Below are 288,358 nucleotides of genomic sequence, written 5' to 3'. Positions count from 1 at the left end.
GAGGGACCTAAAACCCTCATATTTTTCATGGATTCAAAACCAACAAAGGGATGTTGTAGATAGGTACAAAAAAGCTAAACAAAAGCAAAGCCATAGTCATACCAAAAGGATTAAACATTAAAAATATAGTGACACAAGATGCTGCAAGACATGAAGTAGCCAAAATGTAACAAATCGCCAACCACACACAAAAGATAGACAATACAAACTAGGCTGGCAACAATAGCAGATCTAATCCACCTATAGATCTGAGAAACATAAAATGAGGGTTTATCTGGTAGCCCCAACCGAACATCAGGGTTTTTCTAGGATCCCTTAACTTGTAACAGAGTCTCCAGCTCACCAATAGCAAAACCTAATCACTTGCCCAACTAGGCCCTTGAAAACTACTAGCATCTAATCTGTCCATTATAGAAGCAAAATATGAAGGGTTTATCTAGGCCCCCTTAACCATGAGAGTGGGTTTTAAGAGGCTATAACTTGAAATAGGTTTAATATGGCTTCCACAACCAGTAACAGTGGGTTTAATAAGTTTCCCACAACATGACAAGTGTTTAACAAGGCACCCTTCTAATTGTTAGGAAACCAAATACAATCTAGGACTAAAGGGTTTTAAAAGGCTCCCCAAACCCTCAAAAGTGGGTTTTAAAAAGCTCCCACAACTAGATTGGTAGATGACAACAACCATGCCACCAAAAACACCTTTATATCCTGAAAATTGATCAACATCTGCCTCGCCACAACACTTACAGGAAAAATAAGTAGCATCCACCTCCCCCTCAATAGGAGACATGTAACCTCTAGCCACATCCATCTTCCCCTCCATAGAAGATGAGACCACCTTAAAAGGAAAAACCAGAGAGACCCAAGATGCAGACAATAAAGATCAACACACAAAGCCAAGAAATCAAAGCAGTGGGGGAAAAAAATCCCAACGAAAAAAGGCTTGAGGATTAAAAGAATTGAATATGAAGGATCATTCTCTCTCTTACAAAAAAACAAGGGTTTTAAAAAGGCTCCCTTAATCTTCCTCTATAAAAAGACAACTGGCATAAACAAAAATATTTCGACAACAATAAAAACCACCCCATGGGATTTTGAAAGGAACCCCAAAATAGAAGCACTAGGTTTTAGCATGTCTCCCAGAACCGAAACAAAAACAAAGAAAGGAATCTTCCAACCAAGAACAATAGGGTGGAGGGCAAGTGAAGAACACAAAAATGCTTCCATAGATTGTGCAAGAGAACTCCATTTCCCAAGAGAAACAACCCCCTTAGACAACACCCTGCAACAAAACACAAGAAAATAGGCCCAACCCATCTCCACCTCAATAGGAAATGGGGTCACCTCAAAAGACAGAGCAACGAACAAAGGAATCCACCAATGCAGAGAAAAAAAAGCCACAACCCTCCAATAAACCTGACAATCTACCCATCGGAGAGATAGGGGGACTAAAACATCGAGCTAAAGGAGATGATAGGCACAGACAACCGCCTCCCAAAATAGGGAAACACACCCACAACCCCACATCTGCAAATTCCAATTGTAGGAGCCTCCACAAAAGCAGCCACCAACACTTGAGTAGGACTCCTCTAATACCCAAGTTTGAATCCAAGCAAAGGACAAGAACACTACAACTAGGAGACCCGCAACCCAACAAACCCATCTACAACTAGACCAACCTTTCCATCCACTTCCTCCACACTCTTTGCATCATCTGCCTACTCATAATCACCCTCATCCTCTGAAACCCTAGCCCTCGTTCCACAACCACCATCATTCCCGCTCATTCTCGCCATCTAGACTTGAATATTCTAGGGTTCACAAGTATATTATTTTGATATGGTCAAGTAAATTAAATCTATTAATTTTTACTAGAGGAGGGATTGTTTCCACAATAATTGAGGATCCTTTCTAAGACAAAATTGATGGAGATGTGGACTTTCAAAGGAAAAGTGTCTCATGTGCAACACTAAAGGAGGCATTAGGTAAACACAAAAGAGATGTGGAATTTCATAGGAAAGGTGTCTCATAGTGCATGGAGGTTGGGAACACTAATATATTTTCCTATGTTGTTCAAATGGTTGTAGGTTCTACAATTAGGAAATCCATTCATGTCGTGTTTTTGTTGTTTTTTGGGTGAGCGAGGAGGATTGGTGAAGGTTCTTCTTAAAAGTATCTAGAAGGTTTGTGTTCAACCCATGCAATGTTCTACTCTTCTTTGAATTAATGTAATAAGGGGGCAAATGTTGGAGTTTTACATTAATTAGTATGGTTTTATGTTTATGGTTAAATAAAAAAAATTAGTTAGTAGGTTAGCTTGTGGGAAGTTATTCCCTTAGGTAGTTTTAATAAGGGAAAATAACACTTTAAAAATCTGGACATTGCATTGTAATGTAAGATCATCTAGTTGAATCCTGTTGAATCCTAATCAAGTTTTTTTTTCTCATTTATATTCACAATTGGTAGTAAGACTTGATATTTTTTTTGAATAAAGGGGTAAAAACTTTATTAATAATCGGAATCCAGCATTACAAAAGAAAACCAGAGCCCCAAATCTCTAGAAGAGACCAAAAATCTCGACCAAAGATCAACCAACTTCATAACTATCCATATCCTCAACAAATATATTATGCAAGTCCTGATAGTAATCCAGGGGGAGATGCTCCCAACTCTCAACTTTCTATTCATCACCATTTCCTAAGGCCCACTTAGCCAAGCAATCAACTGCCCTGTTTCATTCTTAAGGAATGTGGATGAAGGACACCTTCTCTATCATAGTACTAATTTTCAAAATATGGTGAACAATCCCTATTGTGTGTGTGAAAAGTGAACCTGTATCTGTATTTGCAATACACAACACTTCAATCAAGTCATTAAATGCATGGTTAATCAGATATAAATATGAATATGAAAACCATAGCAAATTGACCCATTGCCTTCTAAAAGATGCGAGTATATGATTGCTCTCAGATTATAAGCAATACCAATGACTAGACAACATCAAGACGAAGGATTTAATCTATATGAGCATGATGAATGCTAGATGGATGCAATATTGATCTAACAAGATTTAAACAATATTAAGCTAAATGATTTAATCAATATGAAATAATAAATATGCAATATATCAATGAGTCTAGAGCAAAAACAATATAATAACAATATATTCTCCAGCCTCTTTTTGAATGAGAGATGAACCTGAATTTATAGAAAATTCAGAAAGAAACCAACGGCTAAGATCAAATGATGATGAGCGGTCAAGATTTTCCAAGAGGAAGCACAATCTAGGTGAATTGATGTGATTGGATGCTTTTCTCAGTTTTAAAGGAAATTGAACTAAAATTAAGATTAAATCAAGAAAAAACTGATTTAAAGGAAATTGAACTAAAATTAAGATAAAATCAAGAAAAAAACTGATTTATTATCTATTTCATTCAATTTTAATATTTAATTATTTTAATTGCTTTCTTTGAGATTATCTATCAATTTTTAATTTGTTTTTTTCAAGATTGTTTCCAATTGATTTGTTTTCTCAATTAATTCCTTTCTTGGTCAATTAATTCCTTTTTTGATTTATTTCCATTTTTGAAGATTTGTGCTCATAATTGATTTATTTAATTGAATTAATTCCTCTTTCTTGATTTGTTTCCTTTTTTGAAGATTTATGGCAATTTGATTTATTTAATTAAATATGCTAGGATATTTAATTAAAATAAATAAGATAATTGTTTAAAATGATTTACTTGGAATGATTTAATTAATTAAATAAATATTTAATTAATATTGAGTGATTGATTTTTCCATGTGACATTTGATGATTAAAGAATTAATTGTGTGCTCAAGATTGATTTAATTGCCGTTGGTTAGGACTTTGGTGACGTTGTCGAGATTAGTGGCTCATGGTTTAGATGACCATTTTTAGGGTATTACACCTATCAGCTACCAATTAATCCCACTCACCTTCTGCTCATTCAACAAGTTAACAATAATTATATTGCTGTCCTTTATGAACATAAAAGAAGAAAACCACAACCCCCGAACCATCCCTACCAACCCCCCAATCCCAGTAGGTTTTGGATTACCCCGAGAGGAGCCATCAATGTTAATCCTGATGAAATCATCCTAAGGGCAAAACCAACTTGCCTCCCTTTCAACCTTCTTCTTAGCACATCTACCTCTCTTAGAACCAGCTGATATAGGAGACATCTCTTGCAAACCTAGCCTACTCACAATATTAACCTCTCCTCTATCCAGAGGAAAATTCACCTCACATTTAGCTTCCATTGTCTCCTAGATCATGCCAATGATTCTATTCCATACTTGCTAAACTAATAGTTTGACATCCCTAAAGATCATCCTATTCTTCTCTAACCAAATCTGCCACAATATAAAAATATGCCCAATTTTCCAGATAATCTGGAGAAAAGAGGACAAAATAGGAGGCCTACCCAAACTTCTCCAAAACTCCACCAAATAATCCATGTGAACACAAGGGTGCTTCCACTCCCCCCACCAGTAACGCCAGAGAAGCAACAAAAAAGGGCATCTGAAGAACAAGTGAGAGGAATCCTCCTCTCCATTACTATACAAAACATAGATGGAAGGCCCATGGAACCCACACTTGTGAATATTGTCCCAGGTGAGACACTTATTCCAAGTCAAAGTCCAAGAAAAATAGTTACACTTCGGCCAAGAGAAATTGTTCCAAACATATTTCCACCACTGCACCTCCCTCCTCTCCAAGCAATGAAACAACAACTCCTCATACCCACTGAAAATAGTAAACACCCTTAGGATTCGGGGATTGAGCAAGTCTATCCCTAACCTTAAGGGAACTACAATGTCTACTAGCCAAAATGTCATTAAACTCAGCACAATCTTCCTCCATATCAACAACCAAACATTCAGTAGGAACCTTCCACCACACCATCTCCAGTTGCCCATACCTATAACCAATCTTAAAGTCACTCGCTCTAGACCACCCTGCCTCCAAGAACCTCTAGCAAAGATTCATTAAATTAGGAAACTGATCAATAATGGGGGGATAGCCATCCCAAGAATCAAACCAAAAAAGAACCTCTTCTCCCTTCTTACAGATCCAAAAGAGACCTTCTTTTATCAATGTAGCCCCTTTCTTGAGAGTACTCCAAATCGTAGAGCCTTTTCCCACAAGCGGATATCTTGAAATTTCTATTTTCAGGATCCTCTACATATATTTGCATGACAAAATCCTAGCCCAACATTGATCCTACTCAATACACCACCTCTAGTAAAATTTAGCCACTAAAGCCTCCCCAAATAAAGAAGACTTCCTTAGGCCATGTCCCCCCAACTGCTTCAGGTTACACACCAAGTCCCAATTGACCAGACTCCATTTATGGGAGGACAAGTTGCCTGCCCACAATAATTGCCTTGCCAAAGAATCCAATTCCTTCACAAACCACTTTTGGGCCACTTGGAGCATACACTTATAAATTAGAAGAGCATGTACCACCAACTGGATCAATTGAACCTGCCTAGGAAAGGATAACCATCTATGAGTCCAATGTTCAACCTTCCCATGAAATTTATCTAGAATATCCTGCCAACAGTCACTGGGAGGATTACCAGCAAAGATAGGAATACCCAAGTAATTCAAGGGAAGAGGCCCAACCTAGAATCTCATGATATTTGCAATCCTCAACTGAATAGTTCTCAGTGTATTGAATAAGATAATGGAAGATTTACCCTCATTGATCAACTGGCCTGAAGCCCCAAGATAGACATCCATGATTTTACATAGATTTATAGCTTCACTGATCCTAGCCAATCCCATCGGGGTCATATCATCCACAAAGTGCAAATGGGACTGAGGAGGTATGCCATTACCCCAACTCCAACCATAAATAGTACCAAGCCCCACATTATACTTAATCAATCTCCCCAGATCCTTAGTTGGGAGAATGAATAAGTATAGGGAAAGAGGATCCCCCTGATGAAGGCCCCTGGACACACCAAACAACTCCGTATGATCTCCATTAATAAGCACTGAGAATGAGGTAGACGAAATACAACTCATAACCCATTGGATCCATTCATCAGCAAAACCAAGATCCTTAAGAATCTTTTGGAGAAAGGACCATCAAACTCTATCATAAGCCTTTGCCATGTCCTACTTGATAAACATAGCTTTTTCCTTGGAAGCTACCATAGAATGAATGGTCTTAGTAGCGATGATCACTCCATCCAAAATTTGATGGTCCTACACAAACCCACTCTGCTCTTTTGAAATGACCCCCCGAAGCCAATTCTTCAACCTTTCTGCTATCAGCTTAGAAATAATCTTATAAATCACATTACAAAGGGAAATAGGATGAAACTGGCCTAACTGGTCAGCCCCATCATACTTGGGGATGAGTGCAATAAAAGTCGCATTCAAAGCCCGAAGCATCTTCTTAATCCTCTAGGACTCTTGGACCACCTCCAATAAGTCCAATTTGATAATATCCAAGAATTCTTGATAGAACTCAATCAGAAACCCATCCGGTCCCAACACCTTCCCCTTCTTCATGTGAAAAATAATCCTCTCAAGTTCGTCCAACAAAATGGGGCCCATTAGCTGCTCATTCATCTCCCTAGTAACTAGAGAAGGGATAGAAGCAAGAACCTAAATTTACTCTTCCGATTCCCCCTAGGAATCCTCGCTAAAAAGGGATTGGAAATACTGCATAGATTCCCTAGAAATCTCTTGTAAGGATAAACATTGCTCACCTCTATCATTAACCAAGATAGGGATGGAATTGTCATGCCTTCTTGCTTTCATCAAATTGAAGAAGAACACAATATTCTTATCTCCTGCTTGCAGCTAATCAATCTGAGCTCTCTATTTCCAGTAGATTTCCTCCCTAAGCTCCTACTCCTCTAAAACCTTGACTGCCCTGACTTCCTCCCTCAACAAGGCTTCTGACAATCCATGTTCTCTAATCTCTCTAGTAATGCCATTAAACTCTAATTGAGTAGTTGTCTTAGCATGAGAGAAATTACCAAAACATTGACGATTCCATTGCTTAAGCTAAAACTTAACAAATTGTAGTTGCTAAGCAAAAGTGTACATGGCAGTGCCATAGGTTGGCCTCCCTTTCTTCCACCACTCTGCTACCAGAACCTACAAAGAATAATCTCACAACCACATAAGATGGAATTTGAAAGAAGGAGAGCGAGTGACTAGGGTAGAAGAGGATGCCAATTTTATGGGCCATTGGTCCAAACCTTTCCAATCTAAAATCTCAGAGCAAGTGGACCAACCCCCCAATCCAAAAATCAGAAACCAAAAACCGATCCAATCATTCCACAATCCAATACTCCCCTGATCTCTTGTTGTTCCAAGTCAACAGACCATTACCAGGATTGATGGCAATAAGATTCAGGGCTGATAAACTATCCAGGAGAAAGGGGGAAGAAGGATCGAACCACATGACACCACCTTTCTTCTCACTCAATTCTAAGATGGCATTGAAATCACCCGCCATAATCCACAAATGAAAAGGTAAAAGCCCACGCATAAAAGTAATATGCGACCATAAATTCTGCTTACCCTGAATATCAATGGGAGCATAAATGTTAGTAAGCAAGATATATTCCCCAGTCTCAAGACTAGAGGTCACCTTGAATAAAGATGATCTGGAAGAAACCCATCAAATAGGGTGAATCCTCAAGGGGTTCCAAAGATAGGCCACGCCTCTAGAGGAACCAACTGCCCCAATACATTGACATTTGCCTCTCCCCCATAGCTTAGGAACTAGACCCAACATACTTTCTACTGATAATTTAGTTTCCTGCAAGAAAAGGACATTAAGAGAATGACTCCTAATCAAATCCCAAACACCTTTTTGTCTAGGGCCATTGTTCAAGCCCCTCACATTCCATGAAAGCATAATCATTTCGGGGGATTAGAGAAATGAGAATCCAAAGTCTTTACTGACCCTAACTCAACTAAGTTATCCCCCATCAATTTAATTGTATCCAAATCCTTTTTTCTGCACACCTTCAAGTTCTTCTTCATTGCACCTTTCTTGATATCTTTCTGAAGAAGACCCAGGTGTAAAGAGATCTTATTAATTTTAACCCTAGTAGAGTCCAATTTTTGTGTTGCAGGAGAAACAACCACACCAACTATCTTCATTCCAGCACTAGAGATGGGTCCCATCTAAGCCAATACCTGCTGATCCATCTCCATCTATTGACTTCCAACCTCCCGTAGACCCTTAGTAGGATCCAAGTCCACATTATCAGGCATCAACCCTACTGCACTATGATCCAAGGGAATGAACCCCAGATTGACCTCCTACTGATTAAGGTTATCCAAGGCTTCAAATCTGTTAAAAGTATCCTCCTCCTGACATTCTTGCAAATACCTCTTTTGTCCACGGTTCCTATTCTTTGACTTAACTAGGACAAAGCCATCAACACCCACAGTCACACTAGACATGGGGGATTTTCCTTTATCAACCCCATCAAGGTTATGAGATGGATGTTGAGGTTGATGCACAACCGGTTTAGACCTAGGGCACTTGCACTACAAATGACCATACTCATGACATAGGCAACACCGAAATGGTAAGGTCTCATAATCTAGTTGTTGGACCCAAGAATAAGAGCCCGCATACATATCTATAGCATCTAGCAAAGGCTTACTAAGATCAATTTCAACATAGATGCGAGTGAAATTCATTACCTTTCTCCCCAAGGTTTACGATGAAGATCCAACAGGCTTCCCAAGCAATCAAGCAATCATCCACAACACATCCTCTTGGCAACATTCCACTAGAAAATGAGGTAATCTAAACCAAACTAGGACCTGATTCAAGAGTTCCTCTGAAGGGTTAAATCCTGCATGCCAAGGTTTGATGAACACCCCCACTTGGTTATAAAAATACAGGCCTCCTTCAAAGACCTTATTGTGATCCTCCATGAAATTGAATTTAACCATGCAGTAATTGTTTTCAAGCAACATAATATCTATTCCTCCTTCGGGCACCCAAGTCCTCTGAGCCCAATTTTCCATAAATTGCAAAGAAACCCTCATCCCTAAAAATTTGTAGTAAAGAAAATGCTTTGAAAAATATTCAACATCCTTCACAATCATCTCAGGTGAAATTACCAATTTCGGCCTCTCTTTGCATCTCTCCAAACAACCGTTAAGCTTCAAAATCCAGGATCCATTGGATAAGCCAACGCCAGCAACCCCCGAGTCAGGAGCAAAAAGATTATTATCAAAATTCTTAATGCCATGATTCAAGGATTTTGAACCCAAAGCTGCTCGAAAATCTAGGCTAGGAGAAGCCTTTGAAGCCACTTCTCATGAACCAACCATCATATACGATAGAAAAACCCCCACCCCAAATGGAAATGGTAAAAGAAAAATCTCCCCCTGAAAAAATCCACCCCTCACCTCCCAATCTTCACCAAAGGAGGCTCCCAAACCTGAGCCCTCCCAATCCCGCCTGCACCACCAACCAACCACAATAGCCAAATGAGAACTAGAGACCTAGCACCCTTGACACCCCTGAGCTACCACCTGCAGCAACTAGAAAACAAAAATTGCCCCCTCCCTACAACGTCATTCAAAACCCCCTATGTGAAATCAAACATGGTCTAGGGCACATATGCCCTAGCTTGACCTCTACACTCACTACCTTCGCACGTCCTCACATGCCATCGTCTCCTTAGAGAGTTTCTTAATCATAAGGGAGAGGAAAAATTCTAGTAAGACTTGATATTATAAGCACAATAATTTGACCTTTTATAACTGATGATATGATGAAAGAATAAGTATCTGATAGAATACTGAGAGGGGGGGGTGAACCAGTATACTCAAAAACTGATACAAACTCCCAAACTCAAAATAAACTTATCAACAAAATAGTTCTATCAAAATAATATCTCAAATATTACCAACATCAACCAATACCAACCAGCTTGACTATTATACCAACTTAACAATAAACAACTTCAATTTTGTAAACATCAACAATTCTTAATCAAATATCAACATTTTCAACTCTCATGATTCCAATTATCATGCCTTAATCAAATCAATAAATAAGATCATAACCACAAAATCATTACCACTTGACACAAATATTTATATGTGGAAAAATCAAATAGGTAAAAACCATGGTGAGATGAGACTCACAAGGATAGTTATCTGAACTCTTCTGAAGTTCGTCTTGTTAGGAGCCAAATCTGTTAAAGATTTTACAATAAGTCTCATTAAGAACTGATTTTGTTAGGAATCAGCCGGTTAGAGGATTTTACAAATATGCCTTGATGAAAAGCACAATACCCTATTAGGAGTAACCTTGGTAGAGGATTTGAGAATCCAAACTAATGGACCACCTTGTGAGAGGATTTAGAAAGAAACCAAGCTTGTTAGAGCTTACCTTGTTAGGGGGTTTCAATTTCTGTTATGATTGTTAGAAAACAACAGGTTTTTCTTGATTTGTCTTAATAGCACTACATCTGCTTGATCAGATCCTTCTTAAGCTTCGAATATGCCTCCACTCAAACTGAAAATCCATCCTCCAGTTAGGCAACTTCACACTCAACTAATTTCTGCCAAGTTTGCCAACACTCAAATAAAATAACATCATCAACCTTAAATACAAATCAAATAGGTCGGTATTCCAAAGATTGTGGAGACTTGGAAACTTACTTTCCCGAATTTTATCTGGAATATATGGAAAGAGCACAACAATAGGATTTTTAGGGATAAAAGTGCTACTCCTGAAATGGTCGTGGATAAAATTTATAGGAGCATATTTGAATGTATTTATGGCACTAATAATGGACCAGTTGCTAAAGAAGATTTCAATGATATGTGGAACCTCTCTACTACTAGTAGTAGTAAGGAGAAGCGCAAAGAAGGTCTTGTTTGGTGTTTTCCTCCTCGGGGGTGGATTAAGGATAACTTTGATAGGGCCTCTAAGGGTAATCCAGGTAAAGCTGGATATGGGGGCATTGTCAGGAATTTTGCTGGAAGTTGCTTAGTGGTAGTGGCTGGTCCTTTGGGGAGTCAATCTAGTCATTTTGCTGAAGCTTCAGTTGCCCTGAATACCCTAATTATAGCTAAGAATATTAATCATGATAAATTATGGCTCAAGGGAGATTCACTTAATATTATTAAGTGTTTGAAGGGGGAGTTGGAGCCATCTTGGTCAATTGAAAACATTATCCTGAAAGCTAGGGAAATCATTGCTAATTTAAAGAAATAATTATTCAACATGCTTTTAGAGAGAAAAATATGGTGGTGGACTCTCTGGTGAACCTATGAGTTAACTCTAATTCTAAAATGATTTGGCATGGGGAAGATATTAATATGAACATTAAAGAGCTCCTTAGAAAGGACAGATTTACGGGGAGGGAAGGACCGCATAATCATGATAGGATATATGAATAATTTACGATTTGATGGAAAGGTGATGATTACCTGGCAAAGTGGCAGAACCCCAACCATTTTTAATATTACATTGCACACTTTCTGGGTCACTCTTTTCAAAATCCTGAGTAACTACGGGAAAGAAGTGTTGAGTTTGTAGAGGAACAGAGCTGAGAATCTGAATTTGAATATGGGAGGAGATTTAAGGAGGGAGGAACCAGATAATACGTCAAGATGGAAGGTGATGCCAAAAGTGTGGGCGAAGCTAGAAAAAGGGTCCCTCACAAGCTTTATGGAGAAGGTGGTGGACTATGACAAAGGTAAGGTGAATCTAGCCATGTCCAAAATTTCTGAAAATTGGTGTAATGGGTCCTTTAAAATCTATGGGGTTAAGTTCAAATTAGATGCAGGACTCATTGCTACTGTGACTGGCATGCCCCATTCTAGGCTTAATTTTTTTAGAGACCTCAAAGTCTCCAATAACGCGGTTAATTTTTTCCCCCGTAAGGAAAAAGAGAGGGCCAGAATTGGCAAAGCCACAGGAGGTTACTATGAAGCGTCTAATATCAAGAAAATCTGGGGATGGGTTTTGAATGCCATAATGGAATATATCACTATTGAGGGCTGATTTTCCAGGGCCCACACTTACCACTTTGTTCTTTTAAACCATTTCATACATGACAAAAGGGTCTCCCTGCCCTACTACCTATTTAGGTCCCTTTCAAGGTCCCTCAATAAACATAGTAAGAACCCCTCTAATCCGGTTCTCCATTGCGAGCTTTTGCTGCTCATTTATGAGCACTGTAAAACACTCTCCATTCTAGAAAAAAGAGGTTATCCACCTCTCTGGGGAAGAGAAAGCTAGAGGGAGGTGATTCTAGCAAGGAGAAGGCATCTTCTAGCAAAAAAAGTAAGAGTGCCTCTGGGACGAAAACCCATGAAGAAAAGACTGAAATAGATGAAATGGGAAAATAAGGCAGCAAAATGGATATGAATGATTCTGATGGTGAAGAGAGCTAGAAAGATGAGGAGGTGGGTATTGAGGAAGAAGGTGGTGATAATGAGTCCGACAATGAAATCCCTATCCATAGTGATTTCCCTAGCAAGGACAATATCCACCCTATGGAAGATGTGGACTACAAGGATAATGAGGATAAAGATGTGAATTCTGAGAGGGAGGAGAAAAAGGATCCTGAGAAGGATATGACTAAGGATAGTTTGAGCGAGGATAAGGAAAGTGTGGGTAAGGGTTATTCCTGGATAACCTTAGAAAACTCAGTGAGGTGAGACTGGATTATGACAGATGGACCTATGAACTCTTGAAGAACTTGGAAAATAATGGTATATAGGTAGATGAGAAGAGGAAGGATAATGACAAGGATCAGATAAAATGGAAGCAGGATATGGAGGAGAAGGTTAAATTGCTGGAAGAAGGGAGTGTGGTGATGAAAAATTTGTTGGGCATTGTCCTGAATATCCTGTCAGCAGTCACTAAAAACTTGGAAGATATTACTAAGGTCTTTGATAATTCTAGTTCTCCTAAATTTGTGGTGGACCTTGTCATGGATGAAGATACTATCCAGATTGGCAGTGGTGAAGCTACTCCAGCTGGTGCTGCTACGATGACCAAGGCAAGTGTTAAGAAAGTTGTGGGTGCTTCTGCTAAGGATATCCCTAATCTTAGGGAAAACATCAAAGAACTGCATGGGATTAGCAACACTTTGGCTAATGCCTTGAAAAAAATCAATTAGTTTGTTCTCTTGGGTCTTTCTAGTTTTGCTGGCTTTGTGGGGCTATAGCCGATTCTCTATTGTTTTTCGCTTGCTTTTTGTTGGTTTGTCCCTTTTTGTCTCTTTTTGCTTTTTCTACTAAGTTCTGCTTGTAAAGGGTTTCGGGGCCCATTCAAAACCTTTTTTTACCATAATAAAAAACACAACAAAACCTAATTCTCATCATCGAGTACAAACAAGTCGGTTCAATCTTGACCATTAGAAATCATAACAATCTCTTCACATTTAACAAGAAAATTCCAACCACTCCATAATCACTGCTTCATTAGACTTGTAACTCATCACAGACTATGCATTTTATTCAATCTACTTTGCTCCTTTCCAAGACAATCAAACACACCAAAATAACTTGAACTTATCTTCATACAATGACCACATGTGTCACCATCATTACCGCTCAACATCAGATCTTAAACCAACAAACTTTGATCGGTTAGGGTTTAACAAAAACAACTGGTAGGGTTTACTGGTTACTAAACATAGAAAGGTTTAACCTTATACACCAGTTTAACTTACAAACTACCATATACCGGTTTACAACATCTTCCACAAAGTTTATCATACCAGGTACAATACAAAAGCAATAACAACAATAACATCAGCAAAATCATGAATACCATTCAACGGTTCAATTGACATCAATGACAACATATAATTAATGCAAAAATGCCAATAATAACTACCCAACCCTCTCTTCTATTGTTCTCCCAAATTATACAAGAAACTCCTGCAAACTCCTCCAAACCCATACAAAATAATCGACCTTTAAAGAAAATTCCAAATCCTTGACATGGAAATAAACAATAGTAAGAGGTGGGATGGTGCACCAACATGCTAAGATTAATATACCTAGATAAATATATGAAAAAAAATCCTCACAAACAAACAAATTATTGATGGCACGAAAGTAGGAACCATCTTAGAATGTAAAATCTAAATCACATGTACAAAATATATAGTATCCTAATAATTGAAACTAGTTATATATAAATCTAAGTCAACTAACCAACATCAATTCCTAAACTAGAAATTTTTCCACCATCAATTTCCTATTTCTGATCATTCCAATTTCTTTAAAATGGTCCCCTTAGTTTTCTATTCTAAAAAAGAAAGAATTTGCCAAGTAATTTCTGGTATCAAGAAAACATTATAGCTATGATAGATGAAAAATTAAGGCTAAATATATTGGCATATGATGAAGTGGTGATAATGTATATTGTCATTGATGTCAATAAGTGTTGATGTCAATAAGTGCTCAAGCCGGTGAACTTGTATGCACCGGATTGGAAGTGGTTATAGTCAACTAGGATGGAGTGGACCGGTGTCGGGTTTCACTAAGAATGACTACCGATTGGTAGTCTTAGTTCATCTCTAGGGTTTCCAGTTTGGCTTGTGTGGTGCAACCGATGATGTTAGTTAAGAACAAGGATAAGGATCAAGATGCCATGTCAACTATGTGCACGTGAAGGATTTCTTGAGGATCTTACATGTGAAGATCGAATGCATTGAATTTCTACCTTGGGAATGTGCATTTTTCTTAGAGGTATGAGAAAAGTGCATGATGGGTTACTGTTTTCAAGATGTGGTGAAGATTGGATGATGCATAATGACTTGAGATCTATTTTAGATCACTTCACTCTATGTAATATGTTTGGATGGTTAGGATTGGATCGCTTATAATTTTAAACCTAAAATGTTTAGGGTTTAGGGTTTATGCTACCAACCTAATTGTTGTCTATAAGGTCAATGAGTTTTGTTATTGTAGTGGTTGGCAAAAGTTGTGTGTGTCCACATGTTTTGATACTTACCAAACCAGAGTGAGGAATATGTATAGTGTGATTGCAAAAGAGAGGAACTGAAAAGGATCTACCTTAGCAAGAAGTGTTGTTATCAGATCTGAGTATTTTACATGTTGTCTTCTAACCCTTTCAATAGAAGGTAAATCCCTTGATCGGTTAGCTTTAACAAGCTTTGTTTTAAATCCTCTAACTAGATGGCTCAAGTTCATTGTGTTATTTAAATACTCCAGCGAGGTAACGTTTAACAGGGTTTCAACTTTTAATAGGGTATATAGCCATCCCTTAACCTGGAGATCCCTAACAGGATTGGTTCCTAAGAGAACCTTATTGTAAAAGTCTTTAACCAGACTAGGCTCCTAATAGAGAAGACTTCAAAAGAGTTCACAAACAAGCTTGTGGGTATTCATCCCCACCATGTTTTTTCACATTTGGGTTTCCACGTGAAAAATAATATGTGTTATGAACTGTGAGTTTTCATGTGATGATCGTGTGATTCTGATTAATTTAGATATGCATGGAGTGTTAAATGGTTGTGGTATTATTAATATAACTCATGCATGATTATATCAGTGAAGTTGCCATCAAGATTTGAGATTTGTTGAATGCTATTTGAAGTATTTTTGTTTAACCTATTTAGTTGTCTGAAGTATTTGTGTTTAACCGGTATGACTATGGTTAAGTTCAGTGGTGAAGGAAACTAGTTATCTGTGATTTGATATATGACAAAGTCTTGAAGCAAGTTTTTGTGCGTACTGATTCACACCCCCCTCTCAGTACCAATTAGTATCTTAGTAGTTCATAATTATTCATCAATTGGTATCAGAGCATATCCAGGTCCTTGGTGATATAAGCTTAACCACTTGAGGCAAAAGATCCTACTTTAATGATGAAGAGGAAAGGTCCTAAGTTCAACAGGGACAACTTTACAATATGGAAGGATAGGATGAAGATATATATCAGGAGTTTGGGTGCACAAGATTGGAGCTATGTTGAGAATGCCTATGTGATCCCCACTGGCACTCTAACCGATGATCAAAAAAGAGAGATACAAGAAAATGGGCAAGTCATGGAAGCCCTCATTAGCAGCTTCTCCGATATAGAGTTCATTGATGTAAATGATAAGGAAAATCCTAAAGAAGTATGGGACAAACATGAATCCATTTATGGCGGTGATGAACATGTAAAGCAGGATAAGGAAGAAAGACTTAGAGAAAAGTTTGAAGATATGAGGATAGTTGAAGGAGAGACCATTCAGCAGTATGACATAAGAATCAAGATAGTGGTTGGAGAGATCAAGAGCACTGGTGGAACAATTGATGATGCCACTGTTGTCAGTAAAGTTCTGAGATCACTTTTACCGGTCTATGCCATCAGGGTTGCTGCTATTCAGGAGCTAAGGTCTATCGACAAAACCAAGGTATCTTTAGATTCTATTATTGTAAAGTTGACTGCATATGAATTGAATAGCTATGATGGTAGTGTTTAGAAGACAAAGTCAACCTTTAGAACATTTGTTTCCTCCACACCGACCAGGAAAGGAAAAGAGGTTAGTACAAGTTATGAATCTAGGCACAATAGAGATATGGATGATGAGGATATTCTGATGGAGTTTGAAGCTCTTCTTTCGAAGAGACTTCCAAAAGGGACCAGAAAATACAGAGGTAAGCTTCCTCTGAATTGTTTTTCCTGCAATAAGATAGGACATATAGTTGTTAACTGTCCTAAAAATGACAATAAAGATAGATCAAAGAGGTTTAGGAAATGCAAAGGAGTAGGTAGGATAAATTGTCTTGTTGCAGTGGATGAAGGTGTTACTGATGAGGAATGTGAGGATGAAGAGAATGAGGACATAGTGTTTGTGGCTATCGATAAAGAGTTGTCAGACCAAAAAGCCCTTGTCTCACATATTGACAACTGTAATGAGTGGATCATTGATAGTGGGTGTTGTCCAGTTTGGCAATGATGCACCTTGCATGGTGAAAGGAAAGGGATCCATTTCACTGAATGGAAAGAGCAGTGCTGATAATGTTTATTGGGTGGAAGGCCTTAAGAATAATCTGTTGAGTGTTGCTCAATTGAATGACAAAGGACTTATTCTAGAATTCAAAGGTGGAGTCTGTAGAATAATTGGAAAGAGTGGTGAACTTATTGCCACCGATAAGCAGACTAGAAGAAACCCGTTTTAGCTAACTGCCAAGATTAGTCAGGAAAAATTTGATGATAGTTGAATATAGCATAGGAGACTTTGTCATATTAATTTTGACAATATTGTAAAGGCTAGTAAGATCAAGGAAATAAGAGGATTGCCTTTGTTGAACAAACTGGAGAATGCCTTGTGTAGAGAATGCCAACTTGGGAAGATGTCTTCCTCAACATTCAAAGGTAAGTCCTTTTCAGCAGAGAACTTACTTGATCTAGTGCACACCGATTTGTGTGTTCCGATGAAAACTAGAAGTATTCAGGGAGATCAGTACTTCATGATTCTTATCAATGATTGCTCAAGAATGATGTGGGTCACATTATTGAAAGACAAGTCTAAGGTATTTGGAAATTTCAAAGCCTTTAGAGCCTTAGTGGAGAAGGAGAGCGATAGAAGGATAATATGCCTAAGGATAGATCAGGGAGGTGAATTCACTTCTGATGAATTCAATAAGTACTGCGAGGAGAACAAGATTAAGAGGCAATTGTCTACCCCAAGGACACCACAATAGAATGACATAGCAGAAAGAAACAACAAGACTGTAGTTGAAGCAGCTCGACTTATGTTGATCCAAGGAAATGTTACTCACACATTTTGGAGGGAAGTGGTGAGCACTACAGTCTATACCATGAACCGGTTACTTATTAAGAAAGGTAAACACAAAACCCCTTATGAGTACTAGAATGGGATAACTCCCAATGTGATTTATTTCAAAGTGTTTGGGAGTAAATGATATATTAGGAGGGGTGAGCACCTGAGTAAATTTGATGCTAAGTGTGATGAAGGAATATTTTTGGAATATTCCACTAAAAGCAAAGCTCTCAAGTGCTACAATAGGAGAAGTCATAAGATTATTGAGAGTATCAATGTCAAGGTTGATGAATCCCCTAAGAAGCTTGATGAAACCAACAACAAGGATACGAAAGATGAACCGAGCTTAGCCTTCTGTGAAGCGGTTAAGAAAGAAACAAGTGACAAACACTACAAAGACCTCAATGTTTCTATATCGATAGAAGCTTTAGCGGGTGAAGAAGAAGATGAAGCCAAAAAAGAAGAGGAAAAGCAAGCAAAACTAGCTATGGTGATTCCTAGGTATGTAAGACTGCATCATGATCCAAAGGGGATCATAGGAGACAAAGATGTAGGAATACTTATAAGAAGAAAGGTGAAAGAAAATTCTTGCATGATTTCAGAATTAGAGCCTAAGACCACTAGAGAGGCACTTACTGATGAAGACTAGATAAAGGCAATGGAAGAGGAGTTGGACCAGATAGAGAAGAATGCAACATGGTCCTTGGTACCTAGACTAGAACACAAGAATGTCATAGGTACCAAATGGGTCTTCAGAAATAAGCTAAATGAAGAAGGCACAATGGTAAGGAACAAGGCAAGACTTGTGTGCAAGGGATATGCTTAGGAAGAAGGAGAAGACTATGGAGAAACCTTTACCCTAGTGGCTAGACTGGAAGGTGTCTGAATGCTACTTGTATTTGCAACATTCAAGGGATTTAAGGTATACCAGATGGATGTGAAGTTTGCCTTCTTGAATGGAATCTTGGAGGAACAAGTGTATATTGAGCAACTAGATGGGTTTGCTCTTTCAGAAGATAGTGACATGGTGTGTAGATTACACAAGGGCATGGTATGAATGGATACACTCTCATCTTGTGAATATAGGGTTTCAGAGAACAAGTGAGGATAGAAACATCTACCTAAAATCTGAACGTGGTCAGATTCTGATATGTGAAGTATTTGTAGATGACATAATCTTTGGTGGAGACGATGATATGAGTCATGCATTTGTAGATGAGATGAAAAAGGAGTTTGAGATGTCTCTGATTAGAGAGATAAAGATTTTCATTAGTCTACATATTGAGCAGATGAAAGAACGTATCTTCATTACCGAGTCCAAGTATATCAAAGAGATATTGAAGAACTTTGGTATGGAGGAGAGAAAACTAGTTGGAACACCGATGGTGACCAGTTGCAAACTAACAAAGGAGGATGATACAACATTTGTGGATGAGAAGGAGTACTGGTCGATAATCAGTAAGCTGCACTATGTGGTGCACAATATACCAGATATTGCTCATGTAGTGGGCATAGTGGCTCATTTTCAAAAGAGTCCAAGAGAATCCCACTTGGTAGTGATAAAGAGGATTCTCAGATATCTAAAAGGGATAGTTGATTATGGATTGTGGTATCCATACAATGGTGACTTTGATCTCAAAGTGTTTACCAATGTAGATTGGGCAGGTAATGTGGATGACCAGAAGAGCACAATCGGTGGAGCGTTCTTCCTTGGTGGAAGACTAGTCTCGTGGATGAGCAAGAAGTAGAGTTGTATTTCCAAGTCTACAGCTAAAGCAGAGTATATGGTAGCATTCATTAATTGCACTCAGGTAATCTGGATGAAGCATGTACTCAATGGCTTCAAAGTGACTATATCTGAATCGGTGAGTATTTTTTGTGATAATATTAATGCGATAAATATTTCTAAAAATCCGGTATTGCATGCTAGGACCAAGCATATTGAGCTCAAGTATAATTTCTTGAGAGAAAAGGTTCAGATTAAAGAGGTTCTATTAGAACATGTTTCCAATAAGGAGCAACTACCAGACATATTCAATATGCTCTTACCAAAGACTACATTTAGCTATTTGAGAGATGAATTAGGGGTTCTGCCCCTTCATGAAATCAATTAAAGTTGTGTGCTCCACATCAGTTAGGTACTACCATGTCAAATCTTACAGGATTGATGTGTTGAAGGATGCTACTCCATAGGGGGAGTAGGATAGTGGAGCTTGGAAGCTTGTGCCTCCACTTTGGCATTGCTGTCAAAGGGGGAGAAGATATCTGATGATGAAGATATATGGGGAAGAAGATATATGGTAGAGTGCTCACTGACCAGTCCAGGTGGTGGTGATCTTTCAAGTTGAACTGGTATATGTTATTGAGCATGGTGCAGATATTGAGCAATGATATACTGAGTATTGCCATCAATTCCAAAGGCAGAGATTGTTGGAATATGATGAAGTGGTGATGATGTATGTTGTCATTGATGTCAATAAGTGTTGATGTCAATAAGTGCTCAAGCAGGTGAACCGGTATGCATCAGATTGGAAGTGGTTACGGTCAATTGGGATGGAGTGGACCGATGTCAGGGTTCACGAAGAATGACTACCGGTTGGTAGTCTCAGTTCAGCTCTAGGATTTCTGGTTTGGCTTGTGCAGTGCAATTGATGATGTTTTGTGACATGTTAGTTAAGAACAACAATAAGGATCAAGATGCCAAGTCAGCTATGTGCACGTGAAGGATTTCTTGAGGATCTTGCACATGAAGATCGAATGCATTGAATGTCTACCTCGAGAATGTGTGTTTTTATTAGAGGTATGAGAAAAGCGTGTGATTGGTTACTGTTTTCTAGATGCGGTGAAGATTGGATGATGCAAAATGACTTGAGATATGTTTTAGATCACTTCACTCTATGTAATATATTTGGACGGTCAGGATTGGACCTCTTGTAATTGTAAACCTAAAATTTTTAGGGTTTAGGGTTTATGCTACCTACCTAAATGTTGTCTATAAGGTCGATGAGTTATGTTATTTTAGTGGTTGGAAAAAGTTGTGTGTGTCTACATGTTTTGATACTTGCCAAACCAGAGTGAGGAATATGCAGAGTGTGATTGCAGAAGAGAGGAACGGGAAAGGATCTGCCTTAGCAAGGAGTGTTGTTATCAAATCTAAGTGTTTTACTTGTTGTCTTCTAACCATTTCAATAGAAGGTAAATCCCTTGACCAGGTAGCTTTAATAGGCTTTGTTGTAAATCCTCTAACCAGGTGGCTCAAGTTCATCGAGTTATTTAAATCCTCTAGCGAGGTAACCTTTAACATGGTTTCAACCTTTAATAGGGTTTATAGCCATCCCTTAACTGAGTGATCCCTAACAGGATTAGTTCCTAATAGAACCTTATTGTAAAAGTCTTTAACCAAACTAGGCTCCTAACAAAACGGACTTCAAAAGAGTTCACAACCAAGCTTGTGGGTATTCATCCCCACCGTGGTTTTTCCTTTTGGGTTTCCACGTGAAAAATTTGTGTGTTATGGGTTGTACATTTTTCATGTGATGATTGTGTGATTCTAATTAAGTTAGATATGGATGGAGTGTTAAATGGTTGTGGTATTATTAATACAAATCATGCATGATTATATCGGTGAATTTGCCATCAAGATTTGAGATCTGTTGAATGTTATTTGAATTATTTTTGTTTAACTGGTTTAGCTGTCTGAAGTATTTATGTTTAACCAATATGACTATGGTTAAGTTTAGTGGTGAAGGAAACCAATTATTTGTGATTTGATATATGACAAAGTGTTGAAGCATGTTTTTGTGTGTACTGATTCACCCCCCCCCTCTTAGTACCAGTTAGGATCTTAGTAGTTCATTATTATTCATTAAAATAAATGACTCAAATTTTAAATGTGAGAAGAAAAAAGATATCATGTCTAATAAAAAAATCTTAAGGTAAAAAGAAATGTCACAAAATAAAGTCCAAACACTAAGAAAACATTTTTTATGAATCATTAGTAAGGAGGAATGTAATAGCTAATAAGATTTAAAAGTAATGTTTAGCAATTAGAAAATACAAGTCTAAAAAATCCTAATTCAATGAATGATAAAAACTAATTCAAAACCATAAATTGGTGTAAGAAAGGATAGTTTCACCAAAAACTTAAAGAAAACAAATATATTTTAAATAAATAATCTAGACTAATTAAATTTATGCAAATAATTATGCACAATTAAACTAAATGAATTCAAGGGTAGATAGAAATTAGATGTGAAAGAATGATGTACATCCATTTGGGAACAACATTAAAGAAATATTATTGATTTCATTTTACAATCATTGACCACAAAATAGAAATCAATGTTCCCTATATAGAAGATGCCTCAACGTAAATAGATTCATCATTTTGTGCAATTTTTATTTGAGTCACGTGGGATTGAACTCATGCAATATGAAAATGACCTATTGCACATTTGTGGACCTTAATGAGTAAGAAATAATTGACAAGTTTATGTGCGTAGATTTGATTGATTTCACCTTCTTCGTGTATAAATTTATCAAGGGAAATGCTTGCAAATACCTTTGGGAATATTATCATACTTCTTAAATAAATCAAAAGTTTTATCAAATGATTGTGAACAACAAGCATAGATGTGTAGATGGTCCATATTAGGGATAATCGTAAGAAACCACCCCCCTAGCAAAAGTGTAAAATCCTAGTAAATCAGACATTATTTTTAGGGGGAAATTTTCATATTGATGACAAAAAAAATTTTCATAGGAAAAAAAATTATTTTGTATTGGAGATTTTTTTCTAGGGTACGCAAATTTCATAAAATTCTGGCGAATAATACCTTGTTCTGTGGGGAAAATAGATATTGTAGGAGGGGAATATTTTTTCATTTAAAGGAACAAATACATAATTGTATGAGCGAAAAAAATTTCTCTGAAGGAAAAATTATTTAAGTGTATTGGGGATTTTTTATCCACCACTTGAAAATTATTTCATTTATTTGGCTAATATTTTGTTATTTATGGAAAAATATATATTTTATTGGTGATTTCATGAATTCATTGCCATTAATAGACAAGACACACCACATCACATCGGTATATCATATTGAGTCCAGACTCTGCACGATGTATCAATAAGCACGACCTCTTTGACACATGAAGGGTGACACATACCTAAAATCCATCAATGATTTTAAACCCTTAGATGATCATAGATCAATAGATGAAGTTTTATTTTGGCCCAAATTTCTAAAGAGAACGTAGTTCACCAGAAAGTGCCCAGAATGGAATTGGATTCAATAAACATGTATCAAATGTCACGGTCGATAATTTTAGTCATTTAATATATGTCTAGTCACTAACCGCAATCCACTCTATCCCCACGACTTCCAATGTGGTATTTGGTACTGGTTTATAGTTGTTTCCAATTTCGCTCACTAGTGCATTTATGGGAAAGATTTGCAGAGATATACAAAATATTTTAAAAAATTTAAAGGAATTAATATGGTTAGAGAAAGAATTATTACAATCAAGAGCTTCAACTATTTATAGACAATCACTGCTTCTTTCATCTTCAATTATCCTTTGGTAGATAAATCGTTGGAGCTCACAGTATTTAATTTCTGCCTCTAGTTTAGGTCTATGTTTTTGAAGTTTGTAAGCCTGATCATTGATCCCATTATTAATAATGTCTTCATTCAAATTCTTGATGGCTTCTTCAACTTGTAATTTCTGCACAAAAATGTTTTTGAAAACAGTTTTGTTCCAATGCTTAATCTTTAGTTTAATCCAAGATTTGCATTTAAAAGAATTTAATTATGCTCGAGAGTAATATGACCAATAGGATAGATTGAAGAAAATGATGCCAAAATCTTATGATGGGCATAATGTTTCTCATATGAGAGTATTTGGATGTGTAGCATATATACATGAGTCAGATGAATTAAGAAGGAAGTTAGACAATAAAGGATAAAAATGCATATCTATGGAATATAATGATGAATCCAAGACATTCAAGTTATGCAATCAAATCGACAAAAAAATTATAATCATTAGAGATGTGCAATTCATAGAAGATGAAGCATGGGATGGAACTTCAGATAAAACAACCAATATTGCAGCCAACATAACACGAGGAAAAAGAAGATTTCATACCAGCAAGTAATCCTGCAATTGTGACCCCTTCTACACCCATTCAAGGCCAAAAAAGTGGACAACAAATGACACCATAAAGAATAACAAGAACCCAACGCACTCAAGCAAATACTCCAGCTAATATGCAGCAAACACCATCTTCAATTGGGACTCTTGGCACTAGACCATCAAGTCCACGTTCAACAAATTCAATTTACATGTCAAACCTCACATTATCAAGCTTAAGAAGACAAAAATCAGAAGTTTAAGAGACATTTATGGGCAAAATGAAGGAGGCAACAATGTAGGTTTGAATGAACTATTTTTTTTTATATACACATGTAGATGATCCAATTCATTTTGAAGAAGCGATTAAAAAAAGAAAATGGGTGCATGCAATGGATGAAGAAATAGATGCTATATAAAAGAATCAAACATGGGAGTTAGTGATCTCTCCACAAGGAAAAGAGGTGATAGGAGTGAAGTGGGTTTACAAAATAAAATTGAATGAAAATAGTGATGTACAAAAACACAAGGCAAGACTTGTAGCATAAGGTTATTCACAATAGTATGTAGTAGACTACAATGAGACATTTGCATTGGTAGCTTGTTTAGACAATATAAGGACAATATTAGCCATATCGGCTCAAAAAAAGGGAAGTATATCAAATGGATTTGAAATCAACAAGTTCTTGAATGGATTTTTAGTTGAAGAGGTCTATGTGGAATAGCCATTTGAGTATGAATTTTTGGGTTGTGAAAACAAGGTTTACAAGCTCAAGAAGGCGCTCTATGGACCTAAAAAATCCTCAAGAGTATGGTATAATAGAACTAACTCTTATCATTTGCAAATTTATTTTAGTATCTATAACAATGAGCCTAAATTGTATACCAACATGAATGAGCAAGGTGAGATCATAATTGTTTGTTTATATGTTGATGACTTGATATTCATTGGTAATTTGTCAATTGACATGTTTAAATTTGTTGGCATTATGGATGAATTGATTATGTATTGCATTGATGTTTTGTCATTGATGTCAACACTGGTTGTTATGGTTGGTTATCGAGACTAGATGTTATGGATGGTTACTAACATACATGTTTTGGTTATCGGTAGAAAATCTAGTGTTACCGACAGAAGAGATTATCTATTGGACACTTCCAACATGTTTGGATCAGTGAAGTATATTTTATTCATGTGTTATGTGCTCCATGAGCATGTTTTGGTTAGTTTCTATTGGCTTGGTAATCAGATGCTATCATACACTCTGGTAAACCCTTACTGACATTGGTTTAAGGCTTTATCGACAGAGCTTTCATTGAGGAATTGTGATAGGATGCATAATTGGTGTTGGTATAACTTCTTCATGGATTTCAAGATGCTGAAGATGTTCTTTGATCGTGCTTCATCTGCTTGAAGACATTTCTTTGGCGTGGTGGACCCAAAATAGGTCTTGTACCTATCTAGGTTATGGACCGATAACATGCTAACGTGTACTCTACACGTTACCGAGATGTCTCGAGTTGATTTGTGGATTTGTTATTATTGTTTTGGTCTTAAGCCGACATGGCATATCATTGTAATATCTTTAGGTGGCCAAGATAATTGGTTTAGGCCTTAGGTTTTGTATAAATAAAAGGTAGAAACTCTTTGTAGTGTATCATGGTTATTGGAAAGGTCACGGTCAAGGAATGTAATGTGTGAATATTGTAATATCATTTAGGCAGAGGAGTTGGTCGATCATTTGTGATCGAATTGGATTCAAAAGAGGATTTAGTCCTCTGACATTGAGCTTAACTGAGACTATAATTAGATATGGTAGATGCTATTTCTGGAAGTTCACTCTATTGGATTATTGTCCATTTATCTTGAGATGGTTGTATCCTCTCTATAGTCAGTGATACTCTTTTGTAATGAGTAGTACGCTCTAGGTAGTGTGTCTTCCTGCAAGTGTAGGCCCCTCATTGTAACACATACTTTCTACAAAAGTATCATCTGACTGTGGGTAGGCTTCCCACCGTGGTTTTTCCATTTCCAGATTTTCCATGTACAAATCATGGTGTTATGTGGTATGGCTTCTTTACATTGATTGTATGATTAATTGTTAAGTTGTATTGTTTATCGGTATCTATTCCTACCGGCATCTGTATGTGCTTTACCGGTACTTGATTTGTTTAAGGTTGTATTGTGGATTAAAAGTTATAATCTGTTAACAATTGATTCACTCCCCTGCCCCCACCCTTAGTTGTTCACCAGGTATCCTAACAATTGGTATCAAAGATTTGGTCCTCTTTTGCAAAAGATTAACTGCTTGAGGTTGTTCATATGGGAACTAACACTTCTAATCCACTGGCAACTATTTTTAGAAGAGAAATCCCTAAGCTTGATGGAATAAATTATGGGATATGGAAAATTTGAATAGAGATTCATCTTAGATGTCTTGTCAAGGATATTTGGGAGATCACTGAGAAAGGATACACACCTTATGATCCAACATCTGGCAACCCTACTCTTGCAGACTTGGATAAGAATATTGAAAATGATTGCAAAGCTAGAGAATCCCTCTTGTGTGCACTTATTGATCAACAGATCATGGGATTGACTGACAAATCATCAACTAAAGTTATGTGGGAAAAATTGCAAACTCTGAATGAAGGTTACCCTACTGTCAAAATTGCTAAACTTGATGGTTACCAGGTAAGATATAAAAACTTTAAAATGGAAGATAATGAAATAATTGTTGTTTTTATGGAAAGAGTAACTGAGATTGTTATGGGAATTTAATATTGTGGAGGATTTCTAAGTGAAAATGAAATAGTTTCCAAAGTCTTGAGATCCCTTCCACCGGATTACAAGATGAAGGAAACTGCAATTAATGAGTTAAGAACAATGGCAAACACATTAGTTAACAAAGACATTTTGATTGGGAAATTATCTTCTTTTGAGCTTGAAGAATTTGGATCTTCTAGAGCTGTAAAGGCTGAACCTGCTTTTCATGCATCATCATCAACATCTACTGACAAAAGTGATTGGAAAGCCCTCTATGCAAAAGAATTGGAAGACATGAGGAAAGAAGATGAAGAACTTGAGCAACTTGAAGCCTTATTTGCTAGAAGAATACCTAAAGGACCAACTGGAAGTAAGTATGAAGGAAAAACACTTTTAAATGTTTTGCATGTAATAAGATTGGTCATTTTGATGTCTTGAAAGGAATGCAAGGTTTGAGGAAAGAGTTAAGAAAACATTTAAGCCTAACTAGAACATTTATAGATTCAAGAAAAGAAAACAATGCTACATAGAAGATGAGGAAGGAGTAACTGATGACTCTGGAGATGAACCAATAGAAGACTCTGCTAGTGGATCCAGCAATAGAAAGGAATGGGTGTTCTATGCTTTGAAGGAAGATGAACTGGAACTGGCTATCAAGAATGAAGAGAAGGCCCTAACAGAAAAAGTTGAAGATAATGATGAATGGGTAATTGATAGTGGATGATGACATCATATGATTGGAGATAAAAGCAAATTTATGTCCCTGCAAGAATACAATGGCGGTCAAGTTAGATTTGGAGATGACAGGGCATGTATGATCAAAGGTAGAGGTATTATTTCTTTGGATGGAAAACATAATGCTAATAATGTCTATTATGTAGAAGGTTTGAAGCATAATCTTTTAAGTGTTGGTCAATTGGTTGATAAGGGTTTTCAACTTCAGTTTACAGATAGAAAATGCAAAATCATTAACAGGACTAGTTTGGAGATTGCAACCGATATTCAAACAAGAAGTAATATCTTTCACTTGAACACTGGTAATAAGATATGTTTGATTGCTCATATTCATGAGAGTTGGATATGGCATACAATGTCGTGTCATGTTAATTTTGATTGTATTGTTAAGATCAGTTCAACAAAGGTAGTTAGAGATATACCTAAGATTATGAAGCCTCATAATCCGGTATGTAAGGATTGCCAATTGGGTAACCAAGTTAGAAGTTCTTTCAAAAGAATACATGATAAATCTAATGATGTACTTGCTTTGAGTCACACTGACTTATGCGGTCCAGCAAGGACTAGAAGCTTTCAAGGTGATAGGTATTTCATGTTGATTATTGATGACTATTCTAGAATGATATGGGTGAGTTTTCTAAGGGAGAAGTCTAAAGCTTTTGAGAAATTCAAGGTCTTTAAAGCGAAGGTTGAAACTAAGACTTGATAAAAATCAAATGTCAAAGATCAGATCATGGTGGTGAGTTCACTTGTCATGAATTTAATAGTTATTGTGAGACAAATGGAATCAGGAGAGAACTATCTGCACCTAAGAGTCCTTAGCAAAATGGAGTAGTTGAAAGAAATAACAAAACCATTTTGGATGTAGCTAGATCTATGATGATGGAAGCCAAATTTCCTCATATCTACTAGAGAGAAGCAGTGAGTACAATAGTCTACACATTAAACAGACCCCTTATGAACTATGGTTTGGACATACACCTATTGTTAAGTATTTCTAAATTTTTGGAAGTAAATACTATATCAAAAGATATGTTTCAATTGCAAAGTTTGACCCTAGTTGTGATGAATAGATATTTCTTGGTTATTCAATTCAAAGAAAAGCATATAGATGTTCTAACAAAAGATTGCAGAAAATTGTGGAGAGTACTAATGTGAAAGTGGATGAACAGTACAGAAATCATTCTATATCATATGATAGGAAACTGACAGTGGAAATGATCATAAATGAACTGACAATGCCTCAACCGGTACAAGAAGCTGAGACAGTTACACTGACAAAATCAAAGCATTCAACTGTGACTGATGATTAGAGCAATGAACCAGAAGTTCAAAAGACACCAAGGTATGTAAGATTTATTCATTCACATGAACAAATTATTGGAGATAGGAACAAGGAAGTTACGACAAGAAGAAAATTGGCAAATGAAGAGGTATGTCTTATTTCTCAAATTCAACTGGCAACTGTTATTGAAGCTTGTAAGGATAAACATTGGTTAAAGGCTATGGAAGATGAATTAGATCAGATAGAGAAGAATGAAACTTGGTCTTTAGTTCCCCGACCTAAAAATAAGAATGTTATTGGAACTAAATAGGTTTTTAGGAATAAACTAAATGAGGATGGTCAAGTTGTAAGAAACAAGGCTAGATTGGTTTGTAAAATATATTCTCAAATGGAAGGAACTGATTATGGTGAGACATTTGCACTTGTAGCTAGAATTGAAGCTGTTAGACTATTTCTTGCCTATGCAACTTATAAGAACTATAAGGTTTATCAAATGGATGTTAAATGTGCATTTTGTAATGGTGAGCTTGAGGAAGAAGTTTACATTGAGAAACCTGATGGATTTTCATTGACAGATGATAAAGATATAGTTTGAAGATTGAAGAAAGCTTTATATGGTTTGAAACAGGCTCCTAGAGTTTGGTATGCAAGGTTGGATAAATATCTTTTGAAGCTTGGTTTTACTAAAGGCAGTGCTAATAGTAATCTATATTATAAGATCACTAATAATGATATTCTGATTATTGAAGTTTTTGTTGATGATATCATTTTTGGAGGAGAAGATAAGTTGTGCATGGAATTTGCTAATGACATGAAAAATGAATTTGAAATGTCCATGATTGGTGAGATGAAATTTTTCTTAGGTTTGTAGATTACTCAAACTGACAAAGGGATTTTTATCTATCAAACTAAGTATCTAAGGGAATTGTTGAAGAACTTTGGTATGGAGAATTCCAAACCAGTAAGTACTCCTATGGCTACAAGTGAGAAATTATCTATTAAGGATACCTCTACACTAGTAAATCCAACAAGGTATAAGTCTATGACTTGTGGTTTGTTATATCTTACTTAGATTAGACCTGATATTATGAATGCAATAAGTATTGTTTCAAGATATCAAAGTAAGCCTAAAGAAAATCATGAATCTGTAGTAAAGAGGATATTCCGGTATTTGCAAGGAACAACAAAATATGGTTTATGGTATTCTAGAAATGATGATTTCACCTTATGTGCATATACTGACTCAGATTGGGCAGGTGATACTGATGACAGGAAGAGCAGTTCTAGTGGAGCTTTCTTTCTTGGAAAGAAACTAGTTTCATGGATCAGTAAAAAATAGTCATGCATTTCTTTATCTACTACAGAAGCTGAGTATGTTGCAGCAACAACCAATTGCACTCAAGTCTTGTGGATGAGGCAAATGTTGAAGGATATTAGGGTAAATTGTGATGAACCGATAACTATCTACTATGATAACTCTGCAGCTATTGACATGTCTAAGAATCTGATATTTCACTCTAAGACTAAGCATATTTCAATAACGTATAACTTTCTGAAGGACAAGGTAGAAGCAAAGGAAGTCAAATTGGTTTATGTGAACACTAAAGAATAAATTGTAGACATATTCAGTAAACCGTTGTCTAAGGAATCATTTGAGTATTTGAGAGACAGGTTAGGGGTTTCTGCCCCTTCGGTAGAGACTTGATTGATGAAGTTTGTCATCAGTCTGACATGCATTATCAAAGACATTAATCATTCAGACACTAATGAGTGGTGCTACTACTCAGGAGGAGTAGTTAGCTTTGAGATTCAAAGGTTTATATCATTTCTTTGATATTTTTGTCAGATTTATGGCATTGATGTCAAAGGGTGAGTGATAGTAATGTGAAAAATCATTCAGATACTTACAAAAATATCATTCACAGGGGGAGAGCTATTGATATTTAGGAGATTGTTGGTTGTCTTCCTTAGGGGAGACTTGTTTGGCACTTATTGGTACTTAAATGTTTTCAACATCTATTGTGCCATCAATGCCAAAGGAGGAGATTGTTGGCATTATGGATGAATTGATTATGTGTTATATTGATGAATTGATTATGTGTTGCATTGATTGTTATAATTTGTTAATAACTGATTCAACCCCCCCCCCCCCCCCCCCCGTCTCAGTTGTTCACTGGTTATCCTAACACAAATCAACTATGAAAAAAGAATTTGAGGTGACTGATTTGGGTTTAATGAAGTACTTTCTTGGCATTCAAGTAAGTTGAAATGATAAAGGTATATTCATCTCACAATCTAAGTACGCAAATGATATTTTGAAAAGGTTCAATATGATGAATTGAAAGTCAGCTCCAACACCTATTGTAACAATTTTGAAATTGAGTAAAGATGATAAAATAGTAAATGTAAATCCAACTTTGTATTAAAATTTTTGTTTATAGATGATAGGAAAAATACTTCTGGTTATTTTTTAAATTTTGGATTAGGTGCAATATCTCAGGCTTAAAAAAAGCAACCAATTGTTACTCTTTCATCAGCAAAAGTGGACTATGTAGAGGCTATAGGGGCATCGTGTTAAGCAATTTGGATGAGAAGAATGTTAAAAGAGTTATGACATGAACATGAAAAAAAAAAGTTACAATTCAGCCATAGCACTATCAAAAAACCTAGTATTTCACAAAAGAAGAAATCATATTGACACAAGATATCATTTCATTAGGGAGTTGATCATTAATAAATAAATCTTAATGGAACATTGTAGGTCTAAAGATCAATGTGTTGATGTTTTTACCAAGGCATTAGGATTTTTTTTGTCTATCATAGAGACTAATGGGTATTGTAGACAACAATTATGATTAAGGGGGAGTGTTAGATTTAATCACAACTATCAACTTTTGTTTAATCTGTATCTTTTCTCCTTCTCTCGCTGTCTTTTGTCCTTCTCATGGCTTTATTCTATGTAAGCATATAATTCTGCACCTTCCTACATCCCATCCTCCTTCCATTTTCAAATCAAATAGGATAGTAGTTAATAAAAATTTACTGATTGTAAACTTTTTAGGATCTGTATACGATGGACAAGGTAATTGGAATGAAATGAAATTAATGTTTAATCCTCATCTTTCGTTGGAAACATGTAGAAGTATCTAGAAGTATCATAATAGAAAGTTAATAAAGAACAAAATAGAGCAGTCTTGGTGATCAATGTTTGAGAAAAATAAGGTAGAAAATAGGTTTTTTTGTAGCAATAAAAGGAGTAGAAATAACTGGGACTCTTTGTCTTGTATGTGAAAAGAAAGAGTAGAAGCTCTACTGAATGGAATTAGCCTTGTATTATTTTCAAAAAAATATAAGAATACATATACATATCATTTCCATTAAAGCTCTTTGCTATCTACTCTTTTCTATTTATTTTTTTCCTTTGCCTCTCTCCTTCAATGCAACAATTCCAAATTCTCATGCCTAGAGTATGGACCCTCAATACTCCACACTACTCATCTATGCTTCCTATTTATTCCTCCTAATCCCTTTTAATTACGGTCTCCCTATGAGGAAAACATTAATAAGGGAAAGAACAAGCAGTTAATGAGTAAGGAGGATGAGATGCTTCATATCAAACGAACCCCTTCTATATTTGGGTCAATTAAGAGAAGCATTGAACAAAAAAAATGAAAAAATAATAAATAGGATGGAGCATTACCAAACCCCTTTTGGGTTGATTTTTGTGAATGTACAACATTAATAGACACCCAGATGAATAGAAATGCAATGCTTGCATATGGGCACTTATGACCTAGTAATGAATTCTCAAGTCACTAAATAAATGCAGCTTCGGATTGGATTTCAAATTTCATTATCCTAGGACTGCATTTAGTTATTATATAGTTAATAGAAATGGTTTGGTATATTATAATAGTGTAGCTAGAATAGTATGGATTCCTTTGAGGATAGAACAAAGGTTTTTTTGTGTATAGAATGTGTCTGACATTTTTCTATTAGAGATCACCAAAATGTTGTTTTATGTATTAGAAGGGTTTAATTTATGGTATGAACTGCTTAATTAAAGCTTTGCAGATTGGAGGAAAGATGCTATATTTCTCTTGTAGTAACACAAACTAGTTGTATATAAATTTATATTTTCTCTATAATTAAATGAGTACTGGCTCTTACCAATAGTTTAATTATTAAAAACACAAACATTGAAGAGAAACGGAAAAAATAAACTTCATTAATAAATCTAGAACCTTCTTTCATGAACATGCATAGGGTATGAAGAGGGAAATGAGAGAACACAAAAGAAAACTCAAAAAATAAAATATAAAATTCAACATTAGTCCATACTCTTCATTTATTTGCAACAACATAAATTTATTATAAAATTCTATAAGTATCTTTTTGAAAATATAAATATGGATTTTTCTCTAGAGAAAATTGATAATTAAATAATTTTTTTCTTAGCTATCCTAGATTCATTGGACCATTTATTTGCCATAGGACATGTTATGCCCTACACACCTAACCCCATCAGTTTCCTTGTTTTGAAAATATGGATCCCCTCCCTTTTTCTTTTTTGTAGTTTTCCTTTTTTAGTGTTTCCCTTTTGCACCTCAGAACCTCAGAACCCCAGAGTCTTGAGGTGATCTATGTTGTTTTGAAGTCCTACCCTGGAACCCTAGAGTTCCAAGGTAGGATTTTGTTTCCCATTTTGGTCCAAGACCCTGGAACCTTGAAACCCTGGGATCCCAAGGTATTGCCTTTTTCTCTTGCCTTGTTCCTTTTTGTTGAAGTCTCAGAATCCCAGAATTCTACAATTTTGAGTTCTTATTTTTTCGTTTACTTTGGAAATATGGAACCCTAGAATCCTGAAGCTGTTTGGTTTTCTACCTCGCAACCTCGGAGTCCAGAGGTGCCCTACTTCTTTGTCACCTCGAAACTCCAAAACCCTAGAGTTTTGAGGTATGTTTGTGGTTTTCTTTTTTTTCATCTTGGAAGTTTAGAACCCTAGACTCCTGAGGTCATGTTTAAAGCAACCGTATAGACAAAGTATCGAGGGGTATAAATAGGGGAAATGAAATTTTCTAATCTCATTTTTGTATTCAAGATTTTCTAGCCTCCCAGCTTTGATCTCTTGAATTCGTACCTCCGTGTTGCCAAGATTTTTGTGGGTTTTCTTCTCCTAGGTTGGTGGATTTTCTTCCCCCTTGTGTTTTCTTGTTTACATTTTCTAGTTTTTTAAAGCATAGATTTTCCTTTCTTAATTTTTTTGTTTTGCGTGTTTTTGTTTTCCCATGTTCCTTAGGTTTTTGCCATCTCGAAACCCTAGAGCTTCGGGCTTCATAGTCCTATGTCACCTTGGAACCTCAGAGTTTTGAGGTTGTTCCTTTTTGGTCACACCTTCACCCCAAAATTTTGCACCCCCAGAGTTCCGGACCACTCTTTTTGACCTATCTAAAGAACTACCCCCAACCTCAGAACCCCAAAGTTTCAAAATTCTTTTCCTCTTAAGCCAGGGTTTCAATTCACAACCCTAGGATCTTAGAGTTCTAGATCATCTTGTTAGGCCTTCAGCTAAGTTCACCCCAGAACCTCAAAACCTTAGAGTTCTAAACCATGTTGTTTTCACCTATCTTAACCCTAGAACCCTGGAGTTCCGAAGTTAATTATTTTTAAAGGAGTTATCCAGCTTGGTACTCTAGATCCGTATCCTTGGAGTCTCGAAGTGGGTGATAAAATTGATATTTTTTACTATATAATAGGCTAATTTATGGTTCTTTCTTGTAGATTAGAGCAGTTAAATGGACCCAACCTCCAACAAGAAAGCCAAGGAATTGGACAAACTACCTGCAACCATGAAGTACCACTATCAAGGACAAACTTATGCTTCCAAGCTAGATGACCAGATCAAATGGGTAACAGACACTAAAGCTGGACACATTGAAATTGAGGACATCATAACACAACTAGACAAGCCAAGGTTGGAGGCTCCTTATAGGAGGATTAAGAGATCCGAGATGGTGAAGGCAACCATATTTCCATAATATGTTCAAGCCCCTAAATTTATCATGACTATCGCACAATAATACAATGCACACACCAAAAAAGTACGTAGATGATCAAGGGAGGACAATAATTGATTTATTAACAGATATGTTAGGGTTTATTTTTTATATTCCTTCAAGGGATGAAGTACTGCTGACAACGGAGGAAGAAGCTGCAGAGGTATGGGATAAGGATACTGTCTCTTGCAAAAGATATAGAAATGAAAATTGGTTTGACAAAGAAAGGAAGATAGGCTTAAAGGCCAGTGACATTCTAAGTGCTGATTTCAAGAAGCCACATCAGGACTTGATCATTATGTTGAGCAAGGCCTTTTGCAAGTCAAATTGCTAACATTTTTACCCATGAATGTCTCAATACATGACTACTATTATGATTGGGGAGCAGTATTTTGATTGGGCCCAAATCCTCTCAGATAATATACACAAATAATTGATTGATGTACACACGACAAATAAATAAGTCAAAGGTACACAAGGTGACTAGAAAAATCATACCACATGAAGGCAAGAAGGATGAGGACATGCCACAATGGTTAAGCTTCACCTTCGAGAAGAAAAATAAACTTGTACTGCCAAAGGTGACCCTACAACAAGCAATCACTGAAGAATCAAGGAAAATGAAGAAGGACAAGACCATACACCATTTTTCTAGAACTTGTTCTGGTGAGGTGATTGTTGATGTTGCAACTCTCATATAGGTTGAAGGAGAAGGCTCCCCGAAATACCAAGTGTCACAAGTAAAATTGGGTGAACAAACGAAATGGGGAGAGTTGGATACATTAGAGCTTGCTGCCAGTGTGGTGAGGAGCCGAATAGAAAAGGAACACATCTCCTACTCAAAGGTTAAAGCATAGATAGAACAATGTAAGAAGCTACTGGTGGAAATGAGAAAGCCCCTAGATGTATGGTGGATGATAGCCTACCTTCAACCTCATCACTTCCAGAGAGATTTGAAAGTTCTTGTTGAACTAAGGAAGGTTGTAGCAACTGCAAAAGCATGGGCCCAAACTAATGCTTCTAAAATTAGATTATATTTGCAAAACACTATGGAGGCATACACGAAGGCCATACAGATTGGAGGAACTTTAGCTTCATTTTCTTAGTAATGGTTGTGAAAGCTCAACATTTTTTACATACAATATAAAATTTTGAATAAGATTTTGAATATCGGAGAAGATGTCATAATGGGTCAAGATCTCTTGGGAGGGGATAGTGTTGAAAATTTGTAGTCATATATATACATTTTGCAGTTGAAGATTGAGATGCTTCAATAGTATGGAAAAGACATAATAGATGGATGTTCTCCTCTCCTTAGTGCAATAAAGAAGTATGAAAAGTTTGTAGGGCAGTTGTTGGGTATTTTTGGGCTCGGTATTAGTAGTACTAGACACATGGAGGAAGAAAATGTACTTTGTCAATGGGATGCATATGTGGCACAATATCTTATAACTCTTGTTGAGTTTAATGTCGAGTTAATGAATAGATATACATACTTAATAAATCAATGTTGACAAGATTAAAAAATAATAGAGAAATTAGAAGATAGAAATAAGAATGGAGAAGAGATTTTGAAGAAGTACAATTTTAGAATCAAACACATTGTAGATCCTCTTGCTGAAGTAGTTGCATGTATCATTAGCAATCATAAGAGCTATAAAAAGAAGTGAAAGATAAACATGCAGTTGCTAATGATAGCATGATACCAATACTGAGACTTCAATTGCTGCTCCAACATGTACCTTGATTATTGAACAATTTTTACATGATTACGAAGCATTGGGTCATGCAACACCATTTTTGTAATGCTCACCCAGTTGTAATTTTGTAATAGTTAACCAGAGTTCAAGGCAGAGACTTTCATGTGAACTACAACTCCTTTCTTTTTAGTGCTTAATTTAGATAGGTTTATTTCCTAGAAAGTAAGACAACAAACTCTATAAATTGGAGATTTTGATTCATTGTTAAAGGTCCACAAATTGATGATTTGAGGCCTAATTAGATATTCCTTTAGAGATTTTTATGCAAATTTTATGAGTTTGAGTAAATATTATAATAAATTCTTTGGACTTAATACAAGAAGCAACTTATAGATTGCTTGATCTATGTGTATGTGCTATGAATTTGTTCTTTGCAATTTGGTAATGTCTATTGTTTGAAATCAACAACTTATTTTGGTCTTATATTTTATTTCTTTATGAATCATATTGCACACGTACGTGGTGTATGAGAATTAATGTGATAGGACAATATTGTGGTGATATTATTTCCATGAATTTATGAGGTTGCATGACTTTGCATGTTTATTGGAGATCCATTATTGAATGGCTGGATTGAATAATATTGATGATTTTTAGATTGCAGGGTGCTAATCGAGTTGTTCATTAAGTTGTTATTGTATTGGTTTCATTATTATTTTCTTGTTTCCTCTATCTATCTTTTGCAATTTATTTTGAAAGAGAATCTAAACCATCAAAAAAAAAAGTTAAAGTTATTGGAAGTTATTGGGATTTGTTTCAACTAGCAGGCCCCTTAACAGGTACAACCACATCAACCATTGATCTTCTTATCACCGTCAAGACCTGACTATAGAGATCCTGGAGTAGTTAGTTTCCCGAAACTTATTGCTTTTTAGGAGAGGTGGTGAGTGTTTGCATAAGCTACTTGATTGTTGGTGAGTGTGTCAAAACACCCATCAACAGGACATAAGACTATTGGAAAATTATGAAAATAATCTTTTGGAAATGCAAAATTTCCCATTCTCCTCTAAGAAAAATAAAAAAATAAAAAATATTTTTATCAACCAAACATAACATTCTAATCACTTTCTTGACTTGGGGCACACGTTTAGTGGACAATTAAGAAACCATGTCCTTGAAAATATTATCTCCCTTATGTAAACCATTGGAACCTAAGGTATGTAACTCTTTGAAAATGGAAACTATTGATTTACCTTAAAAATTGAACAATAACCTACCTTTCTTAACTATTGGACCACTTATTTCTTAGAAGACATAAATTTTGTGGAAAATGATAGAAACAACTTGAAAATTTTAACTATTAGGGTATATGCATGAAGTTGTGGTACCAAAAAGGTGCCACACTTCAAAAAAATGAAAAATGTGCATAAGGATCATGCCTTATAAGGCACGTGCACTATAGGGAGCGCGCCCTATAGTGCACACGCCTTATAAGGCATGCACCTTATGCGCATTTTAAACTTAAGAAAAAACCTTCTCCACATTTTGGATGGATTTTGCATTCGCAAACCCATGTTTTGCCGATTTTGACTGCCATTTTATTGCACTCGCCCTTTGTAAAAGCTTGATATTGGGCACTAAGTTGTCCATCTCTAATCAAAATACCACCATGTCATCGAAGAGATTGAAGAGGTATGTATTTTTATTTTCTTATTGTGATTTTTTTATTAATTTGAAGATTAAACTAGGTTTATTGATTTAAATTTATTTTCATTATCAGGAAATGAGATTAGACAAGAAAATGTTGAAAACACTAAATCACCTCCTCATGAAGACCATATTGAAGAAGAAGCACATCAATCACCTCCTCATGAAGACCATATTGAAGAAGAAGCACATCAAGAACCTCCTACAATCCCTAGACATCCCATAGGTATAGAAGAAAACCTATTAGGTCAAATAGAAAATAGCCAAAAAGAGCTTGAAGGTTTAATCACAAGGCTAAAAGATCCCACTGGAACAAACTCCCATAGGACAAACCTTGCCAGTTCTTTGCAATCTATTGTATATTACATACAATCTATGAGTGGGAAAATAAATTTTTTATCCAGTAAGAAGGAAGAACAAAAGAAATTTTATGCTGACAAATTATCATATCTGGCAATGAAGAAAAAGATAATTATTAAATTTGACTTGTGTGCTCTTTTTATGGACCCCTGAACGAATCAACCTATACACCCTAGATGTAGGAGATTCCCTATTCATTGGTGTCATCATGAAGGGATTAAGAACAATTTTTGGGATAGGTGGTGGATGGTATTTGATCAGCCTCCATGCAATAATCATGAGGTACCCCAATACTTTTTGAGAAAACTATACTATGATTTTGTCCTTAATGAGATCCCAAACTATTTTGATTTTCTAGATTAACAAGGTAGAGGTGGGGGTTCCTCACATGATAGAGAGGCTACACAACATGATCCAAATCTCCCACCAAGACCCTTGGCTAGACCTATGGTGGAGCATGTTATTATTCCTTCCATTTTGAAGGAGAGTATTGATGTCGAAACTCTATACTCGATTAGCTCACTTGTTGGCATTTCAATAGAAGGAGATTGCTGATATTCATTAAGGATATTGAGAAGGTTGTTCAAAATTATTGATATAACTGAAAAAGGATGATAACTATCTTTATAACATTATTTTGTCATTGATGTCAAGAAATTGATTTTCTAATTCAGTATGATGTTGCCATATCTTGAGAAGATTGATTTGAAGAGAATTAAGATGTCGGTAAGTGACACAGAAAGAATGTGATAAGAAAGGGGAGAAATAAGTTATTCAATGGGCAACTATTACTGAGTTAGACAATGATGAGATCATGATGTTTATATTGTTTTGATATCCTACATATGTTGTTGATTGTAAGGTTAATACTATACTATGTCATCGAGCAACGAACCTAGTCGGTAAACCCTAAGGTTGTCGATATCGGTTAATGAAGGCAGAATGTCTGTCGAGTAAAGTTTAGTATTTACCAAGTTGCAACCAAGTTATGACAGATCGTATTCGATGGATAAAAGCATTATTTAATGAAGGACAATGATTAGCTGGAGATGTATAAATGATTGGTATGCCGTGCATGAAGTTTGTTAAGGATCTATAGCAATGGGAGATCGGTAGGAAAATCTACAGCGCAGATTGAACTGCAATAAGCTTGTGCAAGTTCCAAGAAAGGAATGCAAGTCCCTAGGTAAGGTAAAATGTTTTTCATATCAAAAGATGCATTGAACCTAGTCAAGATTGAAGATTTGATAGCTAAGATTGATCATGGGAAATGTGATCAAGGAGATTAAGCGGTTAGCAAATTGTTTATAAATAAGAAATTGTTGATAAACAATGTATGCGAGCAAGTGTAAGCACAAGGATGCTACATAGTGATTACCAAACACATAAGCTTGAAGACCTGTTTGAATAATAGAGTAGGGAGCCCAACAGAGGGACAAGATAAGTCCTTTGACAAGATTGTTTTGAGCAAATAAGAATTTGCTTTAGCATTTCAGATGTGAAGTTGCAGATATATTTATTACTATTATTTATTTTGTAAGTGATAGAAAATCTCTTAACCGAGTGGAATTAAGAGTCTTATTTGTAAACCCTCTAGCAAGGTAACATTCTAAATGAGTGTTTGAAATCCTTTGACAAGGTCACTTCTAACAAAGTGAAGATCCTAACAGATCTAAGGGAATCCCTTAACCGGGTCACATCTAGCAATGTGTTTGTAATCTTTAATAGGATTTTCTTTTAACCAAGCATACTCTAGAAGAGTATATTTCTTAGTGGGTCCGAAATCCCATAGTGGTTTTTCCCTATTTGGGTTTCCACGTTAAATCTGGTGTTATCTGTGTTATGATGATTATGTGTTTATGAGTTTGCATGTTTAGCAGTTTTTGGTTATGTTGCTGAAGTATAAGTTACCGAGGTTGAATTTGTTGATTTTATGGAAGATTAAACTTGTATGATTCACCCCCCCTCTCATCTTGTTAGTTATTGGCATCAGAATTTTACAATTGGTACTAGAGATTTGGACTCTAGAAGAAAAATTTTAAAGGTAATTGAGGCAAAGATCTGAAGATGTATAAAAGAGATGCACCAAAGTTGAACAAGTCAAGTTTCTCCACATGGCAGAAAAGGATGAAGCTGCATTTATCAGGAATTGGAGAATATGCAACATATTATTTGGAGAATGATTACATACCACCAAGCACCAACCCGATGACCTTGGAAGAGATAAAGGCAAAACAAGAACACATTCAACCTATGATTGAAATAACATCAACATTGACCGACTCAGAGTTTAATGATCTAGAAGGTTGCAATGATGCAAAAGCAATGTGGACCAAGCTCATATCTATGTATGGCAGTGATGAACATGTTCAAAGAGAAAAAGTAGATAGTCTAAGAGGACAACTTGAATCCATGAGAATGAATGAAGGTGAGAACATAACCCAATACAGTACAAGGTTAAAAGAGACTGTCAATCAAATTAAAGGAGCAGGAGGAACTATTGAAGAAAAGGATGTAACAAGTAAGTTGCTTAGAACACTTCTACCTACTTATGCCATTCAAGTCTCTGCAATCAATGAACTAAGGTCTGTACCAAACATGCCAGTGTCTTTAGATGCTACTATTGGTAAGCTACATGCATTTGAGTTAATTAATTTTGATAACAATGGGTCTTCGGTAAATAAAGTAGAATCTACATTCAGTTCTTTTCATATTGGTGAATCTGATGATTACAATGATAGAATGAGTAAGTACTCTAAAGGGAATCACAGTGGAGCAAGTGAAAGATTTTGGAAGGACATGGATGAAGTGCACAAACTGTATGAGGAAATCAAGAAGCAAGAAGAGTTTGAAGCATTATCAGCTAGAAGGTTACTGAGAGGAAAAGGTAAGTATAAAGGAAAGCTACCTTTTAAATGTTTCAATTGTGATAAAATAGGACATATGGATTCTAATTGCCTTGACAAAGAATATAGTGAAAAGAGAGAATACCGAGATAACAGGAAGAAAGACAACCAATACAGAGGACACCGAGACTTCAGAAGGAGAGACAGAAAGACATGCCTAGTAGCTGATGAGGAATCCAACGATGACAAATCTGATGAAACTGATATAGAGAAAATTGTTTATGTGCCTATTAAAGATGGATCTGATGAAGAAAGGTATGAAGAAAAATCCCTAATATCTCACATAAATAATAATGATTCTTGGATCATAGATAGTGGATGCTCACATCACATGATAGGTGATAAACACAAGTTTGTTAAATTAGAAGACTATGATGGAGGCTATATAAGATTTGGTAATGATGCACCATGTTCAATGAAAGGTAAAGGATATATAACACTTATTGACAATGCTAAATGTGATGATGTATAATGGGTTGAAGGACTGAAATACAATTTGTTGAGTGTAGCACAACTAAACAATACAGGATACCAAATAGAATTTCAGAAAGGAATTGTCAAAGTTCATGACAAGCATGGAAAGTTAGTTGCTACTAGGACACAAACAAAAGGTAATACATTTCATCTTGACTCAACTCGGAACAAGTGTCTTTATGCTAAGATAGATGATACCTGGTTATGGCATAAAAGGTTTTGTCATGTAAATTTTGATAATCTGATCAAAATAAGTAAGAAGCACCGAGTAAGAGGTCTACCGAGTTTGGAAAAACCTGAGAATGCTATATGCTGAGGATGCCAAATGGGTAAGATGACAAGATCAAGCTTTACAACTAAGTCCTACACTTCTAAAGGAATTTTAGATCTAGTACACACTAATCTTTGTGGTCCCATGAAAGTTCAAAGTTATTATGGTGATAAATATTTCATATTATTTGTGGATGATTACTCAAGGATGATGTCAGTTATGTTTTTAAAAGAAAAATCAGAAGATTTTCAAATGTTTAAATGGTACAAGGCAAGAGTTGAAAATAAAATAGGAAGACAACTAAAATGTCTTAGATCTGATAGAGGAGGAGAATTCACTTCTGATGAATTTAACTTATTCTGCAATGATCATGGTATAAAAAGGCAAGTATCTGCACCGAGAACACCTTAGTAAAATGGGATAGGCGAGAGAAGAAACAAATCAATTGTGGATTGTGCCAGGACACTGATGATAGAAAAGAGGGTACCTCAAACATTTTGGAGAGAAGCAATCAACACTGCAGTTTACACCCTGAACTGAGTTCAACTGAAGAAAGGAACTATGAAGACACCATATGAGATCTGGTATGACAAGAAACCTAATGTAAGTTATTTTAAAATATTTGGAAGTAGATGCTATGTTCACAAAGATGACAAAAATGGAAAGTTTGATCAAAAAAGTGAAGAAGGAACATTTCTTGGTTATTCTTCTAGAAGTAAAGCATTTAAATGTCTAATCAAATCATCTAAGAAAATACTAGAAAGTGCAAATGTGAAAATTGATGAATTTGCAGAAAGAAATGATGAAGGAAATTCCAAAGAACCAGAAGATTGTGAAGAATTTGTTTATGTTCAATCGAGAAGTCCTACTCAGAAAGCTATTGAATAAAATGAAGATAATGTCCAGTTACCGAGTGATGAAGAAGATCATACAGAACCTACTGAGCCTATATTAACCAAATATGTCAGAAGACATCATGCATCAAGTCAAATTATAGGAGATAAGGATGATCCTGTGATGACAAGGAACAAACTGAGACAGAACACATGTCTAATATCTGAATTTGAACTAAGAATAGTAAAAGAGGCATTTAATAGTGAAGATTGGGTAAATGCTATGATAGAAGAGATTGATCAAATCAAGAAGAATGACACATGGACACTGATCCCAAGACTGAAGGACAAAAATGTAATCAGTACAAAGTGGATTTTCAGAAACAAGCTAAATGAAAAAGGTGAGGTCATTCACAACAAAGCAAGACTAGTTTACAAAGGTTATGCTCAAGAAGAAGGAATAGATTATGGTGAGACCTTTGCACCTATGGCTAGACTTGAGGGAGTAAGAACATTGTTGGCATATGCTGCTTTCAAAAATTTCAAGGTATATCAAATGGATGTTAAATCTGCATTTTTGAATGGTATACTAGAAGAAGAATTTTATATAGAACAACCTGAAGGATTTGTTGAAGACAAGAGTAAAGATCAGGTATGTAAATTAAACAAAGCTTTATGTGGTCTAAAACAAGCACCTAGAGCATGGTATGAGAGACTGCACTCTTACTTAATCAGGATTAGTTTTATAAGGACAAGTGAAAACAACAACATGTACATGAAGAGTGATGAGGACAATGAAATACTGATCTCAACCATATTTGTTGATGATATTATTTTTTGTGGTAATGACTCCTTATGCAAGAACTTTGGAAATGAAATGAGCAAATAATTTGAGATGTCATTAATCGGTGAGATAAAGTATTTTATAGGTTTATAGATAATGCAAATGAAAGATGAGATTTTCATTACTCAATCCAAGTACATAAAGGAAATTTTGAAGAAATTTGGAATGGAGGATTCTAAACCAGTAAGTACTCCTATGACTACTAACTGTAAAATATCAAAGAATGATAAATCTGCATCTATTGATGAGACACTTTATCGATCTATGATTGGGAAGTTACAATATGTTGTGCATAGCAGACCAGATATAGCACATGCAGTAGGTATTGTTGCAAGATTTTCTGTAGATCCCAATGAAAACCATATGACAACAATCAAGAGAATTTTGAAATACCTGAGAGGCACTAAAGATTATGGCTTAGTATATGAAAAGAGGAATGATTTTAATTTAAAAGTTTACACTGATGCTGATTAGACAGGCAACATAGATGACAGGAAAAGCACAAGTGGTGGAGCTTTCTTTTTGGGAGAAAGACGAGTAAGTTGGCTTAGCAAGAAACAAGGATGTATTTCACAGTCAATAACAGAAGCTAAATATGCTACTGTAGCATTGAATTATACCAATATAGTGTAGGTCCCAGAGACAATTGAGAGGGGGGGGTGAATCAGTTGTCCAATAAATTCAAACCAAAATCTTATTAACCAACTTAATGCTTAATACCGGTAAGACAGTTAGGTATGCCGGTAAACAATGTTAACAGAAAATTGCTATATCGGTAAGAATTAATGCATGAAACATAAACATAAAGTCATCCACAACACATGACACCAATATTTGTATGTGGAAACCCTGTAAGGGGAAAAACCATGGTGGGAAACCTTACCCACAATCAGATGATACTACTGTAGATAGTAAGTATAAAAAGAGGGGTCTGCACATGCAGAAAGGCCAACAGCCTAGAGCTCACTGCTCAATCACAAATGGAAGTCACACTGACTACAGTTGGATGGTTAAATCCAATGAGAATGTATTGCACAAAATAGCATCTTCATATGCTGGATTCAGTACCAGTGTAATGCTGATATGCTTCTACAAAAACCTAACTTCACATTCAAATGATGTCTTCATGTATATCTCTGCTTGATCTCACTTATACCCTTCCTTAAATCTTTTTTGCATTCCACACTTGATCTTACAAATAAGATCTTACATTTATACCATACCCTAAGACCAATTTTAGTAGGTCAGCTCTATAAGATATTACAATAAAAACATTTTATAAATAATACAATATCCAATGCAATAACCAATTGAACATGTCAGGTTAATGCATTTACAACAATAATAAATCATCTCCATAGCGTGCCATGCTGATCTGGAAAAGATAAACCTGTCGGTGTAACCCTAGATAACTTGGACCTATTTGCCGGTAAAAGCAAATATGCAAATAAGAATATACCAATGATTATTACTTCAAAGTAAAGTGTCCACATGATGTCTTTGACATTACCAAGTGTCTTCCATGTCAATGCAGGTACCGGTGAACATTATATCCTATCGGTTAACCATATACCGATGACTGTTTGCATAGTTCACTGTTTGCTGGTGAATGTTGCTGGATCTCCAAAGTAGGTGTATTTAGTAGGTGTTGACATCAATGACAAAACCATACCAAAATACCAACAATCTCCCCCTTTGGCATTGATGGCGACACAAGATGGAAAAACCATCAAAGTGCCAAAACAGAAATGCCAAGTACAAAAAAAACAACAATCTCCATTTCTCCCCTTGGGAGTAATATGTGTTTATTCCAAACTCTCATACCAATCTCTCTTCAAAAGATAATGCATTTTCATACATCTCTCCCTAATGTTTTTCCATATATCTCTCCCCCTTTGACATCAAATGCCAAAGTAAAAAAAATCAAGTTCATACAAAATACCAACCAATTCGATATACCAACTACTCCCCCTACGAGGTAGCTTCCTCATCAAATACCGGAATAAAAGATTTGTCCATTTGATTCTGCTGGTTGATGACAATCATCAACTGTCTAAGTCTCTATCGATGGAGGTAAGACTCCGAGCTGATCTCTGAGATACTCAAAAGTTTCTTTAGGCAAAGGTTTTGTGAAAATATCTGCAAGCTGTTCTTTAGTATTCACATAAACCAGTTTTATCTCCTTTTCTTCAACTTTTTCTCTTAGAAAATTTAGTTTGATAGAAACATGTTTTGTTTTAGAATGTAATACTGGATTCTTAGATATATCAATTGATGCAGTGTTATCACAATATATAGTAATAGGTTCCTTGCATTTTACCTTTATGTCTTTCAACATTTGCTTAAGCCAAAGTACCTGTGTACGGTTTGTTGCTACTGCAACATATTCTGATTCTGCTGTTGATAAAGATGTACAACTTTGTTTCTTACTTAACGAAGAAACTAATCTCTTTCCAAGAAAGAATGCTCCTCCAGTGGTGCTTTTTCTATCATCCACATCTCCTGCCTAATTTGCATCTATGTATGCATATAGATCAAAATTTTCATCTTTAGGATACCATAATCTAAGATTTACTGTGCCTTGTAAGTACCAGAAAATCCTTTTTACTACTGATTCATGATTTTCCCTAGGATTACTCTAAAATGTAGAAACTATACATACTGCATTCATAATATCAGGTCTGGTTTGTGTCAAATACAGTAAACCTCCTATCATAAATTTGTATCTAGTTGGATTGACAGGTGTACATTCATCCCTTTGAGATAATTTATCATTTGTAGTCATAGGTGTGCTTACCGTTTTAGAGTTTTCCATCCCAAATTTCTTAAGTAGTTCTTTCAAGTACTTAGATTGACTCAAAAATATGCCTTTATCAGTCTGTAAAATCTACAATCCTAAAAAGAATTTTATTTCTCCAATCATAGATATTTCAAATTCATGGTGCATTTTAAGAGAAAATTCTTTGCATAATCCATCTTCTCCTCCAAAGATTATATCATCAACAAATACTTCCATAATCAAGATGTTATCATTAGTTACTTTGTAACATAAATTACTATCTGCATTTCGTTTAGTAAAACCAATTTTTAAAAGATACTTATCCAATCTTGCATACCAGGCTCTTGGAGCTTGTTTTAGTCCATACAGAGCTTTTCTTAATCTGCAAACCATATCATTGTCATTTGCCAAAGAAAATCCATCAGGTTGTTCAATATAGACTTCCTCTTCAAGATCTCCATTCAAAAAAGCACATTTAATATCCATTTGATAAACTTTGTAATCCTTGTGAGCTGCAAAGGCCAAGAATAATCTAACTACCTCAATTCTAGCTACCGGTGCAAAGGTTTCATTGTAATCAACTCCTTCTTTTTGAGAATATCCCTTACACACTAGTCTTGCTTTATTCCTAACAACCTTACCATCTTCATTGAGTTTGTTTCTAAATACCCATTTGGTTCCAATTACATTTTTATTTTCAGGCCGGGGAACTAACGTCCAAGTATTATTTTTCTCAATTTGTACTAATTCTTCTTCCATAGCCTTAATCCAAAATTTATCTTCACATGCCTCATTGATAGATAATGGTTCAATTTGAGAAATAAGACATACCTCTTCATTTGTCAATCTTCCTCTTGTAATGACTCCTTTAAATTTGCTTCTAATTATCTGATCTTCAGAATGATTCAGTCTTACATACCGGGGTGTCTTAGTCTATTGTTGTTCTTCAATTACTGTGGAATCCTCTGATGATACCGGAGTAACTAGATCATCATTCTATACTGGTGGATTTACTATTGGTTCATTTGTCATAATTTATGTTACCGGTTCAGAGTCTATATACCTTGAAGTTCCTCTGAATTGTTCATCAATCTTTACATTTGTACTTTCAACAATTTTCTATAATCTTTTATTAAAACATTTATAAGCTTTACTCTTAGATGAATATCCAAGAAATATTCCTTCATCACTTCTAGGATCAAACTTGCCAATATACTCATCTCTTCTAATATAACATTTACTTCCAAAAATTCTGAAATACTTAAGAGTAGGAGTATTACCAAACCATAGTTCATGAGGGGTCTTACCGGTTTCACCTTTGATGTGAACTTTGTTGAATGTATAGAAAATAGTGCTTATTGCCTCTCTCCAGTACGCATTTGGTAGATTTGCTTCTGATAACATACTTCTTGCTGCATCCAAAATAGTTCTATTTTTTATTTCAACAACTCCATTCTGTTGTGGTGTCTGAGGTGCTGATAACTGTCTTTTGATTCCATTTACTTCATAGAATAAATTAAAATCTCTAGATGTGAATTCTCCTCCTTGATCTGATCTTAAACATTTAATTTTCTTACCGATTTCATTTTCAACCATTTCTTTGAATAGCTTGAACTTCCCAAGTGCTTCTGATTTTTCTTTGAGAAAAGTAACCCAACATATTCTAGAATAATCATCAATAATTAGCATGAAATATCTATCACCTTGTAAGCTTTTAGTTCTAGCCAGACCACATAAATCAGTGTGAATTAAATCAAGAGCATTATTGGATTTTTCTGGAATACTTTTGAAACTAGCTCTAACTTGTTTTCCAAATTGACATTCCTTGCAAATTGTATTCTGAGTTTTCATAATTTTAGGTAGATCTCTAACTGCCTTAGAAGTACTGATTTTTATCATGCAATCAAAATTTACATGATATAGTCTTTTATGCCATAGCCAACTTTCATCTATATGAGCAATTAAGCATGCATTTTCATTGTTATTCAAATGAAAGATATTACCTCTAGTCTGATTACCAGTTGCAATTTCCAAACTAGTTCTATTCATGATTTTGCATTTTCCATTTTTAAATTGTAACTAAAAAACTTTCTCAACTAATTGACCAACACTTAAAAGATTATGTTTTAATCCTTCAACATAGTAGACATTGTGAGTTTTATGTTTACCATCAAGAGATATTGAACCCTTACCTTTGATTGAACAGGCTTTGTCATCTCCGAATCTCAGTAAACCTCCATTGTATTCTTGAAAGTTCAAGAACTTACCTTTGTCTCCAGTCATGTGATGTGAGCATCTTGAGTCAATAATCCATTCATCCTTTGATTCCACTTTTTCTGCTAGGGCTTGTTCTACTAGTTGAGCAATAGGTACTGGTTGATCTTCTATTATAGCAACAAAGACCCATCCATTGTCTGTTGGATCCTCATCAGAATCACCAGTCACACCTTCATCAACAATGTAACAAGATTTATCTTTGTTTTTCTTAAATCTGTATCTCTGATATTAAGGATTAGGTTTGTATGTCCTTCTAGCTTCTTCTCTTAGTCTAGCATGTCTATCAGGGCATCTTGAAGCCATATGACCAATCTTATTGTAGTTGAAACATTTAAAGGGTGCTTTACCTTCATACTTACTTCCAATGGGACCTTTTGGCATTTTTCTTGCAAATAGTGCTTCAAGTTCTTCAAGCTCTTCATTCTCCTTCCTGGTTTCTTCAAGTTCTCTTGCATAAAAGGCTCTCCAGTTAGATTTATCAAAAGATGGAGTAGATGATGTTGATGCTTTCAAGGCCAAATCAGTTTTTATAGTAGTAACAGGACCAAATTCCTCAATTTCAAAAGCTGAAAGTTTTCCAATCAATGTATCCCTAGTTACTGATGTATTAGGCATTGTTCTCAACTCATTAATAGCAGTAACCTTCATTTTATATGCCAGTGGAAAACCTCTTAAGATTTTTGAAACAATCTCATCTTCACTCAAGGTTCCTCCACAACATTTGATACCTAAAACAATTTCATTTACTCTTTCCATAAAAGCAGAAATTCTTTCATCTTCTTCCATTTTCAGATGTTCATACCTGACTTGAAAGCTTTCAAGTTTTGCAATTTTGACTATGGAATCCCCTTCATTTAGTGTTTCCAAATGATCCCAAATAGCTTTTGCAGTAGATCTATCTGATAGTCCCACGATTTGTTGATCTGATAATACGCTCAAAAGTGCTTCTCTTGCTTTGCAATCATTTTCTTCATCTTTAGCTAAAGTAATATAACCATTCTTAGTAACTTCCCAGATGTCTTTACCAATGCAATTCAGATGTGTCTCCATTTCGATTTTCCATATCCCATAGTTGTTTCCATCAAGTTTAGGACTATCCTTTCTGAAATAATTAGTAGACATTGGATCTCCTCAAGTTGTTAAACTTATTGCGAAAAGAGGATTATTCTCTGATACCAATTGTAGGTCCCGGAGACAACTGAGAGGGGGGGGGGGGGGGTGAATTAGTTGTCTAATAAATTCAAAGTAAAATCTTATTAACCAACTTAATGCTTAATACCGGTAAGACAGTTAGGTGTGTCGATAAACAGTGTTAACAAAAAATTGCTATACCGGTAAGAATTAATGCATGAAACATAAACATAAAGTCATCCACAACACATGACACCAATATTTGTACGTGGAAACCCTGTAAGGGGAAAAACCATGGTGGGAAACCTTACCCATAATCAAATGATACTACTGTAGATAGTAAGTGTACAAAGAGGGGTCTGCACATGCAAAAAGGCCAATAGCCTAGAGATCACTACTCAATCACAAATGGGAGTCACACTGACTATAGTTGGATGGTTAAATCCAATGAGAATGTACTGCACAAAATAGCATCTTCATATGCTGGATTCAGTACCGGTGTAATGCTGATATGCTTCTACAAAAACCTAACTTCACCTTCAAATGATGTCTTCATGTATATCTCTGCTTGATCTCGCATATACCCTTCCTTAAATATTTTTCACATTCCACACTTGATATTACAAATAAGATCTTACATTTATACCATACCCTAAGACCAATTTTAGTAGGTCATCTCTACAAGATATTACAATAAAAACATTTTACAAATAATACAATATCTGATGCAATAACCAATTGAACATGTCAGGTTAATGCATTTACAACAATAATAAATCATCTCCATAGCATGCCATGCTGATCTGGAAAAGATAAACCTACCAGTGTAACCCTAGATAACCTAGACCTATTTGCCTGTAAAAGCAAATATGCAAATAAGAATATACCAATGATTATTACTTCAAAGTAAAGTGTCCACATGATGTCTTCAACATTACCAAGTGTCTTCCATGTCAATACAGGTACTGGTGAACATTATATCCTGCCGGTTAACCATATACCGGTGACTGTTTGCATAGTTTACTGTTTGCCAGTGAATGTTGTTGGATCTCCAAAGTAGGTGTATTTAGTAGGTGTTGAAATCAATGACAAAACCATACCAAAATACCAACATATAGCATGGATCAAACAACTATTGGAAGGTATAAATGAGAAAGTTACCAAGCTAGTAACTATATTCGGTGATAATATTAGTGCCATTAACATTTCAAACAATTTGGTAATGCACTCTAAGACAAAGCATATCTCTATAAAGTATCATTATCTCAGAGAAGAAGTTCAAGAGAAGAAAGTTGTGTTGGAATATATCAGTTCAAAGGAGCAATTAGTAGACATCTTCACAAAGCCACTGCCAAGGGACACTTTTGAGTATCTCAGAAGCAAGTTAGGGGTCCTACCCCTATCTTCTACTCACTGACAGAGTTCGGTGAAAGCATCAATTCGATGACTTTATAGAATATTATTTATGGATTGATGTTGATTTATGCACTTTAGGAGGTTTTCTAAAGGTGTGCAGAAAATAGTGAATAGAGACAAGTTGCACTGTCTAAGACTGAGATGATACATAGAAAGGCAAATCACTTCACAGAGGAAGAAATCATGATTTAGTTCTTTTACTTTTTGGCATTGTTGTCAAAGGGGGAGAAGACTAAATGGTTGACTGAATGGTAAAGTCCTAAATGAAGAAGAACGTAAGACTAATGATAGGGGGAGTAGTAGAATACAAAAGGGAGAAGACTAAATGCAAGACAACAACTCAGAAGCCTAATGAAAAAAAGGAGAAGACTTCAGGAGATTTTAACAGCTCAAGGATAACAAGAGAAGTCTAACAGTAATCTGAATCAGAATCAATTTGAATATCTTGTTGGTATTGCCATTTAATTGTTGGTTTTGCCATCAATGCCAAAGGGGGAGATTGTTGGCATTTCAATAGAAGGAGATTGTTGATATTCATTAAGGATATTGAGAAAGTTGTTGAAGATTATTGATATAACTGAAAAAGGATGATAACTATCTTTATAACATTATTTTGTCATTGTTTTCAAGAAATTGATTTTCTGATTCAGTATGATGTTGCCATATCTTGAGAAGATTGATTTGAAGAGAATTAAGATGTCGGTAAGTGACATAGAAAGAATGTGATAAGAAAGGGGAGAAATAAGTTATTCAATGGGAAACTATTACCGAGTTAGACAATGATGATATCATGATGTTTAGATTATTTTGATATCCTACATATGTTGTTGATTGTAACGTTAATACTATACTATGTCACTGAGCAAAGAACCTAGTCGGTAAACCCTAAGGTTATCGATATCAGTTAATGAAGGCGGAATGTCTACCGAGTAAAGTTTAGTATCTACCGAGTTGCAACCAAGTTATGATAGATCATATTGGATGGATAAAAGCATTATTTAATGAAGGGCAATGATTAGCTAGAGATGTATAAATGATTGGTATGTCATGCATGAAGTTTGTTAAGGATCTATGGCAATGGGAGATCGGCAGGAAAATCTACAGTGCAGATTGAACCACAATAACCTTGTGCAAGTTCCAAGAAAGGAATGCAAGTCCCTAGGCAAGGTAAAACATTTTTCAGATTGAAGGATGCATTGAACCTAGTCAAGATTGAAGATCTGATGGCTAAGATTGATCATGGGAAATGTGATCAAGGAGATTAAACGGTTAGCAAATTGTTTATAAATAAGAAATTGTTGATAAATAATGTATGCGAGCAAGTGTAAGCATAGGGATGCTACATAGTGATTACCGAGCACAGAAGCTTGAAGACCTGTTTGAATAATAGCATAGGGAGCCCAGCAGAGGGACAAGATAAGTCCTTTGACAAGATTGTTTTGAGAAAATAAGAATCTTCTTTAGCATTTCAAATGTGAAGTTGCAGATATATTTATTACTGTTATTTAAGTGACAGAAAATCTCTTAATTGAGTGGACTTAACAGTCTTATTTGTAAACCCTCTAGCAAGGTAACATTCTAAATGAGTGTTTGAAATCCTTTGACAAGGTCACTTCTAACAAAGTGAAGATCCTAACAGATCTGAGAGAAATCCCTTAACCGGGTCACATCTAGCAATGTGTTTGTAATCTTTAATAGGATTTTCTTTTAACCGAGCATACTCTGGAAGAGTATATTTCTTAGTGGGTGCGAAATCCAACAATGGTTTTTCCCTATTTGGGTTTCCACGTTAAATTTGGTGTTATATGTGTTATGATGATTATATGTTTATGAGTTTGCATGTTTAGCAGTTTTTGGTTATGTTGCTGAAGTATAAGTTACTGAGGTTGAATCTATTGATTTTATGTAAGATTAAGTTTGTATGATTCACCCCCCCCCCCTCTTATCTTGTTAGCTATTGGCATTAGAACTTTACAACACTCACTTAGACCCTTATACAGTATGTTAGGCCTCTAGTAGAGGGTGATGCAAGTGATGATGTTTATTCTTCTAGGAATCGAGTTCCAGCTCATTTTTGTCGATCTTGTGGTTCTCTTTGCACATATGATCCTAATAGTTCTGAGAATGCACATGCACAAGTGGAGTTTGCTACAGAGAACATTGTCATGATAGAATCCTTGCTGAATGAAACATTTGGCATTTATACCCAGGTGAATTTCATTACAAGTTCATTTCATTATTTTTATTAAATATTATATGTAAATTTGAGAATATATCTAAATTAGTAAATTATTACGATAAAAAAATTAGGGTCAAAGTGTTCACAATACTAGCAAAATTCCCGCAGCACCCTTTTTCACTACTTTGTCAACTCCACATGTATACAACGAGTGAAGAAATATAATTATTATATGTAGATAGTTGAACCTTATGTGAATGACTTTCTAATTACTCATTTTGGATGTCAAATAGTTTGATGCTAGAGCTTCAACATCAACACCTCATAGTGTATTTCATCAACACTCTTTCACCAAGGTAAACAATTTATATTTAATGTTGTTATTAAATAATATAGATAGTTTTGGCAATTAATCAATATACTTTATTTAATTTTCAGATGTTGACATCAAAGACTCCTCCTGCTATCCATGTGTCAATGGAGCGTGGTGTTGTTGCAGCAGTAGCAAGTTCAACTACTTTAACAAAAGTATGAGATATATTTGTAAATTTAGTAAATTTAGCATTACATTTGTTATCTTAATAATATGTTATTGAAAATTTTAACAAAACTTGTATTTATTTTAATTTATATTGTGATGCTGATAGGAGGGGCTTGTCACTCCAGATCATGAATGTGCACCTATTGTGGATGAAGATCATGATTATTTGTATGTGGTAAGTGACTATTCTATTATATGTCATTCTAAAATTCAATTTTTGTATATTCTAACATCATTCTTTTCATTGTATCAGGTGGAGTTACAAAAAAGACTGGAGAGGAGGTCAAGTGGATGTACTCGAAACTTGAAAGACACCTGCATCATATACATCTCCATCCTCTTGACAGGCAAAGATGTCTCGTGATCTGTTTCCTTCCCCTAGAGGGAAATGAATAGAATAGGTTCCTATGTTGTATGCCTATATGGAAATTTTGAACATATGTTTTGTATTACAAATATGTGACATTCTATCTCCATATGGCTTTTGGCAAGCTCCTATTTGACTTTATTGGATACCATGTTGTATGCCTATATGGAAAATTTGAACATATGTTTTATATTATGAATATGTGAAATTCTATATCCATATGGCTTTTGGCAAGCCCCTATTTGACTTTATTGGATATCATATTGTATGCCTTTATAGCAATTTTGAACATATGTTTTGTTTGATGAATATGTGAAATTCTAAGTCCATATGGCTTTTGGCAAGCCTATTTGTCTGTATTGGATATATTTGATAGTTTTAATGGTATACACTGTTGCATGGATTTGTAGCTTTTTGGTTAATGCAAATCATTTACCATGGTTATCCGTAATTGTAGTACAAATGATTAAATGAATAATTGCACAAAGTTTATTGTTACTTAAGATTTGAACCTAAATATGTGTTTGTAATCCAAGACACAAGCTTATGGAGATCAACACAAATTCAATAGTTATAGTCAAAATAAGTCTATATAAAGGAAACATGGAAAGAACCAAAATTAGACAATGTAAGACACCATTGTACCAATACCCATTCTAAAAAAATTGCATAGCCCATAAACTTATATTCATCTAATGCATGCACTTAGGCGATTTTGCTGCTAGGGTGTGGCTTGCAACGATCTGGTGAGTTGGAGAGCAAAAAGAAGGCATTCCTAGTGTAAACCTAACCACCTCAATGCATATGAGCTGACGGTTCAGTGTCGCGACGAGCAGACTGAAAGATGGGGCATTGTGCAACTTTTCATTGAACTTGTCTGACGCTTTTTGTCGCAACCAAAAAAGTGTCACCAGGAGCAACTGGATGCGAGTCTATCAAAACTGAGAGAGGATTTTTTAGAGTGCCATAACATGACCCCGCAGGATCAAATGGATCATTCTTATGATTAACGGGCGCTGAGAAATGCAATGCCGAATATTGACAACTTTGACCAACTTGAGCACTATGGCGATTTCGCTACTAGGGTGTGGCCTGCAATGATCGGTCGAGTTGGAGAGAAAAAAGAAGGCATTCCTAGCATAAAATTGGCCACCCCGATGCATATGAGCTGACGGTTCAGTGTCAGGACGAGTGGATTGAAAGATGGGGCATTGTGCAACTTTTCATTAAACTCATCTGACGCTTTTTGTCGCAATCGAGAAAGTGTCACCACAAGCAACTGGATCTGAGTCTACTAAAATCAAGAGAGTCTTTTTTAGAGTGCCATCACATGACCTCGCAGGATCAGATGGCTCATTCTTATGATTAACGGGTGCCGAGAAACAAGATGCCGAATATTGACAACTTTGAGCAACTTGAGCACTTAAGCGATTTCGCTACTAGGTTGTGGCCCGCAACGATCGAGGGAGTTGGAGAGAAAAAAGAAGGCATTCCTAGTGTAAACCTATCCACCCCAATGCGTAAGAGCTGATGGTTCGGTGCCACGACGAGCGGATTGAAAGATGGGGCATTGTGCAACATTTCATTGAACTCATTTGATGCTTTTTGTCACAACCGAGAAATTGTCGCCATGAGAAACTGGATCCAAGTCTACCGAAACCAAGAGAGGCTTTTTTAGAGTGCCATAACATGACCCCACAGGATCAAAGGGATCATTCTTATGATTAATGGGTGCCAAGAAACATGATGCTAAATATTGACAACTTTGAGCAACTTGAGCACTTAGGCGATTTCGCTGCTAGGTTGTGGCCCACAATGATCGGGTGAGTTGGATAGAAAAAAGAAGGCATTCCTAGTGTAAAACCATCCACCCTGACATGTACGAGCTGACGGTTTGGTGTTGTGACAAGTGGATTGAAAGATGGGGAATTGTGCAACTTTTCATTGAACTTATCTAACGCTTTTTGTCACAACCGAGAAAGTTTTGCCACAAGCAACTGGATCCGAGTCTACCAAAATCGAGAGAGGATTTTTAGAGTGCCATAACATGAACCCATAGTATCAAACCACTTGTTCTTATAATTAATGGGCGCCAAGAAACGGGATGCCGAATATTGACAACATTGAGCAACTTGAGCAATTAAGCGATTTCGCTACTAGGGCATGGCCCGCAATGATCAGGTGAGTTGGAGAGAAAAAAGAAGGCATTCCTAGCATAAACCCAGCCACCCTGATGCATACAAGCTGACGGTTTGGTGCCACGATGAGTGGATTGAAAGATGGGGCATTGTGCAACTTTTCATTGAACTCATCTGATTCTTTTTGTCGCAACCGATAAAGTGTCACCACGAGCAGTTGAATCCAAGTCTACCGAAACTAAGAGAGAATTTTTTAGAGTGCCATAACATGACCCCACATGATTAGATGATTCATTTTTATGATTAACGGGCACCAAGAAATGTGATACTAAATATTAACAACTTTGAGCAACTTGAGCACTTAGGCAATTTCGCTGCTAGGGTGTGGCCCGCAATGATCAGATGATCTAGAGAAAAAAAAGAATGCATTCCTAGTGTAAACCCTACCACCCCAATGTGTACGAGTTGATGGTTTGGTGCCATGATGAGAGGATTGAAAGATGGGGCATTGTGCAACTTTTCATTGAACTCATCTGACACTTTTTGTCGCAACCGACAAAGTGTTGCCATGAGCAACTGGATCCAAGTCTACCAAAACTGAGAGAGGATTTTTTTGGGTTCCATAACACAACCCTGCAGGATCAGATGACTCATTTTTATGATTAATGGGCACCGAGAAATATCATGTCGAATATTGACAACTTTGAGCAACTTGAGCACTAAGGCAATTTCACTGCTAGGGTGTGGCCCGCAATGATCAGAAGAGTTGGAGAGCAAAAATAAGGCATTCCTAGCATAAACCTAGCCACTCCAATGTGTACAAGCTGACGGTTCGGTACCGTGACGAGCAGATTGAAAGATGGGGCATTGTGCAACTTTTCATTGAACTCATCTGATGCTTTTTGTCGCAACCGAGAAAGTGTCACCACAAGCAACTAGATCCGAGTCTACTGAAACTAAGAGAGGACTTTTTAGAGTGCCATAACACAACTCCGTAGGATCAGATAGCTTGTTCTTATGATTAACGGGGGCAGAGAAAGGCGATGCCAAATATTGACAACTTTGAGCAACTTGAGCACTCAAGTGATTTCACTGCTAAGGTGTGGCCCACAAAGATTGGGTGACTTGGAGAGAAAAAAGAAGGCATTCCTAGCATAAACCTAGCCACCCCAATGCGTACAAGCTGATGGTTCGGTGCCGTGATGAGTGGATTGAAAGATGGGGCATTGTGCAACTTTTCATTGAACTCATCTGACGCTTTTTGTCACAACTAAGAAAGTGTCACCACAAGCAACTGGATATGAGTCTACCAAAACTGAGAGAGGATTTTTTAGATTGCCATAACATGACCCCGCAGGATCTAAAAAATCATTCTTATGATTAACAGGCACCGAGAAACGCAATGCCAAATATTGACAACTTTGAGCAACTTGAGCACTTAGGTGATTTTTCTACTAGGGTGTGGCCTGCAATGATCGGGCAAGTTGGAGAGAAAAGAAAAAGAATTCCTAGCATAAACCTAGCCACCCTGATGTGTACGAGTTGACGGTTTAGTGCCGTGACAAGCGGATTGAAAGATGGGGCATTGTGCAACTTTTCATTAAACTCATCTGACGCTTTTTGTTGCAACCAAGAAAGAGTTGCCATGAGCAACTGGATATGAGTCTATCAAAACCAAGAGAGGCTTTTTTATAGTGACATAACATGACCCCGTAGGATCAGATGGATCATTCTTATGATTAACGGGCACTGAGAAACATGATGCCGAATATTGACAACTTTGAGCAACTTGAGCACTTAGGCGATTTCACTACTAGGGTGTGGCCTGCAATGATCGGGTGAGTTCGAGAGAAAAAAGAAGGCATTCCTAGTGTAAACCTAACCACCATGATGTGTATGAGTTGACTATTCGGTACCGTGATGAGCGGATTGAAAGATGGGGCATTGTGCAACTTTTCATTGAACTCATCTGACACTTTTTGTCGCGACCAAGAAAGAGTCGTCACGAGCAACTGGATTTGAGTCTACCAAAACTAAGAGAGAAATTTTTAGAGCTCCATAATATGACCCCGTAGGATAGATAGATCGTTCTTATGATTAACGAGCACTGAGAAACATGGTGCCGAATATTGACAACTTTGAGCAACTTGAGCACTTAGGCAATTTCGCTGCTAGGGTGTGGCCCGCAATGATCAAGCAAGTTGGAGAAAAAAAATAAGGAATTCCTACTATAAACTCAGCCACCCCAATGCATACGAGTTGACGTTTTGGTGCCGCGATAAGCAGATTGAAAGATGGGGCATTGTGCATCTTTTCATTAAACTCATCTGACACTTTTTATCGCAACCGAGAAAGAGTCACCACGAGCAACTGGATACGAGTCTACTGAAACCGAGAGAGAATTTTTTAGAGTGCCATAACACAACCCCACAAGTTCAGACACACCATTCTTACATGTCACTATCATCAAGAAAAACCATGCCGAATTTTGACAATTTTTCACACTTTGAGTGATTGACAACAAATGAGCAATTTTTACATCTTTTACCATATTAGCAGGGTATACTTCACCAAATGATCCCATGTGATCTCTAATGGTCCAAAATGATATTATTTATGTAAAATCACACAAATCAAGACAAAAACACAATTTTTTATATTACAATGCCTCGTGTAGTAAAAAATACAAGTCATGTATATATATCCAAATAAGATTGATATTACAATTTTTTACATTTGTATTTAATCCAATGAACCATCTGGATCTACTTTACTCTTTATCGTGTCTAGTATGGCCTCATGGTCAGACTCACGAACCTTCCATAGGTTCTTGTTTAGTGGTCTACCCCCATATCTGATCAAATGAACATTTGAAGCTATGACAAGGTTAGAATAATGAAGAATCTTCCTATGTGTCTCAAAGTCCTTGAACAACCACAAGTTAGACTTCTTCACTGGGTACCTTCTAAGCCATGTACCAGTAACAACTACTGATCCTGTGGGGTACTCAATATTTTCTCCATCTACCACAAGGCAATCCAATTTCTTTTTTTGCATCCACACAACAACATAGGTAATAATCTGTTCCTTCTTCATTGTCTTTAGCTGCAATTACTGCATAAACATGCCCTACAATGATAAAGTGAGAAGAATTTAGCAAACAACTAAAGTAAAATATTACAGTACAAAAAATTTCATGTGGATAATTTACCTGGTTGGACTAAATCTGACACATGGTGAAAGTCAATTGATGCTTCCATTTGTGAGTTGTAGTGCACTCGGAGGTCGGTATCTCTCAAGTGGGATTAGAGGCCTCATACACCATTCATCCACCCACTCCTTTGACTCACACTCATTATAGGCACAATCTCTACATGAAGAACAATAACATACCATCCACTACTTATGGATAGTCCATGAACCTACATTAGAGCTTTTGAAAGAGTGTAACTCACTCGATTCTGTCAATGTACAACAATCTTCTAATTTTGCAATGTTAGTATCATCTACCAACCAAAAAAATCTACGAACTGAAGACTTACCTTGATTACCTAGACCAATTGTACCATTGCACCACTGAACAATTGATTTTGCATCTTTCAAGTTTGCATTCCCTTTGTACTTTAACTCTTCTCATGCTAAAGCTATTTTAATACATTCTCCTGCACCATCATGCTCCCCTTTTCCATGCCCAGCCTCAGAGAAATTCCACATATGTTGAATAGTAGTCAATGATAACTTAATGATGAATGAATAGTACCAAACTGGTACTGAGAGGGGGGGGTGAATCAGTATAGGCAAAAACTCAACCTTAAACCAGTTTGTTAACTAACACTTATGCACTAATAGACAAATAGCAGCACCGGTCCTTTAACAGAGTTCAACCAGCAAAACCCAGTGTAACTAAGATGAGCAAAGACTGGTTGACACTTATCTTCTCATATAATCTAACTCTTCATTCCCATTTCACTCTAATGCATGAACAAGCAATCTACCATCAAAGATGTACATATTACAGCAAGATCAACATGCATCACCACTTAGTCAGAAAATAATCATAACATCACACATGACACACATATTTTTCATGTGGAAACCCAACTGGGAAAAAACACGGTGCGGATGAATACCCACAAGCTTGTTTTTGAACTCTTTGGAAGTCCGCTCTGTTAGGATCCTTGTCCGGTTAAAGATAGATACAATAGGTTCTATTAGGAACCAATCCTATTAGGGATCACCCAGTTAAGGGATGGCTACAATACCCGATTAAGGGTTAAACCCTATTAAGGGTACCTTGTTAGAGGATTTCAAGAACTCAATAGGTAAAGGATATCAATGACTCAGTAGCTTCGAGTTACCTTGTTAGAGGATTTTCAACAAGTCAATTAAGGCTACTCTGTTAGGGGATTTTACAACTATTAAAGTAGTTAAAGATCAATAGGTATATCAATGACCTGATAATAGCACTCAATGCAAATGCAGATCCGTTTAAGCTCCTCTTCACCTTCTGCACTTACACTCTGCAGATATGACTTCTCTCCTTTGGTCTGGCAAGAATCATGTATCTCTTCTCTTAGATACACACACACAACTTTTGCCAACAAAACTTTGAAAGAATCACAACATCTACCTTATAGAAAATAGTTAGGTCAGAAGCATAAACCCTAAACCCTAAACCTAATAGGTTAAGGAATTCAAATGGTTCAGTCCTGACCGTTGATCATACTGTATTGAATGCAATAGTCTTGATCCAATCTCAAGACATTCTCCATCATTCATTTTCCACTGATTTCATAGCGACTGATAACCCATCACATGTTATCACCATTTACAGACTTCGCACATTCCCGAGCTAAATAGGAACACTCTTCTTTATGCAAAATCCTTCACATGCACAAGGCTTACATGGCAACACTATCTGTTCTTTGTTATCATGCTAACTTCATTACATAAAGATCACCGATTGAGTCACATAGGCTTAAGATACTCCAACCGAAAATCCTGAAGTGGAAACTACCTACCAACCAGTAGTCATCCAATGCTTCCATGTGCCGGTTCCCATGACTACATGCCGGTTCACCTTGACATGCTGGTTCACCTTGAACAAATATACCAGTTCTCACATATGTTGGTTCTCTCTTCATATCACATATTGACATCAATGACAACATACAATGTCATTATGTCCTCATACTGGTTCACATAATGCCAACAATCTCCCCCTTTGGCATTGATGGCAATATACAAAGATGTCTTTCTGCAAACTCATCTTCTCCCCAATTTCTGTAGATATCTTCTCCACCGTCTTTTTACAAACTCATCTTCTCCCCAATTTCTGTAGATATCTTCTCCATATTCTCTGCACACTTCTTCTCCCCCTTTGACAATAATGCCAAAGTGGAGGCACAAACATCCCTGTTCCATTGTGCTGCTCCCCCTGAGGAGTAGCATCCTTCAACACATCAATAAAACAAAAATGACTGTGCAGTACCTGACTGATGTGGAGCATATTCTTTTAGTTCACCTCTTAAGTATGTAAATGTAGTCTTTGGGAGAGACTTGGTGAATATTTCTACTAACTACTCCTTATTGGAAACATGCTCCAGTGCAATCTCTTTGTTCTGAACCTTTTCCCTCAAGAAATGATACTTAAGCTCAAAGTGCTTGGTTCTAGAATGTAAAACTAGATTCTTGGAGATATTAATTGCACTAGTATTGTCACAAAATATGCTTACCAGTTCATATACAGGAATTTTGAAGCCATTCAATACACGCTTCATCCAAATTGTCTGAGTGTAGTTCATGAAAGCTGCAACATACTCTACTTCCACTGTAGATTGAGAGATACAACTTTGCTTCTTAATCATCCAGGAAACTAGTCTACCACCAAGGAAGAATGCACCACCAGTTTTGCTCTTCTGGTCATCTACATTATCAGCCCAATCAGCATCTATGAACACTTTCAAGTTGAAATCCTTGCTATATGGATACCACAATCCATAGTCAACAATTTCGTTCAGATACCTAAGAATCTACTTGACTACAACCAAGTTGGATTCCCTTAGACTTTTTTGGAACCTTGCAGTAATGCCAACTACATGTGCAATATCTAGTTTGCTATGCACTACATAATGCAATTTACCAATCATTGATCGGTATTCCTTCTCATCAACCAATGCTAAGTCATCCTCTTTGGATAGTTTACAACTGGTCAACATCAGTGTACCAACTGGTTTTCTATCTTCCATGCCAAAGGTCTTCAACACCTCTTTGACATACTTGGACTGAGTGATAAAGATTCCATCTCTCATCTGTTGGATCTGCAGTCCAATGAAGAACTTAATCTCCCCTATGAGTGACATTTCAAACTCTTTCTTAATCTCATCTGCAAACTCATGACTCATCTTGTCATCTCCACCAAAGATAATGTCATCAACAAATACCTCGCAGATCATGATCTAATCTCCTTCAGACTTCAAGTAGATATTGCTATCTTCACTTGTTCTCTCAAATCCAATCTTCACAAGATGAGAATGCAGGCATTCATACCATGTTCTAGGTGCCTACTTTAGACCATATAAGGCTTTATGTAGCCTACACACCATGTCATTGTCCTCAGATAGGGAAAACCCATTTGGTTGCTCTATATACACCTCCTCTTCAAGTACACCATTTAGAAATGCAGAATTTACATACATTTGATATACTTTGAAGCCTTTAAAGGCTGCATATGCTAGAAGCATACGAACTCCTTCCAATTTGGCTACAGGAGAAAAGGTTTCACCATAGTCTTCTCCTTCTTCTTGGGCATATCCTTTGCACACCAGTCTGGCTTTGTTTCCAATCATTGTGCCATCCTCATTCAACTTGTTTCTGAACACCCATTTGGTGCCAATGACATTTTTATGTTCCGATCTAGGTACCAAGGACCATGTGCCATTTTTCTCTATCTAGTCAAGTTCCTCTTCCATTGCCTTGATCTAGTCTTCATCTTTATGAGCCTCTTGGAATGACTTAGGCTCAAATTTAGAGATCAAACATGAGTTTTCTCTGATCTTTCTTTTTGTAAGGATTCCTGCATCCTTATCTCCTATGATCTACTTAGGATCATGATTCAGCTTGACATACCGAGGAATAATCTTGACTAGTTCTTCTTGCTTTTCCTCTTCATCCTCATCTTCATCAGTATCAACATTAATTGGTTTAGGAACACTATTACTGGTACTTTGTTGACTGACAACCAATTCCTAGAAGGTTGCAACCGGTTCATTTATAGCTTGCTCACTACCTATTTCTTCCAGTTTCTTAGAGGTTTCATCAATTCTCACATTGATACTTTCCATAATTCTCTGAGTCCTATTGTTGAAACACTTGAGAGCTTTACTCTTGGTGGAATATCCTAGGAATATTCCCTCATCACATTTAGCTTCAAACTTGCCCTAATGTTCACTCCTCTTGATGTAACATTTGCTACCAAATACCCTAAAGTAGCTAACCACAGGTGTCTTACCAATCCAATACTCATAAGGAGTTTTAGCCTTACCTTTCATGATGAGTACCTGATTCATTGTGTAGACTGCAGTGCTCACTGCTTCTCTCCAAAAGGTGTGAGCTACCTTTCCTTGAATCAACATGGTTCTAGTTGCTTCAACCACAATTCAGTTATTCCTCTCTGCTAGGCCATTCTGCTATGGAGTCTGGGGGGTAGATAATTGCCTCTTGATGCCATGTTCTTCACAATACTTGTTGAATTCATCGGAAGTGAATTCCCCTCCTTGATTAGTTCTCAGGCACTTGATCCTTTTACCTCTTTCCTTCTCCACTAATGCTCTGAAAGCTTTAAACTTTACAAAGGCTTTAGACTTGTCTTTTAAGAATGTGACCCACATTATTCTTGAGCAGTCATCAGTGAGAATCATGAAGTACCTATCACCCTATACACTCCTAGTTTTCATAGGACCACACAAATCAGTATGCACAAGATCAAGCAAGTTGTCAGCAGTGAAAGATTTACCTTTAAAGGTTGAGGAAGACATCTTCCCCAATTGACACTCTCTGTACAAGGTATTATCCGGTTTGCTTAGCACCAACAACCCTCTAACTGCCTTGATCTTACTAGCCTTTACAATGTTATCAAAGTTTACATGGCAGAGTCTCCTATGCCATATCCAGCTATCATCAAACTTAGCCATAAGACATGTACTTATATTTGCATTCAGATGAAATAGGTTACCTTTGGTTTGCATGTCGGTGGCCACCAATTCACCATCTTTTCCTTTGATTCTACAAACTCCATTCTTGAATTCTAGAGTGAGGGCACTGTCATTCAGCTGGGCAACACTCAGAAGGTTGTGTCTGAGACCATCAACCTAGTACACATTGTCAGCACTACTCTTTCCATTTAGAGAGATGGACCCTCTTCCTTTGACGATGCATGGTGCATCATTGCCAAAATGAACCACACCACCATCATACTCCTCCAAGGATAGGAACTTGCTCTGGTCACCAGTCATATGGTGAGAACAACCACTATCAATGATCCACTCATTGGAATTATCAAACCGGGAGACAAGAGCCTTCTTGTCTGACACTTCTTCCTTGATATCCACAAACACAATATCTTCATTTTCTTCATCCTCTGATTCTTGATCTACGACACCTTCATCAACTACCACAAAACAATTTCTCTAGTTTCCTCCTTTGAATTTCCTAAACCTTTCCGATTTGTCCTTGTTATCGCCATTAGGATAGTTTATAGCAATATGTCCTATCTAGTTACAAGAAAAGCATTTCAAAGGTAGCTTACCTTTATATTTATCGGTTCCTTTAGGAAACTTCCTAGCAAGGAGAGATTCAAATGCCATCAAAATCTCCTCATCATCCATTTCTCTGCTCTGTCTTGGTTTGCCATTGGTGCTAGCTTCTTTTCCTTTTTTGGATGGAATAACAGAAGCTTTAAAAGCCAATTCAGTCTTTTGAATACTACCATCAAAACTATTTAGCTCATAGGCTGTCAACTTTGCTATGATGGAGTCCAAGGATACCTTAGTCTTGTCTATTGATCTTAGCTCCTGAATAGCGGCAACCCTTATTGCATAGACTGGAAATAGGGACCTCAGGACTTTTCTTACCATAGTGGAGTCTTCTATTTTACCACCTGCACTCTTGACATCTCCAACAACGGTTTTGATTCTTATTCCATACTGTTGAATGGTCTCACCTTCAACCATCTGCATATCTTCAAACTTCCCTCTCAGGCTTTCTTCCTTAGCCTGTTTTACATGTTCATCACCGCCATAGATATTTTCAAGAGCATCCCATACCTCTTTGGGATTTACCTTGTCCTGAACATCAATAAACTCAATGTCAGATAGACTACTAATAAGGGCTTCCATGACTTGCCCATTTTCTTGTATCTCTCTCTTTTGGTCATCGATGAGAGTACCGATAGGGGCAACATAGACATTCTCAACATAGCTCCAGTGTTGAGCACTCATGCTTATGATGAATATCTTCATCCTATCTTTCCATTTACTAAAATTTTCCTTGTTAAACTTTGGACCTTCTCTCTTCATCATTACAACAGGATCTTTCCCTCAAGCAGTTAAGCTTATAACACAGAGGACTTGGAGGATGCTCTGATACCAATTGATAACTTAATGATGAACGAATAGTACCAAACCGGTACTGAGAGGGGGGCGTAAATCAGTACGGACAAAAACTCAACCTTAAACTGGTTTGTCAACTAACACTTATGCACTGATAGACAAACAATAGCATTGGTCCTTCAACAGAGTTCAACCGGCAGAACCCAGTGTAACTAAGATGAGCAAAGACTGGTTGACACTTATCTTCTCATATAATCTAACTCTTCCTTCCCATTTCACTCTAATGCATGAACAGGCAATCTACAAATCAAAGATGTACATATTATAGCAAGATCAACATGCCTCACCACTTAATTAGAAAACAATCATAACATCACACATGACACACATATTTTTCATGTGGAAACCCAACTGGGAAAAACCATGGTGGGGATGAATACCCACAAGCTTGTTTTTGAACTCTTTGGAAGTCCGCTCTATTAGGAGCCTTGTCCGGTTAAAGACAGATACAATAGGTTCTGTTAGGAACCGATCCTATTAGGGATCACCTGGTTAAGGGATGGCTACAATACCCGGTTAAGGGTTAAACCCTATTAAGGGTGCCTTGTTAGAGGATTTCAAGAACTCAATAGATAAAGGATATCAATGACTCAGTAGCTTTGAGTTACCTTTTTAGAGGATTTTCAACAAGCCGGTTAAGGCTACCCTGTTAGGGGATTTCACAATTGTTGAAGTAGTTAAAGATCAACAGGTATATCAATGACCTGATAATAGCACTCAATGCTAATGCAAATTTGCTTAAGCTCCTCTTCACCTTCTGCACTTACACTCTATAGATATGACTTATCTCCTTTGGTTTGGCAAGAATCACGTATCTCTTCTCTTAGATACACACACACAACTTTTTCCAACAAAACTCTAAAAGAATCACAACATTGACCTTATAGAAAACTATTAGGTCAGAAGCATAAACCCTAAACCCTAAACCGAATAGGTTAAGGAATTCAAATGGTTCAATCCTGACCATTGATCATACTATATTGAATGCAATAGTCTTGATCCAATCTCAAGACATTCTCCATCGTTCATTTTCCACCGATTTCATGGCGGCTGATAACCCATCACATGTTATCACCATTTACAGACTTCACACATTCTCGAGCTAGATAGGAACACTCTTCCTTATGCAAAATCCTTCACGCATACAAGGCTTACATGGAAACACTATCTATTCTTTATTATCATGCTAACTTCATTACATAAAGATCACCGATTGAGTCACACAGGCTTAAGATACTCAAACTGGAAATCCTGAAGTGGAAACTACCTACCAATCGGTAGTCATCCAATGCTTCCATGTGCCAGTTCCCATGACTACATGTCAGTTCACCTTGACATGTTGTTTCACCTTGAACAAATATACTATTTTACTTTGGCATATATACCAGTTCTCACATATGCTAGTTCTCTCTTCATATCACATATTGACATCAATGACAACATACAATATCATTATGTCCTCATACCAGTTCATATAATGCCAACAGTCAACTTATGCATCCTACTAAACCAATAAAGCATCTGAGAGTTCTTAAATTGTGATGCATAATTATCTGATCGTATGATATATTGATGGAATGATATGCCTCAACTAGCCAAATCATCGTAGGATATCTGAAAATAACCTTGCACAAACTCTGTAGAGTGTGAGCGATCATCACTGATGTAAAAATGATACTCCCTCAATATCTTCCTATCTTCTTCCATACTATCATGTGCATGAATGAATTCTATATTCACAAATATGGCAACTTGTGTGGAGTTGTAATATTGTGATTGCACCTCATTCTACGGTTCTAATGTGTAGTTCCCTGCAAAGTCAACAATTAAAATGATTGTATGAAGTGGAAATGTGTCCTTGCATAACTTAAATTGTGAATCCAACCAATGAGCTCAATGGTTATGCCTTGCATACTCATACACTATATTCTCATGAAAGATGCCCATAAACTGATACACTAGAATCTTCTCACTAACCAATTCACACCTTTTTTCTTCTTTTACATCTTTTAGCATTTAGGCCACTGTCTTATATTTTCCAAATTCTACTAATTCATTACCAATTTCTTGTCCAATATCCATATGTTGACAAATTTGTAAATGTTGTAATCCACCACAATCAACACATGTGCCATCCAAGCAACACTTATTGTAATATAATTGACCATCTACTCTTTCACATAAGATGCTAGATATGAATTCCCTTGAAGATGTCAGTGGACCATTTATGTTGCATTCCTGCAAAACATTGTTAGCATGCAAATATATACATATGCGTTGATAAAAATCATTATGGTTATAAAATTCAATACGTACTCTACAACAACAAGTTGTGCATGTGTGATTTATTTTGACATAAAAATGATTTTCCATTTCAAAGAATCTTTGACTAATTTTTATTTGAGGATACATACGTTGAAACTTGGCAAAAAATTGTGTTTGAGTCATATCCAAAAAATGTTTCGGATGTGGATAATGGATTTTACTACCAATCCTCCTTCTTACAACATCTCTTTGATTTGGAGAGACCCTTGTGTTATTCTTCCAAAAATATTCAATTAGGGATCTCAAGGCTTCAACAATTGCTTTATCTTTCCATTGTAATCTATCGGAAAATGCCCATAACTCATTGTTATATGGATCCTCCACTCTTTGTCGCCTTCCCATAGCTCTCATTAGAGTTTGTCTACTTATCTTCAATTGTTTACTTGTCTTTCTAAGGAGGCGATATTTCTTAGTTTGAATGCTTACAATTGTTGATGTAATGACATGTCATGTGGCATTACTATATTTTGTGCATGAGTTAGAACCAACAGTATCATATGCATTCATCAGATTCTTCACAATAGATTTGTTGCTTTATTCAATCAATGTTCTTAGCCCAAGAATCTTCATTATAGGCCTAAATTTCAGATTTCTCATCATTTCAACAAATAGTTGACATCTTCATGTCTGATTTAAAGGCTCAAAAAATATTTTCCATATCCGGTTAGCATGTCTTTGACAAGTACACTTCAGAATCTTGTTAACCATTGGTTTCAAAACATTAGCATCAATATCAATCAAATACTTAGGCTTTCTATGCAAAACTCTAGGAGGTATTCTCAAACTTTGAGTTACCTCAAGATTAGGAATGTCAACAACATTAGGGATAGGTGGCATACCTTCAACCAGAGATGAAAATGATGACATACCTTGAAATTGAGGTGTACAAGATGGTGTAGCTCCAATACTTGATGTTAGTTGTGAAGTACTTGAAACGTTAAATATCATAGAGGGAGTGCATTAAATATGAGATATTGTAGACACCAACTGTGTGCCAATAAGAGATGGTGTGCCTTCAACTTGAGATGTAAGAGATGGGGTGCCTTTAAATTGAATTGTGGTAGACATGCTCTCAACCTCGGGATTCAATTGTCTCATTGCATGAAGGTTTTGCATCTGTTGCCTTTGTGTGGCCAATTTTGTCTCTCTCTTAGATTGGATGGATATTTCATGTTCCTCTTCAATTGGCACCTCTTCTTCTATGGTATTCAATTTCCTTTGTTCATGAAGTTGCTTCATTCCTTCTCTTTTTTTTGCATTCTTAGCTTCACGTTCTTCCGGTGTTACATTTTTTGGTCATTTTCTTGGCATGATGATGATTTCTACATGCACATGCACATAAAAGAGAATAAAGTAAAATTATGCATCTATGACTGTCCTAATTATGCATATGTTAAAATGGATATATGAAATTGTAATTATTTCATGTATTCCTTTTCTAAATTATTTCATAAGATCTTAAAAAGGATGTATGAAATTGCAAATTTTGTTTTAAACCACTAAACAAATAATTTTCTTATGCAACTTCCTTAAATTGCATTGTTAAATCTAATGTAAATCTAATAGGATTATAATCAATTTTGACTCACACTTTTATTCTAACATTTAAACAAAATAACACTTAATAAGTATTTGAATTCTAAAACAAGAAAATATTACCTCAATTATTCAAATTTGATTAAAAAAACTATGTTCTTCCTCTTTGACATTGCCAAATGAAAAAAAAGGTGGTGGAGAGCTAATGGAATGTATAAAATAACCTTGCATAAAATGTCAACACCATGCAAAAAGCATTTTTTTGTCTAATCATGCATAGAAAGAAGACAAAATGAGAGAATGTGGGCTTGGATCATGGGTCAAGGGTTCCATATAGTCATTTTTTAGTGCAGCTCATTTGGCTAGCGCCAAATGACTTCCATTGAATTTTTTTAAGCTTTGATAAATTTATACTCTATACCCTATAACCTTTTTTTTGTGCAGCTCATTGGCTAGCGCCATATTTGGGGCTAGCAAAATGACTTCCACTAAAATTTTTTAACCTTTGATAAATTTCTACTCTATAACCTATAATCTATACTCTATACCCTATAGTTTGATAGCCAACCATAAAAATTAAACCCTATGACTCTTTAGGACACAATATGGTGTCTTAGGACATAATATGGTGTTGTTATGGGTCATATGGTGTTGTAAGGGGTCATATGGTGTCATATGACCCCTTAGGACACCATATGACCCCTTAGGACACAATATGGTGTCGTTGTGGGTTGTATGGTGTCGTAAGGGGTCATACGGTGTCCTATGACCCCTTAGGACACAATATGGTGTCGTTATAGGTTGTATGGTGTCATAAGGGGTCATATGATGTCCTATGAACCCTTAGGACATAATACGGTGTCGTTATGGGTCGTATGGTGTCCTAAGGGGTTATATGGCATCTTATGACCCCTTAGGACATCGTATGACCCCTTAGAACACAATATGGTGTCGTTATGGGTCGTATGGTGTCCTATGACCTCTTAGGACACCATATGATCCCTTAGGAAACAATATGGTGTCGTTATGGGTCGTATGGACACCTAAGGGGTCATATGGTGTCTTATGGGGCCATAGGACACCATATGACCCCTTAGGTGTTGTTACGGATCATATTGTATCATAACAAGTCATATGGTGTCTTATGACCCCTTAAGACACCATATGACCCCTTAGGACACAATATGGTGTCGTTAGGTGTCATATGGTGTCGTAAGGGGTCATATGGTATCCTATGACCCCTTCGCACCATATGACCCCTTAGGACACAATATGGTGTCCTTATGGGTCATATGGTGTCGTAAAGGGTCATATGGTGTCTTATGACCCCTTAGGACACAATATAGTGTCGTTATGGGTCGTATGGTGTCCTAAGGGGTCATATGGTGCCTTATGACCCCTTAGGACACCATATGACCTCTTAAGACACAATATGGTGTCAACCCCTTAGGACACAATATATGAGAAATTGTAGGTAATTGAAGGTTTTGTCATTGATGGCAACCTTGCAATCATATAATACCAGCAAAACATATATATCAACACCAGCAACAACAAACTGTACACTAACACACAGAACATCGACAGTGAAAGGATGGATACCGACACTCTAGTCGACAAGAATTTTGTTGATAATATATTTTGTAATTAATTGTAAAATCATTTTAAGCCGACATGGGGAGTTGTAACATGACTCATATATGTATGAGATCATTGTAGAACATTTAAAAATAAGGAGATAGGCAAAATTATGTAGACCTAATATGCAAATTATAGGTTAAGGGTTTATGTATGAAGTAGAGCTAAAACTGGTACTGGATCAGGCATAGAAGATGCTAATTTCAAGCAGTACAAGACATTGGATTTGTATAATCCATTTTTGTAAGTCAATGTGACTTCCTTTGTAATTGAGTAGTGAGCTCTAGGCACTTGGCCTTCCTGCATGTGTCGGCCCCTCTTGTAAAAAAGTAATATTCCCTTATTGGCCTGTAAGTGAATATTGTGGGTCACAAATCCCACCGAGGTTTTTCCCACACCGAGTTTCCTTGTTAAACTACTATGTTATGGTGTGCTTTTCATGTGGTTGTTGCTATTCTTGTTTACTACATTATTTTTGGTTTACCAGTATACAGTATTGATATGCTTTACATATTTTAATTCAAGTAAATTCTATAACTGGTTAGATACTGATTCACCCCCCCCTCTTAGTATCTTTGGGAATTCTAACAATTGGTAGCAGAGCCTGGTCCTCTATTTTCAGAAGCTTAATAGCTTGAGGAAGATCTTGTCACCAGTAGAGATGGAAAACTTGAGAGAACAATTGAAAACAGCTCTTTCAGACTATGATATAGAAAAGGTGAAGAATATCAAACTTGAAGATGATCTAATGGTTGCTCAGGATATCATTCAAGAACTTCAAGAAAATCTTACCATTGCAAGAAATAAGAGAAGAGAACTTTGTGAAAAGATGCAGAATGAAAATGATGAAAAGGAACCCCTTAATGATCTGGTAAACAAGCTAAGACAAGAGATCAGTACAACACGGAATGAGATGCAGGATATGACTATTAGATTTTGTAAAGAAATTGAAGATAGGAAGAAGAATGAAGAAGACTTGGCCAAAAGACTAAATGATGCTGGAAATGAGAACACAAGACTTAGTCATGAAAATGATATGTTGAAAACAGATTTAATGCACACACAAAATGATAGAACTAAACTCCTAAGACAGAAAGGAATCTTGGAAAGTGAACTATCTGTTGCAAATAATCACAAAGAAAAATTCAAGAAAAGTTCAGAAGAACTTGGTGACATGCTAAAGAATCATAAACCTAATGGTGATACAAATGGGGTTGGATTTGAAGTTGGTGAAAGCTCTGGTACTGCAAACAATCATGATCATAGCAAACCGGTAAGACAACCTACTGCTTACAAATTGAATGGAAAATGCTTTAAATGTAACAAGTTTGGTCATAGAGCAAATCAATGTAGATCTAAAAATTATCAGAATATGAATACACCCATTGGTCAATGTTTTGAATGCAACAAAGTTGGTCATAATTTAGAAAATTGCAGAATGATTGTGAGATGTTATGTTTGTGGAAGATTTGGGCACTTATCTAATCAATGTAGAACACATATTGGCATAGGATATGAGAAAGCTATTCAAAAGAAGAATGTGACTTGTTATGCCTGTAACAAGATCTGACATATTGCTAAATTTTGTAGAAGTAAGGCTTCACCAACAAATAACAAAGGTCCTAGTTTGAAAGGTAAAGAAAAAGTTGAAGAGGTAAAGCAAGAATTTTCAAAACAATGGATCGGAAAGTTAGATCAAAATGATGATATGATTACACCTCCACCGATAGGAGAGTCATCATATAATTGAAGAAAATTCTTTTGGGGGCTTAGCAACAAATAAAAAACATGCTATTATTCCCTCGGTTAATGGTGAGAAGTTGAAATTACTTCTATACTGGCAGATGACTTAAGTTGTGACTTAACCGACAAGCATTAAATGTGGTAGTTGGGGAAAATAACATTATAAAGTAAGTGATTTGGCTCTTTTTTCATTCATCGAGCATTCAAATCTTCGAGAGCACGAAAATTCCCAAGCGAAGGTACTCCAAGAAAAGAAGTGAAACAATCAATCAAAGCATTCATCCTTAAGTCAGATTGAGGTATTTATAGCTATGACATCTTCATCCACTCCTGAATTTATTGTAAACCCTACTGTTGTTGAAGTTGTTAAGCTACCTAGACCCATTTTTCAGCTAGTTCCCGAAATTGCTAAGAAAGATGACATCATAGGTGCATTCTCCCAAATCCCTAAAGGAGTAGTATATGTTGAAGACCCTAGAATGTATATACATTGTCATATTGATAAACTAGGTGATGATGAAATTAGGAATATGTATGAGACTATAATCTATGATGAATCCAGAAATGTCAAACCTGAACACAAGATAGTAGAAACCCTAGGTTTCACAAGATTGTGTTAAGCATAGTACATGGTGAATTTTTCTAGTTAGACTCTATTCACAAGATCACAAAAGAAGTGGTAAGGGCAGTAACAAGGTTACCCTCCACTAGGAACAGACCTAACAAAACTAAGAAGGTCTCAAATGAATTAGTGACAAGCCTAACTGGTGCAACATTTGATAAAAGATGACTAAGGGTAAACGATGTAAAAGATACAAATATCAGATTTATTAGTATGATCTTAGGTTACAAGGATACACATGAAAATAGGTTAAAATCAGTTTCTAGCCTATATATTAAGAGTGCTTATGATATGGTAAATGATAATGCAAGGATAGACATATGTGAATGAATTAAAGATGAGCTAATAGACAATCTAGGAAAGATCAAAAGGGAAAAGAAAGGAACATTTAGATTTGGAAACCTACTTGTTTGTTTGATGCTATACATAACCAAACAAGTACCCAGTATTAGTGCTAATGATTTTGGAATTGGTATACTAGTAGGAAAACAACTACTAGAATTGCTAAACAATATGGGAGAGAATAGGGAGAAAACCATAAATGAGCTCTTTCAAGCACTAAAGGCTCGAATGAAAACAAGAGTAAGGCTATCACAAGCTATTGTGGATAATTACCAAAAGGAAATCTATTTTGTAATAAAGAAAGATGAAATTTGGATGGAGGCAGTTATTCCTAGAACCATTTGGGTAACTGAGATGGGGTATGAGACTAATGACAACATAATAGAAACTTATGCAAAAGTCCTACTTGAAGCTCCTAAGGAACTGGATGAAAAAGTATTTGGTAATGCTGAAACTATAGAAAGCCAAATTGAATCAAGGAAAAGAGTTATGAAGGTTGAGGCAATTGTTAGAAAAGGAACCTGACAGGAAAAAGCTATTAAAGAAGATGTACCAAAACAAACCAGTATAACTAAAAGTGAGCTAGAAGCACTTCAACCGGAAACTCACCTTTCACCGGTTGTAACTTCTTTAGAAAGTGACATACCTATTGTATTTAGGAGAGTTGAAAGGAAAATAAAACCTTCACCGACACCTTCTCCTACACCAAAGAGGACAAGACAAAAGAAACAAGTAGTGAGGCCACTAGCAAAGAAATTAACTCCAAAGAAAAAGAAGATGACTCCTAAGAAGAAGACATAACAAACTATTGCACCCATTGATAAACTTTTGAGTGAAATTATAGAGGATGGAAAGTTGAAGAACATCAACAAATTATATGACACACTATCCGTTGATGACAAAGAGAAAGTAGAGAACAGTATAATCTTACACTTAGATATTTTCAAGAAATTTTTGATGCAAGTTGTTGATGAAATACCAGTAGATCTATATAATAGACTAGAAGCTAGAAGAGTAGCTATTGTTGAGCTAGATAAGAAAATAAATATTGAAAAACTACATGCAGTGCACCCTGTTAACTCACCTAATGAGATAGAGCAATTAATCCCTGAGGCTAACCAATCTGTACTCTCAATTGCTCATCAACATGTAGCATTGATGGCAGGAAGAGTGAATCAAGTAACAGAGGAAACAATAGATGCATGGGACATTTTCCTTGTAGAAAAGGAGAAACAAGAAGAGTATCAAAAACCTAAAACCTTCAAGGTATATCAAAAGGATAGGGACAAAGGATAAGGCAAGGTAGGTGGACCTCCCAATATAAAGATAATAGACAACTTACCCCCACCGCCTCTAGATACTCTATCGATAGACACTATTGACAATCAACCGGCAACTGAGAGTATGGACACACCACATGAGGATACAAATCTTGATTCTGAGGTGTTATATATAGTGAAAATTGATACTCAGGAAGTCAATATTCTAGTGGATAAGGAATCTACTAAGAAATCAGATGTGGTAACAGAGCCACCGATAGGGAATAATTTAGTAGAAAACATTGAAATTGGGGAACTAAAACAAACTGAAGGATCAAGTGAACCCCCGAACACTGGAAAGGCAAAAACCACATATGTGCATACTGATGCATCCACTAAGCCACTAGAACCTACTGAAACTGAAAAACCAACTGAGTCACCGGCAATAGGTAGCACAGAGGAAAAAATGACAGTGGACAACATAGATAAATAGGTAGAGCAATAGGCTCCTTCGTAGGTACCAATAGAGACAGTGCCACCAACCCAAAATGAAAAGCCTAAAATTTTGTTTGTAGAAATGCAAACCCAAATAGATCCTCCAGAGAAAGAGGAAAGAAAAGCTACAACTACAATTGACGGATTACAAATTGTAAAAACTGTTGGACAAACATCCGGTAGAGCCATGAAAGAATTCAGACCTACTAATGTAGCTAAGGTCTTATTAGATTCAATAAAGAAAATAATAGAGTGCAATGCAAAAACCTATAAGGCTATAGATGACACTTTACCAATTTTGAAGATAATAGAACCAAAGTGTAGTGCTGAAAATAAAGATTCTTTGAGCCAATTAGACACATTGTCTAAGTATATAACTGACAACCTAATAACATTGGACAAAATAAATGAGGATACATTTAAGGAAAGAATGATAAAAGAGAAAGAAAAATTCTTTATGGAAATTGTGAATAAGAACAAAGAGGAAATGGATACTCTTTTATCGAAACTCGGTGAAATCATTCTTGACTTCAAGAAATTGTACAAGGACACTTGCAAAATGGATGTATTAACATAGGATCTTGACAAGGAAATCAGAAAAGCACAGGATAAAATTCAAAATATTGCCGATAATTTGATTGGAACATCAGACTCATTTTTGGAATTAGAGAAGAAAATTGAAGAGCAGGAAGAGAAAATCAAGAAACTGGAAAATGAAAAACAAAGAATAAAGGACAAAGCAAAGGACTTAAAATGCAGACTTGGTCCAAGACTAGAGTATCTTATTTCTTTGAGAAAAGAAATATCTGAGGCTCTGGTTCCTGGACTAAAGACACCAAAAGAGAAAATGCACATACTCACTAGTACAATGTAGAGGACTCAAGAAGCCATAAAAGACTGCAAAACATTCAACAATGGAATAAATCTAGTTTTGACAGACATTTTTCATATTGTAACCCACCGGTTACAAGAATTCAGGTAGGACTCCACTGACACCCAATGACAACCTTTGTCATTGATGTCAAAGGGGGAGTAGAGGAATGAGAAAAATGGTTCATCTAGTAAGGGGGAGCACATAGTTTTGGTAAGACATTTTTGGCAGACTATTTTTGGATATCATTTTTGAACACTTTTTGATTTTTCTCATGAGTGTTTCCATCAATGCCAAAGGAGGAGATTGTTGGAAAATGCACACTCCAATGAGAAATTGTAGGTGATTGAAGGTTTTGTCATTGATGGCAACCTTTCAATCATATGATACTAGCAAAACATATATATTGGCACTGGCAACGACAAACTCTATACCGACACACAGAACACTGGCAGTGAAAGAATGGATACCGATACTCTAGCCGACAAGAATTTTTTTAATAATATATTTTGTAATTAATTGTAAAATCATTGTAAGCCGACATGGCGAGTTGTAATATGACTCATATATGTATGAGATCATTGTAGAACATTTAAAAATAAGGAGATAGGCAAAATTATGTAGACCTAATATGCAAATTATAGTTTAAGGGTTTATGTATGAAGCAGAGCTAAAACCGATACTCGATCTGGCATAGCAGATGCCAATTTCAAGTAGTACAAGACACTGGATTTGTATAATCCATTTTTGTAAGTTAGTGTGACTTCCTTTGTAATTGAGTAGTGAGCTCTAGGCACTTGGCCTTCCTGCATGTGCAGGCCCCTCTTGGAAAACAATAATATTCCCTTATTGGCCAGTAAGTGAATATTGTGGGTCACAAATCCCACCGAGGTTTTTCCCACACCGGGTTTCCTTGTTAAACTACAGTGTTATGCTATGTTTTTTATGTAGTTGTTTTTATTCTTTTTTACTACATTATTTTTTATTTACTGACACACAGTATTGATATGCTTTACATGTTTTAATTCAAGTAAATTCTATAACCGGTTAGATACTGATTCACCCCCCTCTTAGTATCTTTGGGAATCCTAACAATATGGTGTCCTATGACCTTGTAGGACACCATATGACCCCTTAGGACACAATATGGTGTCGTTATGGGTCGTATGGACACCTAAGGGGTCATATGGTGTCCTATGGGGTCATAGGACACCATATGACCCCTTAGGTGTCCATACGACCCATAACGACACCATATTGTGTCCTAAGGGGTCATATGGTGTCCTACAAGATCATAGGACACCTAAGGGGTCATATGGTGTTCTATGGGGTCATAGGACACCATATGACCCCTTAGGTGTCGTTAGGGATCATATTGTGTCTTAACGGGTCATATGGTGTGGTATGACCCCTTAAGACACCATATTGTTGGATTTTTGATGATTATGTTGTGATTGTCATTGATGGACACACACTTGCATTGAGATCATTTTTGTATCTATAAGTTAAAGCTCAATCGGTACTTGTACCAACTGGTATGATGCATTATAGTCCTTAGACTATTGGTGTTTTGTATAAAGTGATTACCGATCTGAAGCGGTATGTTGACCCCAAGCGGTTCGAGGATCTCAAGTGGTATGAAGGATCAAACCAATGAAACACATATTTCCCAGTCTTCATGTTGTCAAACTGGCAACCGGTATTTTGCTTAAACCGGTATCTTGTATGAACCAGTAATACTCTGTGATGAGTTACGATCCACCGATTGTTTGACGGTGCCGACACTTTAATGGTGCTTTTTATTTCGTGTTACAGAATATGTCTAGATGCATTGAACCTAGGAAACTGTATTGTAATCCTATTGGACTGACATGAAATCAGATTCCTTTATAAGGACATCATGTTTAGGGTTTTAGGTTGTTGATGTTGTTGCTAGGGTTTAAGGTGGCTGATGAGTTAGAGAGAGTATGAATGTGTAGAAGACTGAAGTAATTTTTGAATGCATTAGGAATGAGCTATCAAGGATCTAATCAAGCAATCTGTGCTATTAGCTAGATCACTCACTTGTTGATTACTCACATCTTTGACAAGCATGTAGCCCTTAACTGGGTAGGCCCAAAAGCCTTTTGTAAATCCTCTAACAAGTTGGTTCACATGTGTGGATCTAAAATCCTCTAGCAAGGTAGTCTTTAATCGGACTTATCTCCTAACAGAGATTGAGATTCCTAATAGGATCTATTCTGGTAAAGAACATTGTATGACCTTAACCAGTCTGCTTTCTATTCTGTAGATAGTTACTTGTGAGTTCCATATCATCATGGTTTTTCCCATTTGGGTTTCCACATCAAAATCTCTTATGTTATGGTGTTTGTGCTTCTATGGGTGAATGCATTATTTGCTATTTGGTTTGCTTGTGTGTTAACCGGTTTGTCTGCTAAACTCTTTTACTGGTTTACTGTTAGTCTAGCAAAGTGTTTAAGTACAGATATTATCGGCATACTAATTCACCCCCCCCTTAGTATTCATCAATTGGTATCAGAGCCTACCTTTCTATAAGTTTGTAGCATCCTAAAATTGTGACACTTGCAATTTTGACTGCATTTGGGTCTTCACGATGGCGACGCAACACTGAACCTGAATGGAGACCCCGAAACTTGTTCATGACATCAACAACTGCATTTTTCAGCACCCTGGCCTGATCCTCCTTGCACCCTGCTATCCTGGGAGGTGGGAACATGGTGCCCAGTGCCCTGGTCCTTCAGGACTAGGGCGCCCAGTGCCCTAGTCCCCCAGGACCATGGCGCCCAGCGCCCTGGTCCCTGGCCCTATTTTGGGCCCGGTCTCTTTTGGGACTCGGGTCTTTAAGTTTGCAAATTGGAAAATAATCTTTCCTGGTCAGCCTAAGGTCAGAAAAATCAGTCTTTTAACCCTAATTGGCAAGTATATAAACTACATTTCCTCTCCCATTTTGGTAAGATGGAAAAAAAGGCGGAAGCGATATTCAAACATTCAAGCATTCAAGCATTCAAGCATTCCTTCAAGCAATTGATCATTCTAAGTCTCCATTCAAGGCTAAGTGTTTCATTCAAGACAAGGATTCAACCATTAAAGAGGAGATCACATACAACATACAACATACAATAACATTTACACCTTCGCATGTAAGAATACAAACATTCTTACAACAAGGTATCAGTACTTGTTTACATTACAATCATTTACATTTACAACATTCTCATTTCTTGGTTAATTCCAAAATCGGGGTTTGACCTAAGGGCAAACCCCTAATCCCTAACCCCCCAATCGTCTTCACTTTTCTATGTGTAGGTTGCAGGTACACGGCTGTAATTGAAGATCTGGAATCCTTGTGCAGAGACGAACAGATCCCCCTTCGTTTCGCGGATTTTTTGGAGGACCATGTGCACGCCGGGCGCCATCGTCCTGTCAACTTTCGCTCAAATTTGCAGGACAACATCGTCTTGACATTTTACTGCTAATTCCAGGTCCGCAGCTTCATCCTATATTCCTATCTCTGTTTATAAGTGAATCTTTCTCACTTTTAATGCATTCCTAGCTTAATCCTTCTATTTACATTCTTTACAAAAGAGGGTAGCCTTGTTGTCTTAACCCTTGAAACTCATTTAGAATCCAATCTTGCATTGTGTGGGATTGGATCTTGTGGGTTTCAACCCCTCTTTTGAATGTAAAGTCTCCCCTAAGTGAAAACCGTCAACCCTAGTGACCTCCTTCCCCTCTCCTCGGAGTGGTGGGGGGAACACTTAGGGTTCGCTTGCGATTTTCCGCTTTACATTTTGGTGAACCCGACGTGAACATCCTTTCTGATTATTCATGGTTAGATCTGAAAATTGGATGCCTTGATTACATTTCCATGTTTGATCTTTTGCAAATTTTAGAGGTTAATTGCATAAAAACCCTAAATTTTCTTTTTAGTAATTGAGCTTGCGAAATGTTTAATGGTTAATGCTTGTTTCAGATCTACCCTTCTATTACAAATTGTCAATTCATATTTGTGCTTTAATTTTGAAAATTAAGTGGTTAGTGTCAAAACCCTAATTTTTAAAACCCTCCTGATTCAACCTTTGACCGACCATTTCACTGATTAAAACATCTCCAAATCAGCTGTAACTTTGGATTCCACAACAAAATCATAATATCTTTCATCCCTGAAAATTTGGAAAAAAGTTGCGAGGACCATGTGCACCCCGAGCACCATCGTCCCCGACATTTTTCCGAAATTTCGGGAGTTAGATCTTATTGTATTTTTCTGCTAAAATCTAGAATTTTGGCTGATTTTATCAATTCTAACACTTTCAAAATTAAGGTCAAAGTTGGTCTAGGGATTGCTTGGACTAAGGCTTCTAATCATTCAAAAATTATTGAAATTGAAATTTTGAGTCAAAATTGTGTTCTTACTGTCCTAAATATGAAAAGTGTGTCGACATTCATTCAAAATTTCAGTGCTTTATTCAAATTCTTGCAATTTGTGACTTTTGAAATTAAGTGTTTAATTACACCAACTTTGATTTCTGCTTTCAAAATTGAATTTTGCGTGAAATTGAGTCAACTTTTAAAATTCAAAGCTTGCATTGCTCTTAGTATTCCCTCTAAAATCATAAAATTCAAAATTTCAGTTTCCCTCTCTTTTTCAAAATTCAAATTTTGCATTTTTCAACAATCTTCGTAGGGTTCTATTTTGAGATTGCAACTTTAATTTGGCCTATCTACAGATCGTAAAATCACTCAATTTTTTCAGATTAGCTTTAAAATCATCATAACTTTCATCCTTGAAAATTTCAAAAAAAGTTGCAAGGACCGTGTGCACCCCGAGCGCCACGGTCCCTGACATTTTTTCTGAAATTTCGGGAGATTATCGTGATTGCATTTAATAGCTTTAATCTAGGAGATTGGCAGATTTTATTGAAATTTGCTACCTCTAAATTCAAAATCTTCTCTCCCTCTCTAGTGCATGAGTTTTACAACAATAAGCCCTACTTACACTATTCCCGTTAGACGAAGCCTTAGAATTAAGTCTTTCCGAGGTTTAATTACTGAGGAGATGGAACCTAATTTGAATAGCCTTTTTAACAAGGACACGGGTAATTCCTCTAATCCTCCTAATGATGAAGAAGCTCTCCATGAGGTTTCTGTAGAACAACTTTCGAAATTGGATAACCAATTTGATGATTTTCAGCAATGGATGTCTCAAGAGTATCCCGATAGTCAAGCTCTTTCATTAATTGAGGGTCTAAAACGTATGGTTCAAAGTGATAAGAATGGAATTGATATTTTGCGTGGTATTGCACACATTGTGGATTTGAATGTGATTCCTATGAAGAGTTGTGCTGAAACTTTAGGTTATACACAACCTCCCACTCAAGTCAATCATTCTATTCCTTTGACAACTTCTATTGCTAGCATACCTACTTTTACATCAAACATAATGACTACTTCTATACAAGAAATTCTCCCTATGATCACTAATCATGGGGGCAATCCTTCCTCTTCAATCAACCCTCTTCCTTCATTCAATCCGACTTCTTCATTCATTCCTTCAACGAGTGTTCCTATTACATCTCCACAAATGAACATGACGCAAGGGAGCAATTCATTTAACTATTCCATTCCTCCTTGTAGTGCTCTTCTTTTCCAATCATCTCCTATGACTAACTATCATAGTGTCCCGCCACCTTACTCTCAATCAATACCTTCTTTCAATAACATAATACCTCCATCACAATCTAACATGTCTAATATGAACTCTTCGACTGAAGCGACCATTAACAATCTTGCACAAACTTTCTCTTCTTTAAAGCAACAAATTGCCTCTATGAATCAATCTAAGTTTAGTGTGCCCACATTTGATGTTGCGAGCCCACTTTCTCTTGACATTGTTCGAGCTATCCCTCCTAAGCATGTTGAAATCCCGCATTTGGAGCTTTATAATGGTAAAGGTGATCCTCTAACACATGTTAAGACTTTTCAAACAATATGTACCGATTTTGCTTATGACCAAAGGTTTCTTGCAAAACTGTTTACTAGGACATTAAGAGATAAGGCCCTACAATGGTATTGCTCATTGCCTTCTTATTCTATTACTTCTTTCGAACAACTTGCAAATGCTTTTATTCAACAATTTCAAAACAATATAAGTCCTAAAGTTACTTTGATTGATTTAATGCATTGTAAACAAGGTGTTAAAGAAAAAGTGACTGATTTCATTGGTAGATATAAGCATTTGTATGCTCAAATCTCTTTTCCAGTGCCTGACAATGATATTCAAAGAATCTTTATTTCTAATTTACAAAAAGCTATTAGAGAAAAACTTCTGTTTTCTGAGTTTACTTCTTTCCAACAGTTGTGTGCAACTCTTCACAATTATCAATTGACTATGAGTCAAATGGAACAAGCAAATCCAATGGCTCCGAGTGATAAGGGTGATAGTAGTCAACAACCATTTGGGAAGTTTAAACCGAATAGAGAGTCCATTAAGTTCAATGAAAACATCATCAACAACAATGTGAATGCAGCATCAGGTGTGCCTCCTATTTCTAAATTTTTCAAGAAAGAAAGAAAGTTTACTCCTTTGAATGAATCATTGCATAGTATTATGAATAAATTATTGGAACAAAATGTTCTTACTCTCCCTCCTATAAATCAAATCGATCCTACAAAGATTAATTCACCCTATTTTGATAACAAATCTTTTTGTCAATTTCATCGTCAACCTGGGCATGATACTGAAAAATGTTTTGCTTTAAAGGGTAAAATTCAAGATTTGATTGATAATAATACTATCTCTATTTCAGGAGTGAATGATAAAGGCAATACATCTATAGCTCCTCCTAACCAAAATCTTAAGATTTTTACTGATCCATTACCTTGTCATACCTCTAATGCGATTGAGACTAATGATTCCTCTTTCTCATCTGATGGTCTTGTGTCTATGACTCCGAATGTGATTAACTTTGTAGAGCAGCAAGAAAACATTAAATAACTTTCCATCACATTTGATTCCAATGAAACTATCAGGGCACCTGATGGTCCTTTATACATAGTTGCAAAAGTCAAGAATACACCTTGCCGTGGAGTGCTTATTGATCCTTCGTGCATGGTTAATGTTATTACTGAAGAATTCCTTTTTACTTTGCAATTGAATCAAGTAATCTATGACAAAACAGATGTGATTGTGAAATTATTTGATGCATTTTCTTCTCCTGCAATTGGTTCTATTACATTACCTATTGAGGTCCATAACAAATCCCTTGATGTGAACTTTGCTATTATTCCTTCATCTGAACAATTTCGTGTGAAGCTTGGCTATCCTTGGCTATCTTCCATGAAAGCTATTGCTTCTCCTATTCACAAGTGTTTGAAATTTCCCCATAATGGTGAAGTTGTTACTGTCAATCATAGTCTCTTTAAACCAGCTGAAAGAACTTCTAGCGTTCCTATTGATTATTTTTGGCCTAAACAATTCCAATCTCTTCCACCATGAAGTGATCATCTTTTCAAATCTTATCAAAAGTGGAAAATAGATATGATCCTATCTCTAAGTGAACCTAGAACACCCAAACTTGATATTCCTATCATCCTTGAGAAGGAAGTTCTTCCTTTGAAAGATAAAACTAATGTCTTTCCTCAAGAAGATTCCCAACCCATCCCTATGGATGTGACTATGTCTATGTCTAATAAACTTTCTAAAAGCAGACCTATACCTCCTCGTCATGATGGACTTGGTCTCCTTCCTAAACCAAATATTCCTCCTTTATACGGAGCAGTTCCTCTTCCTTCCTCTTATGGAGAGAAGAGACCTTCCTCTTCTCCTATTACCCAGCCTAAGAGACCACAACCTAAACACCCAAGTGATAAGGATGAGAACATTCCTCCTCCTCAATCTTCTCCACTTCCTACTAAGACTAGACAAAATCGTTCTGCACGTGAACGCCGACGAAAGCGTCATCTTAGAGCTCAGGCAGCTGCTTCTCAAACTTTGCAATCCCCAAAAACACCTTCAACAAGCATTATTCCATTTTCTCCAAAATCTCCTAAACATAAGATGCATGATGGTTTTGATCATGTGCGAGTTAAAGATCCTATTTTTATAAATCTTGATGACGATATAGATGAAAATGTTATTCATGATGAAAATATTACTTCTCTTGCCTCTGATAGTGAATATGAATATGTTGATGTTGATAACCATTTATCTAATGAATTTTCTAAAGCACTTATCCTAGCTCCTAGACAAGAACAATGTGGCTTGCAACATGAACATAGCCCTTGTTTGGATCTTGTGATAGCTCCATCTGCTGTGTTGAATGTTCCTCCTCTAGCGTGTTTCCTGCCTTCACAAAATATTGATCAACAAGATTGGGGGTTGGATGACATGCTAGACTAGTTTCATTAGCATAGCAGACTCTCTCCTCCTCTCTTGTGTTACTTCTTCTATGTGTTATTCTCATTATTCTATTTGTTGTCCTTAGTGTTGTCTACTTGAGGATGATGCAAAGCATTGAGATCTCTTTTGGTCTCTCTCATGTTGACTCAAAAGACACATGTGCTCCCTTCTTCTAGATGACCTTCCTTGATTGGGGAATGAAGAACAATTATGCATACATACATATGATATACATGAATTATCATACAGCATACTGACCCCGAGGAAAGCAAAGTCACCTCGTGCTTTGTGTTTATGTCTATTATCCTTGGGTTTATCTCACACTTGGGGGCTAAATCTTTGTGATAACGTGCTCCTTTCCCTTCTCATTTCTTATGTGTATCACTACCTTAAAGAAATCACCCCCGTTGAGGCGTGTGCGATCTCTTTAACGTAGGGGGGCATACACCCCATCTATCCCTTCAGGATACTTGAAAATCTCTTGGTGAACTTAGCTTTGCCTTGAAAATTTTTGGTATTTTTCTTGCATGACTCATAGTGAGGGAACCTTACTACTGATAGTCATGGTTCTCCCTTGTGATCTTCCCTTTTACTTTGTCAATCGAAGTCGTAAGATCCTTAGTCCACTGGGGGCTTGGTGTGTCTTACCTCCTTGACGTGGTGAAAGTCTTTCAATGTTGTTTCCTTGTACTTTACTGGAAGTATGAGCGTACGCTTATACTCTTGCTAAAGGTGGGGCTAAATGTAGCATCCTAAAATTGTGACACTTGCAATTTCGAACGCATTTGGGCCTTCACGATGGTGACGCAACACTGAACCTGAATGGAGACCCCGAAACTTGTTCATGACATCAAAAACTGCTTTTTTCAGCACCCTGGCTTGATCCTCCTTGCACCCTACTGTCCTGGGAGGTGGGACCATGGCGCCCAGTGCCCTAGTCCTTTAGGAATAGGGTGCCCAGCGCCCTGGTCCCCCAGGACCATGGCGCCCAGCGCCCTGGTCCCTGGCCCTATTTTTGGGCCCGGTCTCTTTTGGGTCTCAGGTCTTTAAGTTTGCAAATTGGAAAATAATCTTTCCTGGTTGGCCTAAGGTCGGAAAAATCAGTCTTTTAACCCTAATTGGCAAGTATATAAACTACATTTCCTCTCCCATTTTGGTAAGATGGAAAAAAAGGTGGAAGCGATATTCAAACATTCAAGCATTCAAGCATTCAAGCATTCCTTCAAGTAATTGATCATTCTAAGTCTCCATTCAAGGCTAAGTGTTGCATTCAAGACAGGGATTGAACCATTGAAGAGGAGATCACATACAACATACAACATACAACAACATTTACACCTTCACATGTAAGAATACAAACATTCTTACAACAAGGTATCAGTACTTGTTTACATTACAATCATTTACATTTACAGCATTCTCATTTCTTGGTTAATTCCAAAACCGGGGTTTGACCTAAGGGAAAACCCCTAATCCCTAACCCCCCAATTGTCTTCGCTTTTCTATGTGTAGGTTGCAGGTACACGGCTGTAATTGAAGATCTGGAATCCTTGTGCAAAGATGAACAGATCCCCCTTCGTTTTGTAGATTTTTCGGAGGACCGTGTGCATGCCGAGTGCCATCGTCCCGTCAACTTTCCCTCAAATTTGCAGGACAGTGTCGTCTCAACATTTTACTGCTAATTCCAAGTCTGCAGCTTCATCCTATATTCCTATCTCTGTTTATAAGTGAATCTTTCTCACTTTTCATGCATTCCTAGCTTAATCCTTCTATCTACATTTTTTACAAAAGAGGGTAGCCTTGCTACCTTAATCCTTGAAACTCATTTAGAATCCAATCTTGCATTGTGTGGGATTGGATCTTGTGGGTTTCAACCCCTCTTTTGAATGTAAAGTCTCCCCTAAGTGAAAACCGTCAACCCTAGTGACCTCCTTCCCCTCTCCTCGGAGTGGTGGGGGGAACACTTAGGGTTCACTCACGATTTTCCACTTTACAAAGTTTAACCACTTGGAAAGAGATATGGGGGAATACACATTGAGGGAACTTACTCATCGGCTCACTCGGTCTGAGAAAGCCTATGATGATCTTATGGTCAAATATAAGGCATCTCCAACAAAGAGGAGAGAACTTGTTGAAAAGATGATGGAGCTATCTAAAAATAGTTCTTCTGATGAAGTGGACATCGAAGCCCTGATTCAAGAAGTAGAAAAGTTGAATGAATCCAATTCCAACCTAAGAAAAGAATTAGAAGGACTAACTATTCAAATGTGTCAAGAGCTTGAGAACTGGAGGAAAGCTAAAGATCCGGTCAAAGACAAAGATCATGAAAACTCCAAGCTGAAGCAAGAGATTAGTGCCCTAACTGCTCAACTCCATGCAAGCAAAGTGGAAAAGGAAGACATGCAAGGAGAACTGAACATTGCCATCTCTGAGAATGAAAACCTAATGGAAACAAATGCTACTATTTCCAAAGAACTCTCTGAGTTAAAGGAAATACTTGCCAAGTTCAACAAGAGTACTGTTAAGCTAGAGCAAAAGCTTGAATCTACCAAACCTGTCAAGAATACTAATGGACTTGGTTATTCTGGTCATGAGGAAGGTGAGACCTCTGGTACAAGTGCTGGAGCATCAAAGAAACAACCGACATCAAAGGATAAAGGTAAGCAAAAGTTGAAACCTATTTTCTTTAACTATCTTAAAGAAGGACATACTGCCAATGTGTGTAGGAGTAAGGCTTACAATAATTTTCCTTATTTTCTAAATGATAAGCCTAGATCCTATAAATTCAATGGTAACTATTATGCATGCAACAAGTTTGGGCATAGAGCATCTTAATGCAGGTCTGTTATGAATATCACTGGAAGATATCCTCAGATGACTCAAGGAGTTGGTCTTGAACCTTTTGTGAACCAGAATCACAATCGGTTTAATGCCTTCAATCATCGGTCAAGAAATGGTGGCTATCAAGCGGCAACCGGATGGAGAGAAAACTGTTTGATCTGTCATAATCATGGTCACACTGCTGCAACATGTAGGAGGAAGAATGGCAACATGAATAATGGACCTTGGAGAGCACGTGGAATGGTCTGCTATCACTGCAACAAACCGGGTCACATTGCCAAATTCTGTAGATCAAAAAAGAACATATCGGATGACATACCGGTCACTCCAAAAGGAAAGATTGATATTGACACTATTCAAGTAGATATGAATAAAACCTTGAAGAAGAAACCAGTGGTGTTACAAGAAGAACCGGTTTTTGCACCTAGTGTGGAAATAACGAAACCAACAAACTAAGCATTAGAAAAGCTTAGGGGGAGAAAATGGCAAAATGTTTCGAACCCCCGGTTTACATTTGTAAAAGACCTTAACCAGTATGCGATACCTGTCATTTGGCAGAAGACCGGAAATGGTAAAAGGAAAATTAGGGTTTATGCCCTAATGGTGGAGCATTAATTATGGTTGGTGATGAATATGCTTAAAAGGAATTTTTCAAATCATTTCTCACTATCATTTTTCGAAGCGAAGAAGGTTTTCAAGTGCAGAGCAATGATAAACTAATTTGTGCTACGATTTAGAGAAAGTTGGAAACCTTGAAGGAGATTCAAAAGCAAATTGCAAACGGTCAAGAGAAGAAAGCAAAGTGATGATTCTACAACTGATGGAGTGTGAGGTGAAGTAGAATCTGAAAGCCCTAAATTCATGATTTCTGAAAGGTAGTTCTCAAGTTTTTAGTCTTAATCATAGCTTCCGCATCTCATACTAGCTCTAGTGCATCTGTCGATTTAGTAAGCTTCATTCAACACAAGTCTAAATACAATGCCCTATCACAAGTTCCTGCTGGAGTAATAGTGGAAGAGGGAATCTTTGATTATATAGATTGTAAGATTGAAGACCTAGGGTCTGTAGCAATCCACTCATAGCTAGGTTTATTTTGTGGAAAAGATAAGAAGATCAAACTAGAGTACAACATCTTGGAGAAGAAGAAACTTCATAATGCGGTTTACTTCCTAGAGGATTTCACAACTGACCATATTAGGATCATCTTGAGTAGAGTTCATGGTGACAAGATGTACCTAGAGAGAACGCATGATATAACACCACAAACTATTCATGCAGTCATTGGTTTCTGCAATGTTGGTGAAGTGCCAGCCCTGAGGAAGATCATCAAAACTGAAATGACCAAGCTCAGCGGTTTAGTGAGCAACTCATGAGGAATGATTGTTAATTCTATCAAGGATGACCTCATGAAATATGTGTGCATGGTGATTGGATACTAGACGTTCTCTGCCAGCAGAATTAACTCTGTATCTGCTACAGTAGTAAATGCCGCTTACTAGATGATCATGGAAGATGCATCATTTGACCTTTGCATCGGTATGCAAAGGCAACTCCTGTTGAATCTTAAATCAATCAAATAGGATAATGCATTAAAATTCAAGTTTGGACAACTTCTAGTAGGAATATTTTTCTACTTCCAAGGTTACTTCCTTGGAGTGGGAGATATTCAGTGGTTTGCAGACCAATAGGTTACCAAGCAGATCAAAGAAAGCCTACAAGCAGTTGGAACTGGCTACCTTGAAGTTTTGAACAGGTACTTTGATGAGTTCAAAGGCAAGATGAGCCCGAGGATGAGGATATCCGGTGACATAGTCAAGAAATATGAAGAGGACATTTGTTTAATCATCAAAGTGGATCAATGCATAATGGAGGTTGTTTTGCCTAGAGAGGAAGAAGTGGAGCCTATGGGCTATGAGGTGATGAATGATATGCTGGATGGGTATGCCTCTACCCTTATTGTGTCACCTCTTAATTCGAAGAAGAAGAGAACTGACACCTATCTTGAAAGGGTTACACTGGTCATAGAACCAGCGGCAAAGAAAGGAAAGGTAGTACCTTCAACATCGGTACCGATTACTACAGCTAGTCCTAAAGTGACCAAGTGATCACCAGCTAAGAAGAAACCAGAAGTGACACCTGCTAAAGTCTTTGAGAGGAAGAGGAAGACTAAAACCAACTCACCGGACTCAGAAGAAACAGTGTCTGAGGAACATCCCAAGAAGGTGAGACAGTCAAGAAAAAAGAAAAGAATGAACCATCATCGTCTACACCGGTAAATATTGATATTTCCTCCTACAAACCTTTGACACATTGTCAAAGAACAATTAAAAATATTAGGAGAAAATTGTTAAATGATTTGGTAGACCATTTTGATGACTTTAATGATGATGAGAAGGAAGAAGTAGAGCTAGAAATAATAAAGTATTTATGTGCTAATTACCGGTCGCCCTCAAAAATTAGATTTGAGACACTGGATTCTTTGTATAAGTCCCTAGATAATAAATGGCACATTGCCATAGAGAAAGAATAGGAAATCAGGGAGAAATTTTTTGCTCAATACTTTCCCGACCTGTCCAATTTAGAGTTATTTGATGTCATCAACCAAAATAAAGGACTCTTCTTCACCAGAAGAAGAAGACTCTGGTTGTTGGAAGGAAGAATTGATAACATCAAAAAAGACACTCATCTGCATATGACAACAACGGTTCATATGCATAAAGTGCTTCAAGCTAGCAAGAAGGCTGAGCAAGAACTGATAGTGACAGAATTGGATGAAGTGTTTGATGATGAAGGAAATCCAGTTGTTGAACCTATCAACACCATTGATGTCGATGCTATGGAGGTAGAAGATTTTTCTTAGGGCACTCCATCTGAAGCAATAGGAAAGGAGAAGCAGGCTGAATAGGCTAAAAAGCAAGCAGAGGACAAACAGGAGGTAGCAAAGGAACAGGCAGAGAAGAAGAAAAAGGACGAGGATGAGGAAAAATGGAAAGAGGAGGAGAAGAGAAAAGAGGATGAGAAGAAAAGAAGAGAAGAGGATGAAGAGAAAAAGAAACAAGAAGATGCAAAGAAGAAGAAAGAAGAAGAGGATAAGGAAGAGGAGAAGCGAAAGGAAGCAGAGAAAAAGAAGAAGGAAGAGGAAGAAAAGGAAGAGGAGAAGAGAAAGGAAGTAGAGAAAAAGAAGAAGGAAGAGGAAGAAAAGGAAGAGGAGAAGCAGAAGGAAAGAGAGAAAAGGAAGAAGGAAGAGGAAGAGAAGGAAGGGGAGAAGAGGAAGGAAGTAGAAAAGAAGAAGGAAAAAGAGGATAAGGAAGAGGAAAAGAGAAGAGAAGTAACAAAGAAGAAAATAGAGGAAGACAAGGAAGGAGAAGTAGCAAAGAGCATGCAGATGGAGACACCTAAGGCTACCGGTAGTCAAGCCAAACCGGCTGACCTCACCAGTCCCATTGACCTCTAGTCTGCAAGTGAAATGGAGCTACTGAAGAGCATCAAGGTTGCTTAAGAATGCCTTGAAGTGATACAGAAGAAAAAGGAGCAAGATGTGATCCAAGTGGCGGTGGACACTCTTACTAGTTTGATACCTGGTACAAACCTTTTGAATACTGATTCATCACTGGCTCAAATAAAACTCCTATGCATAGTAGTGGATGATCAGGTGCAGAGCCTAGAAGAGGTAGCAGAGGAAAATGCAAAGAAAGAACATAAAAAATCTCTAAACATTTCTCTGGTGAAAAAGTTAAACGAGCTCTGGTCCGATCTACAAAAAGATCAAAAGGATATAAGGAATTCTCTAGATGAGGGGAATCTTCTACTCAACAAGATTTGCCAACTCCATCTGTTCTATGATGATGTGCTTGCACAGAAGCAAAAGCTTCAATCTTATTTATAGTCATACATGAGCACCTTCAAGCCACCATATGACTCCTTTATAGCTTATGGGAAAATCGTTCACCGGTTTCATATCCAGTCTACTAAAATAGAGCATGAGATCAGCACCCAGTCACGAGATTTGCAGGAGCTACAACTGGTTCTACTCCCACATCTACAAATAGTTCAGAAGTGCTATCTTAATCTGGATGCCTTAATAGCAACATAGTAGATGAGCACAATAGACGCCATGGAAGAATAGGTCTCCCAGATGTAGACAGAGAAAGAAGTAGCCACCTCCCTACTTGAGTCCTGGTCTTTATCTATGAAACAACTTTTGCAGGACTTTAAATCTATTTTTGACAATTTTTATTCCTTATTGTCATAAACTCTTATTCTTTTAATACTAATGACATAGGTGTTATTCTGTAATATTTTGTTGTCATTGTTGGAAAAGTGGGAGAAGTATAAATTTTGAAAGTTTTGATGTATACTTTCATGTTATTTCTATTAAGAAGTAGCATACATTGTATTTTCTGCAAAAGGGATAGTGTATATGCTTAGGGGGAGTAATTTTGATTCTGGCATATTTCTATTGTAAACCACTTAGATGTCAAAATTTCCTAAGTGTTGCCATCAATGCTAAAGGAGGAGATTGTTGGACTCTTTGATGATTATGTTTCGATTGTCATTGATGGACACACACTTGCATTGAGATCATTTTTGTATCTATAAGTTAAAGCTCAACCGGTACTTGTTCCAACCGGTATGATGCATTATAGTCCTTAGACTATTGGTGTTTTGCATAAAGTGATGATTGATCTGAAGTAGTATGTTGACCCCAAGCGGTTCGAGGATCTCAAGCAGTACGAAGGATCAAAGTGGTGAAACACATATTTCCCAATCTTCATGTTATCAAACCGACAATTGGTATTTTTTCTTAAACCAGTATCTTGTATGAACTGGTAATACTCTATAATGAGTTACCAACTGACATTTTTGTGATGAGTTACCATCCACTAATTGTTTGATGGTGCCGACACTTTAACAGTGCTTTTTGTGTCGTGTTATATAATATGTCTAGATGCATTGAACCTAGGAAATTGTATTGTAATCCTATTGGATCGACATGAAATCAAATTCCTTTATAAGGACATCATGTCTAGGGTTTTAGGTTGTTGATGTTGTTGCTCAGGTTTAAGGGGGTTGATGAGTTAGAGAGAGTATGAATGTGTAGAAGACTGAAGTAATGTTGGAATGCATTAGGAACAAGCTATCAAGGATCTAATCAAGCAATCTGTGCTATTAGCCAGATCACTCACTTGTTGATTACTCACATCTTCAACAAGTCTATAGCCCTTAACCGGGTAGGCCCAAAAGCCTTTTGTAAATCCTCTAACAAGCTGGTTCACATCTGTGGATCTAAAATCCTCTAGCAAGGTAGTCTTTAATCAGACTTATCTCCTAACAGAGATTGAGATTCCTAACAAGATCTGTTATGGTAAAGAACATTGTATGACCTTAACCGGTCTGGTTTCTATTCTGTAGATAGTTACTTGTGAGTTCCATCTCACCGTGGTTTTTCCCATTTGGGTTTCCATGTCAAAATGTCTTGTGTTATGGTGTTTGTTCTTCTATGGGTGAATGCATTATTTTCTATTTGGTTTGCATGTGTGTTAACCAATTTTTCTGCTAAACTCTTTTATCAGTTTACTATTAGTCTAGAAAAGTGTTTAAGTACAGATATTGTTGGCATACTAATTCACCCCCCCTCTTAGTATTCATCACATATGACCCCTTAGGACACAATATTGTCTCTATAGGTGTCGTATGGTGTTGTAAGGGGTCATATGGTATCGTATGACCCCTTAGGACACTATATGGCCCCTTATGACACAATACGAAGTTGTTATGGGTTGTGTGGTGTCCTAAGGGGTCATATGGTGTCCTATGACCCCTTAGGACACAATACAATGTCATTATGGGTCATATGGTGTCCTAAGGGGTCATATGGTGTCTTATGACCCCTTAGGACACAATATGGTGTTGTTATGGGTTGTATGGTGTCCTAAGGGGTCATATGGTGTCCTATGACCCCTTAGGACACAATACAGTGTCGTTATGGGTTGTATGGTGTCCTAAGAGGTCATATGGTGTCTTATGACCCTTTAGGACACTATATGAACCCTTAGGAAACAATATGGTGTCGTTATGGGTCGTATGGTGTCCTAAGGGGTCATATGGTGTCCTATGACCCCTTAGGACATCATATGACCCCTTAGGACACAATATGGTGTCGTTATGGGTCATATGGACACCTAAGGGGTCATATGGTATCCAATGGGGCCATAGGACACCATATGACCCCTTAGGTGTCATTACGGATCATATTGTGTCTTAACAGGTCATATGGTGTGTTATGACCCCTTGAGACACCATATGACCCCTTAGGACACAATATGGTGTCGTTATGTGTCATATGGTGTCGTAAGGGGTCATATGGTATCCTATGACCCCTTAGGATATAATATGGTGTCATTATCGGTCATATGGACACCTAAGGGGTCATATGGTATCCAATGGGGCCATAGGACACCATATGAGCCCTTACATGTCATTACGGATCATATTGTGTCTTAACGGGTCATATGGTGTGTTATCACCCCTTAAGACACCATATGACCCCTTAGGACACAATATGGTGTTGTTATGTGTCTTATGGTGTCGTAAGGGGTCATATGGTATCCTATGACCCCTTAGGACACAATATGGTGTCGTTATGGGTCGTATGGTGTCGTAAGGGGCCATATGGTGGGTCGTATGGTGTCCTAAGGGGTCATATGGTGTCCTATGACCCCTTAGGACACCATATGACCCATTAGGAAATAATATGGTGTCGTTGTGGGTCATATGGACACCTAAGGGGTTATATGGTGTCGTATGGCACCGTAGGACACCATATGATCCCTTAGGTGTTGTTAGGGATAATATTGTGTCTTAATAGGTCATATGGTGTGTTATGACCCCTTAAGACACCATATGACTCCTTATGACACAATATGGTGTCATTAGGTGTCGTATGGTGTCGTAAGGGATCATATGGTATCTTATGACCCCTTAGGACACCATATGAACCCTTAGGACACAATATGGTGTTGTTATAGGTTGTATGGTGTTGTAAGGAGTCATATGGTGTCTTATGACCCTTAAGACACCATATGACCCCTTAGGACACAATATAGTGTCCTTATGGGTCGTATGGTGTCCTAAGGGCTAATATGGTGTCTTATGACCCCTTAGGACACCATATGACCCCTTAGGACACAATATGGTGTCGTTATGGGTCGTATGGTGTCTTAAGGGGTCATATGGTGTCCTATGACCCCTTAGGACACTACATGACCCCTTAGGATGCAATATGGTGTCATTATGGGTCATATGGACACCTAAGGGGTCATATGGTGTCCTATGGGTCCATAGGACACCATATGACCCCTTAGGCATTGTTAGGGATCATATTGTGTCTTAATGGGTCATATGGTGTGTTATGACCCCTTAAGACACCATATGACCCCTTAGGACACAATATGGTATCGTTATGGGTCTTATGGTGTTGTAAGGGGTCATATGGTATCTTATGACCCCTTAGAACACCATATGACCCCTTAGGACACAATATAGAGTCGTTATGGGCTGTTATGTGTCGTATGGTGTCCTAAGGGGTCATATGGTGTCCTAACAGGTCATAGGATACCATACAACCCCTTAGGACACAATATGACCCCTAACGACACCTAAGGGGTTATATTGTGTCCTATGACCCATTAAGACACCATATGGTGTCGTTATGGTTTGTATGGTGTTCTAAGGGGTCATATGGTGTCCTATGACCACTTAGGAGAAAATATGGTGTCGTTATTAGTCCTATGGTAACCTAAGAGGTCATATGGTGTCCTATGACCACTTACGACACTATATGACCCCTTAGGTGTCGTTAGGGGTCATTTTGTGTACTAAGGGGTCATATGGTGTCCTAAGACCCCTTAGGACCTAGAGAGAGGATTGAGTGAGGAAGAAACTAAGGGAAAGAGGTGAGAGAGGGAATTAGATGGGTGTAAGGATGAAGAGGGAGATAGCTCTAGGGGTAGGATAATAAGGGAATTGTGAGAGCTAGAGAGGGGAGGGACAAAGAAGAGTATGTATCTATTCCACATTTGGCACATGCCAAATAGGGAGAGTGCCAAAGGTGTACATAGAAACCCCCATCTCACCTCTCCCTTCTTTATCTCCCTTCCCTCATAGTTCCATCTCTCTCTATGAAATAGATCTCATATTCTCTCTCTTCCCTTACCTCTTCTTGAGCTCTTCATTCTTATAGATACATACTCTTCTTTGTCCCTCCCCTCTCTAGCTCTCACAATTCCCTTATTCTCCTATCCCTCAAGCTATCTCCCTCTTCATCTTTATTTGGCGCGTGCCAAATGGAATATCCATTCATCACATTTGGTGCATGCCAAATTGGGTGAGTGCCATATTTGGCAAGTGCCAAATGGCCCACTTTGGGAAACACCAAACCTATGGTTTATATTTGCCTTAGGCATCCAACCCAAAGGTTTGGACGACCATTTCAAGCTAGAGATGTGCTTTTATCAGAACATTGAAAATTTTGACATATTTTTTGTCATGCTATCCGTCAGGTTTGCATGTGTTTCAATGAAGTTAAAAAGAAATACCGTGGTAAACTTGAGCTTCCTCTTAGCTATCCAAAAATGTCATTTATTTCAAATTTTGATTTCGTTAAGTCTTTCATCTATAATTTCTTTTGTTAGTGTGTCCTTTTTTTGTCAAAAACCAACATGCACTATTTTGGGTATAGATTTTAACACATTCATCAGATTTTGAAAAAAATTAAATTTTTAGAAACTAGTCTCCATTCTACACAATTTAAAAAAAAAAAGTTTTGATTTTTGATTTGTTTTCAATGATTTTAGGGGGGAGCATGCTCAAATTTCTGTTTTTCAAGATGTGTCCACTTCAAAAATTAGTAAAAAATCATATACTCATTAAAAATTTATTTGAAAATTCTGGCATAAACTAAAAGGTGTTAGCTAATTTGTCACCGAAGTGATTTTAAAAATTCAAAAAAAAAGTTAACATTTTACGGGGGCCGCAACAGACACTATGTTATGTTTTTTGCATAAAAACATGACCACTTTTTGTGGCCCCATTTTTTGAAGCCCTTACCATTTTCAAAAAAAATTAGTAGTTTAGAAAGTAGACTTGAAGCACTCCGACTCTTGTTCTTGTTGCATCTTCAAATTTGGAGTGTAACTATCTTCAATTTGTCGTTGAAGTTCAGACTTTGCTGATTTTAGAAAAAAAAGTGGCATCTTAAGACCCCCTTTTGGTACCACAACTTGGTGCACATACCCATCATATGTAACCATTTGATCATGTGATAAGCAAACCTTTTAAAGTCAACTATTCATTTTCCTTAAAAGTAAAATAATATTTGTCTTACCTACCCTTCTTAATTATTGGATCATTTATTTGGCATACCCCATAAGTTTAGTGGAAGATTATAGAAACTTCTTGGAAATCTTAACTACCCTATGTAAACATTAGATCATGAGATAGGAAAAGCTTTTAAATTTTCTTAAAATATGAAAAAATATTTCTCTTACAAATACCTTTCTTAACTATTGGATGACTTATTTTGAACCATTTACTTTGTCTACCTACCCTCTACTACTTTGAGTAGTTTTCATTTAGCCATAGAACAATTTATTTTTCTCCATTCATCGATTATCTCCACCAATTTTCTTCAATTTGTCCTCCTCTATCTCATTGCCTTCACTTGTTTGAATGGACAGGAGAGTGTGTCTATAAATTTTATATCGTAGGGCTATAATAATGAAAAACCTTGAATATTGCCTTCACTTGTTTGAATGGACAGGAGAGTGTGTCTATAAATTTTATATCATGGGGCTATAATAATGAAAAACCTTGAATAAAGTATACTAGTGAGTAAATAAATCTTTTGATTCTCGATTCATTGTTTTTCCTTTTTTTTCAGATTACAATGATATATTTTTAATGTTTTTTCTTTTTTTTCCCATGTAGTTCCTAGGTTGGTTTATAAGTATAGTGGAGAACACAAGCAGTGGAAGTGTGTCTACAAGATGAAAGCTGAGAAAGTCAAGTATTATATTTCTTTTATTTATAATATATTTAATATGTTTTTCTTCTTTTAAAAAATAGTTGTATTATAAAACTCATATAGTAACTCATGCTAATGCATTTGCAAGACGGAGAAGAGAATGATGGATTTAGTAGGAATTTTAGATTCTCATATAGGAACTTTCATAAATAAAATCCTTAAATTCTCAATCACTTCTTACCATCTTTGGTTTTCACTTTTAAGTATTTAAGGTTGGTCATTTCTGCACGTTCATTGAGAGCATGCAACACAACAAAAATAGAAACAAGATCTAACCCTCATTTGAGCATGCCGATTTTGAAACCAATATTGTACCTATGGGGTAGAAGACCCAATTTAGTGCTTAGTTCCTACTTATGAAATCTTGGTTTCTCTCCATGGATTTGTGCTCTTATTCTATCAAGCTTATGAAATCTTGCACTCTCTAGAAATCTATGATTCTCTATTACCTAAGTGTATTGGTTTTCAAAATCCTCTAAATGTCTATTACCTAAGTGTATTGGTTTTATGATGGTTGAAAATATAGTTAATATTAGTAATAAATTGTTTCCGCTCTTATAGAGGAGGCTTATTGTAGAGGGAGAAGAAGTGGAAAAAACATTGTAATTATTCTTCTGCATTTGAGATGAATTTTGGAAATAATCCCAACTACCTCAACGGTGTAGTCAATTCTGTATCCTCCATATGCCAGCTACTTCTATCAACTCATATCCTTCGTATCTAAATGGTTTTCATCTTGACTGGCCCCATCTGACTATTGTACCATCTGCAGATTTAACACAAATTGTGGTTGTTTGAAATACATATTTTTAAGTGCTGGTTCCCTCTCCACCATAGATGTAATGCCCAATCTTCATGAATATAAATTTTTATGTTTATTTCTATTTTGTTTCTTCTCTCCATCCTTCAATGGAGGAGGATTATTGTAAACTTAGCATTTACTACACATGTTTTAGACATACCTAGATAATATGTTTATATGTATGTATATATGCATATCTATAGTTATATATACGTATATTTATATAGATATATGTATATATGTTTGTATACATGCATTTACCTCTTCATTTCCTCTCTCTCTCTCATCTTACTTCCCCCATCATTGTCTTTGTCTATTATGAGCCCTAATTATCTTCCTTGAGTTCTATCTTATCTCTCTCCCCCTCACACTTCTCTATTTTTTGATTCTCGCACCCTTTTCTCCTTCTTGTTCTCTCTCTACCTCATGTCTCTCACCCACTCCTCCTCCTACTATCTCTCTCAACCTCTCCTCCTCCTACTCTCTCTCTCTCTCTCTCTCTCTCTCACACACACACACACACATTATCCTATCCTATTCTCACCCTATCCCCCTTCTCTCTCTTTCTCTCCCCCTCCCTCTCCCTCTCCCTCTCCCCCCTCTCCCTCCCCCTTTCATTATCTTAAATCTCTCTCTCCCTTTCTCTCTCTCTCTCTCTCTCTCTCTCTCATCTCTCTCTCTCTCTCTCTCTCTCTCTCTCTCTCTCTCTCTCTCTCTCTCTCTCCCTCTCCCTTCCTCTCTCCCTCTCCCTCTCTCCTTTTCCCAATCTCCCTCTCTCTCCCTCCCCTTTCCCAAATCTCCCTCTCCCCCTCCCCCTCTCCTTCTCTCCCTCTCTCCCTCTCCTTTACCCAATCTCCCTCTCTCTCCCTCTCTCTCTCTCCCCCCTCTCTTTTTCCCAATCTCCCTCTCTCTCCCCTCCCTCCCTCTCTCCCTCTCCCCATCTCCTTTTCCCAATCTCCCTCTCTCTCCCTCCACCCCTCTCCTTTCCTCAATCTCCCTCTCTCCCTCCACCTCTCTCTCTCTCTCTCTCTCTCTCTCTCTCTCTCTCTCTCTCTCTCTCTCTCTCTCTCTCTCTCTCTCTCTCCCTCTCCCTTCCTCTCTCCTCTCCCCCTCTCCTTTTCCCAATCTCCCTCTCTCTCCCTCCCCTTTCCCAAATCTCCCTCTCCCCCCTCCCCCTCTCCTTCTCTCCCTCTCTCCCTCTCCTTTACCCAATCTCCCTCTCTCTCCCTCTCTCTCTCTCCCCCTCTCTTTTTCCCAATCTCTCTCTCTCCCCTCCCTCCCTCTCTCCCTCTACCCATCTCCTTTTCCCAATCTCCCTCTCTCTCCCTCCACCCCTCTCCTTTCCTCAATCTCCCTCCACCTCTCCTTCTCTCCCTCTCCTTTTCCCAATCTCTCTCTCTCTCTCTCTCTCTCTCTCTCTCTCTCTCTCTCTCTCTCTCTCTCTCTCTCTCCCTCCCCCTCTTCCTTCTCTCCTTCTCTCCCTCTCCCCCCTGTCCTTTCCCCAAATCTCTCCTTTTCCCAACCTCCCTCTCTCTCCCTCTCCCTCCCCCTCTCCTTTTCCCAATCTCGATCTCTCCCTCTCCCTCTCTCCCTCCCCCTCTCCTTCTCTCCCTCTCTTCCCTTTCCCCCTCTCCTTTTCCCAATCTCCCTCTCTCTCCCTCTCCCCCTCTCCTTTCCCCAATCTCCCTCTCTCCCTCCCCCTCTCCTTCTCTCCCTCTCTCCCTCTCCTTTTCCCAATCTCCCTCTCTCTCTCCCTCTCCCTAACCCTTCCTCTCTCCCTACCCCCTATCCTTTTTCCTCCCTCTCCCTCCCTCTCTTTATCTCCTCCTCTCATTTTCCCAATCTTGCTTTCTCTCCCTCTCCCCCTCTCCTTTCCCCAATCTCCCTCTCTCTCCCTCTCCCTCTCCCCCTCTCCTTTTCCCAATCTCACTCTCTCCCTCTCCCTCTCTCCCTCTCCCCCCTCTCCTTTCCCCAATCTCCCTCTCTCCCTCCCCCTCTCCTTCTCTCCCTCTCTCTCCCTCTCCCCCTCTCCTTTCCCCAATCTCCCTCTCTCTCTCCCCCTCTCCTTCTCTTCATCTCTCCCTCTCCCCTTCTCCTTTCCCCAAACTCCCTCTCTCCCTCCCCCTCTCCTTCTCTCCCTCTCTCCCTCTCCCCCTCTCCTTTTCCCAATCTTGCTCTCTCCCTCTCCGCCTCTCCTTTCCCCAATCTCCCTCTCTCTCTCCCCCTCTCCTTCTCTCCCTCTCTCCCTCTCTCCCTCTCCTTTCCCCAATCTCTCCTTTTCCCAATCGCCCTCTCTCTCTCCCTCTCCCCCTCTCCTTTCCCCAATCTCCCTCTCTCCCTCCCCCTCTCCTTTTCCCAATCTTTCTCTCTCCCTCTCCCTCTTTCCCTCTCCCCCTCTCCTTTCCCCAATCTCCCTCTCTCCCTCCTCCTCTCCTTCTCTCCCTCTCTCCATCTCCCCCTCTCCTTTCCCCAATCTCTCCTTTTCCCAATATCCCTCTCTCCCTCTCTCCTCCTCTCCTTTCCCCAATCTCCCTCTCTCCCTCCCCTTCTCCTTCTCTCCCTCTCTCTCCCTCTCCCCCTCTCCTTTCCCCAATCTCCCTCTCTCCCTCCCCCTCTCCTTCTCTCCCTCTCTCCCTCTCCCCCTCTCATTTTCCCAATCTCCCTCTCTCCCTCTCCCTCTCCTTCTCTCCCTCTCTCCCTCTCTCCCTCTCCCCCTCTCCTTTTCCCAATCTTGCTCTCTCACTCTCTCCCTCTCTCCCTCTCCCCCTCTCCTTTCCCCAATCTCCCTCTCTCCCTCCCCCTATCCTTCTCTCCCTCTCTCCCTCTCCCCCTCTCCTTTCCCCAATCTCCCTCTCTCCCTCCCCCTCTCCTTTTCCCAATCTTGCTCTCTCCTTGTCTTCCTCTCCCCCTCTCCTTTTCCCAATCTCGCTCTTTCCCTCTCCCTCTCTCCCTCTCCCCCTCTCCTTTCCCCAATCTCCCTCTCTCCCTCCCCCTCTCCTTCTCTCCGTCTCTCCCTCTCCCCCTCTCATTTCCCCAATCTCTCCTTTTCCCAATCTCCCTCTCTCTCCCTCTCCCCCTCTCCTTTCCCCAATCTCCCTCTCCCTCTCCCCCTATCCTTTTCCCAATCTTTCTCTCTCCCCCTATCCTTTTCCCAATCTTGCTCTCTCCCTCTCCCTCTCTCCCTCTCCCCCTCTCCTTTCCCCAATCTCTCCTTTTCCCAATCTCCATCTCTCCCTCCCCCTCTCCTTCTCTCCCTCTCTCCCTCTCTCCATCTCCCCCTCTCCTTTTCCCAATCTCTCTCTCTCCCTCTCCCTCTCTCCCTCTCCCCCTCTCCTTTCCCCAATCTCCCTCCCCCTCTCCTTCTCTCCCTCTCTCCCTCTCCCCCTCTCCTTTCCCCAATCTCTCCTTTTCCCAATCTCCCTCTCTCTCCCTCTCCCCATGTCCTTTCCCCAATCTCCCTCTCTCCCTCCCCCTCTCCTTTTCCCAATCTCTCTCTCTCTCCCTCTCCCTCTCTCCCTCTCCCCCTCTCCTTTCCCCAATCTCTCCTTTTCCCAATCTCCCTTTCTCTCCCTCTCCCCCTCTCCTTTCTCCAATACCCCTCTCTCACTCCCCCTCTCCTTCTCTCCCTATCTCTCCCTCTCCCCCTCTCCTTTCCCCAATCTCCCTCTCTCCCTCCCCCTCTCCTTATCTCCCTCTCTCCCTGTCCCTCTCTCCTTTCCCCAATCCCCCTCTCTCCCTTCCCCTCTCCTTCTCTCCCTCTCTCCCTCTCCCCCTCTCCTTTCCCCTCCCTCTCCCTCTCTCTCCCTCTCCCTCCCTCTCTCCCTCTCCCCCTCTCCCTCCCTCTCCCACTCTCTATTTCCTAGTTCTACATAGCCTGTGGAGGTTATGTAGAACTAAGGCCAAAACTTCTAGTTCTACATAACCTGTACGGGTTATGAGAAATTGTGAATGTTGACATATAAGGTTTCCATAACCCGTATGCATTATGGGAAAATCTTTATATATTTTAGTCCCAATAGCCTAAAAAGCAGCATTGGAAGTTGTTTGAAGGCCCCACTGCTTTTGCACATGATTTTCTGGGACAATAACAATCAGTTTTTCATATTCTTTTGTCACTTTTGCTTTAGAATGATTGATTTTTAAGTTATTTTATAATTGTTACTTTAGATAATAACAAAATCATGATCATTTGTTGTTTTTTTGCTTTGATTATGATTTATTTGTCTTATATTTTGGTTTTTTTTAAAGTTATTTTATTATTGTTACTTTAGATTATAACAAAATGATGATCATTTGTTGTTTTTTTGCTATTTGATTGTCGATTGTCATCATGATGTTATGTGTAGGACAATGGGAAAGAATAAGAGAGTAACAAATGAACAAAGAGAGGCAGCAAAGGAAAGACAAAGGGAGCATATGAAGAGATTACGTGAAGGTACGTCATCTAATGCAGCTAATGAAAGTGATGAACATTAAACAATTGAAATTGATATGATTAATGCACCAAATCAAAATGATCAACATACACCAATTCAGATACATATGATGAATGCACCTAATGAATGCAATGAACATACACCATTTGAAAATGATTCGGTGAATGCACATGTTAATGAAATTGAATAAGATATACCATTTGAATTTGATGTGATCAATGCACATAATGCACCTAATGAAAACGAAGAGCATGCACCAATCTTAACACCTCTTAGAATAATTCGTAGAAAACCAAAGTTCCTAATAGATATTGATGAAAATATAGTGAAGCCAATGCATGATAAAATTTCTAAAAGAACTTGTAGAAGAATGGTTAGAAGAATTTGGAATAACTATTTTGAAAACTTAAATCAAAGTGGAAGATGCCAATTAGTTGTTGAAATGATTAAAAATCTGAAATTTAGAGAGACAATGAAAATTTTGGGGTTAAGAACATCCGAAAATAATAGTGAAAGATGTTGAAATGTGGCGACTGAACAACAAAGTACTGTACACTCAGCACGTATCCTCGCTAGGGTCTAGGGCTGGGCTAGGCCTCGAGCAGGGGTTCGGGGGCGGCAGCCCCCAAGCAATTTTTTTTTGCCGTTTTTCGTTGATGAAAATCGACATTGTAATAAAACCCTAAAAAGGTCGACTTTGTTTGTTGCCCTAAAAATGCATGTTATAAGCGGCTGGGATGCTTAAAACATTGTAAGGTTGATGTACTATTTTTGCTGGATAATAAGAAAGATTGGACGGTTGTGTATGGTGGACATAACCCATTCTGGGTAAACCACATTAAATCTCTGTGTTATCTGTGTCCTATTTTATTTCTTTATCTTTTGTATTTAAATCTACATATAATTGTTAGTTCATATTTGCTTCAGATCTGCTTGAAACCCTAACAATTTGGTATCAGAGCAAGGTTTTTTGTAAATTGGCAGGACTTTCAGATTTGAGTGGGAGCAATGGAGGATTCCAAATTCAAGGTCGAAAAGTTTAATGGCCAGAATTATTAGTTATGGAAAATGCAGATGGAGGATTACCTGTATCAAAAGGATTTGTGGTGACCATTGGAAGGAAAGGCAAAGAAACCGACCACAATATCAGATGAAAAGTGGGACATTTTAGATAGAAAGGCACTGGGATCCATTCGATTGTGCCTTGCGTCGTCTATAGCATTCAATATAATAGAAGCAAAAATGACTATATATTTGATGGAAACATTGGCTAAGTTGTATGAGAAACCCTCAGCTTTGAATAAGGTATTTCTTATGAAGCATTTGTTTAATTTGAAAATGAGTGAGGGAGGATCTGTAGCGGAGCACTTAAATGAATTTAATACAATTACCAGTTAATTGTCTTCGATAAAAATTACCTTTGCAGAAGAGGTTAGGGCTCTCTTGATTTTATGTTCTTTGCCAGAAAGCTGGACTAGCTTGGTTATGGCTGTAAGTAACTCTGTCTCTAGTAAAAATACTTTGGTATTTGATGATATTGTTGGTGTTATCCTAAGCGAGGAAATGCGAAGGAAAAGCACAGGTGAGACTCCAACATCATCGAGTAGTGTTTTGAATGTGGAGAACAGAGGAAGATCAAAGGAAAGAGGAAAAGGCCTTGGGAATGAGAAGTCACGAGGGAAGTCAAAGAAAGGATGCTCTCAGTCTAGAGGAAAGAAAGATTGCTGGTACTGTGAAAAGCCTGGTCATCTAAAGAAAGACTGTTGGTCTCGGAAAAACAAAGAAGGAGACAAAAATGAAAATGACAGTAAGGAAGCTAATATTGCAAGTAATACTTTACAAGATGCTTTAATCTTATGTTTGGATAATGTTAATGATTCCTAGGTAATAGATTCTGGGGCTTCATTTCATGCTACACCCCATAGAAAATATTTTCTAGATTATGTTCAAGGTAATTTTGGATAGGTATATTTGGGTGATGATGAGCCCTATCAAATTGTTGGAAAAGGAAAGATAAAGATCAAGTTGTAGAATGGTAATGACTGGTTTCTGCAGGAGGTAAGACATGTTCCTAATTTAAGAAGAAATTTAATTTCTGCAGGGCAACTAGGTAGTGAAGGTTGCATAGTTACCTTCTCAGACAATATGTGGAAGGTCACTAAAGGATCATTAGTAGTAGCTAAAGGTGCGAAGGTAGGCACATTATATCTGTGTATTGGTAACACTTACTCTACCTTAGCTGCTACAGATAAAGTTACTATAGGAACAACAACAATAAATGTTGCAAGAACAGATTCGATAATGTGGCACCATAGGCTTGGGCACATGAGTGAGAAAGGGATGAAAGTCCTTCACTCCAAAAATCTATTGCCAGGACTAAAGAAGATTGATTTAGAGTTCTGTGAAAACCGTGTTTATGGTAAACAGAAAAGAGTCAGATTTCTCAAGGTTGGGAAAGAGAAGAAGAGTGAGAAGTTAGAGCTTGTACATTCAGATCTATGGGGACTAGCTCAGGTATCATCTCTTGGTGGCTCTTGTTATTATGTTATTTTTATTGATGACTCAACCAGAAAAACATGGGTATATTTCCTAAAACAAAAATCAGATGTTTTTGAAACTTTTAAGAAATGGAAAGCTTTGGTTGAGAATGAGACAGGAAAAAAGTTGAAGTGTCTCAGCTCAGATAATGGAGGTGAGTATTGCAGCAAAACATTTGAAGATTACTGTTCCTTAAATGGGATTCAAAAGTAGAAGACAGTTCCAGGAACTGCACAGGAAAATGGTGTGTCAGAGGGAATGAATAGGACTATCATGGAACGTGCGAGGAGCATGAGATTGCATGCTGGATTGCTCTTACATTTTTGGGCAGATGATGTACATACTGCTGTCTATTTGATAAATAGAGGAACTTCAACCCCTTTGGATGGTGGTATTCTAGAGGAGGCATGGAATGGTAAAAAGGTAAATTATTCTTTTCTAAAAACTTTTGGTTGCGAAGCTTTTGTCAATGTTGATAAAGAAAACAGAACCAAGCTTGATGCTAAATCTCATAAATGTACCTTCATTGGATATGGGATAGATGAATATGGCTATCAGTTATGGGATTTTGAAAATAAGAAAATAATTACAAGTAGAGATGTTATATTTAATGAGAAGGTTATGTATAAAGAACAGATGCAGGAAAAGAAGCATGAATAGGACAAACAAGAATATGTGGTGTTGGATGAGATTCCTAAAAATGAAATGCCACAGGTACCTAATGCTCAGCAACAATAGATTGTCCCACAAACTCCTGCAAGTGTTAGACATTCTACGAGGACAAGTAGACCCCCTGAAATATTTTCTCCTTCTTTGTATTCTATTTTATTAACAGATTCTGGTGAACCAGAAGAATATGAAGAAGCAATGTAGGTAGATGCTAAACAACAGTGGGAGCTAGGCATGAAAGAGGAGATGGACTCCTTGATGAAAAATAAGACTTGGGACTTAGTCCCTTTACCTGCAAAAAAATGAGCCTTTCCTAACAAATGGGTTTATCAGCTAAAGGAGGAGGAAGGAGGTCAGAAAAGATATAAGGCCAGACTTGTGGTAAAAGGTTTTGCACAGAAAAAGGGTAAAGATTATGATGAAATATTTTTTCCAGTTGTAAAAATGACTTCAATTAGAACTGTACTTAGTCTTGTGGCTACAGATGATTTACATCTTGAACAATTAGATGTCAAAACAACTTTTCTCCATGGAGATTTGGAGGAGGAAATTTACATGTTGCAACCAGAGGGATATGAGGTCAAAGGTAAGGAGAACTTGGTGTGCAGGTTGAAGAAAAGTCTGTATGGCCTAAAGCAAGCACCCCGACAATGGTATTTAAAATTTGATAGTTTCATGGTTGAACACGGTTATCATAGATGTCATTCTGATCATTGTGTATATTTTAAGAGATTTGATAATGGCAGTTATATTATCCTGTTGCTTTATGTTGATGACATGCTTGTTGCTGGGTCTAAAATGCAACATATAAATGATCTTAAATAGAAATTAGCCAGGTCATTTGCTATGAAGGATTTGGGTGCAGCTAAGCAAATTCTCGGTATGAGGATTACACGGGATAGGAAAAATAGAACCTTGAATTTTTCCCAAAGTGAGTATATAAAGGTGTTGAAAAGATTTAAAATGCAGGATGCAAAAGTAGTTAGTACACCTTTGGCTAGTCATTTCAAATTGACTAAGGAGATGTGCCCAAAGGCACAGGAAGAGGTTAATAAAATGTCTAACATACCGTATTCATTAGATGTTAGTAGTCTAATGTATGCAATGGTATGCACAAGGCCAGATATTGCACATGTAGTGGGAGTTGTGAGCAGGTTTATGAGTAATCCGGGTATGGAACATTGGAATGCTATGAAATGGATTCTTTAGTATTTGAAAAGAACTACTACGAAGGCATTATGTTTCAAAGGATCTAATGCTGCTCTGAGTGGATTTGTTGACTCTGATCTAGCGGGTGATATTGACTCACGGAGGAGTACTACAGGGTATGTTTTTACTATAGGGGGAACTGCAATTAGTTGGATTTCTAGGCTGTAAAAGGTTGTTGCACTTTCAACCACTGAAGCTGAGTATATTGCTGCTACAGAAGCCAGCAAGGAGATGATTTGGTTGCAATGTTTTCTGAAGGAATTGGGTCAGACACAAGAGGATAGCCCATTGTATACTGATAGCCAGAGTACCATTCATCTTGCAAAGAACTCTGCTTTTCATTCAAGGACAAAGCACATTCAGCTCAGGTACCACTTCATCCGGACTATTTTGGAGGAGGGTCAGTTACGGCTTGAGAAGATTCACACAAGTGAGAATCCTGCCAATATGTTCACAAAGGCAGTTCCACAAGAGAAGCTAATTTCTTCATTAGTTTCTGTTGGTCTTCTTTATTGATAATTATGGAATTTATACCAGTCAAGTCCTAGTGTTTTATCCAATAGATGTTGCATGTATAGTGGTGTCGTGTAGTATCAGTCTCCAAGTGGGAGATTGTTTGGTGTGGAGCCTGATCAGTCTCCAAGTGGGAGATTATTGAAATGTGGTGATTGATCAGCAAAGTACTATACACTTAGCACGTATCCTCGCCAGGGTCCGGGGCCGGGCTGGGCCCCGGGTAGGGGTTCGGGGGCGGCAGCCCCCGAGAAATTTTTTTTGCCATTTTTCGTTGATGAAAACTGACATTGTAATAAAACCCTAAAAAGGCCGACTTTGTTTGTTTCCCTAAAAACACATTTTATAAGCGGCTGGGATGCTTAAGGCATTGTAAGGTTGATGTACTATTTTTGCTGGATAATAAGAAAGATTGGACGGCTGTGTATGGTGGACGTAACCAATTCTAGGTGAACCATGTTAAATCTTTGTGTTATCTATGTCCTATTTTATTTCTTTATCTTTTATATTTAAATCTGCATATAATTGTTAGTTCATATTTGCTTTGGATCTTCTTGAAACCCTAACAAAAGAACCATTGTGAGAAATCTTTTTGATGCATACCAAGCCATTGGTTCAAAATCACACACTAAAGATGCTAATGTTACTCGTCGTGTCCTCACATCAACCATAATGGGAAAGAAAATGAAAAAATATCGTTTAATAAGCAAAACAAGCAAGTCATTAAGGATAAGTAGAACCACATTACACTATGCCTTAGAGAGGTGAGAGAAAATTGAGGATCCTAACAATAATTCTCTTTGGGCATTCTCCTATAGACTCCCATGCAAGGACAAGGTTGTTGTTGATGCACTAAGAACGTTAATTGAGAGATTTTGGCATGACAACACAAGGGTTTGACCCAACCAAAGAGATGTTGTTAGAAGCTGAATTGGAATTAGTAATCATGAGCCACATCCAAAACACTATTTAGATACAACTCAAACACAATTTTATGAAAGGTTTCTTCAAAGCTTTCCTCAGATGAAAATTAGTCAAAGATTTTTTGAGATGACAAAACCATTTTATGTTAAGATTAATCATGCATGTACTACATGTTGTTGTAGGGTCCATGTTCAATTTTCCATGCATTATGATATTTATCGATATATCTGTTGTACTTTGCACACTAATGATGTTTTGCAGGAATGTGGTCTACAAGCACCTCCTAAGTCATTGAGAGAATTTATTTCAAGTGTACTATGTAGACGAGATGAAGGGTGCATTTATTATAAGATGATGTGTTTGAGAGGTTTTTGTCCTACATGTGGTGGTTTGCAACAGCTGCATAGATGCCTACATCTGGATAGCACACATGAAACTGGTAAGGAACTAGTTTTTGTTGGAAAATATAAGTCAGTAACATATGGTGTTAAAGATGGAAAAGAATTAAAGAGGTGTGAGTTAGTGAAAAGGGATATATGCATAGCTGATTTTATGAAGATGTTTCAAGAGAAACTAGTATATGAGTACATAGGTCACACACATAGAGCTAGATGGTTAGATGAGAAATTCAAGTTGTGTAAGGACACTTTCCCCCTCGGCACTATTGTCTCTGTCGTTAATTTTGTTGAGAATTATACACTAAAACCACAAAATGAAGTACAATCTATGTATTACCACTCTACACAAGTTACAATATTTGTACACATGGCATTTATGCATGCACATGATAGCACTGAGGAGGACAAAAAGGTTATGAGAGAATATCACTTCTATATCAGTAATGATCATACTCATTCCTCAGAGTTTGTGCAAGGATGCTTTATAGTCTTATATGATAGTTTAAGGGAAAGAGATATAAGATACAACCAATGCTTAATATGGTTTGACAATTGCACCACACAATTCAAGAATGCAAGGATGTTCTTTTGGTTGACTAGGATGCATGTGACAAGTGGTTTGCAACATTTTTGGAATTTCGTTGAGGGAGGGCATGGAAAGGGAGAGCATGATGGTGCGAGAGCATGTGTGAAAAGATCTCTTACCAGAGAGGAATTGAAGTACAAAGGTGGTGTAATGTTAATAGATGCAAAAATAATTGTGCAATGGTGTAGCTCTATGATGGGACTAGGTAATGCAAATAAGTGTATGGTTTCTAGATTTTTTTGGTTAATAAGTGAATCTAACATTGAAAACTATCAAGAAAACGTCGCTACGAGGTGGCTCATAATGATCAGATATCCTAGGGAGCAAGACAAGGGCACACCTAGCATAAACCCGACCACTTGGATGTGCTCGCACTGACGGTTCATTCCCACAACAAGCATAACAAAAGATGCACTATTTTTCCACCTCTCACTGACAGTTTTTGACGGTTTTTTATGCGACAGAAAAAATCTCACCACAAGAAAATGGAATCGAGTTGCTCAAAACTGAGATAGGATTTTTTAGGCAGTGACAACATGAACCCATAGGTTTAAATAGATCATCCATAAGTGCCATGGTCTCCGAGTTATGGGACATCAAAGTTTGACCCTTTTTTCCACTTTGAGCTCTCAACAGAAAACGTCACTACGAGGTGGCTCGTAACGATCGGATGCCTTGGGGAGTGAGACAAGGGAACACCTAGTGTAAACCTGACCACCTAGATGCACTTGCACTAGCGATTCATTCCCATGACAAGAAGAACAAAAGATGCACTATTTTGCCACCTCTCACTGACAGCTTTTGACGGTTTTTGATGTGATAGAAAAAATCTCACCACAAGAAAACAGAATCAAGTTGCCCGAAACTGAGATAGGATTTTTTAGGTAGCAACAACACAACCCCATAGGTTCAAATAGATTGTCCATAAGTGCTTCAACTCTTCTTTTATAGGTGATGAAATGATGAACTTCACTCCATAAGCATGAAATGATGAACTTAAGCATGAAATGTCTTAATTGGTTCTTGAAATGATGAACTTCACTCTATACGCATGAGTTTATGAAATAATAACTTCACTCCAATCTCTTCATGCATGAAGGACTCAAAGCAAATTCACTCAATCAAAATACAAAATATCAACATTACCGGTATCAGTACTTGGGTATACACAATATGAGCAATAGATAGTTTAAAAGTATACGCCATATGAGTTACAAGTAATGAGCAAATTGGATCACATTTCAAGACATATAACAACTAACAAATTTGATCACATTTCAATAGAAAATAACTAAGTTTCAGGAATATCATGTTTCATATATATCAATGAACAAATTGGATCAAATATCAAGTTTCATATATATCAAAATGATTAATAATCATGTACATATATCAAAAAATGGCATAGATGCCAAATCAATAATAGTTACAAAAATGTGGCATGTGCCATGTCTGTCAAAGTCAATATATACATATACAAATGTTGAATATATAAAAAAATGGTCCTTCAATGACCACAACTATAACTATATGCCTCTATTAGTATCTATGACTATGGCGGATCATCAAAATCGAGCCTCTTCGAACAAGTATGTGGCTCTGTAGGTGGCTGCACAAGGATAATTCAAATGTCTAATCAGATATATTTTCTCAATATAACATCAAAATAACTAGATACTGAACTCTAAATTGTTTGAAGTTGAAATGTTGATTACCTCATCTCTATCTTCTGCAATTCGGTGAGGTTGTAACTAGTAAAACAACATTAATACATGTTAATGACATATATGTCAAATAGCACATAATAACTAAAAATTAATAGACTAAAAAACTAAAGCATACCAGAGCCTCAGATGGATGTGCTATGGTCGTAGAAGGCAAAGTCACAGATGAATCAGTTATGACCATTTCCTATATCCATGGTAAGTGATCCAAAAGAAGTTAACTAGATGGTTTCAACTCTATTGTGCACTTAATGAAAAGGAGTTTAACTAAGATAGGCATACCTTCTGCCTTGGTCATGTTGGATCCCATAATATACATGTAGGACTTCTACTGAAATGGAATGGTAGAATAACAGTAGGAAGTTTGGAAGGGGCCTGTAATAGTTTAAAGACAATCATATAAGTTAATAACCCAAAGTTGTTGACAAACTAGATAAAATAAACATTTTTAACATATGTAGAAAAAATGCACACCGAAGCCTCGTATAGTTCTCCTATAACCTTAGGAGGCCTAGTCAAATCTGATGCAGCTATTACCATTTCCTGTATGAAAAATGATAACATATGATATAGACATAAAAGGATTTAGTTATTTTGAACAAGCAAGAATGCAATCCTAAGTGAATATGAAGATATCACCTATTCCCTTTGCTGAACCTCATTGACAATAGGTGCATTCATTCATCCCTAGCCAAAATTTACTTTTCTTGATATGAGTTTGTTTATGTTCACAACAAATCTTGTGGGAAATCGAATTTTTCATACGACTTATTTTATAGCATTGCTTTGCTGGTCCGTTAATAACCAAGGAAGCTCACTTATATTAATTTGGTCTCCATGGCTATTTGATTGAATGACATTTATCATTGCATGATTCGAATCCTGAATGTCACTACATATTTTGACAATTTTTTCTTTGTCATGCCTTCCATCCAATATTTTCCATACTGTCTATGTTATGTTCTTTCCAATATGCATACTATCAAACAAATGAACAATTTGTAACTGCTCGTAGTAGGGAAACCTATTAAATTGTCGGGGATAACTTTTTAGTCCCTTATGAAGGTGGTCATTTATGCCTTCACAACCTTCATGATCATCAATCACATCATCAGTAAACAAAACAATATAGAAAAGATGTTTTATGACAAACCAATAGATGGAATGGCATTAACTTGACGATTAATTCTATTATATTCCAACTTCCATAGGTGAGGTGTCATTCTTCATGGCTTTGATGTATTCTCTTCTTTCCCATTGAAAAAATGTTTTTCAGTATTTCGATACTTATGATTTTTGTGGAGAAAGTGCCTATACTCATCAAACACCTACTTTCCTAAACTTTTTGAATGACGAGATTTCATCTTTGGACTGCAAACAGGACATGCAAATTTTCCCTTTGTTTGAAGACCTACAAGATAATGTATAATTAGATTAAATATGATAATTTTTTGAATTATAATGTTCATGCACAACCTAAACACTATAACATACCACAAAAATGTGTTAGCCCTGGGGCATCGTGTATTGTCCATAGAAGCATCACGTGGAATTGAAATTGTATTTGTCCTATTGGTCTAGAGACGTCATACATAGTGACACCATTCCATAACTCCAGCAAATCGTCGATAAGAGGATCGATATTTACATTCATATCTTTAACTTGGTACTTACCTAATCGAATCAACAAAAACATTACATAATTATTATAACCATTTTACTGCAATATTTATAATTAAATTTAGATGATTATATTTAAATGATAAAATACCCAGAACAATCATTGCCAACATTATGTGCTCCCTCTTTATTGACATCCATGGAGGAATGTTATTGTTGATAACAAAAACAGGCCACACTGAGTAAACAAATCTCATCTCTCCAAATGGATTGACACCGTTCACTACCAATGAAAGCCTGAGATTACGAGGTTCTTCTTTAAAGTCTGGCCACTTTCCTCTATTTCCATAAATGTTGAAACATCCACAGGCATTCAAATAATATTATCTCAACTTCTATTGAGTGCATGGTAATCCATAAATTGTGCCAAGCTAGTGCACTTGAATAATCGTTGCATACGTGGAATAATGGGAATATAGCGAAGAACCTTGCGAGGAACCCTTTTTGTTATTTGATCTGTTTGATATCTACTGATATGACATTCAGGGCATTCAGTTTGAATTTCATGTTGTTTGCCATATATAATATGATCATTGGGACAAGCATCTATTTCTTGATACTCCATTCCAATATCTTTCATAATGACAAATAATTCTCGGTATGAGCGAGGTAGAATATTTGATAGTGGTAACAAAAACTCACATATCAATCTACAAAAAAAAATATAATTTGTTAATATAAAGAATATTAATGGTCCAACATGATTCACAGTTTATTATGACATATATGACATACCTTAACATAGGTGACATTGTTATGTTGGATAAACCATTCATAACCTTCAAGTTCACCAACAACAATACACCGAAGAGAAGAGTTGTCTGTGAGCCTTCGTAAAGGGCCTCAGATGCTTTCTCAAGTAGAGGGACTGTTAGGTCCCGAGGACAACTAAGAGGGGGGGTGAATCAGTTGTCAAATAAATTCAAACCAAAACAACTTAACCAACAATAATGCTTAATACCGGTAAACCAAACTTTTATGCCGGTAGATAGTTTTATCAGTTAATTACAGTACCGGTAAAGATTAATGCATGAAATAGAAAGATAATAACATCCACAACACATAACACCAATATTTGTATGTGGAAACCCTATAAGGGGAAATACCACGGTGGGAAACCTTACCCACAATCAGATGATACTACTACAGATAGTATATGTATACAAATGGGGTCTGCACATGCAGAAAGACCAAGTGCCTAGAGCTCATTGCTCAAACACAAATGGGAGCCACACTAACTATAAATGGATGGTTAAATCCAATAAGAATGTACTACTCAAAATAGCATCTTACTATGCTGGATTCAGTACCGATGTAGTTTTGATTGTCTTCACAAATCCTTGCTTCAACCATCAAATGATGTCTGCATGTATAGCTCTACTTATTCTCACATATGCCTTCACACAATTCCTTTTTGCATTCCACACTAGATCTTACAAATAAGATCTTACATTTATATCATAGCCTAAGACCAATTTTAGTAGGTCGGGTCTAAAGGATATTACAATAAAATCATTTTACATATAAAACAATGTCTGATGCTATAACCGATTCAACATGTCAGCTCAATGCAATTACAACATTAATAAAACATCTCCATAGCGTGTCATGCTGATCTGGAATAGATAGGCCTCCCGATGAATGATCTGGACCTATTTGTCGGTAACACCAAATATGTAAATACAAATATGCCAATGAACAAATCTCCAAGAAAAAGTGTCCAAATGATGTCTTCGACATAACCAGGTGTTTTCCATGCCATTCCAGGTGTCGGTGAACATTATATCATGTCGGTGTACCAAATACCGGTGATTGTGCATAAGTCACTTGCTTGCCGGTGAACATTGCCAATTTTTCAAAGTGCTAGAGTTGATAGGTGATAGTAGGTGTTGAAATCAATAACAAAACCATACCAAAATACCAACAATCTCCCCCTTTGGCATTGATGGCAACACAAGATGGAAAAACCATCAAAGTGCCAAGACAAAAATGTTAAATACCAAAAACCAACAATCTCCCAAAAAGAGATCATAACCAGAAATCAAAATACAGATATAAACAATCTCTCCCCCTGGGAGTGACATGTCTTTTTCTTGTGTTTTTCCATACCAATCTCTCCCCCTTTGACATCAAATGCCAAAGTCAATACAAAACCAGATGTAAATACAAAATACCAACCAATTCAGTATACCAACTACTCCCCCTGAGAAGTAGCTTCCTCTATAAAGCTGGAATAAAAGATTTCTTTGTTAATTCTGTTGGTTGATGACAAACATCAACTGTCTAAGTCTCTACCAGTGGGGGTATGACCCCAAGATGGTCTCTGAGATATTCAAAGGTCTCCTTAGGCATAGGTTTAGTGAAAATATCTGCAATCTGCTCTTTAGTATTCACATAAACTAGTTTTATTTCTTTTGCTTCAACATTCTCCCTTAAAAAATTTAGTTTGATAGAAACATGTTTAGTTTTAGAATGTAATACCAGATTCTTAGATATATCAATTGCTACAGTGTTGTCACAATAGATAGTTATGAGTTCCTTGCATTTTACCTTTATGTCCTTCAACATTTGCTTAAGCCATAATACCTATGTACAGTTAGTTGTTGCTGCAACATATTCTGATTTAGTTGTTGATAAACATGTACAGCTTTATTTCTTACTCAACCAAGAAATTAATTTGCTGCCAAGAAAATATGCTCCTTCGATGGTGCTTTTTCTATCATCCACATCTCCTACCCAATTTGTATTTGTGTATGCACATAATTCAAAGTTTTCATCTTTAGGATACCATAATCCAAGATTTGTATTGCCTTGTAAGTACCAGAAAATCCTTTTTACTGCTGATTCATGATTTTCTCAAGGATTACTCTGAAATCTTGAAACAATACATACTGCATTCATAATATCAAGTCTTGTTTGTGTTAAATATAGTAGGCCTCCTATCATAGATTTGTACCTAGTCGGATTAACAAGTGTAGATTCATCCCTTAGTTATAATTTGTCATTTGTAGTCATAGGTGTGCTTACCGGTTTAGAGTTCTCCATCCCAAATTTCTTTAGTAACTCCTTCAAGTACTTAGATTGACTCAAGAATATACCTTTATCAGTTTGTGAAATCTGCAATCCTAAAAAGAATTTTATCTCTCCAATCATAGACATTTCAAATTCTTGCTGCATTTCAATAGAAAAGTCTTTACATAATCCATCTTCTCCTCCAAAGATTATATCATCAACAAAAACTTCTATAACCAAGATGTCATCATTAGTCACTTTGTAGTATAAGTTGTTGTCAGCATTACCTTTAGAAAAACCAATCTTCAAAAGATACTTATCCAATCTTGCATACCAAGCTCTTGGAGCTTGTTTCAACCCATACAAAGCTTTCCTTAAGTTGCAAACCATATCTTTGTTATTTGTCAAAGAAAATCCATCAGGTTGAACAATGTAAACTTCTTCAAGATCTCCATTCAGAAATGCACATTTAATATCGATTTGATATACTTTGTAGTTCTTGTGTACTGCAAAAGCCAAGAATAATCTAGCTACCTCAATTCTAGCTACCGATGCAAAGGTTTCATTATAATCAATTCCTTCTTTCTGAGAATATCCCTTACACACTAGTCTTTCTTTATTCTTGATTACCTTACCATCCTCACTAAGTTTTTTTCTGAATACCCATTTTGTTCCAATCACATTTTTGTCTTTAGGCCGGGGAACTAATGTCCATGTGTTATTTTTCTCAATTTGTTCTAGTTCCTCTTCCATAGCTTTAATCCATTATTTATCTTCACATGCCTCATTAATTGATGATGGCTCAATTTGAGAAATAAGACATACCTCTTCATTTGCTAGTCTTTCTCTTGTCATAACTCCTTTATACTTGTTCCCAATTATCTGATCTTCAGAGTGATTCAATCTTACATACCGGGGTGTCTTCGTTTGCTATTGTTCCTCAGTTACTGTGGAATTTTTTAGATGATACCGTTGTAACTGGATCTTTATTCTGTACTGGTGGGTTCAATGTAGGTTCATTTGTTAGAATCTCTATTGCCGGTTAGGAGTCTATATACCTTGAAGTTCCTCTGAATTGTTCATCAATCTTCACATTTGTACTCTCAACAATTTTCTGTAATCTTCTGTTAAAACATCTATATGCCTTGCTCTTAGACGAATAACCAAGAAATACTTCTTCATCACTTCTAGGATCAAATTTGCCAATATACTCATCTCTTCTAATATAGCATTTACTTCCAAATATTTTGAAATATTTAAGAGTAGGAGTAATACCAAACCATAGTTCATGAGGGGTCTTACCAGTCACTCTTTTGATGTGAACTTTGTTGAATGTGTAGACCGCTGTGCTTACTGCCTCTCTCCAATATACATGTGGTAGATTTGCTTCAGATAACATACTTCTAGCTGCATCCAAGATAGTTCTATTTTTCCTTTCAACAACTCCATTCTGCTGTGGTGTCCGGGGTGCTGATAACTATCTTCTGATTCCATTCACTTCATAGAATGCATTAAATTCCTGAGATGTAAATTCTCCTCCTTGATCTGATCTCAGACATTTGATTTTCTTACCGGTTTCATTCTCTACCATTGCTTTGAATAGTTTGAACTTCCCAAGTGCTTCTGATTTTTCTCTGAGAAAAGTAACCCAACACATTCTAGAGTAGTCATCAATGATTAGCATGAAATATCTATCACTTTGTAAACTTTTAGTTCTAGCTGGACCACATAAATCAGTATTAATTAGGTCAAGAGCATTATTGGATTTTTCTGGAATACTTTTAAGAGTTTCTTTAACTTGTTTTCCAAATTGACATTCCTTACATACCAGATTGTGAGGTTTGACAATCTTAGGTAAATCTCTAACTGCCTTAGTAGTACTGATTTTTACCATGCAATCAAAATTTACATGACAGGGTCTCTTATGCCTTAGCCAACTCTCATCAATATGTACAATCAAGAATGTCTTTTCACTGTTATTCAAATGAAAGATGTTACCTCTAGTTTGATTATCGGTTGAAATTTCCAAACCAGTTCTATTCATAATTTTGCATTTACCATTCTTGAATTGTAACTGAAATCCTTTCTCAACTAATTGACCAACACTCGAAAGATTATGCTTTAAACCTTCCACATAGTAAACATTGTCTGTATTATGCTTACCATCAAGAGATATTGTACCTTTACCTTTGATCAAGCAAGCTTTATCATCTCTGAATCTTACTAGACCTCCAATATATTCTTGGAAGTTCAAGAATTTACCTTTATCACTAGTCATGTGATGTGAACATCCTGAATCAATGATCCATTCATCCTTAACTTCAACTTTAGCTGCCAGGACCTACTCTAATAGTTGAATAATAGGTGTCAGTTGATCTTATGTTATAGCAACAAAAACCCATCCATTGTCTGTTGGATCTTCATCAAAATTATCAGTGACTCCTTCATCAGCAAGATAACAAGATGTATCTTTATTCTTCTTAAATTTGTATCTCTAATATTCAGGGTTAGGCTTGTATGTTCTTCTATCTTCTTCTCTTAGTCTAGAATGTCTATCAGGGTATCTAGAAGCCATATGACCAATCTTATTACAGTTAAAGCATTTAAAGGGTGGTTTACCTTCATACTTACTTCCAAATGGACCTTTAGGCATTTTCCTTGCAAATAGTGCTTCAAGTTCCTCAAGTTCATTTTCCCTCCTGCTTTCCTCAAGTTCTCTTGCATAAAAGGCTTTCCAATGAGACTTGTCAAATGATGGTGCAGATGATGTTGATGCCTTAAAAGCTAAATATGTCTTTATAGTAGCAACATGACCAAATTCCTCAATATTGTAAGGAAGTTAAGTAGCGGAAACAACTTCCTACACTAACCTTGAGAGGAGGGTAATGCAAAACTTTTTCAGATCATTACAACAGTTACAGAAAATAGAAATAGATATAATAGCAATCATACCACAACATAGTGATTTACGTGGGGAAAACCCTTTCGGGAGAAAAACCCCACCCTCCAAAAGCAGCTCAATATTTTATTCAGCAATCAAAAATAGATTACAACATACTTGCAGAGAAAGCTCTTCACAGGAGTATCACTAATCAGAGATTCAGAGGCAACTCAATAGCCATAGGACTCTTACACACAACCTCTATCTCACACAACTCATAAATAGGAGATACAATACAAGAAACCGTCAAACGGTATTACAAAACCATGGGCTAAAACCACCCAATAAAGTGTAGCCGACCTTATCTCCCTTCTAGATTCCCTATGACATGTTAAAGCACACATCAACACATGTCGCTCCCTTTTACCGCTCATTTATGTATCCGATACAAATTATTTTTCCTATTTCAGGAGTACAAACTTCCTGAGGCCATAACTTGAGAACCGGGTGTTCGATTGACGAACCGTTTGAAGCGTCGAAAAGCTTGCGAAGTGCTCTATCACCTCGTAACCCGCTTCGCCGGTTACGGCCACTTTTTAGGGCGTTTCGGAGCCTCTAAAGTCCCCAAAATTAAGTTTAAATATTTTATTGCACCCCTCCAAGACGAAAACTTTAATATCTTCAAAACTAGCTGTGACCTTGCGACGAAACTTTACCGGAATGCTTATCTAGCCAACCAGAAGCTTCAGGGAGAGTTTCGCACCATTTCATGCTCAAATGAAAAACTTACTATAAATAGTAACCTTACATAAATGCAAGGTTGAGACACCATTTTTCCCAACAAATCTCCCACTTGTTGAACACCTTGCAGGAGCGGAAGGGAATGTCAACACAATGAATCAATTGCTAGGGGCCATAAGGCCCATAGACTCTGAACACCATCTGAACTTCTCTGTGCTCACAGCCTTAGTTAAAGCATCTGCAACATTCATCAAAGTTTCCACCTTAACCAGCTTCACCCTACCATCTTTGACCATATCTCTAACAAAATGATACTAAACATCAATATGTTTGGTCCGGGCATGAAATGTCGGGTTCTTAGCTAGGCTAATTGCACTCTGACTATCACAGTAAACTGTCACTATACCTTGTTTTATTCCAATATCCGAACACAGTCTCTTAAGCCAAATGGCCTCTTTACAAGCATGAGTAGCTGCCATATACTCTGCTTCAGTAGTGGATAAAGCAACCATAGCCTGTCGCTTACTCATCCAACTAATTGCACCACCAAACAAAGTAAACACATAAGCACTGGTGGATCTTTTGCTATCAATATCACCTGCCCAATCTGAATCCACATAACCATGGATATCAAGGGAAGTCATGTCTCCAACTGAATTACCATGATAACACAAAGAATACTCTGAAGTACCCTTCAAATATTTGAAGACTCTTTTGACTGCATCCAAATGAACTCTACCAGGATTAGACATATATCTGGAAAGTACTCCCACTGCTTGGGCAATGTCTGGTCTAGTACAGACCATAGCATACATCAAGCTTCCAACCGCACTCTGGTAAGGCACTCTACTCATGTCTTCCATCTCCAATGGGGATGTAGGACAATCTGAAATAGATAGTTTCATTCCAACTGTAAAAGGAACACTCAATGGTCTACAATTCTGCATGTTGAACCTCTATAACACTGAATTCACATACTTACTCTGGCCTAGCCATAGCTTTCTGTTCACCCTATCTCTTCTAATTTCCATCCCAAGAATGTGCTTTTCTGCACCAAGATCTTTCATTTCAAATTTAGCAGCGAGCTGAGACTTCAGTTCTGAAATCATACCTTTCCCTTTACCAATGAATAACATATCATCAACATACAATGCAATGAATAAGAAATGATCACCATAAGATTTATAATAAACACAGTGATCTGATTTAGAATGTTCAAATCCCAAACTCAACACATATGTATCAAATTTCTGGTACCACATCCTAGGACTTTGTTTGAGGCTATACAAAGATTTCTTCAATTTACAGACCAAATTACTTTTGCCTTTCACCACATAGTGCTCCGGCTATGTCATATAAATATCTTCCTCCAAATCACCATGAAGGAAAGCAGTTTTCACATCCATTTGCTCAACCTCTAAATCATAAGCAGTAGCAATAGAAAGCAAAAATCTAATGGACGTCATTTTTGCAACAGGAGAAAATATCTCACCGTAATCAACACCCTCAACCTGAGAGTAGCCTTTTGCAACCAATCTTGCTTTATACTTCTCAATGCTTCCATCTGAACCAATCTTTTTCTTGAAAACCTATTTACAACCAACAGGTTTTCGTCCTTCAGGCAATGGTACAAGATCCCATGTATCATTCTTTTTCAAAGCTGCCATTTCTTTCTCCATAGCAATCTTCCAGGATTCTGCATCATTCATACCTAATGCCTCTTCTACAGATTTAGGTTCATCCACACTAGTATTCAGAGCAAAAATACATCTCCAATCATCAGGTGAATACCTTTCAGGTGGTTGTCTATGTCTCGTAGACCTTCGAACAAGCTGAGTTGGAGGTTCTTCCTCCTCTTCTGAAGATTCAGAGCTAGATGAGCTCTCCTCAAATTCTTGCCTATCTAGGGGTCTCGATTCAACTCTTTCAGGTGTAGAAGGAAGTTGAATCACATCTTCTTTTTTAGTCTGTTCTGACTGCAATGTAACAGAAGGAGACTTAATTTCTCTAAAAATAACACTTCTACTGTGAATTACCTTTTGTGCAACAGGGTCCCAAAGCTTGTATCCTTTCACACCATAACTATACCCGATGAAGATACATTTCACAGCCTTGTTCTCCAACTTTGTTCGCTTCTCCTTTGGCACATGTGCATATGCCTCGCAACCAAAAACTCTAAGATGTCTCAATGAAGGCTTGTGACCTAACCATGCTTCCATAGGCATTTTATCAACAAGAGCTGATGTAGGAGACCTGTTAATCAGGTAGCAAGCAGTGGCAACAGCTTCAGCCCAAAACTTTTGTTCGAGACCAGCACCACTCAACATACTCCTAGCCTTCTCCATCAGTGTCCTGTTCATTCTTTCTGCAACTCCATTCTGCTGTGGAGAATACGGAGTTGTCTTCTGCCTGTTAATTCCACAGTCTTTACAGAATCTATCAAAATCATTAGAGCAAAACTCACTGCCATTATCAGTTCTCAAACATTTTATTTTCTTTCTAGTCTACAACTCAACCATTGCTTTAAATTCTTTAAAATGACTAAAAACTTCAGATTTACTCTTTAGAAAATATACCCATGTCCTTCTACTAAAATAATCAATAAACGATACATAATATGTGGATTTTCCAGTCGAAGAGACATCTACTGGACCAAACACATCAGAATGGATAAGATCCAAAACACCACAAGTTTTATGAGAACTCGAGTAAAACTGAACGCGGTTTTGTTTTCCATAAATGCAATGCTCACAGAAATCAAAGTCAAGATTACAATCATTCAAACCTTCAACAAGGTTTTTATTTTTCAAGGTCCTTAGACCCTTTTCTCCAATGTGGCCAAGTCTCTGGTGCCTTAACATAGTCTTCTCTGCAGGTAACTTTGCTTCAGATGAAAGAGCACCCTTAGGTACCCAAAAACCATTTCCATCTACTGAAGGTGAAACCTTCAAATCTTCCAGTGAAGTATCCACAGATTTACCTTTTATAGAAGTGCTATTACACTCAACAGTGTATGCTTCAAGCTTATACAAAGTGCCAAACCTGACACCTCTAGCAACTACTATAGCACCCTTAATCATCTTACATCCTGTTTCAGAAAAGACTACCTGCACACCTGCATCTATTAGTTTGCTCACAGATAACAGGTTTCGTTTTAATCCAGGGATATGCAGCACACCATTAATCCTTTTTATTCTACCATTAGAAAACCTGATTCTAACTTTACCTCGACCAACAATGTCTAGAGGTGAATCATCACCCAAGTACACCTTACCTCCATTAAATCCTTCATATTCAGAAAACCAATTTCTATTGGAAGTCATATGAAAAGATGCACTTGAGTCAATTAGCCAGGCATCATTACCTGCATGAGTCGCCAAAGCCGCAATAAATGCATCGCCATCTTCCTTGTCAGACTCAAAATCAGAATCGAACTTTTTCTTTTTCTTCTACTTTTCTTCTTTGCAGTCCTTACGGATGTGACCCGGTTTACTGCAATTCCAGCAAATGACTTTGGACTTTCTAGGAGATTTCGATCTCCCTTTGGATTTGGACTTGCCGCACTTCTCATTCTTCTTGCCTTTCTCCTTAGGTCTTCCACGAATGGTTAGGGCTTCCTTTGAACTGATGGATACCTTCCTTCGCATCTCTTCACCGAGTAGGGCACCCACCATGTCTTCAGATTTCAAAACAATAGAAGTACTACCGATAGCCATAACAAGAGAATCCCACGAATCAGGCAAAGAACAAAGCAAGATCTGACATTTCTCCTCCTCGTCCATCTTAACACTGATAGATACTAATTGAGCCACCAACATATTGAATGCTTCCAGGTGGTCTGCAATTCGTCCACCCTCTTCCATCTTCAAGGAATACAATTTCTTTCTTAAGAAAATTTGATTTAATAAAGATTTCACTTGATACATCTCACCAAGCTTAGTCCATAGCTTCTTTGCAGAGTTTTCTTCATGGACATTGATTAGAACAGAGTCTGCTAGGCACAGTCTGATTAGACCCTTGGCTTTTTGGTCCATAACATCATATTGAGCTACCGCAGTAGGATCTGAGGGCCTTTGGACATTCGCATCAACAGCATCCCAAAGATCTCGATCTATTAGCAAATCTTCCATCTTCAGCGTCCACATCTCAAAATTACTTCCATTAAATTTCTCCACCTCTATTCTCCCTGACGAACTCGCCATCTGAATATTCCTGCAACAAGATCAAAAAGTGTCTTCTGCCCAAGCTCCCACTCAAATCTAGATTAGTTCAAAAAAACCCAACTGCCCACAATTGAAACCAAAGGTGATCAGGGTCTGATACCACTTGTAAGGAAGTTAAGTAGCGGAAACAACTTCCTACACTAACCTTGAGAGGAGGGTAATGCAAAACTTTTTCAGATCATTACAACAGTTACAGAAAATAGAAATAGATATAATAGCAATCATACCACAACACAGTGATTTACGTGGGGAAAACCCTTTCGGGAGAAAAACCCCACCCTCCAAAAGCAGCTCAATATTTTATTTAGCAATCAAAAACAGATTACAACATACTTGTAGAGCAAGCTCTTCGCAGGAGTATCACTAATCAGAGATTCAGAGGCAACTCAATAGCCATAGGACTCTTACACACAACCTCTATCTCACACACCTCATAAATAGGAGATACAATACAAGAAACCGTCAAACGGTATTACAAAACCATGGGCTAAAACCACCCAATAAAGTGTAGCCGACCTTATCTCCCTTCTAGATTCCCTATGACATGTTAAAGCACACATCAACACATGTCGCTCCCTTTTACCGCTCATTTATGTATCCGATACAAATTATTTTTCCTATTTCAGGAGTACAAACTTCCGGAGGCCATAACTTGAGAACTGGGTGTCCGATTGACGAACCATTTGAAGCGCCGGAAAGCTCGCGAAGTGCTCTATCACCTCGTAACCCGCTTCCCCATTTACGGCCACTTTTCAGGGCGTTTTGGAGCCTCTAAAGTCCCCAAAATTAAGTTTAAATATTTTATTGCACCCCTCCAAGACGAAAACTTTAATATCTTCAAAACTAGCTGTGACCTTGCGACGAAACTTTACCAGAATGCTTATCTAGCCAACCAGAAGCTTCAAGTAGAGTTTCACACCATTTCGTGCTAAAATGAAAAACTTACTATAAATAGTAACCTTACATAAATGCAAGGTTGAGACACCATTTTTCCCAACAAATATCAAAAGTTGAAAGTTTTCCAATCAATGTATCCCTAGTTACTAATGTATTAGACATTGTTCTTAACTCATTTATAGCAGTAACCTTCATTTTATATGTTGGTGGCAATCCTCTTAAAAATTTTGAAATAATTTCATCTTCACTTAAGGTTCCTCCACAACATTTAATACCCAAAACAATTTCATTTACTCTTTCCATAAAAGCAGAAATCCTTTCATCTTCTTCCATTTTCAGATTTTCATACCTGACCCATAAGCTTTCAAGTTTTGCAATTTTGACTATGGAATCTCCTTCATTCAATGTTTCTAGATGATCCCAAATAACTTTAGCAGTTGATCTATCTGATAATCCCATGATTTTTTGATCTATTAATGCACTCAAAAGTGCTTCTCTTGCTTTGCAATCATTTTCCTCATCTTTAGCCAAGTTTGGTGGATTAGGTTGATTGGTTCTAGGAGTTGTATAGCCATTCTTTGTAACATCTCAGATGTCCTTTCCAATGCAATTTAGATGTGTCTCCATTCTAATCTTCCATATTCCATAGTTGGTTCCATCAAGCTTAGGACTCTCCTTCCTGCAATAGTTAGTCAACATTGGATCTCCTTAAGCTGTTAAACTTCTACCAAAAGAAGACTAGGCTCTGATACTAATTGTTATGTCTCGGGGACAATTGAGAGGGGGGGGGTGAATCAATTGTCAAATAAATTCAAACAAAAACAACTTAACCAACAATAATGCTTAATACTAGTAAACCAGACTTTTATGCCGATAGATAGTTTTATCAGTTAATTATAGTATTGGCAAAGATTAATGCATGAAATAGAAAGATGATAAAATCCACAACACATAACACCAATATTTGTACGTGGAAACCCTGTAAGGGGAAAAACCATGGTGGGAAACCTTACCCACAATCAGATGATATTACTCCAGATAGTATGTGTATACAAATGGGGTCTGCACATGTAGAAAGGCCAAGCACCTAGAGCTCACTGCTCAAACACAAATGGGAGTCACACTGACTACAATTGGATGGTTAAATCCAATAAGGATGTACTGCTCAAAATAACATCTTACTATGTTGGATTCAGTACCGATGTAGTTCTGATTGTCTTCACAAATCCTTACTTCAACCTTCAAATGATGTCTGCGTGTATAGCTCTACTTATTCTCGCATATACCTTCACACAATTCCTTTTTGCATTTCACACTAGATCTTACATTTATATCATAGCCTAAGACCAATTTTTGTAGGTCGGCTCTAAAGGATATTACAATAAAATCATTTTACAAATAAAAAAATGTCTGTTGCTATAACTGATTCAACATGTCGACTCAATGAAATTACAACATTAATAAAACATCTTCATAGTGTGTCGTGCTGATCTGGAATAGATAAGCTTGCCGGTGAATGATCTGGACCTATTTGCCAGTAACAACAAATATGCAAATAAGAATATGTCAATGAACAAATCTCCAAGATAAAGTGTCCAAACAATTTCTTCAACATAACCAGGTGTTTTCCATGCCATTCCAGGTGCCAGTGTACCAAATACCGGTGACTGTGCATAAGTCACTTGCTTATTGGTGAACATTTCTAATTCTTCAAAGTCCCAGAGTTGATAGGTGATAGTAGGTGTTGACATCAATGACAAAACCATACCAGAATACCAATAGGGACATCATGAACAACATCAAAGTCATCTTTATTATCATGATCAACTATGCGAGTACTAAATGTGTCATGGATCAATGTATTTATACCATCATCTTCAATTGTGTTTTTTGGCTCATGATCATCGTCTTCCATGGGATCATTATCTTCAGCTTTGATATTCACAACTCCATGTTCGTCCACTTCAAAAACCATATTCTCCAAGTTGTGTTGATCCATACCATGTGCTCCAGGGTGCTCGACCTATATAAAATTGATAAACATAAATAAACCATGATCATGATCTCATCATCACATGGTTTATTATGTATATAAATTGTTAAAACGATATAATAAAAAACTTACCAATGGATGATAATCACGTCCACCTTCAATGTGACCATGCAGCCTACAATGTTTCTTCATTGTTTTGATTAGAAGTCTTCTAGTCTTTAACCCCTTACAAATTTTGCACGGACAATAACATTTTCCATCGCCTTTTCTTTTCAAGTTAGACCACAATCTAGCAATTGTCTCCTTATTTTGTTGTTCGTTGATATTGTCTGACATGGTCTTTCTTCACAGGCAAGAAAATCGAGCTATAGAACTAGTTATATAGAAGTTGAAATGTTAGTTATGAAATCATGTTTCAGTATAATATACCAAATTAAATTACTTGAAAATAGAAATTATCATCATTGAACCAAAACCATTTAACTCTTCTTTTTCATCTCAAAACATATCTAATGGCTTTGTGGTATGCAATCCTTGTATAATATATTAAGCTGACTAATGTCTCATTGGGGTAATCCATGACTGTCTAATATGAATTCAGTATCCTAAACATTGGAGAGACCTTATCTGACTGTAGCGTCCTAAAATTGTGACACTTGCAATTTTGACTGCATTTGGGTCTTCACGATGGCGACACAACACTGAACCTGAATGGAGACCCCGAAACCTATTTACGACATCAAAAACTGCATATTTCTGCACCGTGGCCTGCTCCTTCCTTGCACCTTGTTGTCCCAGGAGGTGGGACCATGGCGCCCAACGCCCTGGTCCTTCAAGACCATGGCGCCCAGCGCCCTGGTCCCCCAGGACCATGGCGCCCAGTACCCTGGTCCCTGGCCCTATTTTGGGCCCAGTCTCTTGTTGGGCATCGGGTCTTTAAGTTTGCAATTTGGAAAATAATGCTTCTAGGTCAGCCTAAGGTTGGAAAAATCAGTCTTCTAACCCTAATTGACAAGTATATAAACTACATTTCCCCTCTTAGAAAGGGTAGATGGTAAAAAAGGAAAAACATATGCGTACAAGAGGCGGAAGTGATATTCAAACATTCAAGCATTCAAGTATTCCTTCAAGCAATTGAGCATTCTAAGTCTCCATTCAAGGCTAGGTGTTGCATTCAAGACAAGGATTCAACCATTGAAGAGGAGATCACTTACAACCTACAACATACAACATACAACATCATTACACCTTCGCATGTAAGAATACAAACATTCTTACAACAAGGTATCAGTAGTTTATTACATTACAGACATTTACATTTACAGCATTCTCATTTCTTGGTTAATTCCAAAACTGGGGTTTGACCTGAAGGCAAACCCCTAATCCCTAACCCCCCAACCATCCTCTCTTTTCTATGTGTAGGTTACAGGTACGCGGCTGTAATTGAAGATCTGGAATCCTTGTGCAGAGATGAACAGATCCCCCTTCATCTCGCGGATTTTTCAGAGGACCGTGTGCACTCCGGGCGCCATCATCCCATCAAATTTCGCTCAAACTTGCAGGACGACATTGTCTCGACATTTTACTACTAATTCCAGGTTCGTAGCTTCATCCCGTGTCTCTATCTCTGTCTACAAGCGAATCTTTCTTACTTTCACATACAATCCTAGTTCAATCCTTCTATCTACATTCTTTACAAAAGAGGGTATCCTTGCTATCTCAACCCTTGAAACTCATTTAGAATCTAGTCTTGCATTGTGTGGGATTGGATCTTGTGGGTTTCAACCCCTCTTTTGAATGTAAAGTCTCTCCTAAGTGAAAACCGTCAATCCTAGTGACCTCCTTTCTCTCTCCTTGGAGTGGGGGAACACCTAGGGTTCGATTTTCCACTTTACATTTTGAGAAACCCGACGTGAACATCCTAATTCTGATTATTCATGGTTAGATCTGAAAATTTTGCTTCCTTAATTACATTTCCATGTTTGATCTTTTGTAAATTTTAGAGGTTAATTGCATAAAAACCCTAAAATTTTCTTTTTAGTAATTGAGCTTGTGAAATGTTTAATTATTAATGCTTGTTTCAGATCTACCCTTCTATTGCAAATTATCAATTCATATTTGTGCTTTAATTCTGAAAATTAAGTGGTTAAGTGTCAAAACCCTAATTTTTAAAACCCTCTTGATTCAACCTTTGACTAATAATTTCACTGATCATAACACCTCCAAATCGGCTGTAACTTTGGATTCCGCAACAAAATCATAATATCTTTCATCCCTGAAAATTTTGAAAAAAGTTGCGAGGACCGTGTGCACCTCGAGCGCCATCGTCCCCGACATTTTTTCTGAAATTTTGAGAGCTAGATCTTATTGTATTTTTCTGCTAGAATCCAGAATCTTGGCTGATTTCATCAATTCTAACACTTTCAAAATTAAAGTCAAAGTTGGTCTAGTGATTGCTTGGATTAAGGCTTCTAATCATTCAAAAATTGTTGAAATTGAAATTTTGTGTTAAAATTGTGTTTCTTACTATCCTAAATCTGAAAAGTGTGTTGGCATTCATTCAAAGTTTCAGTGCTTTATTCAAATTTTTGCAATTAGTGACTTTTGAAATTAAATGTTTAATTGCAACAACTTTGATTTCCACTTTCAAAATTGAATTTTGCATGAAATTGAGTCAATTTTTAAATTTCAAAGCTTGCATTGCTTTCAGTATTCCCTCTAAAATCATAAAATTCAAAATTTCAATTTCCCTCTCTTTTTCAAAATTCAAATTTTGCATTTTTCAACAATCTTGGTAGGGTTCAATTTTGAGATTGCAACTTTAATTTGGCCTATCTACAGATCGTAAAATCACTCAATTTTTTCAGATTAGCTTTAAAATCATCATAACTTTCATCCCTGAAAATTTCAAAAAAAGTTGCGAGGACCGTGTGCACTCCGCTCGCCACGGTCCCTGACATTTTTTCTGAAATTTCGGGAGATTGTCGTGATTGCATTTAACAGCTTAAATCTAGGAGATTGGCTGATTTTATTGAAATTTTCTACCTCTACATTCAAAATCTTCTCTCTCTCTCTAGTGCATGAGTTTTACAACAATAAGCCCTACTTACACTATTCTAGTTAGACGAAGCCTTAGAATTAAGTCTTTCCAAGGTTTAATTACCGAGGAGATGGAACCTAATTTGAATGGCCTTTTTAATGAGGACATGGGTAATTCCTCTAATCCTCCTAATGATGAAGAAGCTCTCCATGAGGTTTCTGTAGAACAACTTTCAAAATTGGATAACCAATTTGATGATTTTCAGCAATGGATGTCTCGTGAATACCCCGATAGTCAAGCTCTTTCATTAATTGAGGGCCTAAAATGCATGGTTCAAAGTGATAAGAATGGAATTGATATTTTGCATGGTATTGCACACATTGTGGATTCGAATGTGATGCCTATGAAGAGTTGTGCTGAAACTTTAGGTTATACACAACCTCCTACTCAAGTCAATCATTCTATTCCTTTAACAACTTCTATTGCTAGTATACCTACTTTTACATCAAACATAATGACTACTTCAATACAAAATATTCCACCTATGATCACCAGTCATGGGGGCAATCCTTCCTCTTCAATCAACCCTCTTCCTTCATTCAATCCGACTTCGTCATTCATTCCTTCAATGAGTGTCCCTATTACATCTCCACAAATGAACATGATGCAAGGGGGGAATTCATTCAACCATTCCATTCCTCCTTGTAGTGTTCCTTGTTTCCAATCATCTCCTATGACTAACTATCATAGTGTCCCACCACCTTACTCTCAATCAATACCTTCTTTTAATAACATAATACCTCCATCACAATCTAACACGTCTAATATGAACTCTTCGACTGAAGCGACCATTAACAATCTTGCACAAACTGTCTCTTCTTTATAGCAACAAATTGCCTCTATGAATCAATCTAAGTTTAGTGTGCCCACATTTGATGTTGCGAGCCCACTTTCTCTTGACATTGTTCAAGCTATCTCCCCTAAACATGTTGAAATCCCACAGTTGGAGCTTTATAATGGTAAAGGTGATCCTCTAACACATGTTAAGACCTTTCAAACAATATGTACTGATTTTGCTCATGACCGAAGGTTGCTTGCAAAACTGTTTACTAGAACATTAAGAGATAAGGCTCTACAATGGTATTGCTCATTCCCTTCCTATTCTATTACTTCTTTCCAACAACTTGCAAATGCTTTTATTCAACAATTTCAAAACAATATAAGTCCTAAAGTTACTTTGATTGATTTAATGCATTGTAAACAAGGTGTTAAAGAAAAAGTGACTGATTTGATTGGTAGATATAAGCATTTGTGTGCTCAAATTTCTTTTCCAGTACCTGACAATGATATTCAAAGAATCTTTATTTCTAATTTACAAAAAGATATTAGAGAAAAACTTCTGTTTTCTGAGTTTACTTCTTTCCAACAGTTGTGTGCAACTCTTCACAATTATCAACTGACTATGAGTCAAATGGAACAAGCCAATCCTATGGCTCCGAGTGATAAGGCTGATAGTAGTCAACAACCATTTGGGAAGTTTAAATTGAATAGAGGGTTCGTTAAGTTCAATGAAAACATCATCAACAACAATGTGAATGCAGCATCAGGTGTGCCTCCTATTTCTAAGTTTTTCAAGAAAGAAAGAAAGTTTCCTCCTTTGAATGACTCATTGCATAGTATTATGAATAAGTTATTGGAACAAAATGTGCTTACTCTCCCTCCTATAAAGCAAATAGATCCAACAAAGATTAATTCACCCTATTTTGATAACAAATCTTTTTGTCAATTTCATCGTCAACCTGGGCATGATACTGAAAAATGTTTTGCTTTAAAGGGTAAAATTCAAGATTTGATTGATAATAATACAATCTCTATTTCAGGTGTGAATGATAAAGGCAACACATCTGTAGCTCTTCCTAACCAAAATCTTAAGATTTTTACTGATCCATTACCTTCTCATACCTCTAATGTGATTGAGACTAATGATTCCTCTTTCTCACCTGATGGTCTTGTGTCTATGACTCCAAATGTGATTAACTTTGTAGAGCAACAGAAAATCCCTAAAGAACCTTCCATCACATTTGATTCCAGTGAAACTATCAGGGCACCTGATGGTCCTTTATATATAGTTGCAAAAGTCAAGAATACACCTTGCCGTGGAGTGCTTATTGATCCTTCTTTCATGGTTAATGTTATTACTGAAGAATTTCTTTTTACTTTGCAATTGAATCAAGTGATCTATGACAAAACAAATGTGGTTGTGAAATTATTTGATGCATTTTATTCTCCTGCAATTGGTTCTATTACATTACCTATTGAGGTCCATAACAAATCCCTTGATGTGAGCTTTGCTATTATTCCATCATCCGAACAATTTCATGTGAAGCTAGGCTATCCTTGGCTATCTTCCATGAAAGCTATTGCTTCTCCTATTCACAAGTGTTTGAAATTTCCCCATAATGGTGAAGTTGTTACTATCAATCATAGTCTCTTTAAACCAGCTGAAAGAACTTCTAGCGTTCCTATTGATTATTTTTGGCCTAAACAATTCCAATCTCTTCCACCACAAAGTGATCATCTTTTCAAATCTTATCAAAAGTGGAAAAAAGATATGATCCTATCTCTAAGTGAACCGCGAACACCCAAACTTGATATTCCTATCATTCTTGAGAAGGAAGTTCTTCCTTTGAAAGATAAAACTAATGTCTTTCCTCAAGAAGATTCCCAACCCATTCCTATGGATGTGACTATGTCTATGTCTAATAAACTTTTTAAAAGTAGACCTATACCTCCACGTCATGATGGGCTTGGTCTCCTTCCTAAACCAAATATTCCTCCTCTATATGGAGCAGTTCCTCCTCCTTCCTTTTATAGAGAGAAGAGACCTTCCTCTTCTCCTATTATCCAACCTAAGAGACCACAACCTAAACACCCAAGTGATAAGGATGAGAACATTCCTCCTCCTCAATCTTCTCAACTTCCTACTAAGACTAGATGAAATCATTCTGCGCATGAACGTCGATGAAAGCATCATCTTAGAGCTTGTGCAGCTGCTTCTCAAACTTTTCAATCCCCAAAAACACCTTTAGCTAGTATTATTCCATTTTCTCCTCAGTCAAAAATTGAGCCAAAATCTCCTAAGCATAAGATTCATGATGGTTTTGATCCTGTGCGAGTTAAAGATCCTATTTTTATAAATCTTGATGATGATATAGATGAAAATGTTACTCCTCTTCATTCTGATAGTAAATATGAATATGTTGATGTTGATAACCATTTATCTAACGAATTTTCTAAAGCACTTATCCTAGCTCCTAGACAAGAATAATGTGGCTTGGAACATGAACATAGCCCTTGTTTGGATCTTGTGATAGCTCCATCTACTATGTTGGATGTTCCTCCTCTGGCGTGTTTCCTGCCTTCCCAAAATATTGATCAGCAAGATCGGGGTGTGGATGACATGCTAGACTAGTTTCATTAGCATAGCAGACTCTCTCCTCCTCTCTTTCTTTTGTTACTTCTTCTATGTGTTATTCTCATTCTTCTATTTGTTGTCCTTAGTGTTGTCTACTTGAGGACGATGCAAAGCATTGAGATCTCTTTTGGTCTCTCTCATGTTGACTCAAAAGACACATGTGTTCCCTTCTTCTAGGTGACCTTCCTTGATTGGGGAATGAAGAACAATTATGCATACATACATATGATATACATGAATTATCATACAACATACTGACCCCAAGGAAAGTGAAGTCACCTTGTGATTTGTGTTTTGTGTCTATTATCCTTGGGTTTATCTCACACTTGGGGGCTAAATCTTTGTGATAACGTGCTCCTTTCCCTTCTCAATTCTTATGTGTATCACTACCTTAAAGCAATCACCCTCGATGAGGCATGTGAAATCTCTTTAATGTAGGGGGCATAAACTCTGTCCATATCTCTTCAAGATACTTGAAAAATTTCTTGGTGAACTTAGCTTTGCCTTGAAAATTTTTGGTATTTTTCTTGCATGACTCATAGTGAGGGAACCTTACTACAGATAGTCATGGTTCTCCCTCATGATCTTCCCTTTTACTTTGTCAATCCAAGTCATAAGATCCTTAGTCCACTGGGGGTTGGTGTATCTTGCCTCCTTGACGTGGTGAAAGTCTTTCAATGTTGTTTCCTTGTACTTTACCAGAAGTATGGGCGTACACTTATACTCCTGCTAAAGTGGGGGCTAAATGTAGCGTCCTAAAATTGTGACACTTACAATTTTGACTGCATTTGGGTCTTCACAATGGCGACACAACACTGAACCTGAATGGAGACCCCGGAACCTGTTTATGACATCAAAAACTGCATATTTCTGCACCGTGGCCTGATTCTTCCTTGCACCCTGCTGTCCCGGGAGGTGGGACCATGGTGCCCAGTGCCCTGGTCCTTCAGGACCATGGCACTCAGTGACCTAGTCCCCTAGGACCATGGCACCTAGCGCCCTAGTCCTTGGCCCTATTTTGGGCCCGATCTCTTGTTGGGCATCGGGTCTTTAAGTTTGCAATTTGGAAAATAATGCTTCTAGGTCGGCCTAAGGTCAGAAAAATCAGTCTTCTAACCCTAATTGACAAGTATATAAACTACATTTCCCCTCTTAGAAAGGGTAGATGGTAAAAAAGGAAAAACATATGCGTACAAGAGGTGGAAGCGATATTCAAACATTCAAGCATTCAAATATTCCTTCAAGCAATTGAGCATTCTAAGTCTCCATTCAAGGCTAGGTGTTGCATTCAAGACAAGGATTCAACCATTGAAGATGAGATCACTTACAACCTACAACATACAACATACAACATCATTACACCTTTGCATGTAAGAATACAAACATTCTTACAACAAGGTATCAGTACTTTATTACATTACAGACATTTACATTTACAACATTCTCATTTCTTGGTTAATTCCAAAACTGGGGTTTGACCTGAAGGAAAACCCCTAATCCCTAACCCCCCAATCGTCCTCTCTTTTTTGTGTGTAGGTTGTAGGTACGTGGCTGTAATTGAAGATCTGGAATCCTTGTGCAGAGACGAACAGATCCTCCTTCATCTCGCGGATTTTTCAGAGGACCATGTGCACTCCGGGCGCCATTGTCCCATCAACTTTCGCTCAAACTTCCAGGACAGCATCGTCTCGACATTTTACTGCTAATTCCAGGTCTGTAGCTTCATCACGTGTCTCTATCTCTGTCTACAAGTGAATCTTTCTTACTTTCACATACAATCCTAGTTCAATCCTTCTATCTACATTCTTTACAAAAGAGGGTATCCTTGCTGTCTCAACCCTTGAAACTCATTTAGAATCTAGTCTTGCATTGTGTGGGATTGGATCTTGTGGGTCTCAACCCCTCTTTTGAATGTAAAGTCTCTCCTAAGTGAAAGCCATCAATCCTAGTGACCTCCTTTCTCTCTCCTTGGAGTGGGGGAACACCAAGGGTTCAATTTTTTGCTTTACACTGACTTGCCTAATCAATGTGGTTGCTATCCTAATATGAAATACTAAGTTCTACCCTTGCCTTTGCATCAAACTTCTCACATCATGTTTCTTCAACAAAACACACTAATATGAAGTGAGCCAACACCATAAGGATAGGGTCAAGTATCATGGCAACTAATTATAATATGTGAAGACGGGGTTTGCACATAAGTGTTGGTTCTCAACAATGCCACACTTCCAAAATTGTCAGTTCAAGACTTGTCCTATTGGGTGAGCACTCATTGATGGCCACAAGGCCAAATCAATGTATGTAGGCTTCGAACTCATAACTCCAGGCTAGAAGGACCCTATAGAAGGTCTATGAACACTCACTTGGTATTACAATAGAAAGAACCTTCCTCTAGAACTTTGTTTGCAACACACACATCAATATTGGTAATAATTGTTCTGATGGATGGTCTATTAGGATGGTAAATAAAATGCTTATTATTTTTCCACCCTTTGAAACTACAATAAGGTATTTGACTTGGAAGGGTCCCCACACATCACTTCAACAACAAACATTAGGCAATTCAACCATTTGCCTTCTCAATGCATTTTTTTTTGTCTTTCACTAGTTTTCTCTGTCTGATACATAGGGTTATCAAACCTTTCATGGCATCATCACACATGCCTTCCAATATGTAGTCTTTTCATATTTTAGGTGTCTACACACTATGTTGTTGTTAAGTATTGATGTAGTCTTAAGACATCTCATGACTCCATTACATGTCCACACTTTGGTTTACAAACACAACTCTGTCAAAACAAAAACAATATTAGTAGTAAAACTATGACTGTGACAATCAATACCCTTAGGACAGTCATATAAATTTAATCTATTTCATTTGGTTTTTATCAAAAAACCATTCCAAAGGTTGCATAGGGTCCCCTCACCCCTCTCTCTATCATCAACCACTTCAAAATACCAATCACTTGTTCTTCCCACCAAATTCTTCCTTGATATGATACATAGCATGAAAAAAGGTCTATCATCAAGCATGATATGATACATAGCATGAAAAAATGCACATAAAACCCCATTCATTAATAAAAACTCTTGGATGGCATGCCAAAGGCCTATTTATTCCCATCCAAGTGTGTTACAACCTCAAACCACCATAAACTAACTTTCCAACCATATTTTTAAGAAGTTTCTACAAGAAATGCAAAAGTTGTCATGACAATATGACAACTTTTTTCCCAATGGACCTCAAACTTTCACAGTTAGGTCTCTATTTGTTGTTAGAATGCGATCTATGACTAAGTATTAGAGGATCTTACTAACTTGTGTATCATGCTTTTATGTGTCTCTGACATGACTCCTAGTAACTATATAAGGATCTTACTAGTCCTAGATCTATTCCTTGTCTTTTTTATATGGTTCCTAGTGAGAATATATGAATCTTCCTAGTTCTAAATGTCATAACTTTGTGTTTTGCATGCTCCATGTGTGTTACCAATGTTACTCATATTACTCACTTTGTACTTCCCTTTTATCTCAATATTTTAGATTGACAATATCATAAGTCTTGGGAGCTACCACCTTTCCAAACTTGTAGTAATCTTGACTCTTCAATATCTTGGTGAAAGAATATTCGGTTTCTCCATATTTTTCAAAGAGTAAATGAGCATAATTTCATACTCTTGCTAAGAGGGGGCTAAATATTGCATCATAAGTTGTATCTCTTTAAAAATATACACTAAGTTTGGACTCAATTTAAGTGGTTGTGCCTTATTTATTCCTAGTTGTACTTAGGTTTGACAATGTTTCCATAAATTTGGTTCATTCCCTTATTCATGATGTTCCTCATGGCTCATTTTTATAGGACTAGGGTCTTGGGAACCTTTATTCATGGAAATTGGACCTAAAATTTGAAAGATGAATGTTGGATTCACAAATAGTAGGAATTTCCTCTCCAAATTTGGACTTTTGCAAAAGTTCAATTTGAAAAGGTGCAATCACCATCCATATAAGGTCCATCTTGAAAATTAAATGATAATACCATCCATGCATATTAAATGATATAATCAAGTAATAAAGAAGGAAAACCATTTCCTGAAGTTGTCAAATGATTTTAAAGATGCACAACAGTCGACTAAATGCAATTCACTAAAAAAGAAAACAAAGTATGCTACAAGATAGTGGGTAAGATGCAAGGAATGAAGTTAAATAGACAAAGAAAAACCATAAATATTACCAAGTCAAAAGGAGTAGCTATGACCTCTTAGGTGTTTTTTCACTTGCATAAATTAGACTTCTTAAGGATAGAAACACATGTAGATAGTAGTATGAAGTATTTTTGACGATTTTTGAAGTAGTTGAAGGAATGGCTTATTTTAGTTATATCTAACCCAAGACAATTTCAACTCAAAGTAAGGAATAAAACCATATGTCCTATAAGTTTGGTAAGCTAATTCAGTAGCTGGATAAGGTAGAGCATGACTATAGGGTAGTCTTGAGACTCATTTAACTCAATTAGAACATGTACCAAGTATCTAGGAGCTTACAAAGCCAACTCAACCATATTTCAAGTGAGAATGCAATGAAAGGAGTAACAACTTTGAATACACCTCAAAAACCACTCTGGTGGCCAAGTAGGTGGAAATAGTCTTTTCTAACATTTTTTCTATTCATAGATGCAGCCCTATATTCTCTTTATTATTTGAGATGAGAAATACATTTTTGGCGGTTTTGTTATTACCCAGTCCAGTATCGATCTGATCTTGATACTGTCATAAAAGGAGTGACTATCCTCAGTGCTTGATACTATCAAAAAAATTGAGTGTTGCAGCAGTGAATCTTCCTTTGACCTTTGGGTGGTTGGGAGGGTAAAGACCCATGGTGGTATATGTTTAGTGGTTCTTGTAAGAGTATCCGAAAGTACATTGGTTTTTGGATATCTAGTATATTTTGTGAGTTGAGTACCAGGGGGGATTAGAAGACCCAATTGAAGGAGGATTTGTGTGAATAAGGGTTGAGGGTGTTGGTGGTGATTGAATGTTGGAGAGTTGGATTGTGACTTAGACATATTTATTTGTCCTATTTGAGTGTGATTCAATGGTTGGGTGAGGGTTGGTGAGTATAGGTGTGTTTTGGGGTATTGAATCCTTTTGAGTAACCTGTGGCCTTGTGAGGGGTCTTGTGAGTAAGTGAAGGGTTGATACCTAATTTAATAGGTGAGTTGGGAGAAATATCTCCCTTGTTGGTTGAGTTTATTTGATTCTCTACATCAGCATGCCTTTTCTCTATCAATCCATTCAAACTTCCACCCAAAGATTTAATGTTGTGAAAGTTCAAAATAAATTTCCTTGTTGTCCTTACTATCTTGCATCAACTTTCATATCACTAGGTAGTATTTTTCTTAGAACTATCATCTTTCATGGTAGGATACCATCTCAATCCCTTGAGTTAAGTTAGCTTACCTTTAGAATTTATCATTTCCTAATCAAGTTGCTCAAGGGGAAAATGTCACTAATCAAGTTGAAATGTCGATTTCTCAATCTACCTAAGCTAAAAGGTTAAAATAAATTGCAAAAGATAGAACAAGGTTATGAGAAAATGAATCATTAGTATTACCTAAATCCACATTATCAACAAAATCTAGAAATAACCTTGTATGTAAATAATTTATCATGCCAAAATTGCCAATTCTAACGTGAAAATGAGACCAAGGAAAGCTCTAGAACAACTACTACTATTCATTCACATGTTCCTTATTAACCTCAATCACCACGAAAGATGCACAAATTGATTATAATAAAGAAGATGTTTCATAAATATAAATATTAATTCAGGACTAAGGAAAATGAAAGAAATAAAAGAATACCAAGCAATCAAAAAAGACTACCAATACCGTTGCAAACTATGAACTTCATTTCCATTAATTCTTCAAAATATACTAGCAAAGCACAAGTATTCAATCTACAACCTATTGCTAAATGTCTTTTGAAAGAAAACACACTAATGAGTGTTACTAAACTTGGACCTTAAATAATCAATTATTAGACCCTTAAAATGAATTTTGAAATTACATTTATAGGGAAACTTTTTCCTCAAAATTAGAGATTAAATTCCACCCAAAACCTTATCAAACTAAGAGGTACAATCAACACACAAGATACTAGCCTATAACTGAATTAAGAACTATAAGTTGACTCATGAAAATGAAATATAAGTCAGAAGGAACTTAGAATATGGAGTTAAAGAAGCATGGAGAACAAGAAAAAGAGGATCTATCTAGGTCCCCACCCCCAAGATGACTCCTCCAAAATTTTAAACTTAGGTGCACAAAAAACAAGATGAAGAACAAAGGCCAAAGTAGGTTGTAACTACCATGAACCCATCCATCCAAAGTGATGAGAATCTAGAAGTTCCTAAGTGGCTACAATTCAACTTTGAAAGGATAAAGAAGAGAGTATTGAAGAAAGTAAGTTTGCAAAAGATGATCATTGAGGTTGAGGCCACAAGGAAGCCAAAGAAGGAAATGACTTTGTATTCCACCTAAAACTATGCAAAAGGAGAGATAGTTGCCAATACCCTAAAATAGAGAAGATTTAGTAAAAACTGCCAATACCCTAAACTAGGGTAACTCGAGACAGTAAGAAAATGGTTTGGGGGTCATATAGACTAGCTTTATACTATAGGTTAATTACAAAGTGATAAGCTATGTGGTTGGAGATTTTCAGTCCACTCCTTCTAGGTTAGGATTGTGCTAAACCGAACATAATTGTATCTCCCTAGGGCTTTCAGGTTGGGTGTGTTAGGCTGGCTGTCAAGAGAAAGAAAGGCTTGCCTGAACAACACTGAATGAAGGTTGCAAATCACTTGAATAATATTCATTCCCATTGTTTTCTTGTGCATTGGTTTGATCTCCATCGATTCTGTAGCCAGAGGTAGACACCACCCTATATATTAGCTCTTACAATAATGATCAATCAACACATATATGGGAGGAAGGGATTGCCTTGAAAAAATTGAACGCTCACTCCTCAATCATAGTTCTATGGTTTTACGAGTGGATTCCTATAGGGTATTATGCATTCAGGAACCACACCTTTGACTAGGAGCCATCCAACCTGAGATTGGATAATCAATATGAATACAAGATTGGCCAATTTGCATAAAAAATGAGGGCAATTAACCACCACATGTCTCATTTCCTAACATATTTTGCATAAAAAAGGAATCTCTCATACTCCAAGAGTTGCTTCCACAATCGTTCAATATCCCACAAGAATGCAAGCATAGCTAGCATGTATAAAAGCAAAAGTTGTAGAATCTCTTGAATGGCATATATTTTGTAACATGAAATTAAGGTGAAGAATCTACCTCCTGTGCGGGATTGCAAGCAATGCACAAATTCCTTCGATGTGGGTTTGATCTTGTTGGGGCTTGAAGTCGGCACAGATGCCTATGCGGGATTGCAATGCACAAATGACTTGCCCTCTTCTTTTTTTTAAGTAATGGTTGTTGTCATCAAAATTACGACGAACTCAAGCACTTTTTGGAATTTTTTTTTTCATTAGTAATGCCTTCTTCATCGAAACCAAATGGCAAATTGCCATCGGAATTTCGACGAATTCGGGTATTTTTTCAAAAAAAATCAAATTTGGTCACAATATACCTTCTCCGTCGAAAACCTTAGTCGGAAATCTAGTCCAAATATATTAATGTGAAAGGGCACAAAATTCTTCTAGTTCTCTTTTAATGCAGAAGATTCTAGATAGTGGGTTAGTAGAAGAGTTAACTTTCCCTCCAACAGTGTCATGCCCTTAGCTAGTTTTGGAGTGCATGAATAGATATGACCTTGTTGAGAGATGTATAAAAGGTGTGGATGGTGAGGTTCTACTCAAGATTAGTCAGGAGGTCATTGCTATTGTGATGAAAATTCCTGAGAAAGAGCAGTATGAGGATTGGACAGTTTGTAAGTCTCAAGGGCTCTTCTCTCACAAGAAATCATTCTATAGAAGTGTCATTGCAAGAAACTAGCTATTCAAATTTCAAAGGGGAGGTTCTCACCTATTGAGTCCATTAACTTGGGAACACTTAGTCAGAGAGGTAAAGGATATTGTCATCATGTTACACAGAGTAAGGGGGAGCACAATTGCTTTCTATTAGGAATATTGGATGTACTTCTTCATTCAGGTCATCCTTGGTGATAACAAATATATGCGCAGAATTGATTGCAGACAAGCTACATGAGGGTTTGAGTTGCTTCGGTAATAAGAACTTCTATATGTCATCATAACTCCTGTATTGCTTCACCTGCATTAGGCTATGGTCTGGTTTACATCATGAAACATGGATTGATGATATGAAAATATATGAATATCACCCACATCTGCAACATAATAGGTCTTGTGAAAATTATTGTAAGTTGCATGATATATTGTGAGGAAGGATGGTGTTTGAACTGAGGGGGAATATTCATAAAAGGTTGTCAGATGAAGCCATGTAGTTGATAAGTACTTAGGGCAACTACTTCATACCAATTCAAATTTTGATCTTATAGAAGATGTGTCCTAATAGGGACATAATTTATCTATTTATTTTATCAAACAAAAAATAACTTGTTAGTGAGACGTGAACAAATAAACAAGCACTTCATAACTAATGGTGTTGATCCTTCCATATGAATTTTTAATACATTTTATTCATCTAGTATTAGTTCATACATTCAAGTGGCCCTCCCAAAGTACTTGTTATTATTTATATTAGTCATTTAAGTGCATCACAAAAAGTCACATATGAACTAGTAGGAATAAAGGAAGGAACATCATGATTTATCTCAAATTTAATTTTTATAGGTATTTGATGGAGGATATGCCTTATGTTAACATTAGGAATATTCTTGATTATAGTATGTTTGATAATCAAATTCCTTAATATCAAACTATCACAATGATAAACAAGAAATCATCTATCTATCTATAAATATGGGGTAAAATATTTTTTTAGCTAGTAAATATGCATACATAAATTAAAAAATTTCTCATTGGCATCCTTTTTTAGAGATCCAAGTGATTTGTTATTCTATTCTATATTGATCCATTTTTTTTCAATCATACTATTTATAATGGGTGACTATCACCCTTATAAACTGTCTGGAGAGCAAACCTAGAAATGATAGCTCACCTGTTGCCTAATTTTTTTATGGATCATTACTATATGTAGTAGTATGTCTATTTTTTAAACAAGACAACTCATTATTCATGCCTATTCTCATGAAATTATATGTTGATTTCCTTACATTGGATTATATTCTAAATTTCTACGAAATATTATATGATCTTTGGCAAATGACAAAAAAATAATATTATGTTCTTCTTTGCACCAAAAATGAAGTTGATAACTATGTTACTAACTATATTGTTTCTTCTATGGTGAGGTTATGCCTTCAAAACATATGGTGCAAGTGCTAATATATGGATGTTGCAATACTTTAATAAGAAGACTATCTTCTACGTGTCTTTGAATCAAATGGACAAAATATGAATGTAGCTCTTGAAGAATCAATATGGCCTTGAAGATTTATTGAAGAGTTCCATTTTGATACATATGAAAGTACCATATTACTTGAAGTTACTTTACTCTTTCTAGAGACTATCATTTCTAAAGATCAAAATGAACATTGAAGATCACAAACACCTCACTCAAGTGAAAGTATTCTATAATAAAGGCACCTTGAAGATCATGAGCACCTCACTCAAGTGAAATCATTCTATAATAAAGACACTTTGAAGATCATGGGCACATACTATATGTTGTAATTTTATCCATCATTTTGAAATCCTCTATGCCATTAAGGGGGAGTGTACATGACACTACCTAGTGGCTAAATCCTAGATTTAAGACCTAATAGGCATAAGACCTTTAGGAATTTTATGCTCAAAATTCAAATAATTCTTGGCCTTAGGTGATGACATTGAGGGGGAGTGTGCATGTCAATGACACCACCTAGTGGCTAAATCCTAGTTTTTAATCCTACGGGTAGGCATATGTCCTAATAGGTATGAAATAAGACCTATATAGGCATTAGTAAGACCTTTAAGCCTACAAATAGGCATATGTAAGTCCTTTTTGTTTTAATTACTGTAGGTAGGCATTAGTAAGTCCTATAGGCACATTTGTGCTTAAGTCCTATGGGCATATTGTAAATTCTTCTCCTTGTAAATCTTTTACTTGTAAAAGAACTGTATTAAGTCCTACGGACACTATGTAATGAACCTGGGGAGAGGCTAATTTGAGGAGACCGTGGCTCCAATATAATTTTTTAAGACCTCATAGCATGATTTTTCAAACACTGGGATTATAAATTATGACAAGATGACTTCATGTAGTCCGGAATGCATGATCTTTATGTTGGCATATATTTGTGTCCCTTTTTATCACTGTCAAAGAAGACCTACGTTCCTGGGGTGCTTCATTTTTTCTTTTATGGAAATTGACATGTGATCCCCTATTAACATTAAGGGGGAGTGTTAGAACATAATGTTATTAGGAATCACATCCTTATAACATTTATATATAATGTTCTATTATAAGAACACAATGTTATTAGGGATCACATCCTTATAACATTTTTATATAATGTTCTATTATAAGGTTATAAAACCTTACATATTATATGCTTTATAAGAATATCCCATTTGAAATAATTATAATCTAAGAACTATTAGATTATTAATTATTTATGAGTGGGGGTTATTGAAAAGGTGTGACTAGTGAAGTCACCCTTCATCCTATATTTAAATAGGTTCTCTCTCATTTGAGAGGTGTGTGAATTTGGAGCTTTATGGTGAGTTGTATCACTATGCATATGAGGTATTATTGGCCATGTGGAAGTATTGGAGGAGTGTCCCCAGGTTCATGTCTATTTTATTATAGACTATATTTGTAAGTGTTTTAATTAAATGATGCTTTATCGGGTTTTTTTTATCGGAAAGGGTTTTACCCATGTATATCTTGTGTAATGTGTACATTTTTTATGTATGCTTCATATTTAATTTACTTTATAATCTTGTTTATAATGATTAGTATCCTAAGATCCTAATTCCTAACACAACTAGCTTAAATTGATATGAAGTATAGAGCTAAACATCAGTTAGGTGTCTCCTTTCCTATTGAATTAACATATTTCATATGTAATAGCATCTCTGATGCTTTAAATTTAGAATTAGAGTTTAAGAAGTTGAGATTTCAGTTGTATGGACCTCGAGTTAATTTTGATGCCAAGTGATTTGCTGCTGGATATCTAACATTGAGAAAATACTTCACTCATGTGCCAAATATTGAGGACTTTTGGGCTAACTATTGTGATGAATTTGAAATCAGGAAGAGGGCACATCAAAGGTTCATTTTATATTAGGTCAGGGTTTATGATCTAAAAATGAATGGTTCTAATGTTGAAGAGGATGATTGTGAATTGATTGATCCCCAGTTTATAAATAGTAGACAAAAAGGAGTGATTCCAGAGGTGGACTGGGATAAAGATGAAGAGGATCAAATCCAAGAAAGGACATTTCCAATCATTAGAAGGATTGAAAAATGGTTGAGAGGATGAAGAATGGGGAGAATTTGAAGAAAAATCCCAATTTCACCCTTTGAGGTTCTAGTAGCTAACTCTCTTGTCACACCTTGTGTTGCAGGTTCCTCAAAAATATAGGTTAAGACTGAACAAGAAGCAAGGCTAGTGAGGGTCAAGAAGGAATCGACTCTTACCAGGATCACTCAGTCTAAATCTAAAAACAAGGTAAAGCAATCATCTATGGATTCAATAGTAGTTGATTTGGATTCCCCTCTTGATATGGACAACACTCCAGCCCATCCAGATTCAGAGGCACAAGAAATTGATAATGCAATTGATAATCAGTAGGTGGGTGATGTGATAAAAACTGCTACCACATTGGTGGTAAAGAAAGGAAAGGAAGCCAAATCTCGTTATGAGAAAGCTCCTAAATAGAGTGGACCTCTATGGTTAGAAAAAACTCTAAGTAATAAGGAAAGGAACATAGTCCCTACTTCAATTTGATTGGAGGATATGGTAAGTAAATGTCTAGGAAAGACTCCCAAGGCCAAGAAGTTCAAAAAAATCTCCAAAATTGATTTTGATGATAGAATAGGTAATTGGACTGCATAAATTACCTGCCCAAATATGGATGAAGTTGTTTCCAGCCCTACTACAAAGGATTTCACAGTTGAAAAACTAAATCTTGGTGCCAGAACTAGAGTAGCTGATGCCTATCATCTTGAAACATCGACCAAGAAAATACTCAATAGAACATGGAAGGATGAAATGGATAAACATGAGCTGTAGGAAATTCTAAGGAGAATGATAGAGTATATTGAAGCCATTAATAATCCAAATCCTCAACCTCTATCACATCTTCCAATGTCCTTTGACCCTAAATCACCTACTAATGAAAAGACTCTGGAACAAATACATAAATGTTGGCTCATTACAAAAACTGTGATGGAGTTGTTAGAAGGAATTCAAAAATTAGGCACAAAATGTTTTATTAACTTGAGTAGAGTTTATGATGGGTCATTAATGGTAATGAAGGAATTAGAAGTTGAAATCACGAATTGGAAAGAAGAAGAAGAAGCTAAATGGGTAGAAAAAGAAACACAGATATGAGAAGTGAAAATCTATGGAGTAATGAAGTTTCTCATTGATAAACCTGTAGCTGGCAAAGATGATAGTATTTTGTATGTTTGCTAGTGGAACATTGAATGGAGGAATTCCCTAATAAAGAAAGCTTATGATGAATCATAAAAACTAGTGGATTATATCACAAAATTAGTTGCATCAATGCAAAATGAACTTGTGTGCATAAGAATCAAGTGCCTAAAAGATGGTGGTAAGACCCTCAAATCTACGGAGGTTATAATAGAATCATTTGAAAGCAAAATTAATTATGTCAAAGAGGAAAAGGACTTAGTTCCAGATGATTTGTCCACCATCGCAAAGATTAAATCTCTTCTATTTTTATGCATCGGACTCTTGAACATTCATTCTGACAAAGTCGCACAAGTTCGTAGGGAAAAAGAGGTCTGGAAGAAGAGGATGATACACATGGGACTCCTTCACGGTGCCTTAATTCAGGATTTCTCTGTTAATTACATTGGATGGAAGAATGCATCAACTATCACAACTATTGAGCCCAATTAGAATGATTCATAACTCTTTTCTTATCATTAGTTTTGGCAGATTTAGTTTTTAATTTTAACAAAACTTCTCAAAACATTCGGGGTGGAAATCTTGAGTTTTCGTATTTCCCTCTTTAAACTGTTAGTCAGGTTGTGGCTATGAAAACTATTTTCTGATACTCTGAAAAGGTTCAAGAATTTTTGTTAGTGGGTGGAAATAAACTTTTTATACTTTATCTATTTTTGAAGATACGAGGAAAGATATTCATTTGTGAATGAAATATATGAAATCGATTTTGATAGTTTGAATCTATGTGTTAGAGTCTGAGGAATTTATTTCTACGTGAATGAATTCTTGTTCAAATTGATCTCATTGCTCATATTGAAAATTTTTACAAAGTTAGGAGTTAAAAATTCTTCTTTCTTTTATGTACATTGAGTTGGATTAGTTAAGATAGTCAATGAGCTACTTTCTTAAATTGATATACAAGTATTCCAGATCTTCATAACATGTTGATGTATGGAGATGAATTCCTTTATGCTTTTGGGTTAAAAGTGTACATGAACTCATAGATTAAATTAATTCATTGAAGACCTTTGAAGGGAGTTGTACCTTAATTTAGAAGAGAACAAATTATTTTCCGTTTATCCAACTGTGTGGTTGCAAATTTGTCTTTGAAGGGTAATAGAGGTTAAGTGAAGAATTGAGCTCTTGACAAAGGAAAAATATGTTAACCAACACAAATGATGGAAAAAAGAAGAGATTTGATCCCACAAATCTTTCTTTTGATTAATTCAAGATGGGGTGGATATGTTGAAAGTCCAAAAGAGTTGATTATTTAGAAGCCATTTAGTTGAGATGACCATCCATTGCTTTGTAAATATGACCAATTCTATAGGGAGTACACCTACTTGGAATAGAATGGAGAGAGCCCCTAACTCAAAAAAAGTAATAAAATGAAAGGATATTCCATTTTATCCAAGATTCGAAGATAATGTTTACTACAATATCTAAGAAATTTATTTCTTGAAGGAGAACTAGATCAGGGAGAGAGTTGTCTAATTGGGACTTTATTAATCACCTTTTGTTAGGGACATTGAGGCCTCTAAAGGAGTTCCATTGTCCCCTAGGAGAGTATTATATTCCTCTCACCTCAAGAAATTTCCTAGAAGCTTCAAGCTTTGTAGTAGTTTTCTCCAACTATGGTGTAAAGGTATTTATTTGTTTAGGGTTACTTTTAGATAGACTCTTTTTTAATCCTTTTTCTATGACAGTTTTGGAACCTCTTACATTTTCCTTTTCTGTGACGATCCTTACTAATTTCCTCTTTCCAGAATTGAGGCTATCAAAGAGGGTTTGCTAGATGATTATGGCAATTTCAATTTGTATTTTGGTATTTCTTGAACGATGACCTCTTTTGGGCTTGCAGGGGATTCTTACTTTGTCTTCAACCCAATCTAATTGAGAGATGGGGAGAGAAGATAATTGATAGTCTTTGAATTTTTTGTAGCAACATTTGATCAACTATCTTATCCATTAAAACAACTTGTGTGTTTGAATAACACTTTTGAACAAAATCTAGTAATTACATTTTTGGGAGCTTATTCAAAATGTATGGAGTATTTTTGACCTTAGGTTTAAAATATTTTCTTGATAAAAAATACCAACAAAAGTGTGCTTAAACCAAGTCTAGGAGTCACTGGCTCCATTTGACTCTAACTCACCTCTCTATTTATCTTTCTCATCTAAGGATTGAGAAGAAACTCTTTTTTTAGCTTTAGAGTTAAGCAGTTGATGGGTGACAATGTGAGTCTTACTTGGTGTGATTCTTGACCCATTCACCATTAGTCTTTAATTTATAAGATTCTAAATCTTATCTTAATGGTGAGGAGAGACATTAGAGGCACCCAAATTTATTAAGAAATCACCTTTTGAATTTGGGCTAACCAGGGGTTGTGATTCGTTTTATATTATTCTAAGTATTATACTATTTTTTATTATTATATTAATAATATAATTTTTTTATCAAATATTTATATTATTAAATTGCATGAGGATAATGCTAACATAACTATAATAATATTATGAATTTATATTTCTTTAACACGCATACACATACATATACATATAAGATTCACATAAAATTTAATCCTTTAAATTTAATTAATTTATTATTAATAATTATATTATATTTAATTATAATTATATTATATTATGTCATTTTAGTTTTAGTCCACTCCAAAATTAGAAGATATAAAAGACAATAATAGAGAGAGCAATATAGTGAAAAACAAAACCATTTTAATTTAAATCTAGTGAATGCCCCATTCCTTTTAATTGGATAGTGGGTGGTTAATTTAAAATGAAAATTTAGAGATCCTATATAAGTAGTCAAGTTTAAACATACTAAATATTTTCTCTACCTATCCATTATCTAGTTTGAGTAATTTTCATTTGAAAATCTTAACTACCCTATGTAGCCATTTAATCATGAGACAAATCTTTGAAAATACTATCTTAAAAATAAAACAATATTTCTCTTACCTACCCTTCTTAACTATTGGACAACTTGTTACAAACCATCATTGTTCTCTACCTATCCGCTATCTAGTTTGAGTAATTTTTATTTGAAAATCTTAACTACCCTATGTAACCATTAGATCATAAGAAAGACAAATCTTTGAAAAAAACATGTCTTAAAAATAAAACAATATTTCTCTTACCTACCCTTCTTAACTATTGGACAAGTTGTTACAAACCATCATTTTCGCTACCTCCCAACAATCTAGTTTGAGTAACTTTCATTTACCCATTCAGCTATTTATTTTGCTCCATTCATTAATTTTCTCCAATATGTCCTCCTCTATCTCATGGATTTCACATGTTTTCTCCAATATGTCCTCCTCTATCTCATGGATTTCACATGTTTTCTCCAATATGTCCTCCTCTATCTCATGGATTTCACATGTTTTCTCCAATATGTCCTCCTCTATCTCATGGATTTCACATGTTTGAATGACCTAGGAGGTAGAAGCTAGCGTGCTAAGATAGTGAAAACTTTTCAATGAATCAAACAAAGTATACAGGTTAGTGAATAAGTTTATATATGGTCACTGGTTGAGCAGTAGCCTTGAGAAGATAATATGACAGTCTTTGCATTGTGATTGTGAAGGCCATTGGAAATCCAAACTTAATGTGAGGACTGGTAATGGGAGGCCTTGCAATGCAGGTGGACTTGACAGGGGATATTATGATGCAGAAGACAATGTTAAGTTTTGATCCCTCCAAACTTCACATTATCTCCTGCATCATAGTAACCCCAACCAAGTCAACCGGCATTGCAAGGCCAGCCATTATCACTCATCACACATTTACAGAAGAAGAAAAAAGAAAATCGAAAAATAGGGAACAGGACGCCGGAGTATCTTCTCCACCCAATGCGTTGATTGTGGGGGAACTTCTCTATAGTTATGCAAACCAACAGGCCAAGCTCATTGATCATTGTGGAGGTTGATAAAACAGTATCGATCTCAAGTAATGAATTAGTTTTGAGCTAATAAGGGTTATTGTTGATCATTGTGGAGGTTTTAGAGTCTTATTTGGGATGACATAATGTGTTCCATAAGAAAGCATCTTATTTCTGATTTCATTGTATGTGATGAGCTTCACTTTATGAAATACTGTTTCAAAGTGAATAAGCTTATCCTTCAATTCTTCTTGATTTTGAAAGAGGAGAAGAACTGGAGTGAACCTTCGAATTATTTATTCTACACCATAATTGAGGAGGTTTTTAGTATATCAAGAATCTTTATGAGATTTTTGAGGAGAACAATATGTATTATTTGTATTGAGAAAGATTAGTTTCTGTGATCTTGAATGAAAATACCATTGATCTTATTGAATAAAGAATGAAATAATTTTCGTTCTACAACGAGTTTTGAATTTCATTTGAGAACAGTAAAATGTGATAATAGTAACAAACTTCATTTTAGTTTTAAAATCTTATAATGACCTAATGCTACCTCGAGCTCCCCTTAGCCTACCCACTTGCCTCATATACCGAAATCCGAGCAACAACCATGTTACTACTACCATCAGTAAGGCGGGAAAATCATCTTCTCGGAATATCGCAGCATGGGGAAAGCAACAAAGGACAAAGGACAAAGGATTGGATCGGAATATCGCAGCATGGGGAAAGCAACAAATCCATTCACCAATTGATCCCACGAAGGCAAGGGCATAGCCCGGTAGATCGGAAGCCTAAGCCGCTAGAGTGGGGGCAGAACCTATTGTAAACTAAAATCTTATAATGACTTGTTTTTAAACTAGAGCTTTAAATTGGATTTTTCCTAAAGAGGGTGTGTTTTGATCTTTTGACATCCATTTCCAACCTTCCTTCGTGTTAAATTAAAAGCAAAACATTTCTGAGAACATCATGTTACATGAGATATTTGAGAATGGACAAAATTGCCATTTTGTGATTCATAAATATTTCCCATGCCTTTGCATTATCTCGTCTGTGCAAATCAATGAGTATAAATGGGGAAATACCTAAATATCAAAGCCGGTGACAAATTACATCTGACGGTTCCCTGTCGGTTAGTATTGGGAAGGAGCCTGAGAACGTGACTGGTGACTGGTTTTTAATTTTTAATTTTTATTAATTCAAATCATGGGCAACTCCACATCTGACTTAAGGATGAGAAGAGACCAATTGAATTTTTTCTTCCATAAATTTTGCATCCAATATGCACACCTTAACTTTCTAGCGGATGTGGAAACCCTTCTAGTCTTCACTGACTCAAGCCCTAATGACTCCCTGAACACTACAGCAATAGAGGACAGCAAAGGCTGCCTTGTGCACACTAAATTGTATGCTTCCAATCAAAGATCCCAATTGCTACTCTATTCATACTAAGCAAGAAAGTTATTTCCATATGTGTATTCGTCATCTTCCTCCTCATCCACATAAACCTACTTCTCACTTATATATTTTATAGCATATCTATGTTTGTGTTTAAAGATGTGAGTATTGTTTCTATATGTCATGGTTATTTTTGGTTCATTTTGTAGAATCATTTTTTTTTCCATATTTTGTGATTCTAGGAAACATATTGTCAATTTTAGCATATCATGACTATTACTAATTTATAAACAAATGTTATGGTCAATACTTGGAATTGATCTTTTATAGCCGATGCCTCTATTACACTATAATAGCTATAATAAGAAGTTCTCATTCCAAAATCATTTATATTTTTAATTGGTATGTTTTTGTGTCTCCTAATGAGTACATTTAATATATTACAAGTTTAGACTATTAGTTTCATCTTTAGTGGGAAAGTGATGAATTGATTCAAATGATTTACACCTTCCATCATAGACCAAGATCATTTTCAAGCTCTATTTCATAATAATTTTGAAGATAGGTGTGTATCTAATTGGGATTTAAGAATCTCACCATGACAATCAAGGAAGACACCGTAAGTCTGTCTAGATCCAAGGAATTAGACTTTAGGCTCTACACAATATTATTTTCTATTGTTTTGGTTTCATTTGAGTAATTGTCTCACTATTTGACTACACATTTCAAGGGGTATTGAACCTTGTTCAACTTGACATCTAATGAAGATCATTGAGGACGTTGAAGAATTATTATATTATTTCTCATGATCATTTGGAATCATTAGAAAAAGATATGAAATATTCTAGCTAAGGTTAGAATTCTAAGCTTACGTATGAGAAGGATGCTTTGAGATGGATTTTATAGTTAAGGATGCCTTATATAGTAATTCTTATTGGTTTACAACCTAAACAATATATCATTGTGGTATATTGTAACTTATTTGAGACTTCAATAATATGGAAATGAATCTTTTAAATGTTGGTTATTCCCCTCTTTAAGAGATTTCCTAGGGTATATCTTGTCTCATTTTATTATGAATTTTTATTTTTTAATAGTATTGGTTGCAAACTTGGATAGCCCTTAGGCCCTTATGCTATGATTGCATCACATATTTTCTCCAACACTTCCTCATACTTGTCATAGTAGGTGGGAATAAATTTGATTCTTGTGACTACCCTTGAGAATGATGACATGAGAAGCATACAATTATTTAGAATGATCATGAGGTTATGATCAATGATTATTTTTCAAAATCAACCTTGAATAGTAATTGGAATCAATATCTTAAGTAATCTTGACTTCTATTATGTTGCTTCTTTTTATAGGTTCAACCATTCTCCAACAATAAACTATTTTTAGGTTAAGGTCACAACCACTTTTGAACAAAAATGAGACATCGAAATCTATATTTATTGTCAAATTTTCATTGTTAAACACCTATAGCAATTAAATTTTTATTAATTTAAAAAAAAAATGATGTGGAATAGTGATTCTTGAGATTTGTATTTGTGTATTATAATAATATATTAAGAAAAATTAAGCAATAATTTCTAATCTTTTCATGTAACTTTATTAACTAATTTTTAATTGGTAACGATATTTTGTATAAGCCACATTATCAAAAGAGGGAAGACAACTTTTATGGTCCTATTCAATGATACCAACAATATTTATATGATGCACAATAATTTATAACTACCTATAACATGGATAACTAACTAAACCAATGGCAAAACTAAATAATGACATATTGGGTTATGCTAGCATTCCCTCCTTATAATGTTGTTCTTGTAAATGTACCCCTAAAACATAAAATTTCACCTTTCCAAGGGTCCCCAAACTCTCATTGCACATAATAAATACATAGTTTTGACAAGACATAAATCAGTGATGAAAAAAATCTCGAATTAGGTGGAACTCCACCAACTTGTCTTTTGACTCTTGAAAGGGTGTAGCATTGAGTTGGAATACAATCTCTTTGAATTCTTGAATCAGAGATCCTCAAATTATAGACAATAATCCATACTAAGTAGCATTCATAGAGTGTTAGTAAAACATTATTTTATTACATTGGGGTAGGTACAGAAAGTTGAGTCCCACTTAGGGAGAAGTACATGTGTTGGAAAGCGCACCACTAGGAATGGGGCCTTGCTATTTTATAAACGGGGCCTCATTATGCTTTGAGGGCTCGAGGTGAAAATAAATAACAACGCTATGTTATTAACGAGTGATAGACCATGACAAGACCATGTTTAGAAACATAACATGGACCTGTTATTTAAGTCAAAAACATAATAGGGCCTGTTTATTAAAACAAGGACCCATTTTTGAAAATTTGAAAATAAAGCCTGCCATGTGCATCGGGTTTTGGTTCAAGAAAGGCATGGCATGCCCAACCCTTAGCCTTGGACTTGCAAGTACAAGGTTGTATCAATGACATGGTGAAATACTGACTTCTAGCATATGTTTGATACCCATCATCATAGAATTTTCAAGCGTAGATTTTGAATATGTAATTTTTAAAAAAAATTATTATTTTTTCTCTTTTTCAATTAAATTGTACTAGATTTGGTCCATAAATTTGAAATATCAATTTATATTGTTTATTTAATAACTATTTTTTTTATGTTTTTTGAAAAATAAATTATATGTCATCAATCTACACAGAATTATTTTTAACTTAAAAAAATTAAATTAAAAAAATTGATAAGTTTAGGAATAAAAAATTAATTAAAAATAATATTCAACAAAAAAATATCCTAATCAATCTTCAATGTGTTACAAATAATTTCCCAGGAAGTGTAAAAAATTGCTTGTCATACACATGTCCTGAAATAGGCATTTGTAAAAATTGAATTTTAGAAATCCCTTTTGAAAGTCAATTTCAATTATTTGGGAATTAAAATAAATGATATATATTTGTAAACTTGACTCTGAGTGCTATATTTCATATTACTAACTTTTCAAGATTCAATCTCTAAGTGCTTCAAATTTTTAGGTCAAATGTGGTAAAATCTAAAAATCATGGAAAACACTTCCACTTTTTGGCCAAAAAGTGAACTCAACTTCTTGCACCTACCCATTTCTTAGATAGTTAGTTATTTTAGTTCTCTTACAAGAATTTTTTTATTACAATTATATCCCATATATCAATAATATTTTCTCTATTTTTCTTTCATTAATGAATAAAAAAATAATTTTTTTATCTTTCATGGTGGTATTGGAGCCAGATATCCCTTATAACTGATTATGATCCCTACCATTCACCACCTTGGTTTAAATTATTTCTAATGAATAAAACCAATCATTTTTCATGCATGCAAATATGAATATGAATATTAAATGAAAATTAAATTAAAATTGAACCTTTCTAAGCTTTCCCTAGTAGACATTCTATGGTTACCTAATACTGGATATTTTGCATGAGTCTATCTACTATGTTGTATTTAAGGACATTCCTTAATTATTTATTAAAATATAAGACATAGATCTAAGAATATTCATGATATTTCCATAGAGAATGTAACTAGAGAATAAACATTAGATCATCCTAGTAATACTCCATGTGAGGTAATGTACTTTATTTACACAAATAACTATCCTTAAGTGCAACTTAGGAATAATGATAAACATAAAAAGATGCAAGGATGTGAACAAGCAAAAAGGCCTTGTTAGGTACCCATGTACATATGAATTTCTCATAGATAAAGTAAATATATAAAGCTTGTCACTAAAAGAAATTATGAAAAAGTGAAGCAAGAAGGAATTTTTTAGGTCCTAAGGCTATTACATCATCTACTAGAACATAATTACACTCACAAGGCCAAGATTGTCATCATGCAAGTGACATTGACTCATCAATAAAATATGGAGGGTTAAAGGTCAACAAAAAATGAAGGATTAAAGGTCAACTCTACAAGAGTTGGTTATCTCTCCTATGCTTCGATCTGATCAAGCATACCTACTCATAAATCAAGTGTAATAACCCCTAAGCTAGTGATTGACCATTTATCTACATGTACATATCATACATCCAACATACCTATTCATATATGTAATAGATAAAGAAAAGAGAAAATATCCATTGTGGCATCATATTATATGTAGACCATATACCTACATCAAATATAGCATAAATAATTGATTGATAACTCAATGATAAAATAACTAATAAGAGACTACATACAATCTATTCATGATAAATATAGCTACATATGTCATGGAGTAACAACACTAAATTATCTCATTAAAAAAGTTCTAATTAATATAGACCATTGTTCATGTATAATAATACACCAATTTACAAATACCTTGATGGAATAGTGGAACATTGACACTAATAATAATCATAGAACTAAAGACACATAAATGAAGGACAAGGCACACATGCCAAAGGTATTACACATGGAAACATAGAAAGTAAATACTTGAGTTGGTACAAATGTTGCCATTAATGACAAAGGGGGAGATTGTTGGAAAATTGAGTTGTCTTGCTTATTCTGTCATTAATCTACAATTTTGGACATAATTTCTATGTCATGTGGATATTGCACTATGATGCTTGTAGGTCCTTAACTACTTAGACGATGACATTGGTTGTGGCAGTTTGTTAGCATTGAGGTTGTCTAATAGGATCGGTCTAGAGAATGCTTTGCATTTCTTCGCTATGTTTATTCATGTGTTGAAACTTAGTTGACATGTTCATATGGTTCATGCAATGCTCCAATTCAGATTTATTATGTTTTTTTAATCAACAAGTGAAGATATGTTGTTTTTATTTACAATTGTCAGCTATGTTGGTCTTTGCCTGACTCAGTTGATTTATCTTATTTATATCATAGTCTTTTGTTATAGATATGCATTCGAGGTTGAGTTAAAATATTGATATGGACCTCACCATGGTGTGTGTAGATCCAGATTGAGTAATTTGCATTGGGTGATGTTTTTGGGTCGACTGGTTAATATGCTTCATTTTTTTTCTACTCGTTATGTTTGATGTTGATATTAAAGGAAGTGTTAGAAAGTGTGGTAGATTGGAATAAACTTAGGAAGATGTGTTGTGATGTTTTTGGGTCCTCTTTATCTCTTGTAGTGTACCACATTATTTATTTTTGGTTTGGGTGGCCAACTTTATTTAATTCATGTATATTTTATCTATAGCCGACCTAGTTGAGGATTTCAATGTATAACCTTGTATAAATGGAAGTGTAGATGTGAAAATTGATGTGTGGACTATTGTGAATTGGATGTGAATGGTATATAAGAAATATAATTGTGAATTTTAGTTTGTGATGAGCTTTGATGATCATATCTTTAGTGTGATAGTGTGTTGAGAAAGTGAATGAAGTCAGAGATGTTCGCCATGATATTGTTCACTTCACACAATGGTTCAAGGAAAATTTCATGATCACGAGATATGTTAATTTCAATTCATTATTTCACTATGCTTGATAAAATATAGTGAGTCCCTTGGCAACTTGTGTAGTCTCTATAGCTTGCCTTGATATTCTGTGTCTCAGTAATGCAAGTTCTTTGTATTTTTCCCTATGGTTGTGTGCCTTATTTTTGAAAGTCCAATCAAGTGCAATGAGCTACTTTGCCTTAATCCTAAAACATTGCAAACAATTACTCATATTGTGAGTATGATTCTAACCGTGGTTTCTCCCTTATTGAGTTTTCCATCTAAATCAGATGTTCTTGTGTATGTGGCTCTTTGTAGTTTCATAATTGTAAAGACTAGTTAATTGTGGTGTAAAGTTCAAAGGACTATAAATATGGTGATTTAAGGTCTGAATTGATTTTTCCCCTCTATTAGTCCTATGGTGTGTTCAACAAGTTGGAGGATTCTACAAATAAATTTTATTGACTATGTATAGAAAAGAAAGTGCATCCATGACATGATTAAGGAACTCAATAAATATAAATTTAGATGTAAAATCAATCCAAGTGATTTAATCATTATAGACAATGAAATAAATAGGAGGGCGCAACAAATGTGTGTGTGTGTTTGTAATTTATTTTTCTTTCATTTTCTAGGTGAAGGTTAGGGTTATCTATCTTTTTGAATTTCATCACATATGGTTTACCAAGAAACTTGGTTATTCTAACACACTTTAATTTAAGTGGTTATGGGCTTAAGGTATTAAAAAAATATAATATATATATTTTTAATTATGTTAATTTTTTTTATGTGTTTTCAGGGCCATCCATGCTACATTTGATGGGTAAGGTTTAAACACAACTATACTGGAGGTTGGAGAGAATGTAGGAAGGAGGTATTTTAATAACCCAATCTAGCTTCTTACTTAGGGATGATTCATTAGAGAAGCATCTTATTTTTGTCCCTAGAGAAAAGAGGGGTCTTGGCATGATATTTTCCCTTTAGGGAGTAAGGGGGGCAAGATTTCTTGCAGGGGCAGTTGGTGTATTCAAACTTGGTTGGTGATTTGTACAATACTTGAGGAGGTATTAGACAAACTTTGAGGAAATGTGGACTACATTTGGTTGGTGATTTGTATAGTAGAGGAGGGAATGTTTCCACAATATTGTTGGCAGCAACAATGTAGGAGAATTGAAAGGGGGGGTAATCAATTTTCACCAAACTCAACCAAATTAATCTCAACTTTAGATTTGATCAAGAGCACCAATAAAAAATATAAACACCACATCAACAACACACATAAAACACAATTTTTTGACATGGAAAACCTAGTTAAGTGAAAAACTATAGTGGGAACCTACTCACAATAAGATGATACTCTAGAGTAGTATGTGTAAATATTACAATGGGGAATGCACATGCATTCAGGTACACTGCCTAGAGCTCATTTCTCAAAAACAACAAAGGGATACAACCCTGGGAAGGCTTACTACCTTACAAAGATCAAACAAAAATCCAGATTACATGAAATGAAAGAATAGCATCTTCAAATGTCTGATTACAATTCCAATTAAGAACACTGTTTGCACAACAACACTTCTTTGCACTTCTCCACTACCGAAAGATAAATTCACTTGCTCATAGATGGAATACTATCATAGATAGTAGAAACAACCATAGTCACTCACAGACACTCAACTTGCATGATTACAACACTTATTTATACAAATCATCATCCTTAACCATAAGGTCAACTCAACATATAAGACCTAATTACAAAATTACATCACACGATATATAAATACACAACCGGACCAATAAAATGTCAACAAGGACATAGAATGGACCCAAATCAAACCCCCAAACATGCAATACCACCTAATATCTTGTGAAGATCATCTGCAACACACAACAACCATCGGGTTGGCCAAAAGTCATATAACACAAATAATAACACCGGACCAATAAAATCTTGAATATTGCACACCATGATCAATGTGGAACACCAAGATCCATAGAAAATGGTAAGAGAACATCAACAAGAAACATGAAACTTGTACAATCACCACAATAACTCAGATAACAAGAATCATCTTTTTTCATCACCAAAGCTTAAGAACAACAACTGTCAAAATGAAAGATACACTTGTGAAGTTCCAAATCATGAATCATTCACATTGAGGACACACATTTATGTCCCAAACACTCTCCAAAATCCACACAATATAAGGAATCTATTTCAGAGCAATCCAAATCATAAATCATAACTCTAGAATATCAAACCAATAGAAAAATCAACCATCACACTTGATCACACAACTTGACCAAATCACCTTCTAGAACAATGAAACTCATACTAAGTCAACGAGAGATAAGTATATAAAAACACATTAATCCGCATCAGCACATCTGCAACCCAACCAACTCAACTCTCTATGACACAGGAATATGTTGACATCAATGACAATAGCACATTCCAACAACTCTAATATCCAACAATCTCCCCCTTTGGAATTGATAGAAACATATGAATGTGAAAAATAATAAATGAAAAGATAGAAAACAACTCCATCAATCTCCCCCTAATATCATACACACATAGCTCATCTGTAATAGCTAGATAAGATAAGTTTTTACATGCATCTCTCCCCCTTTGACAACAGTTGTAAAGATAAATACAAATCATTATTCTCTCAATCTCAGATAATCTCTCCCCCTTAGAAAAATCTCACAAGCAATTATGAACAACTAAATCACACGCCGACTACTCCCCTAGAGCAACAACACCCACTTATCAATCCAGATATCAAGATAAGACTATGAAATCCACCAGATCGATGCAACTCAATGCATCTAGTTCATAATAGGAGGGGCAGTCACCCCTAACTTCTCTCTCAGATATAGAAATGTATCTATAGGAGAAAGCTTCGTGAATATATCTATGATCTGTTCCTTTGTAGATACATATTATAATCTGACTTCCTTTTCATTTGCCTTCTCTCTCAAGAAATGAAACTTGATTGATATATGTTTTGTCTTAGAATGCAACAATAGACTCTTAGAGATATTTATATCACTAGAATTGTCACAATATATAAAAGTAGTCTCATTATAAAAAACTATATAGAAACCAAACACAACTTCATCAAACCCAACTTAATCAAATAGTTGTCCAATCTGGCATACCAAGATCTAAGGGCTTGTTTAAGTCCAGACAATGCTTTCTTCAATATGCATACCATGTCTTCTTCATCTGTCAATGAAAATCCACTTAGTTGCTCAATGTAGACTTCCTCTTCCAATTCACCATTCAAAAAGCCCAACTTCACATCCCTTTGATATACCTTGAATTTATTAGGAGCAACATATTCAAGAAATAGTCTAACAACTTCAATTTTAGCTACCCAAGCAAAAGTCTCCTAAAAATCAATACCTTCAATTTGTGAATATCCCTTACATACTAGTCTTGCTTTGTTTCTAACAAATTCTCCATCTTCATTCAGCTTATTCTGAAACACCCATTTAATACCAATTACATTCTTGTCCTTAGGTCTCGAAACAAGTTCCCATGTATTGTTCTTCTCAATCTGATCTAACTCTTCTTCCATAGTTTTTACCCAATTCTCATCTTTACAAGCTTCAACAACATCTTTAGGCTCAATCTTAGAAATTGAACATGTTTCTTTATCAACAATTCTTCTCCTAGTAATCACACCTTTATTTTTATCACCAATATTCTTATTCTTTGAATGATTTAATCTTACATACCTAGGGGTCTTTGGATTGTTATGGTTTTCAGCCTCTTGAACTTTTTCATTGCCATCAACATCTTGATTTATTGTCAGACCACTTTGCTTCATGCTTGAAGTCTACACTTTCCTTGAAGTAAAATCCTAATTATTTCTCATATTTTCATGCTCTAATTTGCTTCTCATGATTCTCATCAACCTTCACATTCACACTTTTCACTATCTTTCTTGGTCTCTTGATGTAACATTGGTAGGCTTTGCTCTTAATAGAATGTCTCAAAAATATTCTTTCATCACATCTTGTTTCAAATTTTCCTATATCCTCATCTCTTTTTCTATAACATTTTCTTCTAAAGATTATGAAAAATCTAACTGTAGGAACATGACCAAACCATAACTCATAAAGAGTCTTACTGAGATCACTTTTTACATGTACCCAGTTGAAGGTGTATATAACAGTGCTAACAACTTATCTCCAATAGATATGAAGAATAGTTCCTTCGATCATCATAGTTCTAGTAGCATCCAAAGCAGTTATGTTCCAAATTTCAACAACTCCATTCTACTGAGGGGTTTGTGGAGCTGATAACTGTCTTCAGATTCCATGCTCTTCAGAAAAAGAATTAAACTCACCGAAAGTGAATTATCCTCCTCTGTCAGATCTTAAACACTGCAGCTTCAATCATGTCTCTATCTCCACTCCGGCTTTGAATATTTTTAATTTCTCTAGTGCTTCATATTTATCCTTTAGAAAAGTGACCCACATCATTCTGAAATAGTCATCAATTAGCAATATAAATTATCTATCACCCTGCAAGATTCTCACCTTAGATTGTCCACATAAATGAGTATGCACAAGATCTAATAATCCATTAGATGAATACAATTTGTTCTTGAATAAAATTCTTGTTTTCTTTTCCAATTGACATTCCTTACACACTAGATTAGTAGGCTTCACTATCTTAGGCAAATCTCTAACAACTTGAGTAGAACTTATCTTAATCATGGAGTAAAAGTTAACATGACACATTCTCCTATGTCACAACCAACTTTCATCTATCTGAGCAATCAAACAACTTTTCTCACCAGCATTTAGATGAAAGATATTACCTTTGTTTTTAGTTCTTGATGCAATTTCTATATCGAATCTATTCAAGATCTTACACTTCCCATTCTTGAATTGTAAATCATATCCCTTATCAACCATCTATCCAACACTCAAAAGATTATGCTTCAAACCTTCAACATATAAAACATCATCAATATTGTGCTTACCATCAAGAGAAATAGAACCTCTACAAAGGAATATACAACTTTGTTGTCTCCAAATCTCACTACATCACCATCATACTTCTCCATTTTTAAAAATTTACCTTCATCACCTATCATATGATGTGAACAACCACTATAAGTTACCCATTCATCTTTCTCTTCAATCTTAGTAGCCAAGGCTTTCTCCTCAACGATACTGCTTGTAGAATAAGTAGGTACTAGATCATCTTCCTTGATAGAAATGAACATAAATTCATATTTAAAATTTCCTTTCTCAAACTCATCATCTATCAAACCTTCATCAACAACACAATAACACTTCTTTTGATATCTATATTTGTGGGTAGGCTTGTAAGGCTTATCATACTTTGACACTTTTTTTTGCTCTTTCAAGACACCTAGAAGAAAAATGATCAATCTTATTGCATGAAAAACATTTTAAAGGTAACTTCCCTTCATACTTACCATCTCCCTTAGGCAATCTTATAGCAATAAGTGCTTCAAGATCTTCCAAATCTCTTTCCTGTTCTTCCATCTCTCTTATTTCCCTTTCATATCTGGAAACCCTAGTTGAATTCTCTCCTAGATCATACTTCTCCTTCCTAGATACAATAGCTTTAAATGTAGTCTTATCTTTGCCATGTGATTCACGAAGTTTTCTTAGCTCAAAAGCAGCAAGCTTACCAACTAGAATATCTCTTGTCACAATTTTCATAGTCTGGATCTCATTAATAGTAACAATTTTATGTTTATAAGCAGAAGGCAAAGTTCTCAGCAATTTAACCACAATCTCATCTTCTTCAAGGAATCCACAGACACATCTGATGTTCAACACAAGATCATTCACTTTAGCCATAATGAATGAAATATTCTCATCTTCTCCCATTCTTAACATCTAATACTCTCCTTTAAGACAATACAATTTAGCAACTTTTACATGTTTATCTCCTTCATTCAGGGTTTCTAGATTCTCCCAAATATCCTAATAAATCTCCAATCCCATCACATTAGTAATTGTAGACATATAAAAATGACCATATTCCTAAATGAATATTTTATGTTCATTTCTCTATTTAATTAAATCCAATTTAATTAAATTACCCGCATTCCTCTATCTAATTAAGTAAATTACTCAATTAAATTCACTATACCCATTTAATGAATAAATCATTTTATTCAATTAAATCCCCCCTATCCACTTTTAATTAAATTCAAATTTAATTAAATAGTTATCCTAAATTGAATAAATCTAATTTATTTAATGTCCCCAAATTGCAACCAAATTGAATTAAATTAACTTTATTTCAATTAAATCCTATTATCCTTCAATCCACTTGCATTTTCCTACATCTCCCATTTGCATTCTAACACCTATTTCTAATCCCTTCTAGACTCTTCTAATTGCTTCTAATTAGCCTAACCCATCTTCTAAACTTTGTCACATCCCTAAACAAAGGGAAGTTACTTCTCAAATCCTCAAAGTCTTTGATAAACATTAAAGTCTTCAAGTCTTCAACCACTTAATTCCCCAAAGTCTTCATAACCATTAATGGTTAACTCAAACCCTCTTACATGGTTAAAGAATTTCTTTTAACTCAACCTCCATGTAACCCAAGGGTCTCATCAAGCCTTTAATGCTTTGACCATGATTATCTCTTAATCATTTTTACAAGAGTTTATCCTTGGATTAACTCTTAATCCAATGGGTAATCTTAACTTAAGCTTGACCCTTACCCTCTAGATAACCATGAGGTCTTCTCAGGCATTTAATGTCTCCAACCCCTTCTCTCAACCCAACCCTATGTTGACACTTGTCATCATTTCATTGGTGCAAATTGCAAACATGGATCCCCAACTTTCAAACTCAACCCTTGATCAACTCTTTCAATCCTGACCATCCATTGCCCTATTTTTGCTATAAATAGAGCTCTCATTCCTCCATTTTTAGAGATCAATCCAAGTTTGTAGTATCATACTTATGCTCAAATACATTCAAGCTTTCATACCATTTATGCTCATCATTTTAGCCTCTCTTTTTAGTCTAAATATGCATGTTTAGAATACTTTCTTTATCATTTAGCTCAATCATAGACTAAATATATCATGTTAGGATAGTATTCATGCTAACCTTGTCATCTTATAATCTAGTTTATTGCATTTCTAGAATCATGCATAGTTTAGGATGCATCTCATATTAAAACCAACAAAAGCATCCCTCGTTCTTGCATTTGCCATCCCTAAACCATTTTGCTCAGTGATCTGAGAGAAAAAACATTGATTTGAGGGACCGTGTAAGATAAGGAACCATGGGACCAACCTTGGGATGCTGAGTGATACTTCATTACTCCATATCTTGCAGCAAGAAGTCCTGTGTGTGTGTGTGGACAGGTATTTTGGAGCAAGGCTCCATAGAGCTCCCTTTTTCACATATTGAGTTCTATCGACCCGCTTTTCCTGCATACATTTCTGGTGCCCACCGTGGGGCTAGACCCGATATATCAAATCAGTTTTTGAATTTAACCACTTTTGCAGGTCCGCGGGAAACAGGAATCAGTGCATGGGAAACATTCCCTAGCACATCTCGCTAACATTTTAGCACATCCCGCTTACTGTCTAGCGTGTGGGGTCTATACTCTAGCACATGAAGTCCTTTCTTTAGCGCATGACTTCCACTAATCTTTTCCTGTAGGTATCAATGTGGGAGAAAAATAGAGTAGCGCATCTGAAAAATAGTTTGGCGTGTATGGTCTATTAGATATTCCCTTTTCTGTTCTCTTTTCTCTTTTTTATACTTTAAGTTATATTCCATATATATTGTCAGGATGTTTGAGAGGGGTTTTGGACCTCTAGGAGTTATAATGCAAAATCTAGTTTTTGGAAGATCTTCCAAATTTCAGACTTAGTCAAATTTCAGGGCATTTTAGGATCATGATTGTAAAATTTGTAACCAAGATCAGAATTTAGGCTTGTCTAAGCCCACACTAACATTTGATCACTGACTATGTGTAGGTTCTAATATTTTTTGTGCAGGGGAAGGAGCAAGTTTAGAGGCTTTAAGTTTCTTTTTTTACTTTCTTTCAACAAAAGTTGGTTAAAAAGAACTCACTTTCCTTTTTGCAAAAGTTAAAATAAACCTCATCATTTCATTTGGATGCATAAAATGAAATTCATGCCTTCCTTTTTGGTGTTTTAAAATAAAGATTCATCTTTTCTTTATTGCAAGGTAAAAAGAACAACAAACTTCATATTTGCTTTCTTGCAAGATTAGAGGAAAAACACTTCATTTTGGAAGCTGTAAAAAGAACCAACAATCTTTACTTTGGCAAAAGTTTTAAAAAGAACTTCACCTTCCTTTGGTGTTTAAAAGGATTCACTTCATTTTGCAAAGTAAAAGAACCTCATCTTCATTTTGTGCAAGGCAAAGAGGGAAAGTTTTCCCCTATCGACATTAATTTTGTTGACCAAAAATCATGATTTACTTTGTTGACCAGGCTTATTTTTCAAAGGTTTTTGGAAATACACACTTTGCTATGAAGGGTTAAAAAGAATATCGTGCTTTTTGGAGCAACATCTCCAAGTAGAGGTTAGCAAATCATTGTCTTGAAGGCTAAAAAGAACAACTTGATTGCCTTGTCTCGAAAGTGGAAGGTATATGCTCTCCCCATAACTAGGTGATCAAAAAGCCAAACCACTCTTAAAGCTTTCTTTAATTCAAGCAATAAATCCTTTAGCAGGCCTGCCTTCCTGAGGGGTTGAAAAACTCTTAAAGCCATTCTTTGGCCAGTGTGAAGGGAATGACCTAAGTGGGAAACGACTTTGATGCCAAGTATTCCAACCCACTATAATCAAAAGTGAAAAGTGATGAAAGTCCTTTTCAATGGTTGCACGCAATGATTAGGCTTCCCCCAGTATCCTCGAGATATGTAAAGCCTTTGTTCTAAAGGTTGAGAAGCCTCCTGAGGGAGTTTATCACTGACGGTTGAACAGGAAGCCTGATTATGAACCATATAATTAGAAACTTTGAACCGAGTCAGTTGCCAAACATTGGCAATATCATAGTGCAAGGGTGGGGAAGAATCCGCCCCCAAGATTACTCACCATATATCTCCCAAGATAACTACTCAATTGTGAAGCAATTCACTCTGAGTTAATTTCTGGCAAAAGGCAAAAAAGTGGGCGCCCTTTAGGGGGTGACAAGGTTGTTTGAGCTGACAGAGTATCGAGACTAGTGGGCTATGATATTGTCAATGACCTTTGAATAAAGAGTCTATCTGATGTGTCTTTTGTTGTAAATCAAACCAGTGATAACATCGGGGATTTGAACACATCCTCAAAAGAATATACACTCAATGTTTAGCATTAGGATGATCATTGTCTTCATGTGTGCTATGTATTTTTGTCACAAATGTTAAAATATCTTGCAAAGTATCCAACAATCAAACTCAAAAGTCAGTTCAAACAAGGAAGAATCATAAAGTGGAAAAGATTTCCAAATCCAACAAAGCATCTTTTGAGATGGTTATCAACATTTCAACTATCTTTAGGAAAGACTTTCATCCAACAAGATTAGGCGAATATCAAACCAAGTGATCAATATTTTATCTATTCGACTTAGTAAGCTAGAGTATCCAAAAAGAAATCATCCATCAAAATCACAAGTGTTAAAAATTCCAAAAATCACAAAAAACCAACCAAGTCAAAATATATCAGGGCAGTTTAGCGCATGGGGACCATCTTTTAGCGCATTAAACCTTCACCTTAGCGCATTAAGTCTTAACATTAGCGCTTCATAGAAATCCAATTCTAGCAGTTTCAAGTAGCGCATTTTGAAAATAGTTTAGTGCGTTGAAGCATCAGCTTAGTGCGTGGAAGCCAAACTTTAGCGCGTAGGGTTTAACAGTTAGCGCATTAGCGGCCCATATTGGTCCATGACCTTTTTGAACCAAGGCAAAAGAAAAATAAACTAGTTAGCGCATATCATGGGGCAACATAGCATGTGGAGTATTTTCTCTAGCACGTTGAGAATTTTTTTTTAGCACATCTAGTCTCTGGCTTAGCGCATGGTCAAAACTTAGAAAACCAGAGAGAAAAACAAGCCTTTCTAGAAAAAGTTTTCAAACTTCTTGAGTATCCTTTCAGGTCCAATATCAAACGCGATCACAAGAAATCAAATCAAAACACCAGAGAAATCATTTCCAAATCAAACAAGTCAGTCTTAGAACAAAAGTTGTCAAATCCAAAACTAGCTAAAGATAACACTTTTTCCTATCAAAATCAGGTATCATCATCACCTTGAACAAAAGGTCCATCATCTAAAGGATTCTATCAAACAACATACCAAGTTTAAACCTTAAGTTGTCAAATCAAGTTTCCATATCGGGAGACTTTATCCATATCATTTGACACACTTTGTCATGAGGGGGCATCTAAACCTTCATTTGATAAAAGTAGACTTAAGTTTCCAAACAAAGTATCTCAATCCAAACATCGAAGGAAACCATTGATCATTCATGTATGAACACTCCTCATATTTTGAGACGAACAAGTCTTCATCACAAAACTAAGTTAAAGAAGAGACAACCTAGTCCTAAGACCCTTATCAACAGGAGTAAATTTCTCTACATCAAACTATCAAAAACATCAACTTTTATCATTCGTATGACCATTCATCATCAAACCGAGAAAAAGGAAACTCAGTCAAAGGAAATGAGTCCTAGCATAAATCAAGATCATGATATCATGGCTCTCCAATCTAATCCCATTTTTTATCAAGATCCCACCTATCAAGAATCTTATGATGATCCCCTAAAATTTTGGTATTCCATCCATGATGACCCTCTTTCATCTCAAGAGCAGAGTCCCATTCAACATCCATCTCTTAAGCAAAATCATGATATTCCTTCCATATCCTCCACTATTCTAATTCAAAATCAAGAGAAAAGTACAAACTCAAATGATCCTACTCCAAGTCAAGATCAAGATCAAGGAATCTCTTCATCCTCCAAAACTATCTTAGGTCCTTTCATTCCAAAGTCAATCTCTTCATCCTCCAAATCTATCTTAGGTCCTTTCATTCCAAAGTCAAACTCTTCTTCTTCTAAATCTATCTTAGGTCCTTTCATTCCACAATTGAACTCTCCATCCCTTTCATCCATCTTGGGTCCTTACCTCCCTCCATCCACCAATCCATCACCTCAAATGATCCATAAGAAAGATCAACGAGGAGCACATCTTTGAAATTCTTTCAACCCTCTATCTAAACATCTTTCCGAAACTATTCTTCTATCATTTCCTCTATCTATTTTGGGTTCGTCTGTCCCAAAATTCAATTTTCCTCCATCTCTTCATCACTTCTCAAGTATCAACACTCATCCTGGAAACATTTCTATCTATCCTTGCACAAATCTTCAAACATTCTATCTATTATCCAACACCTCTTTTCTATCCTTCCATCCCTTTCATTCAAATCCTTTGCATAAATCCTTCATCTATGAAATAGGAATTTATGTCATTTTGTCACATACTTGCCCATGCTCGAATCTAATGTTTAGTCCTTTTCCTAGATATCTATTCGTAAAATGCTTCCAAATCTGAGGTTGTTCCTCTTTAAAATTTTCTTTTGGTTGGGATACACACTCAATCCAGAAAAGAACCACTTATCGTATCTTGGTACCAACATCTTTTGATTACTATACCTCATACACTTAATTGATTCCTCTAAATCATTGTGATCTCTTAAATTGAAGACATGGCTAGTGAAAAATCTAAAATCTTGCTTCAGCGCCACTGTAATTATTAGACCCATGTAAATTTCATCACTTACAAGCCAATGCAAGAAAAATAAAGAGAAAAAAGAGAAATATCAAAAGCATGAGCAAGAAAATGAATATCAAGAAAAGGAAAATGCAATGAAATCCAATATCAAAATGATTGGCTATGGGAACATGCAAGTAACTCCATCGAGGTTATGGATGCCTGGCTGGCAATGGAGCAATATTTGTGCGATTACAGTGATAACCTCGTCGGGGCTATGGATGCTCGCAGGCAGCGAGGCTCTATCCAAGATGCTTTTGAAGTTAAGGTAACTCATATAGCTAGCCATGTTGGATTCTGAAGATTACAATGATCATATGAGCCAAAATGAACCCACTTGCACACACATGGGTAATCAAAAACTAAGTACCTTGATCCAGTTTGGGATTCTTATTCCCTTTTGAGTCTGCTTCCTAGTTGCTAGAAATGTTCAGTTGAAATTTCTAGAGGTTCTAAGTGTGGGTTGGGTCTCTATCTTTGAAAAGTTTGAGAACACTTATTCAAATGATGCTAAATGTTGTGACAATCTTACATATCACCTCTTTGCAAATGGAAACCTCTATGCTTGGGGGCAAAGTTCATCCACTCTATTCTTCCTACCATATCTCCCATGTCCTCTAATCCATATCCCTTATCCTATCTATTCATTTCTTCTATCATCCAATTCTTTTTGCAATCTTGCTTCACTCTAATCCATATCCCTTATACTATCTATTCATTTCTTCTATCATCCAATTCTTTCTACAATCTTGCTTCACTCTAATTCATATCTATCTATCCTATCTATTCATTGCTTCCATCATCCAGTGCTATCTACATCCTATCTCTATCCATATCCTCTTTTTCTTGATCAAAACTATGGACAAAAAATCTATTCCCACCTCAATGGTTCAGTCGTCTATTCATCCATTCCTTGTCTTGATATACATTGGGGCAACCAAATACATCTTTCTTCTAATCCAAAAACTTAAAAAAATCAAAATATCCAAAAACTCAAAAAAATCAAAATATCCAAAAACTCAAAAAAATCAAAATATCCAAAAACTAAAAAAAAAACTAAAAAAAAAAAAAAAATCCAAAAAACTCAAAAAAATAAAAATATCCAAAAACTCAAAATCAACAAAATCAAAAAAAATCAAAGCATGAACACATGGACCATCCATCAAATCAGATCAACAACAGGAAAACTCTCAAAGTCTTTAATCAAACTTATCACATGTCTTGTCAATCAATTCATTACTTGAAATCAACATCAACATCAACATGCCTTATACAGGGATAGGTACACTTGAAACCAGACATATTGGTCTTATACGGGGTACTCACTCTTTGAAACCAAACATTCTTATCAATCATCGACCCAGTCATAACAATGACATCAATCAGTATGACTACTGGATTTTATTCTAGTTAACCTTATCTTTATCAATTGCTGGAAATACATGTTTCACAAATCATATTGTACATATCATATCCACCCATCTGAGGCATCACCAGAAATTCACAAATGCTTATCAATCTTGGACATACTTAGTGTAGTCACTGTCCTTGGTTTATCTGAAACAATTATCCAAATAATATCCCACCATGGCTTGGTGATAAGTGTACATATCCATATCAAAGTAGTATCAACAACAAGGGGCAAAATCCTGACCTCGCTAGGGGCATTTTGCCTTCAAGATTTTCAACATCAAACCAAAAACGTAGCAAGACAATAAGGATCAAAACAACAAACAAATGCCAAATGACAATGCGAGAAGGCTAAACATCACAGACTTGAACTAATTTCAACTAAACAAAGATCTATTTGCAAGATGTTTTCATTGACAAGAATACATTCCAAATAGCATGCATGCTTACTTATGGTTGTTAATTTTTGCTTATCATATCTCCTAAGTGACTCAAGGATGTCTTACGACTAGAGAAGCAAGGAAGGAATGTGATGTTTTATTTGTCTTCTATCTATGAGTGAAGTCTTTTACCATGCAAATTTGTCCTATGAAGAAATCATGTGGCATATTGCTGAGGACATTTCGAATTTGTATGGGACAAAGGTTAACTCTTGTATGTTTACACAATCTGCACTCAGGTCGTCCTGGTTCAATTATACCTTGACGCTTGTGCTATCTTGCAAAATCAAACATCATGTAAATTTTTCTCAAGTCATTATGGTTCACTTATACCATTATGCTTGTATAAATTTTCAACATATCCTCAACAAATCAATGCTCAATGATGACACTTATCTCAAAAGCAAATAACATATGGTTGTATCAGGATGACAAATGCAGAATGAGGATGCTCAAAAAAAAAAATAGTTACATATCATTTTACAATTAGTTGCATATCATTTTATAATTAGTTGCATATCATATCATACATCTCATTTTCAAAATATCATTCATCATTCATCATTGCATCCCTCGCATGCATATCTATCACATCATCATGGAATCTTTCTTCACGTTCATATCTCTATCATTCTTCTAAACTATCTTCATCATTCTTCCAAACTATCTTCTATCATTCTTCCAAACTATCTTCTATCATTCTTCTAAAACTATCTTCATCATTCTTCCAAACTATCTTCTATCATTCTTCCAAACTATCTTCTATCATGTCTTATATAGGATGTATCTTTCCTGAAACCAGATGTTTTGATCAGCTCTTATACAGGATATATCGTTCCTGAAACTAGATGTTTTGATCAGCTCTTATATAGGATATATCGTTCTTGAAACCAGATGTTTTGATCAGCTCTTATACAGGATATATCATTCCTAAAACCAGATGTTTTGATAAGCTCTTATACAGGATATATCATTCCTGAAACCAGATGTTTTGATTAGCTCTTATACAGGATATATCGTTCCTGAAACCAGGTGTTTTGATCAGCTCTTATACAGGATATATCATTCCTGAAACCAGGCATTTTGATCAGTCTTATACAAGATATATCGTTCCTGAAACCAGACACTCGATCATCCATGTCTTATACAAGTGGTATCATTCTTGAAACCAGATGCTCAATCATCCATGTCTTATATAGGTGGTATCATTCCTAAAACTAAATGCTCAATCATCCATGTCTTATACAAGAGGTGTCATACCTGAAACCAAACTTGCTCTCATTCCATTCAATCTAATCAATCTTATCAAACCCATGCATGCCATCACTATCTACTCTTCTATCTTTCAAACAACATTCTTCTTCTTTCGAGAGATCATTCATGCCTTGTGTGCACGAACGATCTCCTGAGGGGGCATTATCATATCAAATATCAACATCAATTTCATATCAATTTCATATCAACATCAGTCTCATATCAACTTTTCATATCAAAACAATTCTTCATATCTGGGGCATCATCAATATCGTTCATCAAATCTGGGGCATCATATCGACTTTTCATATCAAATCAATTTTTCATATCCACGGCATCATATCGACTTTTCACATCAAATCAATTTTTCATATCCACAACATCATATCGATCAAATTTTGACATCATATCTGACACATCATTTTCTTTGAAATAACATGTGCACACACGTCACTTCAAAGAGGGGCAAAATGTAGACATATAAAAATGACCATATTCCTAAATGAATATTTTATGTTCATTTATCTATTTAATTAAATCCAATTTAATTAAATTACCCGCATTCCTCTATTTAATTAAGTAAATTACTCAATTAAATTCATTATACCCATTTAATGAATAAATCATTTTATTCAATTAAATCCCCCCTATCCACTTTTAATTAAATTCAAATTTAATTAAATAGTTATCCTAAATTGAATAAATCTAATTTATTTAATTTCCCCAAATTGCAACCAAATTGAATTAAATTAACTTTATTTCAATTAAATCCTATTATCCTTCCATCCACTTGCATTTTCCTACATCTCCCACTTGCATTCTAAAACCTATTTCTAATCCCTTCTAGACTCTTCTAATCGCTTCTAATTATCCTAACCCATCTTCTAAACTTTGTCACATCCCTAAACAAAGGGAAGTCACTTCTCAAATCCTCAAAGTCTTTGATAACCATTAAAGGCTTCAAGTCTTCAACCACTTAATTCCCCAAAGTCTTCATAACCATTAATGGTTAACTCAAACCCTCTTACATGGTTAAAGAATTTCTTTTAACTCAACCTCCATGTAACCCAAGGGTCTCATCAAGCCTTTAATGCTTTGACAATGATTATCTCTTAATCATTTGCACAAGAGTTTATCCTTGGATTAACTCTTAATCCAATGGGTAATCTTAACTTAAGCTTGACCCTTACTCTCTAGATAACCATGAGGTCTTCTCAGGCATTTAATGTCTCCAACCCCTTCTCTCAACCCAACCCTATGTTGACACTTGTCATCATTTCATTGGTGCAAATTGCAAACATGGATCCCCAACTTTCAAACTCAACCCTTGATCAACTCTTTCAATCTTGACCATCCATTGCCCTATTTTTTCTATAAATAGAGCTCTCATTCCTCCATTTTTAGAGATCAATCCAAGTTTGTAGTATCATACTTATGCTCAAATATATTCAAGCTTTCATACCATTTATGCTCATCATTTTAGCCTCTCTTTTTAGTCTAAATATGTATGTTTATAATACTTTCTTTATCATTTAGCTCAATCATAGACTAAATATATCATGTTAGGATAGTATTCATGCTAACCTTGTCATCTTATAATCTAGTTTATTGCATTCTAGAATCATGCATAGTTTAGGATGCATTTCATTCTAAAATCTATCAAAACATCCCTCATTCTTGCATTTGCCATCCCTAAACCATTTTGCTCAGTGATCTGAGAGAAAAAATATTGGTTTGAGGGACATTGTGAGATACAGAACCATGGGACCAACCTTGGAAAGTTGAGTAATACTCCATTACTCCATAGCTTGCACCAAGAAGTCCTCTGTGTGTGTGTGGATAGGTATTTCGGAACATTTTTCACATATTGAGTTCTATCGACCTACTTTTCTCGCATACAGTAATATATGCATCAGTCGGGGCACTCAATAATGCTTCTTTAGCTCTTATATTATGTTCAACATCCTTGATCTCAGTTGTAGTAACAAGACCATTCTAAGGAACAATGTAGGGATTTTTTCGTGATCTTCTAATAATCTTCTCTAAGATAGATCAAGTGAACTTCCATTTGGTTCTTCCATATAGAGTAATTAGTTTCATCAAATATTAGACTCTCCTTCTTGAAAACAACTACTGCCATCTCGGATCTCCTTAAGTGGCCAATCTCCTCCCAGAGGATCTAGCTCTGATGCCAGCAACGATGCAAGAAAACCGAGAGGGGAGGAATCATTTTTCACCAAACTCAACCAAATTAATCTCAACTTTATATCTAATCAAGAATAAAAATAACAAAGACAAACACCACGTCAACAACATACATAACACACAAATGTTTGATGTGGATAACTCAGTTAAGGAAAAAACCATGATGGGAACTTACCCATAATAAGATGATACCCTGTAGTAGTATGTGTACATATTACAATGGGGAATGCACATGAATTCAGGCATAGTGCCTAGAGCCCACTACTCAAAAAAAACAAAGGGCTACAACCTTCGGAATGCTCATCGCCTTACAAAGATTGGACAACAATTCAGATTACATGAATTGAAAGAATAACATCTCTAAATGCCTGATTATAGTTCCTATTAAGCACGTTGTCTGCACAACAACACTTCTCTACACTTTTCCACTACCGAAAGATAAATTCATTTGTTTGCACATGCAATATTCTTACATATTGTAGACACAACCACAGTCACTCATAGACACTCAACTTACATGATTATAACACTTATTTATATAAATCATTAGACTTAACCATAAGGTCAGCTCAACACATAAGACCTAATTACAAAATTACATCACACAATACATAAATCCATGTTAAGACCAATACAATGTCAGCAAGGACATAACATAGACCCAAATCAAATTGTCGAACATGCAACACCACTGAATATCTCACTAAGATCATCTGCAACACGCAACATCGGGTGGACCAAAAGTCATATAGCATGAAGAATAACACCAGACCAATAAAATCTTCAATAAAGCGCACCGCGATCAACACAAACCACCAAGACTCATAGAGAATGATCAGAGAATAGCAACAAGCAACGTGATTTTTTTTACAATCAGATAACAAGAATTAATCTACCTAGAGCAATAGATGAAAAAAAATCCTCACAAACAAACAAATTATTGATGGCATGAAAGTAGGAACCATCTTAAAAAGTAAAATCTAAATCACATGTACAAAATATATAGTATTCTAATAATTGAAAATAGTTCTATATAAATCTAAGTCAACTACTCAACATCAACTCCTAAACTAGAAACTTTTCTACCATTAATTTCCTATGGGTGATCATTCTAATTTCCTTAAAATGGTCCTCTTATTTTTCTATTCTACAAAAAGTTTAAGTCTAAATAAATGACTCAAGTTTTCAATGTGAGAAAGAATAAGATATCATGTCTAATAAAAAATTAACATATAAATAAAAACCTGATTGACATAGATATGCACATTTCACTCATACTATATATATATATGTGTGATTTTATGTAAATAAAAACCCAATTGACAAGGCTATGCAAATTTCACTCATACAGATATTCACCATAAAGAATTAGGTAACAACACTATAATTGTATTGGATTCATTTGAATGTCTAGAAGTTTATCCCCCTTCTATAAATTATTCAAATTAGTTTTTGTAATCATTAATCCATTTTTGGATGATCATGATCTCTTTTAGTTTTCGTTCTTTCAACAAAGCAGGAACGTCAACGTCTGAATATGCAATGTCCTCACAATGCATTCCTGCGTAACATTCAATTCTTGTAAGAAAAACTATTTCTACTTAGGTATGGTAGGGTAAAAGGAAAAAAATTCTGAACCAACTTACCCTCTTCAGTTATGATAGCTACAATAGCTTCCTTTCAAGCATTAGGTTTTTGCCCAAAAGAAGGAGGAATCTTGATTCCTTGGTAGTTATTTCTTATACTTTCATCCTAAGAACAAAAAATTTTGGATGCATCTGTTGAGAAAGCTAGTTTGCAGTTTACTGTCTCAACAATTGAGGTTTCAATTGAGCTTAAAACTGATTCAAATCTCCTAGCTTAATTATCAAAGAGTCTTCAATTCCTTTCTTTCCAAATTTCCCAAACAAGGCAGGACAAAGAAATTTATAGAATCTGGCTCATAATGCTTTTGTTTAGAGAAAGAGCTAGCATTGAAAAAGGGAGATTATATCATTAGGCAAGGCTGATATCTACCCCAAATTTGCACGAAGTCATTGCCAGTATTTTGAGGCATAGGGGCAAATCCAAAGAAGGTGATCAACTGTCTCTGCATAAGCTTTGCACATGATGCATCTCGAGGGCCCTTCATAGCCCTTTTTAGTAAACTTTTCTACCCTAAGAATTCTCTTTTTGAAGGCTAAACATGCAAAGATCCCTGCTTTTGCAATAATCTTACTGCTCCAAAAGAGCCTAACTGGAATGTCCTATTCCTCTTGATTCAAAGAGTTAGCTAGGACTCTATAGCCATCTTTGGGATTATATTAACCTATTTTTGAGGAAGACAAAATTAGAGTATCTTTGCCTCTTCTAGGGTTTATATTTGTTACTCTTATAAGATCTAAAAGTTGTTTAATTTCAGCAATTGGAATAGGCAATCCTTCCATAGGCTTCTAGCTCCATCTTTGCATGCTAGAGGTTCTTTCCAAAACCATATAGTCACTCACTCGAGATCCCTAGTATTGCTTAAACCAGTGCTTTGTTGTTGGTATGTTAAGATAATTTTCAATGCTTGGTTATCCTCCCCATGAATCTTCCTAGAATAGGCTAGAGGTTCCATCATGAATATCCCAAGACAGGGAATCTAAAATTAAATTTCTACAAGAGACAATGAAGTTCCAAGTTCTAGAACCCTTCAGATGAGAAATATCTCTAAGGAGGTTTTGGGGATCCTCATCTAGTAGATATTTAGTGGCCATCATCCTAACCCATGTTTCTTTTGGATCTTTAATGAATTTCCAAACTAGTTTAGTTCTTAGGGCTTTGTTTTGCAATTTAAGATCTTTGATTCCTTAACCCCCTATAGATTTAGGTTTGATGATTTTATCCCATGTAACTAGGGCAATTTTTTGTTTTTCTTCAGTATTTTGCCAAAATAAATTTCTCATCTTCTTGATGATGAAGGAATTTGCATTGGCAATTAGGGATAAGAAGGATAAAAGATAAATGGGGAGAGCTGAGATCACTGTTTGAAGCATAACTAATCTGCCAACCCATAAAAACCATTTCCCCTTCCAGGAGTTTGTATTTTGATCCATCTTTAGCTTTAGTGGATCCCAAAGCATAGTGTTCCTCAATCCTTTGTCAATTGGAATGCCCAAGTGTATGCATGGGAGTGTGCCTTCTCTGTAGTTAAAAATTCTTAGAATCCTAGCCTGTATGAGGATGGGAGTGGAGAAAAAGAAAACTTTTGATTTTCCTTTGTTGCTGATTTGTCCTGAGGCCTTTCCAAAGGATTCCAAAAGAATTTTTAGTTGAGTTGCTTCCTTGATGTTTGCTGCACCCAGCAGAAAGTTATCATCTGCAAATTGTTGGTGTGTGACAACATAATTTGTGGTTACTTTGACTCCTTCCAAAAGGTTCTTAGACTGTCTTGATTTAATTGCCCTCAGTAAAACTTCTGCCATAATAATATAGAGAAAAGGAGAGATGGGATCTCCTTGCCGAATGCCCCTTGAAGAAGAAAACATTCAACAAACATATAACAAATTCAATTTTATTTATAATTCATAGTTTTTAAAATTATATATATATATAGCTCATATTAACTGCCAATAACAATTAATTTACACTCTTAAACAAATTATGTTGTAAGAAAGTATTAATTATATGTATAATATAATTTTACATTTTGCTGGAGAGGGATAAGGAACCTGCAACGGAAAAGTAATCTCCAGTTTTTTCAATATCTTATACCAGAGTCGATTACTGGAGTACCTTGTTCAATTGTAGGTAATATATAATAAGTTTGACAATTCATGACCAATAAAATCAGTGTGATTAAATTAAATTTCACTGTTCATTGCTACAAGAGGGATTTCTAAATGGCAAATTAGACATTGCATTTTCTCATGTATTTGTATTTTATCATTTTGGATTTTTTTCTTGAGCAGGGGGATTGATGATCTCAACATCTGCAAAGCTTGGCCATAAACAACTAACTAAAGCTGACTAAAAAGATAGAAATGGCAAGTAAACTGGTTGATGCACATGGCAATGCATGACATGCAAAATGGCTGATTCGCACAACTTACCAAAAATTATTTCTTTTGTTTGTTGGACAATATAAATTTATGATCTTTCTTTTGTGTACAGGTGAAATGCATAGAGATGGCGTTGATAGTGAGAAAAAGGCACCTTGATTTGGGTGGTGACACTTTTGTCGTATGGAAGTGACTAGAAATATGTTTCTTGTTATTTTTTCCAGAATTTGACTGCTATGTGTAACAAGATTTTCTCCATTATATTATCTGCGATGCAGGCTGTAGTGAGAGCATGTTTCAATGGTGAGCTCAATAATGGAAATTTGTTCTTACTAAAATTTATTTGCAAGCAAGGTTGATTTAGGCATATCATAAAACATATTTATTTGGTATGTTTACCGTTTAATATTGTCCAGCAAAAGTTTACAATCTTTTTCCTTCAAACAAAACTTTTATAAATATTGTTAGTCTTGTTTTCGTTTTTTAAAGAGGTTGTTTCCTGTTGCACATTTTTATTTATTCATTTATTGAGATTTTCTTGTTTCAATTTTATGACATGCCATTTTTTAAGTACAATTTAGGACCGAAATATCAACTTTCAAAACATGAAACATGATACATGGAAGATTACTTAATTCAACTTCTTTAATGACATCCTTCGTCACAATCATACAATATATAAATGTACATGTTAAGAGGGTCGAGAGTCATTTTGATTCTAAGATATAAATGTGCCATGTGAGATCCACAACAATAGAAAGGTCTATATGCTAGGCACTAGTAATCTGGTTAGAGGGTAGACTCCTTGCTTATTATAAGCTAACCCTAATTAAAACATGAAAAGAGAGAGGGAAATGCTTAATATTAAAATATAAAAAATAGAGAAGACATAAGTCAATAATAGGAATCCTTTTGTCAATTGATCAATTTCTTAAAATATTAATTAATAAATACAAATATAAGTTCAATTGTATAAAAATCACTTATTTGAGAAGTAGAGATGATAATATATAATTAGGTCACAAATTTGTTAACCATATTACTAAAGTGAGTTTTTCTTTTGCTATTTTCAAGGAAATTGTACTTTTAGGTTCAAGGCTAAGGGTTGGGCTCCCAAGCCTAAAACAAAAGAAGATTTATGAGTTTCAAATTCCAAATTTTATGAAACACATATCAAATCCAAAATGGATTCTCGTTTTAAAAAGAAGCAAGAATATGATGTAATTAGAAATGAGTACTCATTTTATTTTTCATAATAGACAACCATTTTAAAAATGAAAATGGGCATCCATTGCATACAAGTAGAAATTTAAGTTTAGGAGCTTAGCTTGAACCTAAATGGGTACTCGTTCTTGTCGGGATGCTTTTCAAGCTTGATGCTTCTACTAAAAGTGCACCCAAATTTTTACACTTACCCTATTTCATTCTTAAATAAAGCATGTGGATGTCCAATATCAAATTTTTACACTTGCCCTATTATATTCTTAAATAAAACATGTGGATGTCCAATATCACTTTGGTACATGATTGCAAGTGGATAGTTTATGTTGACGTGTCTTGACACTTAAAAAACATAGTGTAGATGTTCTTACTAAGCTTGTAAGCATAATTTGTTTATGTTGATGCAAGGAGGTCATGGGCCCCACTTCTTGTACTTGTCTACATCTTGTGTTCCAATAGATGTATTTAAAATGTATTATGTCAAGCAGGAGCATTTTAATGTTAAGGTACAATAAATCTTGTAAATCCTATGCCATTTATTATACCAACATTCTTGTTAAAGTGTCTCTAGGTTCCTAGGGTGTTATTAGTGTAATTATTTTCTATATATAATTTGAATCATTCATAAGGGATGAAGGGGTTCATCAAAAATAGAAACCAATAATTTATAATTGATAGCAATTAAGTTCTTAAATGGTGATGTGCAGGGGATCCTATCCCTTGAAAAAAAAAATTATAATAGAAAATCAAAGCAAAAATATCACAAAAAATTCCAAAAATATACAAGAATTTCTATTTAATTATTGAAATACATTCAGGCAAGCTTGTTGGCTTTCAACTTAGATATGAGAATTTGATTAAAAACTAATATCAACCAGTAAGAAAATTGAAGAAGTTGAGAAATACAACTTCAGAGATCCTAACAACACCTGCAAGCAAAATACTTGTCACAAGAGAATAATGGAGGCAAAAAAGCAATAATAGCTCTGGAGAAAAAGATTATCATTCAGAGAGGGAATTTATGAAAAAGTACAATACAATCCTTATAAAAGGATATTAGCAACCCTAAAGGTGTGTAACCCTAAAAAAACCCTAAATGGATAATGTGTATTTAATAATTAGAATAATTATTAAATACCAACAATATTAATAAATGCCTAAGTTTAGCTTAAGCATAGAGTATAATAGACTAATAATTAAATTAATAATTATTAGCCAATACATGATAACTCTAACACCCCCCTTAAGATGAACTTAGGGAGTAGCTAAAAAACAACTAAGGACTAAGAAATGCATGTAAACAAAATACATGAAAGTAACAATGGGTCCCAGCAACTAGGCCTGATGAGGTACCCAGGGACCAGTATGTTGTTCGCACTGCTGATGTTAGTAAGACGTCATGCTAATGTCAGCGAAATATTTTGAGAATATTCTCTACTGTCAGAAAAAACATCTCCCTACCAGAAATTTTTTCCCTAGCAAAAAAAAGGGCCCTGGCTGGAAAAGAATTCGGTGGGCTGGGGGTCTGGGCATTGGCGACGGGGTGGCAACAGTGGCCGAGAGGCAACAGGCGGCGGCCGTGCATGACGGCCCTAATGGTTGAAGGGCAGCAGTGGGTGGCACAGAGATGACCGTGGATGGAAGGCAGCAGCAACGACAATGGTCAGAGGGCGGCAGTGCGTGGCATGGGGGTCGAAGTGCAGCCATGGACGACGGGCGGCACGGGGGTCGGAGGTGACAATGCCTACATGGGGGCTAGACGGTGGTGGCCGGGAGGAAGCATGGAAGACAAGGCCTTGTCGTGGCCAAAAAAAAAGGCCGAAAGGCAATTGTGGGGTAGGGTACACGACTTGTAGAGGCCGGCAAACGCCCTCAAATTGCCTTTTAAAAAAATAAAAATGAAACCCCCATTTTTTTTAAAAAAGGTTTTTTTGTTTAGATTTGTTTTTGCATTCGGCTTAGGTATGTCATTAAACTGCTAAATAAATTTTTAAATTTTTTTTTTTTTTTTTCTCGAAATCCATGCCGAGAAAAAGACAAAAAACAAAAAAAAATTCAAAGCCAAATTTGTCCAAATTGGACAAATTTTATATGAAAATGGGTGTTTTGAGGTCAACTATGAGGTCCGTTTGAGCGCAAAATGCCCAAAAACAAAAAATCTCCCCATATGCAAATAAAAAACTCTAAAAAGCTTGAAACCCTAGCCTCCAAAAAATCTTCTAAAAAATCAAGAACAAGTAGCAATACATGTAGGCTCTAATACCATGAAGAAGTTGATAAATACAACTTCAGAGATCCCAAGAACACCTACAAGCAAAATACCTATCACAAGAGAATAATGGAGGCAAAAATGCAATAAAGAAAAATATTATCATTCAGAGAGGGAATTTATGAAAAATTACAATACAATCCTTATAAAAGGATATTAGCAATGCTAAAGAAACCCTAAAGGGATAATGTGTATTTAATAATTAGAATAATTATTAAATACCTATAATATTATTAAATGCCTAAGTTTAGCTTAAGGGTAGAGTATAATAGACTAATAATTAAAAATAAAATTATTAGCCAATACATGATAACTCTAACAAAAATGATTCTACACCAATATTTCATCCAAAAAATTCTCCTAAGAACTCTAATAAACTCCACTTGCAAATTGTAACCATCAAGTTGGTTATTTGCCTTCAACTAGCTACTCATTCTTCAACACGTAACTATAAAATTGAATCGTCCAACCTCCTATCTTCAATTTAATGAAATGTGATACCATAAATAATACACCTATGATTATCACAACCTATTATTAGGTAACCCAACCAAATTCCATGTTGAGATTTAAAATCCCTCCAAAAGTCATTTAAAATCTTCATTAAATGTTGTCATAAAGTTGCACAAGTTCACCTTAACTTACACCAATGAAAAATAACAAATTATTTTTAAATCATACTTAGATACCACATCCTCTAACAACCAATCAAGCTAGTCAACTATGAGAGATCCATAACTCCACCATATTATAAGTTAATACATGAAATTCCAAGTTTCCCTTGGGAGCCCACCTATGAATAAATGCATCTACAAATGACATTAAGGAATTTATAATAACTCCCACTACTAACTTGGGTGCCCAAATCTACTAAGTTGTCACAAACATGTGTCCATATTTTTGGTAAGCTAAAATCATAGGCTTTGGCCAAACAATTTATTTAAAATTCTAGGACTTATTAAAAAAAATTGTTCATGAAAAAATTTAAACTAAACTATAACAAAAAAAAATAAAAATATTTTTGTTTGATGCAATATTTCTCTCATATCCAAGGATGCTCCTACATCAAACACCCCAGGTAGGAATTTTTTGTTAATGTTGATTTATAAAATGGAGTTGAGTGGTGAATCTACCCTCTCAAATTATAAGCAATATTCAACTAAATCCATCACCGAAATTTGTAATATTGTTAACTCCTTCTTTCTCCTCTTCCAGGACCTAACAGAAACAAGCATCCTTCTTCTACAACTCTATTCAGTATTCAACCTACTTAATGTGGAATTAGATCCACCATAGTATGACCATCTCCTCCAAATATAACTCTCACTCTCCTCTAATTTTATGGGATTCAATGCACCATAGTCCATCCACCTCTACCAAAACACATTTGCACTAAGCTTTGCAATGCCATATAAACCTTTGCATACCATAAATCACTATTAAAATGTAACTAAACCATCTCATTTGAGTTCACTAAACCTTCCAACTGAACATGAAAATCATTAATAAGAAAATATTTTACCTACACATTACTTTCTACAATATCATTTTCAACCTCAAGAAAGCAAAATTTGAAATCTGGTTTTACCTCATTACCTTCTATTGCAACTTTTGTTTCACCTACAATTAGTTTTTCTCATTATTTTTTTAATCATAGAAGTAAAGTATCCTTCTCAACCTCATTTGTATCCTCTAAATAATTGTCTCTATATACAACATCATTATCCTCATATCCATTTTCATAATAACATTCAAAAACATCAAACTTCACATTAATTAACTTCACTACATAATTCTTTCTTCGCTATTACTCATTATATTATTCAAGAACAAATAAAATTTGGTTCTAATCTCATCAAAATCGGATATTTACCTTTTCCTTACTTATGCAAGATAATTTTTAGCCTCCTCATATATATTTATTACATTCATATCATTCACATGGAAATCAAAATCTTCAATGAACTCACAAAATGTAAGTTTTACCCTTTTTTTAATGTTGCAACATGGTTGTCTTCTTCTTCAATCTCCTCTATTGTACTCAACTTCTTTTTTTTTGATACAACCTTTATAATTTTATTCTCCATATCTTCCAATAGACATTCCTTAGCTTCGGGTTCATCAATTTCTTCATATGCATCCTCTTCTTTTTCCTTAATGTTACATGCATGACACTATATTATATCTTCTTTCCTATAGTCAAAATATCATTAGAAAGATACATAGAATTACGATCACCTCTCTCATGATTGAGGGTTTTTCTCCTTTTAAACTCTTCTTCCATTTCTTTCACCTAGTTCTTCAACTTTATAAATTCTTCTCTCGTTTGTTCTCTTATTCTCTCTCTAATTTTTTCCAGGCCAAGAATCCTAAGAATCTACCAAATGAATAAAAGCATTTTCCTCTTGATCTTTTCCATATTCAAGGCCTCACAAATCCTTAACAAAAATGATCTATGCAACTCCTCTTACAAGTTGCACGTACATATGCAACAAACTCACACACACTCTACCCTAAAGTCCTAGTGAAAATTGCCTAATGTTCAACACTCTACTTACACACTCAAGAACACTAGCTCTAATACCATTGATGAAAAGAGGATCCTTTCCCTTATAAAATATCTAATTTAGAAAAGAAATCTCAACGCAAAATTCTCACAAGAGAATGCAAGAAATATAGAGGATTTCTATTCAAATACTAAAATAAAACTAAAATACATCCAAGAAAGCCTATTGGGTTTCACTTTACATATGAGAATCTTACTATAGACTGATATAAACCTTAAAAAAATGATTCTATATAAATATTCCATCAAAAAAATTATTCTAAGCTCTCTCACACATCCACCTGCAAATAGTAACCATCAACTAGGCCTTCAACCTTCAAATAGCTACTCATTCTTTGACCTGTAATTGTAAAATTGAATCCTCCAACTTTCATCTTCAATTTTATGCCACGAATAACTCTCTATGGTTATCGCAACCCATTATTGGGTATCCAAATAAATGTCACATTAAGATTGAAAATCCCACCAAAAATTATTCAAATTTTTCTTTAAATGCTATCATAATGTTGCACTAGTCCACCTCAACTTCCACCAATGAAAAATAACATGAATGATAAATTTTAAATTATAGTTACCCAAATACCACATGTAAATAAGGAGACCACAATGAAATAATAAATATAATATAATATACTTGATAAATGTTGCCATAAGCCACGTCCTCTAACAACTAATCAAACTAGCCAACTATGACAACTCTTTAAGTCAACCAAATTTTAAATTAACACATGGGATGCTAAGTGTACTTGGGAGCCCACCTTTGAATACATAAATTTTCAAATGGAATTAAGTAATGTCAAATAACTCCCACTCCCAACTTGGGTTCCCAAATAAAATATTTTGAGAGTAAGCCTTATAGTTGTCATCGACATGTTGTTGAACACACCACAAAACTCAGGGGGTGAATCAATTAGGACCTTATAAGTTTTTTTAACATCAAATAATAATTAACTTATCTTTCCAAATATGAAACATGAAACCACAAAGCACAATACACACAAGTGTTGGTGTATTACATTACTTAGTATAGTTTTAGATTAGTAATTAAATAAAACAAATTAGTTAGTGTGTTAGCTATTGGGATGTTATCCTTGTATGTTATTTGTATTGAAAATAAGGCTTTATAAGTAGTGGTAATGCATAATCTATCTGAATTGAATAATATCATATTACGTTTAGTTTTTACCTTTTTGGTTCACGTTTGGTATCAGAGAAGGATGGTGAATGCATCAAGTATGGTGAATGCCATGAGAGATGTTGATTAGTTTTGTTGCACAACAATTCCCTTAATGTGAAGCATCTTGCTAAGGTAAGATGAAATCACTAAATTTTTCTTCATTCATTGTATATGGAGGCTACAATATGTAGAAAGAAATCACCAAAAGCTCGTGAGATAACAAGCTTGAAATCTATGTTGGCTCTCCATATCAAAAGCATTTTTAGGTTGTGTATGTTTAATCTATCATCATTTCTTGTAAGGTCAAAATTTTTTATCCCAACATCATCACATTACAAGGTAGATATATTTTGTTCTTTCCATGGAGCTTTGTATCAATGTTCTACTTTTTTCCCTTCTTTCGTAAGAATGTTCCCTTTTTTAATTTTGTGTGCCTTTGAACCCAGTTAATGATCTCTTCATAGTCGTGGTTAAGATTCACAACAAAGATCTCAGTTGTTCTCAACAAGCAGAGATCATCTAGTGGGGAACAAAATATTGTGCTATTTCTGCATGATGGAGCATGAGGGTTCCAAGCATTGATGTACATGTCAAAATATTTCCATTCTCTTTCAACTTCAGTGTTGTTCTTCCAATCATGTTTATCCATATATAGTATGTTGTGGAGCCAAGGGAACATGTGTACATGAGCAGTGCCTCTATGTTGCCACTCATATCTATACCAATAGCCTTTTACCAGAATCAATTTTTTAATCATTTCCTCATACAATATTATGAATCGTTCATGCAAATATAATGATGTGGCATGGGGATTATTGATTAAATTATCCAAGCGTTGTTTGTTTGATTGCATCTGGATAGGCACAACATTTGACAAAAAATATTGTAGATCTAGCCACTTTGTTTCGGTTGCATTCAATGTAAAAAAAAGAGTGGGAGATCCTCTTTGGTTGATCATGTTTGTCAACTCAGCTCGACACTTGTTATAATATGGTCTTGTACCTCTAATGGTAGGTCCAAAGTGCATGACCTCCTCAGCTAACTATGTGTCGAGAAAATTCTTTAGATGTGCACAAAGGTTTTTGATGGTGGTTGGCATGTTTTCTTTTGCATTTTGTTACAAAAATTATTGCAAGTGTTTGAGTACGATGCCGCAACATAAGATTGAAGATAAAATAGTGAAACATTGGATGCCTTCCAAATCTTTGGTCATGGAATCACATGAAGTGCAATGTATACTCATGTATTTTCACTTCTCTAAGTCATGGTTGCATGCGTAGCGTAGTTCCATTAGGGGAGAGAGTTGGAAATGCCATATCAAGAAATCCTTCACTATTGTATTCATTTATTTGAGAGGCGTCTATTTTAGGCCAGTCAATAACATTGTTTGTCTTGTCCTGAAGGTCTAGTGTTTGCTTAATAATTTATAATATTGGGCATATTTGAATTTGCGAAGGAATTTATAGTATGAATCTAGCACCTTACATGTTTCATGGTGTTTTCGTGCAAGTTCATCCACCATCAAGACTTCATAATCTTGCACATCATGAAAATCTTGACTCAGTTGGCTATCTTCTTTAATAGTCTTATTGCCCAATTTGTCAAAATGTTGTTAAAGAAGGTTTCAACATTGTTTTCATAAAAGCCCAACCAATTCACATATGTTGAATTATTTGTTGACATAGCTACATCGTTTGTTTTTGGCCGACTTACACTATTATTTGAGGGACTACTTGGAATGCTAATGACCTCATCAGGTGCTCTTGGGTTTTCCATAACCTGAAAGTATAATTCAACCAAAAATAAGCTAAATACCTTTCCAATGCTAATAATGATACTATTATTGATAGCTCTACATAATAAACAAGCTAAACACCAAAAATTAACTTAAACATATTTAAACCTACACAATATAATATTATATTTAGATTATAATATTGTTTAATGCCTATACATGCATACATACATACATACATACATACATACATACATAGCATAACATTATTTGATACATTATATCATATTAACAATATCACAAGAAATTAATCTATTCAAATAGATTAAAGGTATTATTATATAAATCTAATTTTTACATATATTTTTTATAGTCCATGTGAACATTCAATATATATATATATATATTACAATTTATTAATATTTTTATATTATTTTTTACTTATATTATTTCACATTAATATTATCATATGATCCCTAATGGTAAGCATCCACTAATTATGAACCTACCTATAATTGGAAGCATAATTCGTATAAAATGATAAAGAATGCCATATGATTTGTATCTTTTCCTTTTTCTTTTTCTTTAAATTCTTTTTCCTTTTTTTGACAATGAAGGATTTTAATTGAACAAAAATTTAAAAAACTTTAAATATTTTTTTACATACATTTTTATGTCTATGTACTTCTTTACTTTTTAGATAAAATAAGAACTACTTATTTAGTCTACAAACAATGCTTTTTTTTTTCTCTATTTTCAATTTATATTCAATTTTTTTACCTACATATTAGTATAAATATTTTTTTTTTAAATTTCATATTTATTTATATTTTTATGTTTTTTTACTACATTTAGATTGATTATTTGTAAAAAATTTGAAATATAATAGTTAAAATATATTTAAGTTGAATTGGCTACAATTTGTTAACTCTACATAATTTTTTCTTTTAATTCTATATATATAAAAAATGATGTTTCTAAATGATTAATTAAAATACATTCATAGACATTAAAAAAATTATATTATTTAAATCTAATTTATATAAAATTATTTGATGATAAGCATTTCTAATATTTTATACATATGAGAATAACTACTACTCTTAATGTTCTCATGATTATAGAGAGTCCAACAAGAGTGTTGATTGGGCTGCCAACGAGGCAGTGTGGAGTGGGCAGATAAATATTTGGTATGGAGAGGGGGAGCTCCCTCAAGTGGCACATGACATTTTAAATTATGAGAGATGTCATGGAAAACAAGGTAGGATTTGATATCATTTCTCGATATGGTAGGGGTGGTCGTGGCATCATGAAGTGGTTTCGTAATCAACTGAGAAGGAGGTGCACCATTTATTGACATAACATATTGCACGCTTTGTGGGTTCTTCTTTCCATTTGGAGCGGAAGCTTGAGAAATGTCTATTTGCTTCTAGAGGCTTCTTCTTTATTTCTTAAAAAAAGAAAGTTTGCAGAGAAGAGTAGTATTTGCTGGAATTTACATTTTGTTAATCCTAATAAGAAGATGGGGGTAAATCATAAGCGCATAGAGGCTACAAAAATAGATAAATGGCAGAACCGTCCCCAGGTTTGGGTTGTGCTGCAAGTGGCAAAAATGGCAGATTACATGGAAATAATGCAAGAAAGAAGACCTGAAATTACTAAGATTTTCAAAAGGGCACCTTGACCATTCATAGTAGGAAGGTTAAGGTTAATGAGACCATGATCACAGAGGCGACTGGTCTGTCCATGGATGGAATCAAATTCTATAGGGATGGAAAGCTATCAAAAGTTGTTGTGAAGAAATTCCCCAAGGATGAGATGGAGAAAGAGAAACTAGTCAAGGGAAGCCATACATACTACTCCCCTAAGGTAATCAAGATGCTCTGGTGATGGATTTTGTTTGTTGTCTTAGAATTCATAACTTTAGATGGTAGATATACCAGAGTTTATAGTTACCATTTTGTTATTCTTAATCATTTATGGCACAAGGAGAAGATCTCCCTCCCCTACTACTTGTTCTATGCTCTCAATACTGGGATTATGAATTCTATCTCTAATCCCAAGACTAACCCTGCATTACATTAGGGTCTTAGGGTGGTCTTATACAACCATATCAAGAACACTACTATTCAACTGGCTATATCTGAGGTATCTGAGTCATATGATAATTTGGTTGATTTAGATGATGAAGATTATGAAGGGTATGACACAAAGGCGGATGTCAAGTTGGACCCCCATACCACTGGGTTGAGCAAGGGTAAAAGGAAAACCAGCCAAGAGGAACACGGTAAAGGGTCGATCAGTCAGAAAAATAAGAGGGAGGACGATGACAGTTGATACAAGGAAGAAAAGGAGAGTGAAGATGACATGGAGACAAACTGTGAGCAGGTTCAAATTATCTCAAGCCAAAAGAAAAAGGGGGAAGATGTTGAGAGGTGAGGAGTTGGAGGCCAAGAACCACTCGCCCCTTCCTATTGGCTCCAAGAATCAGAGTAAGGGATTGGTTGAGGAGGATACCCCCAACAAGGAAATTAAGATAGTTGAATGGAAGAAGGTGGGTCTAGAGGTGAACTTGGACCCTCTTGGAGATGAGTCTCAGGATGACTCTCCTCTGGACTTCGACCTCTGCATCGAAAATTGAATGGATTGCTTCAATAATGTCTTATTTTGGGTACAAAAAGAAATTAAAAACATAAAAGCTAAATGGGTATAGGAAGCTAGCAAAATTGAAGCTATGGAAGCTATTGGCACCGACAAATTTAGCTCTCTACCTGACTGCTTAAGTGAGCTAAGTAAAGCTATTAGTAATGCAGAGGAAATTATGAATGCCCAACGCAATAGCTTTAAAACCCTAGAAGATAGAGTAGGGGAAACTGAAAAGAAGATGGAAGGGATTGAGAAGACCCTCAAAAATATTGGGGTGTAGAGTTACAAGATTTCAAAGGCCACCTTTGATAGTATCAAGGTCCTTATTAGCAAACTCAAACAAGTCCAAGGGGATAAGGTGATCGGCGACACTACTGAGCAGAAGGATGGAACCCCTGAAGATAAGGAAGCTGGTCCTAGAAAAAGAACGAAATCAAGTGCCAGGAAGAAGAAAAACCAAAGAAGGGACATTGAAGATCTCAAGAGGACTGCTATGACAATGCAGCAATTGGAGTTGGAAGCTGCCAAATTGCTAAAGAAATTCACCTAGGCTTGGTTGTTTTTTTGTACTTTCTATGTCATCAAATGTTTAGTTTCTTTGTGCTATGACTTTTCTGCTGCTACCTTTTTGTTTTTGGCCAGCTGTCCTCTTTGTGGCTATTATCTTTTTTTTTTTGGTGGACTTTGATGACTATCTTTTGAATTTCTGATGTAAAGGGTTTTGGGGACCCTTCAAAACCTATTTTCCCCTAATCAAAACTGTGACGAACCCTATTTATCCATAATTATTTAATTAGGAAAATAATGTTTACTTTTCGTAAATGGAATGAAATTGAAATGGAAATGGAAAGTTTTAGAAGAATTAGATGATAATGTTAAAGAAACTCAAATGCAAAGAAATGGTTTATATTATTTTCTCTAAGTTCAATTGAAAGATCGGTATTATTTTTATTATTGGGGATTGTCATTGCTAATGAGAAATTGAGTGCAAGTGAATATAGGAATAGGTGAACATAGATGAAGGCAAGAACCTGGCTCAAGTAGAGTTGTCTTAGCTCTTCGACTTTGCTAGAATATATGGAATCTCACATACAACTTTAGAATACTTATGCATGCATTTGATATATAATTGTAGTTTGTGATAGAATTAGACTTGAATTACATTAGTGATTGTGAAATATTATGCTTTATTGTTAAAAGATATGTATTTTGTTTAATGATTTAAAAAATTAATAAATGACCATATGATTTCACGTTCTTTTGTGCAGATATGTGTGATTTAGTGAACTATATATTTATTTTCTTACTTATAGATGCACTTATAATTATACGTATTAGAAATATATATGAGTTTGGATAATGATTCGATTATATACATGTATATACATATGTAATTATATCATATATATATATATATTAATTACATATCTATATACATGTATATACATATGTAATTATAATATATATATATATATATTTGATAATAATTAGTGATTTAATTAAATAGCATATTAACCAAATGGTGGCAGATTATAAGTATTATGTTATAGGCAAGGTGACAGTTAATTTAATACAAAGTATATGTTAAATGAGGGAGGTCAATAGTAATATCAACCACTCCCCACATTTATAGCGAGGGGTCGGTATTACCACCGACCACCCCTCTTCCCCTTTTTACTTTCCATATCGACCACGTTGCAGTACATGGTAGGCATAATGAATTCTTGGTCTTCAAAAAACAATACATATGATTTCAGAATTAATTTAATAAACTTTGCATGTCCAACACATAGGTGTTTGAATAAGATTAGGACTTTGTGGAAGAAATATGTAAGACACCAAACTATCAGTGGTGTTAAGATAAATAAGTCACCACTAAGAGAGATAGGCCCAAAAATAGGAAAGAAGGTAGATGAAAATACTATATATAATTCATCGAATTGGAAGAGAAAGACACACATACAACAAAGGATTAGAGAATGAAATGTAGAAGACAAAATTATTAGAGATTTAGGAGTATTACGACCAATCGTAAAAGATTGGTGATGATCATCTCAGATTTAGCATCAAATTTCAGAGGTAGGCTCTTAAACAAGCATTGGTTTGTTTTATTATTAAAGAATTAAAATAGAATTATGTTGAGAATTGTTTATTTTAGATCAATAATGAAGAAATAGTTAAACATTGAATTAGTTCTATGCATTAGAAGTCATATTAATTTATTTTGAAATTTCATTTGAAATCTATATGTATGTGCATATGGTCTTACATGATACTTATTTATAGCACCTAGTAGTCAAATACTTGATATTTATAGAACACGAAGTACTAGTAACACATATATAGGTTATTGAGAAAATAAAATAAAGAATGTGTTCTCATTTCTACTCAATTATATGTAAAAATACATACATGTGTTACACCTTCTTATATTTAATTCTTGTATTTGATTTACTTGAAAGCTAGAAGTGAAAGATTGGTTTCTTTTTAGATTTATTTGTTGTCCACGAGAGATTGTTTTCTTGACATATATAATTAGTTACAAATAAAATATTGTTTTCTTCTATATCTATTTAACGAAAGATTGCCTTCTTTAATATTATTTTTTATCATGCAAAAATTAGGAAGCTAGAATTGAGAAAAGAAAGATTGTCTTTTATGTATTCACTATGATGAACATTAGGAAAGCTAGATATGTTTTTTTTTTGGGGAAAGTTACCTTCCAGGAGGGGTGCCAAATGTGGGTTATAGAGAGAGAGTTTTCTTTTTCCAAGCTATATTTTATTGCTATGCATGGCATTATACTCGGCCAAGTAACCAATTGACCATTGAAATAGATGCCTTTATTTTGCTATCCACTGTACCACACCCTTGATTGATCTTGCTTGTTTCTTTATTGAATTAGAAAATTGAAAATGCATGTATCATTCTAGGCATGCAAGATTCCATCTTGTCTATCAAATTTTTTTTGCTAAGCAATTCATGCAAGGTCAAGTATTCTTGATTGACCAAGAATTCTAGGGAAGTGTAAGCTTCAAGGTTGGGTGAAAAAAGTACTTAAATCTTGTTCTCATCTTCATTCTAAAGATTGTATTCAAGATAGCTTGGATTGCAAATCAAAGGACGCATCTCATCCTGTACTTTATGTCTATATTCTTATTTGAACTTAAGGCATTAGAAAGGCCTAAGTATTGTATGTAGATAGGATTAAGATACTATTACAATTTCCCATTGAATTGAAAAATCTTTATCTATTTATAGAAATCTTGTATATATTATGATATAGATAGAATGACCATTTAGTGCTAAGAATGAAATAATGGAAGAAAATAGACTTATTAAAGGAATTATGAGTTTATTTAAGAATAAAGAGTATTTCATTTTATTATTGAGTTTAGAAAATTTTACATCTTTACATTTTGGTATCAGAGCTTGGTTTATAACTCTAGGGCCTATGAGACCACTTCATAAATGAAACCATGTTGCTATCTAACATATATTACAAGGTGAATTTATGACAACAACCCAGAAGAAGAAGGGTGGTTGAGTAAAGAAGAAATGTTTTCCTCCTACTATAGAATGAATTCATGATATTCAAGGTGAGATTGATAAGGTCGAGGAAGGGAGTTGTCTACTTCTAGGATGAAAGAAGAAAGGAATCAACTCCTGAACCAAGAAAGAAAGAAAAAAATAAAAAAAATCTAATCAAGCTAAGTAGGATAAGGGAAAACTCACCTACCCCATTCCCTTGGGAGGCAAGAATAGTTGGACTACCCTATTAATGAGATAGACAAAGAATATCTATATGAGTGTCTCCTTATTGAGTAAACTATATTTAGTTTAGATGAGTCGAAAGGTTACAACCATTGACTCTATGAGAAGAGATATGAATGTGGGTGATATCATTTATGAACAATCGATAAATAAAGTCACCTTTTGGGAAATAAACATAGTGTCATGATAGGCGGATAAAGAGTGTCTCCTAGAGTTAGCATACTTAATGGACATATACGTTGGATAATAATTTATTGAGTAAGAGTTGAGAAATTATATAATAAAGTTGTAGTTGAGACTTTATTGATATAAAAATGATGGTTGTCATTAGAACCAAGATGCTTGGGATGCTTGATTTATTAGACTGGTAATTATTCTAACTTGTCTCTAGCAAAAGATATTATTATATGTCTATAGTGTAGGAGGTAGGTACTATATGGATAGGAATTATGGATGATATGATGAAATCTTCATAGGACTCCTGTATTCTAGTTTTGTATCCTCATAGTTAATCATGAAATTGTTGGTACTATACTCTCTCTAGCATATTTTGGAAAAGATACCCCTAGGTGTTGTAACACCCCCTCATATGTGACTACTCCTAGTCACTTAGTACATTTGATATGTATTCAGTTTGTTTCTTTATTTGGTTTAGTGATGAACTATTTGATCATTGATTTTTGGATTAGCTTTGACTTCTTAAATTGATTATATTTTACATTTTCTTAACAGATGAGTCACCAATTTTTTGTTTTGTGGCCCTTGGTTGCACTTGAATTAATGTTTCATTATGCGCATTTAATGATTTACTATTGAAATTGATCACTTTTCTCTTAACCTTTATGGTGGCGTATCTAATGCTTAAAATTTTTATTGTCTTTCAGTTGCATATTGCATTCACTCCCTATCATGTTCATAGTGAACCCTTGATAGTATGTCCTATGGAGTAATAAGCGGAGAATGTACCAAACATAGGTGTTTGTGTCAATTCGGGCAATAATACTATGTATATGTGTAATTTTAAGTTTGATTGAATTCAATGTGTGGAATAAGTGCATAGGCCTTGCAAAGTTATATATATATATATATATATATAGTAGACAGACAAATTCTAATTAGTTTGTCAATTTTATGTAATCTTACTTCCTTGGTTTTACCTTCGAGATCATGAGACCATGTAACATTTCTTTTGTGAAAAGTTGGTTTTGGAGTCTTGAACATCCAAGAATATATGGTCTTTGGCATAAAGACACATTTGAGATAATTAAGTATAGGATTGCACTAGTAGTTGTATAACATATGTTATGATGTTAATAATTTTTTGTCATCATGGTTTCTTTGTTATTTGTTGATTAAAAGTATACCTACTAGTTTGGAAATCTTAATGGATTCATAAAAGTCAGAGGTATGAAGCAGATTTAGTTGGTTGGAATATTTGGAAATAAAAAGGAAGTCAAATGATGGGTTCTCATAGATCAAGGAAATCATTATGCTTCAAATTGTCCACATCGTACCACTACACAAATAGGAGGAAATCAACAAGGAAATTCACAACATCAGATTCATGCAGCGACTGACAACTGCCAGGCTGATTTTCAAGCTTCACCTATCTAGATGACGGCTAAGATTTTTGGTCAACCAATTTCTATTTTGATAGATACAAAAGCTAGTGAATGCTTTATTGATCCTAAAGTAGTTTCTAGATTATCTATTAGACCTGGTTATATGTCAAATACATGGATGGTTCAATATGAAAATTGAGCGGAGAAGAGGGTAGATTCATATCTATTTTGTAGTTATTTAGAGCTCCATATTCTCCAAACTCAAGTTAATCTTTATGTGGCACCGCTAGGATCATATGATGTGATCTTAGGTATCAATTAGTTAAGTGTGCACAAATTTGTAGTAAATTGTGAGGATAAGGTTATTAATGATTTTGGAAATCTAGTTGAGATTCTTGGATGTCAAAAGCCTATTGAATTAAGACACATCTCAGCCATGCAACTCAAGAAAGTCCAAAGGAAGGGATGTTCCATTTTTGCTGTTAGTGTAAGTGACTAGGATAATGCCAAGAAGAGCCCTAAGGATTATCTTGTTCTTAGAGAATTCATGGACATTTTTCCAAGAGACCTTACTAATTTACCACCTAAAAGGGAATCTGACTTCTCTATAGAATTTTTACCTAGAAATGAGCCACAATCCAAGGCTCCATACAGAATGACAACCTTATAATTGTATGAGCTTAAGGCTCAATAGCAGGAATTGCTTAGTCAAGGTTTCATAAGATCTAGTTGTTCCTGTGGGGTGCACCAGTTATCTTCGTGAAGAAGAAGCATGTTGCCTTGAGATTATGTATCAACTAGATGATGCTAAACAACATAACCATTAAGAATAGATATCCTTTGCCAAGGATAGATGAACTTTTTGATCAAATGATGTGTGCTTCAGTATTCTCTAAGATTGATCTTTGATCAAGTTATCACCAGCTGAGAATTAAGCATGAGGATATTCCTAAGACAACATTTAAAACTCGGTATGGACACTATGAGTTCACACTCATACCTATTGGTCTAACCAATGCACCAACTGCGTTCATGAACCTTACAAACAACAATTTTAGAGAGCACCTAGATGATTTTGTGCTTATATTCATTGATGACATATTGATCTATTCCAAGAATGAAGAGGAACACTAGAAGCACTTAATGATAGTTTTGCAACGGCTAAGGGATCGAAAGCTTTCTGGTATGTTTTTAAAATGTGACTTCTATCATGAAAACTTGCACTACTTGGGCCATGTTATTTTTGTAGAAGGAATTTCAGTTGATCCTGAAAAAATAGAGGCAATTGTAGAATGTCTAACACCTCAGAGTGTTCCAGAGGTCATAAGTTTTATGGGTCATGCAGGATACTATCGAAAATATGTGGAAGGATTTTCTAGGAGAGAAACACCTATTACTTCTCTTAAAAAGAAGGGAAAGAAATTTGAATGTACTAAGAAGTGTGAAGAAGAATTTCATCTTTTGAAGCAAAAATTTACAACAACACCAGTATTGACTATACCAGATCCTAAGGGACACTTCTCAGTGATTACAAATGCTTCAAGTGAAGGTGTAGGAGTTGTGTTAATGCAGGATGGATAGGTGGTTTCTTTTGAGTCTAGGAAACTGAAACAATATGAATTGACCTATGCACCTCATGACTTGGAGCTTTTAGCTATAGTTCATGCATTACAGATGTGGAGGCATTGCCTTCTAGGGAAGCCATTTGAGTTGAAGATAGACCACTCAGGACTGAAATATATCTTTACCCATTCTAACATTAAAGATAGATAGAGAAGGTGGCTTGAATTCCTAAGTGAGTATGATTTTGGTATTAAATATATCAAGGGAAAAGGAAATAGGGTACTAGATTCTCTTGGCAAAAGAAGACATCTATCTGCTATGGTTACTACAAGGTCAAACTTGAAGCAGCAAGTATTTTAGAATATTTTTAAAGATGAGCATTACCTAAGGGTTAAGCAAGCCTTCGAAGTAGATCCTTTTAGATAATCGATTGGATGGATATGAGTTGGAACCATATGGTATTTTGAGATACCAAAGAAGGATGTATATTCATGAAGGTGGAGACTTAAGGAAATTAATATTACATGAGGTACACAATACACCTTATTCAGGACATCCTCGAGTGACAAAGATGGTAGCTAAATTGAGATATTTGTATTTATGGTCTAAACTCAGGAAAGAGGTAATTGAGTATGTGGTACAATGTTTGGAATGTCAGTGAGTGAAAGCTGAGCATGTTCATTTGGCAAGACTTTTACTTTGGCATGTCATACCAGAGTATAAGTGGCAAGTAATCAATATGAAATTTATTCAATAATTTATTTTGAGTAAGAACAAGGATGATATCATAGTTGGTTATTGTCAATAGATTGACAAAGATTGCATATTTCATACTTGGACATATTTAAAGATGAATCATTAACTCTTGTGAAGAAATTTATTCATTCAACTTATCGATTGCATGGAGTTACAAAAAAAGTAAAATAGAAAAAATCATAAGATCAAATAGAAATTGCTCGATGACATTTTCATTTTGGGCAACATTGAATGCAGCTTTGGGAACCAAACTGAACATTATCTTGGCATACCATCCTTAGACTGATGGCAAAAAAGAAAGGGTTGATATGGTTGTGGAAGATTTTTTATGAATGTACTGCATGCATCAGCAGTACAAGTGGGAGGAATATTTTCCTTTGGTTGAGTTTGCATATAACAACTCTTTTCACACATCCTTAGGGATGGTACCTTTTCAGGCACTTTATGGATGGAAGTGTCGCACACCCATTAGTTGGGATAGAATGGAAGATAGGATCATTATTGGTCCTGATTTGCTTAAAGAAATGGATTAGAAAATAAAATTAATAAATGTTAGTCTTTTGAGGGAGAAGCTTCATAAGAGCTCTATTTTATTGAGGAAATCTTTAGAGTTGGTACCAAGATATGTCAGACCCTTTGATGTGCTAAAAGTTATGAATCCAGTTGATTATGGGTACAGGATCCAAGAATGGTGCTAGTGGAGCACATCCAAATTCTTTATCAGTGTAGCGTTATGCTACATAGCAGAGATTTCCCTCAGTATTACGTCCAGTGGGACTGATTTTTTGATGATAGTGCTACTTGGGAGGATGATGCAATGATTGACTGTCATAATCCTCTTTTCATTTCTTAGAGAAGTATTTTATTGATGCATGAGACACTTTGATACTCTGATTTTGATTTACATTTTCTAAATTTGGATAGTATGGGTGGTACTATTTCTGTTATATTTGATTTGAGATGACAATGTATGATTAATGTTTATGATGTTGAGAAAGTATGTGCTTATTGATAGAATAATAAGACATCAGGACTATGTCTCTTTTAAGAGGGGAAGGATGTCACAAACACTATTTATCCATAATTATTTAATTAGGAAAATAATGTTTACTTTTCGCAAATGAAATGAAGTTGAAATGGAAAATTTTAGAGGAATTAGATGATAATGTGAAAGAAATTCAAATGCAAAGAAATGATTTATATTATTTTTTGTAAGTTCAATTGAATGATCGATATTATTTTTATTATTGGGGATTGTTAGTGCTAATGAGAAATTAAGTGCAAGTGAATGGAGGAACAGGTGAGCATGGATGAAGGTGAAAACAAGGTCCAGGTAGAGTTGTATTAGCTCTTGGAATTCGCTAGAATATATGGAATCTCACACATCACTTTATAATACTTGTGCATGCATTTGATATATAATTGGAGTTTGTGATAGAATTAGACTTGAATTACATTAGTGAATGTGAAATATTATGCTTTATTGTTAAAAGAGATGTATTTTATTTAATGATTGAAAAAATGAATAAATGACCATATGATTTCACGTTCTTTTGTGCGGATATGTGTGATTTAGTGAACTATATATTTATTTGCTTACTTATATATGTACTTATAATTAATATTATACATATATATGAGTTCCGATAATGGTTCGATCATATACATGTATATACATATGTAATTATAATATATATATATGTGATAATAACTAGTGGTTTAATTAAATGGAATATTAATTGAATGGTGCCAGATTATAAGTATTATGTTATAGGCAAGGTGGTGGCTAATTTAATGCAAAGTATATGTTAAATGAGGGAGGTCAATAGTAATATGAACCACTCCCCATATTTATACGGAGGGGTCAGTATTACCACCGACCACCCCTCCTCCCCTTTTTACTTTCCATATCAACCATGTTGCAGATTTTGTTTTCCTTTGACCACATAGACAAAGCCATGGACAATGTAGTACGTGGTAGGCATGACAAATTCTTGGTCTTCAAAAAACAATACATGCAGTTTGGGAATTAATTTAATAAACTTTGCATGTTGAACATATAGGTGTTCGAATAAGATTAGGAAGTTGTGGAAGAAATATTTAAGACACCAAACTAGCAGTAGTGTCAAGATAAATAAGTCACCACTAAGAGAGATGGGCCCAAAAATAGGAAAGAAAGTAGATGAAAACACTATATATAGACCATCGAATTGGAAGAGAAAGACACACTTACAACAAAGGATTAAAGAATGGAATGTAGAAGAAAAAAGTATTGGAGGTTTAGGAGTATTATACGACAACTCATACAAGATTGGTGATGATCATCTTAGATTTAACATCAAATTTCAAAGGTAGGCTCTTAAACAAGCATTAGTTTGTTTTATTATTAAAGAATAAGAATAGAATTATCTTGAGAATTGATTAATTTAGATCAATAATTGAAGAAAGAGTTAAACATTGAATTTATTCTATGCATTAGAAGTCCTGATAATTTATTTTGATATTTCATTTGAAAAATCCATCTAGATGTATGTGCATATGGTCTTACATGATACTTATTTATAGCACCTAGTAGTTGAATACTTGATATTTATATAAAATGAAGTATTAGTAACACATATATAGGTTATTGAGAAAATAAAACAAATAATGTGTACTCATTTCTATTCGATTATATGTAAAAATGCATACATGTGTTACACCTTCTTATATTTAATTCTTGTCTTTGGTTTACTTGAAAGATAGAAGAAAAAGATTATTTTCTTTTCAGATTTATTTGTTGTCCACGAGGGATTGTTTTCTTGAGAGATATAATTAGTTGCAAATGAAAGATTGTTTTCTTCTATATCTATTGAATGAAAGATTGTCTTCTTTAATATTGTATTTTTATCATGCAAAAATAAGGAAGCAAGAATTGAGAAGAGAAAGATTGTCTTTTATGTATTCTCTATGATGAACATTAGGAAAGCTAGATATGTTTGTGTTGTAGGGAAAGGTACCTTCCAGGATGGGTGCCGAATGTGGGTTATAGAGAGAGTTTTCTTTTTCCAAACTATATTTTATTTCTATGCATGGCATTATACTCAGTCAAGTAACCAATTGACCATTGAAATAGATGGATTTATTTTTTTATCCACTCTACCACATCCTTGATTGATCTTTTTTTTGTTTCTTTATTAAATTATAAAATTAAAAATCCATGTATTATTCTAGGCATGCAATAGAATGCATCTTCTCTATTGAATTCTTTTGCTAAGCAATTCATGCAGGCTCGAATATTCTTGATTGACCAAGAATTTTGGGGAATTGTAAGCTTCAAGGTTGAGTGGAGAATGTACTTAAATCTTGTTCTCATCTTTATTCTAAAGATTGTATTAAAGATAGCTTGGATTGTAGATCAAAGGACACATCTCATCCTTTACTTTATATTTATATTGTTATTTGAACTTAAGGCATTAGAAAGGCCAAATTATTGTATATCGATAGGATTAAGATACTATTACAATTTTTTATTGAATGGAAAATCTTTATCTCTTTATATAAATCTCATGTATATTATGATATAGATAGAATGATCATTTAGAGCTAAGAATGGAATAATTGAATAAAATACACTAATTACAGGAATTATGAGTTTATTTAAGAATAAATAGTGTTTCATTTTATTATTAAATTTAGAAAATTTTACGTCTTTAGATTTTGGTATCAGAGCTCGATTTATAACTCTAGGGCCTATGAGTCCACTTCATGAATGAAACCATGTTGCTATCTAATGCATATTACAAGGTGAATTAATGACAACAACTCAGAAGGAGGAGGGTGGTTGAGTAAGGAAGAAATATTTTCCTCCTACTATGGAATGAATTCATGATATTCAAGATGAGAATGATAAATTTGAGGAGGGTAGTTGTCTAATTCTAGGATGAAGGAAGAAAGGAATCAACTTCTGAACCAAGAAAGGGAAAAAAAAAAAAAAAAAGCTAATCACACTTAGTAGGATAAGGGAAATCTCACCTACCCCATTCCCTTGGGGGACAAGAATACTTTGACTACCTTATTAATGAAATAGACAAAGAATATCTATATGAGTGTCTCCCTATCCAGTCAACTATATTTAATTCAGATGAATCGAAAGGATATACACATTGACTCCACGAGAAGAGATATAAATGTGGGTGATATCATTTATGAACAATTGATAAGTCACTTTTTGTGAAATCAACATGGTGTGATGATAGGTAGAGAAAGACTGTCTCCTAGAGTTATCATACTTAATGGATACATATGTTGGATAATAGTTTATTGAGTAAGAGTTGACCACTTATATAGTAAAGTTGTAGTTGCGACTTTATTGATATAAAAATGATGGTTGTCATTAGAACCAAGACACTTGGGATGCTTGATTTATTAGACTGGTAATTATTCTAACTTGTCTCTGGTGAAAGATATTATTCTATGTCTATAGTGTACAAGGTAGGTACTATATGGATAGGAATTATGGATGATATGATGAAATCTTCATAGGACTCTTGTATTCTAGTTTTGTGTCCTCGTAGTCAATTGTGAAATTATTGGTACTATACTCTCTTTAATGTATTTTGGAAAAGACACCCCTAGGTGTTGTAACACCCCCTCATATGTGACTACTCCTAGTCACTCAATACATTTGATATGTACTCAGTTTGATGCATTATTTGGTTTATTGAAGAATTATTTGATCATTGATTTTTGGATTAGTTTTGACTTCTTAACTTGATTATTTTTTACATTTTTTTAGCGCATGATTCACCAATTTTCTATTTTGTGGCCCTTGGTCGCACTTGAATTAATGTTTCATTATGTGCATTTCATGATCTACTATTGAATTCGATCACTTTTCTCTTAAGCTTTATGGTGGCTGATCTAGTGCTTATAATTTTTATTGTTTTTCGTTTGCCTATTGTATTCACTCCCTATCATGTACATAGTGGACCCCTAGTAATAAGCGGAGAATGTACCAAACATAGGTGTTTGTGTCAGTTAGGGCAATAATACTATGCATATGTGTAATTTTAAGTTTGAGTAATTTCAATGTGTGGAATAAGTGCATAGGCCTTGCAAAGGTAAATATATATATATATATATATATATATATATATATATATATATATATATATATATATATATATATATATATATATATATATATATATATATATATATATATATATATATATATATATATATATATATATATATATATATATATATATATATATATATATATATATATATATATATTTAGTAGATAGACAAATTCGAATTAGTTCATAAATTTTATGTGATCTTACTTCCTTGTTTTTACCTTCGAGATCATGTGACCACGTAAGATGTCTTTTGTTAAAAGTTGGTTTTGGAGTCTTGAACATCCAAGAATATATGGTGTTTGGCATAAAGACACATTTGACATAATTAAGTATAAGGTTGCGCTAGTAGTTGTATAACATATGTTATGACGTTAATAATTTTTTGTCATCATGGTTGTCTTGTTATTTGTCGATTAAAAGTATACCTAGTAGTTTGGAAATCTTAATGGATTGATAGAAGTTAGAGGTATGAAGTAGATTTAGTTGGTTGGAATATTTGGAAATAAAAAGGAAGTCAAATGATGGGTTCCCATAGATCAAGGAAATCATTATGCTTCAAATTGTCCACATCATACCACTACACAAAGAGTAGGAAATCAACAAGGAACTTCACAACATCAGATTCATGGAGCGGTTGACAACCGCCAGGCTGATTTTCAGGCTTCACAACATTCCTAAGACAACATTTTAAACTCGATATGGACACTATGAGTTCACTGTCATATCTTTCGGTCTAACCAATGCCCCAACAATATTCATGAACCTTATGAACAACATTTTTAGAGAGTACTTGGATGCTTTTGTTATTATATTCATTGATGACATATTGATCTATTCCAAGAATGAAGAGGAACACTAGAAGAACTTCATGATAGTTTTGCAAAGGCTAAGGGATCGAAAGCTTTTTGGTAATTTTTTGAAATGTGCCTTCTAGCAGGAAAATGTGCACTACTTGGGCCATGTTATTTCTATAGAAGAAATTTTAGTTGATCCTACAAAAATAGAGGCAATTGTAAAATGGCCAACAACTCATAGTCTTATAGAGGTCAAAAGTTTTATGTGTCTTGTAGGATACTACCGGAAATATGTGGAAGGATTTTCTAGGATAGCAGCACCTATTACTTCTCTTCAAAAGAAGGGAAAGAAATTTGAATGGACTAAGAAGTGTGAAGAAGCATTTCATCTTTTGAAGAAGAAGTTAAGAACATAACCAGTATTGACTATACTGGATCATAAGGGACACTTCTTAGTGATTACATATGCTTCAGGTGAAGGTGTAGGAGCAGTGTTAATGCAAGAAGGACATGTGGTTGATTTTGAGTCTAGGAAATTGAAACAAAATGAATTTAACTATGTACCACATGACCTGGAGATTTTAGGTATAATTCATGCATTACAGATGTGGAGGCATTACTTTCTAGGGAAGCCATTTGATTTGAAGACAGACTACTTAGGACTGAAATATATCTTTACCCTGCCTAACCTTAATGCAAGACAGAGAATGTGGCTTGAAATCCTAAGTGAGTATGATTTTGGTATTGAATATATCCAAGGAAAAGAAAATAGGGTAGCAAATGCTCTCAGTAGAAGAAGACATCTATATACTATGGTTACTACAAGATCAAACTTGAAGTAGCAAGTGTTGTAGAATCTTTTTAAAGATGAGCATTACCTAAGGGTTAAGAAAGCCTTGTAAGTAGCTCCTTCAGATCATCAATTTGACAGATATGAGATGGAACCATATGGTATTTTGAGATACCAAAGAAGGATGTAGATTCCTGAAGCTGGAGACTTAAGGAAATTAATATTGCATGAGGTGCACAATACACCTTATTCAGGACATCTTGGAGTGACAAACATGGTATTTGAATTGAGATCTTTGTATTTATGGCCTAAACTCAGGAAAGAGGTAATTGAGTATGTGGTATAGTGTTTGGAATGCCATCAAGCAAAAGCTAAGCATGTTCATCCGGAATGACTTTTATTTCAACATGTCATACTAGAGTATAAGTGGCAAGTAATCAATATGAAATTTATTCAAGAATTTATTTTGAGTAAGAACAAGGATGATATCATAGTTAGTTATTGTCAATAGATTGATAGAGATTGCACATTTCATACTTTGACATATTTAAAGATGAATCATTAACTCTTGTGAAGAAATTTATTCATTCAACTTATCTATTGCATGGAGTTCCAAAAAATAAATAAAAAAAATCATAATATCAAATAAGAATGTCTGGATGATATTTTTATTTTGGAAAATATTGAATGCATCTTTGGGAACCAGACTAAACTTTAGCTCAACATATCATCCTCATAATGATGGCCAAATGGAAAGGATTAATCAGGTTGTGGAAGATCTTTTACAGATGTATTGCATGGATCAACAGTACAAGTGGGATAAATTCTTTCCTTTGGTTGAGTTTTCATATAGCAACTCTTTTCACACATCCTTAGGCATGGCACCTTTTGAGGCACTTTATGGATGAAAGTGTCGCACACCCATTAGTTAGGTTAAAATGGAAGATAACATCATTATTGGTCCTGATTTGCTTAAGAAAATGGATGAGAAAATATAACTGATAAATGTTAGTCTTTTGATGGAGAAGCCTCCTAAGAGCTCTATTTTATCGAGGAAATCATCAAAGTTGGTACCAAGATATGTGGGACTCTTTGATGTGATGAAATTTATGAATCCAGTTTCTTATGGGTACATGATTTAGGAATGGTGCTAGTGGAGCACATCCAAATTCTTTATCAGTGTAGTGTTAAGCTATGTATCAAAGATTTCACTCAGTATTAGGTCCAGTGGGACTGATATTCTGATGATAGTGCTACTTGGGAGGATGATGTGACGATTGACTATCATAATCCTCTTTTGATTTCTTAGAGAATTGTTTTCTTGATGCATGGGATGTTGGCATTTTTGATGTTTTATGTTGTGGTTGTCATTGATGGACACACACTTTCATTGAGATCCTCTTTATATGTATGAGTTAGAGAACAACTGGTATTTCGTTGTATTATAGTCTTTAGACTATTGATGTTTTGCAGAATGTGTTTCCCAGTCTGAAGCAGCATGTTAACCTCAAGTGGTATGAGGGACTAAAGCGACATAACACATTTCTACTAGTCTTCATTTTTGTCAATCTGGCAACCGGCACTTAATATGAACCGGTATACTCTATGATGAGTTACCAACTGACATTGTGTGCTAATTTACCATCCACCGATTGTTTGACGGTGCCGACACTATAGTGGTGCTTTTTGTGACATATTACCAAGTATGTAAAGGTTCATTGAACCTAGGAAATTGTAATGTAATCCTATTGGACCAACATGAAATTAGTTTCCTTTATAAGGACATCATGTCTAGGGTTTTAGGTTGTTGATGTTGTGGTTGTTGCGAAAGTTGATATTGCAGCTAGGGTTTAAGGAGGTTGAGGAGTTGGAAAGAATATGAATGTGTAGAAGACTGAAGTAATGCAGGAGTGCATTAAGAATGAGCTATCAAGGATCTAACTGAGCAGTCTGTGCCATTAGATAGATCAAACACTTGTTGATTACTCACATCTTTGACAAGTCTGTAGCCTTTAACCAGGTAGGCCCAAAAGCCTTTTGTAAATCCTCTAACAAGGTGGTTCACATCTGTGGATCTAAAATCCTCTAGCAAGGTAGTCTTTAATTGGACTTGTCTCCTAATAGAGATTGAGATTCCTAATAGGATCTGTTCTGGTAAAGAACATTGTAAGACCTTAACCGGTCTGGTTCCTATTCTGCAGATAGTTACTTGTGAGTTCCATCTCACTGTGGTTTTTCCCATTTGAGTTTCCACGTCAAAATATCTTGTGTTATGGTGTTTGTTCTTCTGTGGGTGAACGCATTATTAGCTATTTGGTTTGCATGTTTATTAACTGGTTTGTCTATTAAACTATTTTACTGGTGTACTCCTAGTATTGCAAAGTGTTTAAGTACAAAGGTTTTTGGAATACTAATTCACCCCCCCTCTTAGTATTCATCAATTGGTATCAGAGCCAACCTTTCTATAAGTTTAACCACTTGGAAAGAGATATGGGGGAATAAAAATTGAGGGAACTTACTCACTGGCTCACTCAGTCTGAGCAAGCCTATGATGATCTTATGGTCAAATATAAGGCATCTCAAGCAAAAAGAAAAGAAAATGTAGAAAAGCTGATGGAGCTATCTGAAAATAGTTCTTCAGATGAAGTAGACATGGAAGCCCTAATTGCTGAAGTAAATAAGTTGAATGAATCAAACTCCAACCTAAGAAAGGAGTTGGAAGGACTGACTATCCGAATGTGTCAAGAGCTTGAGAATCGAAGGAAAAATGAAGATCTAGTAAAAGAAAGAGATCATGAGATCTCCAAGATGAAACAAGAGATGAGTGCCCTAAATGCTCAACTCCATGCAAACAAAGTGGAAAAGGAAGACATGCAAGGAGAATTGAACATTGCCGTCTCTGAGAATGAAAACCTATTGGAAACAAATGCTGCTATTTGTAAAGAACTCTCTGAGTCAAAGGAAATACTTGCTAAGTTCAACAAGAGTACTGTCAAGCTAGAGCAAAAGCTTGAATCTGCCAAACCGATCAAGAATACCAATGGACTTGGTTATTCTGGTCATGAGGAAGGGGAGACCTCTGGTACAAATGTTGGATCATCAAAGAAGCAACCAGCATCAAAGGATAAAGGTAAGCAAAAGTTTAAACCTGTTTGCTTTAACTATCTTAAAGAAGGACATACTGCTAATGTGTGCAGGAGTAAGGCTTACAATAATTTTCCTTATTTCCTAAATGATAAGCCTAGATCTTATATATTTGATGGTAGCTGTTATGCATGCAACAAGTATGGGCATAGAGCATCTGAATGCATGTTTGTTATGAATAACACTGGAAGATATCCTCAGAGGACCCAAGGAGCTGGTCCTGAACCTTTTGTGAATCAGAATCACAACCGGTTTAATGCCTTCAATCATTAGCAAAGAAGCAGTGGTTATCAAGCAGCAACCGAATGGAGAGCAAATTGTATGATCTGTCATGGTCATGGTCACACTACAGTGACATGTAGAAGGAAGAATGGAAACATGAACAATGGATCTTGGAGAGCACTTGGATTGGTCTGCTATCATTGCAACAAACTGGGTCACATTGCCAGATTATGTAGATCAATAAAAAGCATATATGATGATATACCAGTCACTCTAGAAGGAAACATTGATGTTGACATTATTCAAGTGGACATGAACAAAATCTGGAAGGAGAAACCAACGGTGTTATAAGAGGAACTAGTTTCTGCACCTAGTGTGGAAATCACAGAACCAGCAAACTAAGCTTCAGAAAAGCTTAGGGGGAGCAAACAGCTAAATGTTTCGAACCCCCGTTTAACATCGGTAAAAGACCTTAACCAATATGTGATACCTGTCATTTGGCAAAAGATCAAAAATGGTAAAAAGGAAAATTAGGGTTTACGCCCTAATGGAGGAGCATTAATGATGGTAGGTGAGGAATATGTTTAAAAGTATTTTTCAAATCATTTCTCACTATCAGTTTTTGAGCGAAGAAAAGTTTTTCAAAGAGCAGAGCGATGAAAAGGCGATTTGAGTAGAGATTTTGAGAAATTGAGAAACCACGAAGGAGATTCAAATTCAAACTGGAAGCGGTCAAGTGGAGAACACAAAGTGGTGATTCAGCAATCGATAGAGTGTGAAGTGAAGGAAAATCAGCAAGCCCTAATTTTGAGCATTTCAAAAGGTATTTCTCAAGTTCTTAAGATTTCTATCATGGCTTCCGCATCTCATACCAGTTCTAATGCATCTGTCAAGTTTGTAAGTTTTATTCAATGGAAGTCCAAGTATAATGCCCTATAACAAGTTCTGGCTGGTGTGATAGTAGAAGAGGGAATTTCTGATTACATAGATTGCAAAATAGAAGACTTAGGGTCTCTAGCTATCCACACCCAGTTAGGTTTATTTTGTGGTAAGGATAAGAAGATCAAACCAGAGTTTAATATTTTGGAAAAGAAAAAGCTCCACAATGTTGTTTACTTCTTGGAAGATTTCATAGAGGATCATATAAGAATCATTCTGAGCAGAGTCCATGGTGATAAGATGTACTTGGAGAGAACACATTACATCACACCGCAGGCAATTCATGCAGTCACCAGATTTTACAACATAGGGGAAGTGCCAGCCCTAAGAATGGTAAGCAAAACTGAAATGTCCAAGCTCACCAGTTCAGTGAGTGACTCATGTGGCATGACATTAAATTCTATTAAGGATGATCCAGTGAAGTATGCATGTATGGTGGTTGGATACCAGATATTCTCAGCTAGCAGAATTAACTCTGTATCTGCTGCAATGGTAAATGCCACTTATCAGATGATAAAGGAGGATGCATCATTTAATCTATGCACCGGTATGCAGAGACAACTCCTGTTGAATCTAAAGGTGATCAAATAGCATAATACACTTAGGTTCAAGTTTGGACAACTATTGGTTGGGTTGTTCTTCTATTTCCAAGGCTACTTTCCAGGAGTAGGAGATGTCCAATGGTCTGGTGACCAACCGGTAACCAAGCAAATCAAGGAAAGCATTGAAGCAATTGGAACCAGCTACACTGATGTTCTTAACAAGTATTTTGATGAGTTCAAAAGGAAAATGAGCCAAAGAGTGAGGATATCAGGTGACATCGTCAAGAAATATGAAGATGACATCTACTTCACCATCCAAGTAGATAAATGCATAATGGAGGCTGTTGAGCCTAGATAGGAAGAAGTGGAGCCAATGGGCTATGAGGTGATGTATGATATGCTAGAAGGGTATGCCTCTACCCTTATTGCCTCACCACTTGATCCTAAGGTGAAGAGAACTAGCACCTACCTAGAGAGGATAACACCGATTGAGGAACCACCAGCAATGAAAGAAAAAGAATCGACAATGAAGAAGGCAAAGGCAGTGCCTGCAGCATCCGCACTGGTTACTACTGCAACTCCAAAAGTGACCAAGCGGTCACCAGCCAAGAAGAAACCAGAAGCTGCACTAGCTAAAGTGTTCCAAAGAAAGAGGAAGACAAGGAACACATCTCCAGACTCAGAAGAAACTTTGTTTGAGGAAAAGCCAAAGAAAACATGTCAAACAAAGAGGAAGACAAAGAGTGAATCAACATCATCTACATCGGTAAATATAGATATCTCTTCCTACAAACCTTTGACACATTGTCAAAGAACAATAAAGAATATTAGGAGAAAAGTGCTAAATGACTTACTTGAGTGTTTTGATGACTTTAATGAGGATGAAAAGGAAGTGGTTGAAAAGGAAATAATATAGTATTTATGTGTTAATGACCGGTTGCCCTTAGATATTAAATCTCAAACACTGGATTCTCTATATATGTCATAGATAATAGATGGCACACTGCCATAAAGAAAGAACAGGAAATTAGGGAGAAAGTTTTTGCATAGTACTTTCCTGACCTATCAAATTTTGAATTATTTGATGTTATTGACCAAAATAAAGGACTCTTCTTCACTAGAAAAAGAAGACTTTGGCTGTTAGAAGGTAGAGTTGCTGATGTCAAAAAAGAAACTCATCTGCATATGAGAACTATTGTCCAGACTCATAAAGTGCATCTAGCCAATTGACAAGCTGAAGAAGAACTAGTTATATCCAAACTGGACAAAGTATTTGATGATGAAGGAAATCTGATTGTTGAACCGATTGACACCATTGATCTCGATGCTTTGGACATTGAGGATGATACTCAGGATACACCATCTGAGGCAATAGGATAGAAACAATAGGCTAAATAGGCTGATAAGCAAGCCAAGGACAAACAGGAAGTAGCAAAGGAAGAGGTAGAGCAGAGGAAAAAGGAAGAAGAAGTGAAGCGGAAAAGGGATGAAGAAGAGAAGAAGAAGAAAGATGAAGAAGAGAAGAAAAAGAAGGATGAATAAGAAAAGAAGAAGAAAGATGAAGAAGAGAGAAAGAAGAAGGATGAAGAGGAGAAGAAGAAGAAGGAGGAAAAAAAGAAAAAGAAGCAAGAGGATGAAAAGAAAAAGAAGGAAGAAGAAGATAAGGAACAGGAGAAGAAGAAGGAAGCAGAGAAGAAGAAGAAGGAAGATGAAGAAAAAGAAGAGGAAAAGAGGAGAGAAGCAGAGAAAAGGAAGAAGGAAGAGGAGGATAAGGAAGTGGAGAAGAGGAGAGAAGCAGAGAAGAAGAAAGCGGAAGAGGACAAGGCAGGAGAATCAGAGAAGAGCACCCAGATGGAGACTTCGAAGGCAACCAGGAGTCAAGCCAAACTGGCTGACCTCACCAATCTGCAAGTGAAACGGAGCTAATGTAGAGTATTAAGGTAGCTCAAGAGAACCTTGAAATCATTCGACGAAAGAAGAAGCAGGATGTAATTCAAGCTATTGTGGATACACTTACCGGTTTGATACCCAGTACAAATCTTCCAAACACTGATTCATCACTAGCTAGACTTAAGCTCCTATGCACAATAGTGGATGATCAGGTGTAGAGCCTTGAAGAGGCAGCAGAGGCTAATGTCAAGAAGGAGCATCAAAAAGCTCTTAATATATCTCTGGTGAAGAAGTTGAATGAGCTCCAGATTGAACTGAAGAAAGAACAAAAGGATATAAGGGATGCTCTAAATGAGGGGAATCTGCTACTCAACAAAATCTGCCAACCCCATCTATTTTATGATGATGTGCTAGCTCAAAAGCAATAACTTGAAAAGGACTTGCAGTCCTACTTGAGAAAATTCAAGCTGCCTTATGATTCCTTCACAACTTATGGGCAAACCGTACACTGGCTTCACATCCAGTCAGCGAAAATGGAGCAAGAGATCAACACTCGGTCTAGAGATTTGTAGGAGCTACAACTAGTTCTACTCCCACATTTGCAAATTCTTCAGAAGTGCTATCTAAACTTGGATGCCTTAACAGTTACATAGGAGATGAGCACAATTGATGCCATCGAAGAACAGGTCTCCCAGATGCAGACAGAGCGAGAAGTAGCCACCTCCCTACTTGAGTCCTAGTCTTTGTTGACGAAACAATTATTGTAGGACTTTAAATCTATTTTTGACAAGTATCATTCCTTGTTGTCATTGTTGGGAAAAATGGTGTCTCAACCTTGCATTTATGCGAGGTTACTATTTATAGTAAGTTTTAATTTGAGCACGAAATGGTGCAAAACTCTCCCTGAAGCTTCTGGTTGGCTAGATAAGCATTCCGGTAAAGTTGCATCGCAAGGTCACAGCTAGTTTTGAAGATATTAAAGTTTTCGTCTTGGAGGGGTGCGATAAAATGTTTAAACTTAATTTTGGGGGCTTTAGAGGCTCCAAAACACCCTGAAAAGTGGTAGTAACCACCACAGTGGGTTACGAGGTGATAGAGCACTTCGCGAGCTTTCCGACACTTCAAACAATTCGTCAATCGGACACCCGGTTCTCAAGTTATGGCCTCCGGAAGTTTGTACTCCTGAAATAGGAAAAATAATTTGTATCGGATACATAAATGAGCTGTAAAAGGGAGCGACACGTGTTGATGTGTGCTTTAACATGTCATAGGCATCTAGAAGGGAGATAAGGTCGGCTACACCTTATTGGGTGGTTTTAGCCCATGGTTTTGTAATACCGTTTGACGGTTTCTTGTATGGTATCTCCTATTTATGAGGTGTGTGAGATAGAGGTTGGGAGTAAGAGAGTCTTATGGCTATTGAGTTGCCTCTGAATCTCTGATTAGTGGTACTCCTACGAAGAGCATACTCTGCAAGTATGTTGTAATCTGTTTTTGATTGCTGAATAAAATATTGAGCTGCTTTTGGAGTGTGGGGTTTTTCTCCCGAAAGGGTTTTCCCCATGTAAATCACTGTGTTGTGGTATGAATGCTATTATATCTATTTCTATTTTCTATAACTGTTGTAACGATCTGAAAAATTTTTGCATTACCCTCCTCTCAAGGTTAGTGTAGGAAGTTGTTTCCGCTACTTATCTTCCTTACAGTCATAAAATTTTATTAGTTTTTAATATCAAATGAAAACAAGGTTGTTCAGCTGTACTTTGTCATTGTTGGCAAAGGGGGAGAAGAATTCCATTGGGAGAAGTATCTGGTAATCAAATTTTGATTATATGCTCTGCATATCTCAAATGTTTATACTCTATATGCAAAAATGCTATACATTGTATTGTTAAAGGGATAGTGTATATGCTTAGGGGGAGCAATTTTTCTAATGGCATGATTTTGTTGTAAAACACTTAGATGCCAAAATTTTATCTTCCTAAGTGTTGCCATCAATACCAAAGGGGGAGATTGTTGGCATTTTTGATGTTTTATGTTGTGGTTGTCATTGATGGACACACACTTGCATTGAGATCCTCTTTTTATGTATGAGTTAGAGAACAACCGGTATTTGGTTGTATTATAGTCTTTAGACTATTGATGTTTTGTAGAATGTGTTTCCTAGTTCGAAGCGACATGTTAACCTCAAGCAGTACGAGGGATTAAAGCGGCATAACACATTTCTACCAGTCTTCATTTTTGTCAAACCAGCAACCGACACTTTATATGAACCAGTATACTCTATGATGAGTTACCAACCAGCATTGTGTGATGAGTTACCATCCACCGATTGTTTGATGGTGTCGACATTGTAGCGGTGCTTTTTGTGACGTATTACCAAGTATGTCCAGGTTCATTGAACCTAGGAAATTGTAATGTAATCCTATTGGACTAACATGAAATCAGTTTCCTTTATAAGGACATCATGTCTAGGGTTTTAGGTTGTTGATGTTGTGGTTGTTGCGAAAGTTGATATTGCGGCTAGGGTTTAAGGAGGTTGAGGAGTTGGAAAGAATATGAATGTGTAGAGGACTGACGTAATGCAGGATTGGATTAAGAATGAGCTATCAAGGATCTAACCAAGCAGTCTGTGCTATTAGATAGATCAAACACTTGTTGATTACTCACATCTTTGACAAGTCTATAGCCTTTAACCGGGTAGGCCCAAAAGCCTTTTGTAAATCCTCTAACAAGGTGGTTCACATCTGTGGATCTAAAATCCTCTAGCAAGGTAGTCTTTAATCAGACTTGTCTCCTAACAGAGATTGAGATTCCTAACAGGATCCGTTCTGGTAAAGAACATTGTAAGACCTTAACCGGTCTGACCAAATAACTAGTGATTTAATTAAATGGCATATTAACCGAATGGTGGCGGATTATAAGTATTATGTTATAGGCAAGGTGGCGGTTAATTTAATGCAAATTATATGGGTAAAAGCACAAAACTATGTCACTTTTCAAGCTAACATATCAGCTCAAGTGAATTTAAGTAATTCTAACTAAAAATTAATTTAGTCAAACATATGGTCTATATAGATTAATTATAGCTAAGTTATATATGGGCCACAAATTTTCCAATTGGAAGTGTCTACTAAATGTATATTTTTTACTACTTTTGGTCTAATTACAAAAAAAAAAAAAAAACTCGATGTTTCAACAACTCCTACTCTTATAAATAATATTTTTTTTGGAATGTAAAAATTACCCTTTTATAGATCTATAAATGAATTTTCTAAAATATATATCTTTTAATATTTTAATTAGTTTTCATATTTTATATTTTATTTTTATGGAAAGTAGGTCATCAGCACTAAAATATAAGGTTGATTATCTTGTCAAGGAAAAATACTAAAATTTATTAAAAAATTGAAAAAAAAATATGGTGTAGTAGAGAAAAGAATCTATGTCAACATGATAAAATTCTTTTCTAATTTTGATAAATAATTAAGAAAAAAGGTGGTGGAAATTGAAAAGAGTTATATTTCAACACATGCAACTTTTCAAATTTATTGAAATATATATATATAATTGTAAAAAAATATATCCATGCACTAAAGTTTCAAGTTATCAATATACAAAAAAAATATCAACAAAAAAAGGTAAAATTTACTAAATAAAGTGTAGTGGCTTGTGCAACTTCAATTTCAGCAACTCAATTATAGTGCTTACTTTATAAAAAACTACATTCAAATAATTTTTAAATTTTTTGTTAAAATTACAAACATAAAATTGACATAAGAATACAAATTTAATTAGTTTACATCATTTCAAAATTCAAAACATATATTTCACTTTCTATTGATTTAATTTAAAATAGTTGAATCAACATTGACCTTTTCCTTTATAAAAGTGTGACACGGCTTTGTACTTTTACCCATATGTTAAATGAGGAAGGTTGATGGTAATATCGACCACTCCCCATATTTATAGGGAGGTATTGATATTGTTAGGGGTCCCACAGATACTGAGAGGGGGGGGGTGAATTAGTATCTAACCAATGATTAGAATTTCTTAACTTAAAAATGCAGAACATAATATAACAGTGTACTGGTATGCAAGAAATAATGCAATAAATAGAATCAAGAACATCCACATGAAAAGTACACCATAACACATGATTTTAATGAGGAAACTCGGTGTGGGAAAAACCTCGATGGGATTTGTGACCCACAATATTCACTCACTGGCGAATAAGAGAATATTACTTACAATAGGGGCCTGCACATGCAGGACTGCCTAGAGCTCACTGCTCAATGGGAAATCACACTGACTTACAAATAAGGATTATACTAATCCAATAACTTGTACTACTTTATAATAGCATCTTCAATGCCAGATTTAGTACCGGTTCCTACTTTGTTCTTTACATATACCCTTGACCTATATTTCGCACATTAGGTCTACCTAATATTTTCCTTAATCCTTCTACATACCTTATGCAAATGTCTACAATGATCTCCTTTATATATAAAAGTCATTTTACAATTTCCCAAGTCGGCTTACAATAATAAACAAAATATTATAAAACAAAAATCCTATTGGCCTTTGTGCCAGTATACTTCTTTTCTTTTGTGTCGGTGTTGGTGTCCTGAGTGCCGGTGTAATGTCTTTGCCAGTGCCATAGGATTGCAAGGTTGCCATCAATGAAAAAACCTTCAATCACATACAATGTCTCATTGGAGTTTGCATATGCCAATAATCTCCCCCTTTGACATTGATGGCAACACTCATGAGAAATTTCAAAAAGTATCCAAAAATATGTAGTCCAAAAATGTTACAAAAAATGTGTGTGCTCCCCCTGAGCATATGATTCCTTTGTTTTGAATTTTCTCATCCCACTACTCCCCCTTTGGCATCAATGACAAAGGTTGTCAAGATCTCAGTAGAGTTTGTGGTTTCAACTATCCATAACCTCAACCTTGTAGCTGGGTAGTTATAATCTGAAAAAGATCTCCCAAAATCAAGTTTATACTATGCATAAACTTCTTACTATCCTTTATTGTTGTCTCTGTTCTCTTCACTGTACCAGTGAGATGCTGCAAATGCTCTACTAGTGTTTTGCTTCCCTGTGTTAATGCCTCAGAAATTTCCTTCTGTAGAGATGCTAGATAGTCCAATCTTGGACTTAGTTTAGATCTCAAATTTTTTGCCTTATTTATTATTCTTTCTTTCTCTCTTTCCAATTTGAGTAGTTCTTCCTCAAAATTTGCTATCTTCTCTTCAAAAACTGATAGTGTATCAGGTGAGTTGACAAAGTTGTCTATAGGTTTATTTATCTCATCCTATACCTTGCTCATTTTCTTGTCAATATCTACAGTCAAAAAGTTTGTTTTATAGGTATCTTTATACAAATTTTTGTATTCTTTCAACAAATTACATAGTTTCGGTAGAAGTGTGTCAAAATCTCTATTACACTTCTTTATTTCCTCATCAAAGAATTTCTAGTTTTCAATTTCTACCTTATCCTTCATTGACTATTCCTTTATTTTCTCAATGTTTTTTGAGATATATTTACACAATGTATCCAATTATCCTAAAGAATCTTTATTATCTATATTACAGTTGGGAGCTAGTACCTTCAAAATTGGTATGGAATCATCAATTGCTTTGTAAGCTTGTGAGCTGTAGTCAGTTATTTTCTTGATAGAATCTAATAACACCTCAGTCACATTTGTTGATTTGTATGCTGATGATGATCCAACAATCTGAGTACTGGTGGAAGTAACCAAGCTTGTATTGACCTCTGGTAGGTCAGTTTGTGTCTGCATTTCTTTAAGCACTGGTTTTCCTACTTCACTAGTTATCGGTGGCACTGTTTCCTTATGTACCTGTTCCTGTTCTGGAGCCTTTTGCTCTATTTGTTTCTCTGTATGTTGTATTGCCTTAGTCTGTGACTCAGTCTTTGCCATTTTCTCTTTATCTTCTATCAGTTTCTCTATTTCCCCTACTACCGGAGACTCATTAGCCATATCTAACTTATCAGTTGTATCTTTGTCTACTACTATGTTGATCTTTTGAGTATCAACATCCATAGTGTATAGGACTTCAGAATTAGGATTATTATCCTCTACATCCATACTCTCAGCTACCGGTTGATCTTCAGTAGTTGTTGTTTTCACCGGTGGAGTATTTAGAGAAGGTGGGGGTAAGTTTTCTTTAACTTTGATGCTTGGTGGTCCACCAACTTTTCCTTTTCCTTTGTCTCTATCTTTCTGATAAACCTTTATAGGTTTGGGATTCCTGTACTCTTCTTGTTTTTCTTTCTCAACCAGGAATATATCCCATCCATTTTTTGTTTCCTCTGTCGCTTCATTAACTCTTCCTGCCATTAGTGAAATATGTTGGTGTGCAGTAGAGAATACTGACTGGTTTGCTTGAGCAATCAAATCATCAATTTCTTATGGAGAGTTTACCGGATATACAACAAGTAATTTCTCAATTTTTATTTTCTTATCCAATTCTATCACTGCCTATCTTCTTGCCTCTAGTCTTTTGAATAATTCATTAGGAATTTCATTGACTACTTCCATAAAAAATTTCTTGTACATATCCATATGTAATATAACACTATTTTCAACTTGCTCTTTTTCATCAACTGTTAGAGTGTCATATATTTTCTCTATGTTCTTCAGTTTACCTTCCTCTGTGATTTCATTTAGTAATATATCAAAAGGGGCCAAGTCTCTGTTTGTCCTCTTCTTCTTCTTAGGTGTCAGTTTCTTCTTTGGTGTGGCCTTTCTTACCAGAGATCTCACTGCTTGTTGCTTTTGCCTTGTCCTCCTAGGTGAAGGTGTGGTTGCCGGTGGAGGATCTCTTTTCCTTACAACTCTTTTAACATTTGTTGGCATGTCACCTTCTGAAGAAGTACCTACCGGTGATAGGTGAGTTTCAGGCTGTGGAGCTGCTAACTCATCCTCTGTTATGTCGGTTTTCTTCAATACATCTTCTTTAATGGCTTTTGCTTGTTTGGACCCTTTCCTTACAAATGCCTCAACCTTCTTTACTCTTTTCTTTGATTGTATTTGGCTTCTATAGTCTCAACACTACCAAATACTTCTTCCTTAGGTTCATTGGGGGCTTCCAGAAGTGCTTTAGTATATGTTTCAACTATGTGATCATCTGTTTCATAGCCCATCTTGGTTACCTAAATTGTCCTTGGGATGACCGCTTCCATCCAGATTTCATCTTTCTTAATGACAAAGCATATATCATCTTTGTACTTGTCTACAATCTTCTGAGATAACCTTACTCTTTTCTTCATTTTGGCCTTTATTTCTTGGAAAAAGTCATGAATATTGTTTTCCTTGTTCTCACCCATATTATTGAATAGTTCAGTCAATTGTTTTCCTACCGGTATGTCATATCCAAGTTCTTTGTAACCTATACTGGGAACCTATTTTTTTATGTGTAGCATTAGGCATACTAATAGATTTCCAAATCTGAAAGTTCCTTTCTTGTCCATCTTGATCTTTCCAAGGTTGGAAATTAGTTCATCCTTTAACCACTCACATATGTCATTTTTTGCATTATCTCTTACCATATCATAAGCACTCTTAATGCATAAACTTGAAACTGAATTAAGTCTATTAGCATGAGTAGCTTTATAACCTAATATCACACTGATGAATCTCACATTGATATCTTTTACATCATTAACCCTTAGAGACCTCTTGTCGAATGTTGCACCAGTTAGGTTTATAACTAGGTCATTGGGAACCTTCTTGGTTTTATCTGGTCTCTTACTGGTGGTCAGTAACCCTGTGACAACTTTCACAACTTCCTTGGTGATCTTATGGATTGCATTTAACTGGAAAAATTCTCCATGTACCCTGCTTAAAACTATCCTAATCACATCCTTTGGAAATTCAGGAATGCTAAGGATCTTTGTAAATCCTAGGGTCTCAATGATCTTGTGTTCATCTTTAACATTGTCGATATTATCACATATCATGGTTTTATACATGGTTTTAATTTCCTCATCTCCTAACTCTTCAATGTTGCAGTGGATGTACATTTTGGGTTCTTTAGCATATACAACTCCCTTAGGGATTTGAGAAAAATCACCTAAGGTATCATCCTTCTTTGCTATCTCGGGAACTAACTGAAATACGGGCCTAGGTCTTTTTATTACTTCAACAATAGTAGGGTTTGCTATGTATTCAATTATAGAGGTGGATACCATGATTAAATACCTTTTACTTCTTTGGATGGATGATTGCTTAGAGTGTGCTTGCTTCTTGCTCGAAATGCCTTAGCTCAGAGTCTTTGCGCTCTCTGAAAATTTGAAATCTCAGTGAAATGAAATGGAGCCAAAACCTTAACTTTATAGTGTCTTTTCACCATCTACCATATTAATTGCATGTCAGTTAAGTATTCGCTTAACATTGTTTGGCGGTAAAAAGTAATTTTCAACTTCTTATCTCTAACCGAGGGAATAATTAGCACATGTGTCATTAGATTGCCAAACCCTCAAAGAAATTTTCTTCAATTAGATGAAGAACTTCCTATTGGTGGAGCATTGCTCTGTCCTTCCAGTGAAGCATCACTCTATCCTACTGGTGAAGCATTGATTGGTTCTACCAGTGGAGGAGTATTCCCAATATTTAGATCAGCTTTTCCAATCCATTGTTTTGAGAATTATTTCTTAACCTCTTCAACTTTTTCTTTACCTTTCAAGCTAGCACTTTTGTTGTCTACCAGTGTTCCTTTACTTCTACAGAATTTAGCAATATGCCCAATCTTGTTACATGCATAACAAGTTACATTATTCTTCTGAATAGCTTTCACATAACCTATGTCGGTTTGTGTTCTGCATTGATTAGATAAATTTCCAATTCTTCCACAAACATAACATCTCACATTCATTCTGCAGTTTTCAGAGTTGTGACCAAATTTGTTGCATTTAGAACATTGACCAGTGGGTGTGTTGATATTTTGATAATTTCTAGATCTACATTCATTTGCTCTATGACCATACTTATTATAGTTAAAGCATTTTCCATTGAATTTATAAGCATTAGGTTGTCTTATTGATTTGTTGTGATCTTGAGTATTTGCAGTACCCGAGCTTTCACCAACTTCAAAGCCAATTCTAGAAGTGTCACTTTTAGGTTTTTGATTCTTCAGCAAGGTGCCAAGTTCCTCTGAGCTTTTCTTGAATTTTTCTTTGTGTTGATTTACAATTTCTAGTTCTCTTTCCAAGATTTCTTTTTGTCTCATCAGTTCATTTGAGTCATTATGATTATGCATCAGATCTATCTTCAACATGTCATTTTCATAGCTAAGCCTTGTATTCTCATTTGCTGCATCACTTAGTCTTTTGGTCAATTATTCTTCATTCTTCTTCCTGTCCTAAATCTCTTTATAAAATCTCATAGTCATATCCTTCATTTCATTTTTTGTTGTCATGATCTCTTGTTTCAACTTGTTTATCATATCATTAAGTGATTCCTTTTCATCATTCTCATTTTGCATTTTTTCACAAAGTTCTCTTCTCTTATTTCTTGCAACAGTAAAATTTTCTTAAAGTGCTTGAATGATATCCTGAGCTACTCTTAAATCATCTTCTAGTTTGATATTTTTCAATTTCTCTGCATCATAGTCTGTAAGAGCTCCTTCAAGTTGCTTCATCAGATTTTCAATCTTTACTGGTGTTAAGATCTTCCTCAAGTTGTTAGGCTTTTGAAAATAGAGGACCAAGCTCTGATACCAATTGTTAGGGGTACCACAGATACTAAGAGGGGGAGTGAATTAGTATCTAACTGGTGATTAGAGTTTCTTAACTTAATACATGTAGAACATAATATAATAGTGTACCGATATGCAAGAAATAATGCAATAAATAGAATCAAGAACATCCACATGAAAAGTACACCATAACATAGGATTTTAATGAGGAAACCTGGTGTGGGAAAGACCTCGGTGGGATTTGTGACCCACAATATTCACTCACTGGCCAATAAGAGAATATTACTTACAATAGGGGCCTGCACATGCAGGAAGGCCAACTACCTAGAGCTCATTGCTCAATGGGAAGTCACACTAACTTACAAATAAGGATTATACTAATCCAATAACTTGTACTGCTTTACAATAGCATCTTCAATGCTAGATTCAGTGCTGGTTCCTTCTTTGTTCTTTACATATACCCTTGACCTATATTTCTCATATTAGGTCTGCCTAATATTTTCCTTAATCCTTCTGCATCCCTTATGTGAATTTCTACAATGATCTCCTTTATATATAAGAGTCATTTTACAATTTGCCAAGTCGGCTTACAATAATAAACAAAATATTATATAACAAAAATCCTGTCGGCCTTTGTGCCGATATACTTCTTTTCTTCTATTCCGGTGCCGGTGTCCTGAGTGCCGGTGTTGAGTGTGATCTGCTGATGCCGGTGTAATGTCTTTGCTGGTGCCATAGGATTGCAAGGTTGCCATCAATGACAAAACCTTCAATCATATACAATGTCTCATTGGAGTGTGCATATGCCAACAGGTATTACCACCGACCACCTCTCCTCTCCTTTTTACTTTCCATATCAACCACGTTGCAGATTTTGTTTTCCTTTGACCACGTCCACCAAACCATGGACAATGTAGTACGTGGTAGGCATAATGAATTCTTTGTCTTTGAAAAACAATATGTGCAGTTTGGGAAGTAATTTAATAAACTTTTCATGTCGAACACATAGGTGTTCAAATAAGATTAGGGCTTTGTGGAAGAAATATGTAAGACACCAAACTAGTAGTGGTGTCATCATAAATAAGTCACCACTAAGAGAGATGGGCCCAAAAATAGGAAAGAAGGTAGATGGAAACACTATATACAGACCATCAAATTGGAAGAAAAAGACACACATACAACAAAGGATTAGAGAGTGGAATGTAGAAGAGAAAATTAGTGGAGATTTAGGAGTATTACTACCAGTTGTAAAAGATTGGTGATGATCATCTCAGATTTAGCATCAAATTTCAGAGGTCGCCTCTTAAACAAGCATTACTTTGTTTTATTATTAAAGAATAAGAATATAATTATCTTGAGAATTGTTTATTTTAGATCAATAATGAAGAAAGAGTTAAACATTGAGTTAGTTCTATGTATTAGAAGTCATGATAATTTATTTTAAAATTTCATTTGAAAAATCCATCTAGATGTATGTGCATATGGACTTACATCATACCTATTTATAGCACCTAGTAGTCGAATACTTCATATTTATAGAAAAAGAAGTATTAGTAATACATATATAGGGTATTGAAAAAATACAACAAAGAAGGTGTGCTCATTTCTATTCGATTATATGTAAAAATACATACATGTGTTACATCTTCTTTTATTTAATTCTTGTCTTTGATTTACTTGAAAGATAGAACTCAAAGATTGTTTTCTTTTCAGATTTATTTGTTGTCCACGAGAGATTTTTTTCTTGACAAACATAATTAGTTGCAAATGAAAGATTCTTTTCTTCTATATCTATTTAATGAAAGATTGGCTTCTTTAATATTGTATTTTTATCATGCAAAAAATAGGAATCTACAATTGAGAAATGAAAGATTTTCTTTTATGTATTCACTATCATGAACATTAGGAAAGCTAGATATGTTTTTGTTGTGGGGAAAGTTACCTTCTAGGAAGGGTACCGAATATGGGTTATAGAGAGAGAGTTTTCTTTTTCCAAATTATATTTCATTGCTATGCATGGCATTAGCTTCGACCGAGTAACCAATTGACCATTGATATAGATGGATTAATTTTTTTATCCACTACCAAATCCTTGATTTATCTTGCTTGTTTCTTTATTGAATTAGTAAATTGAAAATGCATTTTTTATTCTACGCATGCACCAGATTCCATCTTGTCTATCAGATTCTTTTTGCTAAGCAATTTGTGCAGGGTCGCGTATTCTTGATTGACCAAGAATTTTGGGGAAGTGTAAGCTTCAAGGTTGGGTGGAAAAAGTACTTAAATCTTGTTCTCATCTTCATTCTAAAGATTGTGTTGAAGATAGCTTGGATTTCAGATCAAAGGATGCATCTCATTCTTTACATTATAGTATTTATCTTTTTATTTGAACTTAAGGCATGAGAAATGCCTAAGTATTGTATGTAGATAGGATTAAGATACTATTACAATTTCCTATTGAATGAAAAATATTTATCTCTTTATAGAAATCTTGTGTATATTATGATATAGATAGAATGATCATTTAGAGCTAAGAATAGAAAAATGGAAGAAAATACACTTATTAAAGGAATTATGAGTTTATTTAAGAATAAAGAGTATTTTATTTTATTATTGAATTTAGAACGTTTTACATCTTTACATTTTGGTATCAGAGCTCAGTTTATAACTTTAGGGCCTATGAGTCCACTTTATGAATGAAAACATGTTGCTATCTAACGTATATTACAAGGTGAATTAATGACAACAATCCAGAAGGAGGGTTGTTGAGTAAGGAAGAAATTTTTTCCTCCTCCTATGGAATGAATTCATGATATTCAAGATGAGAATGATAAGGTCGAGGAAGGTAGTCGTCTACTTCTAGGATGAGAGAAGAAAGGAATCAACTTCAGAACCAAGAAAAAAAAAAAGAAGCTAATCAAGCTAATTAGGGTAATGGAAATCTTACCTTCCCCATTCCTTTTGTAGACAAGAATAGTTGGGCTATCCTATTAATGAGATAGGCAAAGAATATCTATATGAGTGTTTCCCTATTGAGTCAGCTATATTTAGTTCAAATGAGTCAAAGGGATATACCCATTGACTCCATGAGAAGATATATAAATGTTGGTGATATCATTTATGAACAATCGATAAATAAAGTCACTTTTTTCAAAATCAACATGGTGTCATGATAGGCAAAGAAAGCATGTCTCCTAGAGCTAGCATACTTAATGGGCACATATGTTATATAGTAAAGTTGTAGTTGAGACTTTATTGATATAAAAATGATGGTTGTCATGGGTGGCTGCAAGAAGTTGAGTCCCACTTTTGGGCAAAAAGTGGAAGTGGTTTCTCTATTTTTTAAATTTTCTGTCGATTGATGTCAAAATTTGATGCACTTTGAGATTGAATCTCAAAAAACTTCAGTAATAGAAAATGTAGTGCTTGTAGTCTAATTTTCAAATATGTAATTTATTTTAATACCCATATGGTATAAATGTCTTTTTAGTAGGCATGTTTAAAAACCGGATTTTTCAAAATGCCTATTTCAGGACCATACCACACGTGTACGACCACCCTTTTTTGATGCAAATAAATGAATTTTTGCAAATCCTTCTGGGAAACGATACCTAAGACACCAGATATTGATGAGAATATTTTTTCTTATTTTTTTATATTAATTTTTAACTAACAATAAAGTATATTTTCAAAACATCAGGTGTACGACCACCATAATTTGTTGAAAATTTCATATTTTTCAATTTTTTTTTTAATATTCAAAAGAATTGTATGTAGATCGACATCATATAATTTATTTTTCTAAAATCCTAAAAACAAAAAAGTTATTAAAGTTTTATTGAACCTTGGTATTTTAGGTTTAGGTTCCACTTTTGATTAATAAATAATACAAAAATAGTAAAAATAATCTTTATCACTATGAAATTTACATTTCTGAAATCAAGACGCTGAAAACTCTAATGGGTTTTCATTTCGTTAAAAAATTCAATTAGGAAGGCCCTCAAAAATTAGGCCAAGGTAGAAATTTGATGTCGTTTTACCTTCATTTTTTTGGAGGTCCAAGCATAGGCTTGGTGGGACCAATTGTAGTGCCCTGCCAGGAACCCCGAAGGAAAACCCACAACAAGGGCGAAACATTTTTTCTAAAAAAGTATAAACATATCAAGTGCATTAATCACCACATAGCACAATAACACAAGCGGGAGACTTACAGCAGAATTCCTTAAGGGTTACCAATGAAGAATAAAAACCAAAAGATAAATTCCACAAATAAGGTTAATCCAATAATCCATCATTAACTCAATGATCACAAGAAGCCATAAGCAATACAGATTACAACATAGAAAGATTGAAATGATACAATATATAATTTCTCTTCAATAAGCATGTATATATAACATAAAGGAAACTGATAAATAACATCCCAATCTTAGAATTACATTGCTCTTCCAATACATGACTTCTCAATATACATATAAATATACAACTTAACCAATTAAAAGGTTACAAAAGATCATGATACAATGACCACATAGATCTCCAAATAACAATAATCTCCAACATGAGATAAACATGACCCACAAACCACAGAAACACCTGTGAAGCCAATCCTTGCATGAAGTTACGAACAAGAAAATCCGATGGGAAGTGGCACTACCACTCGACCATGTAATTCCCAGAATGGAATCACCCCACCATGCTAGGAGATATCAGAGGACCCTAAAGCAAGCAAAAGCATGACATGGTCGATAGACAATAGGACTCCACAATAATCTACGTGACTCAACATCACAATACACAAGTGAAATGACTTCACAAACAAAAGTAAATCAACAACACAAAACATAGGTGACATGAATTCACACACACAAGTGAATCAACATCAAAAAATACAAGTGACCTCACATAGCTTACGTTGGTTACCATGGTCGGCCTCCATAGGTCCCGACTCACTATCCCGGTAACCTTTCCTGAACCTCTGGCTTCAACTAAGTCTCATGCGGACCCTACCAACCTTTCGTGAGGACAAGGTGGTTGGTTTACCATTCCAGGCCTTCTCACTACATTATGAGCCTCAATACAAGCACTCACCTATGCACGAGGTACAATATCTTTATTAATTTTTGAGAACTACTCACCTAATCAACTAATTAGAATATCACTTATTTTCTGACTTTTGATAGGTCATCCTGCCAACCACTTTGGGTGCATGCCCCATTCGAAATCCGGTCTCTCAAAGGACACTAAAAAGACATGGTCACTCCTCGAGGACCCTATGGCGAAGTAGACAACCATAACAACACTATCCAAATATAAGTGGTCGAAACTAGGACATACTGACTCTTGGTTAACCATATGGCAAAGACACTACATGGCTAAGACAACGAAGTCATCATATATCACTTGGTCAAAGGTACCAAATACACCACCACCGGATGACTGAACCACAGACCATAAATAACATAATATAACTCTTTGCAATGAAATAAAATCACACAAGAACCCCAAATCTTGAGCAATTAGATACTAGGATGCACATAGAAAACTAAATCTAATTCATTCTCTTCCAAATAGAAGAGGTAAATCAAGAAGTTGATTTTTAGAATAAATAACAAACAAAAAATAGAGAAATGATCCATTTCTTTCCTATATGCAAACATATGATATGAGCTTCACAAAATCAACAATATCAAATACACTTTCTTCCATTCCAATCATTCCACAAGAATTCTAAAAGAAGATTTGCATTTTTCCAACATAGGAAGCAACTAAAAAATCAAATTTAAATTTCAAAAGAAGAAGAGATTATCCAACCTTGAAGCAAACTAGAAGCAAAATGATGGAAGAATTCTAGTCCTTGCAAACCAAATCAAATTCCAGCTCCTCCTTCAAAATGGTTTTCCCAATTTCTCTTCCAAATTTTTTGCTCTCTCATTCCCCATGAATTTCCAGAATTATATGGGAAAAATCATTTCAACCTAAACTTTCTAGGTTAAAAGTTTTCTCCTCCAATCAGATTAAAATATTTAAAAAGTAAAAAGCAATCAGATTTACTCCTTTTCCATAAATAATTCTTTATCAACAATAATAAAGCAAAAGTCAAATGGATAGGTAAAAAGAAAAGCTTTTATTTATATTTTCTATTTCCATAATACTTTCTTTCAACATAAGCATTTAAAACTTAAATGGCTAGGCAATTATTTTTTTCCTTTCACAAAATATATAATATAAATATTCACAATAAAAATAAGCCATTTAACTATTTAATCTAGCAATTCATTAATTTAAATAAATCAATAGATTTAAGAGCATAATAATTAACTAATTACGCCAACATAAGATAGAATCTTCCATTCAATTAAATAGCCATAAAATAAATAGAAACACACAAACGAGGAATGATCAAATGACAACTCACAAATGACCAAACCAAGCACTATGACTTGCATACTAGCCAGATGGGAAAGACAACTGACTGACAAGACTCACACGAGTGTAACTGTGGGTCAAGATAGGGTCCAACAACTATCTCCTCCACTCCCATCAGACATATAAGGCACGCTCAGACCTGTGAAACCAGGTGGAGTTGATACCCCATACCTACCTGGTACTTGTACCTGCAATGTTTTGCACCAAAGAACTACACGTGCATATAGACAAATATATGTATTGACACAACACACACACCGATGAAGGAGAATCGTGACGTTCCCTATCTCACCAGAGTGAGTGAAGGAAAATTATCCCCTCGCATCCCATACACATGCAAACACACAACATATAAATAATGCCTCACAGATATAAGGTAAAAGTGTCAGTCCATGATAATGATCCATAAAAATAACATTAATCATAAGCACTAAGATACAACATAAAATCATACACCACAAATGCAGATAAAGAATTAAATAACATCACATATAATCTGAATCAATATGCAATAATGTTTCACTGAACAGTCAACTAAAGTCAATCAAAAACATACAAAAAGGGTCTGAATGAGGAGGGGTACTACATCCTCCCCCCCCATGCCTAGGCTTACTCCTCGAAGCCTAAAACAGATAAGAATAAATCTCTCTCATCTTCGCTGCATCTTCCCATATCGTTGAGGTCTCATCACTTGGGTCCCATAGGACCCTTACCTACTCAATGGTATGATCCTTGAGGGTCAAATCCTAATGCTGAAGAATGCACACACGCTCCGTGGAAAGTTGCCCATCCTTGACCTGCAAAGATTTTGAATAAAGAACATGGGTCACATCAGGATGATAAGGTAAAAGAACAAAAACATGAAAGACATTGTGGATGCGGGATAGAATCAGCGGCAAGGCAAGATGGTAGGCAATAGGTCCTATCCTCTCAAGGATCTCAAAAGGGCCTACAAAATGAGGCACCAACTTAGAACCCTTTCCATAATGGATCAGACTCTTCCGTGGATGCACTCTCAAGAACACAGGGTCTCTAATAGAAAAATGACGATCTACTCTATGAGCATCAACATACTTCTTTTGCCTATCCTGAGGAGCAACCAAATGCCCATGAATCTGCTCAACCTACTGCTCCATCTCATGAAGCAAATCCGGTCCTAAATGCACCCTATCCTCCAACTGATCCCAACTCAAATGAGTATGTCAAGGATGACCATACAAAGACTAGAAGGGAGACATGCCTATAGAGCTGTGATATCCATTGTTATAAGCAAACTCCACAAGGAAAAGATATTCCTCCCACCGTGACTGCTGGTCCATAACATACATGCGAAGCATGTCCTACAAAACCTGATTCACACGCTCAGTCTGACTGTCGGTTTCTGGGTGATAAGCTGAACTGAAGTTCAACTGGGCTCCCAAAGCATGTTGAAGGGAGGTCCACAAGGTTGAAGTAAAGATAGGATCTCTATAAAAAATGATCCACCTTGGGATCCCATGCAACCTCAACACATCATCCAAGAAGACTCGTACCACCACTGGTGTTGTATAAGAAGATCGAATAGAAACAAAATGAGCAAATTTGGTCAATCTATCAAGAATGACCATGATGGCATCATGGCGCCACAAAGAAACGAGCAACCCCACAATGAAATCCATGGAAATGATATCCCATTTCCAATCTGGTATCAAATTAGGTTGTAAAAGCCCTATAGGGTGTCGATGCTCCACCTTCACTCATTAGCATTCCAAGCACTTCGATACAAAATCAGAAATGTCATGTTTCATACCAGTCCAATGATATATCTACCTAAGATCTGTGTGCATCTTCTTGACACCAAGGTGTACCGAATAAGGTGCACGATGGGCCTCAGTCATGATCAAAATGCGAAGACCATCCAAAGGAGGTACATAGATCCATCCAAGATGTCGAAGAAGACCATTTGATTCAAGAGTATATCTAGAATATCTACCCTCTAATGGTCTTCCAGACTCCACCATGGCTCTAACATCCTGATACCAAGTGTCCTGAGGAAGAACTCCAAGAATTCTCTCACACAATTCCACACCAAGGGACAATGCTACAACCTCATGCCGCCTATGGCTCAAAGAATTTGCCACTACATTCTCCTTCCCCTAAATATAACGAACCTCAAAATCATACTCGCAGAGGAATTCCATCCATCTTCGCTGTCGAGCATTCAAGTTCGGTTGCATGAAAATATATTGTAAAATGCAGTGATCACTATGCAGCTCAAACTAATGCCCCAACAGGAAATGTCTCCATCTAACCAATGCATTCACTAGAGCTACTAGCTCCAAATCATGAACTAGATAGTTCAACTCATGATCCTTGAGTTTGTGAGACTCATAAGCAACCACTCGTCCATCTTGCATAAGCACTACACCTATACCTTCTAAAGAGGCATCTATGCATACCATGAAATCTCTGGATGGATCAGGAACTACCAAAATTAGAGCATTAACAAGGAGTTCCTTTAAGGTACAAAAAGATGACTCATACTACTCTGACCAAATAAACTCATGTCCTTTCCTCTAAATAGAAGTAATCGGGTGGCCTATCCAAGAAAAGCTCTAAACAAAGCAACAGTAATATCCAGCCAAACCCATGAAACTTCGAACCTCAGAAACACTAGTTGGTACTGGCCAATCCACAGTGGCTTGGATCTTAGAAGGATCCATGGATACACATTCTCCCAAAATATATGACCAAGATAGCTCACCTGTGACTAGAAGAAATAACACTTTGCCAAATTCACAAAAAGTTGATTCTCCCTCAAACACCGCAATACCTGATGCAAGAGACCCTCATGCTCTACCATAGATCTATAATAAATCAATATGTCATCCAAGAACACAAGGACAAAGTGGTCAAGGTAGGTGCAAAAAAAACCATTCATAAGACTCACAAAAACTAAAGGTGTGTTTGTTAACCCAAATGGCACCACTGTGAACTCATAATGACCATAATGAGTATGAAATGTCGTCCTATGAATGTCTCCATCATGAATGCACAATTGATGATACCCAGATTTCAGATCTATCTTAGAGAACACCTTGGCTCCCTTAACTTGATCAAAAATATCATCTATCTGAGGCAATGGGTATCGATTCCGGATGGTTACCATATTCAACTGTCAGTAATAAATGCATAATAGAAGAGAACTGTCCTTCTTCTTAACAAAGATAACCGATGCACCCCAAGGAGAAACACTAGGATGAATGAACCCCTTGGCCAACAACTCCTCAACCTGCAACTTCAACTCACTCAACTGTTGAGTAGTCATCCGATAAGGTACTCTCGAAATAGGTTCTGCACTAGGAACCAAGTCAATGCAAAAATCTATGTCTCGCTTTGGAGGCATATTGGGAATATCCAAAGGAAACACATCAGCATACTCTTGAAGAATAGGGTGATCATCAATAGTGATTTCTTAATTCTCTTCCTCATCCAAATCCTCAAGAGCAACTGCAAAAAACTGACACCCTTGACAGATGCACCGCCTAAGTTGCATAGCGGAAATCATACGTAAGCATATCAATCGCTAAAATGCAATGATCCCCACTCTCCTGCCATGGTCATCTAAACACTCTACTATCTTTAGATGATAGTTTACATGAGCGTTGTGAGATGATAACCAATCCATCCCCAACACAACTCCATAGGACCCCAAAGGAATGACTCGAAGGTTAACTGAAGTGACAAAGGGTCCTAGGTCCAAGTCACAACTGGGAACGAAGGCATCAAAAAACACACACACACCAGTAGACAACTCTACTTGCCTCCTATCCACCTGCTTAGCAGACATGATCCCACACCGCTCCACAAAGGATAAAGAAGTAAAGGAATCTGAATCACTAGAATAAAAAAGTATAGAGATAGGGATACCACACAACACACCTATTGTCTCAATTACGATACTTTGATGCTTAGCCTAGAGGTCATCCACCGCTGCAAATACTCTATGGGATCTAACTACATCCCCCACTATTGGCTCTGATGTGGCTGGCCTCTGACTACCCATCTGGTGTGAACACTGAGGGCAATGAGTAGCCTTGTGGCCAAACTAACCACAAGAGAAGCAAGCTCCTCTAATAGGTCCTCTACTCCCAGATGGCCCACTGGACTGCTGAAAGCTCTCCCCATTAGGGGCCTGAGATGTACCCTGAGAGGAATACCTTGGAAAAGTCTTCCTACTCTTTTGCCAGTTCCTACTCTTCCAAAACTGAGAGTTGCCACCTGGCTGGTCCTAAGACTACTTTGGTCTTGGCAGTAGCTGCTACTACTGTTGACCACCCTTAGTGGATGCCTAAGGACCCCTAAAAAGTGCAGTAGTCTGGGACTGATTCCTTCTCCCTCTAGACCCACTGAAAGAATCACTCCCGATCTGAACTCTAGACTGGCCGCCATGAGCATGGCTAAGGTTCTGCTCCACCAGCCTGGCTTTCGCCATAGCTACCTCTATTGAATTAGGCTCGAAAACTCTCACTCCTCCACTGATGAGATCATTAAGACCCCTCAAGAAGTTTTGAACACACATAACCTCATCATTATCGATCCCGACATACTGTTTGACCTCATAGAACCTATGCTCAAACTGATCTACTGACAACCCAAACTGGCGTAGAGCATAGAACTCATCTTCTCGCCACTGCCTCCATTGGGGTGAGAGAAATCGTGTCCTGAATCTCTCTAGAAAGATCTCCCATGACATGGTGTTAATGCTCACATCGATCCTCTCCTCTTCTAACCACCACCAGATAGATACAAAACTCTTGAGATGCATGATTGTGCATCTTGCCTTGGTGTTACTACCATATGGGTACATGGTGAAGTACCGATCTAAACTGATCAACCAGGTCTCTACCTCAAGACCAATACCTTACCATCAAAGAAAGGAGGATTGGACCTCATCAAGTCCCTCATGTGCCCCATGATAGTAGTATTGTGGTCCATGGGGACCTCTCTCCTTCTAGGAGACCTCTCTCTCTCTCTGGCATCTACTGAAGTGACTCCTCTACTTGGGCATGGATGGGCTTATCCACCTCAGGTCTGGGGCCTAGTCTAGATACCACCACCTAAAACATCTATCACAACTCTTCCCTTTCGGGAACCACTCTCCTAAATGTTGATCGTATGATGAACAGACTGATCCCGATCTCACCACATAGCACAATAACACAAGTGGAAGACTTACACTAGAATTCATTAAGGGTTACCAACGAAGAATAAAAACCAAAATTTAAATTCCACAATAAGGTTAATCCAATAATCCATCATTAACTCAATGATCACAAGAAGCCATAAGCAATATAGATTACACCATAGAAAGATTGAAAGGATACAATATAATTTCTCTTCAATAAGCATGTACACATAACATAAAGGAAATTGATAATTAACATCCCAATCTTAGAATTACATTGCTCTTCCAATACATGGCTTTTCAATATACATATTAAAATACAACTTAACCAATTATAAGGTTAGAAAAGATAATGATACAATAACCACATAGGTCTCCAAATAACAATAATCTCCAACATGAGATAAGCATGAGCCATGAACCACAGAAACACCTACGAAGCTAATCCTCGCATGAAGGTACAAACAAGAACATCTGATGGGAAGTAGAACTACCACCCGACCATGTAATTCCCCAAATGGAATCACCCCACCGTGCTAGGAGATAGCAGAGGACCCTCAAGCAAACAAAAGGATGACATGGTCGACAGACAATATGACACCATGGCATCACAATACGACTCCACAATAATCTAGGTGACTTCACACACACAAGTGAATCGACATAACAAAACACAGGTGACACGACTTCACACACACAAGTGAATTGACATCACAAAACACAAATGACCCTAAAGAGAGAGTGTCATCACATAGCTTATGATGGCTACCATGGTCGGCCTCCATAGGTCCCGGCTCGCTATCCTGATAACCTTTCCTTAACCTCCCACTCCAACTAAGTCTCATGCAAACCCTACCAGCCTTTCGTGAGGACAAGGTTGTTGGTTTGCCATTCTAGGCCTTCTCACTACATTATGAGCCTCTGTACAAGCACTCACCTATGTGCAAGGTACAATATCTTTATTAATGTTTGAGAATTACCCATCTAATCAATTAATTAGATTATCACTTATTTTCTAACTTTCGATGGGTCATCCTGCCAGCCACTTTGGGTGCAACCCCCATTCAAAATCCACTCTCTCAAAGGACACTAAACATACATGGTCACTCCACGAGGACCCTATGGTGAAGCAGATAGCCATAACACCACTATCCAAATATAAGTGGTCAAAACCAGGACATACTGACTCTTGGCTAACCATAAGGAAAAGAAACTACATGGTTTAGACAATGAAGTAATCATATATCACTTGGTCAAAGGTACCAAATATGCCACCACAGGATGAGTGAACCACACACCAAAAATAACACAATATAACTCTTTGCAAGGAAAGCTAATTTCACTAAGTCCGCACTCAAACAATCTTTGAGAAAATCAGCATCATAAGCACTTGCAAATTCATTGATTGAAAATTAAATAAAATACTCCTTTACGACATTCACATCTATTCAATTTTCAAATCAATATTCAAGCAAATAAAACATGAATTCCTAACAGGCATTTTAATCCATTTCCAGAATATATCCAAATTAACCAATTTGAATTACTAATTCATGCCTTGATTTCCGTAGATAAATTTATTAAACCACATAATAAACATCACATGAAAATCACTATTTTCTAATCATAAAAACCACTGTAAAATATTTCATTTAATAAAAATTAAATTCATAGTACATACCAGTTTGTACCGGTAAGGGTACAAGGTCAAGTGGGTGTCAAGGCCATCCTGTGGTAGTGTTGTTGCCGAGGCAGGAGACACTACCTATCGGTAGTAATGCTACCACTGGTAGCAAGCCTATCGACCAGTAGTGTTGCTACCACCGGTAGCAGCTGCTACTGACTGGTTGCACTGCTACCAACTGGTTGCACTGCTACCAACCGGTTGCGGTACTGCTGAGCGGTAGTACTGCTACCGCTAGAAGAAGCCACTACCGATCGGTAGCAGTATTGTCGATCGATAGTACTGCTACTTGTGGGTAGCAGACACTACCGACCCCCGTGGTGGGACTAGCCCGCCATGAGGTAAGGTAAGGTTCACGATAAAATAAAATACATGCCTCCTAAAGCATTAAAATCAATACGCCACAAAATTGTTTAAACATGAAAATGATTCATTCTCTGATTATTTCATGGGCACACACACACATAGTGCCAAGATCCAAATTTCTAATGGATATTTAGCAATAAGGAAAATGGTGAAATAAAATCACACAAGAACCCCAAATCTTAAGCAATTAGATACTAGGATGCACATAGAGAACTAAATCTAATTCATTCTCTTCCAAATAGAAGAGGTAAATCAAGAAGTTGATTTTTAGAACAAATAACAAACAAAAAATAGAGAAATGATCCATTTCTTTCCTATATGCAAACATATGATATGAGCTTCACAAAATCAACAATATCAAATACACTTTCTTCCATTCCAATCATTCCACAAGAATTCTAAAAGAAGATTTGCATTTTTCCAACACAGGAAGCAACTAAAAAATCAAATTTAAATTTCAAAAGAAGAAGAGATTATCCAACCTTGAAGAAAACTAGAAGCAAAATGATGGAAGAATTCCAGTCCTTGCAAACCAAATCAAATTCCAGCTCTTCCTTCAGAATGGTTTTCCCAATTTCTCTTCCAAATTTTTTGCTCTCTCATTCCCCGTGAATTTCCAGAATTTTATGGGAAAAATCATTTCAACCTAAACTTTCTAGGTTAAAAGTTTTCTCCTCCAATTAGATTAAAATATTTAAAAAGTAAAAAGCAATCAGATTTACTCCTTTTCCATAAATAATTCTTTATCAACAATAATAAAGCAAAAGTCAAATGGATAGGTAAAAAGAAAAGCTTTTATTTATATTTTCTATTTCCATAATACTTTCTTTCAACATAAGCATTTAAAACTTAAATGGCTAGGCAATTATTTATTTCCTTTCAAAAAATATATAATGCAAATAGTCACAATAAAAATAAGCAATTTAACCATTTAATCTAGCAATTCATTAATTTAAATAAATCAATATATTTAAGAGCATAATAATTAACTAATTATGCCAACATAAGGTAGCATCTTCCATTCAATCAAATAACCATAAAATAAATGGAAACATGCAAACGAGGAATGATCAAATGATGAATCACAAATGACCAAACCAAACACTATGACTTGCACACCAGCTAGATGGGAAAGACAACCGACCGACAACACTCACACGAGTGTAACTACGAGTCAAGATAGGGTCCAACAACTATCTCCTCCACTCCCATTGGACATATAAGGCATGCTCAGACTTGTGAAACCAAGTGGAGTTGATACCCCATACCTACCCAGTACTTGTACCTGCTATGTCCTGCACCAAAGAACCACACATGCATATAGACAAATATATACAGACATGACACGCACACCGATGAAGGAGAATCATGACATTCCCTGTCTCACCGGAGTGAGAGAAGGAAAATCATCCCCTCGCATCCCATACACATGCAAATAGGCAACATATAAATAACATATTGCACATATAAGGTAAAAGTGTTAGTCCATGATAATGATCCATAAAAATAACATTAATCATAATCACTGAGATACAACATAAAATCATACACCCAAATCCAGATAAAGCATGAAATAACATCGCATATAATCTGAATCAATATACAATAATGTTCCACTGAACAGTCAACTGAAGTCAATCAAAAACATACAAAAAGTGTCTAAATGAGGAGGGGTACTACACCAATCCTATCCTAGAGCAAAAAACAATGCTAAGGGTTTTTTTCCGCCCCTAATTTTAACAAAGGGGTGCCCGTTTCACTTTGTACCATTGAAAGGGAAACAGGCACCTATTTTTGAAAAGATCTGTTGGGCCAATATATAGCCCACTTGGACAAATCCCAATTATTGAATGATTTTTCAACCATTGCCTGTTTTGATTAATCATTCTCTTTTTTGTCTTATTGTCAATTTAGTAAGGAGATCAATTCGAATTCAAAATTTGGGTCAGCCATGGGATCAAATCAATGTAGGAAGAGGCAAACAAAGGTTCTGACAGTTGAGGAGATTGTAGAAAATAGGGAGAAGGAGACAATACGTCAATGAGAGAGAAGATCAAGAATGAGACAAGGAGCTTCAAGTTCACAATCATTTTAGAAGAGGAGAACATCAATGTGACCGTAAATGCTGACGAAGTAAACACAGTAGAACCATTTAATTTAGGTGCATCTTTTAATCTATTATTGGATACATGTATGTCTTCACAGCCCTATGTTTTTTCTCATGAAGAAACTAGTGATTTAGTAGAAGAAGGTTACTTATTAAATCAAACAACAATTGAAAATTAAACCCCAAATGAAATTAGAACTCAAGTTGAAACTAAAATTGAAATCCAAATTGAAACCCCAAATGAAACTAGATCTCAACTTGAAACTGAAATTGAAACCAAATTTGAAACTCCAAATGAAATTGAAAATCCACTTGCAACTGAAACCAATAATGTGGATGTAGACATGGACACACATTAGGACACATGCAAATAGATTGTTTAGACAATTTTTTTATAATAAGAAATTTGGGTTTCAATGTAAATTAATGGTACAACTAGATAAATGACTAAAATGTGAAAAATGATGAAGAAGTTAGGCTTTTATGTCAAACCCAAGAAGAAGGATGAGTCTTTAAAATATTGTATCAACTGTTGCTAGCGCTTTTGATACAATCAGAAATAAATGTCGTTATAAAGATAAAAATGCGGCATGATGGGCAATAACAACAGCTTTAGTAAGCCAAACAACTTCTGATAAAACAATGATGAGTAACATAAGTGGATATCTTAATATTCATCGTAAAACTTTGTCAAGAGCTGTAAAAGGAAGAGTTAATTTTAAAAGTGATCCGGCAAACAATTTGTGGACTTTTAGTGGTAGACTAGTAAGGTCTGATATGAAACTTACTGGTGAAGTCAAAACTTTGATTGAAAAATTCTGGCACGATAATATGAGAGTATCACCTAATGTTAGAGATGTTCTTAAATTAAGAGTTGGGTCAAAAATTTGTGATCCACATCCAAAACACCTATTGGAAATGACTCAAACTGAATTGTACAAATTTTTTTTGGATGATAAGGTGTTGATTATTAGCATTTGTCAAAGGTCTTTTGAAAAGTGTAAACCTTGGTATGTTTGAATTAACAAGGAAAGAGTCACATGTTGCAAAACTCATGTTCAATTTTCCTACTATTATGATGTATTTCGATATATATGTGTTTCCATGCATAGTAATGGAATGTTCCAAGAATGTGGTATAAATATACCACCTTAAACTATAAAGGAGTTTATATCAATTTTGTTTTGCAACCCACCAAATGAGCAAAATTTTCTTTTCAATGCATGTGTTTCTGGTGTATGTAATATATGTGGCAATATTGCATTGTTGGATGAATGTTTGCATGAAAATATTTCAAAAGATTTTGGACAACAATTATTTGATGTTAAAAGATTTACAACTATTGAGTATCGACTAAAGGATGGAAAGGTTGGAAGACGGTGTGATCTAATCACTGAAAAAATTAGTGTTCATGCATTTATGAATGAATTTAAGAGTAAGATCGTACCTAAATATGTTAAGGATACATTTCCTATTGGTAGTATACTTTCGGTCGTTGACTTTGTAGAGAACTACATGCTTGCACCACAAGATGAGGTCCAATTGCAATACTACAATTCAGTGCAAGTGTCAATTTTTGTACATATTGTCTATAGGCATGCACCAGATAGTACAAAAGAGGATCGTAAAATTTTGAGAGAGTACCATTTCTATATGAGTGATAATAAATTATACTTATTTGATTTTGTCCAGTATTGCATCAAGACCTTTTTTGAGGGAGAGAGAAATTCAGATGACACAACATCTAATATGGTTAGATAATTGCACAGGGAAATTCAAGAATGCTAGAATGCTTTATTGGTTGAGTAGGATTCATAAGAAAACTAATATCAAACACATGTGGAGTTTTTTTGAGGCTGGACACAGGAAAGGAGAACATGATGGTGCCGTTGCATGTGTTAAGAGATCCATTTGTAGAAAGAAACTCAAATTCGAGGAAAAGGCTAAATTTAAAAATGCAAGTGCAATTGTGGATTGGTGTAGTGCAACTTTATCCATGGGATCAATTCAGAACTCTACAATTAGACATTTCTTCTGGCTAGCTAAAGAGGAGAATATCCTTCCAAGATATGATTGTGATACAATCAATGGGTCAGCTAGAAGGCATTCAATTAAGAGTTATAATTCTAACACTTGGACTATATGGACTAGAGAGCTTGCATGTTTTTATCAATTTTGTGTTGTAGGTGAATGGGAAGAATGTGAGAATACGCAATGGGTCTAAGAATGACAACATAAATCCTTAACATCTAGTGAGACACAATATCAATATGTTAGAAGAAATGAAGACCCAAATCATGGTTTTGCATCAGAAGATTATGATCATGTTTCAGAGCTCATACAACCTAGTAATTTAATTCAATTTCTTGTTTATAAATTTAAATTATATATTTTTATGTATTATCATATAATTTATGATTGTATTTGAATTATAAATTCTAACAAGTTTTACCTCTACATGTACTTAAATTTGTTTTCTAGGACATGTGTATGTTGTTGTTGCACCTGAGGATAATGATGAGCAGGTTAAGTATTGGCTAGCTAGATGTCTAGAACCTAAGAAAAAGTTGATATGTGATCAAGTAGATGCTGATGGTTTTCAGTATATAGTTGGGTCTATTGTGGTAGTTGGAACATGGCTACACAAATACTTAACAAGAAGGATGGCTTGCCAGCTTATGAATAATACCAATCAGAAAAGAAGATTATACACTATTGTCATTTGGCGGTGGCAAGAAACATCAAATTAGAAAGATGCAAAGGTAGACCTGCTAATAAGGTATTGTGGCCACTTTCAGTAGAAGAGCATGAGGCAACCATAGATGCATTATAGAAGAGAGAGGATGCAGATGGTAGATTAGGTTGAATCAAATTTATATGCATGTAAGTTTGTGTTAATTGTGTGAACTCTTTTATATTTAATTATGATAATAATTTTTCTTTGTCCCTTTAACATTGTATTTGTCTACATTTGATACAATTTTGGTTTCATAAACAACATTTTATTAGTTATCTTCTTCTTAATGTTATTTTGTGCACATTGTAATTGTGTTACAATCATTCTAATTTTTTATGATATATTTATTTTATCATAATCTCTTCATAGATTAATTATAATTTCTTGATTTTATTATTATTTTAAGAATAGGATGTTATTGTAAATTGGGATAATTATTTTAATTAATTATAAATTGTTGCACTATGAGATGATCAATCATAATGTTAAAATATAAAGTCATAAATAGATCATATATAATCACTAGAGGGTGCCAAATCACATAACAAGACCTGATATCATAATAGCAAGGAAATGATATAATAAAAAGTCCTATATATAATCACATAACAACATCACATATATAATCACTAGAGGGTGCCAAATCACATAACAAGACCCGATATCATAATAGAAAAGAAATGACACAATAAAAAGTCCTATATATAATCACATAACAATTCCTAATGGCATAATAATAAGTCCTGAAAAAAAAAATAAGGAAATGACATTAAAACAAGTCCCAAGATAACATAACAAGTGTCATCATAAAAAGTCAATAATACAATAACATGACATGATCTAAAATATATAATCTAAGAACTCTCGTGCATCTCATCTGCAGTCCTCTTCACTCCATGTGAAGGTGGCTGAGATGAATCATCATGTTGCACGTGGTCCTGAGATGCACCATCCTATGTGTGTGCAGTATCAGTGTCTCCACCCTCCTGTACATTATTAAAAGATTTAACATGAGAAGAAGTTACTTGCATAATTCACTTAAAAATTAATTAAATACTGAAAATTTAAAATAAATTACCATACTACTGTGCTCTACAATGCCCTCACTGGTACGTGGAGGTCCACTATCATGAACAAGAAAATTGGTTGTAGTCAAGTCCTATAAATATAACATTGTACATAAATTTTGATAATCCCTATAAAAGCCAAGTACACAGTATAAACAAATTAGAAATTATTTGTCTAATCATCACCGCAAATGACAATGTTGACAGTTGCATTTGGCTCAATCCCATAGCCATACCAATATTGGTAGTGGTATCGACCTGAGCAACATATATAAAGCATGAATCAAACTTGTATATATACATAAATAATAAAGTATACATATAGACTACAAGTTTATCGCAGAAAAGAATACATATGGTGTGTCATGTATGGATGAAGTAACTAATGGGTGAAGGCGTACATGTGATAAACCATCAAACAATCTAGAAGCCTACAATCACAAAAAATAATAAGCATGAATCAGAGTTGTACGTAAATTAGTAAGCATATAAAAAATTCAAATTAATGGATGAAAAACATACTAGTGGTATATGAGGCTGAGCCTCAGCAGTCGATGGGTCATGTGAAGAACTACCCACCTTGGTGCTACACAAAGCACCCTACAAAATTGAAAACACATATCATACACATAATTACATTAAAAAAATTATTGTTTATTTTAAATGTACATATGAATACAATGTATCTAGATGAAAGTGCATACCGTAAATGGGGCACCGACATCTCTAGGTATCGATGTAACATGATGTCGGTTCCTCAATGACATGGTATTATTCATCCTCTGTTCAGAAAAAATTGACTCATGTTATAGTTAATATGTGTATTGTAGACACCTAAAAATGGTCAACGCTTGCGGAGTCATATTTTAACATTTGCGCATTGCCTCATTTTAGGGTTTTTGCATCGCATTAACATTTCTCCTATGATTTGCACTTGGTCTTTATCATTTGCGAGCATCGAGTCATTCTTTTGCATTCTTCAATCATCTAGTTCTCAAATTTGCTCTTGTCAACAATAACCTTCAGTCATGATTTTGGTCAATCTTATCCTGTCGCATCAATGTGCGTGCTTATTTGTCATCATTTTGGACATCGTCAATCCTAATTAGGGTTTTGTCCTCTTTTCAATCTTATCATCATACGATCAATTTGTCATCGATCATTGTCCTCTTATCAATTTTGGTCATTTGGCGATCAATTTGTCATCGATCATTGTCATTGTTCGATCTTGTCATTTTGCGATCGATTTGTCATCGATCGTGTTCATTTTTCAATCTTGTCGTTTTGCAATTCATTTTGTCATCAATACTTGTCCTCTTGTCAGTTTTGTTATTTTGCAATCAATTTATCATCAATCGTCATCGTTTTCTCAATCATGTCAATTTGGATCAATTAGTCATTGTTCCTCGTCAATTGGCGCATTTTGTCAATCAGATCATTTATCACATTGGTCAATTATCTTTTGTCAAGATCTAATTGTCATTCTCACATTACTAATTCATTTTCTAGGGTTTCATGATTTAATCATTTAACCTTGTGTGTCATTTCCTCCTCTAGGATTAATAAATTATTTATTTATCCTAAGTCTTCTCATCGCAATTAAATGTTCATTTAATTGGCTAATTATTCCTCTTTTTGTGAATTAATTAATAAATGACAAATTATTAATTAATTTACCTAATTCTTAATTCCTATTTTTCCTCTTTCTAATTTTCTAATTTTTTAATTTCTAATTTCAATTCTCTCCTATTTTCCTCCTAATTTCATGGGAATGACATAGAAATTTGTCATAATTTGTCATAATTGACAATCAATCAATTCTTGACATAGAAATTTGTCATAATTTGTCATGAATTATCAATCAATCAAATTTTGCATAGAAAGTGCATAATTTGTCATAATATGTCATAATTGACATGTTTGATTTGCAATTTCCATTCGAATTGAATCATGTTAATTTGGTCTCTTTCTCCAATTTCTCTATAAATGGATGAATTTCTTCAATCCCAATCTAATCACAGAATCAGATAATCACATCGTCAAATTAATCACTTTTTCTAATCATTTTTGTCAAAACAATCACGCTTTGAGTATTCTTGTGCCAATGTCAATCTTGCTTTCACATTAGGTGTATGCACTTGAAGGGGAGACCCACAAAATAAAGGCTATTTGGAGAAGAAAGAAGGACAATGGAGCCGCATGAAGGAGCATTCAAATCTACATTTGGTTTGCATAATCTTTAATGTTGAATGTTTTTATTTCATGTCTCTATTGAGTGTGCTTAGGATAGATCATTGCATTTGAGCTTTTGTGATTGAGCTAGATTGGTATTTTGATATGCTTTGATGATTTCCAATTTTCTAACGTACATGTATATATAAGGAATTTAATATTTCATTGTAAATTATATAAATAAATTTGTACCTTTGTAGGTTGATCATCGTTTGCCCACAAAAGATCAACATATGTAGAGACGACATCAACATGTGCAGCCTCCTTGACATCATCATACCCACCATGGGCAACATCAAAATCATCAAAATCATCATCTCCTCCAGGGGAAACCTCACTCTATTGACCCATACAAACATGTGCTAAGTTGGGGGCAGCCCTCACCTCGCGCAACTGCTGTACCAAATTGCCCCACAGGGCACTCAATGATCCAAGAGCAGAATCCATTGCTCGATGATGGGTAGGTGTTGGAACAACTGGTGCAAGAAGAGGAACCAAGGGATCATTGCACACATGGTTTCTAACTCTATCGCTCAATTTGGCCCCCGACCTATCTTGGGGCATGCCTCTCTCGACCCCCTGAAATGATCTAATAACAAAGTAATGGGGTTTTATACCCAATTCAAATTTGGCCCATAATTTTTTCAAAAAATACATGGGGACCTCATGATTGTAGTGTGGCAGATAGTCAAAGACTATCCACCACTGCTCCCAAAAGTGTCTAGCTATGCCTGGGTGCCTACACCATCGAATTGAGATCCGTGGCTTCTTCGGATCTATCTCATCACCTGCCTTAGGGTTCACAAAATATTGTTTCAAATTCATTTTTGTTATTTTTAATTCAGTGACTTGTTTGTATGATAGGCCATCAGCATAAAATGCACGCAATCCCTCCCTCCAACTATGATAGCTATCCATCTCACTATCTAAAGACTGTACAATCTCTTGCATACTATCTACAAGGTGTAACAACTATTGATATGGATGAGGCTCACGTCTAATGGTGTTGATATCTCTAGTCAAAGAATCAATATTCCTCCTAATGGTCTGCCTCAACTGATCGGGTGGAGGTGGGGCTAGACCTAATAGCTCATCTATCTCAAACTCATCCATTATGTGAAAATAATCTGCATATATATACAAACATGAAAATTTACAATTAATATTTAATTTACATTTCACCTTCCCAAAACACTTATAATTAAATACAATTTACCAACTTAAATATTAAAAAAAGAAAACTCTCATAGATCTATATTTTTAATAGGTGGATCTATTTTAATAATAACCATCATTTAAGAAATATTATCCACTTAAATCAAAGTTTAAGAAATATTCTGCAAAATAAAACATCATAATACCCATGCAACTCAAACAATACTTTTTAACATCTAAAGATGCATTAGTATAAGTTCCATGAAAATCATAAAAAATAATCACGAGAGAGAGAATAGATAATGAATAAAATGACTCCACTGATTTAGATAATGAATAATCATCTCCTCTAGATTCCACTGAGGGCTCATTCTCGATTAAGATTTTTTTTTAGTTGGCATTTTGGGCCATCATGGTGCATTTGTATGTTTGTTATAGAGAGATGGATGATTACAATACCTATTATAGTTGTACTTTGGGACTCATCATAGTTGACCATCTTGTCATGAGAGGCTTCTAATCATAGTTTAATGGTAGCGTTGTGTAGTTCATCTTTTCAAAGAAGGTAACTTCCATGGAATTACAATTTAGTACCCTTTCAATATTTAACCATTATCGTCAATTAGGCTACCACTTTATATTTTCAACTTGATAGGAATTGATTCAACTAATCTCTTTTGGTTTTAAGTAAATCCATTAAAATCATAAGTTATATCTATGAACTTGTCAATACATGTACTGATTTGTTGTGTTCTTTGCTATAAGCAAGGGATGATTCAGTGATTGCAACTAGTAGTACTACACTAAGTTGAAGCTTGAATAAATAGTAGGTTCTCTACTCTTGGAGGAGTTAAAACAAAAACAAAAAAACTAATTTTTTTAAAGAATCCATTGGTTATTAGAGGAAGATAAAAGGATAAAGCAAAGAGAAAAAATAAGAAAAAGGACAAAGCTCCAAATCTAAAGTGAGATGTAAGTCTCTCAATAAATCTTATGTTAAGTTTTATAATTATGTCAAGAAAATCCACATAAAAATGAAAGCAAGAAACATATTACAAGAATGGATTAAATGATGATTTAGATTCAATAAATTATTAGGATGACAATAGTGATATAATTGTTATATATTTGGAATGCATATATGTGAGGATACATGGCTGATTAAATTTATAGATTCTTTCCACGTGACATTCTATTTCTCATTGAGGCATAATTTTACATTTAGTGTAATATTTTTTAAGTTCAAAAACATCTTTAGATGCACATTGCGACATTGGTAGAAGGTGGACTTTAGGAGTAGTTAAAATTTAGTATAATAATGTCATTTTAGAAACAATTGGGACACTTCACCAATAATGTCACTTTGATGACAAGTTCAAACTTTGACAACTTCTTATGACACTTTAACAACACTTAATGTTACTTCAATAAGAGCTAACATTTAGTGGAAATCTATCACTTTGGTAGTCATTGGACTTTATGGACATACTACCTCGACGTTGGAATTTAATATCTAGCATCTCAACGACTCAAATTTAGAAAAAATGCTTTCAACAACCATGTTTTCAAAGAAAAATATGAATGGCTACAATTTTTTATTTGCTAGGCATTATAAACAATTGAAAGCATTATGTCCTGGCAAGGATAGGGAGATCACTAAAATGGTTGGTGATTCATGGAAAAATCTAAAAGAAGAAGAAAAATCCATGTTTTGAACAACCATGTTTTAAAAGAACAAAGATTGGAAAGAAGAAAGTTAAGTAGTAGGATTGTTTCACATGTTATTAAAAATATAGGGACTTGTAAACTCAATTTGGATATGGGTGTAGCGCCGTAAATTGTACGCACTTGCTAGGGTGGTACAATTTCGCACCTAGTTTAGCACCCGCCTTGGCACATTTTGTATTTTGCATTGCATTTCCCCTTTAGCACTTAATTAATCAAATTAATTAGGTCTAAGGTCCTATTTCATCATCTTCCACATCATAAAGTTGGGCCCTTTCATTAAAGTGTGCCTTTTTCATTTTATTCCTCCAATACATCATTTAATCAAAAACCCTGATTAGGTCCTATTTTGAACTTGGGGGCTTGATTTCGGGGGTCAAAACATCTAAAAATCACCTGTAACTTCGGGATTCTCTCTAAAATCATCATATCTGACGGCCCTGAAAATTTGGTGAAAAGTTGTTGGGACCATGGCGCCCGGAGTGCACATGGTCCCGGACATTTTTCTCGAAATTTTAGGAGCACGATCCAATCATAAAATAAAGCTTAACCCCAAGAAATTGGCGGGATATTCAATCTCTAGGTCGGCCAAAAGTTGAAATTAAGACCTAGGGTTTCATATATAAGAGCTCTCTTTCTTCATTTGAAAGGATCCGATTTTTTATTTCAAGAACCTTATATGCAGCGAAAGAGCAGATCTTTGAAGACTTCAACAACATTCAACATCCTTCTATCAAGCATTTATCAATTTCATTCATCCATTTAGGGCTTGGAAGACATTGAAGAACAATAGGAGATTACTGACTGAAGATTGGCTTGAACTCCTCCCTTGAGGGTTGGGTATGATTTCATGTTGTTTTCATGTCTTTGCATAAGCTTCAATATATCACTTATTCATGCTTTAGATCATTTTGCATCTTGATTTGGAGCATTTACATTATCATTTACAAGCAATTAGGGTTTACTTTCTAGGTTGGTCTAGTTTGCTTTCTTGCATTTTAGGACCTTGCACACACACTAGGTCTACACACACAATACATTTTACAATACAACTTGACTATTCGTGGAGGTGGAAATCACCGAAGCGGGGGTTTGACTAAGGCAAAACCCTATATAGCCGCCCAAAACACCTTTTTCAGATATAAGTGCAGGTTTCGGGACTCGAACGACGCCGCAGGGTACAGATCCGGGAGAAGTAGACAGAGACCGACCTTCCCACCAAATTTTAGAGCAAAAGACCAGGACAGGGGCGTGGGGCACCCTGTTCTTGCCAGGACAGGGACACTGGATGCCCTGGTCCCTGGGATAGGGGTGCTGGGTGCCCTGGTCCTCCTGACAGACAACATTTTCAACATTTTTGACAGCTTTTTCAGAGTGCAAAACAGCAGTTTTTGGAGTAGTTTCAGGGGCAGAATCAGGACAGTGGCACCCGCGCCCCCGTCCCAAACATTTTTAGTCAGATTTTAACTCCAGGTACGCATTTGCATTCTTGTCTTGTCCTTGTGTTTACAGCTTTCCATTGTTTAAGTTCAATTCTGCAATCTCGTTATTAGTTCATACTTGCACTTTGGGGTTAGGGATTGAACTTGCATCATTTCATCTTTCAATTGCAACAAAGGAATATAAATCCTAATAGATATCCCGTGGCTCTCTCTTTCACAAAAATAAGTAGCCAATTGTGTGATATCTCTAGGCTCTTTCGTATTCCACAAATGTGTGATTGAAAGTGAGATTAGGGCATGTTAACCTAGTCTCGCTTTTTCCCCCAGACATTTTTGGTGAACCCGACGTGAACTCCAATCTTCTCTAATTCTGATTTATGTTTTCAAATTTGAGTGTTTATGCTATTTCAAATTCAAATTTGTATTTACAAGTCTTAATTTCTTGCAAGATTCAAAAAAAATTTTAGGAAATTTTTTGCTAAAACCCTAATTTTTCAATTCAAAGTTGAACTTGTGAATAGCTTAATTGGGATCAATAATTTCAAATCTGATTTAGGAACTCATTTGAATCATAAATTTCATTTTCTAAATCTACATTCTAAGTGCTTGCATTGGTTAAAATTAAACATTTCCTTCTATTTTGCATATGTTATCATTTGAAAGAGGAAAATTGTTGTCATGATGCATTCATTTCATAGATGTGATAATGGGTTAGCTTCCCTTGTTTCAATTTTTCCTTCTCCTAAAGAACCTCCCCCCATCTATAACAACATTTTAGTGCCTAAAAGAGTTGCTACCAATCCCTTTGAGACTCTCCCATGCTCTAAGGATGAAGACTTTAAGAGTGATCTTGACAATTCTCCTAAAATGTGCCCTTCCTATTTAGCTATCCTAGAGGAAGAGAATGATATCATAAACACATTTCTTAATGTTACTTCACCTTTCCTACATGATGCCTCTCTAAGTGAAAAGGTATTTATGGACATTGATTTATTTTCTCCTAAAGTTGGTCCTTCCAATGGGGGCATGTTAGTGCAACAAGAGGTTATGAACACTTCTTTCAAAGATCTCCTTCCTAAGCATGAATCTTTGGAGAAATATGTTCATGTTCCTCCTGAAAAACACTCCCTTCATGAGGATCCTTTTGTGCAAGAAGATGACATTACCCCTACATTTCCTAGTGATGGCATTTCCTTTTCCAACAAAATTCCCACTAGAGATGATGAATTAATGATAAATGCTTACCCTTCTCCTAAAGTTTGTCTTACCCATAAGCATCCCTTAGAGAAAGAAGATGAAATAATAAGAAATTTCCTTAATTCTCTCTCCCCTAAAGATCATATTGAACATATTTTGAGGAAAGAGGATGAGTTTGACACATCTATTGATGCTCTCCCTCCTAAGGATGAGGAATTAATAAACAATGTTATCTCCTCTCCCGAAATTGACAATACTTCAAACATTCCTTTCACTATTTGGGATGAACCATTAGAAGAAGGTGTAGATTATTCTCTCTCCCTTGATAATTTCTCACCTTCCTTGAATCTCAATTATTCTCCCTCTAAAAATAAAGCATCTCCCTCTCCTCAACTTGGTTCTACTCATAAGGATACCCTAGTTCAAAGCAAGATGGTTAACATGTCTTTCAAAGATCTCCCTCTCAAAAGTGAGACTTTAGAGAGTAATGTTGATCCTTCTCCTAGAGAGTTTATTCCCCATGTAGATCCTTTGATGACAGAGGATGATATGACCTTTCCTCTTCCTACTATAACATCACTACCTACCCCTTGTCTCTCTCCTAAAATTGATTTGATCCGTGATAAGATTTTAGTGCAAGAGAAGACTATCAATAATTCTTCCAACACTTTTGTTCATTCCTCTAGACCATCCTCAATCAATTTGATACATGTGAATGAGACACCTAACAAACCTCTCTTCACTATCCAAGGTGTTTGTCCTTCTCAAAATTCTCAACCTTTAAATAAGCCTATCTTAGTGGTTCAAGGTGGTTATGGTTATGATTCTTTTTGCACTCCTAAGAAACCTATTATTACTGTGCAAGGAGGTTATTCTACTAAGAGCCCTTATGAGTATGCTAAGCGACTAACTAGAGAGAGTTATCATGCGGTTGCCCATACCTACAATACAAGAAACAATACGCAACCTAATCCTCCTCCAGTTATCCCAACTTCACTTCCTCCTTCCCAACCAATTCTTCCGCAAGCTCCTCGTATTTCACAAGTTCTCGGTAAGGAATATGATCTCATAGAACAACTTAAAGCTACCCCTGCAAAGATATCCCTTTGGGATTTGATCCAAACTTCTTCTGCTCATCATGGAATGTTACAAGATGCTTTGAAAGATTTTAATGTTCCTCCACCTAATACATCTAGTAATATAGTGTCTTTGGTTAACTCTGTGATGAATCCTAAAGCTCAAATTATGTTTACTCAAGATGAGTTGCCTACTAGTGAAATTCAACATCAATATGATCCCTTGATGATTGTGGTTATCATAAATGACACTGCTATAAGACGAACACTGGTAGATAATGGCTCTGGCCTTAATGTGTGTAGCATTAATCTATTGCATAAGATGAATGTGGATACATCCCTTATTGAGCCTGACTCTCATCCCATTCGAGGCTTTGATAATGTGGCTAAGTCTTCATTAGGTATTATCACCCTACCCATCACAGTAGGACCTGTTACTTTGCCTACTCCTATCCATGTTATGTCGGGAAATCTAACATACAACTTGTTATTAGGGAGACCTTGGATTCACAGTATGCAAGCTGTCCCCTCTACATTGCATAGACAAGTTAAATTCATTTATAACAATAAGACATATACCTTGATAGGTGATACTAAACTTCAGGCTTGTTTGCAAACATCTACTTCCAACGGGAGTTCTTCTAAGCCTTCCTCTTTTAGTGATGACTCGTTAAACAAGATACCTATGGATGAATCATCACCCTCTGATAATCAAAATTCTTTGGATGAGTCTAAAGCTCCTGAAGAAGATCCTTCTCGACTTGAATCTACACATGAAAAAGCTTTTGATCCTGAGAAGGTTCTCGTAGAAGACGATTGGGGATCTCTTGATTTTAATCCCACCTTTGTAGGTGAGTATAGGGTTCCTCCTAGAGATCTTAAAGGTAAAAAGAAGGAAGAAACTAGAGATCAGTCAGTCTTACCTGAGCTTATGAACAATAATTTTGTGGTTGCTTTTCAAACTTCTTCTCCTCACACCTCTAATTATGAAGAGTTTGATTCTTTGTCTTATGAAAAACCACCTTCTCTTCCTCAAATGGCTGACCGTTATGGTCGTGGTTTTCGCATTTTTGCTAAGCATGGGTATCATGGAAATGGTTGTGGTGCTCATGAACAAGGGATAAAAGTTCCTCTAGAGACTAATTTTCACAATTATGCCTTTGGACTCGGCTATAATCCCTGCAAACGTACCAAAGCATCTAATAGACCATCTCTCAATGTGAATGCTATATTTAGTAGTGATGATGATCTCACTTCAGCTAAATCATCTTCTACTTCTGTCAACTCTCATTCCCCTCATAAGAAAATCTTGGCGATGAACAAATCTCTTTATGACTCCCCTCAAATTTCTAAATCCACTTATGAATCTTTATCTCCTATTCATCATAAAGTCCTTTCCTCCAGGGATAAGGCTCTAATCAATTACACTCATCCCTCTTCTAAGATTTCATGTGACTTTTCTTCCTCAATTTTTATCATTTTATACATGTTTTTGATCTCACTTATAGTTGAGCATTTAACATGTCATATTCAAATACCTCATTCAATCTATCATGTCTTTAAATAACATTAATGGCTGTTATGTTGCTCATCATTATGTGACATTGGTAGCTCATTTACTGGGGGCTCATTGTCATTCATGATGGTACAATTTCACGTGCAATCATATTTTGAAGCAACATAATAGCCTAATTTTCTTGTTCCTATGGGGACAAGAGTGATTTCATACATCTCTTCTTTTTATGGTTAAAATTTCCCTTTGGGGTAATAATGTGGAAATATTGATCATCTTTTCTTTAGAATCCTCTTTTCCTAGATATGGGAGAAGATGTGTATTCTCTTTCTTATCCTACCCACTTCTTATGAGGAGCATTTTACATACACTAATGTCTTTCTTGCATGAACTCATGTGAGTATGTAGTACATTTTGTTCATGTCTAAATCTCTCCCTGGAAGATTGAGTAAGTCCTTCTCATTGACCTTATCCTTGGGAGGCAATGATTTTTCCTTCTTTTTATCTAAGGATCCACTTTTTCCTATTTTGTGGATGGTGTGAACTTTATTACTTGATGTTATTCCTTGTATGCATTTGTTGTTGTTTGTTCAAGGATTCTCTCTTACAAGAGGTGTAAGTCCTTGACTACAACCTCTTTTGCACTTGGTAAAATACATCCATAATGAATTCACTCTCCCAATTGGGTTAAAAGGAGCGTCATCCTTCATTAAGAATCACTTTCACCTCACAAAAGAAGGAAGTATTGCATTCTTATTCTCTTCTTTGTCTTATTCTAGAAGATGTTATATTTGTCTAAGACAATTCCTCTCAGGATAGGTGTCTTTTGTACAAAGATCTCTTCTCCTCTAAGGATCTCCTTTACACATACTACAAGATATCCCTTTTCAATTATCTTATCCTTGCTTAAAGAGTGCAAAACTCTCTTGCTTGGATCTATGACATTGTTGCATTTTTGGGGTATCTTCTTTTGTGATGAAGGTAGGTATCCTTGTTCTACTTTGCTTATGACATAAACATTACACTTTTTGAGCAATGGGTCATTCTCGGAACTAGAGCAAAGACTCTTAGAGCGAGATGTCACATTTTTTTTATACATATACAGGTTGTCGCATACTCAGGCATAGACTCCTATGAGGTGCTTCTAACCTCCCTTACACACACATGCACGAGGTTGAGTGGAACTAGCAGCATAAGGCTAGACTTTCTCACTCTCCTCCCTTACATGGATCACCTAGACAGACTCTAGGGGCTAGTTTTCCATGTCCTTTTTCCCATGGATCACCTAGACAAGATCTAGGGGCGAGAAGTCCATGTTTTCTCTCTCACTGTTCTTCTCATGGATCACCAATGTGTGTATTCATGCTTTTTTCCTTTCTTTTCTTCTCTTTGCATTTTGTTTCCATTTACATCCTTCATCTTGTGTTAGAGAACTCTCAAATCCTCACACTCTTTGTTGTGTTGGAATTGAGATTTAGTCCTCTTTCTTACCAAATGATTCTCCATTAAGTTTTTGATCTCATATCAAATCTTCTTGTGAGCATTTGTCATCAATATTCTTTAACAATTCGAAGTGGTAAACATGATACCCTGTTTCAACTCACTAAAATTAGCAAGCCGAAACAGGGGGGGGCATATAGCTACCCTCGAATTTTCATCACCTTCCTTAGTAAGCATTAGGTGATTTTGTGATCTAACGTGTGTTTTGTAGGGTGCGGTTCCTAACTGTGTACTGCAGATACCGCTGGGGGCTTCGTTCGACAGACTTATGGATATATCCTTTTTCAAATAATGTTTACTTTTCTGTACTTTAGCTTGCATATGCACGTAGTGTTCATATGACCACTAAAGTGGGGGCTAAATGTAGCGTCGTAAATTGTACGCACTTGCTAGGGTGGTACAATTTCGCACCTAGTTTAGCACCCGCCTTGGCGCATTTTGTATTTTGCATTGCATTTCCCCTTTAGCACTTAATTAAACAAATTAATTAGGTCTAAGGTCCTATTTCATCATCTTCCACATCATAAAGTTGGGCCCTTTCATTAAAGTGTGCCTTTTTCATTTTATTCCTCCAATACATCATTTAATCAAAAACCCTGATTAGGTCCTATTTTGAACTTGGGGGCTTGATTTCGGGGGTCAAAACATCTCGAAATCACCTGTAACTTCGGGATTCTCTCTAAAATCATCATATCTGACGGCCCTGAAAATTTGGTGAAAAGTTGTTGGGACCATGGCGCTCGAAGTGCACATGGTCCCGGACATTTTTCCCGAAATTTTAGGAGCACGATCCAATCATAAAATAAAGCTTAACCCCAAGAAATTGGCGGGATATTCAATCTCTAGGTCGGCCAAAAGTTGAAATTAAGACCTAGGGTTTCATATATAAGAGCTCTCTTTCTTCATTTGAAAGGATCCGATTTTTGATTTCAAGAACCTTATATGCAGCGAAAGAGCAGATCTTTGAAGACTTCAACAACATTCAACATCCTTCTATCAAGCATTTATCAATTTCATTCATCCATTTAGGGCTTGGAAGACATTGAAGAACAATAGGAGATTACCGACTGAAGATTGGCTTGTACTCCTCCCTTGAGGGTTGGGTATGATTTCATGTTGTTTTCATGTCTTTGCATAAGCTTCAATATATCACTTATTCATGCTTTAGATCATTTTGCATCTTGATTTGGAGCATTTACATTATCATTTACAAGCAATTAGGGTTTACTTTCTAGGTTGGTCTAGTTTGCTTTCTTGCATTTTAGGACCTTGCACACACACTAGGTCTACACACACAATACATTTTACAATACAACTTGGCTATTCGTGGAGGTGGAAATCACCGAAGCGGGGGTTTGACTAAGGTAAAACCCTATATAGCTGCCAAAAACACCTTTTCAGATATAAGTGCAGGTTTCGGGACTCGGACGACGCCGCAGGGTACAGATCCGGGAGAAGCAGACTGAGACCGACCTTCCCACCAAATTTCAGAGCAAAAGACCAGGACAGGGGCGTGGGGCGCCCTGGTCCTGCCAGGACAGGGGCGCTGGGCGCCCTGGTCCCTGGGACAGGGGCGCTGGGCACCCTGGTCCTCCTGACAGACAACATTTTCAGCATTTTTGACAGCTTTTTCAGAGTGCAAAACAACAGTTTTTGGAGTAGTTTCAGGGGCAGAATCAGGACAGTGGCGCCCGCGCCCCCGTCCCGAACATTTTCAGTCAGATTTTAACTCCGGGTACACATTTGCATTCTTGTCTTGTGCTTGTGTTTACAACTTTCCATTGTTTAAGTTCAATTCTGCAATCTCGTTATTAGTTCATACTTGCACTTTGGGGTTAGGGATTGAACTTGCATCATTTCATCTTTCAATTGCAACAAAGGAATAGAAATCCTAATAGATATCTCGTGGCTCTCTCTTTCACAAAAAGAAGTAGCCAATTGTGTGATATCTCTAGGCTCTTTCGTATTCCACAAATGTGTGATTGAAAGTGAGATTAGGGCATGTTAACCTAGTCTCGCTTTTTCCCCCACACAATGGGATGTTGACATTAGGAAGTCTAACATTGACTATGTATTTAGTCTATGTGGTGGTGCAATTAGTTGGATGAGTATGTGACAGGTTGTGGTTTCTCTTTCCACTATTAAGTCAAAGTATATGACATGTTATCATTTTTGTAAATATATAGTATATCTTTAGAGATTGGGCTAAGTTAGGAAGTAGTGAGGATTAATAGTGATAGTTAGAGTATTATCAAATTTAAGAACACTATTTTTCATGCACACAAAAAAGAACATTCATATTCATTATCATTTTAAAGTTTGATTTAAACATAGATTAAACATCAAAACATAAATTAAACATCTAACTTTTACAAAAGAATCCTATAATTAAATACAACATTTAGAAATATAAATTTAAACATTAAAACTTTTAGACATGATTAAAATAGAGAGAGAGAGAGAGAGGGAGAGTAGGTAAGTTGAGATACAACGAGTTAGAGAGAGAATAGATAATGAGAGATAGAGAGTAGGTAATGATAGAGAGAGGGTAATGAAAGAGAGAGAGGGTAACCTGTGAGAGAGAGAGGGGGGTAATGTGTGTGAGAGAGAGAGGGAGAGAGAGGGGGTAATGTGTGTGTGTGTGAGAGAGAGTGGGGTAATGAGAGATTGAGAGAGAGAGAACGTAATGACAGAGAGGGTAATGTGTACATGTGTGTGTGTGAGAGAGAGAAGGGGGGTTTATTATTTATTTTCATCTAGGGTTTATTGTTTGTTAATTTTTTAGGGTTTGTTGTTCGTTTATTTTCTAGGGTTGATTGTTTGTTTTTTTCTATCTAGGGTCTATTGTTCATTTTTCTATTCAGGGTTTATTGTCTATTTTTTGTGTCTAATGTTTATTGTTCATTTACATTTTTGTTTTTTGGTTTTTTCCTATGGTTTTATGTTTTTATTATTTTTTACTTTTCATGTTTTTTGGAATAGTTAAAAACTAAAAACTATTTTAAACATGAAATTAAATAAAATAAAATAAAAATTTCAAAAAAATACTAAAATTAAAAAATAACAATAAATTAACATTTTTTATGAAAAATAATAACAATAAATTAACACTTTTTTATGAAAAATAATAACAATAAATTAACATTTTTTTATGAAAAATAATTAAAATAAATAAAAAAGAATATAAAAAAAAAACTACGTACCTGGAAGGAGGTAAAAAGTGGTCTGGGGTGTTAGCTGGGATGAAAACAATGCATACCTGTGCTCCTCTGAAATGTTTACCCATTTTTGAAACAATGAAAATGATGGAGAATGGTTTAAAAAAAAAAAATAATACATTCAAGAAACGGGCACCTGTTTACCTTCGGGCACCCGAACCAAAATGGGCGCACGTTTCTAAAAAATGTGCACTAATTTTTTAATTCCTCGGGCACCCAAAGTGAAACGGGTCCCTAATTTCTAAAAATCAGGCACCCATTTCTACCAAGCTCTTTTCCTAACCCACGGAATTCCTCGGGATTGGGACCAAACTTTGTGCATTTGCCCTCATTAGAACCTAGATGCTTGGGATGCTCGATTTATTAGACTAGTAATTATTCTAACTTGTCTCTTACAAAATATATTATTCTATGTCTATAGTGTATGAGGTAGGTACTATATGGATAGGAATTATGGATGATATGATGAAATCTTCATAGGACTTCTGTATTCTAGTTTTGTGTCCTCGTAGTCAATCGTGAAATTTTTGGTACTATACTCTCTCTAGTGCATTTTGGAAAAGATACCCCTAGGTGTTGTAACACCCCCTCATATGTGACTACTCCTAGTCACTCAGTACATTTGATATGTATTCAGTTTGATGCTTTATTTGGTTTATTGATGAGTTATTTGATCATTGATTTTTGGATTAGATTTGACTTCTTAACTTGATTATATTTTACATTTTCTTAACGGATGAGTAACCAATTTTTTGTTTTGTGGCCCTTGGTCACACTTGAATTAATGTTTCATTATGTGTGCATTTCATGATTTACAATTGAAATTGATCACTTTTCTCTTAACCTTTATGGTGGCTGATCTAATGTTTAAAATTTTACTGTTTTTCGGTTGCATATTGCATTCACTCCCTATCATGTTCATAGTGAACCCCTGATAGTATGTCCTATGGAGTAATAAGTGGAGAATGTACCAAATATAGGTGTTTGTGTCAGTTAGGGCAATAATACTATGCATATGTGTAATTTTAAGTTTGAGTAATTTCAATGTGTGGAATAAGTGCATAGGCCCTGCAAAGGTATATATATATATATATATATATATATATATATATATATATATATATATATATATATATATATATATATATATATATATATATATATATATATATATATATATATATATATATATATATATATATATATATATATAGAATTATTAGATAGACAAATTCGAAATAGTTTATCAATTTTATGTGATCTTACTTCCTTGGTTTTACCTTTGAGATCATGTTATCATGTAAGATTTTATATATATATATATATACATAATTATTAGATAGACAAATTCAAATTAGTTTATCAATTTTATGTGATCTTACTTCCTTGGTTTTACCTTTGAGATCATGTGATCATGTAAGATGTCTTTTGTTAAAAGTTGGTTTTGGAGTCTCGAACATCCAAGAATATATGGTCTTTGGCATAGAGAAACATTTGAGATAATTAAGTATAAGGTTGCGCTAGTATTTGCATAGCATATGTTATGACGTTGAGAATTTTTTGTCATCATGGTTTCCTTGTTATTTGTCGATTAAAAGTATACTTAGTAGTTTGGAAATCTTAATGGATTGATAGAAGTCAGAGGTATGAAGTAGATGTAGTTGGTTGGAATATTTGGAAATAAAAAGGATGTCAAATGATGGGTTCTCATAGATCAAGGAAATCATTATGCTACAAATTGTCCACATCGTACCACTACACAAAGAGGAGGAAATCAGTAACGAACTTCACAACATGATATTCATGCAGCTATTGACAACCACCAGGATGATTTTCAGGCTTCACCTATCGAGATGACGGGTAAGCTTTTTGGTCAATCAGTTTCTATTTTGATAGATACGAGAGCTACTGAATGCTTTATTGATCCTAAAGTAGTTTCTAGTTTATCTATTAGACCTGGTTATATGTTAAATGCATGGATGGTTCAATATGGAAAACGAGCAGAGAAGAGGGTATATTCATATCTATTTTGTAGTGATTTAGAGCTTCCTAGTTTCCAAAATCAGGTTAACCTTTATGTGCACCAGTAGGATCGTATGATGTGATGTTATGGAGCAATTGGTTAAGTAAGCACAAATCTATAGTAAATTGTGAGGATAAGGTTATTAATTGTATAGATGATTTTGGAAATCCAGTTGAGATTCTTGGATCTCAAAAGCCTCTTGAATTAAGACACATCTCAACCATGCAACTCAAGAAAGCCCAAAGGAAGGGATGTTCCATTTTCGTTGTTATTCTAAGTGACTTGGATAATGCCAAGAAGAGCCCTAAGGATAATCTAGTTCTCAGAGAATTCAGGGATGTTTTTCCATAAGACCTTACTAAGTTACCACCTAAAAGGGAATTTGACTTCTCTATACAACTCTTACCTGGAACTAAGCCACAATCCAAGGCTCCATACAAAATGACAACCTTAGAATTGTATGACCGTAAGGCTGAATTGCAAGAATTGCTTAGGCAAGGTTTCATAAGATCTAGTGTATCCCCATGGGGTGCACTAGTTATCTTCGTGAAAAAGAAGGATGGTTCCTTGAGATTATATATTGACTACAAAATGCTAAACAAGGTAACCATTAAGAATAGATATGCTTTGCCAAGGATAGATGAACTTTTTGATCAAATGAAGGGTGCTTTAGTATTCTCTAAGATCGATCTTCGATCAAGTTATCTCCAGTTGAGGATTAAGGATGAGGATATTCCTAAGACAACATTTCAAACTTTGTATGGACACTATGAGTTCACGGTTGTACTTTTGGTCTAACCAATGCCCCATCAACATTCATGAACCTTATGAACAATATTTTTAGAGAATACCTAGATGATTTTGTGCTTATATTCATTGATAACATATTGATCTATTCAAGGAATGAAGAGGACCACTAGAAGACCTTAATGATAGTTTTTCAACGGCTAAGGGATCAAAATATTTTTGGTAAGTTTTTGAAATGTTCCTTCTATTAGGAAAACATGCACTACGTAGACCATGTTATTTCTGCAGAAGGAAATTTAGTTGATCCTACAAAAATAGAGGCAATTGTAGAATGGCCAACACCTCAGAGTGTTACAGAGGTCAGAAGTATTAAGGGTCTTGTAGGATACTACCAGAAATATGTGGAAGGATTTTCTAGGATAACAACACCTATTACTTCTCTTCAAAAGAAGGGAAAGAAATTTGAATGGACTAAAAAGTGCGAAGAAGCATTTCATCTTTTGAAGCAGAATTTGACAACACTAGTATTGAGTATACTGGATCCTAATGGACACTTCTCAATGATTACAAATGCTTCAGGTGAAGGTGTAGGAGCAGTGTTAATGCAGGAAGGACAGGTGGTTGCTTTTTAGTCTAGGAAACTAAAACAATATGAATTGAACAATGCACCACATGACTTGAAGCTTTTAGCTATAGTTCATGCATTAAAGATGTGGAGGCATTACCTTCAAGGGAAGCCATCTGAGTTGAAGACGGACCACTTAGGGATGGAATATATCTTTACCCAACCTAAACTTAATGCAAGACAAAGAATTTGGCTTGAATTTGTAAGTGAGTATGATCCTGGTATTGAATATATCAAAGGAAAAGGAAACAAGGTAGTAGATGCTCTCAACAGAAGAAGACATCTATCTACTATGGTTACTATAAGGTCAAACTTGAAGCAGCAAGTGTTGTAGAATCTTTTTAAAGATGACCATTACCTAAGGGTTAAGCAAGCCTTGGAAGTAGATCCTTCATATCATCGATTTGATGGATATGAGTTAGAACCATATGGTATTTTGAGATACCAAAGAAGGATGTATATTCCTGAAGGTGGAGACTTAAGGAAATTAATATTGCATGAGGTCCACAATACATCTTATTCAAGACATCCTGGAGTGACAAAGATGGTAGCTAAATTGAGATCTTTGTATTTTTGGCCTAAACTCAAGAAAGAGGTAATTGAGTATGTGGTCGAGTGTTTGGAATGTTAGCGAGTGAAAGCTGAGCATGTTCATCCAGAAAGAATATTTTTTCAACATGTCATACCAAAGTATAAGTGGCAAGTAATCAATATGAAATTTATTACAGAATTGCTTTTGAGTAAGAACAAGCATGATATCATAGTTGGTTATTGTCAATAGATTGAAAAAAATTGCACATTTCATACTTGGACATATTTAAAGATGAATCATTGAATCTTGTGAAGAAATTTATTCATTCAACTTATTGATTGCATGGAGTTCCAAAAATAAAAAATAAAAAATAATCATAATATCAAATAGGAATGTCTCGATGGCATTTTGATTTTGGACAACATTGAATGTAGCTTTGGGAACCAGACTGAAATTTAGCTCGGCATATCATCCTAAGACTGATGGCCAAATGGAAAGGGTTAATTAGGTTGTGGCAGATCTTTTATGGATGTACTGCATGGATCAGCAGTGCAAGTGGGAGGAATATTTGTCTTTGGTTGAGTTTGCATACAACAACTCTTTTCACGCATCTTTAGGGATGGCACCTTTTGAGGCACTTTATGGATGAAAGTGTCGCACACCCATTAGTTGGGATAGAATGGAAGATAGGATCATTATTGGTCCTGATTCTCTTTAGGAAATGGATGAGAAAATAAAATTTGTAAATGTTACTCTTTTGAGGGAGAAGCCTCATAAGAGCTCTATTTTATCGAGGAAACCATCATAGTTGATACCAAGATATGTGGGACCCTTTGATATGTTGAAAGTTATGAATCTAGTTGCTTATGGGTACAAGATCTAGGAATGGTGCAGATGGAGCATATCCAAATTCATTATCAGTGTAGAATTATGCTACTAGCAGAGATTTCACTTAGTATTTGGTCCTGTGGGACCAATATTCTAATGATAGTGCTACTTGGGAGGAGGATGCAAGATTGACTGTCATAATCCTATTTTGATTTCTTAGAATAGTATTTTCTTGATGCATGAGACACTTTGATACTCTGATTTTTATTTACATGTTGTAAATTTGGATAGTATGGGTGGTACTATTTCTATTATATAAGATTTGAGACCACAATGTATGGTTAATGTTTATGATGTTGAGAAAGTATGTGCTTAGTGATAGAATAATAAGACATCGGGACAATGTCTCTTTTAAGAGGGGAAGGATGTCATGAACACTATTTATCCATAATTATTTAATTAGAAAAATAATGTTTACTTTTCGCAAGTGAAATGAAATATAAATGGAAATGGAAAATTTTAGAGGAATTAGATAAGAATGTGAAAGAAATTCAAATGCAAAGAAATGACTTATATTATTTTCTGTAAGTGAAATTGAACGATTGGTATTATTTTTATTATTGGAGATTGTCATTGATAATGAGCAATTAAGTGTAAGTGAATGTAGGAACAGGTGAACACAAATGAAGGTGAGAATAGGGTTCAGGTAGAGTTGTCTTAGCTCTTGGACTTCGCTAGAATAGATGGAATCTCACACACCACTTTAGAATACTTATGCGTGCATTTGATATATAATTGGATTTTTTGATAGAATTAGACTTGAATTACATTAGTGATTATCAAATAGGATACTTTATTGTTAAATGAGATGTATTTTGTTTAATGATTTTAAAAATGAACAAATGAACATATGATTTCACGTTCTTTTGTGCAGATATGTGTGATTTAGTGAACTATATATTTATTTGCTTACTTATATATGCACTTATAATTATATGTATTATACATATATATGAGTTCGGATAATGATTCGATCAATAATTGTATATATATATATATATATATATATATATATATATATATATATATATAATAATAACTAGTTATTTAGTTAAATGTCATATTAACTGAATAGTGGCGGATTATAAGTACTATGTTACAGGCAAGGTGGTGGTTAATTGAATGCAAAGTATATGTTAAATGAGGGAGGTCGATAGTAATATCGACCACTCCCCATATTTATAGGGAGTGGTCGGTATTACCACCCACCACCTCTCCTCCCCTTTTTACTTTCCGTATCGACCATGTTGAAGATATTGTTTTCCTTTGACCACGTCGACCAATCCATGGACAATGTAGTACGTGGTAGGCATAACAAATTTTTGGTCTTCAATTTAAATAATACGTGTAGTTTGGGAATTAATTTAATACTTTGAATGTTGAACACATAGGTGTTCAAATAATATTAGGACTTTGTGGAAGAAATATGTAAGACATCAAACTAGCAGTGGTGTCAAGATAAATAAGTCACCATTAAGAGAGATATGCCCGAAAATAGGAAAGAAGGTAGATGAAAACACTATATATGGGTAAAGGCACAAAGTTGGGTCCCAATCCCATGGAAGTCCGCAGGTTGGGAAATGAACCTGCTAGAAACAGGTGCCCGATTTTTACAAATCGGGCACCTGTTTAGTTTTGGGTGCCCGAGCCATAAAGAAATGGGCACCCGTTGCCGAAGCTAAATGGGTGCCTATTTATTTCAAATCGGGCACCCAATTTGAAAAAAATGGGCACTCATTTTTAAAATGTATTTAATTTTTTTTTAAACCATTTTCTATCATTTTTATAGAGCGAAGATGCGAAATGGAGATATGGCGGTACAGAGCGAAACGAGCACCCATTTTTTAAAATTAGGGGTGGGAAACATTCCTTAGCTTTATTTTTTGCTTCGAGATAGGCTTGGTCTCACCAAGCCTATGCTTGGACCTCCAAAAAAATGACTAAGGTAAAACGACATCAGATTTCTACCTTGGCCTAATTTTTTGAGGGCCTTTCTGATTGAATTTTTTGACGAAATGAAAACCCATTAGAGTTTTTAGCGTCCTGATTGCAGAAATGTAAATTTTATAGTGATAAGATTACTTTTACTATTTTTGTATTATTTATTAATCAAAAGTGGAACCTAAACCTAAAATACCAAGGTTCACTAAAACTTTAATAACTTTTTGGTTTTTAGGATTTTAGAAAAATAAATTATACGACATCAATCTACATACAATTCTTTTGAATAATAAAAAAAAAAATTAAAAAATATGAAATTTTCATCAAATTATGGTGGTCGTACACCTGATGTTTTGAAAATATACTTTATTGTCAGTTAAAAATTAATATAAAAAAATATATTCAATAAAAAAATAAGCAAAAATATTCTCATCAATATTTGGTGTCTTAGGTATCATTTCCCAAATGTATTTTCAAAAATTCATTTATTTGCATCAAAAAAGGGTGGTCATACACATGCGTGGTATGGTCCTGAAACAAGCATTTTGAAAAACTTGTTTTTAAACATGCCTACTAAAAAGGGATTTCTACCATTTGGGTATTAAAATAAATTACATATTTGAAAAGTGGACTATGAGCACTACATTTTCTATTACTGAAGTTTTTTGAGATTCAATCTCGAAGTGCATCAAATTTTGACATCAATCGACATAAAATTTGAAAAAGAGAAAACATTTCCACTTTTTGCCCAAAAGTGGGACTCAACTTCTTGCAGCCACCCATATAGACCATTGAATTAGAAGAGAAAGACACACATACAACAAAGGATTAGAGAATGGAATGTAGAAGAGAAAAGTATTGGAGATTTAGGAGTATTATGACTAGTCATAAAAGATTGGTGATGATCATCTCAAATTTACCATCAAATTTCAGAAGTAGGCTCTTAAACGAGCATTAGTTTGTTTTATTATTAAAGAATAAGAATAGAATTATCTTGAGAATTGTTTATTTTAGATCAATAATGAAGAAAGAGTTAAGCATTGAATTAGTTCTATGCATTATAAGTCATGATAATTTATTTTGAAATTTCATTTGAAAAATCCATCTAGATGTATGTGCATATGGTCTTACATGATACTTATTTATAGCACCTAGTAGTCTAATACTTGATAAATTTATAGAACACGAATTATTAGTAACACATATATAGGTTATTGAGAAAATACAACAATGAATGTGTACTCATTTCTATTCGATTATATGTAAAAATACATACATGTGTTACACCTTCTTATATTTAATTCTTGTCTTTGATTTACTTGAAAGATAGAAGCGAAAGATTGTTGTCTTTTAAGATTTATTTGTTGTCCACAAGAGATTGTTTTCTTGATAGATATAATTAGTTGGAAAGGAAATATTTTTTCTTCAATATCTATTTCACGAAAGATTATCTTCTTTAATATTGTATTTTTATCATGCAAAAAATAGGAAGCTAGAATGGAGAAAATAAAGATTGTCTTTTATGTATTCATTATGATGAACATTAGGAAAGCTTGATATGTTTGTGTTGTGGGGAAAGTTACCTTTTAGGACGAGTGCCAAATGTGGGTTATAGAGAGAGATTTTTCTTTTTCCAAACTATATTTTATTGCTATGCATGGCATTATATATAGGAGTTGAGAAAATACAACACCACAGGAGCCCAAATAATCTCTGCAAGATGAAAAACCTGTTACAAGGAGAAGCAATGAAGCAAATCACAGAAGGAAAGAATACATAGGATAAATATGCTCCAAAAGATGATAGCTCAATAATCTCCAAAATGTATTGACAATAATAATCCTTCTTCATACAATGAAAAGAAAGAACTCAACCTTTAATAGGTCAAGAAACCCTAAAAGGGAAAACCTAGGTTTGCACATAATAATTAATTAAAATAATTAATTATATGCACATAAAGTTAGCTTAAGTGTAAAAGAGATAAATGGAACTTAAATAATTAAACAAATAATGTTTAATTAATCAAGTAAATGCCCGAATACTCTAACACCCCCCCTTAAGCTAGACTTAGGGAGAAGCTAAAACCTAGAACAACTACTGAAAGCAATAAAGATGGGTCCTAGCAACAAGGCCTGATCAGGTACCCAAATACAATGAAATCTCTATGAACTGGAGAAATAGAGAAAACCACATGGGAACAAAACTCTACTCCAAAAAGAGATAAAAGAACACCACTGAAACATGAAGAACCTGCAAACTCTGTCAAAGAATAATTGTTGATCTGAAGAACATCCACTGAACTAGAACATGACCAAGTAGAGAAGACTGTAATCTGGATGAGTGCCCTCAAATGACACTACTCAAATCAGGAGGCAAACAAGGCAAAAACAACTGAAATCAAAGATACAAATGGCATGAGAAACCAAAGCCTGAAGACCTGATCAATCGAACCATGGAAGCAGTAGAACCAATAGGATAAACCTCCCCATAATGCGGAAGTGGGAGAGGGATAGGAACATTGAAAAGGACGGCCAAAAAAACTGCATGACGAAGAACCAAGAACATCAAAGGTGCTGAGACACATCATCATGAGGTGAATGTCATGGAAGGAACAGTCACTTGACAAAGGAAGATGGCAAACAATAGGCAAACATCAACCCCCTCATGGCACTTGATCAATAGTGCATGTACAACAAGACATAAGATATGCAAGATTCCAAGTAAACAATGCATGATGGCACTTTATCTCAGTGTGTTTGCATAAATACAAGCTACAATGATAAGAAGACTGGAAATAGAAACGTGAACCAAAAAAGATACATCCTACTTAGAGAAGAGATCCTAGGACCTGAAACAACCATGATATCCACCAGAGTGCTGAAAAGAAAAAAATTGAATAAAATATGCATGGAGAAAAATCTAGAAATAAAACTCAGATGGCTGGAAATTACACAACACATGCTTTCTGAAAATATAAAGTTTTCAAAAAATGGAGGTCGGATGCTCATTCTATGGCTCCCGGAGTGCAAAAACTAGACCTCACTTTGAATGGAAAAAAAGATAGTCAAACAACAAAATTGGTAAAAATTACCAACACCATGAGGTCGGCCTCAGAACTAGCTTTTCGATGCCTATTCGTTTTCAAAAAAATGACTCCATATGTTCAAGATAGGGCCAAAAAACCAAACCCCCCCCCTAAAAAAGCCAAAAAAGGGGTCTGGTGGCCAGTGGGTGGTCCAGTGGCTAGGGAGAAATGCTTCGGTGGTGGCTTGGCGGAGCCCCAATGGCAGGGCAGAGATCCGGTGGCAGAGCTGGCCGGAGGTGCTGTAGGCGGCGGTGGGTCGCAGGTGGCGGTCAGGCGGCGGTGGGCCAGGTGGTGGTGGGTGGCAAGGCTAGTAGCTATGGGGCCTATAGGCGGTGGTGGCCGGTGGGGGCCAGAGGGGCCGCAGAGGCCAGACTGACTGCGGTACCCACAAACCGAAAACCTATTTCCCAAAAAAATTTATTTTTTTTAAAAACCCTATTTTTTTCTTTCTTTTTTCTCAATAAATTTTTTTAATAAAAAAGCAAAAATTCAGGCTTCATGCCGTAAAAAGGCGAAAAAAAAAATTTTCAAATTTTTTTCTCGAACTGCGTGCCAGGGCTGTATGGCTTGGATCTGGAAAAAATACTCCCAGAGCCTCAAGAAGCAAAATAGGTCAAATTTTATATGACCATAGGGGTTTTTAGGCCTTCTGAGCATGATGGTGAGGTTCGTTTAGGCCCAAAGTGCTCAGAAAAAAAGGTCAAACCCTAGGTACATAAAAAATTCCTAGTATCCCAGATCTGCTTCGAAAGCAAAAATTCTCAAAACAAGAAAAGGCAGCTACAGATCTGACACTCTGACACCATATAGGAGTTGAGAAAATACAACACCACAGGAGCCCAAATAAGCTCTGCAAGCTGAAAAACCTGTTACAAGGAGAAGCAATGAAGCAAATCACAGAAGGAAAGAAAACACAAGAAAAATATGCTCCAAAAGATGAGAGCTCAATAATCTCCAAAATGTATTGACAATAATAATGCTTCTTCATACAATGAAAAGAAAGAAGTCAACCTTTAATAGGTCAAGAAACCCTAAAAGGGAAAACCTAGGTTTGCACATAATAATTAATTAAAATAATTAATTATATGCACATAAAGTTAGCTTAAGTGTAAAAGAGATAAATGGAACTTAAATAATTAAACAAATAATGTTTAATTAATCAAGTAAATACCTGAATACTCTAACTTTATACTCAGCCGAGTAACCAATTGACTATTGAAATAGATGGATTTATTTATTTATCCACTCTACCAAATCCTTGATTGATCTTGCTTGTTTCTTTATTGAATTAGAAAATTAAAAATACATGTATCATTCGAGGCATGCACCAAATTTCATCTTGTCTTTGGAATTCTTTTTGCCAAGCAATTTATGCAGCATCGGGTATTCTTGATTGACCAAAAATTCTGGGGAAGTGTAAGCTTCAAGGTTGGGTGGAAAAATCACCTGAATTTTGTTCTCGTCTTCATTCTAAAGGTTGTAATGAAGATAGTTTGGATTGCAGATCAAAGGATGCGTCTCATCCTTTACTTTATATTTATCTTGTTATTTGAACTTAATGCATTTGAAAGGCCTAAGTATTGTATGTACATAGGATTAAGATACTACTACAATTTCCTATTGAATGAAAAATCTTTATCTTTTTATAGAAATATCATGTATATTATGATATAGATAGAATGACCATTTAGAGCTAAGAATGGAATAATGAAAGAAAATAGACTTATGAAATGAATTATGAGTTTATTCAAAAATAAAGAGCATTTCATTTTATTATTGAATTTAGAACGTTTTACCTCTTTACATTTAATTATGGATAAATAGGGTTCATGACAAAAACTACTACTCTCAATGTAATTATGTTTAAGTAAATACATTTTTCATTATTAATAATTCTTTTATATAATTTAAAAATAAAATTAAAAAACATTTTTCATTATAGATAATTATTGTATATACTTTAAAAAGAACAAATTATTAATATCTACTATTTATAACCAATTTTTTAACCTTTTTACTTATTAAATTTTATACAATTCTAAAACACACACATATATTAATCCTACCATGAAAATGATATATTTGGATACTTTTGACCTTCTATGTAAATTGTTAAAATTTAAATTCAAAAACAAATACATAAGGCTTTTTAGTGTAAGCCCTAACCCTTTGGTTTCTTAATCTTAAATTCTTGCTATGCGTATTTGTTTAAAACAAGCCTTAAAAAGATGAAAAAAATTATAGTGTTTCATATCATTATAAAAGAATTTTAGGTAAATATAAAAAATCTAATGATAATTTAAGAAATTCAATTAAGCCAAAAAGCATGAAAATATGTCCAAAATATAAATTATATGAATAATAAATATTACATACAATTCATCATATATATTCATATATAAAATTTTAGTTACATAGAAAGTATTTGTAATAAAAAAGTAAAGTTAATAATTCCACTCTTTCTATATAGAATAAATTAATATATATTGTATATAGAATAAGTAAACCTAAGTAAATGAAAAGTTTCCACTCATAATAGATTTAATGACATCCATTCTACCAAAATCTTATTATCTTATATCAAATATCTCTTACCTTTTTCTAAAGATAAGTTTTTCCAATATGTGAAAACAATATTGGATAATATTGAAATAACAAACATGATCTAATTTATAAGAATGCATTTAAATCTTTTCAAATATGAAAATAGCCTCTTTACCCATTTTTCAATGACTTTATTTATAAAACTAAAATTTTACTAACTTTGCAAGCACCATTTTTGATATTCTTGGTGCTCACAATTATGTTCTACTTGTCAAGAATTATCTATGCCATCATTAAGTGACACCATGGCTATCATGATCTTCCTTTGGATGTAATTGTTTGAATTTTAGGTTTTTCAAGCAAGCTTCTTGCAGAAGAATAATGAAGACTTTTCAACAGTAGCAAAAAATATTGAAAACAAATATAAACAAAAGTATCACTTCTTCTCAAATATGATTGATTATATGATTATTTTTTTGCTTGCAATTGATGAGATTGAAGGGGCATGCACATAGTCGGTCTCTATTGCATCCTAAATTTGTACAATTTTTTTTCTAAATAAATTTTTCTCTTTATAACAAAACTTAAAGTAGATGCTAAGCAAAAAAATGGCGATTTATTTGCTACCTACAACAAGTTTTACTTCTTCAATAGGAAGGAGAAAAAGATGACACCCATGGTAGAGATGGAGAAAAAACAGCCAACAAAAACAGAGGTAGCTTGTGCAAGCATTTACACTTACCTCCAAGAAAGACTCAATGATCTGCAAATTTCAATGTTCTTGGCAACAATTGTAGGTTATTCTTTCTTTTTTAATATGGTTCTTTGTTTATAAGATATAAAAAAGCTAAAATAAGACAATTTTATAAAAATTGAAATATTTTTTTTCTTGATGTTTTTGTAATTTAATTACTTAAAATAATTTGAGATTACCTTACAATTTCTTTCTATATATACAAATATCAATATAGTAACAATTTTTTTTTCCAAAATCTATATAAGATTTCTTTTTCTTACATATTTCTATAAAATTTGAAATGAATTTTTTCTTTATGTTTTTATAATTAAACTACTTTAAATAAATTGAGATTATATCACAAATCTATTACTATATATTTAAAAATATGAATATAATAGCAATTTTAAAAAAAAATTATATAACATTTATTTTCCTCTTTTCTAACTATTATATATAATCTTTTATAAAATAACAATACAAAATAAAAAATTATATTTATAAGTAAATAATAATAATATAAACATAATAAAATAATAATAATAAATTATTATAAAAAATTAATAATATAAACTAACATTTAAAGAATACAAAAATAATATAATAAGAATTTTTTTTAATATAATAAGTAGAAGTTTCTTATCTTTCCAATTATGATAATTGACTTAACAATGTTTGTAATGGAAATTTGTTTGTAAGTCAAAATGTCAATTTCTATTTTGAAAAAAAACATTTAAAGCTACAATTAAAAATCCAACTTTGTACTTTCAAAGAGTTGTTTCCTTAAATGAACATAAATAGGGTTTTAAATATATAAGATTTCTTTTTCTTAGATATTTCTATAAAATTTGAAATGATTTTTTTCTTGTTGTTTTAATAATTAAATTACTTTAAATAAATTGAGATTATGTCACAAATCTCTTTCTATATATTTATAAATATCAATATAATTGCAATTTAAAAAAAAAATTATATATTTATTTTCCTTCTTTTTAACTATTATATATAATCTTTTATAAAATAACAATACAAAATAAAAAACGCATATTGCAAAGGATGAGAAGATGAGCGGGAGAAGGTGCGGGTGTGGCGCTAGGGTTCTGGGAGGCCACTATGTTGCAAGGGATGATGTAGAGGATGGCGGTGAAGATGAAGATGATCATGATGATGGGAGGCGGATGGGCAGTCTGTTGTGGGTGGGGATTGCTAAGGTTTGTTGTGTTCTGACCTATGTGGCCCATTCTCTCCCTCCCTTCCTCGCTCATGGCTTCCTACATTGCTCGATTCCTATTTGTTTGGGATTCCTAGTTTTCCCTTAGGGTTTCTACTACTGGAGAGGAAGGCATGTGTGATGGGGTTGTGGATGTGGATGGTGCTGAAGCTTCTTCTGCTTTAGGTGGAGTTGTTCTCCCTCTTTGGATTTGTGATGGGTGTTTTGAGCCTTGTGGATTTTCTATGTCCTTGTTCTTTGTGGCTTTCTGCTCAGTCTATAGTGGGAGGTGAGAGATGTGACAGGGTTAGCGTGTGGGGTTGTATGGTGAGTGATGCAGATACTCTTTGTATTTGGCCTAGGGTTTCTGTGTCGGGCGTCGCTGAAGATGGTGCTAGTGATGCGATGAATATAATCTCTTTTAGTGAGGTGGTGGTTTCTTTGGGGTCCTGGCTCATGGATCTGTTGGTGGGTGTGGACTGGGTGCTTCCTATTCTCTTCATCCCCATCTTTTTTCTATTTCAAAAGGTCTTTATTTCAAAAGAGGTAGAGGGTTTTTTCCCCCCCTTGATTGCCCATACAAATGCAGGTAAAAGTCTAATAATTATTTTTTTTTAAACATTTTCTTTTTTTTGATATTTTTCATAAAATTTTAAAAAATACAAAAATGAATTTTATTTGAATTATTTTTTGTAAAACAGGGGAGTTTTTTCCCATTGGTTTTTTCTCTCTTTTTCTATTTGTGAGAGATTGCATTGCAATTGTAAATGGGTATCTAACATGGCCTCGTAGCCAGGACCCATCTTACATTGTTAGCTTGAGTCTATATTCTCCTAATTTGCACTTAAGGGGGGTTGTTGGTGTAAATTATTCCTCATAATTGCACCTTACTTAATTTGACTTAGGATAATGCATTCATCATAGTTTGCATATGAAACACTTAGGGAAGTGTGCACATAGGGATGATGTATTGATGCAACCATAATCTGGAGGGTCCTCAAGGGGAATAATCCAGATCATATAACAAGAGTAACACAACAGAAGCAACAACACAAAATATAGAAAATACAAAATCAGACATCCACAATATCATAGATTCATCAAAAACTAGCTGACAATGTCCGGTATACATATAGGCTTACAAGCCTTGAACAACATACATTCTAGCTTACAATCTATCTGGACCTCCAAGAGGTGTTCTGATTACAAATCGAGAACTAAAATCATCATATCTCTTCTCTATCTCCTAAGGATCAATACAACAATATATATAGCATCTGGAACACATCTGAGTTGGCCACAAAGAATTACATTCTCTAAGATAAGAAAATAAAATGTGTAAAATAGGTAAACACAAAACATGAACATGTCCTCCACCAAAGAAATTGACAATCTGAAAGTGACAACTTGCTAGAAAAGGATCCAAATGAACTAGAAAAATATGGAATAAGGAACGAGATCAAGTATGGAAACCACAAATCTGATCTGCAATGAAAAATAAATAGTTGTCGGAGAATTTTGAAAGAAACACAGAGCATGCAACACAAAACTAAACTAAAACACATATTTTTGCTTGATGCAAGATTTCTCATTGATCAGGGATGCTCTTGCATCAGACACCCCAGGTAGAAAAAATATTTTCCATGAGACAACTCATGAACATCGAAAAGGATTCAAGATAAAGGCCCTATGATCATTTCTGATCCAAATGTCCTCTTTATCTGCAAAGTTCTTTGTCCTTACCCCTTTCAGTAACTTAGTTGAATTATCCAACTTCTTTTCCACTTCTCCTTGTTTTCCTTGCTTCATATCTACACACGATCTCTTATTACCACTCTCTTTCTTCTGCAAATCTAATCTATTTCTTCCACCACAAGTCTTCTTATCTACCATTATAACTCTAACCTTACTGTCATCTGGTACGACCTGGCTAACAGACTCATCCTCAAGACCCTTCTTCAAATCCATAACATCATCCAATATAACCTCTGCAACCTACTTCTCAACACTACAACTCTTCGTAAGACTCAAATTCTTCACTTCCTTCTCCTTCTCCTTCAGAGAAGCCAAAGTAAACTTCTGCCCATCCTTCTCAATAGTGATCAGGTTCTTCTACAATCATAGATAGATGCTTTATCATACTACCAAGGTCTACCCAGCAAAATATGAAATTCACTCATAGGCAAAACATCACACCAGACTTCATCTTCATAAGGTCCAGTTAATATTAAAATTCACCAATTGTTGTTCTCTCACCTCTACCACATGATCATCTTGCAACCAAATCACCTTGTACAAACAAGGGTTCTCAAGCCTCTTCAAACAAATTTTCTCTGCCATCTCCTCTGATACCAAATTTTTAATACTACCACTATGCACAATAACTTTACAACACTTACCACCTCATTTGCATAGTCCAAAATACATTCTTCCTTTGAGTAGGTTTGGTTTCTTCTTTTCTCCGCTCCATCAAGACTCTTCTAAACATAAGGGATTTTGCCTTCTCTGGTGCTATCATGTTCTCATTTGTAACTCCAACATCTGGTTTCTCACATGCCATAAAATTCCTACCATTCCCTTATTACCAATCCCTAAGAACACTAATAAGATCCATGTCTGGTTTCTCCACACTTGAAACATTTACCTAAGAACTCCCTGTTGCTACTACTATTTCCTTTTCTTTGTGTCTTCTGGACCAGTTCTTTACTCCATTTAGACTTTGTTTCTTCAACAGTCTTCCTCTCCATACTACTACTCATCTTCCCTATATTCCGTGTATGTCTCTCTCTTCCCTTAGGGTTATTCTGTTGTCTTCTTTTTACTTTATCTTCTGCCTCTAGAGCATATTGATAAACCTCCTCAACTATAGAAATATTTATCATACTCATCTCATACTGAATATTAAATCAAAGTCCATTTATGTATCTAGCCACCTTTTCTCTATCCATCTCCCAATGTCCGAATCCGATCATCACCTTGTAGAATTCCTTAGTATACTCTTTCACACTCATGTACTTCTACTTTAGGTTTTGTAACTTCTTGAACAACTCTAACTCATAGTCTCCCAGAATGAATTTAGCCATCAATCTTGCAACCATATGTCTCCACTGGGTGATTTTCATCTCACCATTCTCCACTCTATCCCTCTCCAACTCTTTCTACCATAAGGCAGCATGCCCTTTCAACTTATTTTGTGTTAACTAGACCCTCTCTAGGTCTTTAATATAATTAAACTCAAAGTAGTCCTCCAAGTCTCTAATCCAATCTATTAGATCTTCCAGATTCAATGTACTTGAAAAGTTAGAAACTTCAACTTTATGAATTTTACTTACTTGCACCATCGCTCTAAGAAATGTTGCTTCTCCTTCATCAGCTAGTCCTTCAACCTCTTGGGCCTCTATCTCTTCCCCTACCTCTTCATAATCATCCTCTAATTCTGGATTCCTCTACAAACCAACCATCATGTTTTGGATCTCATTCTAAATCTCATTCTTGAAATCCTCCATCATCTACTCTACCCTTCTAGGGTTCATCCTTTTCGGTGGCATATCCTCCTCTGATCTAGTGCAACTGCCTCAACTCAATGATCTGACTACAAAGCTCTAACTGCCTCTCCATTCCAATTTCCTCCTCGTTGGTGATCTACTGAACACACTTGTCCCCTACCTAAAATTAGAAATTTGTTCACCCAAAGGAATGCCTCAAGGTTCGCAACCAACTCTATTACCACTTGATGCAGCCATAATCTAGAGGTTGATAGTTTTGATACTTAATATAAGTACAGTTCCAATAGCCAACAAGATGAGAGGGGGGGGTAAATCATACAACCTTAATCTTCCATAAAAACATTAGATTCAACCTCAGTAACATATATTTTAGTAATATAACCAAAACTGTTAAACGTGCAATCTCAAAAGCATATAAACATCATAAACCTCATAACACCAGATTTAACGTGGAAACCCAAATAGGGAAAAACCATTGTGGGATTTCGGACCCACTAAGAAATATACTCTTCTAGAGTATGCTCGGTTAAAAGCAAATCCTATTAAAAATTACAAACACATTGCTAGATGTGACCCGGTTAAGGGATTTCCCTCATATTTGTTAGGATCTTCACCTTGTTAGAAGTGACCTTGTTAAAGGATTTCAAACACTCAATCAGAATGTCACCTTGCTAGAGGGTTTTACAAATAAGACTGTTAAGTCCACTTGGTTAAGAGATTTTCTATCACTTTCACAAAATAATAGTAATAAAATCTATCTACAACTTCACATCTAAAATGCTAAAGTAGATTCTTATTTGTTCAATACAATCTAGACATAGAACTAATCTTGTCCATCTACTGGGCTTCTATACTTTGTTATTCAAACAGGTCTTCAAGCTTCTGTGCTCGGTAATCACTATGTAGCATCCTTGTGCATACACTTGCTTGCATACATTGTTTATTAATAGTTCCTTATTTATAAACAATAGCTAACTGCTTAATCTCCTTGATCACATTTCCCATGATCAATCATAGCCATCAGATCTTCAATCTTGTCCAGGTTCAATGCATCTTTTGATCTAAAAATGTTTTACCCTGCCTTGGAACTTGCATACATTTCTTGGAACTTGTGCCAGGGTATTGCGATTCAATCTGTGCTGTAGATCTTCATGTCAACTTTCCATTGCCTTAGATTCTTAACAAACTTCATGCATGGCATACCAATCATTTAATCAGTTCCAGCTCATCAACTTCCTTCATTAAATAACACATGTAACCATTTAATGCATTCTGTTATAGCTCGGTTACAACTCGGTAACAACTCGGTAAATACTAAACTTCACTCAGTAGACATTTCACCTTCATTAATCGATAGCGATAACCTTAGAGTTTACCAACTAGGTTCCTTAGGGTTTATCGAGTAGGTTCTTTGCTTGATAACATAGTATAGTATTAACCTTTACAATTTACAACATATGTATGATGTTAAAACAATCTAAACATCATGATCTCATCATTGTCTGACTCGATAATAGTTGCCCATTGAATACCTTATTCATCATAATCTTTCCTGTGTCTTTTACCAACATCTTTATATTCTTCAAATCATACTTCTCAAGATATGGCAACATCATACTGAATTAGAAAATCAATTTCTTGACATCAATGACAAAATAATAATATCAAGACAGTAAACATCCTTAATCATTTATATCCATAATCATCAACAACCTTCTCAATATCCTTATTGAAATGTCAACAATCTTTCATTGTTTGTTATAATGCTATATTGCCAACAATCTCCCCCTTTGGCATTGATGGCAAAACCAATTGATTTGACCTTAAAAGATTCAGATTGTTGTGATTCTGAAATGCTGAAATGTTGTCTTACTGTCATCAGACTTTCTCCCTCATACATTAGACTTCTCCTGTTTTCGCAGTCTTCTTTCCAAACTGTAGTCTTCTCAATTTTCTTCTTGTCTTCTCCCCCGATTTTAGTCTTCTCCCCCTTTGACAACAATGCCAAAAAGTAAAGAACTAAAACATAATTTCTTCCTGTATGAAGTGATTTCTTGCTGTTGTGTATCAATTCAGTCTCGGTCAAAGCATTTTGTCTACAATTCTTATTCCCTGTTCCTGTAATATTTCTTGTACACCTTTAGAAAACATCCTAAAGGGTGTAAATCAGCATCAACTCCTAAAAGATATTTGATAGAGTCATCGGATTGATGCTTTCACCGAACTCGGTCAGTGAGTAGAAGATAGGGGTAGGACTCCTAACTTACTTCTGAGATATTCAAAAGTGTCCCTTGGTAGTGGCTTGTTGAAGATATCTGCTATTTGTTCCTTTGTGCTAACATACTCCAACACCACTTTCTTCTCTTGAGCTTCTTCTCTAAGATAATGATATTTGATAGAGATGTGCTTTGTCTTAGAGTGCATAACAGGATTCTTTGAAATGTTAATGACACTAGTATTGTCACAGAATATAGTTACTGGCTTGGTAACTTTCTCATTTATACCTTCCAATAGTTGTTTGATCCATGTAATGTTGGTACAATTCAATAATGCAGCAACGTATTCAGCTTCTGCTATTGACTACGAAATACGTCCTTGTTTCTTGCTAAGCCAACTCACTAGTCTTTCTCCTAAAAGAAAGCTCCTCCACTTGTGCTTTTTCTATCATCAATGTTGCCTGCCCAATCAGCATCAATATAAACTTTTAAATCAAAATCATTTCCTTTCTGATATACTAAACCATAATCCTCAGTGCCTTTCAAGTATCTAATTTTTTTTTTGATTGTTGTCATGTCTGTTTCCTTAGGATCTATAGAGAATCTTGCAACTATACCTACTGCATGCACTATGTCTAGTCAGCTGTGAACAACATATTGAAGTTTTCCAATCATGGATCAGTAAAGTGTCTCATCAACAGATGCAGATTCATCATTCTTTGATAGTTTACAGTTGGTAGTCATAGGAGTACTTACTAGTTTTGAATCCTCCATTCCAAATTTCTTCAAGATTTCCTTTATGTACTTGGATTGAGTAATGAAAATCTCATTTTTCATTTGTAGTATCTGTAGACCTATAAAATACTTTATCTCACTAATTAATGACATCTCAAATTCTTTGCTCATTTCATTTCCAAAGTTCTTGCATAAAGAGTCAATTTCCATAAAATATAATATCATCACCAAATATGGCTGAGATCAGTATTCCATTTTCATCATTCTTCATGTACATATTGTTGTTGTCACTTGTCCTTATAAAACCAATCTTAATCAAATAAGAGTGCAATCTTTCATACCATGCTCTAGGTGCTTGTTTCAAACCATATAAAGCTTTGTTCAATTTACATACCTAATCTTTATTATTGTCTTCAACAAATCCTTCAGGTTGTTCAATAAAAAGTTCTTCTTCTAATATTCCATTCAGAAAAGTAGATTTGACATCCATTTGATATACCTTGAAATTTTTGAAGGCAGCATATGCCAACAATGTTCTTACTCCTTCAAGTCTAGTAACTGGTGCAAAAGTTTCACCATAATCAATTCCTTCTTCTTGAGCATAACCTTTGCAAACTAGTCTTGCTTTGTTTCGAATGACCTCTCCTTTTTCATTTATCTTGTTTTTGAAAATCCACTTTGTATCAATTACATTTTTGTCCTTTGGTCTTGGGATTAGTGTCCATGTGTCATTCTTCTTGATTTGATCAATCTTCACTGTTAAATGCCTCTTTAACTATTCTTGGTTCAAATTCAGATATCAAACATGTGTTCTATCTCAGTTTGTTCCTTGTCATCACTGGATCATCCTTATCTCCTATAATCTGACTTGGTGCATGATGTCTTTTGACATACTTGGCTAATACAGGCTCGGTAGGCTCTGTATGATCTTCTTCATCACTCTGTAACTAGATATTCTCTTCATTTTCTTCAACAATCTTCTCGGTAAGACTTCTCGATTGAACATAGACAAATTCATCATAGTCTTCTGGTTCCTTGGAATTTTCTTCATCATTTCTTTCTGCAAATTCATCAATTTTCACATTTGCACTTTCTACTATTTTGTTAGATGATTTGATCAGACATTTAAATGCTTTGCTTCTAGAAGAATAACCTAGAAATGTTCCTTCTTCACCTTTCTAATCAAACTTGCCATTTCTATCATCTTTGCGAACATAGCATCTACATCCAAAGACTTTAAAATAACTAACATTAGGTTTCTTATCATTACCAGATTTCATATGGTGTCTTCAAAGTACCTTTCTTCAATTGTACTCGGTTCAAGGTGTAAACTGTTGTGCTTATTGCTTCTCTCCAAAATGTTTGTGGAACCTTCTTTTCAATCATCAGTGTTCTAGCACAATCCACAATAGATCTATTTCTTCTCTCAGCTATTCCATTTTGCTGTGGAGTTCTCGGTGTAGAGACTTGTCTTTTAATACCATGATCATTGCAAAATAAGTTGAATCCATCATATGTGAAGTCTCCTCCTCTATCTGATCTAAGACATTTCAGTTGTCTTCTTGTTTCATTTTCAACTCTTGCCTTGTACCATTTAAACATTTGAAAAGCTTTTGACTTATCTTTTAAAAACATTACTGACATCATCCTTGAATAGTCATCCACAAATAATATGAAATATTTATCAACATAATAACTTTGAACTTTCATAGGACCACAAAGATCAGTGTGCACTAGATCTAAAATTCCCTTAGAAGTGTAAGACTTACTTGTAAAGCTTGATCTTGTCATCTTACCCATCTGGCATCCTCAGCACATAGCATTCTCAAGTTTTTCAAGACTCGGTAGACCTCTTACTTGGTGCTTCTTACTTATTTTGATCAGATTATCAAAATTTACATGACAAAACATTTTATGCCATAACCAAGTATCATCTATCTTTGCATACAAACACTTATTTCGAGTGGAGTCAAGGTGAAATGTGTTGCCTTTTGTTTGTGTCCTGGTAGCAGCTAACTTTCCATTCTTGTCATGAACTTTGACAATTCCTTTTTGAAATTCTATTTGGTAACCTGTATTGTTTAGCTGTGCTACACTCAACAAATTGTATTTCAAACCTTCAACCCAATAAACATCATTGCATCTTGCATTGTCAAGAAGTGTTATAGATCCTTTACCTTTCACCGGACATGGTGCATCATTACCAAATATGACATAGCCTCCATCATAATCTTCTATTATAACAAACTTGTGTTTATCACCTATCATATGATGTCAGCATTCGCTATCTATGATCCAAGAATCATTAGTGTTTATGTGTGATATTAGGGCTTTTTCTTCATACCTTTCTTCATCTAATCCATCTTTGATAGCCACATAAACTACTTCCTCTGTATCAGTTTCATCTGATTTATCATCTTTAGATTCCTCATCAGCTATTAAACATGTCTTTTTATCTCTTCTTCTAAAGTCTTGGTGTCCTCTGTAATGATTATCTTTCTGTCTGTCATCTCAGTAATCTCTCTTTTCAGTAGAATCTTTGTCAAGACAGTTAGAAGCTATATGTCCTATTTTATCATAATTGAAACATTTCAAAGGTAGTTTTCCTTTATACTTACCTTTGCCTCTCGGTAACCTTTTGGCCAATAGTGATTCAAACTCTTCTTTCTTTCTGATTTCCTCATACAGTTTGTGTACTTCCTCCATGTTCTTATGAAATCTTTCACTTGCTCCACTGTGATCTCCTTCAGGGTACTTATACTTTCTTTCATTGAAATCATTATATTCATCAAGATGAAAAGAACTAAATGCATATTCAACTTTATTTACTGAAGATCCACTGTTATCAAAGTTACTTAACTCAAATGCATCTATCTTACCTGTAAAGCGGAAAATCGCAATCGAACCCTAGTTGCTCTCCCCTCTTCTAACTCCGAGGAGAGAGAAGGGAGGTTGCTAGGGTTGATGGTTTTCACTTAAGGGAGATACTTTACATTCAAAAGAGGGGTTGAAACCCACAAGATCCAATCCCACACAAGGCAAGATTGGATGCTAAGCAAGGCTACCCTCTTTTGTAAAGAATGTTGATAAGAGAATTAAGCTAGGAATGCATAGAAAGTGACAAAGATTCGCTTATAAACTGAGATAGGGTTATAGGATGAAGCTGCGGACCTGGAATTAGCAGTAAAATGTCGATACGGCGCTGTCCTGCAAATTTGAGCAAAAGTTGCCAGGACGATGGCGCCCGAGCGCCACGGTCCTCCGAAAAATCCGTGAAACGAAGGGGGATCTGTTCGTCTCTGCACAAGGATTCCAGATCTTCAATTTCAGCCGCGTACCTGCAACCTACACACAGAAAAGCTAAGACGATTGGGGGGTTAGGGATTAGGGGTTTGCCTTTAGGTCAAACCCCAGTTTTGGAATTAACCAAGAAATGAGAAATGCTATAAAATGTAAATGTCTGTAATGTAAAACAAGTACTAATACCTTGTTGTAAGGATGTTTGTATCCTTATGTCCGAAGGTATAGATGTTGTTGTTTGTTGTATGTAGTATGTTGTATGTAGCATGTAGTAAGTGATCTCCTCTTCAATGGTTGAATCCTTGACTTGAATGCAACACTTAGCCTTGAATGGAGACTTAGAAGGAATGCTTGAATGCTTGAATGCTTGAATGTTTGAGTATAGTTTCCACGCTTTTTTCCGTCATGTATGTATATCCAAATGAGAGAGGAAAATGTAGTTTATATACTTGCCAATTAGGGTTAAAAGACTGATTTTCCTGACCTTAGGCCGACCAGGAAAGATAATTTTCCAATTTGCAAACAAAAAGACCCGAGACCCCATAGGAGACCGGGCCCAAAATAGGGCCAGGGACCAGGGTGCTAGGCGCCATGGTCCTGGGGGACCAGGGCGCTGAGTGCCCTGGTCTTGAAGGACCAGGGCACTGGGCACTCTGGTCCCACCTCCCGAGACAGCAGGGTGCAAAGGAGGTTCAGGCCAGGGTGCAAGAAAATGCAGTTTTCAGTGTCATAAATAGGTTTCAGGGTCTCCATTCAGGTTGCGTGTTGCGTCGCCATCGTGAAGACCGAAATGCAGTCGAAATTGCAAGTGTCGCAATTTTAGGATGCTACATTTAGCCCCCACTTTAGCGGGAGTATGTATGCTCATACTTCCGATAAAGTACAAGGAAACAACATTGAAAGACTTTCACCATTTCAAGGAGGCAAGACACACCAAGCCCCCAATGGACTAAGGATCTTACGACTTCGATTGACAAAGTAAAAGGGAAGATCACGAGGGAGAACCATGACTGTCAGTAGTAAGGTTCCCTCACTATGAGTCATGCAAAAGAAATACCAAAAATTTTTCAAGGCAAAGCTAAGTTCGCCAAGAAATTTTCAAGTATCTTGAAAGGATAGACAGGGTGTATGCCCCCCTATGTTAAAGCGATCGCACACGCCTCAACGGGGGTGATTGCTTTAACGTAGTGATACACATAAGAAATGAGAAAGGAAAGGAGCACGTTATCACAAAGATTTAGCCCCCAAGTGTGAGATAAACCCAAGGATAATAGACACAAAACACAAAGCACAAGGTGACTTCGCTGTCCTCATGGTCAGTATGCTGTATGATAATTCATGTATATATATCATATGTATGTATGCATAATTGTTCTTCATTCCCCAATCAAGGAAGGTCACCTAGAAGAAGGGAACACATGTGTCTTTTGAGTCAACATGAGAGAGACCAAAAGAGATCTCAATGCTTTGCATCATCCTCAAGTAGACAACACTAAGGACAACAAATAGAAGAATGAGAATAACATATAGAAGAAGTAACAAAAGAGAGGAGGAGAGAATCTTCTATGCTAATGTAACTAGTCTAGCACGTCATCCACCCCCCGATCTTGCTGATCAATGTTTTGGGGAAGGCAGGGGACACGCTAGAGGAGGAACATCCAACGCAGCAGATTGAGCTATCACAAGATCCAAACAAGGGCTATGTTCATGTTCCGAGCCACGTTGTTCTTGTCTAAGAGATAGGATAAGTGCTTTAGAAAATTCATTAGATAAATGGTTATCAATATCAACAAGTTCATATTCACTATCAGAAGCAAGAGGAGTAACATGTTCATCATGAATAACATTTTCATCTATAGCATCATCAAGATTTATAAAAATAGGATCTTTAACCCGTACAGGATCAAGATCATCATGCATCTTATGTTTAGGAGATTTAGGCTCAATGTCCAGCTGAGGAGAAAATGGAATAATGCTTGTTGAAGGTGTTTTTGGAGATTGCAAAGTTTGAGAAGCGGCTGCTTGAGCCCTAAGACGACGCTTTCGTCAGCGTTCATGTGCAGAACGATTTCGTCTAGTCTTAGTAGGAAGTGGAGAAGATTGAGGGGGAGGAATATTCTTATCACCTGGGTGTTTAGGTTGTGGTCTCTTAGGCTAGATAATAGGAGAAGAAGAAGGTCTCTTCTCTCTATAAAAAGAAGGAGAGGAACTGCTCCATATAAAGGAGGAATATTTGGTTTAGGAAGGAGAGCAAGTCCTTCATGACGAGGAGGTATAGGTCTACTTTTAGAAGGTTTATTAGGCATAGACATAGTCACATCCATAGGGATGGGTTGGGAATCTTCTTGAGGAAAGACATTAGTTTTATCTTTCAAAGGAAGAACTTCCTTCTCAAGAACAATAGGAATATCAAGTTTGGGTGTTCTAGGTTCACTTAAAGATAGGATCATATCTGTTTTCCACTTTTGATAAGATTTGAAAAGATGATAACTTCGCGGAGGAAGAGATTGGAACTGTTTAGGCCAAAAATAATCTATAGGAACACTAGAGGTTCTTTCAGCTGGTTTAAAGAGACTATGATTGATAGTAAGAACTTCACCATTATGGGGAAATTTCAAACATTTATGAATAGGAGAAGCAATAGCTTTCATGGAAGATAGCCAAGGATAGCCAAGCTTCACACGAAATTGTTCGGATGAAGGAATAATAGCAAAGCTCACATCAAGGGATTTGTTATGAACTTCAATAGGTAATGTAATAGAACCAATTGCAGGAGAAGAAAATGCATCAAATAATTTCACAACCACATCTGTTTTATCATAGATCACTTGATTCAATTGCAAAGTAAAAAGAAATTCTTCAGTAATAACATTAACCATGCACGAAGGATCAATAAGTACTCCACGGCAAGGTGTATTCTTAACTTTTGCAACTATGTATAAAGGACCATCAGGTGCCCTGATAGTTTCACTGGAATCAAATGTGATGGAAGGTTCTTTAGGGTTTTCCTGCTGCTCTACAAAGTTAATCACATTCGGAGTCATAGACACAAGACCATCAGATGACAAAGAAGAATCATTAGTCTCAATCGCATTAGAGGTATGAGAAGGTAATGGATCAGTAAAAATCTGAAGATTTTGGTTAGGAGGAGCTACAGATGTGTTGCCTTTATCATTCACTCTAGAAACAGAAATAGTATTATTATCAATCAAATCTTGAATCTTACCCTTTAAAGAAAAACATTTTTCAGTATCATGCCCAGGCTGACGATGAAAGTGACAAAAAGATTTGGTATCAAAATAAGGTGAAGTAATCTTTGCAAGATCTATTTGCCTTATAGGAGGAAGAGTAAGCACATTTTGTTCCAATAACTTATTCATAATACTATGCAATGATTCATTCAAAGGAGTATACTTTCTTTCTTTCTTGAAAAACTTAGAAATAGGAGGCACGCCTGATGCTGCATTCACATTGTTGTTGATGATGTTTTCATTGAATTTGATGGAATCTCTGTTCGGTTTAAACTTCCCAAATGGTTGTTGACTGCTATCACCCTTATCACTCGGAGCCATAGGATGTGATTGTTCCATTTGACTCACAGTCAGTTGATAATTGTGAAGAGTTGCACACAACTGTTGGAAAGAAGTAAACTCAGAAAACAGAAGTTTGTCTCAAATATCTTTTTGTAAATTAGAAATAAAGATTCTTTGAATATCATTGTCAGGCACTGGAAAAGAAATTTGAGCATACAAGTGCTTATATCTACCAATGAAATCAGTCACTTTTTCTTTAACACCTTGTTTACAATGCATTAAATCAATCAAAGTAACTTTAGGACTTATATTGTTTTGAAATTGTTGAATGAAAGCATTTGCAAGTTGTTCGAAAGAAGTAATAGAATAAGAAGGCAATGAGCAATACCATTGTAGGGCTTTGTCTCTTAATGTTCTAGTAAACAGTTTTCCAAGCAACCTTTGGTCATAAGCAAAATCAGTACATATTGTTTGAAAAGTCTTAACATGTGTTAGAGGATCACCTTTACCATTATAAAGCTCCAAATGCGGGATTTCAACATGTTTAGGAGGGATAGCTCGGACAATGTCAAGAGAAAGTGGGCTCGCAACATCAAATGTGGGCACACTAAACTTAGATTGATTCATAGAGGCAATTTGTTGCTGTAAAGAAGAGACAATTTGTGCAAGATTGTTAATGGTCGCTTCAGTCGAAGAGTTCATATTAGACGTGTTAGATTGAGATGGAGGTGTTGTGTTATTGAAAGAAGGTAAAGAGTAAGGTGGTGGGACACTATGATAGTTAGTCATAGGGGATGATTGGACAGGAGGAACACTACAAGGAGGAATGGAATGGTTAAATGAATTGCCCCCTTGCGTCATGTTCATTTGTGGAGATGTAATAGGAACACTCATTGAAGGAATGAATGAAGAAGCTGGATTAAATGAAGGAAGAGGGTTAATTGAAGAAGAAAGATTGCCCCCATGACTGGTGATCACAGGAGGAATGTCTTGTATAGAAGTGGTCATTATGTTTGATGTAAAGGTAGGCATGCTAGCAATAGAAGTTATCAAAGGAATAGAATGATTGACTTGAGTAGGAGGTTGTGTATAACCTAAAGTTTCGGCACAACTCTTCATAGGCATTACATTCGAATCCACAATGTGTGCAATACCACGCAAAATATCAATTCCATTCTTATCACTTTGAAGCATGCGTTTTAGATCCTCAATTAAAGGAAGAGCTTGACTATCAGGGTATTCTTGAGACATCCATTGTCGAAAATCGTCAAATTGATTATCCAATTTCGCAAGTTGTTCTACAGAAACCTCATGGAGAGCTTCTTCATCATTAGGAGGATTAGAGGAATTACCCATGTCCTCGTTGAAAAGGCTATCCAAATTAGGTTCCATCTCCTCGGTAGTTAAACCTCGGAAAGACTTAATTCTACGGCTTCGTCTAACGGGAATAGTGTAAGTAGGGCTTATTGTTGTAAAACTCATGCACTAGAAAGAGAGAGAAGTTTTTGAATTTAGAGGTAGCAATTTTCAGTAGAATCAGCCAATTTTCCAGATTTAAGCTGTTAAATGCAATCACGACAGTCTCCCGAAATTTCAAAAAAAATGTCCGGGACCGTGGCACTCGGAGTGCACACAGTCCTTGCAACTTTTTTTGAAATTTGCAGGGATGAAAGTTATGATGATTTTAGAGCTAATCTGAAAAAATTGAGTGATTATACGATCTGTAGATAGGCCAAATTAAAGTTGCAATCTCAAAATTGAATCCTACCAAGATTGTCAAAAAATGCAAAATTTGAATTTTGAAAAAGAGAGGGAAACTGAAATTTTGAATTTTATGATTTTAGAGGGAATGTCAAAAGCAATGCAAGTTTTGAAATTTAAAAATTGACTCAATTTCACGCAAAATTCAATTTTGAAAGCGGAAATCAAAGTTGTTGTAATTAAGCACTTAATTTCAAAAGTCACAAATTGCAAGAATTTGAATAAAACACTGAAATTTTGAATGAATGCAAACACACTTTTCAGATTTAGGACAGTAAGAACACAATTTTGACAGAAAATTTCAATTTCAATGATTTTTGAATGATTAGAAGCCCTAAACCAAGCAATCACAAGACCAACTTTGACTGTAATTTTGAAAGTGTTATAATTAATAAAATCAGCCAAAATTCTCGATTTTAGCAGGGAAATACAGTAAGATCTTGCTCCCGAAATTTCAGAAAAAATGTCGGGGACGATGGCACTCGGAGTGCACACAGTCCTCGCAACTTTTTTCCAAATTTTCAGGGATGAAAGATATTGTGATTTTATTGCGGAATCCAATGTTACAGCTGATTTGGAGATGTTTTGATTAGTGAAATTGTCGGACAAAGGTTGAATCAAGAGGGTTTCAAAAATTAGGGTTTTGACACTTAACCACTTAATTTTCAAAATTAAAGCACAGATATGAATTGATTATTTGTAATAGAAGGGCAGATCTGAAACAAGCATTAACATTTAGACATTTCACAAGTTCAATTACTAAAAAGAAAATTTTAGGGTTTTTATGCAATCAACCTCTAAAATTTGCAAAAGATCAAACATGTAAATGTAATCAAGGAATCAAATTTTCAAATCTAACCATGAATAATTAGAAAGGATGTTCACGTCAGGTTCACCAAAATGTAAAGCGGAAAATCGCAATCGAACCCTAGTTGCTCTCCCCTCTTCTAACTCCGAGGAGAGAGAAGGGAGGTTGCTAGGGTTGATGGTTTTCACTTAAGGGAGATACTTTACATTCAAAAGAGGGGTTGAAACCCACAAGATCCAATCCCACACAAGGCAAGATTGGATGCTAAGCAAGGCTACCCTCTTTTGTAAAGAATGTTGATAAGAGAATTAAGCTAGGAATGCATAGAAAGTGACAAAGATTCGCTTATAAACTGAGATAGGGTTATAGGATGAAGCTGCAGACCTGGAATTAGTAGTAAAATGTCGATACAGCGCTGTCCTGCAAATTTGAGAAAAAGTTGTGGAGACGATGGCGCCCGAGCACCATGGTCCTCCGAAAAATCCACGAAACGAAGGGGGATCTGTTCGTCTTTGCACAAGGATTCCAGATCTTCAATTTCAGCCGCGTACCTGCAACCTACACACAAAAAAGCGAAGATGATTGGGGGGTTAGGGATTAGGGGTTTGCCTTTAGGTCAAACCCCGGTTTTGGAATTAACCAAGAAATGAGAAATGCTGTAAAATGTAAATGTCTGTAATGTAAAACAAGTACTAATACCTTGTTGTAAGGATGTTTGTATCCTTATGTGCGAAGGTATAGATGTTGTTGTTTGTTGTATGTAGTATGTTGTATGTAGCATGTAGTAAGTGATCTCCTCTTCAATGGTTGAATCCTTGACTTGAATGCAACACTTAGCCTTGAATGGAGACTTAGAAGGAATGCTTGAATGCTTGAATGCTTGAATGTTTGAGTATAGTTTCCACGCTTTTTTCCGTCATGTATGTATATCCAAATGAGAGAGGAAAATGTAGTTTATATACTTGCCAATTAGGGTTAAAAGACTGATTTTCCCGACCTTAGGCCGACCAGGAAAGATAATTTTCCAATTTGCAAACAAGAAGACCCGAGACCCCATAGGAGACCGGGCCCAAAATAGGGCCAGGGACCAGGGTGCTGGGTGCCATGGTCCTGGGGGACCAGGGCGCTGGGCGCTCTGGTCCCACCTCCCGGGACAGCAGGGTGCAAAGGAGGTTCAGGCCAGGGTGCAAGAAAATGCAGTTTTCAGTGTCATAAACAGGTTTCAGGGTCTCCATTCAGGTTGCGTGTTGCGTCGCCATCATGAAGACCGAAATGCAGTCGAAATTGCAAGTGTCGCAATTTTAGGACGCTACATGTGTGATATTAGGGATTTTTCTTCATACCTTTCTTCATCTAATCCATCTTTGATAGCCACATAAACTACTTCCTTTGTATCAGTTTCATCTGATTTATCATCTTTAGATTCCTCATCAGCTATTAAACATGTCTTTTTATCTCTTCTTCTAAAGTCTTGGTGTCCTCTGTAATGATTATCTTTCTGTCTGTCATCTCAGTAATCTCTCTTTTCAGTAGAATCTTTGTCAAGACAGTTAGAAGCTATATGTCCTATTTTATCATAATTGAAACATTTCAAAGGTAGTTTTCCTTTATACTTACCTTTGCCTCTCGGTAACCTTTTGGCCAATAGTAATTCAAACTCTTCTTGCTTTCTGATTTCCTCATACAGTTTGTGTACTTCCTCCATGTTCTTATGAAATCTTTCACTTGCTCCACTGTGATCTCCTTCAGGGTACTTATACTTTCTTTCATTGAAATCATTATATTCATCAAGATGAAAAGAACTAAATGCATATTCAACTTTATTTACTGAAGATCCACTGTTATCAAAGTTACTTAACTCAAATGCATCTATCTTACCAATAGTAGCATCTAAAGAAACTGGCATATTAGGTATAGACCTCAATTCATTGATTGCAGAGACTTGGATTGCATAAGCCGGTAGAAGGGTTCTTAACAACTTACTTGTTATATCATTTTCTTCAATAGTTCCACCTGCTCCTTTGATTTGATTGACAATCTCCTTTAGTCTTGTACTGTACTAAGTTATTTTCTCACCTTCATTCATCCTCATAGATTCAAGTTGTCCTCTTAGACTATCTACTTTTGCTCTTTGAACATGTTCATCTCCTCCATATACTGATATGAGCTTATCCCACATTGCCTTTGCAT

The sequence above is a fragment of the Cryptomeria japonica genome, chromosome 10 (genome assembly GCF_030272615.1).
Source record: "Cryptomeria japonica chromosome 10, Sugi_1.0, whole genome shotgun sequence".
In the NCBI taxonomy this organism is placed as follows: domain Eukaryota; kingdom Viridiplantae; phylum Streptophyta; class Pinopsida; order Cupressales; family Cupressaceae; genus Cryptomeria; species Cryptomeria japonica.
This window is presented reverse-complemented; position numbering follows the sequence as displayed.